General features: G+C 40.3%; 9 protein-coding genes across 16 annotated transcripts; 2 read left to right on the forward strand and 7 right to left on the reverse strand.

The window, feature by feature from the left end:
• Positions 1-1,720: 1,720 nt before the first annotated feature.
• On the reverse strand, positions 1,721-117,171 carry ccser1 (coiled-coil serine-rich protein 1). Its single transcript, XM_018669372.2, has 11 exons — positions 116,940-117,171; positions 109,876-110,899; positions 108,782-109,199; positions 105,993-106,177; positions 98,244-98,334; positions 95,675-95,780; positions 79,238-79,412; positions 74,174-74,251; positions 64,572-64,649; positions 58,837-58,917; positions 1,721-7,407 (listed from the first exon to the last, which is right to left on the reverse strand). The coding sequence occupies exons 2-11, from the start codon at positions 110,872-110,874 to the stop codon at positions 6,598-6,600; spliced, it is 3,021 nt and encodes a 1,006-aa protein (XP_018524888.1). The 5' UTR covers positions 110,875-110,899; positions 116,940-117,171; the 3' UTR covers positions 1,721-6,597.
• Positions 117,172-118,162: 991 nt separating this feature from the next.
• trim36 (tripartite motif containing 36) lies at positions 118,163-149,306 on the reverse strand. 4 transcript variants are annotated; one of them, XM_018669465.2, is made up of 15 exons: positions 148,684-149,306; positions 143,698-143,932; positions 139,985-140,056; positions 137,585-137,665; positions 136,197-136,543; positions 135,210-135,356; positions 133,595-133,690; positions 132,409-132,546; positions 132,086-132,201; positions 130,751-130,872; positions 125,395-125,512; positions 125,084-125,289; positions 122,673-122,856; positions 122,044-122,157; positions 118,163-121,434 (listed from the first exon to the last, which is right to left on the reverse strand). In XM_018669465.2, the coding sequence occupies exons 1-15, from the start codon at positions 148,744-148,746 to the stop codon at positions 121,065-121,067; spliced, it is 2,409 nt and encodes an 802-aa protein (XP_018524981.1). In that variant the 5' UTR covers positions 148,747-149,306; the 3' UTR covers positions 118,163-121,064. The 4 variants fall into 4 exon arrangements, with proteins under 4 accessions (XP_018524981.1, XP_018524978.1, XP_018524979.1 ...); XM_018669462.2 differs by lacking the exons at positions 137,585-137,665; positions 139,985-140,056 and having other exon boundaries at positions 143,686-143,932; positions 148,684-149,305; XM_018669463.2 differs by lacking the exons at positions 137,585-137,665; positions 139,985-140,056 and having other exon boundaries at positions 148,684-149,304.
• A 2,633-nt stretch (positions 149,307-151,939) lies between these two features.
• On the reverse strand, positions 151,940-166,160 carry pggt1b (protein geranylgeranyltransferase type I, beta subunit). The gene is made up of 9 exons (XM_018669559.2): positions 165,996-166,160; positions 165,312-165,430; positions 163,297-163,361; positions 162,905-163,056; positions 162,487-162,619; positions 160,808-160,853; positions 158,774-158,958; positions 157,847-157,955; positions 151,940-155,793 (listed from the first exon to the last, which is right to left on the reverse strand). The coding sequence occupies exons 1-9, from the start codon at positions 166,121-166,123 to the stop codon at positions 155,627-155,629; spliced, it is 1,104 nt and encodes a 367-aa protein (XP_018525075.1). The 5' UTR covers positions 166,124-166,160; the 3' UTR covers positions 151,940-155,626.
• Positions 166,161-167,091: 931 nt separating this feature from the next.
• On the reverse strand, positions 167,092-171,789 carry LOC108878060 (coiled-coil domain-containing protein 112). The gene is made up of 14 exons (XM_018668356.2): positions 171,743-171,789; positions 171,263-171,396; positions 170,808-170,929; positions 170,468-170,557; positions 170,271-170,346; positions 169,751-169,877; positions 169,450-169,566; positions 169,153-169,290; positions 168,635-168,750; positions 168,273-168,399; positions 167,978-168,145; positions 167,596-167,694; positions 167,389-167,507; positions 167,092-167,308 (listed from the first exon to the last, which is right to left on the reverse strand). The coding sequence occupies exons 1-14, from the start codon at positions 171,785-171,787 to the stop codon at positions 167,278-167,280; spliced, it is 1,509 nt and encodes a 502-aa protein (XP_018523872.1). The 5' UTR covers positions 171,788-171,789; the 3' UTR covers positions 167,092-167,277.
• A 15,653-nt stretch (positions 171,790-187,442) lies between these two features.
• fem1c (fem-1 homolog c) lies at positions 187,443-196,311 on the reverse strand. Its single transcript, XM_018669089.2, has 6 exons — positions 194,948-196,311; positions 191,557-191,726; positions 191,239-191,427; positions 190,270-190,781; positions 189,748-189,924; positions 187,443-189,491 (listed from the first exon to the last, which is right to left on the reverse strand). The coding sequence occupies exons 1-6, from the start codon at positions 195,489-195,491 to the stop codon at positions 189,227-189,229; spliced, it is 1,857 nt and encodes a 618-aa protein (XP_018524605.1). The 5' UTR covers positions 195,492-196,311; the 3' UTR covers positions 187,443-189,226.
• A 393-nt stretch (positions 196,312-196,704) lies between these two features.
• Positions 196,705-201,464, reverse strand: tmed7 (transmembrane p24 trafficking protein 7). Its single transcript, XM_018669088.2, has 4 exons — positions 201,340-201,464; positions 200,828-201,034; positions 199,622-199,867; positions 196,705-198,992 (listed from the first exon to the last, which is right to left on the reverse strand). The coding sequence occupies exons 2-4, from the start codon at positions 200,984-200,986 to the stop codon at positions 198,756-198,758; spliced, it is 642 nt and encodes a 213-aa protein (XP_018524604.1). The 5' UTR covers positions 200,987-201,034; positions 201,340-201,464; the 3' UTR covers positions 196,705-198,755.
• Positions 201,465-202,469: 1,005 nt separating this feature from the next.
• LOC108878691 (RNA-binding protein MEX3B) lies at positions 202,470-210,849 on the forward strand. Its single transcript, XM_018669633.2, has 5 exons — positions 202,470-203,284; positions 204,457-204,695; positions 204,839-204,884; positions 205,939-206,684; positions 206,841-210,849. Exons 1-5 carry the CDS (start codon positions 202,639-202,641, stop codon positions 207,252-207,254), a joined length of 2,091 nt encoding a protein of 696 aa, XP_018525149.1. The 5' UTR covers positions 202,470-202,638; the 3' UTR covers positions 207,255-210,849.
• Positions 210,850-212,227: 1,378 nt separating this feature from the next.
• On the reverse strand, positions 212,228-222,338 carry LOC108878621 (mothers against decapentaplegic homolog 4). Of its 3 annotated transcripts, none has more exons than XM_018669506.2 (10): positions 222,041-222,338; positions 219,715-220,120; positions 218,744-218,918; positions 218,119-218,373; positions 217,858-217,965; positions 217,704-217,754; positions 217,130-217,313; positions 216,674-216,842; positions 216,148-216,286; positions 212,228-215,604 (listed from the first exon to the last, which is right to left on the reverse strand). In XM_018669506.2, the coding sequence occupies exons 2-10, from the start codon at positions 219,952-219,954 to the stop codon at positions 215,393-215,395; spliced, it is 1,533 nt and encodes a 510-aa protein (XP_018525022.1). In that variant the 5' UTR covers positions 219,955-220,120; positions 222,041-222,338; the 3' UTR covers positions 212,228-215,392. The 3 variants fall into 3 exon arrangements, with proteins under 3 accessions (XP_018525022.1, XP_050931062.1, XP_050931063.1); XM_051075105.1 differs by lacking the exon at positions 222,041-222,338 and adding an exon at positions 221,026-221,169; XM_051075106.1 differs by lacking the exon at positions 222,041-222,338 and adding an exon at positions 221,019-221,158.
• Positions 222,339-252,507: 30,169 nt separating this feature from the next.
• On the forward strand, positions 252,508-274,686 carry LOC108878657 (transducin-like enhancer protein 1). 3 transcript variants are annotated; one of them, XM_018669578.2, is made up of 20 exons: positions 252,508-253,302; positions 253,663-253,763; positions 254,668-254,731; positions 255,526-255,570; positions 259,994-260,056; positions 260,194-260,298; positions 263,015-263,234; positions 263,557-263,573; positions 266,080-266,193; positions 266,503-266,556; positions 266,740-266,889; positions 267,023-267,161; positions 267,628-267,827; positions 269,775-269,851; positions 270,074-270,323; positions 270,521-270,768; positions 271,163-271,310; positions 271,443-271,593; positions 271,878-271,954; positions 272,409-274,686. In XM_018669578.2, exons 1-20 carry the CDS (start codon positions 253,279-253,281, stop codon positions 272,514-272,516), a joined length of 2,355 nt encoding a protein of 784 aa, XP_018525094.1. In that variant the 5' UTR covers positions 252,508-253,278; the 3' UTR covers positions 272,517-274,686. The 3 variants fall into 3 exon arrangements, with proteins under 3 accessions (XP_018525094.1, XP_018525095.1, XP_018525096.1); XM_018669579.2 differs by having other exon boundaries at positions 263,018-263,234; XM_018669580.2 differs by having other exon boundaries at positions 260,194-260,268.
• Positions 274,687-287,085: the final 12,399 nt, after the last annotated feature.

Raw genomic sequence — 287,085 nt, forward strand, 5'->3', positions numbered from 1 at the left:
ATTTGCACGATATATGTGTATATACGTATATACAACGGCTTAGGATAAAATTTTTTAAAAAATGTTATCATCATTAGGCCCACTATCGGTTGGTTTTATTTACCTAAATGATTAGATAAGTTCAATGCTTGCAATAATGCAAGTGCTGCAAATATTAGTGAACTTACACAAACGCCTAATAATGATCCACTTGACACACCAGAAAAAATAAAATAAAATAATAATAATAATATGACTCCACCAGAAACGATTTGTTGACTTTTGCTGAAAAATAAAAATAGATGGTGTTGGACTCATTTTAGCATGGCAGCTTTGTTCCCCACGATTTCACTGTGTAAACTGTGAATCTGTGTGCGGCAGCTCACCTGAGGCATTTAGGTTACCATAAGGTCACAGTGCCACATCAGAGGATTTAAAAAAGAGAAAAGAATTAAATTGCTGTTGTTGTGCACAAATATATACTGTGACGACCATAGCTATTAAAAGGTAAAAAAATAAAAAAATAAAAAAAGTGTCTGAAAGCAGTTGTTTAAAATGTGAGACTGAAGGTGATGAGGGTGTGATTTGGATGTCAGGAGGGTGGCCCTCCTTTTTTAATCACATCTCAAGGTCAGAGCTTCAGCTTGTTTCATTCTGTCTTACTATTTGTGTCTTCATTTTTAAATTAACTCGACAGTTCTTGGTCTACAGAATATCAGAAATTACTGGAAAGCAACTGTCAAGGTGATGTCTTCAAGTTACATGTTCAGTCTGACCATTAATCCAAACCTCAAAGATACTGAATTACATCAAAAGCAAAAAATGGTCAACTACCAACTTTTAGTAATACCTCATGATTCATTTTCTGCTAGTAAACACATTTACTTTTTGGACTACATGCCAAACACCAGGAAAGCTGATTTTACAGCCTCCTGAGGATCATCAGAAGCCAAAATACACAAATACATATCCTGTCTATTACTTGATCTCTTCAACTTCAAAGCTCTGATAATCAGTGGTGTGTTTACCGATGTGCTGACCCTCTGTCATATCAATTACAGCAAGTTAGTATCAAAACTGCTATCCTCTAATCCCCTGTGTGTGTGTGTGTGTGTGTGTGTGCGTGCTAGTCAGCCAGTCATAATATCACCAACACTAATTGAGTGAGTCCAGAAATGAGAAGTGTGCACAGGTCCTCCCTAAGGGGTAAACAGTCAAAGTCTACATCCCCACACACACACACACACACACACGCATGCACACAAAGTCATTCTAACATAATTGATTTTCTAAACACTTCCATACTTTATGGTCACTGCCAAATGAAAACTCACTCAAATAGGTTGGAGGCTAATGTCAAACGAGGTAAAATTACTTCTGTCTGCACTTGCTGCCGTGTACAACCTTTTTAAGTCTACTCAAATGTTGCAGCTGAAAAAGTTATTCTCAATCTCTTAAAGCGATGGCCCCAAAGATTCTTTATTCAGCGCTTTATTGTAAGTTCTTCTTTCAGTCTTTGATTTTATTCATACTTTTCTTTAGAGATTTGTACAGCCAAATCTATCCTGCCTGAGAGATGGAGCCTAAGGTGCCATATATTCAGCTCTTTTTTTGGTGGAAGCAGAATCCATCTTTCTTTCTCTGCTTCAATAGGTCAAAGACACTTTACAGACACACCTTATTTTATAATGAAAAGCTTGATATTAGTGATGGAAAATCAAAAATCACAATCTTCACTAAATATTTTTATCTATTTTATTTGTATTAAATATTAACAATAAGCAGACAGCGGACAAAATCTTTTGATAGAACATTTCTCATGTGAACAAACAACTGTGAGAGTGACAAAAACTATCTTGGACAGAAAGTGAAGAGAAATACTTAAACACACACTGAACAGTTTTTTTGACCATAAATAAGCCCATCAGACAGTTCTTGTCAAACAGAAGTTTCAAAACTGTTAAGACCATATAAAGCGAAAAACAACTCTATGAAGAGAATTTTATTTGCTTTGGATGGATTGTCGTTAATGAGTTTATGAGCTAACTGGTCAGAGGCTCACAGTTTGAGTCTACCCTGTGGTTTTATATACTTAAACACAGACTTCATCCTGAACTGAAAAAAGCAGCTTTAATAGATTATTATCATCCATCAGCCACTTTTCTGACACAGATATGCAAAAGTTTGCAAAGTCATCTCAAGCAGAAGTAGTCATAGTGCAAAGGTTGGATTTAAAAGTGTGTGTGTGTATGTGTGTGTGTGTGTATGTGTGTGTGTGTGTGTGTGTGTTGGAGAGGGGAGGGGGGCTGGTCAACTGACCTTTACATGTAAAATTTATCATAGAGCCTACGTTTAACATAGAATTTGTCAGGTTTGTTTTCTGATGTGTAACTATAGCCTGAATTGCTTTGGTAATAGCTCAGACCTCTGACTACATTTATCAATGAATCAAAATCTTCAGCTTTTTTTTGTGTGTGTGTGTGTGTGTGTGTGTGTGTGTGTGTTAATCTCTTGTGTGCCAACAAACAACAAGTAGAATGTGAACCCAAGTTTTCATTTATGTGAACACAAACTCTTCATGTTCATGAACAGCCAATCATGAACAGTTTCAATCATTTATGTACAATTATACAATTAAATTTCTTTATTACAGCAATTCCAAAAGAACAAAAAAACAAACAAAAAAATGTAATTACATTAAGCACATTAAAAAGCTAGGATAGTATGTGTGATTCATTAAAATTATAATCATGGTTATTATTATTATTGTCATCTCAATCATGATTATCATCAGGACTACTACTGTTATCTGTTAGTGCCAAGATGCTTTTAGGACAGTGTATTTATGACAATAAATATAAATAAGGCAGAAACAATAAATAACATTCCAACAAATTAAGTGTAGTAAATGCACAACATGCTGCAAAGTAAAATGAAGAATCGAGGTTTGTGAGGTGTGCCAACTTCATGAACTGTAGACCACAGCAGTGAAATTCAACATCATTTCATTGTTACAATTGGAGAAAATGTGTTTGTAAAAGACGTTGGTGCCACTGCCATTTCAGAAGTGGCCTTTTCCTTTCGTGATGTGTGACATGGCCAGCAGCCTGCCTCTCAAACACAGCTGAATCAAGCACAGCTGTTTCAAACATGGTGAAAAAAAAATGAATGAGTGGGCAGCAGTGCACACAGGGCCAAATACTCCCTCATTCCACATGGTGTCAGCTACATTATGATACATGCATTGATGAGGGATGCAAATAGACTTTCTTCAGAGGTCAGCCAGCGACAAAGTGTTGTCACCCTCCACCTGTAAACAAACCTAGCAGGGAATGTTTAGTTCACATTACAGCTGTGGTTCTGAGTCCAGGTCCTCGGGAGCCACATTACTGCTGGCCTTCTATCTGACCAGGTAGTTAATTGCATTCACCAGGTGTAAAATTACTCCCCAATTAGAAAACTGGAATGAAAAACGGTAGCGCTGTGTGTACCAAACCGCAGGACACAGAGCCACAGCAACAGAATCAGTGATAGATACACCGTATGACAATACAAGCTTTGGGTAAGTAGGCTAAGCAGAGGAGCGAGATGGATATATACAGGGAGGGACTGAAGGACAATGAGGACGGTGGATAAACTGGAAAGGATGAAATAGGGTGAGGGAAAAAATATGGACAGAAAGAGAGGGGATGATGGAAAGAAAGAGAGGAGATAAAAAGAGAGGAAATAGTGTACAAATGAAGCAGACCAGAGGGAGGGTCGTAGCTTCCACCAGTGGGAACTGAGCTGTCTTCCTTCAGGCTCTTCTTCACCTCTACCAGGTCCTTGCCTCACAAGGTGTGCACTAGAACACACCCACACACACAATTTATACAACTTCCCTACAGCCAGGTGCCGTTTAGAGACAGACAAGGTCAACAGCTTCTCCCAGATCTAACATTTTCTGTAGATGCCGGGAGCTGTGAACTTCTGGCCTGTACTCAGCAGCAGAGCAGGCTCCCACCTCTTGGTTGACATTATAAGATTTTCCCCAAAGCCTATGAGAAAAGACAGGGTTGTTCGACAGTCTTGTCAGTTCAACAGAGCAAATACACTCACCGAGCATTTTATTAGAAACACCTGTAAACCTGAACATCTGTTTATCCATACAATTATTTAATCAGCCAATCATGTGGTAGCAGTGTAGTGCATAGAATAATGTAAATAGAGTTCAGGAGCTTCAGTTAATGTTCACATTACACATCAGAATGGGGAAAAAATGTGATCTCAGTGACTTTGACTATGGCAAGAATGTTGGTGCCAGACATGCTGGGTTTGACCGTTTCTGAAACTGCTGATCCTGGGATTTTCATGCACAATAGTTTAATCAGAATGGTGTGGGAAAAACAAAAAATACTGTTGACTCTTCCATCTGTGTGCCTCAGCAGATGGAAGGGTCAACAAATTTGGCATCAACAGCATGAATCCATGGACCCAGCCTGCCTTGTGTCAATAGTCTGGACTGCTGGTGGTAGTGGTGTGATGATGAGGGGAATGTTTTCTTGGCACATTTTGTGCTCCTTAATACCAATCAATCGTGGTTTGAAGGCCATGGGCTATCTGAGTATTGTTGATGTATGCAATCATGTCAGCATGGACCATGAGCTCAAAGGAATGTTTCCAGCATCTTGTGGAATCCATGCCGTTTTGAGAGCAAAAGGACGACCTGCTCAGTATTAGTATGGTGTTCCTAATAAAGTGATTGGTGAGTGTATATTCAGTGGCAGACTGAACACGTAGTTAGGCAGTCCAGTTGTTAACACAGGTTAAAAAAGGAGAATTTCCTCACCAATTAAATTGTGACACGTTTTGTACCCAGTAGTGTGATAATGTACGAGTCAGCAGGGCATGGCAGTTACAGCATATGTAAATCTCACTCAAAAGATATGTGTCCTACTGTCAACACAATTGCTAGCCTTATTATACCAAACACCACCTCATTAGGTCAGTTTGGAAAAGATAACCAACACATCTGAGATCAGGAAGATAAAAGAAGGCTAACATATAGGGACTGGGTATCAGTGAAAAAGTCAGTGCTGATGCTTTTACAGATAAGAGAGTGTGTAAAATCATGTTTTTCATTTTCCTTCTTTTCATTATTCGATCAAGTAAGCAATTTTCCGTCATTAGTGTCTCCCAATAGAATGAGACTCTTCTCAATTGATTCCCATGATAAAATTGTCATAGAAAACATGTAAGTCAACTGTAATTTCATCATTTTAAACATTTTTCCCATTGAACTCCTTAAAATTGATATTGACACTGTCATTTAGCAAAGCACCAGTAGGTATCCCTGTTCAATACCCAGCCCTAAAGAAGATTTGAAGGGCTTCATTCCAAAATCTGATAGTTCTTTCCACCAATTTTGGAAAAAGAAAATACACACTGCTGGTTGTTCCAAATCTAAAAAATCTAGTTGTGTTCAATCTTTTTGTCTGAGGTGTTCTGATGTTTTTATCTAAGGGTGCAGTGTAAGTGTAATTTTGTTATTACAGGTGTGAAATTGTTCAAATGACAGATATCTCACTTTAGAATGAAACGCTTCATTTCAGCTTCTGTACTCTACTAATCTAACATTGCAGATACACATTGATTCTTGTATATAAAGTGGGTAATATTGCAACAGAGTACACCTAATGCCTTATTTATGTGAATAGAAGGATAGACGGTTAAGTTTTAAAAACACTCTTCAGACAGGTTCATGTCTTAGAGGTCATGGCATGTTTGATTCCCTTCATTAAACACTGAGGTGAGAGTTGATACTGAAACATTATTAAAAGACTTTAAAAGTCACCCCCATCCCACTTCTGTTGCAGTACAAAATGCTCACCTTTATTTTCCATAAATTTTAAAAAGCATGCAGCAAAAGGGTAATGTCTCTTATTCTGGACAATCTGTAAGTGGACGTCAGGGAGCGAGGAGTTTCAGCTGATGGGTTTGGCAATGTGAGAATATATCCTTAGAAGCGCAAATTATGGTCAGTTCCATAGTTCCTTAAGCAGCACATGGTTTAGTAAAAATTATAAAATAAATGGATAAAAATAAATCTTAGAAACAAAAGCACACACACATATACATACCTCATGTCTTGGTTTAACACTCTGTTATTTGTACAGATTGTGAGGCAGAGATATCACAGATGATGTCTGTGTGTGAGTGTGTGCAAGTGTGTGTCACTGGGTCTAGTGTGTGTGTGTGTGTGTATCTGCATGGATATGAGGTTGTGAGTTTGTGTGCACTTTGTGTGTCTGTGGGCGTAAGCACATCTAAACTGTCAGCATGACACAACGTGGGAGTTCTGATAGACGGGTGAGTGCCTTTTTCATACTCACAGCGTGTGTGTGCACTTGCATACGAGCGTGTTTAAGTGAGCAAATCTATGAACAAAATGTCAGCAAAGGGCTGGTCTGCATTGTGACGGGAGACAAGTGTGATTGTAAGCGTGTGTGGTGGATGATTCGGGGGAACTGAGACAGGTGAAACACGGGCAACTTGTACCGAAGGAGCAGCAATTTTTCTATAAAGTCACACATTTTGTCACGTAAGTCAATGATATGGCTGCTTATGGTTGGGGTTCCCTCAACTGTCTCTCTGTGTCAGAGCTTGCAGTTCGGCAGTGTGTAGGGAATGTTGGAGGAAGACATTTTTACGACTGTAGCTATGCAGAGACAGAGGGCCTCGAGGTGGTTGTCCTAAACGACCGGTAAATGTGGTGGATGAGGTTGAAGAGGAGGAGGTGGAGGGAGGAGTAGGAGGTGGAGGGGAGGCTTGATCGGATGATGAGATGCTTGGAGAGGGGCTTCCTCTACTTGCAAGACTGTGGAGGCTTGAAGAGGCGCTGGCCCCTACTGCACGAGGGATATGGCTAGGAGGGTGGTGATCTCCCCCTCCTCTCCTTATTCCACCTGACAGACTCACTCCACCTCCTCCCCCTCCTCCTGTAGTTAGGGACTCGGCGGACGAGGACACCCCCTCTGGCTGCCTGGAGGACAGAGATGGAATCGCGGTGTGATTAGCAGCCGCCAAACCGGAGCCTGGGCATTGATTTGGGATCGGGCCTGGGTGTGACACTTGAAGCTGGGCTGGAGTAGTTGGTGAGGTTTGGGCTGACACTGCAGAAATGGCAGAGGACAGGTTGGAGGAGCCTGGAGCCAGATTTGGAGCTGGGTTACGGGCTGTGGACTGTGCCAAGACCCCCTGGCAGTGGCGCTCCTCCCTGGCAGTGTGTCGCTCAGAAGCAGGAGGCTGGCCGTGCAGAGGTGGGTAGTGATGGTGCTGGTTAGAGTGGTCCCCTCCGAGTGCTGCCCCCACACCCCGCACTACCCTTCGGTCCCTTGGAGCCAGGCTGCTGCTGCTGCCTAGTCCTGACCACCGGCCTGGATGATTGGCCTGATTGGAGATAGAAAAACAGAGACACAAAAACAGATGTTAAAGAGACTCTGCTATTTACTCTACACTTTCCGTCAGCGTCTTTCAGAGTGCGTGAAGTGTACCTGCCATTTTTCAAAGAATAATTCACTGAATATATCCCACGGGGACAAGTATAGGAGAGAGACAGGAAGACACAGACAGACAGAGACAAATAGAGAGACTGGCAGCACGAGAAAGAGCACTGTTGTGTGTTCAGTATAGATTGTTAATTGGGTGACATTTGGAGAACGATCTCTCTGGGCTCCTGCAGCTTGTTCTAATTGTTTCTAAATCAACCGGAACCCTGCTCACTAAAGAAGAGACACACACACAGACACATACAGACACACACACACACATTAGGAAACAAATAGGACACAGTGATATGTGCATGTATAAAGTTATGCACTCAAGGTATGCAAAATCCCTACTAACAAAGCTATGGGATCTCACTCTCTCGGTCACACACACACACACACACACACACACACACACACACACACACACACACCACACACATATACACACAATGGGGAGGATGGCACATAAAGCTAGATGGCAGAAACGGGAGCCACCTGTTCTCTTTCACACTCCACTGAACCCCCTTATGCAACATATCCCATCACTGTCCCCCTTCGCTCTCTCTCTCTCTTGCTCGCTCACTCCCCCCCTTTCTCCTTTTAACTCTCTTTCACATACACACATACACACACACACACACATAAAACTAAAGTCGCACTGGGACCAAGTGCGCAGTATTCACTAAAGTAACACAATCTCCTCCGACACTGAACCTCATGGGAGAATAAGCCGAGTTGAGTTGACATTTGCCGACACAATGGCTGTGTGTGTTTTTCTGTGTGCATATGGATGAGTGTGCGTCTGGGTAATTGTATAGGCGCACACGCCGTGCGTGTGTGTGTGTTAATATGCATCTCAGTGTGTACATGCATGCATTTGTTTAGATGCCCACATGCTTTCATGTGCATGAACGTGTTCGGGTTTCCATGTGTTTGTGCATGATGAAATGTAACATAATTACAGTTTTGAGGCTGTCGACAGGAGTTTGGTGTGAGAGGCAGAAATGTAATTAGCCAGAACACAGCTAACTGAGCAAGTACAGGTATGACAGTGGAAATGCTAATTCATTGAAACAGTTTCTTTTCATGAGCTAATACTGTCAACCTGAAATCAAATTAAATAAGGGAAGGGGGTAGGGAGAAAGTAGGCGTTCACAAAGAAACTTGAAGTTAGACAGTGTGAATTAGAAAATATGCTTATTGGACAGAGAAGCTAGCTGTGATGTATAATTGGCCAAAGTGTTACAAGCACTTAAAGATAAAACAAAACACTGACAGGAGTAGTAATTCGATTTGTAGAACATGCACCATATTGCTGATCCTTAAACACAACTTGATATAACCTACATTTAGTCAGTTTCCTCCTCTTCTTCTCAATCTTAATCTAATATTATTATCCCACTTACTTACATATCTGCCTATTTTTCTATGCAAGCCCACACACCAGCTCCTTGACACATATCACTGTGAGCTGGCACTGGCACTTGTGTCAACATACACCAGTGTTCTATTTCTCAAAGTCAATGCACATCAACCCTGCAGAAAAGCAGCAATTTCACTGCATCCTCTCCCTGAACTGGCCTATATCTATCTGTAATCTGACTTCTGTATGACAATGCCAGTGAGTGCTATGGGTGTCAATTTATGGTCATCAAATGATGACATGTGCCGGTGCGTGTTGCACTTCACGACACCTTTAAATGGATCCTTTTTCTGTTTTGTAGTGTGCACTGTTGTGTGCATACACATGCACAGTGTCATACTGGTGATTTGTCTCAATATTTTATAAAGCAAATTGTAAAAAGTATCCGCTTTAATTAAAGCATATGTTGGGTTAGCAGATAAGAGTTCAAACCCTTCTTGTACATAGGACAGACACAGATTACAGTACTGATAATATTTAATAAAGTAGTACTTTTCATGAACTAAAAAGAAAGTGGTGCTAATTATACTGTGTGGTTGGAGAACTCTTATCGGTGCAGTGGCTTGTGAAAGTTTCCAGGCCCTGAACACCACCAGACTTTTAATATCTTACTGTGAGGTGCTATTTTTAGCCTTTTTTTTTGCATTTCAAAGTATGAAAGGATTCTATGAGGATTTAGCTGTGACTGTTCTGGGCTCTAATTTAGTCTGAGGCAGTGTGGACTACAGGGTGGGGTAAATATGATAAGTAAACAAGGTCCTGAGAACAATAGGGGGAAAAAAAGAACAAGTGAAGGGGGTCAATCTTGCTCTGAACCTTTATGTTCTTGATACTTGTCTTCAAGACTATAATGCAAAGTTTTTCTTTCTCGCCTTACTTTAAAGACAAAGAGACTTTCTTTGCATTTCTTTTTAATCTTGAATGGCTTACACAATCAAAATGTGGACTACAAAAGACTGTTACATTCATTAATAAAGTCTTAATCTGTCCATGCTGTGTGTCTCTAATGCTTGTAATCTCCCATCTACAGTACACAGAAACATGGGAGAAGTTTCTGACATGCTCATTTGATATGGCTTTTAAAAAATATGAATGACAGCCAAACTGCACTTTAAAAGCTCAGTCTTGTGTCCTTTCATGTCCAACTGTTTTAAAAAAACAAAACAAAACACACACACATGCACAACAGTGCTCTGCCAAAACATCAAACAGTGTGTCATCCATACAGCTTACTTAAAGAGCTCGGGGAGTGTGTCTCTGCTTTCTAATGGGCTCTAATGGGTGGATAAACACTACAAGACTTCTTGCAGATTCCTTGATCTAATTAAGAGGAGTGAGAATTTCCATTCCAGCCAAATTTTCTACATAGGGGCGCTGTGAGAGAACATGAGGGAATTGCAACAGTGCTGAATATCCACTATGGTCGTGCAGGTTTATGTGGGACGGCTTAATTAGGGCTAAATTGCTAATCTTAACAAAAAAAAATATCTGTAGTGTTTTTCCACCCTCAGACACTTGAGAAAACAACAGAAGGTAAGGCGAGAACAGCAAGATACAAATTGGCAGACAACTTTGAAAGAAATAATTACCAGGCACAGTACAAAGAGTTGGTTGTAGAGACATATGCTCTGTATCAAAGGGACATTTCTGATCCAAGTTCGGGGAGAAACTATACAAAAGAAATAATTAAATACAGTGACTGAAATGCAACTAAAATTGGAATAAAACTGGGGCGCCGTGTGTGTGTGACTGCACAAGAAAGGACAGACAGACAGACAGAGAGAAAAAGGTCAAGCACAATGAAAGTGAGGAGTAAACAAATAGGGGAAAAGAGGTGAGGAGACAGGAGTGAAAGAATGAGAGACTAGTGAAAATGTGATTAAAAACAGAGATAAAGAAAAATGAGAACAGACAGCAAGGCAGCAGAGAAAAAAAGAGAGGAGGACTGATTTACAAACTCAGGTGTCCTTTCTCAAGTACACGCTCTGCGGCAAGCAGGCTGCCTCATCGCCTGTGACAGAACGACCTGTGTGTGTGCAAACACTCGAGAGTGTCTCTATTACACACGCATGCACGCACGCACACACACACACAGAGTCCTATAAATACACACACACACATACACCTAGGTAAATCAGAGTGATTTAAGGAGGCCCTTTCCTGCAGCCTTAGTTTTTATTGGGCAGTGAAGAACACAGCAATGTGGTAATGGCCAAGTTTGCATAAAAGAGCTCCTTAAAACCCTAAAACATCCCTATGCAACACTTGCTATTTGCCTGTCTTACTCATTTTTATACTAGGAAAAGAGAGGGGGCAGGAGATTTATTTCATGACTTTTGTTCCCCTCAAACAAACTAAAACTAAGTAATTATAGAAAACAACACAGACTATAGCTAGGTGTAACACCAGCCTATAATGTAAACAAAGTACTCTAACTGTATCTACCATCAATCACACACGATGGCTCTGCATTCCTGCACCCACACATCTAGTTCTAATGAAGGCCATGGGGCTGAAATGCATAAGACCCCTAAAGTTTCCAACTCTTCACATTGAGTAAAAGTTTGTAAATGTGAATTTCTTTATGTTCTGTGACACCCACATACTCCGTGAACAAAGTAATCCTGTGGTTCTTTCAGAGTGTGAAACGCTGGGGTGTTCAGTACAGATACAATAACAGTACAGTACACCCACACAGATGGTACTCTAAATCCTATTTAGATGATAACCAAATACATTTTCCATCCGTGATACGTGAGCCCAAACCAGCCTACCTCATCCTGTCTACCTTTATCTCAACAGACAGTCTCATTCATATTTGTTTGTGTATTTATGCCCAGTGTGACAGAAAGTTGTCAAGGCGTAGAAATCTAAATTTGATCTCGCCTCTTTAACCATAATTAACGATACTGTTGTTGCGTGGGGAATCAAAAGAGAAACAATCCTTGTTGAGTTCTGAGGCAGTGGGCAGTACATCAAGAGTGCTACACACTGGTTTACATCATTTCTGAAAGTGGAGGAGTGGAAAAAAAAAAAAAAAAGCCAAGGCTGAGAAACATGATGTCCACACTCAGAAATCCCACAAAGCCCTAACTCTCATTTCCTGTGTTCTTGCCCAGAAAGCATCATTGAATATTCACAGACAAGATGTGTAGAGAAGAGTCTTCCACATCAACAAAGGGCACTTTGTTGGATAAATCGGCAACAAAAATAATCAAACAAGGGGTGAAACTGCAGCCTGGGCCTGGTGTCTCAAGGCCATAGCATACCTTTGCTTTGAACTTGCAGGTTTTCATCAATACACAATCCCCTTAGGAAGTGAGTCTCTTGTACAGCCAGTAGCGGCATCCTTGCTTTCCCCTCCCTCTCACTTCATCACTCTTTGTTGTAGTCCTCCATCTCTTCCCTGCCTCTCCATTTCCCTATACAACTCTCCCAGTTTCTAACTGCTGTCTCACTCTGCACCTCACCTGTCTCTCTGATTTTTATGTGAAATGTAACTCACACTAAATTACATGGTACAGGAAGCACATTAAAATGCAAGACATACAGTAGTACTAAATCAGGATAGAAATTCCAACAAAGAAAGAAGAGGAGGGGACAAGACATAACACGTAAACAATGTCAAAGGTCAAAATTGATACTGTGAATCACTAGACTTGACAGTAACTGTAGGAAAGAACATAAAAAATGGACCTAGACATAAAGAGCATTGTGCATAGTTACATTTATTGTAGTTCTGGTCAATTATAGATGGTTGACAAATTAAATGAAGAACCAACATAATAAGTTTTTGTAAGGTGTTGGGTCACCACGAGTCACCAGAGTCATCTCGAGTCATCTCTTAGCTAAGCTATATGCTTTTATGTACATTCAGTCTGTCCAACCATTGTCTGACTGTTTGCCAATGTTTAGTCTTTTCAATTCTGATTTTTTTTTTTCCTCTTTCAGTGAATGCTAATGCTACCTGGCTAAACGCTTTCAGCTGTGGGGGTATTTGAATTTAACACTAGGCAGGTCGACCTCTGACAGCCCTGCTCAGGACCCTGAGCAAAACATTCTGAATGTATGGACAAGTCGAGGAAGCATCAGCGCAGCCACCAGGCCTGTTCCTATCCTTGACTCTCACATCCCTCGTGACCTCCCCTCTCTCAGCTCTCACCTTCCACTCCACTCTGTCCTTGTTTTCTCCCTTCTTCTCCCTCTCTCCATTATGCAACTTGGTGCTTAGGAATGCCAGCGGCAAGCAGGGCTGAATAGACCCTGACAGCTGGAGGATTGATGGTACGCTACTGCAGTCTGGAGACCACACAGAGAGAGAGTGAGAGAGAGAGAGAGAAAGAGGGGGAGGAAGGGATTTTTTTCTTTTTTTTTCAGTGGTGACAGTTGGGGTGGGGTTGGGCCTGAGATGATGAAGAAAGATGGAGAATAAGAGCAATAAGACCAAAGTTGAGTTTACGTCGCTCTAGCTGTCAATCCGGCCCACACTGCAGCAAACTGCCAACCAGCTGGCTGCATGTCACATCCTGGACCTTCCTCCTGTAGGAACACACTGAGGCAGGACACTAATGTGTTGCACTGCACAGCTAATCATCTCACAATGCTACCTATCTTCAACCGTGTCACTGAACTACTGGAAAATTATATATTAGGCTGATGTTATATTGTGTAACAGCAGCCAAACACAGTAACCTGCTGCAACCCCTGAGTATTAAACAGGGTTGTGTGTGTCTGTAACTTGATAAATATTTAGACTTACAATATCTCAGACAGGGCAACTCCCACTGCATATGCAATGTGGCTGAAGGCCTGAATATATTACAATGTCTGAGACTGAGTCATTTCTTGCCTCTTTCACTACAAAGAAATTTGGAAAAGAAAACAAACTTATTTACAGCAATAGCCTTGAGGAAAAGCTGAAAACCTTATAACCAAACATACAGCATATACACCATCACATGCACTCACACATGTTCAAACGCACACTTGAGAGCTGCATGAAGACTCTCAAACTGCTGAGTACTTGAGGGACATATTAACCATTGCTGCTAACTTGACGCCTCTGTCGTGTTCCAGATCTCCCAACAGCTTTGTTCTCAAAAGAAACTGATGTGCTGGTGTCGGTGCACGCAAACAGAATTTTGTGTTTCTTGTTCGATCTAAAGAATTCACAATTCACAGCACCATCCTCTGCTAAGCACCTGGGGAGAGCAGGACCAGTGTGGCAAATACTGTATAATCATAATGCAAATTAGTACACAATGTCCTCTAATGACTTCCAGTGACTTTCTGTACAGTAACCACTGTACCTTTAAAAATAGCTAAAAACATTGATACCAATGTTATTCAGAGAGTGAGATGGACATTTTCTTTTCATGAATGGACCTGAGGAATAAAAGTTTGAGATAAATTTCAAATGTGCTTGTTATTACTGTTTTTGAATGCCTGAATTAGGTGCTGTTCAGATCTATTGTGTGTATCTTGCAGACACACAACTGACTGACAGCTGATAAAGTGTTGCCTAGCAACAGCAAGACGCCTCTCACTGATAAAACAACCTCAGTGAGATGTGGATCACAGATGCAGAGGGTGGGAGCATTACTTTGGTTTAGAGGCGTCCAATGTGATCACCTTCTACGACTGGAGTTGCTGAACTTAGGTCTCATCGGTGATTCCAAGTCACTGCCTATGATTGTCGATGTTGAGAAGTGTATAGCCCCAGGACTTCAAATTCTTCCCAGAGTGAAAAAGGCAGGCTGGCAAGTATTGAAGCCAGTGCCATGCTGTGGCCAGGAGGCCTAATGAGGTTTCTTGAGCAGCTCTGATGGGCATAGATGCTGAGAGTCTGGCATTGCTCATCAACCACCATCCCCAACAGGTCAGTTTGTGCACGCACATATGCATGTGTCGGTATGTGCACGTGTGTAATCATGGCGAAACTCATCGACCACCAGCCTGTGCCAATATGCTTGGTGAACATTGCCAAGAACCATAAGCAAAAGGGGTGGGAAGGAAAAAACGAAGCGAGTGAATGAGCAAAGATGAGGAAAGGAAATGAGAGAGGATGAAGGAGGAAAGGGATAGGAGGCGGAGGGTGAAGTAGAATAAAGGAGGAGGAGGAGTAGAGGAAATATTAGGACAAAGACATGAGAGGAGGAAAAGGTAAAAGAGAGTGGGATAAAAGACTGAGAGAAAAGACAAATAACATAACAAGGAGAAAAGAGCGGGTCAAAGAAATAAGGGGAGGGGATGACACATAGGTAATAGTGAGGTAAAACAACAAAGAAAGAGAGGAAAGGAGAGGAAGAAGGTAGATAGTCACATGGGTGCGGGGAACAACAGGGGACAAAGTGCGAGTAAAAGGTGACAGCACAGATCCAAAGTTACAGCAGATGAAAGAGAGAGATAATTAGAAAGCTAGAGTCGGGTATAAAGAGAAAAGCAGAGAGATGGTAAGTGTAAGAGAGGCAGCATCAATATAAGGCAGAAGAAAGAAAGTCGCTTCAATGGAAAAGCTACATGGTGGAGAGGCAGGGACACATTAGCTACTGCAGGTGCGACTAATGTGTCAAGAACATCAATTTCAAGGGCTGCATTGGAATCCAAACAGAGAACAGTCTTCATTTCCAACTAAAGTTCTGTTTAAATATCACTCATGAAGTATATAATATCTACTTAGCAAACACTGACTTTACCATGATCTCCACTGAGCCTGGCAGTTGTAAACTGTGTGTACAGTACACCAGTATCTCTGTCGGTATAACACTAATGCATGTGGTGACATCAAGAATTTTTTCTTTTTTCAGCAGCACGACTTCTATTTTTAAAGGATTGCTGGGAATTACATGCTTGTCATATGCTGGTGCTCATTTTGGCTCAGTGGGATTGGCTGCCTGATTTAATGCCTAATTTAAGTCATAAAAACTTGATTATCCACAACCCAAGTACCCATTAGGCTCCCAACAGCCATGTATCCATGTCACTCCAGAACATAAAAACTGCAAATGCGATCCAATATTGACCTTTACAGTTGAATCAATCAACAAAAAAATGGACAAACACCTATACTTGGATCTTTAAGCTATGTCTACTTATATTCTTTTTCTCTCACTCGTCCATTTTTGTTTTCTTTTCTTTTTTAATTCTCATGAAAAATCTAGACATTAAATACTATGTCTGAGATTTAAGTGAGACTTGGGGACTTAATCTTCTGAGACCATAGTCTAAATTTAACTGGCACTACTGTCTGTTATAGTTAGAGGATGATAAATTCTGGTTCTCTTCTCTAGGCGAGTGCTGCCATGCTGATTTTGTCTAATCTGCTTTCCTATCCGTAGACATGCAGGTCAGGTGAACTGGAAACTCTACATGGCCTGTAGGTGTGAACGTGTTGGCCTGTCAATGTGTGTTAGACCTGTGATAGACTGGCACTCAGTCCAGGAGTAACCTACATCAAACCCAGTGTGTGCTGGGAGACAATCCAGCCCCCATAACCCTGAACATGTGTACTGGTTTAGTTAATGAATAGATGGATGTTTACTTGTTCTGCTACAACAAAACTCTGTGTCACCTGATTCCATTTGATTTAGCTCCACACTAACACACAGGCTAACTACCTTCTCTTGTGTGCTTCAACTGTAACTGGACTGATAGCTGCACCTGGCTGCTCCCCCAGGTGTCAACACGGTCCCTGCTGGTGCTGTCTAATTATTGCAGAAGCTGTGATCTATGTTCAGCATTACTCTTTGCCTAATATGTCCCTGTAAGCTGTCACTACTGCTCACCATGTGCATACAATGTGCTGCTCCATCAGTGCCAACTCACCACACCATTCCCACACTACATTTAAGAAATGTCACCAATGTTCACTGTAACTTCTGTCTGGACCTCAAATTGCATTGACAGTGTTGTTTTACCAAGGGTTATCCTCACAATAAGGATCCCTGGCCACACCTAGAGTTGGACTCTTGACAGTGTCCATTTCCTTGGCTTGACATTCCTTGTCTAACAGAGACCTGGCAGTGGACCTGGGATTATTCCGCCTTAATCAGGCTACTGCTGTGGGCTTCTCCTTCTTCCACCAGTCTCACCCTCCGGGCTGCGGGGGCGGGAAAGCTGAACTATCCCAGTCTATGCCCAAGGCCTCCACTGTAACCCCTAAATCTCTGCATGCCTGCCCATGAATCACTGACTATTGCAGACCCAAACATTTTATTGCACTTCTCTGTAACTTCTCTAAACTTTTTAACTCTGGCTATACCATGTCTGTCCATCTGTGGTCATAAACTTGTCTTGTTTTGGCTCCCTGTCAAGCCATGATGGAAGAAAAATCTAAACATATTATTTTATTCAGACTCACTGTGACCATCCAACAGCACACTATCCTTCCAGTTCCACATAAGAAGCATCTCAAGGACTGCATCTCAAAATGTCTTCTGGTTGGAATACTTTGAGTGCATCCTCCCTGGACTTCTGGCAAAACTCACAAAGAAACGTCCAACTCATCCAAAAGTCTGCTGCCTGCATTTTCACTTGTGTTATTTCCCATGAACACGGAACCCGTCTTCTCCCAGTTACATTCGACAATGGTTCAAAAGCATGAAGACTTTAGGATTCTCCTACTCGCATACACCGTACATATCCTGCACCCCCGTGCTTCTGTCCTCCATGAATACAACCCAGTCAACAACCCAGTTTAGCATAAAAAACGTCATTTGTATCCTCCATTTCTTCTAATATGTAAATTATTTATTTCAAATCTTGGTATTATGACCATGAGTTTAAAAGTGGGCGACGGTGTGATGCTCAGATGTAATATTCCCAGATTTCTTTCATCAAATCAAATGTCTTCAGATAAGTACAGAACAACTCTCAACAAAATTCCTTAATATTGTAATGAAAACCACATAATACAGTTTTATGAAATGGGCCAAGTCTTCAGACTTGCTGTTGCTTTAAAATTTCTAAGACAAAGTCTAACCAACAGGGTCATTGAGATTCTGATATTTAAGGAAAGAAGTAAAGAAGATTGGAAGACTGACCAGTCAGCTGTTTGGGACAGATGTTTGCATAAGCAAAAGTATGCTGATAGTTGGCAGGGTGTGATTCTTTTAAACTGTTTACTCTGCACTATAATATACTTTCTATTTTTTGTGTGATAAACAACATTGCATTGTGCATGGATGAATGTGGACAAACATAAATAGGAGTCTAAAAGACAAGGATAAAGTGTAGGGGCTTGACAGCTCAAGTTTGGTAGGAGAGACTGACAGACTGGCAGTAAGGCAAACAATGAAGATTGTCATTATGACAGTGTGGTAACGACTGTCAGAGTGATACATCATGTGGGAGCGCTCAGGAACTGAAGCAGTAGTGGTGCCTCTGTGTGAGTGTAAACATCTTCATACAGATGTGTGCATTTACTTATACATGCTGCGTGTGTGTGTTTACTCTGTATGTCTGTGTGTGAGAGAGCAGTGGGGCTTGTAACATAATAGTAAGCACTGATGGAGCATGAAGCTGATGGGAGCCAAAACTCTTTCTCTGTCTGTGTATATCAAAGGCTCCCCTACCACCGTCAGTGCACCGACTGATTACAAATACTCACGCACACTCGTGCAGTTATGTGCTCATACTGCAGCAAGTACACACACACAGAAATATGCAGCAAGTTTTATTACCAACACATACAGTCTCACTAACACAAACGCATGCACACAACTACCCTCCCGTCAGTTGGCGCAGTTGATAAGCTGCTCTCCCGGTTTCTCGTCTTGTTCTGTGTGACAGCCCAGGAGAGCTGAAACAATACAATACAGGAAATCTAAAGAGTGTGTGTGTGTGTGTGTGTGTGTGTGTGTGTGTGTGTGTGTGTGTGTGTGTGGAGGGAGGGGAGGTGGGGATGGGGGTGGGGTTAAAAATGAAGTATGAAGAGGAAAGTAGAAGTGAAGAGGAGTCAAGCTGAAGGAGGAAAAAGAAATAAGGAGAATTTTCCATCAGATCTCTTAGAGGCCTGATGATATGTTGCAGCTGCCACCTGTGTCATCACACTGAAAACAACGGACTGCCCTGCTGCACCCACACTCCACTCAACAAGATAGAGAGAAGAAGAGAGAGATAGAGAGATAGAAAGTTGTCCCATGATACATTAAAGCAAAGTATTTAACACCAGCTGCTCTGCTGGATTAGCTTGGTGCTATAGTGATACTGTGGAAAATGTGTTTGATAGTAGGAAACCAAAAGTCCATCTTCTCTCTTTTTTGGGCTAAATGGCAAAAATATTTCACTTTACTTGCAGTGTTTTATTAAAATCACCTTGTGTCTGAGAAATCTTTTTTTTTTCCTACAACCAACTTTTAGTTATTCAGTAGAGTCATTTTTAATGTCACTTTGCAAGCAGTTATCAGAGTTACTGAATGATTCAGTCACTGTATGGGAGGTGAAAATAGTTGCTACCTTACAGTGGCAAACTGGTTCTTTTCTTTCTTTTTTTCTTTCTTTCTTTTTTTTTTTTGCCTGGACAAAACAATGGTTTGCTTTTGGCTGAAGTTGGCCTGGATTTTCCTCTCCATTATGCATCTGTCAGCAGTGCCATGACGGGGAACGCACTGCTTTTAAAGAAAATAAGATTAGGTGATTTGATTGGCTACAACTCTTGCCAACTCCTAACACACCTATGATTAATTCTTCCTATTTCAACCCATTTTACATCTGTGCACCCGCTGCGCCTCTACTGCATCAGTACCTCGGGTTATAAAATTACCAAGTACCTGTTCCTGTTTGTCACAGCTAAGTGCGCCAGTCCTGTGGGCTCGCATTGTCAGCTTGTGTGACAGAATGCGCCTGCACCTTGATTCACAAAAACAAACAAGCCCCATTTGGTCAGTTAGCCCCAGACATGTGACTATTTGTAGAGACAATAAACACAGAAGACAATGTCAACACTTTTTATAGAGAACCATTTCTCTAGCAGAAAGTCGTTTCAATGAAAACTGTTCACAGTGAGGTCTGTGGAAATCCCTGGTTACAGGGACATTCTGGTAAAATGTTACTAATAAACCTTTTAAATATTATTTTTCCATGCTGTGAGAACCAATAATTAAATCCCATTTATTACCATTATGAAAGCAAGCAAAAACAGATGTCACAAAACCTTTCACAAATAAAACCCAGAGTATCTGCATAGATACCACTAAAGGAAAGATCACAGATGTTTTGAGAGATAAGACAGAATTCTGTGTATTAGTCAATAGAGGCTTTTTCAGTCTTTACAAACTTTTGTTAAATACAGCCTACTGTTTATTCTGGTTTTGAAATAGTCCTTGGTTTTGATCAAGAATTCTTGAATCATGCTTTTTCATATGAGAAACGAGTACATTTTTTTATTTCTTGATAATGTATTTTTGACATCAAAGCCTGGCATCCCACAGTACTGAGCTCTCCCAACAAAGATATTGACAGTTTTACTGTGCTTGTAATTAAGCAAACATGCCCATCAGAAACATTTATTGCTGCATGGCAGTTAAAGAGTGTAACTGTCTGAGCATACTGATTGAAACACAATGACAAATTTAACTACTGACTCACCTATACACAGTCTATACACACTTTTCTTTAAAGAAAAAAATGTCTGGGCTAGTATTTCATATTTTGTTTCTTTGTATGAGTGAATAGAATGAATAAATAACTGTAGTCCATCACACTGTCTCTGTGACTTGAAACAGAGCAGTTAAAGGAGCTGACGAGTGATCCAGCTGCGCAGCCATCATCAGTAACTGCTGGTTTGGATTATGCTTGGATGTCTCAATTCACAAGTAAGTGTTCACACTATATCTCTGTCCTTGAATTTACCTCCCTTACGTGCAAGGAGAAGGAGAAAATTACCTCCTTATGAAAGACCATGGTAGTGTTGTTAGACTTGTCAAAGACTTATCCACGAATCGTTGATTGTTAAGACAGATAGGCATACTGTGTTGGAATATCCAGAGCAACCCAATACTGGGAAACAACCAAAAATTGATTCATTGAAGGAAGACAGAGCACAGCCACACTTCATAAGAATAAAATATTAAATGTAACCGTCCTCTTGAGCAAAGATTCGTGGTAGAATTTTGTCTATAAAAACAAACTCTACTAGGATAAGACGAGCAGAATTGCTATTGCACAGCTCCTGGAAAGAATCCAGAAAGACATAATTTTTCCAAATGAGGCACATTTTCCAAATGAGGTTGGACATGGAAAATGAGTTTGCAAAAGTTATTTTGTTCTAATTATGTTTTAATGAACTATTTTTGTTCTGAATAATTGAATCTTTTCTCATATAAAAGCCACAGAGATCATTAGCCTACATTCTACATTGGTATTGTCATTGTTTCTGCACTGTGTCCCATTTTTAGCCTTGTTATCGGCAGATACATTAAAGGCAGTGTTTAAATCACTGCCCATTGCGTAGTAGTTAGGGGTGGCCGCAGACCAACCAACCTCACTGAGAGGTTTATCTGCAGAGAGCCACAGTACAGCAGCTGCAAATCCAAATGTGAGCAAAACAAGAGCTGAATAAATTTTAAATGCCTGGAAAACACAAATTGTGCTCTATTCATCCGTATGTGAAAATAGTAGAGTAAAACTGGTTATCTGCTGTGGCAAAATGAGTTGCATCACATATGGTTCAGAAATATAGCACAACCTTATTTGAGCAAAAATCACAAGTGAAGTACTCAGAAGAGAATATTTAACAAATATCTGCGATATAAGACATAGCGTCTATTTAACATTTTTCAAAAAAATCAACAAATAGTTGATTAATTACTGTGTAATATATGAAATAAATTACAACTGGTGTTATTTTCTTGGATGCTTCATGAATAAAATAGAGTAGCTTAATATTGAATATGTGAGCGCTATATATGTAAACATGTGCAAAGAGAGAGGAAGGCAGAAACGATTGAGCAAAGAAAAGGATCTCTGTCCTTCATATCCTTTTGGAGTGAATATGTCAGCTACCATTCCTGGTATTCACGGTGAATGTGCTACAAATGGCAGTCTGTGTGTATATATACCTGTGTGTGCACAGGGGTTTGTGTGCGTTATCAGTGAGTGTACGTGCACACGCTGTTAAGAGTCACGTCTTGTATCTCTGAGTACCTGAGGGCCTTGAAAGTCTGGCACTTTCTGCCTGTCTGTGTTTCTCCTTACTGATTAAACACAAGGAGAAACAGCAAAGAGAACACAGAATGAGGAAAGAGGCAGAGGGACAACACATGGAGAGGACAATAAAGGACATGAAAGAGAATAGTTTTATGTGCCCACAACAGTATTGATGTAAGAGAAACAACGAGAAAAGGACAGAAAGACAGAGATGCTAAGAAAAGATTCATTCTGTGATTAATTATCCTCATTGTATCCCCAAAAAGCGCTGAAGAAAGAGAACTGTAGGAACCGGAGGAATACACAAAGCCAGTGACTCACATTCACACACACATACATACACAATCAAGCAAAGCCAGAAAGGTTTATGAAAGTTTGAGCAGCAGTGTTTCTGAAAGTTCATTAAATTCCCTTGAAGTTGTGAGGACAGGGCCACAATAACAGACAAATCACAGCTAGCATTTCAACTGAGGTCGACCGCCTCTCAGTTTATGAGGTTATTCAATACACAGTGTGTGTGTAAACACTTTTACTTGGCACAGTCAGAGCTTTGTTATCTTTCATGAAAACAAATTAGGCCTGCATTTGATTTTTGATGAGACTGCCCTGGAGTTTAAAAAAAAAAAAAAAGCTTTAAAAATTTGGTATGTGAAGGCAAAAATAGCCCCTAGCACAGAAAGACAATTTCCCATACTGACAACCCCACTCAAACAAAATTCACACACAAACACGGAAAAAACTCAGACACACATGCACACTTCTCTAATAAATTATGTGAGTGCCCGTCTGCCTCATCATTCCTGTGAGTAGCACCAAATTAACTATGCAATGGAAGCTGTTCCATCGCATGGAGTCACATGTTCACATATACAAAGACTGAGTGTAACAGAATGGTCATACACTGAGAAGATGATTAAAACTGTCAATATTAAAGGAACAGTTCAACATTATGAAAAAATATACTTATTTGAGTTAGAGAAAAACGTAGATGAGAGGTCTGAAGTCTCTAATGGTTGCCTGGCAACCTCATGGTGATGACAAGACCCTAGGGCCTTACTCGTCCCCGCGAAAAAATAGTCCTGTGTATAACCCCCGTAAAACCACAGCGTGTTTTTGTTAAGATTAAACACACAAGACATAATGTGTTAATTAGTGAGCTGTTGTGGTGCTGGAAGGCAGATTTTGTTACCTTTGGACAAAGCCGGGTTAGCTGTTTCCAGTCTTGTGCTAAGCTAAGCAGCTGCTGGCGGTAACTTCATATTTAGCATGCAGACATGAAAGTGGTAATGATCTCCATGCCTAACTCCAAGCAAGAAAGCCAATAAGCACAAGTCCCAAAATATCAAACTATCTGTGTGAATAATTAAATAAGAATGAAATTATGAATCAAGGGTTTTGTGACTTTGTGGTTTTGTACTGCAATTCAACTTTAAACACCCACACGTGAGGCACAGGCGCTGACACACACACTCAGGCGACATGAGACATAGTGAGACACAGAAAAAGCTATATTTAATACTCAGACTTATCCACACACAACGAATAAGATTCTTCATGCAAAACTTTTTTTCTCTTGGACATGTGAAATCAACACAAAGAAACAAACACCGCAACCAAAGTGTGTGTGTGTTTAAGTGGGCCGAGTCGCCTTGCTCAGAGGGGGAAAACATGAAAAACCCTAACACTTCCAGATTTCATGTTGTCACTGAATATTCATTTGCAATATTTGTCAGTGAAATATTCCATCTTTGTGTTGTGTGTGTGTGTGTGTGTGTGTGTGTGTGTGTTACTATTTTGCCTCTAGGCCATCCGGAATCTGCAGATTCCAAAAGAATAGCTCATCAATATTCATGTGAGTTTATGCTTTCATTAATGTTGCAGCAAATTGTCTCAGATCAAACTCACAGCTTGTATCAGCGTCCACACCAGTGTATCACACAGACAGAGAAAGCAAGAAAGAGAAAGAGAGAGAGAGAGAAAGTGAGTGAGAGAAAGAGGGAGAGTTATCAGACGGGGAATAGAGATGGAGAGAACAAAGAGAAGGCTAGAACTGCTACAGATGGCCCTATGTTTCCATCAGATGAAAAGGAGACTTTGAAAAAAGAAGGGAAAAGATCACACAGGATGAGGGGAGGGGATGAATAAAAAGAGGAGGTCAAGAGAAGAGAGAGAAAAGAGAGAACAGGATAAAAGTGAGGAAGAGAGACTGGGTAAGGAGAGAAGAGAAGAGAAGAGAAGAGAAAAGAAGCGAAGAGAAGAGAAGAGAAGAGAAGTTCTAAAGGTACCTGTCCTACTTTGGTTTGACTAATGAACCCAAAGTGTCCTGAATCTGTCCTGAATCACCGGAGGCCCAGTTAGACCACCCTGTGCTCAGACTCTGTGTCTCTGTGTTTCCTCTGGCATGTGTGTAAGCGTGAGAGACGTCTTGATGTGTGTCTGAGCGAGTGTGGAAATGTGCTTGATTTAATATGCTCTCTACTGTATACTGAAGTTGTGTGTATGTGATCTCAGTGCCCCTGCATATGTTTAATGAACCACTGTTCCTTCCAGTCATCTGGCTTCATACCAACATGTGTTAGTGAGCTATACACACACACACACTTATATGCACACGCACTGCAGGACCATGTATCATTTGACATCACATTGTTGTACGACCTACAAGGGTAAATTTACGCCCGTGGTGCCACACACACACCATGTACAACCAAAATAGCAGTGTCACCTAATGTCCAGGGAAAGAAAATACATATACAAACACACATGCACACAGCACTGGTAAGGAGTAAAGAGTATTGTTGCATCATAGTAACAATACAACCACAGCTGCCAGCTTCTCCAAGTCAATTCTCACCTCAGCACTAATGTTTCCATGCTCCGTATCCTTTAAATAAACAATCCCCCAGCGCCTTGACATGTTTCTGCATGTGTGTGTTCATGCTTCCTAATCTCTATCCTCATGGTACTCCAAGCATGATTAGCCATGTTCAAAGGGGATGACTATGAGTTAATGAGAATCATGTAAATTGGCTTTCATGTGCTAGATGGGGATATGTAGCCCAGAGAACTATTGCATCTCATGCTTGAAACAAGAGGCAAAACTACAAGCGCTGGAAGAAATGAATGGTATTGGCCTGGTTTCCAAAGTTAACACAGTCAATTAAGTCAACATAATAAACCGATATTATGATTTTGCCATAATTTGCTCTAAATCTGCCCCATCTTTCTTATGAAAAAGGGTAAATACTGTGTATGATTTGTAGAATGTTGGTTTTTAAGTGTAAATAAAAATTCAAAAAACAACCAAGAAAAGTAATAACTGAACATGGTGTATGTCCTGTGGCAAACAAATCCTTATTTGTTGGTTTAATCAGGAAACTATTTGTAGAGTAAAGGTATTTCTGTTGTACAGTAATGAAAATAAAATTACTTCGGGGTATCTGGTATCCATGGCTGCCAACTTTAAAAAACACATTCAAGGATTTTATAATGGCTTTCATTTTGTACAATTTCAGCTGTACCCGCAATATACAGGGAGAGATAGATCAGCAGACAGATAATACATAAATTAGTATTTGTTAATTTACTGTTTAAATTACAAAATTTTCAATTAACTGAATTTAATGCTGTGAAGTCCCTGAGGTCAACCAGCCTCTCAACTTTCTATCGCACACAATCTTTAACATTCAGCCATCTCCAGGATGTACTTAGAGCACCAGGGTGTAACAAAAGGAAGAAATGCAATCACAAATATGTGCTGTATCTTCACTGCAATTAACAGAGAGAGCAGTGATGGAAAATAATACTTTCTAGTTTTCTTTTTTCATTTCAAATGCTGCAAGGAAACCAGCTTTAGCTGGTTTTAGCAGTAACAGGCAATTTTTCTTCTCCTGTGTCTGAGTGCTGTATTTTTCATGTGGATTAAATATATGTCTTGTATCTCATGCGTTCCCTCTGCTGGCTTCCCACCAGTTCCTCCCACCAACTAAAGCACACCTGTTTCGATCATCTCCCTCTGTTGCCGTGTAACAGCATATTCATATGAATTCAAATACATTGCTCCTATCTCCTTTCTGTCCTCCCGCATACTTCTCTTTCCAATGCTAACATGGAACTCCCCATGGCCTTTTCTCCAATTCTCATAGATGAAGCTCAAGCTAATTGCTTTTTTTAATAGCTTGGAACATGGTTTATTGTGTGTGAGCCTGTGTCCCCATGTGTATATGACCGTATGGGTGTTCACTTGTGCAGCTATAGAATGATATGATTACAGGAACTTGTGAGAGGCTATTGGAGTTTTTTCATTTTGTTTTTTTCACTCAATGTGCTATTTGATGTGGCTCTAAAGCCTCATTGTGATATTTGCTAGATTTATTTAGTTGCTTGCCACAAACTGAAGTGGGGAAATATCATTTTTGTTTCCCACTTCTAATTTTTTCAAAATTATTGAATGTAACTCTTGGGGATGTCTGTGTGGTAGAGTGGAATGAAGAGGATAATATTATGAATAGTTTTTCGGTTTCTTACAACTCTTTAGGGCAATATAAAATGTGTTACTGGTCTTAATGGACCTGCCTACAGAAACTAAAATAATAAGAAAACTCAAAAACTCAAACCTTAGCTCAAGCATTTCAGACTAAGGCATGAAGTATTAATGTGTAAAAATATCATCATGACAATGCAAGGCAATGAAACATGACATAATGTCAGTCTAAAAAAGAATAAAAATTATAAATAAAATAAAACCAAGTTTCAAAATACATTTTTAAATGACAAAAAAAAAAAAGGATTGTGGTTTCAAGCAGTATGTAGAGCAGTGTAGAGCTCTGATACGGGCCTCTCTTCAAAGGCAAATGGCCTTTCATCTCAGCCTGCAGAATCTCACAAGCACTTGTACACACACACACGCAGTGCCTATAAAAAGTATTCATCCCCTTTGGACTTTTTCTTCTGTTATTGTTTACAAAATTGAAACACAGAAGATGTAATTAGGCTTTTTTTGACACTGATTTCAAAAAGAGATTATTTCATGTGTGAAAACAAATCTACACAAATGATTCTAAATTAAGACCAGATAAAAAAACACACGGTAACTTAACATAAGTTTTTTACTCCCTTTACTATAATGTGAAACACCCTTTCCATCACATTTAAAGGCCCCACAGGTTTCTCCTGCTGTACATAAATCTGATTTTCATCAATTTTTCACACCCTAACTGGTGCAACGTGAGTCTGGAAGATGTCAAATTAACTAGTCTGTACGCACCGCCACAGTCCTCCAAAGGGCATCAAATTTGCAAAAAATAATTGAAATCACCTGCATGTGTCTGTGCTGTGGATGTACAGGACCTTTGAATACACTTATGAAGATATATCAAATTTCTGTTACAGTGATGATAGGCTCCATCTTGCTGCATCACACTACCTCATTTCTATCAGTTATTCCTGTCAGTCATCATTCCATCTGTCTCACTTTAAGACACACACAGACACACACCATCCATTTCTCTTGCTACCTTTCAATAACCCTACCCAGTTTTTCTTTCTACCTTTCTTTGATGTAAGGTGAAACGCAATTTCAATTTTCTATATGTCAGGTACATACGGCAGAACTGACAAATAAAGTTGAATTGACTTGACTTGAATTATGACCAGACTGGCCTCCTTAACCGAAGGAACATGCCTCCAATTGAGTCCAGATCAAAGATTTTGCCACCCCATACACTGATAATATATGGATAGTAATATATGGATATGATATACTGTAACACACTCTCTTGCATAGATGTGCACATGTAAACAACCATTCAAACACAGAATACAGCTCCTCCAAGTAGGAATGTCTTGATCAGCCGTTTTGCCCCAATCAATGTCCAAGAGATTTAATATTGAGTAACTACTGGTACATGCCCAATCTGTCAGTTATTTTATATTTTCCTACATAATACTGCCTGCACAGGGACTACATTACAGTTAGAAACCCAATTCAGATATGTTTGACAACAGAATAGCTCAGCATTAAGAAAATTCTGCCTAGATCACAACTTACTTTTAATGGTTTCTGGCAGTGTGTAGTTTCCTACAGTTTGTTTTGTACAGTGTCCCCTCTGAGAAAAGCTGCAGTTGCAGTTGCACTGTTGTATTTTAAGGGTTTGAACTGGTAAACCTCACTTCAGTTCCAGCATGAATGACTGTTGCACATAATGCACTTTTACACCAACAGCAGTCCGTCAGAGGTGTGGTAAAGACTTAAAATGTTAAATTTAAGTGTTTTGTGCCATCGTTGGCTCTGACACAGATTGAAGGATATTTGAAGGGCATGTCAGCCTCAAAGCATTACTTTACCACTCACAGTTTACTTACTCACTAAATATACTGCTTCCAAATAATCTCCACAACATACAGACGAATGGATTCAAGCCACTTTCCTTCTTGCTTATTCCAATTTAAGGTTACAGTGAGGCTGAGGCCTATCTCAGTGTCAGGCAGAAGCCAGGAAAAACCCTTGACAGGTCCATCAATCCATCATCTGGCTAACACACACACACACACACACACACAAAAAAAAAACACATTCATAGTTCCACCATGCTGGATGATATGGAGTCTCATATTCATGACTGATTCATCAGATCTTTGGACTGAGGGAGAAAACTTACATGACCACAGAGAAAGCACCAGAGCAAACATTTCATGTGATATAAACTCATCCAATTAACGCCAAATCCTTTAGGGAACTGCAAAGAAATTGTAATAGCACATCCCATAGCTTCTCCCATTATCTGTATTGTTGTAAACCTTGCACAAAAATAGCGCCTTCCAGTGCCTGTTAGAGAAAGCCTTTCTGAGACCCTTCAGGTTAAATGCCTTGGAGAATTTTACAAGCAGTGTATGCTCACACTGAAGGGACTCTAGTTTCCTTTCTGCTGGTGCCCATGGCAACTCTGAGATTTTCTGTCTCTGTCCCAATTCTCCTGCTCCTTCTAAATATGTGTCCTAAATTCTCCTCCTTCCTGACAAACGGTGTGTCCTAAATTACCTACGCCACTCTTATTTTTATTTATAACGAATGTGAATGCAAATGAATGTGGAAGTGTTAGTAAATGTGCCTGACAGGTGTAACTCTTTGTAGTTTCATGCTTTTTTGAGCTTTTTGAGGACTGTGAATAAAGAGCTAAAATATAGAATGCATTTCCAAGTATCATGGCAATGACACATAACAAGCCGCCCATCATGACTTTTTTTTTAATTGCTAGGATTGTTGCAATTCTACCCACATTTAATACCCATGTCTGTGTCACTTAATTTACACAGAAAGGTCTGACGACTTAAAGGCTGAGCTTATGACATAAAGCCAGAGAGTAGTTTATATATGGGAGTGTGTCTGTGTGTAACTTTAGCTCCCAAAAAAACTTTCCCTGGCCTCCTGTGCTCTGCACGGGCAGTCATTTCTAAATAAGGGTCAAAAAAGACTGACTGATGCCTGGAAGCGATGTGACTGTCTCTGACTTGATACCCAAAGTGAACTGTGGGAGTAACTAATCACTAAATTCAGTCCATTTTCTTCGTCTTCTCCTCACTCTTACTACTCATATATACATTTCCTTTATCTCAGTTACACAATTCTTTCCTAACCAGCTGCTGACTGCAGCCCTTTTCAATTTAGACATGGGGAACAGGGCTTTTAAACAGGGCATCTAAACCTTGAACTTTATTTAGGATACACACATACATAATAATGAGTTTACAATCCATTCCTGAGCCTTAAAAAATGCATTAAAACCTACACTATGCTTGTTGTATCCATCCTTAATTATATTTAATAAAAACTATTTATATTTCATGATATCAAAGTAGCATTTTCAGGGTTTTTATTCAAACTTAGCTGTAATTAATTAAAGCAGAGAGTGATGATAATAGCATACACAATATACCCTTTAAAAGGGCAGTTATCCAAGGGTCATGATTCTTTTTTTCCCCTAAAAATATCAGTGATAGTCTGACCTTCTGAATAATTTTTCATCCATTATGGAACAATGAGAAACTTGTTAAAGCCGTTGAGGCCCATTCAGTAGAGAGCTTAATCAGCTTGCCTGAAAAACCAAGCAGTCAATGAAAACTAAGACTATGACTGCACTGACTTATTGTAGTACATATCATTTAGAGTCACATGAAGCAAACCAAGGACAGGTACATTTGAAGACAGCCATACAGTAAGAGGAGGATCATTAATGTGTTCCCATGCCAACACCAAGAACTAATCAAAATGAATGTATGTCATGTCAAATCAAAATTACTGATTCAGGGCTGAATTTTTTTTTAGCACTGATGATTATTTTAGGAATTCTGAGTGGGACAGATTGAGTCTACGAGATTTTTATTCAAAATACACTTGTCATAAAAGGCTCAATCATTAACATATAAGTGCCTCATCCTCTCTCTTTTAGATTGTGTAGATGGTTCCTACATAAAAGTAGCAGATTTAACATCTTCTGTCTCTCTTGTCAGTTCAATACATGGAGACGATCAAAGTTGCCACATGAAAAGAAAGAGGACTCCCAGTTAGCCAGGGTCACACCCAGCAGAATTTTCATGAGCAAACAATGAAAGGATTCAGGCAGAGCAACATGACTCTTTGCAAGCTAACAGAAGCTTCCTCGTGATTGGGCAGGCCTGTAACTGAACAGTTGTGGAGAGATGAAGGAAAATGAATAAATCAATTTGTCTTGATTTATTGATTCCTCAAACTTTAATTTAACTGGAGCCATAACTGCATTTATGCCAACATGTTGACATGCACAAAATAAGAATGACCAGAGGACAGAGAAGAAAAGGGTCAGTACTACTACCTAGCTGGCTCACTTATTTTACACTGAGTTGCACCAATACGATATAGTTAATCCATACACCCTAAAGCCTCCTACTTAAACTGACAGAGAAAAAGAGCTCAGCTAAGAGTAAGGCAGAGTTACTAAGAGACCTCCTGTTTCATTTCCAGATAGTGATGCACAGCAGCTTGACACCAGTTCTTTAACCAGAGTAACAGCCTGTTTCAGAGATCAGTTTACAACTGTGCTCTTACCCTCATTTTAGATTTGAGCAGGGGGAAAAAATAGAAAACTATTTGAAAAGAGGACATTGTCAGAATGCAGAGAGAATGTGTATGTGTGGCATATTTCAGTGTAGGCATGCATTAATTATCTGTATGCATGTTCCTCAGAAGGACAAAAATATATTTGCATCAACTTTGTTCAACCATAATATCATTAGTTCCTACTTGTGACATCTGCTTTGGAACTGTTTTAAATTCATGTCAGATCCACTTTTAATGCACTACCCATGACAGACCTTTACATCTTAAAATACATACATATGCCTGCGCCTGCACACACGCACACATTACATATATATGTGTGTCTGTGTGTGTGTGTGTAAAACTCTGTTGATACACCCTGCTGCACCTGTCATTTATTAAGTGATGTACATAACCTTATTTTCTCTTGCTTCCCCACATCTCTCGCTCTGGCAATCTATTTCACTATTTTTTCTATTCCCCCATTTCCTCTCCCCTGTGTGTGTGTGTGTGTGTGTGTGTGTGTGTGTGTGTGTGTGTGTCAGTCTGTCACTAAAATGTCACAGTCTTTCATGTCTTTCGCTTCTAAAACATTTAGTTCCATATGGAGTGAGAGTGTGGATGAGTGGGTGAATATGTGGCCAAATGAATCACTTCAGTTGATGAGCTGGTGAGGTTTGGGTGGGTGCAGATATGGCTTCTGGGGACAAACCAAAATCCTCAAGTATATTTGGTAGTTTTCTGGCGTTTTTCCATTAAGACATTGTTGTTTGATAGCAATTTCATGCCTCAATTTCTTTAAGACAATTTCAAAGCAAAGTTGTGCAATAAACTATACTAAAAGGCAAATAAAATACTCTCACTGTTGATTGTAGAGGATTTTTCAAGTATCTTTGATTTGATTCTCATACTCTCTTTGCGTAAACGAAAAACATTGTGTCTCCCCTAAAAATTATGATCTCTGTGTAAATAAGAAAGTAATTTAAACAACATGTTAAGTATACATCAAATTATCTGTGGCAGGACTGAAACTATTGTTATTTTTCAGATTAATCAATCATCTAATCATTTGTCATCTAAAATATAGCAGATAACCATTATAGTTAACTATTGTTTAAAAAAAAAGAAATGAAAAAAGCAAGAAATCTTTCCATTTGACAAACTGGAATAAGTGCTTGAAAAATTACTTAATCAATTAACTGTTGCCAATTACATTCTGTCAGTCAAATTATAAATTTATCAATCAGCAAACTAGATAAAGCATGGTTCCATGTGAGTGTTCGCTCATGCCAAAAGAAATAATTTAACACTTTTAGTTTGAATGCTCACTTAGACCCATGTCAACCTGATGGGTATGTAAGTAATCTGTAAGTCAGTGGGGGCCCTGTCTTCATTCAGCAGTGGAGTGCTGGTGTGACGAAAGCCAACATGGTATTAAATACGTTATGCATGCAAACACATACAGTATTTTCAGTGTGGGTGCTGGTGAAAGCTTGAAATTGAACCAGGGCCAAAAAAAAAAAAAAAAAAAAAAACTAGACCTGTAACAGCACAACAGGTTCTTGAAGACTGACAGATCAAAGGTGTCTGACAGCTAACCTGTCTGTGTCTGTCTCATACTCATACCCACACCTCTATCCATCCTCTCCCCATGACCCTGCTCACCTGTCTATCTTTCTCTCCCCTGCTCTCACAGTAATCCATCCATCACTCCCTTTAGCCTTACCCTAATTAATACCCTTTGTCTACCTGCTTCGCTCTCCCTCTCTCTCTCTCTCATCCATCTATCCATCCATCCATCACCCTTGCTGGCCTGCCCAGGTCATTACCCACTGTGATGATGGTTTTGTTGCTCTAATTAGCCTAATTATGGCTGTCAGTTATAACCTGGTCCTCTGCAGGGACCTTGTCATCCTACTGTGACACTCTCTGACCTTGGCCGTTGAGTGTGCGCATGTGTGTGACACCTCTGTGCCCATGGCTGACCTCAGCACTGCACTACACTCACATGGGCTGTTTCTCCACTTAAGTATTACTTTATTTCCTAGTATTTCAGTTTGCTTCCATTTGTTTCTTCCTCTAGCCACCTCCACTCTTTTTAACATTGCTCCTTTTCTTCTTTTCTACTCGCAATCTTTCCCAGTACCGCACCTGTCAATTTGTCCTTAAATCCCCCATTTGTGGTTAAAAGAAAGCACAATTTAACTTTACTTTTTCACTACTAGTCTGTTTTGTTCTATGTTGCTGTTGTTTCACATTTTATATGCTCTCTAATCTGTTTTATTCTTTCTATTTTAAGGACCACAGTGAGTGTTTGTTGTGAATGTCCTGTTCAATTCCATTTTATTTCATTCTATAAAGGACTATCCAGAAACATATCACGCCTTCTGCCAGCTATAGTGGTGGCCATAAGCTCTGGAGTAAGAATAGATATGCACAATCTCTTGCATTTTGTCAACTACAAATTCGCTCTATCCACATAATTAAGAGGGTGTGTTTCAACTCTAAACTGTAAACTGTAAATTATAATTCAATTGCTGTTGTTGCTCACATGTCTGTTTTGGGCAAAGGTTAACATACCAGCAAATGTTTGTGGCTAGCTGTCTTCACTATTTAGACTGCTAGCAAGGTCAAAATAACAACAATACCTAAAACTCAAACTAAACCTCACTGCAAAGGGAGATGAAAACAAGACAGGACAGTGCATCAAAGTATAATCAAATATTGGTATTTTCATGAACAATAAATGTGCCTCGCTTTGTATGGTATCTTGAAGTGAGAGGATAGGTACCGCAGGAGAAGAGTTCATGCAAATGAGATAGCAACAAGGCAACGAGGTGTGAGAAAACAGGGTCTTTAAATTTGTGCTGAGAAGACCTAACTCTGCACCTGGTCTGTTCTGTGACACAAATGTGCAGCAATTAGATAATAATGCTGAATGAGAATAAATACTTACTATTTGAAACAGCCTCTAACAAGCAGCCATAATTAGATTAAATTAAAGTTTAATGGAATTACAGAAAGAATGACGGTAATTCAGTCTTCTAGTCTTTTAGACTGTATGAAAGCCTTATCATTCTTACAGCCATGTGACAGTAGCAGGCCTGATGAGTGTTACATATGAAGCCTCATCATTTGCCTTTGGCTGCAGATATGTTGTCCCAGATTCATACGCTCCAATTCTACACTTCTCACGTTACATGCTGCTATCATGTTGCTATTATTTGGAGAGCTATTTTACCCCTGCACTTGGCACAGCTATTCAAAAGGTATGAGATGAGTAATGTGACTGGCTGGGAGGATAATAATAACTAATCACCTCACCTCTTATTTACAGTAATTGTGCTAGATACACAAACGCACGCAGGGCACTGTGTACTGTAACAAAAATAACAAGTACACTTAGATAGCATCCTTGTCCTAGCACACATGACCAAGAGCTTTGGCTATTCTTTGTGATTGAGAGCCTCCAATAAATTTCACACCTAGACCAGGTTTTACAGACATGTCTTTTATCCTGTCTAGATGCTAAACCCTGAACTCTAATTTCTGCACAGGCAATTTCAAACTGGCCTTCCATGACTATTCTGTTCTATTCTGTGTTATTTTATTGAGCCTGATTTAAAAATGGTGATTTGCTGGCAGTTTTCACTAATGCTTCCTGCTACATGCTATAATTATGATTGATGAAATGTTTTACTGCTTCTTACTGGCTCAGAGTCGCATGTGTTTGTGGGGGAATTTATTCTGTGGTAGCTATCTTTATGATGATATATGTGATGTGTATATGTGATTTGTACGTCTAAGTGTATGCATGTGAGAACTGGACCCTTTTCTACACTGTATCAATCTTTATGAGGAGCTTCCTGTCTAAATGTCTAAAGGTATCTCTTCCTGGCTTTTTCTTGCATTTCTGTCCTCGTTCATTTTGCCTTTTATTTTCAAACCCCCAGCAGCCACCCACCATCTCTCTCAAGTTCTGGCCCTCCTTCGCTCTTGCTCTTCGCATGTGCCTCTTTAGACCCCATCCATCCCTCTCTCTCCCAGGCATCTTTCTGCTTTAATGAAACAGATGTCCCTTCATTAATAAAGACCTGGTCTACCACAGTAATGAAGCAATGAACAAGAGTGCACAAAAGAGAGAGGGAGAGGAAGACTCCACAAAGATAATATTTGATATGTATGTGTGTGTGGCTATGCAGCCAACCAGAACACACAGACTTTTCTCCCCCTAAGCAAACACACCAGCACCCAGACACACTGACTGGTGAAAAATGGCTTCATTACCTGAATGTTCAAACTCTATTCTACTCTCTTTTGTATGAAGCATCTGGCTGTTAATAAATGCTGCCAAGGCATTTCTGTAAATTACACAAAAAATAAAGCGGGGGAATATTAGTCTGAAACGGGAATATTGAGCTATATTGTGAGTCAAATAAAATGCCTAAAATGATTTCAATGCCCAGCTAAACAAGAGTGTCCAGAGCTGAAATAAATAACCAAACAGAGCGTATACCTGAGGCTGAAGCACAGCGTGAATCCCTCATGCCCAGTAAAGTGTAATGTAGCTAAAGGAAGTGCTTGGTTAGTTTCAAGGAGAGTTTAAGTAGCTTCCTGTTGCGCTCTAAGGATAATCTTGTGTCTTTTCCCCTTGAGATATCCACACGCTGAGATGCACCAGCTGCTCTCCCACTCTCACCACCAGCACAAATTCTTCTCAAGTATGGACAACCACTGATACAAAACTAAATACACAGATGTTTGGCAACACAAGCACATACAGATGCATGAGCAGGACAGCTCAGGTGCAAAGACAGGTACACACTTTTCAATAATTGCCCATGAAACTATCTGCTTAAAGCTCTGTGCTCCATCAATCGATCAGTCCATATTTCTAAAAATGTCTGTATCATGTTGCCAGAGCAAATCAATTAACCCAGTTAGCAGTACATCTTTTATCTAATCATCAGCAGTGCAAAAACATGTCACATCGTTAGCTGAGGGAAATCATTTTTATTTTTTTTTCCCTTTGCTGATATTCATCCTGCCAAACACACTGGAGACAAACTGGGTGACATGGCCTTTCTCTCAGTGGTGAAATATTTCCATCAGGGGCAGATTCATGCAGCTCCAAACCGATTACACTAACAATCCTCCATGCTCTCTCTTCATTAGATAATTTGCCCAGCATTGTTCTGTGTCTAGACTGGCCAATTTAAAAACAAAATCAGACTCAGTCGGACAATTTCCTCCAATATAGGCTAATGTACAGAGAGGACACTAATCTGGCTAAGCTCACTGTCGAGTGCTGTCTCGTTCAGCTGATGAAAGTACCATAAGAAATGATTCAAAATCTACTATATAACAAACAGATACTGAACCAAGGCAGCCATTTGCTGAGCTGGAATTGTCGCTTTATATACAAGTCACACAGTGACCTCTCTGTGTGATCTTCACTGCAAAGTGTCTTTGGCCTTAACAACAACAAATAGATGGTCCAATAGCTGAGTCACGGTGGAAGGGAAAACAAAGATATCTGTGTCCACTCCTCAAAGAGCAAAACATAACTCTTTTCATTAACTCATGTTTCAGGTACATCTGATAAACATATTATTACTGCATGATGTGGAAAGTGCAGTTCAGTAGCAGATTTAAATTTAGATATAGTGACAAATTTGACTTGAGATGAGATATGACACCCAACTCCACCAACAGTGCAATGTAATCACAGCTATGCAAATCAGCTGCCATCACTCAAAATGGCCAACCTGTGGCTTCACTCAGTATGAATTACCGGCAGACAGGTAGTTAGGGCATGCAAATCACTGCTGAGTCAAATGGATTGATTTTTATGAATCAAAAGAGAATCATGCACTGTACAGCGAATAGCAAATAACAAATGCTGATTAGATAGGAACAGGAAATGATGAATGCTGATTATTATGGTTATTCTGAGTACATCAAACTTGACATAATAGGATTATCAAAATGCTATTTTCACATGGCATTGTGAGAGACAGGCGATGAAGCTGGTGTCTAAGCTAATAAATGTGTAAACATTTTTAAGCCAAAAAAGGACAATTTTTCAATTAGTATAGAGCTTGTCAAAGTGAGAGTCAGACTAAAAATCACCATCTGAAATTCTCCTTTTATTCCAATACGGTTAGAAACTACCCACTTAAAATCATTACTCAAGTCAATGAATACTGAGAATAGTGTCTCAATAGTCTAAAGTGGCTGTCTCGCTATCATCCATCACTGTCCTCTTTTTTTTTTCTCCTCTTTTTCTGTATTCTCACACATTGTTAGACTATACAGATGGAATTTGATTTCCATTTCTGGGGTCTGAGAGAGGAGAGGAGAGGAGAGGAGAGGAGAGGAGAAGACTTGGCGGGGATAAGAGAGCCACTTGAGAGCACTGAGACCTACGTAGAATTAGATTGCTTTGGAATGCACCCATGAGGTCACATTTACCATAACGAAGGTGAATCAAATGTTCAGCTGTCTTGATTGGAGAGAGAAACAGGCTAAGCAATGAATGGTTGGATAAATGATGGATAGATGGCAGATGGCACATACAAACCTGGGCCAGTTGTGAGCTTATCCCTGCTTAGAGGGCGAATAGACCATTACATCGTCTATGGCCTGCCAGACTAGATCAATCAATTATGAAAAAATAATGGAAAGCTAAAATAAGAGCAAGATATTCATATGGATTTCATGTAAAAAAAAAAATATATATATATATATATATATATATATATATATATATATATATATATATATATATACATATGTGTGTATGTGTGTGTGTGTGTGTGTGTGTGGGTGGGGCTGGAGAAGGCAATAAAAACAAACAACGTTGGGAGAAAGCAATTTACAGACCCAGGTTTGTAGTGTGACCCAACCCAGACACCCGTACCTGTTTCATTCCTCCGTCATACCATGCTGCTTACTGCTTCCAGACAAATGGAGGTAGACATGAATGGATGGAAACAACATAAGAGAAGACACAAAAGAGATGGCGCAGTGAGATGAGTTGGATGGAACATCAGTATAGAATACATACAAATGAATACAACCACATGGATGAACATGGATGAGGAGGCACACAAAGGAGCATGGAGACGCGTGCGAGCAGAAAGGAACACAACATGGGTAATTGTAGTCACAAACATATGCACAAAAATGAACACCGCAATCCACAGACTGAGGCTTCACATAAAACTGACTATAAGGAGGAAGGAGGAGAATGTGTTTGTAAATTAACTCAGTGAGTGTGAAAGCAAGAGTGTACCAAAAGCCCTTAGAAGAGTAAAATAAGTGAGAGCTGAAAATGGGAAATTAAAACAAAATGTTTTGATGAATAATTAATCATTTTAATTTAGTATATGGTGCTAAAAAGTATTTTTGAGTTCCCAATGACACACACAAAACATGTACAGTTCAAAATTAAAACCAGCTGTGTACATGCTGACATACACAGCAAGCTCAATACAACATACCAAGAAGCGTGGTGATTCTCAGAGGAGTGTTCGAGAGACTAAGTGTACTTGAACTTGTTTATCATGTGTAGTCAATACCATGACGAGATTACATGTGACAGTAAGAGAGCCATTAGAGATCAGTGTGATTGCCTGTGTGCGTATGTGCCCTATATGCATACGGATGTATAAAGCAGCAAAAGGAAATGGCCTGTGTTATTCACATTTGAGGGTTGAAACCGGATCTACTATATGTCAGCACTTCTTTCAACGGTGGTAAAATCTTCTTCAGATAGAGCAAATGTGATCCCCTTACCCCCAAACACATAACAGACAAACACACATCCACTCTGCATAGAGTACATTTACACAACAAACACACATAAAAAATGCATCAGTAGTAATTTGTAAAAGGAGACAGGACAAGAAAACTGTTAGGTGTAAGTAGTGGTGATCTGAAAACAGGAGTGAAGAAGGAGAGCTAAGACAGAGAGAAAGAGAAAGTGATAGAGAGAGAGAGAGAGAGAGAGACAGAGAGAGAGAAAGAGAGAGAGAGAGGAACCATGAAGCCAGCCCTTGGACAGGGTGCCAAGACAGTGGGAGGTCTGGAAAAGGGACAGAGGAGAATGAAGGCAGATGAGAGGAGGATCAAAGACCAGGACGACAGGATAAGGAGATGCCAATTCAATTAAGGATTTCTGAAAATGGCCTCATACCCTATATATAGGTGATGAGACATACTCAATATTTAAAACTCTCGAGCTACAGTCGACAATACTATGTTCAGCAATACTGTTGTGTGTTCAAATGATAAACCTGATTTCACACAAATATCTGAAAGCAAACACTGTGAGTTTAGGCACTTTTGGGGGAGAAAATAAAAGTGTTTGGACCATTCTGAACACACAGACAAACAGTGGAGAAACGGATTATACTGCAGGAGTGGTTTCTATGGACATTTTGATACCTGCTGTTGCTGTGAAACTGGGTTGTGTTGGAATCTATTCCAACTGTTGTAAAGCCAAACAGACTGCAGCTACTGTACTCCAAAAAGGAGAAGGCTATAATCTCTTCAGAGTGACATTCAACTTTAAAGGTAGCAAATGTTTGATACTCAAAACCCAGGCTTCTGGTGGATCAGATTACATCCTGACATTTGAAAGCAGGTACTTCTCATCTGGGACACCTCTTCCCTTATTTGCCTTTTCTCTATGCCTAGTGTGAGCAATATCTGACGCCATTACCTTTTCTGAGAGAGAAGTTAAACCATGCTTCCTTTCAGTCTTACACAATATTTGCAAATGAAATGAAGATTTTTTGGTTTTTGATTTAGGAAATCAACAGTGATACATTTCAGTGAGTTTCAGTCGCTCTTGCTAAAAAAAACATATTAATCTGGTTAAAACTGTAGAATCTTTTATAGGATGTCTCATAGGATAGGATGCGTTGCCCATTAACACACAAAAGTTGCACTTTTTCTCTTGAAGCCATATGAATCAAGACCCGAATACTTTGTAAATACAGCCCCAATGGTGCTGATGCTGAAAAAAAGTGATCTGGTTTTGTTATTCACTGAAGATCTATACTTCTGTCTAACTGTTGTAAGGCTTATGCACACAAATACAATAATGCAGAGGACAAATTCATACATTGGAAAGAATGCTGACTACAACTGTGACTATTTCAGAGTTGCATTCTTTGATAGGTTTAGAACTGTGGAATATTCAATGAGGACTAGAGCCATTGTGAATTCATCATTCAAGGTGAAATGCAAGGAAGGTTGCACAGAAGGCAGCATAGTAAAGAGAAAATATGGCATACAATTATCTTACAACACAGTGACGAACACGGTGCGGCTGTATCATCAAAAGGACAGGAGACAATGAAGAGGAGCAAAATATGACTTCCTGTAGCAACAAAAATGCATAGAGTAAAAATGAGAAAAGAGTGAGGAAGTGAGGGATGGAAAGGGGATGATGCCTCTTGACGCCCGAGTTAAAATGTTAATCTGGTCTCGACCTTTTAGAACATATCTAAAGTGGCTCAGAGCCAGCAGGCGCACACATAGGAACACACACACACACACCCGCTGCAGTCAAACTCTGGGCCCCTAATTATGCTAACCCGCTACTCCAATAAATTAATATGTGACCACAGACATTATGCTTGGTAGTGAAATCTGGGGTGCTGGGAGGAGAAGGAGGGCAAGAGAGAAAATGATTGAGAGAAAAAAGGACAGAGGGGAAACAGGTGGCAGATTAAAAAAAGAGAGGGACAGAAGGTGAGGATGGAGAGTCTGAGGAGGAGAGGAGAGGGAGCCAAGGGGCAGAGAGGACCTCTCTTCATTCATTATTGATAAGAGCAGTTATAGGTCAGCAACATGACACACACTTGTGCAGGAATGCATGTGTGCTGTGGTGCAGGCGGTGCATGCACACTTGGAGGCACAGTTGGCAAAAACACACATATACGCACACACATACACACACTGGTGCCTCGTCCTCCTAAAGCCTTCACAACTTTGTCATTGAGCAGAGTATTGCTTTCATCTGCCTTTCACCTCCCCTCTCCATGTACAGTAACTGACTTCCTCTTTTCTCCTCTGTCATGTTTTCCTCAATTTTCACCCCACCTGATCTCTACCCTCTCCCTTGTCTCAGTGAATTTATATCCTTCACCTTGTCAATTTTTTTTCTGAACTAGAGTCTCATCCCCCTGCTCTCGTTACCTTGTATTTCCTTTTCATACTTTCCTTTTGATCGCTACATTTTGTTTCGCACCGTAGCACTGCCCAGTCCCTCTGACTCCTTTATAGGAGCTACAGACACAAAACTAAAAGAGTTTGTGTCTTTGAGGTTGTAGCTCCTGAACTCTGTTACTCAAGCTGCTACTGGGATTTAGATCTGTGGACGCTGAACTCTTTAAAATAGCAGCTCAACCTCCACTTGTTTCGTCTTTGTTTAGTTTTATCATTCTTATATGGTGTCTGCAATATCAACAGTTGTTAATGTTTATTGGAGCTCATACACTTTATTCTCTGCACAGTCTCCTTTGGATTTTTTTATTTGTCCTTCATTTCCTTCGTCCTTGACTGCCTCTCCTTGTTCCTTTCTCTCCTCACATCTTTCCCCCCTTTCCATCCTCTCATCCTGTCCTGTTCCTTTACCCTCTCCATCACTCTTCCTCCTGGCCTCCTCAAATCCCCTCCTCATCTTCCTGTTTTCCCTCACATCCTCCCTCCCAGTCTCCGTCTCCCATCCTGCCCCACCCTCTCCTACCAACTCCTGTGTACCCAGTGTCATTGTTCAGATAATTATTTATTAACATGTTTATGTCACCCAGTGTCCCTGTCTGTCTGTTGCTGCCATCTGTACCCAGTTAGGTGCCCGCCTCCCTGCGCCGTTCTGCCCTGCCCGCGGGGGAGAGAGCCATACACGGGGGCACAGATCAGAGACTCCGCCACAAACACATACACTCTCTCTTTCTCTGCTCTTCTTTCTTGAGACACACAAACCCATGCACGCACACACACCGTCTGCTGACAGCCCCCTCTCTCCCCTGCGCTGCCCCTGGGGCTAGGTGGGGTTAGCCGGGATGAGAGGCACACAGCAGTAGCCGCCACAGTCCCTTCTGTCCTGTCCTGTTCTGTTCTGTTTGCTTTGTTCTCGTCTGTCAGCACTACGTATAGAAGAAGGTGGTAGCAGGAGTGGCGTTACCTTGATAAAGTTATTTAGAGGACACTGGAGGAGGGCATAGTTAAGGCACATAAGATGGGGAATGAGAGTGTTTCATCCAGCTTTCAGGGCTGTACAAGGCAAGTTAAATGCACTGCACTGTTGTCTCTTACACTCCCTTTCACTTTTTTGAGTATCTGAAAATTGACTTTTTTTTCTCAACACCAAGCTGATTCATTGAGCTCAGCTAATGATGAAAACACAGCTGTTCAAAAGATGATGAGCTGTGAAGCTGTAAATAGCTTGTTAATGCATGGACTATACGTTAACATGAGAAGAAATGTTGCCTTCCCTTAAAGCAGTAAGTTATTCAGTGTTATGTGAAAGGATAATTTTACTGAATACAACATGTTGCACTGTGATGTATAACATGCAACCTGAACCTAATCCTGAGGGATTTAAGAACTTGACTGAGTGCCATCCTCACCATGTTGTGATATGACAGAGGGAGGACGGAACACTGAGAGAGATAAAGGAGGAGACGAGGAGAGGGAGGGGGACAGAAAGATAGAGGGAGGCAGAGAAAGCCTGTGGGACTGCGGGGGGATTGTGATCATACATCCTGTATCTCAATAAGTAAACAGAACAAATATTCTCCATCTCTTCTCCTCCTCCTCTGCTCTTCTCACAAGCCATTCCAAGTCCCCTGCCGTCCATTCCCTCATCATGATCTCTATCTGTTGGCTTCTTCACTTCTTGGCAGCCCGTCTCTCTCATCTCCCGCGCTCCCCACGGCAGCTCTTTCATCCCCTCCTCTTTTGCTCACTGCATTTCTTCAGCTCTCACTCTTGTCTCAGCATCATTTTTTTTTTACTTTCTTTCTTACCTTCTCTATCTAACTAACCCTCCCTCTCTTGGTTGCTGTATCTGTTTCTACGTATGTATGACTGTAACTTTCTCTCTCTGCGTAGAAGACTACGATGAAGGCTGATACTGGAGGTGAGGTGAGATCCTGGTGGCTTCTATCAAGGAGCGGAGAAGAGTGTGGGTACTTCCTTGGGGAGAGTGCCTCATTAGTGTGAATGCTACACAGGAGAGCATGTAGAGAGTGTGTGTACATGTGTCTGTTTGAGTGCCTCTGTCTATAATTAGGAGTCACAGCAAGTAGCACTTTGGATCAGAGTTAGATAAGTGTTCTGGCAGCTAGCCAACACCGAAGCTAGCCTCATCCATGCACACACACACCCACACAGACAGCTCCCACCTCTGTGGCTCTTGTACGGCAGTGCAGTGTGGCTACTGGGGATGATTTGGCTTCCGCCTCCTCTGAAAAGTACCACCTGCAGATGGCAGGGGCCAGTTGGATGTATCCAGTTTTACCTTGACAATATCTGTCTCTAGCTGGAAACCACATCCACAGATGCACACACCCACACACCTGTACTTTCTCATCTGCCTGTCTGAAGGCAGCCAACAAGGGAACCACAATGGCTACCCAAAATAGAGGATCAAAGACGTAACACAGCCACACATGCATGCACAAACACTCAAAATAGGGATTCATTCTTGCCCTCATACAACCCCAGAAGCCACAGCTCACACACACATGTGCATACGGCATGCGACCTCCACCTGGGTAAAGGAATCTTTCATCTCTGCGTGACTGCCATTGGGCAGGCTTCCATAGCCACACACATACAGACACACACATGCACACACTCTCTCTATATCTCTCCACCTGCTACCCCTTTCCAGCAGCTCAATATCAGGGGACCACCACATACACCCATGCACACACACACACACACACACACACACAAACACAAGCAGTGACTTTGCTTGTCGACCAACAAATGCAGATGTATGTTTACAAGGCACTTAATCACAAAGATTCAATGTATTTACAATTCAAATGAATTCATAAAACTTGAGAAAGCTCTGATCCACCTGGAGCTTCTTCTGTCAGCCCTTTATAGGGCACTGTGCAACACTTCACCCTAATGCAACTTTACAGCTTCAGTTTTAAGACCATGGAATAGATGTAGTGTGTGATGTAATCAGCAGCTTTATGATGCCTAGACTTTAGGTTTACCACTGAGTGCCACATTGTTATTTGTCTGACGGATGTAAGTCCAAATTTGGCGGAGCCTGAATGGAGCTTAGCTTTGGTGAAGCAGCAGAAAACCACCAAAGAAGACTGTCACTGCCTGAGATGCAAACATAGCTCCAAACATGCACCTCTTTAACCCTGATGGCTTCTTAAAGGAGCAATAATTTACAAAAGTACCACTAAGAGATAGAGTAAAGGAGGCTGAACACTGGCTTTGTATTTCTGAAAAGAAGTCAGGGTTCTATTCCATTTACTTACAGTACGTGCATGTGTCTTTTCTAACAAGCATCTAGTGGACATTATAAGAACTGCATCCCAAGGCTTTTCTGGCGCCAGCATCGTTGTGGTTGCCACTTGGTTTCACCTTGCTCAATAAATGAGGTTTAGCTCATTAATGTTGTTTGCCCTGCAACAGGTCCAGAAGTGACTAATAATTCAACAGCACAGCGCTACTGTCAGTCCTTGAGGAGTTTAATGAGCAAAAAGAATCACCAACACACGCAAACATAAGCACCCACACACACACACACACACACACAAACACAAAGATGATGAGGGATTTCTTGCAGCAAATCTGGAGGTTTGTGTAAAAATAACTCAACTACACACACGCAGAGAGACAAACATACACTCATACACACGCATGGAAGAGCGTAGGTGCCCTTGCGCAAATGGGGCAAACAAATGAAGCTCTAATGGCTCTTATTGTCTCTTTATGCTTTAACCTTCAAACACAGGGGTTATTTCCCTGAGAAGCACATATAGAATAGAAAAGAATAGGCTTTATTGTCATTGTACAGTTAAGTACAACAAAATTGTGGGTGCGCACACACTCTCTCACACAAATTTGGGCAAACCACAGAAATAGGTCCTTTGTAATTTATGGTTAACATTAGATGTGACCTTGTTACAAGTGGAGTTTGGTCTTTGTGTGAATGTACTGTATGAATGCCTGTGTCCATGAATGAGTTTGTTAAGTAATGTGTGTGTGGTTGAGTGGGTGGGGGTGGGGGTCAAGCCTGTCTGGGTAAGGTCACAGGTCACAAGGGTGAATAAAAGGTTTTATAGTGCTGTGACAGGTGGGGTTATAGTTCATAGTGCAATGACAGGCAGGGTTAAAGTTCACAGAAAGAGGAAGGCTGGAACACTGCATTCACATATTGGTGCTCTGAATCCTAAAGCATGCTCGACTTCAGTACAATCCAGTACAGGGCAGGTAGGTAGGCAGGGAATAGACATGAAAAAAAAAGTACATTTAGTTTTGCTTTCCTCCCCGAAGTTGTTTTCACTTTGGGAAATTCCTCCTGAACTCCAGTGCAACATAGTATTTTCTGTGCAGTGTTTGAAATTAGAGTATTTAAAATACACTTTTCTGCAGCCTGATATCTTGAGCTCTCCATTATTTTCATAACTTGACTGGAAAAATGACAACACGCCCATTGTAAAGTGCCTTCTTTTGTTGCTGTTTTTGGCAGTTGTTGTTTATAAACTTGCCAGGCATTCTTTATTTCCAAAGTGAAAACATTTCAAGAAAAGGAGGGGGGAAAAATAAAGCGCACCTTGAAAACCATGGTGACCACATACTATACTGTAAATCCCTCACTGGTTGGTTAGTTGTTATCCCACATACAATTCCTTTTTATTTCTCTGCACACTACAAATAGCTATATAAATAAATAAAATACACAATGCTGGGGCAAAATGTACATCCTCAAATGGGCTAAAATCTTCTGGCAATCTGGCATTTTAAATGCTTGAATGCCCTCTGAGCTTTGAGAATATGCAGACTGGAATGTACTTCACATTGTTCAATATCTGAAACAATGTCATTTGTCAAGACCATTGGCTTATAACAGAAATGATCTGCACCATCAAATTTCAATAGAAGAGATATTATCTGTATCACTGACTTATGCTTGAACACAGATTTTTTTTCCTCTCTGACTGGAACCACAGATAATATTACATTGGCTTTTACATTGACTTTCAACAGACAGAGCTGTTCTGTTACACTGACTTAAACCTGGGAAAAGATGATCTTGGAGCCAAGATCCTTTAGGGTCACCATCCCTCTGGATAGGATTAGTTTATATAGGTACAATAGGCAGCATTCTTGTCTACATTACAGGACAAGGCAGTGCAGGTGGCATTCCTCACACAGAAGGTTTCCATACCAAGACTTGATTTATACTCAAAACTTTCTTAACCAATCCACCATCATTTCACTTCACATGACCAGCAGTGGGCTCAATGAAATTATCCATCTTTTTTTCTCTAAGTCAGACGTGCCCTGGAGTGAACAATGATATTTCTGTATTTTTTGTTTTTTGTCAAATTGAACACTTCTGTCACTACATTTTACAGAGGTATTTTTTGAGTTAATTCTACTTAATACAGTCATTATTAATAGTGAACGTAAGTCTATACAAACAAAATATTACACACTATGGGTCTCAAAAACTTAGGTCATTTCTGATTGTGGGGGAAAAAATTGGAATAAGCACTATACTGGTTGATCTGTGAAGTAACACAATTGCAGATTAGAGTTCAATCAACCTGTGGAGCTGTGTAGATTAATCAAGCCTTAGTACCAAGACCCCCTTGTTCTCCCAACTAGTACGGTACATTAAGGTAGACCACTACAAGACACAGTCACGTCTAGCCAGGTGATATCAGAACAGAGACACTCACTCAGTTGTCTCCTTGATGAGAAAGTGGCGCTCCCATGCGCCTTGGTGCCCTGGAAACAGAAGACATGTTGACACAAAAAGCAACCAATAAAGAAAGAGAGGGGGACGGAGACAGAGAGGGATTGTTATTAGAGCAGAAGCGAGAAGCAATACGCAATCATAAATCAACTTCAGAAACTGCCTTCCCCCCTCATATGCATTCATCAGTGGCAGACTGTCAATTCTCATCACATGTAAATAACTACAAACAGCTCTTTGCAAACTGAACAAATATGTAGAGCGTCACTGATGCAAAGCAGCTTAGAAAGTTTCATGCTGGTCCATTCTGTTGTCTGTAGACACTGTCATGCTGTTACAAGTACAGTTTTCATGTGACTCGCTCACATGGTTAGTTCATTCATTTCTACACAATATGTCTGCTAGTGTCTATTAAAAGACCTGGCAATGTGCACTGACTACACACTGCCCTCCTTTCTGAAATACTAATGAACGGTGTAAGGTTCTTTGCGTCAATGACACTGGTTTTGATGAACAGAGGAAAAAATAGAGCCAGTGAGTGACACCACAGCAAAGAACAAGGTTTATAAATACTGGTGATTTGTTCCTCATGTTCCCACACAGGGTTGTTCTTCGTGTACCCACACAACCCCCTGCTTGCCAAAATGTTACACCGACTCTGCAACAATGCGCTTAGAAGCTGTGAGACAAGGACACAATTTTTGGGCAACTGTGCAAACATGTAGGTGCAATGCCCAACTAACAGTATTTCCATGGTATTTGTCTCACCTATGTTATCCATATTAATGTTGTAACAGCTGGCAATGCTCTATTCCTGTTGCTAATTATTGACTTTCTAAATTCTGAAACAAACTGCATGAAGAAATGTTAGTAAATACTGCATCATATTTTAAGATACCAGAGAAACACAGTTTGTATATAATTTGCATTTAAATGCTAATTTGTTATCATGCTGCTTTAATAGTAATTCATTGAGGAGTCCAGTGTGGTTTCTGCATTTTGCTGACTGGATATTAATGGACCAGCCGTATTACTTGTCCTTCTGCATTAATATGAAGGTCTACTCAGGAGCTGCTAATTGGTCATTGTATTATAAATCTTCTTACCTAAGTGTATGGGTGCTTTGTTATTGTAATACAAATATTACATAATCTTGTGTTAACAATACCTTTGACTGCTAAATGGTTCATAATGGAGTCAGTCATGTGCTACTTTTATTATAGCTGATTTTAAATATTTGTTCTGTTCATTTTATTTTACAGAAATGTAAACTAATATAATTCAAGCAACTAATATTATAAATGGAACAGTATAAATACATGTACTTATACAGTATAAGCATAACAAGTGTGTCATGGTATATCATAGCAACACAAGTGTTCATGAAGACTATTTCTAAAACTGTAGTTAAAGGAATATTTTGGCATTTTGGCAAATACAGATATCTGCTTTCTTGCCCAGAGTTTGATGAGAGGGTTGATACAATTCCCATGTTGTACACTAACTATGGAGCAAGAGTCAGTAGCCGGTTAGCTTAGTTTAGCACAGAGATTGAAAACAGGGGGAAACAGCTATCCTGGCCCCACCCAAAGGTGACAGAATCTGCCTCCAGCACATCTAAAGCCTAACTTATAGCAGGCTAACATTACAGTAGCTTGCTGACAGAGGTGTAGATGAACTGTTGCCATAGCTAAGTAGCTTGATGGCTAAGTAGCATGACTTGAGATGTAGAATATTGACAAGTTTCATAATGTCCATTAAAATAAATGCTTCAAACTTTAAATGATACTGGCATGGAATTCAAATAAGAATTATGAGGATAATGTCTATTTATTATTATAAGAATATATTGAGCCACTTACATAAGAGTGTAGGTTCCAAAGGTCTATGGTCAATAACACAAGAACTTAAGTTGAATGTCAGTGCTTATCAGCTATTGAAAGCTCATTTGAAAAGCTTATTATTAAGAAGTAACAGGGAGTCCAATGAACAGTTGCACTTCTCGATGAATCACGCAGGAAGTTGACTATTTATAGCCTTAAAATACCTTGCTGAATGGTAGAAAATTATTATTTACTATATTTAATATAGTATTATTATACTTAGACGATCATTATGATTCTGTTCTAAGACGGCGGTTAAGAGGTGTAGTCTCTTTCCTAGTCTAGACTAGCCCAGAAAAAGAAAACCATCAATCCATCTACTCACAAATACTCACAAACCCTCTCTTCCAGAAGTGCATTCAGGCAAGATGTTTGTTTAACACAGTGAAGCTTGCTAATGGTACATGCAGAGAAAAGCTGCACAGACACAGACTACAGATGAGAAACACAAAAATGTGGAACAACAGTGTACAATAATAACCCCAAGTGGAAAAAAAATAAAAAGACATGAATTAATAATGATATGAATACAAAAATTCAAATAAGGAGAATCACAGGGCTTGCCCTTGCAACATGAAAGTAGTGTTAACCATCATTCACTATTGTGGACACTGGCTCTGATTTTGACATTTGGTTAAACTTTGCAATAACATAAAAGGAGCATAAAATTAATATGTTTTGGTATTTTTGCATTATGCACAGTGAGGCAGCACACCAAGGCCAAGGTTTGCCCTTCACTGGGCGAGCAGTGTTGGAAGACTAAATGTGTGTGTATCATTTTGATGTGACCTTGTGAATTGTAAAAGGTGGCACTATTTTGACAGTTCATAGTGTTTAGTAGATACTTTCTGTGAAGCCATTTTACATCAGCTGTGAAGATACGTTATGTTTCCATACATTTTCATCTTGTTTATTTTTCTTTACTCTGTACAGGAATCAACAACAACTGTAGATGTGGTGGCAGATGTGAGCAGACAGATCTGCAGCTCTCAGAGAAGGTAGGGAAATTCATAACTATTATTATAGTGTTATCCTGACTATTTCCTCATCCCCATGGTAAAGTCAGTTACCTTTGTTGTTTAGTTTTGTGGATGAACACGTGTGTAACGTGTCAAGAGACACAAGCCTTTATCCTGGTCCTGTTAGTACCAGAGCTGTAGACCTGAGACTGGACAGCTGACCTGAACTTGACTCCTGTCAGATATGACTAGTGACTTAGTTGTAATCTGGTTAAATTATGCAGCAATAACACTGAATAGGTACTAGAGATGGCAGAGTTTGTAGCTACACACCTTGAGTATTTATTATTTATTATTAAGATTTGTTTCTACAGGAAAAATACAAAAGTTTTATTTAATAAAAGTCTCACTAAAGTACACTGGATGTAATAAAGACTGAAAACTTCTTGTGGACTTGTCTTTAAAGACTTGACATGAGATTTTAGTTGGAACTACCCTGAAAGACACAACTCATTATCGATATCAATATCATATACAGTGATATACAATAAATCACTGTTGTCTGATATCAATTACTGTCAGTGTCGAATCTGCGTGACGTCCACTAAGACTTATGACAATAAGCGTAACAATGCTTCCTTTTGTTAGGACACTACAGCTGTGTCAGGGTGGATCCAGATGTGGTACATGGGGACCTGCCTGACCACTGACCCACCCACAGTGATGCAGAAACAAGTGATGCCTCTGTGTGTGACTACAAAGAACCACCCACTTCCTGTTTTATAAAAGAGAACAACACTGTCTAACACATCACATCATGGAGATGATGTGGCAGAGACAGACACACAACACAAACTCTAAATTTCCCCAGATAGCAGGTGTGTTTCTATTCTCAGCATTAGAAGGTGGGACACTCCTTAAGAGCTTTGGATGGAAACCCATCAGCAGGAGCAGGGACCTGACCTCACTAAATGATGCGCCAAGCTCCCTCACATCATGTCCAGAGTCCAGAGGACAAACTACTGGCTGTGAAAAGCCAAGTCTTGTCTCACTGCAAGGTGAGAGTGGATATGGAGGTTCCATATGCACACTACCAGCATATACAGTGGAGAATAGATGAAGACCACATTCAGGGGCGAATGGCCAGTGAGCATGTCATGTCATGTTGCTAAGAGCAGCAGCAGGTCCCCCCAGCCTTCGAGTGGATGCCCCACCCACCTTCAGAGCAGTGATAGGACAATAAAAATTCTACCTGGAACTGAACGTTTTTATTGTCATCCTGTACAGATGGTTTGGTCTATTCTGTACCTGCCTGCAGCTTGCTTACTGGGGAAGATTGTAAACTCAAAGTAACTAAATACTTCACTCTCAGTTTACTGTTCCTGTTTAAGGTTTAAGAATTTAAGACAGAAGACAATCTCAAATTAAAATTTTTCTGATTTTTGATCTCAGCACTGTTACGGCACCTTCAGACTCTACAATGTAAAGGGTGTAAAAGTAAAAAAAAAAAATGATATGGACAAAATTAAAAGAGAACAAACAAGCAAATAAAAAGTGCTTGGTGTCTATTTATTTCAGCTGTACTAAAAGGAGGATGAAGAAGAAAAGGGAGGGAGGGAACGTGGAAGGAGAGGTATACAGGTGAAAGGCTAACCATGAAGATGAGAACGCAGGAAGGGAAAGTGAAAGGATATCAAGGGATGGATGAGAAACGTGCCAAAGAGACAGATGATGGACGGAAAGAGGAGAAAGATAGGACAAGAAAACAAAAGAAAAAGTAAAAGTTTGAGAAAAAGGGAAATGGAAAAGTCTGAAAGCAAGACAGATGACAGGGAAAAGGGGGGAGATGAAGACAGAGGACAGAGGGGAAAAGGTGGTAAGGGGCAGGGACAGAGAAAGGAGAAGCAATATGAAGATGGAGAGAGAGATCAGAGCATGCCAGGAGAAAGAAAAATCAAGGGCATTTTTTATGGAAGGGCACAAAAGAGGAAGAAAGGAGGGATTAAGGAAATCATAAAATTTAAAGAAAGCGAAGAAAGATGGAAGGACAAGAAGGACTGACAGACATAAAAGAAAGAATGTATAAAATCTCTAAGTAGGGCAGAAAAATGCCTCTCTCGTGCTCAGCCCCCATCTCCTCCTTTTTCTCTCCATCTCTCTTTCTTATTTCTGTCCCTAGCAGCACCATTACTCAGTAAGGACTACGGCTGTACAAAATGATCTAGTTTACAGGAATAGGAGTTGGAGACCTACATAGTCACAATCAGCACTGGACCCTCCCATCCTCCTGCTTAAATTGGCAAAGACATGGAAAGCACTGATGACGCAGGTTCATATGAACTATGTCATCATACATATTGATTCAGGGTTCCCCAGCTACAGGAAGACACACTAAGACCAAGACCAATCAGTGCCATTCATTAGGAGTGCTCTCTCAACAGGAGTTCTTCTGAACATGATCTGTGTCACCGCCATACACAGCGATAGTAGGTGGACATAAGTAAAAGCAAGCTAGAACAAAGCCTTGTTTTTCCCTTGACCCTCTGGATAAATAATTCCAGGCAAAAACACCGCCAGAACAAAAGGAAAAGAAAAAGAACTGATGGCTGTTCTGCTGTAGCTTGAGCAAGTGTTGAGACAATCATTTTCACAGGGCTAAAAGGTGATATGAGCTAGAAAGTGTCATTACTGCTAATGACTGGGAAGGCTTTCATAAGGAGCATTCATGGATATGTAGCAGGGTTAAACTCAGATTTTATCCAACTTTAAACCGTAAACTCTACCAACCTCAGTTTGTACACCACAATAATCACTGATAGCTACAACATGAATAATTTTTTAAACATGTTTTTGTTGACTAGGTACTGGCCCACTTGTCATATCTCTTAGTGCAGCGCTGGGATGTAAAGCAGATAAAGTCTACTTGCCAGGTGAGGTGATGACCTTACCAGAAAAACTGACTGAAAAGATCCAAGCACTAAGAATAAATGTCCTGCCCACCTATGGTACAGACTTATTTTTATCAGATGAAGTTGCGTTTTAACTTATGTTGGACAGACAGTCCATTTTAAATTGTAAGAAAGACTCTATGTGCTGGTTTTCTTGATAACTTTGTATTCTGTGAGATAACTTTAAAAGAATTGTCCTCCACAGGGAGGAGGTGATAGCTGAGTAGAGATTTCCATCTCAACCTCATGCTTGTTGTAGTGTCACACAGGTCTAAACATCTATTTCTATTTTTGCTGCCCTGTCTCGGCATTGTCAGCTGTTTGTGGTTATCTAACAGAGCCAATTATATCTAAATATTTATCTGCCAAAGCCATGAGTAGTTTCTGAAATCATACAAACTGATAAATCTGCTATTTAGAACAAGGACTACCTCCAAAACTAGATATACCCTGGAAATGTACCAAATGAGTCTGAAGATTTTTATCTATTTTGTTTAGGAGAAGGGTTAACTTAATATGTAAAATGTTTGACATATTGCTCTTTTTTCTTCCATTTATCAACAATCTGATTGCCCATACAATAGTAAATTATTTCCTAATATTAATATTTATACATATGTGATATTTTATAATGATAGCTTGTCAGGGACAACTGTCAGAAATTATGAAGCATACATTTTCCCATTAACACACAAATAGACAAAGACTCATTTTGACATTCTTCACATGAAATTTCATACCTTGCCAAAGACATGATTCCACTGCACATGGAAAATGTGACTCTATACTGTGCCTCAGTGTACTTTTTTTGAGATGAAGAGAAGAAAAACAGAATGAGAGAAAAAGAGGGAAGAATCTGCATGATCGACTTAAATGTTTCTCCATTCAAATGTAATAGCCCACAAACAGACAATAAACGATCTACAACTATCCCTCCGCTTCTCTCATTCTTTTCAGAAGCTACTAAGAAGAGAGGGGTGGGTGGGTATGAAGCAAAGGGAGAAAAAGAGAAAGAAAAGCGAGGGAAAAAAGTAAAGTTGCACAAATCTGCAGAGAATAGAGAACGACAGAGGAAGAGAGTGAGAAAGACAGAGCGAGAAAGGGAACAAGAGTGAGCTAACCATCAAGAGCTTTTGATTCCCCCCCATAAAATGTTCCTTTTAAGAATGCCCATGAAATTAGCTTGCTGAAAGAAAGCAATCTCAATCGATTCAATCCCCTCTAAAAAACTTTCAAACAGCCACCATACCTCCAGCTCTTAAGAATCTCTGCGGGACATAAAATAGCTTCTTGCCTTTTCTCTCTAACCCTCCTCTTTTTTCCCCCTCTCTATCTTACTCCTTTCTCAGTTTCCCTTTCACCTTACCTGCCATCTATATATTGGAACACTGACAGGAAGAGGAGAAATCTTTAAGTGCAGAACTGAAAAATGGGGGTCAGTCCACATTTTTCAATTTGTGTTTGGCTCTCTCGCAACCTACCACTTGTCCGCTTTAGCTGGATAACCGGATCTTCTTTAGCAGCACTCTTTACAAGGTCCTTGAATATCATATGTAGTGCCCCTGTTCTGCACATATATCTAAACATATCTAAAGACTGTTGTTTATGTGAACTATAGGTGCTACTACTAAAGGAATCCAGTGATGGCAAGATGTCAAAGTCAAAGATCTGCTGATAGATGATTTATTTACATCTAATGATTGTAAATCAGATTCACAGAGGTTTATCATGTAATTAGCCATTGCAGAGGTCCTACATTTTCCAGCATTCTCACTAATTCACTGTTGCAATCTGCAATCCAAAAACTAAAATGTTTGGCTGCATTTACAGCTGAAGAAGTTCAGGACAACTGGGTTAACATGGTACATTGAGAGGTCCTATAGTTTTCTTTCACTGTACTGTGGTTTAATGAAGAAATTGTACTATGGGAGAATATATAGATGCATCATATATATAGATACAGTCAATTTCCATTTACTAACTATAGCTGTGAAAACTAACAAGATTCATTTCTAAGCTGTCATTTAATTTGAACCCAAAATGAATGCAAACACACTTACATACAATTAAATGACAACTCAGAAGTTCATCTTGTCAGAGTGAGGCATGGACCCAAGGAAACCAAACAACCTTTCCTTTCCTTGACCTTTCTAGAATTCAGCAAGACACAAGACCAAGCCCTGTTAAAGTAGAATAACGGAGGAACTTTGAGGCAAGTTGGCCTAAAGTTGTATTTCTGTGTGGGGGCCAGGAGCTGTCCCTAGGACAGAGCGTCCGGTGGTGGGAAAACCAGGGCAGGAGAATCCCTGATGGTTTCCTGGAGCCCTGGAAACATAGGTGAGGAAGAGAGGAGAGGAGAGGAGAGGAAGAGAGAGGAGAGGAGAGGAAAGGAGCTTCTGAAAGCTAACTTCTGCACTTTCAGGGAAGAGGGAAGAAAAAGCAGGTGGAAGAGAAGGAGGAGGACAACGGAGGAAAAGTAGGAGGACGTTCCAGAAAAGAAGGAGAGTGGATGAGTGAGATGGTCGACCTCGTGTAGTGGCAGAAGCAGTAGAAATAGCTGCCCCACTTGTAGACACACTTTCTGTTGCTAGCTGACTGTCCTCAATGCACTGGGGTAGCTAACCTATATAGGCATGCTCCATGCCGCAGCATCTCCCAAACACTCTCAAACACACATGAACACACACTCAGCCTCTTTCTCTCTCTCTCTCTCTCTCTCTCTCTCTCTCTCTCTCTCTCTCTGTGTGTCTTTTTCTCTCATACACATAGGCATGCACACTTGGGGGGGTGGCTAAAATCAGGCCGCACATGCTGTAAGCTACTGCTGAGTTAAGTCACCTGTGCTGCTAGCCTAGCTTGCTAGCGGGCAGCCAGCTGCTCCTCTAATTAAGAGCCCATCTACTCAAGGGGCCTGAGCATATGGAGGACTCTATAGCTAGGTACTGGTCTTATAATAGATAGCAATGCCATACGGTTGGGTACTGGCCAGACTTATAAAAGCTGGTTGTACTGTATTAGGAAGATAAGGTTACTGTGGTCCTGACAAGAGACTATCCAGTAAAGGAGTTAGGGAACATTATCATCTCTCTGATATACCCCCAACTCTCTGAGACAGACACGAGCATGCTCTGAGTATTGCCACACTCCTTCTAAATAGACCAGTACTGTATATGTTGAATGCTAATATCACTGTTTTCCACCTGCCGAGTAGATGAGACACTTAGTGGCACAACTTGAATTCAAATGATTACCCGCCAATTAATCAAACCACTTCACCTCAGAGAGGAGATATAATTGAGTGTATCTTCAAAGATGAAATCTTATCTCACACTGTATGACCTGAGCAAAGACATAGCAGTTTTCTCACTACCCTCCTGGTGAGGCAAATCAAGGTGATTGTGAAATTGGTTTTAATCAAATTAATTGCCATTACTTTAAAAATTACAAGAACTGTGGGTATCAAACAACTTAAAAATATGCACTCTCTCCATACACAGTCCATTTTTCTGTGGACAAAAAGCCAAGAGAAAAATGTCTGGACAGACAATTAGTTTAGCACGTTTACCACATCAGGCATGACAACACATAAAAACACACAAACAATCACAATAATGAGTACATTACACTGTCTGAGGCATAAATGCAACCTGTTTGACTGAAGTTACTTTGACACTTTCAACAGCATTTTTATTGACTTTGCTGTCCAAGACCAGGACTAATGGCTACTTCACAAAACAAACACACTTGCATACACACACCAGCACACTTGCATAAGCAGACACTCAGGCAATGACAAACACATGGGCATGCATACAAATTTGCACACTAGCACATAGTGCACAGGCAGACACACACCTTTGCTTGTTTTAGCCTCCAGTACCAACAAACATACAATTATGTGAGGCCATTTCAGGCTACATTATGAGAAATGCATTAGTCAGTGATGGCAAATGGAGCACAGCGCTGACATCTAAGACTATGTGTGTGTGTCTGTGTGTGTGACATAAAGTGAACGCAATAAAGACACAGAGAGGAAAGAAAGTTTAAATATGTAAGATTGTAGTCGTACACAGAACTTTTTAAAATCACACAAACATCTGTGACAACATTATGTTTCACATTTGTTCTACATCCTCAATGCACAGACACATCTACTACCATTATAACCAAAATGTAGTTTTATTTCTCTATTACAGTAAGTTGCATTAAGACCTATCCATTCAGCAGATACATGTTCCATCTGTAGTCTCATTTGAGGCGCACATTGTTAAAGCATAGATAAACACACCAGACCCACTGCGAATTTATATTAATCAGATCTCGTTCTACCACCACCAGGCAGTGACACTGTCAAGATGAACTGGACAAGCAGAGTTCACTTAGATAATAAACCCCCTTTTTTCTCTCTGTATCAGAGAACACACTTGTTCCTCTCCTTGTTTCCAAGGGGATCTGGCAAATGTAGCAACCTCAAGCCTCACACTTGCAGTGGCAACAGACCTATGGCTGCAATGAACAAAATTATGAGGCAGAGCAGAATCATAACTGCTCATTTAACTGTGTTTAGTTCATTTTGTAGTAACAGTATGTTACTCTCCAGGATTCTCTACTCCATTACAAAACTGTCAGTACATTATAACAGGGAGAGCACTTTTTTGAAGGGAAAAATGGGTGCCAGTGTCACTGGCCATGATCATAACAGAGTCTAACTCATCCATGCATGTACCCCCAATTTGCTGTGCCCCTCTAAATACACATTTTGATGCATGGAACACTTGACTGCTCTTTGCACTCTAAGCTCTGAATTACAAAGCTAGCATACTCAGTCTCATCATATCAGTGTAAAATATGATACCAGAATCCTCATATAAAGAATTTTAGAGCTATAAAGCAAATTACATTCTTTATCTAAATCTCTGCATCCAAATTAAAGAATATAAATTAAGTGCTACGTGTAGCCGGTAACTAAAGTTAAGTTCACAGTGTTGGAAAAGTTATTTGGTGTTCTGCAGCATAAACATGAAAATCAACAAAGGGAAAGTTTTATTTCTGTTATGTGCAAATAATACATTCGTTCGGCAGTTGACATTGTATGAGTAAAGTCAAACATTATCTGTTGTGTGTGTGTGAGTTTGAGTGTGTTTTTACGTGTTAGTTTGGGTATTGTGCACACACTCGCTCACACAATGACACAGCTTTCCCCCTTTAACAATGTTCCTTGCCAACTTTATACGCAGCAGGATTAAAGGTATAAAAGAACCTCTGGAGCAGAAGAGGAGATAAAAAAAGTGTTTTAAAAGAAAGAAAAGAGAGACAAAGAAACAGACTGCAAAACTCTGCTCCTGTTTCTGTTACAGGCAGCCATTTTTAGACAGTCATCCATTAAGTCTGCTGCGTTCCCATACTGTCAGCCCCTGGTGAAGCCAAAGAGGCCATGTCAACTGAGGGTGTTAGGCAGGCAGGCACGTAGGAAAGCAGCACAGCACTCTTTCTGAGCACTGTGGGAATGGGAGTAAAGAGGGAAGGAGCAAGTAGTGGACTATAATATGAATGTCGCTGCAGTGCAACATCTTTCGAAAGAATAAGATGCAATAGAGTTGGAGGAGAAAAGATGCTTTTCAAGAGATGGAAAAGAAAGGATGGAAGAACTGAGATGGCTGCTGTGGCTCAGCATAAAATGTATTACCACAAATAGGATAACAAAGCAGGAGGATTAAGAAGGGAGGGGCTCAAAGTGAAGATTTTTGTTAAAAATCTAGTGATATTCAATCTTATAGTACGACATCCTTACATAAAGTAAATTTTCAGAGTTAGAAATGTAGCGCGCAGTGCATTCTTTGTGTGTTTGTGTCAGACAGAGCAAAAGAGTGTGTGTGTGTGTGTATGTGTGTGATCTGTGTGTGATCTGTGTGTGTCTCACCTCTGGCCCCATGTGTTCTGTCTGTGTTGTGCGGTCAGTCATTTGGCAGTCTTTCATCTTCAGGGCAGCTTTGGCACTCTCCTGCATACAAAACAAACACACACACCCATCAGCCATGGCCAAAATCGCTCTCTCTCTCAAAAAAAAAAAAAAAAACATCAAATACAAATAAATGAGAACAACTAAATGCCCTCCCAGCAGAGGTGTGCCTTGCTTCCACTCGCAACACTTACAGTACACTTGGCTTCCATGCTTAGCTAGCCGTTATAAGAAGAAAAAAAAACTGCACCTCTCAACAACCTCAACAAACCCAAACCTGTTTTCCCCCCCTTGGCTGTCTCTCCTGGAAATCCAAGAGGTCATAAAACTGGGTTGAATTGCAGGAGAACTTTTCTACAGCCAAATAGCAGAGCAGGGGCCATCCTCAAAGTGCAGCAGTAGAGAGGAATTCATAAAAAGTGACAGCTAGTGCTGGCCAGCCCACTAGAAAGGTCCTTCTAGGAGATAATTAATAGGTTTCCTCTGGCAGATTTACAGACGGAGGTATAGAGAGAAACGCGTTGGCCCTTTCATTCAAAATACAGTACTTTTACCTTGACCAGGAACCTGCCGACTGTTGTGTTACCTCAATGTGATTATTTTGAAATGGTAGCTTGCAAGTCCTCCAAATGAGCCCTACCCACCAGAAACATTTTATGACGATGTCACTAATCATTCTGGCGTGCTCGCCCTACACTGCTTGTGGGTCGGGGAACAGAAGTGGGGTGAAAAGTTGCAGTGGCTATGAAATATTGAGAAATTCATTAACCTTGATTAAAATTAATCAACCAAATTAGGATAAGATGTAAGGATGGGTTTATGAGAATGAAAGATAGATAATTTATGATACAGTTTCAAACTCAAATATGTACTGTCCTGTTAAAATCCAGCACAAGTGAGCTGAGTTAAAAATCTATTTTCATTAGTCATGCCCATGACTACGCGAAAAGCAAGGGAAGCTCTCCGCAGTTAAATGTTGCAGTTGGAGCGCGGTCCTTCAGCAAAATGCACCAGCAGAGAGAGGGGAAATCTCATAAAAAGTGACAACTAGTGATGGCCAGCCAGCTAGCAGGTCCTTCTAGGAGATAATTAATAGGTTTTCACTGGCAGATTTACAGACGGAGGCAGAGCAAGGAGAGCATTGGCTATGAGCTGCCCTTTCCTTCAAAATGCTGCACTTTAACTTAGCTGCGGCAGGCAAGGTTTCCCTTTTAGACTCTCACACAGGCACAGACATGTATAGACCCACACCAATGTTAATAAGCACAACATGCCCCCCAAAAATGCACAATTTCATGAATTTGACAGGCTGACCTTTGTTTCAAGGGCATATGGTGCAGATAAAAATAAGGTTACACTCTGGCTGCAGCAAGGACAGCTTAATATTAGACAATGTATGTATATACACACAGGCAGATGTATGCAGACTTTTGCTGTAAAAACACAGACAAGCGGTGTATGTCTGAAAATCAGATCCAGCTGGTGGCAGGAACCAGAACATCCCTGTTGTAGAGAAACACCAAGCAGATGAATACACACACAGAAACACACACAAAGTTGAGGCCGATCAACGTCTGTGCGTGCTTGTGCATGCACAAGTGACTGCATGCTCTAAAGACTGATTGATGGATCCATGTGTGATGTGGGACAAAAAAACCCACACATAGTCACTTGGTGACTTTATCATATCACCATATGGGAGAAAGGAAGACAGAAAAAAAGACAAAAAGTGGGTAAAGAGAGAAAAGACAGTAAGAAGTGAAAAGAAGCAAACATAAAGTAAATAGAGGAGGATATCATACTGTATCCAGAAGACTTAAAGGATCCAAGTCCAGTAATATTCTATATTTTTGTTATTATCAATAAATCCTACGGTAAAACCAAAACCAACAATGATTCGAATCTACTAACAACTATTGCTCGTGTATCCAAAGCCTGATACAGTATAGCTTATTCCTCTGTGTCATGGAGCTCTACTGATGTCCCAAAACCATTAGGAAACACATCAGTGAGGTGAGCCACACTGTGTTACGCGTGTCTTCATCATCATAAACATAGGCACTGGAGTTTATTTTGAGTCAATCCCTGGCATATACCACCCTGCTGCTGTAAATACTCACTGGTGCACTAAATCTGTGGCTGAAAAAAATCCCTCACAAATGCACTGTTTACTTCTGTTTCATAATTGTTGTCTTTCTGTTTTACAAAACCTCTGACCGTTTCTACAAATGAAACTATATACCTGTGACCTGCTTTTCATGGGAGAGACTGGGCTCATGCCACTCATGGTTTGAGTGGCACAGCTAGGGCAAGTCAGAGTCAAGTATCAAGAGGACTTACACATTGCTGGTTTTGGTCTTCACCAAAATAGCTGGGATATATTAAGGATATCAAAATTATATGGCATATCGCCAACCGCCAATCCTGTAGGTTTGCTGCTTGATATTATTACAAGTTTTCTCTGCCACTGAACATGGTTTCTTGCCAGGAGAGCCATCATTGCGTTTACAAAACAAAAGTTTAGAATACACCCCCACTGAAGAAGTAGTGCTGCTCACTGCTGAAGCTGGTCACTGGCTGCTACAGTGAGTCAATATCAGTAAACAAGATGGGCCCACAAGGCCAGGGCTGGCTGGTTAGCATGCTAACTACAAGAAAATAAGTGATAGAACTAGAAGCAAAATATTGCTGTTGCTTTCCACTGCTGGAAACAGCTGTTGGCCAGTAAAGGAATGGAGTTTTATGCTGAATTAGACTGATAAGTAAAGAGCTCTTAAAGCTAATGTTTGCTGTGTTGCAATAGCAAAAACCTACATATAGCTCCTTTAAGGTCAAATCTTAAGTTAAAATGTATGTGACAAAGGTTTGCAGCATCCAGCATGTTGTGCTTTGCATACAGTATGATTTCTGTGCGGCACATTCAAATTATAGACATCACCCACATCAAGTCCACAACTGTGAGGGTGACAGGTTTGAAGTTTATACATTTGAGATACATTCAAAAGCCACTTTATTAGGTACACCTGTTAAATTCAATGCTATCCAATACAACTGCTCACCCATAAATCTACCTTTACAAGGATCATAATGCTCTGTCAGATTCATTTAAATATGCTTATAACTGGGGTTGTAGATGGTGGTGGTGGTGTTGCACTGGATTGAAATGAATATTGAAATGTGTGTTTAATATTTTTCCTCCCTCATGCTTGGGTGGGCAAAACATTATATCACATTAGATTTTCCAGCTCAAGTGGCCACTGAGTGTAAATGTCCGTTAATAGTTATGTCATTGATGGCCATGCTAATTTACTCTCCCATTTCCCATCTCAGACACAGGGTGAGGTTAAAAGACACAAACCGCTTCAAAGAATCAGTCAGTGTGTGTGCCCACCTTGACACAATTTTGACAGTCCTTGGATTAGACCAATAAAGAAATATTACTATGACACTGCTATAGTGCCATTTGTGTTTTTAATCAGTAATTTGCAGCACCAGCCCAAGAACATTTCAAAGTTCCTGACACAGTTAGGTGAGATAAATTCTGGTTAATGACATTCTTGATCACAACACTACAATCTTTTGACAATCTTGAGCCTTCGTCACAGCTAAAAATATAAGCTCCTAGCAGCCTCCAGACAAATCAATCAACCTTAGCCACAGAGGACAGCCACAGTGAAATGCTATCATCCTAAAAAAAAAGAAAAGAAAAAAAGCTCACATCTCTTCTATAACTTCTAATCTGCTCATTTGGAGTAGTTCATCTCAAGTGTTTTATTTAATGAATTTCATTTCCTTGTGAAATGAAATGATAATTAAATGTAGAATTCATTACAGATTATTAGAAACTGCTTGTGTGTATTTATTAAAAAGAGGAGTAACTACCAGAAATGATTTACTGCATTAAAAAGGTGTTTGAGTGTACAGTATGCTAAGATTGTCTGTAGACATGACTTTTAGAAAGAGAAATTATTACATTGTCACATGAACTGTTTAACAGTGGCACTCAGTCCTCAGATAAATCTAAGGTCTGAATACAAATGTGCACAAAATTGGTATTAGCTCTGCATTGGCCGACAGAGAAAGAGAAGAGAGGAGGATAGGTGCTGCTGACAGGAAGACAGAGAAAGAGAGAGCGAAGAAGAGAGGAGAGAGGGAGAAAAATGAGATTCGAGTGCCAGAAAGCGATCAAACAAAACAGATGCCAAATGAGACTCAAGTCAGTGGGTTAGACTGGCATCCCCTACAATAATGCCATAACACTGGTACATTATCCTGCTAAAGCCTGGCATGATGTCTGCTTTACACTGCTTTGATAGAACAGGTGACAAATTACAGACGTGTAGATGACAAACTATGAAAAATGTTGTCGAGCTTGTTGTTGTTTAGCTTTTTTGCAGATGATCCAACAATCGAGCTTCCAAAAACGAAGGAAAACGACAGAGGCAACACAATTTATTCAGCACTTAAATCACTACATTTCATGAATATAGTCTGGTTATTCTAAATATCAAAACATGGGAATGACTCCCTGCTTCCCATCCTTGTCTACAGAGGCAATTTTCAAAAAAATAATGCATCTCTCTCGGCTGGATTGGAATCCCAATAATTTTGCTATTACATTAAGCTGGCGGGAACAAGCAGTTTACATTAACAAAGATAGAAAAGATGGGCCTCTTGGTGCCACGCCATGTGAAATTGATGGTGTGACAGAGCCAACTATAAAACCATTCTCACATTTATTTCTTCTCTCTTTTTGTGGTCAGTGTTTACTGTCAGTCCACCCTCTGCAGTATGAAGTCTCACATAGTTGAAGATCATAAAAGGAAAGAAAACTGACAAAGCTACTTTAACACAAGTTAAACTTTCCAGTTCTTTGGTATGTTTTTTAACCTTTCTAAAAAAAAGGAGGATTTTTAATGCTTGAAAGGGAATGAAAAGATTTGGGCTTCAAAGGCAATTAGTCTTTAATTTATATCCATAAAACAAATAATTTAAAAACATTCAAGCTGCTTTAATTATTAACTTCTAAGTTTAGGGAAAAAAAGAGACTAAAAGAAAGAAAGACAGAGATAAAATTAGATGAGCAGCTTCTGAGACTATGAACTGCTTTTCTTGTGAGTTAAAAAGACTTAACAGTATTTTGCCTTTTTTGATTTATTGAATTTATTGATGTTTTCCATAACTGCATATCTTGTACACATATCACTGAATGGCCATCATCAGAACAGTCAGTCTTCTGGTTGCTAAAAACAGCAATGGCAACTGCTATCTAGTAACACTGACAGGAAGTTAGAGGAGCGTGGTCATTTTTCAAGGTTTTTGGGAAAAAAAAAATCTGTTGAAATATCTGGCTTAGTCAATTCTTAGTTTGTTTGTTTTTTGGTTGTTGTTGATTTTTTCACATATTACAAAATTACTGACTATAGTTCAAATTCATGACATATTTTCCAGCCTTAGTAGCCCCTCAAAATGAACACATAATCATTTTATTTATAAGATGCTGAATGCTTCATCACTGAGAGAACAATATTCTGATTTTCCAGTGATTACTGTTCAACCCTACAATAACATCCTACTAAACATCCTTTTAAAATTGGGTTTCAGTTTTTTGTACTAAATTAATATTAGATCCAAAACCTGCCTTTTTTATATATGTTAATACTTAATAGCTATTGTCAATAGTAATGGGACCTTACCAGCTCACTCTGGAGTCTGAGAATCAGTTCGTCTTTCTCCCTCAGTTGTTGCAGCAAGGCCTCCTCTCTGCCGGGATCCTAAACACAAGCAACAAAATACCATGTCACACATTACTCAGGACACTGAGAGCAGTGACTGAACAGACAGCAGTGATTTATCTAACAGACCTTATTCCCACAAAGGCAATATGCAGAGCCTAAGAGGATGACAACATACAAGGGTGTTTGTGTTTGTGATTCTCTGGCTGTTTCCATAAATATGTTTACGTGTGTTTACAAGTGTTTTATGTGCATTTATGAGTGTATTTGTTGCTGGTCTTTGCTGGGGTGCGTGTACGCGTAATAAAGTTGTCATGCAGTGCATGCTGCAGGACCGTGATCTCCTCCTCTCTCTACGTCTCTCTGTGATAAACTTGGTGTGTCCTATGGCAGCACCCCAGAGCACACAGCACTTTAATATGACCTTGTGTTGTCAGGGGACATTACTGTAGGGAAGAGGGAGAAGAGCAGCAGAGACAGAAGACAGAACAGGGAGGAGAATAACAATACTCATAAAAATAACTTCACTCTTATACCTGTGCCTTTGAAAACAACAGTTACAAAGTGCTCTGCAGCAAAATAAGAGAAATTATAAATGATTATAAAAATGTCTTTCATTGAAGTTTGTTTAATGTTTATGATGCATTCATGTTTATGGCTATAAATGTGCTGCAATGTTTATTTAACTTATCTCTTATTTATCCACTGCACAAATTAAGTTCCTTGAGTAAAATTATTTGGCATGAATTCTGTTTATAAGTTACTGTCTGCCAACCTGATTTTCACCATCAGAGTTTTCCAAATCCCTGTCATCTTTAGACCCTGGCTGGACTGTGGAACAACCAGGCTGCCAGAGGATCTCAGGCTTCACACTGGCTCATGGGGAGACTGAAAATAATAAATGTAGCTGGGCTCCAGACCTCACAGTTTTTATTAAAATATTCAACTTAATTCTAAATTGGAAAGGTAACTAAAATTTTGGACGGAGAGTGACACAGTGAGAAAGAGAGTAGAAAAGGAAAGGAATAAGAGGGTGTGAGAAAAGGAGAGATAAGGTGGAGTGAATGAAATGACGGACATACAGACAGTCATTACCTCTTCAAGGACATAAAAGCAGGAGAGGAAAAAAGAGGGGCTAGATAACAGGAGGAAAATGAGGGGGAAACGTGAGGAAAGGGGGACAGTGATAGAGAGGAGGAGAGGACAGAGAGGGCCTGAGGCTGAGCATGATGGTCTGAAACCGTGGGGAGCCATCTAGCTAAAGGACAGACAGAGAGTCAGAAGGAGACCACAGGGAACCGTATAGTTACAACACTGTCCTTTAACTGACCTCTCTGATGCAAACACAGACAGCTAACCTGACAAAAATCTGAAATGTAAAAATGTATCCTGTGCAGTAGGAGTCTGTTTTGTCATGACTGTGGTGATGAGCTTAAATAGCTAGAAGAGGAAAAAAAGAAAATATTTTAAAAAGCATAAGAAATACTTGTGCTTATAGTACCACTGGCTGCATAATAAAGGCACTTGTTGAGTGTGGAGGAAGGTTGATTCAGTTCACAGTCAAGTGTACTCAAGCCCGGTGTTTTTTCTGAGTCTTGATTGAAATGATAGGCAAATGACCAACATTTCATCATGGAACATGGAAGGAATCTGTTAATGCTAAGTAAACAAGCAATACTTTCTTTTATAGCCCATGTTACATTACATATAAACTTTCACTGTGAGTACAACTTGACCTGATGTACAAAACCTTTTATTTGTTTGTTATCTTTCACTGGTTCAATGTAAGAATGATTTAACCATGATGGATGTGTCAGAACACAGCGACATTAACTGGGGGCAAACAACCTAATTTGAGTGAAGTTTATCAAGTTAATCAGTGTGTGAGATAAACTGCCGTGGAGTATGTGAGGTGCCCTGTATGGCTAGGTTAAGAATGTTTGTGTTGTTGTGATTGTTTGTGAATAGGTTACTATAAAAAAAAGAGATGAAGAAAGAGATTAGAATTAAAACAATAGAACAAAAAAATAATCATAAAAATAGTGGTTCCAAACAGCCACACTTGAGGCCAGGGTGAAAATGGATGAGACACAATGAATTGTTTAAATAAGGGAATAACAAGATATTCACCCACTTTCAGACAATCTTTCAACTTCTTACTATTGCACTTGGTTGTTCATACAAAAAAAGAGTAAAGAATAGAAGGCAGAGCACTAGACAGAGAGAGGTGGTTTCAAGCACTTAAACTGGAATAAAACCATGCCCTGTGCCACACACTTAACAACAGAGCTACAGAGGTGGTGGCCCTGTGTCACAATTTCCAGGTATTAAAAAGACCAATACACAGAAGATCGGCAATGTGTCTAAAAAAAAAAAGTTTTGATTGGTTTTCTGGCATCCTCATTTTACAGGTGTAATTGGTGTTGAGGTCTGTGTTAGGGCTTTTCCTTGTTACAAGATAATGGTCAAGGTGGACAAAGCTAAAAGCTTTGCTAAGTGCTTCCATGGTGATAAAAACCTGTAAAAGAATACATTTCCCACTAGGAAACAGAAAAACAATTAACAAAAACAAAACCCTCTGGTGAGGAATCAGAATGGACTCTGTTTACCTGACTTTACAGAGGAGATGCTTGTATTTAGAAATAATAAGGATATTTTTTTCCTACTGCCAGAACACACACATACACACAGAGAGCACAAAAATTACTACCATGAGATTTGAATGGGACTGAAAAATCACTAACATGCTGTGACAATTACTACATTAGTCAGCCTCTAAAATTAATCTTGCCCGAACAGAACTAAAGGCAGTTCTAAATGAGCTGTCTGGCTACAACAGCACAGCATGTATGCTTCTTTGCTGTGTGTGTGCGTGTATGACACTGTATGTATAAAAGTAGTTGTGTTTCAAATGGTCAAAACAGGCTTATGACTAAATCCAGGCAGACTTCATTGAATTTTGTGGTTTGTTTATCGGTTGAGTATGAGTATGAACATAAAAGAGGAGACGGAGATCGTATAAGCTGTGATATAAATACATAAAGATTAAAAAAAAGAGAGATAATGTACTTCAAGTGTACCCTGCAGAGTTCAGTGTCATGACCCACAATTAAAATCGTGTTCTGGCCTAACTTTGAGGTCAGGTGGCAGAAATGGCCGTTGTTGAGCAGCCTCACCATATACAACCCTATAAAAAACCATTTAAGAGGAGGGACATATTAATGTACCAAAAGCTAAAATGAGAAACTATTCTGCTGGCTGAGAGAAGCACCACAATATGCATTAAGTCACCCATCAGGTGGCATTCCAACCAATTTTTCAAGGCAGAATTGAATGGAAAGGGCTGAGGAAGTGAGCCATGTGAATTTATTTCTAATGTGACTGGAATGGCCTCAGTGGGGATAAATCTGATCAAAATCATTGAAGTGCATCCACTTTATGTGATTTTGTATGGAGGTTGAGGCCACTCTATGCTTGCAATCAGCACCCGGTTGAAGAGAGTATGGAGATGAATTACATTCCCCTTGTTAGCAGAAATTATTCAATTTTTTAACTTTTTTGGAGAAACACACATTTGAGGAAATGTGAGGGTTGTTTATCTATTATTTCAATACCCCTCTTCCTGCAATTTGTTTAACAAATTGCCTGCTTCTGGAAATTGGTGAAGGAGGAGTGAGAAATAACAGTATAATTAAATGCATTCTCCTTGTTAGCCTCACACCAATGTACCCAGCATCTATCCACAACTTTTCACTTCTTAAACCACAAGTGCTTGTGACTTGAATGGGCTGAAATACCCTCAACAGTACTGAACATTCATGGTGTGTCATTGCATTTTGGGTTACCAGCGTACCCTATGCAACCATGACAGTGCTTCCTTGACAACCTCACTCTGTTCTGTTTGATCAAGGTGAGTTTATTAATATGGAACATTGCCATGACAGACTCACAAAGACTGTTTGAAGCTATAATTATATTAAGGTTTAAGTACAGGCAAAAAAAGAAAAAAAACTTAAAACAATAAAGGCTAATCTGAAAAGATGAGCTTTAAACTCATTTTAAAAAGTCTCAGCAGTATCCACAAATCTGTATAATAAGCAGAATAAATAGAGAGAAATTTCTCCATTTCTCCAGGCATCTTCAAAAATATTACATACATACATCTGCACATGTAAACCTGGTGTCCACACTGCAAATGTTCTGAGTATATAATATATTATAATGGTCATAGATGAAAATTACAAAATGTAGTTGAATACTGAAAAGTGCCAGCATGCATACTAAAAATTGTGAGAAAAAGTGTGGTACTGATGCACATTATTGTCCCAAACGGCAATGCAAACAAAAAATGGAGGAGCAACTCACATCTTGAACTGTGAAAACATGTTGGTATAATCCAGCAGCCACTTACAACACATAACCAAACAGAGCTAGGAGTCCTCTGTATTTTTACTAGCTTTTTGTGAATATGAAAAAATAGGTGTTATCTGAAAATTGATTCTGAATTTGATCATTTTTCCTATACCCTTTGTCTGATTTATGTCCATTAGCACATCTCCTATTGGTACAAAATGTTTAAGTACCAAAAAAAGCCAAACGCCCTCAACATAAGTACAAAGTGGTGTGCTTAATATCAGTACAGAAAGTAGCACAATGCTACTCAAGCCAAATGAACACTAGATAAAAGTGACAAAAGTCTAAATTAAATTTTATTTCAGTCCTTGATGTGGTTATATGTTGTCTAATATGGTTGCTTGGACACTCCATATTAAAGCATTTTACTGTTTACATTCATGACTAGATTAAAAAACACAGGCAATCTCAAAGACACATGCACAAATGTGCACACGGACTCATTATAATTATGTTGTTAATAGCATACTATTTATGCACACTGACATAAGAGGGTATGACAAGCAGCTTAAGTGTTAAAAAAAGAGGTGGTGGTGACAAATGTGTCATTTGCACATACAGATACAGTACCATGCCTTCAAGAATGTGCAATAAAAAACTGTGACCTCTGTCACCTGTCTTTCTGAATTAACTTAGCTGTCAGTAGAATCTAAAGAGCAGGTCACCATCATCACCATCAAGTCTGCTGTGATTCAGGATCTTTGAAAATAAAGTTTTCTGTGCATCTAGACACATGCTGCACTTGACAAACTTGACTGACACTGTGATCCTCCTACATAAAGTGAAGGACATGGTGTGAGCAGCAGTAGTCATTGGATGCTATAGGTACTCTATCTGTTCTAAGTGCCTCAAAAGGCAGTAAAGCTGACAGGGAGCACAGAGACAGTTAGGTAACCTGTCAAACCAGTTCTGTAATATTTACGCTGTTTGAAACAGAGGAGAGATGTCACCTGCCAAGACATCCTAAAATGCACCAAGAGCCACTGAGTTCCCTCATGTCTGCAGTTATCACTGAGACATTTTAAATATAGTATAGTATAGCTATAAAATGAGGCTAATTAAATGCAGTGAAATACTGTATTTCTACTGTCTTTCATGTTGCAGAGGCTGGAACCCACACACATACATCAATGATAATGTAAGAGATGAAATATTAAGGGACCAGAGGCTGGTTGTACAAAGACAGTCTTTAACTATGGCTTAGATCTAACAAACAGTTAAGCTTCAGAGATAATTCTTGAGTAGGATTAATTGTCTATGTTCTCTGAGCGAATTAAGGCTCTTTTGAAACTAAAAAGCACAACTGACCAAGCCTTTCAAGCTACTCAGCCCCATGCAAACCATAAGAAACCATATTCCTTCTGGAGTAGTTGCAACGGTAATAAAATGTTTTACCGTGAATACTCAATATTATGTGAATATTCAAAGCCGCAACTAACACACACAAACACACACACATATATAGCAAACCGCAAATTATGAGTGATGTTCCTCTTATCAGCAGGTGTCATGGTTTGGTACTGTCATTTCAAAACATGACTGTATAGTGTTGAGATAGTCTGGGGTAGGGAGGTTAACAAGTCCAAAAAAAAAAAAAAAAAAGACGACTGACCCAATGCAGTCACTCTGTACTTGTTTATATACAGTATGTGCGATTGTGTGAAGTTCTTCATTGTTTATAAGTTTGACTTGTGTATCTATAGTGTGTGTGCTCATGAAACTTGTATCTTTTTGTGTATTCTTGCACTATAATAATAAATTTGTAGTCATTATAATTATACATTATTAATTTCTAATTATGCAGCATCTGACACAATGATAAATGTTTCACTATAAAAAGAAGTTCCTCATCTCTGCTGAAACAAAGGTGAGCGTACACAAATGTCAATTAATTAGGTAAAAAAGTTGCTGTCCTAGACTTTTTAAAAAAAAATACACTGGTGCTCTGAATACACCTCTGGCAACAACTCCAGTGTGAGATTTTTTACTTTAGTCTTCTAAAATACAGTAGAACACTTTAACTGGGACATAATCTGGTAAAAATCATGTCACATGCATTGGGTCTAAATTAAACTAGGGCGCACTGTGACACTGCAGCCTCTCAGGTGGCTACCATAGATTATTTTTATACCCACAGAGTCGTTTTCTGGAGTGCCAGGACAAATTCTCTTCTTCTCACCCCTCCCTCAGTCTCTCTTTTTCTTCTTCCCCTCCCTTCCCCCTTTCTCTACCGCCCTCCTCCTCAAACCCTTCCCTCTTTTTTGCTCTCTCACCTCTATCTCTTATACCCCTGTATTCACTTTCTCCTCTTTTACTGAGTTATCTAACTTAACGTCATCAAACTGAATGCATTCTGCACTTTCCACCACAGCCTCTCTCCCTCAACCAATCTTATAGTCAAGTAGAACAATGTCCTATTCTCAGCATAGTGCCTATTTCCTCATATTCAGCTTTTCCTCATGCAATATGCCCTCCCCATCTTTATGTTGTTTCTTTTCCGCACCTCCAGCTCTGTCAAAAGGTTAGCCTTTGCCTCCCACCTTCTTACTCATTCTCCTCTCTCTCCCTCTCCCTATATATATATATATATATATATATATATACACACACACACACACACACACATACACACACACACACACACACACACACCAGTCTTATTCTTCTACCTGTTTCCATCACCCGTGTAGCCTCAATCCCTCCAACGCTGCTTTCTCCCTGCTTTTTATATCAATCTTTATGCCACTGCCACTCCCTCAGTCTTAATGCATGCTAATCAGAGAAAAACAATACTTTCTAAAATGTTGTTTTTCTTATAATTGGAATAGAAACCTACAGCTTTCCTTTCAATCACTATTTACAAGCTAGAATTTTGCCCATTTGTCATAACACTTGGATGCCAGCTGGTGCCTGTTCTTTAAAAACCTGGTGCATGGCATTGTTGCTTAATATTCAACAATGAAGTGAGAAAATTCCACAAATTTTAATAACATTTTCTTCCACCGCAACCTGTCTTACAAAGTAAGTGAAATGAACCTTGCCTTTTGAGTGTCTTCATTATAGATACTGCGCATGCTCCCAGTGTCAAGAACGAACCTCCATTATGATTTCAAACCAATTAATGTATGACTGCAACACCTTGAAACACAAAGATTGTCAACCTTCAGTACATTGTGATATGTGATGGGTCTGTACATGGCAACACTGCCAGCTTCATCCACCAACAGAGAAATTTCAACCTTTAGATACATCTGTATTATTGCATATTTTTGTTTTGCTATTGAATTATTCATAGTACATACAGGTCAAGTCTTTATATTTTTGTTGTGGACCATTTCTCCTTTCTCCTAAAAAAAACTACCTCTTCAGATTACACTTTCCCTGTTGTCCACCTTCCCCATCCATGCATACATGCCTCCACGAGAGAGTTTCATCCTGAGCTGCTGAGCATGCTGTGTCCCACCCTACATTTTTAATTTTTCCTTATCATCCAGTTGCCACTGATACTCCATGTAGGTCAATAAAGAGGGCACACATTCACACAAACACCCTCTCTCCCTCTGTCTCTCTATCTCTCACACATGCACACACACACACAAATAAATGCACACAAACTAATATACATAGTGAAAAAAATGCTCTAAGTATCAATTTGTAAGACACATACTGGTACACAGATATAAGTACATTCACACACACACACACACACACACACACACACATACTCTTAGCACAGTGGTACACTTTGCTGGCACTGTTGATGCCCAGGCCTTGGTTTGTGGTTGTGTTTAAACGGACTATATATTAAAGGACTTTTACTGTTCTGTAGATTCATGTATGTGAGGGGAGGGGGAGACAAAATACTAGATTCAACTTTCAAAACAATGCAGTTCAATAAAACACCACCACAGGCATTAAAAGTACCACAGAGTTGAGGAGTCTCGTCCCTGCTGCTCCTCTCTCCCCTAACCACCTAACAAGAACTCTGCTGCCACCCAACTAAATCCCAGAGAAAAGCTTGACAAAAGCCCTCCCTTGGTAAATTTAAACCCTGCTCACAGATACACATGCAAGCACACACTTGAGCTATAACACACACACACACACAAACACCCTGCAGAGATTAATAAATCTCATCTAGATCGCACAGCGGTGATGGACTAGTTTAACAGAAGGGGTCTGGGACCTGTCAAGGCAAGCAAAGCACTTTGCCCACTCTCTTATTCAGTTCATCCCCCTACCTCTTTTGCTTTTTATCACTATTTTTGCTACTTTCTCCTTTATATTTCCCCTTTCTTCTCCCTCACTGCCTGCCTTGCCCCTCTGCTCTCTGTCTTCCTATTTGATCTCTTTATGATTCATTACAAGCTGATGTGGAAAAAAGGCTGGTAATTGTTCTGTAAAACTGAGGGAGACCCACGGATCAAAGCAAGATTCAGTTTTGTATTTTTGATCACAGACAGACTGCTGTGTTCTTTTAATTGAACTAGGGGGCTCTGTGTAGTTGAAGGTTCCGTGAGTAAATGCTGCCCAGTGTATAGTTTGATTTGTAGCTACCTCAATGCACAACAAAACTCTGCCAAAATACTCTGGGTATAAAATGATGACATAAATTGTATTTTGCTGTAACATTTTAAGCTGGGCAGACACTGTGCATTTTTATTTATCCTGTTGTGTTAACTGGAACTTCTGCATGGCCAGAACCTGCAACTTTTATGCTCACACTATGAGCATAAATTATGCTGTAGTTGTCTGTTGTATAGCGCTTTGAGATTTGCCCTCAAATGTAAAGTGCTTTATAAATAAAATGAATTCTTATTGTTATTATCATTACTATATGGATCAATCCACAGTGGTGTCCTCAACCTTGTTGACAAAAAAGAGGAAGGCTGTGCTCATTTTAATTCTACTATGAATGACAAGTATGAAGAAAAAAAGACAAATGATGTGCCGAAAGATGCAGACAATATGGGTCTGCTCTGTAGCCAAGTTCAGTTTTATATCACAGCATTTTCAAGACTAATTTAAGCCATAACATATAAAATGCCCCTCCAATAACATCAATAAACATCTCTCTTTTTCTCTCAAACAGAAATTCAGTAATGTGCAGTATGCATTAAGCAACATAACATGGTCTGCTGTAGGGTTACCTTAAATGGAAGGGACTTTTCACTGCAAGGGCTAATGGGAAGAGACTGGAGACTGCTGGCAGGACTTGTCTCTGTGCTCTGCAAAAGACAAAAAACATAAATATGTAATATACAGTGTAAGTGCTGCTGGAAAGCTAGTGATGTGCACAGAATGATTTTTATAGGATCAGTCTCAGTTAATACTCTTCTGTTTGGAACAAAATCAAGTGTTTTACCTTTTGATTGTTGCAATGTTATTTTCATTACACATAGAAGTCTGGTTACTTGTTCAATAAGAAAATAGAGGAAGGCATAATAGACTAGTTCTGTCAAAATATGTGCTACAGCATTCTAAACCTTAGTACAGAGGCATTTTTTTCACAGAATATCTGCAGGGTGATATTACATCTAGCCTCTTAATCTAGATTTGAAGCACTTTTGGTTCACAAAAATGTAGAATAATTGGTTTCAGAGAACCTGGCTAAATTGCTGTATAAACACAATTCCTTGTTGCAACTTGTATTTTTTTTTTCTCTTTGTTTCTTACATAATCTCTGTGTTTTCTAATGCCAGCTGTGATCAGACACATTTTGGCTCTGCTCCCCGACACAGGTGTCTAGTGGGCAGAGAGCAGGGGCAGCTAGAGGGGGCTCCAGAACACACACACACACACACACAGAGAGAGAGAGAGAGAGAGAGAGAGAGAGAGAGAGAGCAAGCTGCATACTGTACAGTGCATACACGACACAGGGTGCATGTGCTGTAACATGCAGGCAAAACATTCACACTTCTTAAAAAGCAGAGCAGAGGCTTGTTCAAATGTCAGCTGGGACAGCTTATGATAGGACAGATGGGAAAGCAGAAAAGGATGAGGTAATGTCTTCAACCAGGACAACTGATATTGATGTAATGCTGTAGTAGTTTATGACATGATACATGACAAAGGCACAACAATGAACAAAAACTTGCCATCTGCTGCCTTTTGCAGATTTATATGCAAGCCAGCCCTCTTTTGTTTGAGAGATGACCATACTTAGAATCAAGGTGCCCTAAAAAGGTGCTTTTTAGATTAAAATCCCAATAGTTTATGTATTGTATGTATTGTATTATGTGTATGTGTATGTATATATTTTTACTTTCAGGTTTTGAAGGTAGCATTGGAAAACACAAGAGCCCAAATCTTTGCACAGCATAAACTTGATGGTTTATCGGTTTGGCTGACCTTTTAAAGAAGCATACCTCCCTATCAGAATTATAGGTGTGCTATGGCGTCAGGCCCTCAATGTGTCATCGGTGATCAATGCCTTTCCCTATGTAGAGAGACAGGAGCACACTCACCAACACCCACACACTCTCTGTCTCTCTCTCTTTCTCTCTTCCAACACATACACACTCTCTTTAAGGTCACCCCTGTCCCACAGGCCTTAACACACAACTGTCCCCACAATTAGATGCGGTTCAGTAAAAAGCCTTTCAGATTTAAGAATGGGGAAAGCTGCCTGGGAGCTCTGGATTTAATGACTTGCACTACCCAGAAGCTAAATGTCTAAAGATGATGAATAGCCTAAGAAAGGAAAGCAGGTTTTGTAGTTTGATACACCCCTTTAATCACATTCACACATCAGTTAAATGAAGAAATGAAAACCTTCAAATAACTCAGGGTGCATTCATGCTCGCTCTCTCTCATTGACATCTGGCTTTTTATCGGAAGGCAGCACCATTAACAACACACTGTCATGCAATTTAGTGAGTTTTCGAGCAAACACAGGGCGAGGACTTTAATTTAGAAATACCAGCTCTGCTTGGGTATCACTGTATCTTTTCTTACTTTTTAAAGCCTCGGCTTCAGTAGTTCTTGTGTTAAACTAAAACTGTGAAGTATGTTGAAGAATGTTCCAGTGTCCCACATCTCCCTCTTACACACATACACAGAATTTTGGTGTAATTGTAACTTTTACAGATGTTGATGGGTAGCATATTAGCTAGCTGCTGTATGATGCGATTCTGCTTCTCTCCAAAAGCCGGCATTAACAATGACTGCAGACATAAATGCCATCTCCTGAAATGTAATGAACAATAGCATTTTCAAATACAATACATTTTACCATATCCACAGCTACCCTTGTAACAACGTGGCAGCAGCGAGAATGAGCTGCTGCCACAAGTTGAGCAGCTGCCTCAGGGGTAAGAGTCACTGGGACAGATAGAGGGGCTGCAGAGGCACAAGCTAACAGGGTCTGGCAGTGTATGTGTGGATATTGCGCAACCATGCCCACAAAGGCTATGAGTATATGCTATAAAATGGGAGCATCACAGTTTTGCTAGAATCCACAGCTGACATTGACAAATGGGGATCATTGTGTTCAGCAACATTAATGCACACATGGACAGTGGCATTTTCGAAAATGTTTCTCTGTGTAACCAACAGGGTAAACTATAAATCAAGGGTAGATGGTGTCTCTATATCTTATGCTAATTTGGCAAATATGATACACAATAAACACAGGAAATTAGAAGAAGTGACATATTATCTGGCCTGCTGGTCATGCATGCCTGTGTAATGATGAGCATCCGTCTGTGATTTCTGTAAGTGACTCTTTTGTCAACACTTTTTGACAGCAAATGAAACACTGGCATATTTTACTACTTTTTAATCTTTATTCACCTTTTTTTCCCCAGTGTTGTTCTTTCGTTTCCTGTCTCAGTTGGCAACATCAGTTTTTAAAAATGAGCCACATCCCTTCAAGGGAAAAAAGTCAGGTGCTTAATGTATCTTAAGTAAGTGTCATGTAAGAAGATGCCTCTCTTTTAGCTATGTTTCTACCCAAACTGCAGCTCAGTAATGGCTGTTTATTTATCTTTATTGTGTAACATAATTTCAATTTTCAATGCATTTATTTTTTTCTCTATCTTGGTTTATTCAAGTATGCTATTATTTAAACAATATTTAACAGTGTTTGAGGGCATCTACTGAATTTGATACTGTGGTGACTTTTGCACAAAGTAGAATATGCATAATGTCCAGGAGATATCAGACTTTTGGACATGATCGTCTGTCTTCAGGACTGTTATCGTAATGCTGCCTGAGTTATTAATGCCAATCTCTGAAAGCATTTCCCTGTCTTTTCAGTTGTTTTGAAGATGACGCAGAATTGGAGAGGAGAAAAGTTTGGGGCTATAAGTTAAGGTAAACAAAAGAAAATACCAGAAGGTCAAGCAAATAACATGCAAAGCATACAGTCGTGCCAAGTCACCCTCCCCTAGCTGCAGAATGGATTACATCTGCTGTTGGAAGGTAACAAAATTTGCAAGTTAATGACACAACCGAGTAACCAAAGAGGGCAAAGTATCTCCTCTTTCATATTCATGTTCTGCTGCCTTGTACTTTCTCACTCTCTTGTACTCCCTTTAGTCTCTCCATCACCACTCTGGTTTGTGTCTCTCTCTGCTAATTATTATTTTATCATTTTCATGTCTCATGTCTCTCTTACCATGGTCCTTGGAGAAAAACAGAGAGATGAACAGTAAAGAGAGGGGGAAAGCCATGCACGCGCCTCTGTGGACAGTAATTCACAGATAGGTCCTCACAGCTAGCTTTGATCTTAGTTTAGAGGTGCTAATGGTGGGGTGTTAGGGAAGGTCTGATCACCCTTTTATATGTCTTTTTGTGTATTTGTATTTGTGTGTGTGGGTCTGTATAATATTGCTGTATTTGGTAAGGGTTAGTCACCCATGTAGATCACAAGAAAACAGCAGCCAGACATGCCTAATGGATGTTCTTTCAGCACAACTTCCAGAGCTTATGGCATTACTAACATCCCTCTTTGGTATGTAAGTGTTTTACACACTTTCAAAACATAGTGACAAAGGGTATTAGTGAAAATATGAGCACTTGCATGCCAAATCTCAACATACATAAGAAAATATATTACACCCCAAAAAACACCAATTTCCAAATAACTAGTTCTATTGAAGCTGTGATTACAAAACTTTGAAGAACTTGGCCTCAGCCATTTTCCAAAAGAGTGTAATTATCATTCTGGCCCGTAAAACTTGAATTTACATTCTGCGGTTGATTTTGTGTTTTATCATTATGACTGAGAATCTGCCCCAAGTCAAGCTCTCTGCAAATTGCAATTACCCCAAATAAACCATGCAAATCACATTTACAACAATTTTATGTTCTTCAAAAAAATTCTCAATAAATGATAAAATGTAAATGTTCTTCAACTTTAAAGGCTGGAATCTTATTATCTTCTATTTACATTCTAATGTAAAAGCAGCCCCACAGTTAAAAGACTGTGTGACTGCACAGGGTGGTCATCAATGTGGTTCCCTGATTTTTACAGTTAAACCTTGTGCAGCTATTGCAACGTGTCAGTGCTTTACTAAGTGACCATTACAGCTAATCACATCTGTAATGGCGTGGATGTAATTTTACTGGTTTCCCGACATTCACGCTGAGGTGGCCTCAGAGCCTGAGGTAAAACTTCGGCTTTAAGCAGGCTAAAGCATTTAAAGAGCAGAGCGATACTCTAAAGTAGAGGGATTAATGTGTGGAGGGTGTATGTGTGCATATAAAGAATATGATGGCAAATGCTTGAATAAGCCTCCCAGTTTCCTCCTCCAAATGTAGAATCTGATTAAATTAACAAAACAAAGTGATTACAGAGACCTTTTAAAGGCGGAAAAGCATCCACTCTGAGTTGATTTCATGGAGCTGAAATAGAGCTGATTAAAACAGGGAGTGAGGAATTTGTCAGTGGAGCACTGAACTGTTTTGGTTCCAGATGAAATTGCTTCATATTATTTGCTAACCCCTTACCCATAGTGGTTTAAAACAATTTGATGCATTTATAACTTGATCACAGAAGTATCTGTCAGTGTAGCGTAGGAGAAATAGCAATGAATTTCAGCTTCTAGTTGTGTTATTCCAATGCTTTGTGACAATCAAATGTACTATGGGTCACTTAATAGAATAGTGGTCTGTGATATAATCTTCATCTTCCAAGTTGATGCTTTAATTTGAGTATGACCCTGACTTAAAAGTGTGCTTCTGTCTGTGTGTCTATGTATGTAACCCACCTCCTGTAGTGTCCGTCTCAGTCTTAAAAGCAGGGTTTTGACAGCAGTACAGTCCTGCTGCATTAGTCTGAGTGGAAGGGCCTCCAGCCCTGGGGGTAAAGACTCATCTTCCCTCCCCAAACCCAGCCCCGAGCTCCAGTCGGCAGGCAGCAGGCTAGTTGGACGGCTGGGCTCCCTGGAGGACAGGTAGAGTGGAGGGAAAAGAGCGAAATGAAGAGATTTAATGTTGGTATGAGTCAGTGTGAAAACTCGATCATTGATCTGTCTTCGCTGCTCTCCCCCTGCCCTCCACAGGCAACCAGCAGAATCTCATCCTTGCCTTTGGTGGTTACTGATGGTGTAAATGATACATTACAGACTAAAGTCAAAATACCAGCTGCTTGTGAATATCCAGGTGCTTCCAGGTGCTTCCGAGAATCCTGTGTCACATCATGTCTTACACACAAAAATGTACAGACGCTGTATAAACCAGTGATATTAATTGTGTGGCTCGCAAGCTTCGTTGAGCTCGCTAAGCTTTAATCAGCAACTTGCATGGCAGCACATTATTATACATAATGCAGCCAATACATAAAATCCTGGAAATACTCGAAAGAGCTACACTATCCATACTACTATCCATACATAGACTGGCCCTAATCCACTGACACCAGTCTACCAACTCCGTTCACTCCTTTAGTGTGTAGTGCATAAATAATAAAAATGAATCATGAGCAAAATGAAGAGGTGAACTGCCCTCCATTAATACAACGATTGAAGCAAAGTAATTTGGAGCACATTTGCCAAATCATGCTCCAAAATTTCATGGTTTCCCAGTAAAAATGACTCTCCTATTGACTGTCTCCCACCAGTGTGGCTGCCATGGAAAAAACAGTGAAGACATCAACATGCAGAGCAATAATGTGGACAGTCAGATGCAACACAGAAAACTACACCTTCTACACAACAATTACAAATATCTGTCTGTCTAATCTGTCTTTATTAAAGCCAACATGTGAAAAGTTTCTGAATTTTTGTCTAAGAACCAAAAAAAGGACACCAGCAAAAAAACACAGGGTGAAAAGACATGAGAAATGAGAAAGAAAGAGAAATAGACAGACAGCTCAGATATTTCTACAGAGGGGGAAGATATATGGGGTTACAATGGTCCTGATGGAGACCAAGATGTCCAGCATTCACAATACATAGCAGCTGCTCCACAGGATCCAGGGAGGACTTCATTTCTATGAGCACTCTTTTCTATAATAAGTTTGTTTCAAGATGATTTAAAACCAACCACACAAACAGACAAAAGCACATTCAAATGCTTGTGTGTAAAGACACTATTACATTCAAAGATCAAAGAAGCCAAAGCACACAAGTCCATCTTCTAATCCTGCATTTCACCATCATTATCAACTCAAAAGGATACTCCACTGTCAAGGGCTTTGAATCATTATAGTCCATCACAGCTGTCTGATCCTGTCTGCGTGTCCTCATGTTTTTTGAGCATACTTAATTTAGTATTTTGTATTATTGCATGTACACAATTATTCCTCTGCAAAAACAACCCTGTGTATGTGTTTGTGCAGGCAGCTGACTGTATGTGTGTGGGTGCAGTGTGTGTGTGTAGGAGATCTCTCGGTTGGAGTACTGCATATCACCTTTTTAATTAACAAAGCTTTCAAAGTTAAGCGCAGCAGACCTCCTGGCCACTTGACAGATAGAAGAGATGAAATCTCCCCCCCCCCCCAAAAAAAAGACAAAAGTTGATAAGTCACAGTTGAAGGCCTGATTATTAACAAGCTCCTGCACTAATGTATCTCTCTAGTCCTCTAGCTCAGCTGTGACACTTCTGTGCTGGTGTGGGGTTGGGTTTAGACACAAATGAACACAAACAACAGGGTGAGATCAACTAAAGCACTGTTTTAATTAACTGTCCCATTTGAGAACACAGTCCATTAAACAGTAAAAAGGCCTCTGGAGCAGGATGCCTTTGGTCTCTGGTGCATGGCCCCTGTTCTTTGTCTTACCTCCAACACCTATTTAGTAAAGCAGAGGACAGATATTGTGAGGAACTTTCAGCAGGAGCCAGGGTTGCTCAGCGTCAAGCGCTCTTCTTTCTTTGCCTTCAAGCCAACACTAAAGCTCAGTTGAAGCACCGCAACTACAAATACTGACCTTATCTATAAAAACTGTATCTTCATAGTCGTTCATTGCTCGGAGCTTCTGCAGTTTCAGCAGAAGCAAATTTTTTTAACTACTTATGGTGTAAGACTACTTTATGTTCCACAAGACATGAGAACACTCTCAAAGCAAAGATCAAGCTTCTGTTCTTTCTGTTGTATAGTTTCAACTGATGCAAAATGAATTATGTGACTAATGTTTTAATTCAGTCTGTCACATCTTACCTGGCCTACTCATACATACAAAATGTCAAATACATTAGGATAACAGCTTACTTCATGTTGTGCAATTATGAGTGTAATTGCATGGCTGCAGAGCAGCTGTTGTGGTTTATAATTCTGATATTTACTATGTGATGACTATAGGGTAGAAAAAGATACATTCTAAAGCATTTTATTTTCTACATTCTTGTTTTAGGATTAACATTGGCCTTAGTTTAATAGTTGTCTATGGATACATTTAGCACTCTTTTCACAAAGCAATAATTATGCAAAGACACCATGTCTAAGCTGTGGAATTATTCCTAACCCAGCCTGGCTATGTTCATGGGTGCAGCTACTAAAGAAACAAGTTACTTTGCATGATCAGATGTTCAGTTGGCTAAGGATTAAAATGTAGAAAATCTAACTGAAGACACTGGTGCAATCACAGACTTGAAATTCAAACACGTTACAAGTAAATAATCTACAGTATTTGACTCTTAGTAAAAATAACTCAACTCTGAGTTCTGTAAATGCTGAAAAGTGAATCCTTAAAAAGCAGAGCATGTCCTTTTTCAATTGACAGCAATTAAAATGCTATTACAGGTAGCTTTTCAATCAATAACAACATGTAAGACCACTCTTGCTTGGCCCACAGAGATTTTCCAAATGTCAAAACTGGCAACATAACAAAAGCCTGTTGAATCTTCAGCTTTGAGGCCAATGTGCTCTGAAAGAGCAAAACTATTAACAATGAATAGATTGTGTTTCTTTCTCACAAACACACAATGATAAAATTTGACTTTCAGTTTGTCATGTTAATTCTGAACTGGTTGTGAGGCCTCCCTCCAAATTATCTCACTGAATATTCCAGAGGCACAATAGCATGGTACAAACCATACTACAGACACAACACATTGTATTCAAGTACAGCAGTTCCTGATTTTTAACTTAACTATAGTGACAGAATGCTGTAAAGGTAGAATATGACTTATAAAAATATTTTTCCATGTAATATGATGCAAAGTCTCAAGATTCTTTATTCACTACTTCAGACCACAGATTCATCAAATGCGTTTAAATAAAGTAAATTTTTGTGTCAACATTTCTCTGCCAAGTTGTGATATTTTGACAGAAGTGCATAAAGGGGGACTGTGTATCTCACCTTCCTGATGACATTTTCAAAAGGTGAGCCGAGAAATACCAACCTCCTGTCTGACAACCACAAAGACAACCAGCGAGCTCACAGCCTGCGTATCAAGAAAAGTGGAGGAGAGGGAGGGATGGCAGTAAAGAGAGGCAGACATAGACGCAGGAATGAGGAGCTCTTTATCATCAAGAGACTGTGTTCAATTTGACTGATAGGCCATTTAGAAGGGAGGTGAGAGGAAATTAGATGCCTTTTGTACCATTCTCACAGAAATATAACCAAGTAAACAGTGGTGGGGAACATTAAGTAAGACAGCATATTCGGAGGGAAAAATGCTCTATGAGCAAAACAAGACCATATCACTAAAATATCGATCAACATAAGCCACTCCAAAGACTTCTCACTGGAAAGGTCGTGCTGAATTGCTCCCTCATTTGCCCTCATACTTTCTCCTTCACTGGTTCACCATCCCACCCCTCTTTCTTCTTTTCATTCTAATCCTCAGTGCCTTCTTTCACCACCCTTCTCTCTCTCTCTTTCTCTGTCTGTCTACCCCTCCTTCTCACTCCTTCCATTCATCCATCTTCAACCCCGTCTGTCTCTCACTTTTCTTTGTTCACCTGCCCTCATCTGCCCCCACCCTCCCCTTCACCCGAGCCCTCGTCTTCCATCTCTACAGCTCTTCCTTTGCTCCTTCATCTCTTTTTCCCCACTATCACTCTGACAACCACTACACTAAACTGATGCAGTATCAAAGCCTAAGGTGTCCCTGCGGGGATTCTGCTGAGCACCTCAGACAAATGTCAATGAATCCTGCTGTCTTTTGAGGACAGGTGAGCTCTGTCTGTCAAGCAGCCACGGGTGCCTTTTTCCCCCCTCTTAAACAGTATTCTTTGTAGCTTTTGTTCCTGCCTGGCATCTCAGGTTAGAGTGAACTTTCGCCATTTATTTCTCTGTTGCACCCTGCTGTCTAGATGGGATGAATTGAGCGTAAATAAGTGACACATGATCAGTCATTCACGTTTCTCTCTGACAGCTTGTATCAAGTGGCACAGTGCAGTGCCACAAGAAAGTTTTTTTTCCTCTCAAAGTTGTTTTTTTTTTTTTTTGTTTTGTTTTCCTACATCTTTGTGTTTTTCTGACTCTGACACACTAGCCCTCTGCTTAGCTTTCACCAGGGTTCAAGTTTGGAATTTGTCGTTTACCTGCGTGGTGCATATCAAATCACGTCAAACAGAGTGACAAGAAAATGAGTGGGAGAGTGGTTCAAACAACACTCACCTCCCCCGAAACAATAATCATAGAGGTGCCTTTATGCAAGGCATTTACTGTTTCAGGGGACAAAAAGTGGAATATTTCTGGTTAAACTGAGCAGCTGAGGGCTGTAAATGTGTTTTACTGTGGAGTACCACTACATTTCACCTTCACAGTCATTTCTCAGTGCACTGTCACGCTGTCTGTAACGGCAGAAATGGCAATTTGTGATGATTTTATTATTTCATCAAATGAGCCACCCTTATCTCCAATAAAAAACTGCAATTGCAACATGCAACTAATCTGCAGTAGCATTTTATTGTGTGTCCTGGAGATATCTAGTGTCAATGCAGCAAGTAGTTCATGCTGTGCATGGCTAGTTATGTTATTAAGAAGGATGGATGGATGCAGCAGCAGACACAAAGGTTCACATCCCATCTCACTGCGCACCAGAGGTCAAATTTACATTGGCAATATTTAAACATGACCACAAGCCACCAGCACATGCAAGTGTGTGTGTGTGTGTGTGTGTGTGTGTGTGTGTGTGCACGCACTTGAGAATGTCAAAGTATATATTTTTGACAGCAGTTAAAGAATAGACAAAGTCATTTTCCAGTGAAGCATCAGTCTCATCTGCAGGTAATTACGTACATACATGCAAAAGAGCACACACACACACCAGGAAGTGCACAGCACAGTTGAAGACAAGTCTGTTCAGTGATGATAGATGTTATACAGGCAGAGAGGCCGTTCCTCCACTCAGGGTCATCTGTCTTTTCACTGTCATGAGCTGATAGCCCGGCACTCTCACTCTATTTCAGTTTTTTACAACTTTCTCTCTCTCTCACACACACACACACACACACACACACACACACACACACACACACACACACACACACACACACACGCGCGCACTGCACCTCTGAACAGGTTATATGTATATGAGTGCAGAGAATGGGACTATGTGATAGGAGTCAATTAGAAGATTACACAAGTGGACAAAGAGCTAATTTGAATTTATAAAGATGTAGTATTACACCAGCTAGTGGCTAAAAGCGGTACTGCATAATCATGTCAGTGTGGAGCTAATTACAACTGAGTACATGGATTAAAGTGCAATTAAATATTTTCACAGAGATTTTCCCTCTACAGTCTTTTCAGACTAATTACACAAAGGAAAGAAAAAGTAAACAGGGGCAGAGTGTGAAAAATGCCCCTTTGCTTTGCATTGTTTCTCTTTTCTTCTGTTCTCAAAATACATTTTCTTATCTATTCTCTTTTCCTGTTTATTCCTTTTTATCCCACTTTCTTCCCCCCTGCTTCCTTCCTCTCTTTTTCTGTTTTCTCCTCTCCTCTCCTATGAACATACAGTTTTTTACATTTTGTCTTTCTCTCCCCTGCACCCCTCCTCTCCATCCTTGTGACTCACTCCTCTCCTCTCAGAAGCCATTTCTCAACAGGAGCGTTAGAAGTGATCCATTTCACCAACCTGAAAAAGCCAATTATCTGCCTTTTTATGACTTTCATTGTTTTACCAATCACGCAGTGTTATATTGCTGGGCCGTTGGCTCCAAGCACTGAAACATACCTGCACACACATGTGGGTATGCACGCCCACACAGGCAATAAGCAACACACACACACAGCCAACAGCAACACACAGAGACACACATTCCTATATTCACGCTTTGATGTCTGGGTTTACATAATGTTCAGTTCAGTGTGTGAAATGACAAATAATGACTGCTAGACAAATAAATTATATGTCATTGAAGTGCATTATCTTTAGCAGCAGTGAAGGGGGGTGGGTTGCACCCTTGTCAAACAGCAATATAAAGATTGCATTGTCTCGGGAATAATAACGATAATAAAGGACACTTTAACACTGAGACATGGCGAGAAAGACGGTCAGTCCCCTATGCCAGCTTTTCCCTCATTACATTTTTACTGACAACAAGGAACATATTTATGGGGACAATCCAATATATATCTGTGAGATCTGTGTGGGATGAAGACATGTGTGTGTCATGTGTGTGTTTGTTGTACAGCATGATACCAGAGCTATGGGAGAATTATTATCCACATTTGTCACTCCTTCTTTCCACCTGACACACACAGTGTACTCATTTGAATTCAGCACCTGAGGCCACGGATGTTTAATGCTGCCATTAAACTCATCTCTGACATAAAGTGCATCTGTGACTAAAGAGTGAGCACAAGCCAAGCTCCAGGCAGTGAATCTAATGGTGAATTCAAGTCTTCAGACACAGAAAGGGAGAGAATATAAAACTAATGTAATATGGCAGGGGTAACTCTCTGATTAACCCTAATTGTCCTTTCTGCTTTCCTTTGCTCTCGATACTCTGATGGTTTCACAAGAAATCTTTGCTTTTTCTTTAACCTTTACTCTTTTCCAGCCCTCCTCTTTTCCTCTCTCTGACTGTCTCTGACTTTAGTATCTGTTAACTTCTTGAGACTCTCCACTCTCTACCACCTTAGCATCTGTGAGTATCATGATGTTAATCCCATACAAAAAGGATGAGAACCACAACTATAGCTTCTTGTGGGGGAGCAACCATAGGGAGTTATCAGACCTCACTTGCACTAATTACCATCAAAACTTCTTGTTGCTTGGAGAGATCTATTTAATACTGGTCCCATGTGTCACATTACATTTTCCTGTTTCAGAGAACATTGCCAAGCCACATTGACCAAAAATCTATCCGATATTAAAGCCTTAAAGCGATATTCCACTAAAGTAGAACATTCTCACTTAAAAAACACTGCTATGAGTTCACAAAGTCCACTACCAAGAGTGACTGCCCCAGGAAATCTGAGACGTTACTCTTTTGAGCACTTTTTTTTTTTTTTTTTTTTTGCTTTAATGATACTAGTGTTTGTTCCTCTGCCAGTTTGTGATTCTCAGTAAACTGAACTGAGTTTTTTTAAAAAAAGAAAAAAAGGCATGAAAATGCCAAAGATGACAACAGATCACAAAAGCAACCATCAGTTGACTGAGGATGATTTTTTTAATAAGCTCAAATCAACAACTCCATGTCAAAAAATGCTAATTCCCCACCCAAAGGGAATTATTATTTGGAGGGTTTATCTATTCTGTTCATTACTTAAGGACATGATCATTTTGTACTATTTACTCTAAAGCCCTTATAATAAAGGACTGAAATTTCAGTTACTTTATAATATGTTTGGATTTTGTTTATTTGAGAAACCTCAGCCTTGTTATACTTAGCCTGACCCTGCGGCTACAAGAAGCTAAAGCTCAGGTGTGATTTGCAAAAGAAATACTATGAAAATCTACTTTACAAAGTAAGCGTATGATAATGTATTCTTAGCCTAAGTTGGTAATATGTATCACAGTCAGGAGTGGATAAGATTGTGCTGTCAATCCAAAAGTGCTGTTTAAGAGTGCGAACAAAGAGCTCACATTGTTAAAAGATGCATTTTAAATGTGGGTTTTCTGCAGTAAACAGGGAAGAGAAAACATGGGGGTGGATCTTAAGCTGCAAATTCCCATTCTAGGACATGTTTTCGGTAAGTGGACAAACACAGCATGTAGCTAATGTTTTCTGATGATGGTCTGTAAGAACATCAACAACACCAAAATAAATTAAAATGTTGTCTTTCTTTTCTTCTCATTTCCTCTTGTCACTGCCAGGCTGCCTAATTTCCTCTGACAGAGCCAAATATATTGTTTAAGATGAGTCATAACTCTGATTTGTTGTTATTTTGTAGTGGCATTGTTGTCATCGCCATGACAAAATAATAGCACAGATGAAGAAAAGCCTCTACACTGAGTCATAGCAAGGTACAAATGATTTACATGACAGAGGTCCTGTATGTGTGTATTGTGGCAAACTGCACTCAGATTAGAGCCATGTCAAGTAGTTCTCAAATGTTCACACTTGATTTTCTTGTTGATCGCAATTATAAATAAATGTTTACCAAAATCCCCTTATTAATTCTGGATCCTTCCCGTTTCCTGAGTTTGTGCACACAAACACTATTTCCTGTTTACAATCACCTGCATACACTCTCTGATTCTGATGAAGTGAAATGGAAATGTGCAAAGGTGCCAGGAATAAGCTTCTATAATTCAGGATATTAAAAGGCATGTATGCTCCTCGTCCTCACTTCTTTAAAAGCTGTTTCCATAGCAATACGAAAATATGCTGTATATTTATGTATAGAGGGACATTGGTGAGTGAGATGATGCAAATGGTTGCTTATTTAAAATAACTGTGAGTTGCCTAATTAGGTATTATGCAGAGAAGGCTACAATGACGGCAAGTGGAATCTCGATTTAATTGTGTATACTCCACATGTAATTTACTGTACCCTTATACAAGTTAACAATGGGATCTAAAAGTATGTGATGTTTCTGTATGAAGTAAAGTTTACCAGTGCTGGGAAAACAGTGAGCCTGGCTCTGTCAAAGTTCAAAAATACGCCTCCAAAGCCCACTAATTAACACATTGTATTCCTTTTGTTTAATCTGCATAAAAACACAAATGTAAAAACAACACACTGTGGTTTAGGTTGGAATTACATGCTATAACTGAAGTTTATCCACCCACCGAGCTCTTCTGTACAGCATCTCCAGCTGTAGCATGAGTTGCCAGATACTGGTCATTAAACACAGGTTTTAGTTTTGGTCTCTGGACAGGCATGATGTTACCAAACCTGGCAATATTACTGTGCCGACATGACTTCAGGACGCTGTGTGCAGTCACGGCATCCCGCTATTGTTTGCTGAGAAATAGTTACAGCACGCAACTCCCCTTGAACCAGAAATTAGTGTTCTTACATTTCTGTTCTGAACCAGAGCAGATGTTCCCCCTGCTTAAAGTATTCATACTAAACTAAATATCTCTCTGCTTGGCACACAGATGTGAGCTTAATATTGATCTTATCATCCAATTCTCACAAAGAAAGCAAAAAAAAGTGAATATCCCAAAAAGTTGAACTATTCCTTCAAACTTTCCATCATGTTGGCACTTGTCCGACTAAACCTAAATATGAATAAGGAAAGTTAATCAGCAACAAGTTCTCAAATATGCTTTTTTTGTTGTTGGTAGAGATAATGTGTTTGAGAACCAAATAAGGTGGGAAACATCTCAATGTATCAATCCAGAATGCAAATTTGAGGAATTTGCTGTACATTTTCTCAGAACCAAACTCTAATCTCAGCATGTTGTATCAAAAATATGTTCAAATCAATATGACATATTGCCGTAGTCCACAGCAAAAAGAGACAAGATAAAAAGACGAGAGGCAGACAATGCATGAAGAGACAACAACAAAAGAGCCCACCCTCTTTGTTATTCAAATATCCTCCATATGCTACAAAATGACATTAAAGGTCAAAGAAAGAAACCCCCATGATATAAGTCTTACAATCTGTTAACAAAAGAGTTAACTGCGAACTCCACTTTAATAATTCCTTTCATTTCTGAAAAAAAAACAACATAATGAAGAGCAAAGGAATGATTTATTCATTGCCAATCTAATGTTTGTCTCTGCGTTACAAATCAGAACCACACGTTCCCACTCAAAGCAAGAGGGAAAAAAAACGAAAGCCAACACTAATTAGTCTCCCTGTGTTGAACATTTAATAAACCCAATAGAGTGATGTAAATTAGAAGCTAAACAACAGCACTGCACAAAAGAAATATGCATGACGACAGACGCACACGGCAGGATTTTCAACATGTTTAGCCCATTAGGCTGATCTAAAAATTTTAAATGTCACAGTATATAGCCCTCACTTTCCCTCTGAAGCTTCTGAAGAGTCTGATGCTTAGTTAATACAAGCAATCTGTGGGTACAGACTGTCAGAGAAATAAATGTGTGTGTGTGTGTGTGTGTGTGTGTGTGTGTGTGTGTGTGTATTTAGCTGAACAGAGAGGGAGGGGAATCTACACTATGTTCCCACCAACTCCCACTATATGCTGTGTGTGTCTATGTGTCTGAGAACCATGCTGCATCTCATTTTATCTGTCCCCAGCCCCACTCTGAGGCTCAGCTGGATTTTTTATGCTTGCCTATTTTTATAAATGTGCATATGCGTGCATGTGTGTGAATGTCTATAAGCATATGACTTACTGTAGGAGGAGACGTGTGTGTGTGTGTGTGTGTGTGCTATTTCTGTTGACTGCATCAAGTCAGGTGGGATTAGAAGACAACTTGGCTGATATACTTTATGAATCATATTAACATTAAACAAATTTGTTCCCCTGTTTATGTGTGTACGTGAGCAAATTCTATATAATCATGGATTACATGTCTCTGTGGGCAGACTACAGAGCCAACTGAAAATTTAACACTATGCACCATGTCTACCCTAATATGAGAGGAGGGTCTCTTTTTGAATCATACAACACCTTCTCTGCATTTCTCTTTGCTGCTCAGTGCCGTCTTAATACCCAAATGAGTATAACATCTTTGTTGCACTTGCTGTGTGTGCTGGGTTTAGCTGACAAGACCTGGCTGATTCTGTTTCACTTGCTCCACTTTTCTTACACTCAGATGGGCACAAAATGAGTAAACACAGTAATACTAAAACATGAAAAGTACAAACTGGACTGCCTTAATGACCATGGAGCCTGATGTATGTGGTAGGAGGTTCTCTTTTTTCTTTTTTTTTTTAAAGTATGCTCAATATGACTTCACAGGTTGTTAAATAAGAGTTTCAACAGCATGAGGTAGACAAGACGCAGAACATGGGAATATAAACAGGAGAAACAAAGAATTAACTCTGAAGTCATCTTTAATTAAGTTATCATTGGGGAGAACTAGAACCTGTCCACAAATGTTGCCGACGCAAGAGCGAATGAATGTTTTAGCTGCACATTAATCCTCAAATCAGAAGTGGAGATATGGGACTTTAGACTTTCATGAGTGTTCACTGCATACTGACAGACAAGGACACCCCTGAGTGTTTGCATGTCCTCTCCTCGGACTACCTGTCTTCTGCATAGTAATAAACCGCAATGAAAAGAGAAAAGGGAGGAGAAAAGAAGGGAAGGGGAGCACTCAAAAGGCAAAGTGCCGTTACCATAGCAACAGGCAAGCTATATCCCTACTGTCGAAATTTAATTTATCATTATTTTATTTTATTTAATTTTCCTATAGGAGTGACAAGGGAGGAATCTTAACACAAAACATACATTAAGATACATCACACAAACAAATATTCAGTATTCACTGGCCTAATATGCCCTCCACCCCCATCCTCCACCAATCAAAAGGCATGGAAGCACGCTCATTATTATCATTAAGACTGGCAACGTTACCTAAAGAAAGTGCTGCAACTGGCAAAAGTGCACAACACATTGAAGAGGGCTTCATGTAGCAAAGCACACAAAACTAAATGTTCATCATTTAACTGATGCCAAAAAAACATTTTTTTGGTGAATGCACACTTAAATTTGGTGTTCTCAGCCTTTAAATATGAAATACAAGCAAACAAAGCTGCTGTATCATTAGAGAGCAACACTATAATCCGCTAAAATAAATCTGACCTAAATCTGGCGTATTCTAAAAACTGTTTTACTATAAAGCTCCTGCAGTAGAAACAACTTAAAATCTGACAATTGGACAATCAGATACCAAATTGACTGAATTTTTTTTTCCTTCTTTTTTAAGCAAAAAAGCAAAACATCTGCTTCCGTAGACACTTAAATGCAGGCCGAGTATTTTTAGGCTTTAGACTGTTGTTCTGACAAAATATAATGTTTGAAAGCGTCACTTTGGACTCTGGGAAATGATGGTTTTTCACTGTTTCCACACCTTTTATTTATAGAATGGTTAATTGATTCTTTTAGAAAATAATCAGCATTCATCAAAAACACAATTAATCATTAGTCGCAGCCCTACAACACCTATCTGAAGTGCATCAACTTGGGGTTTTCAGAATTTAAATATAAAATGCACACACACACACACACACACACACTTCACACTCTACTGTTCTTTTCTTCTCAACCTTTTACTTTTATCCCAAGCTGTCAATGATTACAAGATTAAAAACTATTATAGAGAACAACTGCGTCTCTGTTGACAGATCCCTGTTCACCAGCCACTGTGCAGTGTGTACAAGGTTATGGGGAACAATGTGACTCCATATTTCTTTGTCCTATATTCAAGTGAATATAGGACAAAGGGCTCTGATGTTTCCCATCTCTCTTTTCTCCCTCCTCTCCTTACATCTCCCCTTCTCTGCCTGTCTCTGTTCCTCTCCTTACCTATGCAGCCACAAAAGATGCAAACTAATGTTTAGCACATGGCTGTTTATTGCTATAGCTTTGATACTGAGGTATTAATGTTTACAAAGTCATAAACACAGAGAATTAAATGCCTGCCATCAAAATCATCCAACTGTCATACATCAAAGAAGAGGTATGCGTGCAAGACTGCGCGTGTCTGTGTGTGTGTGTGTGTGTGTGTGTGTTTGTGTGTGTACAGCAGATGTTCTGTGCAGCCTGTCAGACAGCCAGCAGTATCCTGCAGCTGATACTCTCTCTGGACAGGCTGACTGACTGACAGGTGAGTGTGTATGTGTGTCTGAGTGTGTCTGTGTGTGTATGTGTGTTTGTGTTTTCTTGTGTGTGAAACAGAAGGGAGCTTGCTTTGCCTCCAGCAAATCAATGTCCCCTCGAGGGAATGTGGAACCTGAGACAAAGAGCAAGAGAGACTGAGAGAGAAAGAAAGACAGTGAGCAAGCCCTGGGCAAACACATTTTGCTCTCTTTCCCCTCTCCAATCTGAGCTCCTTCACTCACACAGTTTACACATTTTCCAGTAAGATCTGTGTGAAAATGCTCTGTGAGAAGAAATGAGAAACTAAACTACCACAGTGGGAAATTAACACCTGCCAGCAGCTACATCTTGATGAGGGTGAGAAACTTAAATCTGACTCCATTATGTAACCTGGCCCAGTAAAAAAAGATCAAAACATGCTTCACTGGTGTATATTCTATGCTTTTTAAAATAAAACATGTTTAAATTCACTTTGAAACCAAAAGAGAAAAGTCCAAAAGTCTGTCTACTCCTCAGTGGTGTGATTTGTCTTCTTTATTGAAGTGTAGCTGCACTTTCCATCAGTCTTTTTTTTTTTTTTTTTTTTTTTTAGGTTTACTAAGGATACTCTGCTGCTCTGCACTTCAGCTATGAAAACTGCTCCCTTGCTGTGAAGAAGTTAACAGAACACACACTTCTCCCTAAGCCCACTACATCATGTCGTTGTCTCGCTGTCAGAAGCAGACACACTGTTAAAATGTGTGATGTGCCTACAGTTTTGGGGGCTTGAGTCATTCTGGAGTAAAACATTTAGACTTTAATGCAGACAGTTGGGTTGCTATAAAGGTGGCATATAAAACAGGAGCTAATTAGGTCATCACTCTGGGACACCATGATTTAAATGTGAATTTACTGCATAGCTTTTTCAGTTATGCAAGCACCGCAGCTCAAGGGGTGGAAATCTATCAGTCTGTCGGCTCACCACTTCTGTCCAGTTTAAAAATACTTTTTCTCAACAACTATTCAGTGTATTTTGGTACACTCATAAATGTCCCCCATTAGGAAGAATAATAACAATTTTATTGATGCACAAACATTTTATCTAACATCATCATGTGGTCAGAATTATAACTTGTCTAGTACTGTGATTCAATACCCGCAAAACCAATGACATTTCCAATAAACTCGTCTGTGTTTAGTACTAATTACCAAATGTTAGCATGCTATAACACTAAAACTAAGATGGTAACATGATTAACATAATGCTGTGCCTGCTAAACATCAGCATATTAGCATGCTGACATTAACATTTAGCTCTAAGCACTTCTGTTCCTGAGGAGAAGCTCATATAGCTGCTAGCATGAATACTGACTAATTTTGTTTAAAAAATATATCTAAAAATTAGCCAATGGTCATTTCACAGCTACACTTCAAAAATAAGATTAGGATATTTGTAGTTTTAGGCCACAGGCCCCAGATCTTATTCCTTTATTCACAACTTCCTTGCTCTGCTAAAGGGTTACTATGGTAATACAGTGTCTCTAATTGGATTGAAAGGGATGGAGCCATCTCCTCATATTATGACATTACTAGTCTGAACTGCAATGCTGCACTCCAGGCAAACTCAATCAAACTGACAAAAACTGGTTTCAGACGAATGACATTTTAGCCTTGACCTCGTACACAGAGAGGAATAATGCAAACAGTTGTGTGTGCATGTATATGTGTGTGTGTGTGTGTGTGTGTGTGTGTGTGTGTGGACTTGAATGCTGCTCTAATGTTTTCAAAGACAAGTGAAGAAGTGGGACTTAAATGAAACAACCACTGAACTGTCTGACAAAAACCTTGGATGAGTTGAAAAGGTTGACTCCCGACTCGCATGATTCACTGACGCTGTCTAGACGCAGAAAATCTCTCTCTATTCAGCGAAAAATTCAGAGTGTTAGAAGCATGATAAAAACCCTTCTTGGGAAAAAAATAAAAGAGGCCAAGGCTAAGTCCAATGTCTCAATGGTGTAGTATAAATCCTTCAACCTCTACTTCAAAACCACTCACACGAGTTGACCTGCACTGTCTCTGTAAACAAAGAAGATCAAAGCCAGTTTATTCAGGGGAAAACATGGATAGACATATACATTTATTCTATGGGTGCGACCAGAGGAGAGGAGTACTGAAAGGTAAAGTAATAATCATCTGCTGGCTTGTCAGACACACCACCAGACGATACCACTGGTGATACAACTCCTTTATTACCCACTGGCTCCATAAAACCAAATAAGCCCTATCCACAGAGCTGCTGTGTGTGTGTGTGTGTATATCTCTGCACAGACGTGTGGGTGCACATACATTTCTCTATGTGCGCCTAGCAAGACCTATCCTGATTCCTGAGCGCAGAAAAGAAACAAGTGGCCAAATCAAATCAGATATGGAACCGTCCTTGGCAGTGGTGCTCACACATACAAACAGAAACTCTAAGTGTTCTCTTTCTTTCTACTGTCGGCTACTGGGACACAGAGGAGAACAGAAAGACAGCTTGCATATTTATTCCAACAGAATTTATTTATTTATTTATTTACCCTCTGTCTTTCTGTGCTAGAATCTTGTCTCATCTCCAAGGGAGGGAAAGACATAAAACATGTTATGCATTTACGGGGAACATTCAAGATCAGCAATTCCTAGAATAGACAATAACCCTCTCTCTTTGTATCTTTGTCTGTCACGTGGCAATGAAGTGTGTGGTGTAAAAAAAAAAAAGAAGCTTTATTGTTGCTGTAATGTAATGAAGATATACTGTATGGGAGACAAATGTCCCTGTGGCCAAGTGGGTAAGTGCATCAAAACATATCCTTGAGCTATCCATATGCTCCAATTGTAGATGATTGAATCCTGTTTTAGGCCAGCCAATACCAGACCATGGCCCATTTTCTCCTGTTTTTTTCCATCAATGACACCAGCTGTATTGTGTCCAGCCCATACATAAACACATATGCAGGACAACTGTGTTGAAAATTTCCTCCTCTACACTGACAGAACTTTTTACACTTTCTCCCTGTAGCTTTAATTTCCTTCTTGGTGAAAAGGTGAGAGCACATACAGTATATTAATACAAATATACATATACATATACCTCTGATTGTTTTCCTTCCCCGGGATGCGATCTCCTGATGCTTCCATGGGGGATGGGAGCAGGTTGAGACAGGAGGCCAGGGACTGGCTGGAGTCTTCTCTGGACACTGTGGACACACCCAAGCACAAATGCAGTCATACATCAATTTGACTTCTGACATCTGGATTTTGCTAAAGTACCAAAACCTTACTGCAACATATTTTAGCCATCAAACATACAATCATATCTCTCTTCCCATCTCCTCCCAAACTGAATTACAACTATCAAGCACCACAAAATAGCTTATTAAAATTCAGTGGTGACAGATTTGAGTAATGATGATACATCAGTTGTTTTAAAAATTGATATATCCACTCTAAATGGCACATCTGACCTAGCAGTGTGGGAGAGTCTGGAATAAAAGGTGGCAGTGAAGCCAAAATTTGGCATTTCTTCATGTCTTTGTAAAGGTCCCTGTGTCTCTCTTTCTGTCCCTGTCTGACTCCACAGGGCATGAGTCACACTTGGGGTAGGAACACAGAGCCCTGCAGCTGAACACTGTTGGCCATAAATTGCTATGAAATTGCTTGCTTTTTAATAAAGGCTTCAACAAGCCACCTGAGAGAGGTAAAAATGAGCTGTGCCTATAAGAGTGTGTGGGTGTGGTGGGGTTCTGGGATAGCTGTGTGTCCACTCGTGTCCGCGTGTCTGCATATGTGTATACACCTTTACAGGAAGCTGTGCATGTATCTGAGTCTGTCTGCTTTGTGCATAATGCCTGAATGTGCGTGCAGGTATGTGTGTCTTTAAATTACCCTTTAATCTAAGTGTGTAGAAGAACCTTACTCTTCCATCGCTAGCACAAAGTCTTCATCCCTTGACTTTATGAGAACAATTCATCAAACCTTTAATTTCATGCTACAGTCTGCAAACCATTAAGTCTAATGACTAAGCATGCACGATTGTGTGTATTAAGGACGGTGTCTCCTTTAGCTCTGCATCAGCCAGTCCCTTTAGAGATGTTTAAACTCTGTGCGTGTGTGTATTTGTGTGAGTGCTCAAACCCCTACCCCCACCCCTCCCCAAAACTCCCCAACCCCCATAAGCACAAGAAATCCAGTTTATTAGGGCTGAAAGTCCTTGTTGCAGCCTGTACTGTACAGAGCTGCAGAGCATTTTACTTTATTTGACTGCAAATGTAATATTCTCTGAGTCCATCTGAGGCTTAAATGTCGCCAAGGAATAGATGAACCTCACAGTTACAAGAGTCAACACTAAACATGCTCACACTCACACTCGACACCTGTTGCCTGTCATTTACAGCCAAACTATGCAGTCCCTATATTTGAGTAACATGAAGTGAAGAAATGGTGATCACTTTTCAAAGTCATGTTTACCCACTTGAGTCATTTTATTCATGTGTCATACTCCGCCAAACATCAACTGCCTGTGTCACTGTATACATTTTGCATCATTGCAGTTTGATGTGTATTAATATGAGGCAAACATCTGCAATCTGAGATTAGCATTTGCAAAAGCTTACAGTTTTGCCTAATTACCATAATGTACTGCAAGCAATGATTAAATAAGAATAGTGCAATCTCAATCAATCATTTCACTTCACTACATTTACTCACAATAGTAAAGTGGTAAATTCCTTCTTAAGACATGAATGTGATAAGAATTAATACATGCATGTGTTCAGAAAGGCTTTATTAAGTCCCTCTTGGCACATTCACATGTGGTGTGGTTACAGCTGCTCACCATGCTCATTCAGTATAACAGTTTCCTAACCTGCTCTACGAAGGGAAGCTGGGGTTCCTCTGTCTAGCACTCCATGCTGTACTGTGGCACAGCAGGAGCAATAATTCTCCTCTGACAGTCACTTTTCAACCATGAGGCATTTCAGGAGGAGTGTGACTGAAATGCCAAAACAACAAAAGAGATAAATCGCTGTAAATGAGGCAGCTACATCAAAGTCGTGGCACATGTTGAAAGAGTTGGGGAGAGTACTGGTTTCATGTTTTAAGGTGATGGAGTAGAGGTGGCTTAATGAGGAAAAAGAGAGATGGAGAGTGAAGAGAAACAAGGTGAAAGACAGTAAGACAAGCAAAGTGGGGCTGAAGAGAGGAAAAAACAGGAAAGGAAAAACTGTGACAATAAGAGAAATATGAGTACTCACTTGAATAGAGGGAGGGATAGATGAGGGTAAGAGTTTGTATGTGGCAGATTCTCTCTTTTCAATCTGATTTGAATTCTTAGTTTCTTTCCAGAGGAACAGCACATATATATATATATATATGTATATATATATATATATATATATGAAATAAATGCCCCCACTGCTGATAGTGTTAAATTCTGCATTTAAATTTAACCCTAAACCTATAGTATAGTTGTAATTGTCCTGTAAGAACTGGTATGTATTGATGCAGATTCAGAAAGTCAGCTATCTTGACACAGTTAAATGTGAAAAAGTCAGCTCATGTATCATCTGTATCTTCTCACAGCCTGTTGTATGGTTCACCCACACACTTGCCATACACAGACCTCTGTGTAGAGAAGCAAATGTAATGTAGTTAAGAGTTACCATGTCGATGACGCTGATCATCAGAGAGGTCCAGATCTAACATGAGATCATCCTCATCCAGCTCTGAGGAACCCAGATTGTTTAATACATCCTGAGGAGAAAAAGTAAAAACACATAAACTTAAAATGAACAATGTAAAAATGTAAATCTGATAAAATAATAATAATGAGTCATTATTATATTCTTGACAGTATGATTAATCTATGTCATTCTGTATTCCTAATAGGAAAAAAATTCTTTAGGACCTAAAACTTTGGTCTAAACAAGTCATTATGATGAACAGTTTTAATACAATTACGCCTAAACACTCATTAATCCAATAAGTTTTGCAAACCCTGAGGAGGAAAAACAAGAAACGCTGATTAAAAATAGGGTTAAGATATGACAGCATTACAGGAAATTATCAAATAATTTTCTTCAGAGCAATCCAGGTGGCTCATAACATTTTGATAGAGATTCTCCAACTAGAAAAACACTAAATGTTATTAACATTAGCAATAATAACTTAGTTATTTTTGTCAGGGCATGGGATTTTTTTTCCCACTTTGCCTGCACTTAATGAGATATTTAGTCCCTCATCATTGCATCCAAGCTTGTTATGTGAGAATCATTAGGGTTCAGTTTGAGAAAGCGATGAAGGTGGCAAATGAGACTGTAGTTTTGTGTTAATGTCTGTCAATATTTCCTGAGCTTCATAAGCAAAAGTAGCTGCTGAACAGACCGAGAAGATCTTGCAAATCAGTATTTACTCTCCATGACAAAGGGAGCAGGATGTTCTTAGTGAATAAGACGTAACTAAAAGCGCTAATTTCCTTACTCAAAAAAGAGGAAAAAACAAAGAAAACATAAGGTGTAGGAAAACGCTGAGTATGGCTTAACTTTTGCCTTTAAAATAAATCAAACTATACTAATAATACTGTACAGCAGCATATATTTAGAACGATACGTAGATGACGAAACCCGAAGTCCAGCATAAAAACCTTATGCAGCATGCAGCAAAGGGCACAGGCTGGATTTGAACCGAGGCCACTGCAGGAAGGACAAAGCTTTAATGTGTGGTGCATAGTAAGCACAATCAGGCTATATATTAGACTTACATTTGTATTTACTTACAAATGTAGTCACTGTAAGAGAACTAAATTCTAAATTTAAGTAATTAAAGTAAAGGAAACTGAAAATACCACCTTATGACAAACTTTGAGTGTACTGACCACTCTGGAAAAAATCTATCAAACAAAAAAAGACACGTTTGGTGTGTTTGGGTGGAGAGAGTATATTTTCTTTCATGAAAGACCCTCAAATAACAGCTTAAATAAACTCAGACATCACTGACAATATTCTCAAAAATCAGCAATAATAATAATAATAATAATAATTCAAGAAAGCCACAAAAATGAATGTTTTAAAAACCTCGCTCTGTCCTGGGTGGCCCTGAATTATCAACAATATCCCCATTCACATTATAGTTTAATATTTCTTGAGAAGTCTTTAAAGTTTAGAAATTGCTGATAACATTTTCCCAATCCTTTATGTATCAAATGAGCTATAGCCACAAGACTATAATGAGTAATGCTTCACCATTTTAAATTGACTTGTAATCTTTCAGTAAATGCTCCCATGTTCTCTGGTATTATTATGAGGTTATAATGATGCAGGAAGATGACGTTCCTTTTTGCTCAGTTGCATTTCAAAAGTCAAGGCTGCCATCTGATGGTCAAAAAAGGAAAATCCACTGCAGAAAAAAGTTGAAACAAGAATAAAGAGTGACATATAAATTGATAAAAAAACCCTACATAGCCAAGCATGACAGAAAATATAATTGCTCTAGCTATATATAAATAATTGTAGCAGAGAACTTAATTGGTAAAAGAGGACAAAAATATGACTAAATTATGTCTATTATAGGTGGGAATTACAATGCAAGTTGAACATTTTCAACTGTTTGTTCTCATGTGTTATTAATAACACATGAGAACAAAGAATAAAGAAATCTCGACTGCCAACATGAGCTTCACTGTGAACGAGCTCTCACCATCAGCAGGTTTCTTTCAAATTACTCTAAGGAGGACATGGCAATACCAAGGTCAGATAATATTAGCAAATAATTCAGCATATTTGACGTATACAGCATACCATGTAGGTGCACTATACCGATGATAATGAGCACCGCAAAGTTTTTTGGGGGGTATTTTTTAATTTCATACACTATACTGAATTGTCCTGATGCAGCGAATCTCACCAGTCTGATAACCCCACAAGGCCAAAAAAAACTAATTATTCACCACAGAAAGTGCTTTGAACTGGCTCTGAATAAACTTTATTACCTGAAACAACCTTTTTTCGAAATGAAAATAAGTGGGTTGGGTGATGCTTAGTACAGGCTTTCAGAACTCTTAATATTGGTTTAAAGACCTTACCTGAACTTCTCTGCACTAAAAAAATTAAAAACTTAAACTTAAATATCAAGATCCAAAAAGTACTACACACCATTCTTGGCTTCAATGCTTAGTGGCATGCCTGACTATTCAACCACACCTCTATCCATGCATGTGTGTGTGTGTGTGTGTGTGTGTGTGTGTGTGTGTGCATGTGTGTGTGAGGGAAACAGAAGAACAGTTATATCAATGTTCTTCAAGGCCACAGCTATGTGAAGCCACTGTGGTCTGTGTAACATCACACTACTGTTTTCTCACTTCTCCACAGGCTGCTCAGTGCAGTAAACATCAGAGAAAGACCAGGATGCATTTCAAGGTAATGCAATTGAACACAAGACCACATTTCAGGCATTAAAGCTAATAGCTAAAAGATATTGAAAAAGAAATGAAGACCCATACTGTGTGATACTACTGCACACAGACTTCATTTGAAGCTAAATTACCCATTTTAATGTGCCCCTCTAACCACAGAAATGTGTTAATATGATTTTACAACCCAAAGATGTCACCTTTTTACCTCGCTTATGTGATTTGAGTGAGTATAATCATGGAGTTAATAGAGATAATATCAGATTCCGGTCTCATTAAAAGATGGCTCCACATCTTAACTGCCAAGCAGAAAGCCATCCAAAACAGGGATAAGAGGAAGCAAGAGGTTCCTTCTGTCCATTAAAAGCCCCTGGTTTCTGTTCACACTCTGTGAAAACCACATATACAGTCTATGAAAATTACATTTCTTCAGTGCTTAAGGGTGGTAAATGCATTAAGATCAAGGGAGAGGGATTTGGCTTTGCAGCCAGGTATTATGGCTTCCAGCAATGGAAAAAATATGGACTAACAAATGACTTTCATTCTGTCTGAGCAGACACTTCACAGCCAGTTGTGTTTACAATGTGCCAGGGGGAATAAAGGATTGAATGTCCAGTCAAATCGAAAATCTGTTTGTTGAATGAAAAGAAACTGATTTTTACCCACAGTGTCTCACCTCACCTAACATTTGTAATTTTTCACTATCTAGCCTTATAAATATAGAATAATCACTCATGCGAGAGCAAAGCAAACATTCTTTTCATATTCAACAAGCAATGCTGTTTGAAATTTAAGAGAAACAAATGCAAAATCCTAGTGCTTTATGCTGTTGACTTTGTTAGCAACTGAATCCATATTTTCACCAAGGTCATAAATTTGAGGTACATATTTTAGCACAGGATTCCCATCACGTACTGTAAGGTCTACAACTTCATAAGAGTATTTTATCACTGAGGCTGCTGAAGCAGAAAATATGACTTAAGTCGTAACTTAGAGTGAGATATCTATATTTTCTACTTACAATATGCAATGTGTAATATGTAGTCTTGACATGAAAAGAGAGATTAAGTACAAAACAAGTAAATTTTGCCTGGTGAAACCTGGCCTACAAGTAGTGGGACACACCATCATTTGTTATTTGTTATTAGTTACATCTTTTTCTGCAGTGATCAATGACCATAAGAAGACTCCTTTGTTGTCTAGGGTGGTCACAAAAGATGGTGTGTAGAAGTATATTTCAAAGCTCTGTAATAATCCTGAGCACCAAAAGTAAATTTAACTCAACAGAGGCTTAAATTTACCAGTTGGGAGTAGCAAGCAGTGAACACAAAAGATTAAAGATAGTTTTTGAGCCCTTCAGCCACATAGCTGTGGTTGAAAAGAAGTTTTTCAGTGAATTAAAAGAAACATTGTTAAATCTTGTTTCTACAGCAGAGGCAGTCAATCCCAGTTCTGGAGGGTATGAGTTCCACAGACACTTGTACCTCTCTGATAGCTAATGAGCCCCTAATTGACTATCAACTCTTTTCTTTCCAGGTACATTCACCATTTCATTAGCCTCTACGCTGTTCAATGTTTTAAAAATTAACATGCTTAGATTATGAACAAGAAGTCATCTTAATAAAATCATCATGATACATTAATCAGCAATTCACTGCATATTACTGCATTTGTCCTTTAATCTCCGGTGGGGCAACAGCATTTTTAAAAATGTGTCTTAAATTCATATTTTATCCACATAATAATAATACTAGTGCAGTTTATTTTACAGCATTTTTGGCTCAGGTGCAGATATCAATGAATAGTTATGTATTAGTCATGAGATAAATAAGGATCTTTTTCATCAACCACCACTTTCAGTATTCTGCAATCTGACCAGTGCACATTAGCCTCAGAGAAAATGATCAGATTTGAAATTTGATTCGATTTTATCTGTGTGTGATAATTGCTACTGCTTTTATATGATATCTTTGGGCAAAATGAACAGTCAATACTCATATTTGCAAACATCCTCATTGTTTTTCATTTTAAAAACCCAACTGTCTGGTTGTGGTTATTACAAATTCTGTCCGGGAGAGGAAGTGAATCCTTATCTGCTGAATGATTAATACAAGTGTCACTTATGATATCTAGCCTTTAGAAGGAAGCAATCAGACTGGAGGATATGAAAACAAGAGACACTCTGCATTACAACACTGTCTAGCAAGCAAGCTGTCGAACAACTGTTGATATGCATAAGTAACACAGTCAAAGTAAAGTGGATTGCAGTTGAACTGTTCTGCCATGTCAGTCAGTCAAACTACAAAGAAAAGTGCACATTCAAAGTTGTTCAACTTGTCTCTGAGATAAGAGAGAATTTCTCAAGAACATCTTAAGTAATTCTTTTTTGTCAGCTGGTGTTGAATGTAATCACTGTCAGCCTGCCACAGTATTATCACAGCTGTCATTGAGAAACTTATGAACGGCCGACACTGAATATGCTGGTAAAATAAATGTCTCACAGCCTCCCAAAGGGATATCAAAATAACAATAACAACTGGGATGAGATCACCAAGCAGCTCAAGCAAACAGTCTTGCTTTGCTTCACAGAGGTACCTCACATTTTCTCTTAGTGAACTGAACAAATTAGTCATTGGTCTCTGCCAACCAAATCTTTAATTGCTTTATGATAATTATATTCTGTCTGGGCTATAATGACACAGCAACAATAAAGCATATTCACCCAGCACACTGTTAAGTATGGCGTGCTTTGGTCAGTCTCTGTTTTGTCCTGCTCAGATTCCCTGTCAGATGGTTCAGTCCACCACAGTGTATATACATTAGCAATCAACTATTTCTTTTTCATATCATAAATAGCTTTAGTTGTGTACTTATAAGATGTAAAGGTTTGCATACTGTGGAACTGCACATATAACAAACACTCAGGCAAAAGGCAAAGTGCAAATGCTTGTGTGTCTTCAGACTTTTTCATTAGCTACAAGTGCCTTCTGTTAACTAACAAACTTTTATGAAGTTAAAAGAATAAGGGTACATAATTCAATATACACTCCAAGGCTGCTGTCTTTACTCCATGACTCAGACCCCTGAAGGGCCCAGAGCAGGAAAGGAAGAGATTATTCTATGTTTAGAGGCATATGCAGTCTCTAAAGTACATAGCAACGTGCTGTGTATCCTCGCCTTTGTTAATCTCTCAGTAAAAGCCTATAGTCCCTGGTGAAATAAATGGGATTGACTCAAACTAGCTTTCCTCCCACTGAGCTTCCTCGTATGTGTTGTAAGAAAACCAGCCCAAACACAAAAGCAGCTATAGCCTATCCCCAGAGACAAAAGAGCTACAGCATGCATCAACAAAGATGAGTGCAATGTTTGTTAGACAGCCTAAGCTAACAGCCAGGATATAATGCTTAAATCCTACAAATGACTGAAGAAGTTTTTCAGAGTACTTAATCCATCCACATTTGCACTGTACTTAATGTCAATGCTTTGCCTTTAATAGCTTCAAATGTAACAGACCAGACTTTTTACATGTTTTTCAAGCTCATGTCTACACAAATACAGTATTACTTATTTAAAGATTGCTATGCTTAACTTGAACTTAAGTATCTGTACTGAGTGACACACTAAGACTTTGGGTAAAGTCAATACAACATTGTAGATCACCACTAAATGGGTGACATTTCTCACTTAGCTCTCTTTGCATTCCATTGAATGACTTGTACATCTCAAAATGAGTTAAAGAGAAGTAAGAATCCTAAATTTACACCAATTTAATTCAAAGCTGCACTGCACAGTCAAGAGCACTGTGCACAGGACATGCCCGGACACACATGGTATTTTCATGGCCAGAGGCATGTGGCACACCAACACACTTGGTAACAGTGTGAGATGAGGAAGGATCTCTTATCATATGGTTTATAGTGAGGGAGCGCGTTAGCAGCTGGTTACACTTGTGGCCAATTACATCAGCCTCTTCCATCCCCTTTAAAAGCAGGGCTCTTCCTGTAGCAATGCAATGGCAATTTGGTAATCAAGTGGGGAGTTTTTCTATGAGGAAACTATTATTCTTGTCCAGGGTACAGAGAGTTGTAAGTGTGAGTAAAAAGCAACCCAAATAAACTGCTAGGGGCCCATGGTGTCTCTTTTTAAGTTTGTGGACATATTAAATATATGTATGTAATATTACACAATGCCCACATCTGCAGTTACTGTATAAGTGTCACTAAGCAATTACTCTCCTCTCCTCCCATGTGTGTTATGTATGTGAGAGTGACTGCAAGGCCTAATAACCTTTGGAGAAGCAGAGAGTGTGTTCAGGTCATTACAATGCATGTGAAGTTTCTGGGTTATCAGCAGTGTGACAAGCACTAGAACACTGAAGTGGCTACATGTCTTTGAAAAGAAGCTTAATTCATTATTTTTGCCATTATTCTGCTCCACACCTCACCTTCTTACACACAGTGGATGCACCTTTTCACCAGGATACATAAGACACATGTATGTATACATACGCGGCATAGCACAGAAAGACACATGAAACAAGCACAAGCACGGTGTAGATTGGAGAAACAACTTGTTAAGATTAACAGTGCTGCATTTTCTGTCAACTTTTTTGTCTATTTTTATTCTATTTATTTTCCTGTTTACTGTGTTTTTAAGTGTTGTTCTAAATGCATTTCTTTGCCTTATGTTAATTACTTCCATGTGTGTTTTTAAAGATTCTGTACAAATAAACTTCCTTTGCTCTGTCTTACGTTACTGTGAGGATGTACAGAAGAGGAAGTGGCACAATCTAAGCTATTTAGAACTCTAATTGCATGTGCGTGTGTGTGTGTGTGTGTGTCTGTGTGTCTGTGTGTGTCTAGGCTCTATTTATGCTTTACCAAAACATCTCAATTAGGTGCACCATATGTTTCACATACATTATTAGTGTCTGATAAGTGTGATATGATGGTAATTGAGCATATCGGAAATAAATAAACACACACACACACAGCTCAGGGCTTACCAGACTTCCCAGTTTGGACGATGAGGAGTTGTTTCTGTGTTTGAGCAGACCACATCCCTCTGCGCCCGGGGCATCTCTGTGGTTTCCATGGATACGAGGCCCACCTGCCCCCTCAGACGAGGAGCGCAGACGCCTTTCCATCCGCATCACCTCATGATAAGGGCTGACACTGCTGCACAGAGAGGCTGGAGGAAAGAAAGAATAAAGGAGAGGCAGAGAGTCAGACAGACAAAGAATGAAGTGAGGTGAAACAATTTTAACTGTGATTCCACACACAGACAAATAATCATCTTTGTATTATATTTCAAATCAGCAACAGTCAGTCCTATTTCCTGTCCTTATTCATAAATTAATGAAGTTCAATCTTCCTTTCATGAAGTCTTTCAGGCATATTGCTTTTGGTCAAATGATATTTATGCTTGTTTTGCAATAATCAAGTTTGGTCCCACACCAAGATTGCTGTGCAACAATAAAACTAATGGAGAATGACTGTGAAAATGACTGTGAAATTTCAAGGACAATACTCCTCAGCTACAAACAGAGGATTGCTATAAGTGAGCTATTTTGATCTAGTCATAGATAGAACACACACACACACACACAATATCACGTCCTCTCCTTAGGTGACAGGCTCTTAAACAGCATTTCATGCCAACCACTCTCTCTCACACACGCACACACTTACAAATGCACACAACCACATTCACACACTTTCCCCTATGTGTGTCTCCTCTCTTGTCTTTGTTCTTGTGAAATCCGTCTATAAAAAATGAGCAGTGATGTTTTGCAGTTTTGGCTTTGCACTGCAATGAACAGCAAAACACTGAAGAAGCCTCATGATTACCATGGCTCTTTGTGTCAGCAACCATTTTACTAGAGGCTCAGATCATTTCAACCATAAAGGAAAATCAGAACCACAATACATGGGTGCCCAAATACCAGAGGCCTGTGATATTGTTTGTGAAAATGAACATAGTAAAATCCTGCTCACCACCCTGTTATCACTGTAGCCTGTTAAGTCTGTGGTTTCCATGGCTTGGAAGCTAAAAATTCACCAAGTATAGATCAATATTCAGCTTCCTGCAAGCATGTTTTGCAACATACTGTCTGTGTGCATGTGTGTGTGTGCGTTCACGATGCCACAATAGGCCATTAATGCTGTACTAAGCGTTTGCTGGCAGATAAAACTACAATCATGCCAAGTTTAACTAGAATCACTGCCTTGTGGTTGTGTGCCTCACCAAACAAGTCACATTGCAGGACATATGGTGGCAATCCTCCCTTCCTGACGTCCTGAGGTAAGGCGTTGAATAGTGGCCAGAAAAAAGTGTTTTCGCAGAGCATTATGATGTCTATCATTTTATATCAATCACAGTTATGGTTGTCCAGAGATTTTGACAGAAAATTGACAGCCTGTCAGATGAAGCATGTCAACTATGACTCAAATACTTGCTACAGCAGTATTGTGTATAAATGTCCACATCTAAAAATTTAACTTGTAATCCTGATTATTTTGTCGAATACTCTGACCACAGTATAGTTTGTTTCCACAGTTCTTGTTATTGCCTTCAGAGTTTCAACAACAAGCACAACATTAATTATGTGATATTTCATCATCAGAAATGCAATTATTAGTTGCAGCAAATAAACTCAGATTCCTAATTACATGGTTAGTTAGTGCTAGTAAAACTAAGACGGAATTTCTGTTTTTTCAGTGTCTGATCAGAGTCTGAAATAAGGTAAACATCTGTTAGAAACACAGGAAAGTGCTGCAGAGTGAAGGAGATTTTTTGGTTACCAAATAAGCCTTGGCTAAAACACAAAAACTCCTCTTCAATATGTTACAGCAGCTGAAGCAGAAGTGAGGAGGATGGTTACAAATCATCTTTGGCTGAGGAATAAATTTTCAGTATGACACACACTGTTTCACTACTGTCAGCCCACAACTGGCACTGATATATTAGACTGAGGGCATTTTTTTGAAATTAACTGTCTGAGCTACTGCTTGAAGGAGTGACAGCTCTAAGAGTTTCAAAACAGTTCTGAAGATGTAAAATTTCTTGCAATATTTATAATGTTTGGAAACATTTGCAACTTTTATTGAAACTTTGAATAACTTAAGAATTTGGAAGTTGGGAAAACATTATGTTGTTCATACTAGTCATCTAGTAGTTTTCAATCATCAAGTGGAACAGTGAGTGAGACCTGAGTATAATTATACTTAAGTATTCCACTTACCAGTTTCCTGAGGGGAATCTCTTTGAGAGGCTCTGTAATGAACTCTCAGTGATTTTTACTGGATATGTTGTTCACATTTGCTCACTTATTCAGTCGTGCATAAGGAAGTAATAAAAACAAACACTGAAGGAGCAGGAACATGGCATCGTTTCAACCACCTAATAAGTGTTCCTCCAAACTCACTTTGGTAGAGACTATTGTAAACTTTTTTGCTGAATACATAGATATTATTAACTGTATGCTAATAGTGCATCACCAAAAATCTAATGTTGCCTGTATTCTTTACAGACCTACAGCTCTGTACAGTGATTTTTACTGTCATTATTGATGTTTGATACAAAATGTGATTAATTATTAAGGTAAATGTAGTTCTTGTACAGCAAGAAGTCAATACTGTTGCTGCCTTTGAGATAACATACCTGGTCAACAATTTTAAGGAGCCCTCATTCCTAAAGAACATCAAGCAAGTATTTTTGTAAGTGCATCAGTGGCTGTGTCTACGCATGTAAATCTGTGATTTACCTGCTCGTGTTTTTGCATTAGTTTCATACCTGCATGTGGTTTCCTCAAGTGAGATGACCTGGGTTCGTGGCAACCGCAGAAGCTTCCTCTTTCTTGCACAGAGAGCGTGTTTCTCGCCCTCCTTTCCGACTGCTCTGGGTTAGAGTGACAACCCTCGCTGCGCACCACACGTGTCTCGCTCTCACTCGTGGTTTCTGTGAGGTAACCCGTCTTCCTCTCCTCCGCCAGCTCCTTCCTCTCCTCTGCTGGCACCTCTTCCCTCACTTCCTTTCTCTCCTCCTCCCTCTCCTTCCTCTCTTCCAGCGATTGTTCCTGCAGAGGTAGGCAGGGTACAGCTGTCTCCGGCTCTGAGAGGGAGATGGCAGTCTCGTAGTCTGTGTTGTTGGCTGTGCTGGTGTCGGGGAGTAGGGGTTTTTCAGCACTGGACTGAGCTGGAGTGAAAAAAACCTAAGGAGAGGACATTTTGTTGAGTATGTGTAAAAACAAAACATGCCCCTGATGAGTCAAAACAGTTTACATAGAAGAGAACCCACCTCATTTAATAGGTGAGTATTTGAGTCCTCAGGGAGCATGTTTGGATAGTCATACTATATTTACTCTTCAGTGGCCTATCTACAGAGCTTTGTCTTTGCCACTGTTATACTTGGTAAATGGCTTCGTTTCTGGAGTTCCCTCCTCTACCAGGAAATAAAATAGAATAAATTCTCTGAGGGAGGAAAAGTTGAGCGCACAACGGTGTGAAATGTGGAGGGCAGTTTGCAGACATGCGTAGTTTTTCTTTTTCATGCCCTAGCTCTTTCAATAAAAAGGACTTTTTATGCCCAGTGCTCAATTTTTATGCTACATTTCACAGATTCCACACTATGGTCATAAATATTCCTCCTTTATGGGTTTTGTTCTTGACATCCAGTGGCACCTGTGGTTGTTTTGTCTATGCCCACAGCACTAGTATTCCATCCATTACAAATAAATTCCAGTTTATTTGTGTACAAACACAAAGATTGATTGTTCAGATAACTTAGTATGCAACTTTAAAACGAGAAGTAATGTGTGTCTATCCTGATTAACCCATTTGATTTCAAAGCACATTAGATGATTCATAAGGACAGAATTAGAAGCAGACCTGGGAGGTAGAGACAGCCACACTGAAGTTCTCTGGAGCAGGTGGAGGGTCAGGAGGAGCTGTGTCAGTAGCCGGCCCAGGCACAGAGACAGGTCCAGGGGCCAAACCAGTTCCGGGGCTCGGAGCTGGCAGAGCATCCACTTCAGATACAGAATCCTCCGTGATGGGGACAAACTCTGACGGGGTGATGGCTGTGGTTCGGTCCTCTGATATCATAGGGGACTGGAGTGAGCTCTCACCGCCAGCACAGAGCAGCTCGCCTGGCCACGACCCCGGGGTGAGCCCTCCCACCCCTGGCGTGATGGTGGTGGAACTCGGAGGTTCCAGATTCACCTCTGGAGGTCTGTGGTGATCAGAGGTCCGGGAGAAGCGGTGGTGAGCTGAGAAAGATTTGGGCAGAAGCTGCTTCTTCTGGCGTGACGACCGTTTGTTGTTATTACTGCCGCCACTGTAGTCATCAAGGAACCCGGAGTCGTCGCCCTCATTGGCCCCCGAGCCACTAATGCAGTTTATAAACACATTTCGATTGGCTGTGGAGGAGGTGGAAGAGGATGCTTTTTCAAAATCCTCAGTCTGAGAACGTGTGATTTTCTTTTGCTTGTGGCTGCCAAATCCAAACGAGTGGCGTGACTTGGGCCGTCCACTGCTACTATCACTGAACCCTGTTGACACTGACGCTGTTATCGTCTGCTGGTTGTTTCCATTCGCGTCGGTGCCCTGTGACAGTGGAGGCGTGAGGTTTAGGTTGATTGGCTGGACACGTGGCTCACTGTTCCGTTTAGCCGTGAAACTGAGAGATGGAGTGCGGAACAGACTCCGGCGTTTCCCAGTACTGCCGGAACTGGAGTTGGTGCTGGAGGGCGAAGAAGTGTGGACGCCATTTCCCACACCGCCTGAGGACGGAGAGGAGGGGAGAGACTCCTGCCTCTTACTGCTGCTGCGGCGGAAGATTGGCAGGCGGGACACAAGTGTGGAACGACGTGAGCCTGATTCACCCATTTAGAAACTGAGGCAGTGAGGCACTCTGAGGGAACAAACAAACAAACAAAAAAATATTTCATGGAAATCAAAACAGCTTCAACCCTGCTCAATAGGATTAAAGTCTGAAAATCCAAGTAGTAATCTTAAATGATAAGACACCTAATAACCTCTAGAGCTGTTTCAGAAATATCGTAAAAATACAGACCAAGGTGACCTCTTCAAGTGTCTTGTTTAATCTCGCCACCAGCCCAAAACCTAATATAAAGTTTACAATGACACAAAACTGTGAAAATGAGCCAATTATCACATTGGAGAGGCTGCAACCAGAAGGGATTTGTCTTTTTTGCTTAATTAAACAACTGAAATGATTAATCAGTTATAAAAATAATTCTGATTATTTCCTGCCAATTGACTAATCAGTCAATGGACTAATTGTTTCAGCTGTAAAAGTCAAGCTCATTCACCAATATTATGAGGAAACGCTGGGCCCATAATCAGCCAAATAGAAGAGTGCACATCATTTTACATTAAACAGTTCAGTAAGAGAGCGCTTCAGTGTGTTTGAAGTGAGAAATCTCACATTAAAGGATCGCATTTCTCACACTAAATGAGTCAAAACAAGTTACTGCTACATCTTTACCCTGCAGATGCTTCTGTTGCAAATGGTGGTGCCTTGTGTGATAGATTTTTGCTCTTCGGGCATTGGTAATGAGTGTGTAAACAAAAACAGCATTATTTACCCTGTTGCTGGTAGACCATCTCCCTGTGAAGTTTGCATGATGAAAGCATTTCAAAATATAACCACCTAAAATGTATAAAGCCAAAATATGAGCTCATTTCCTTTTTCATAAAGTTGTTATGAAATCTGAGCATATCCAGTGTACTAAAGAAGCCTCACTGAGGCGCAGTTCTGGTACATCCATAGATGATAAGAATAAAGATAGGACTAATGTTATCAAGGATATGAGAGGTCACAGAAAGAGAAGCTGAATTGGTCAGTTAGTCAGTGAGTATTTTTAACCCTAAATCTCCCTGCCATCTGACATATTCCACTTAAAAAGAACACATAAGTTGTATTTGTTATATATTTACGATGAGATAAAACATGATCTGAACCAGAACACAAAATTTAGTCAAGAACACAGCACTTATACCCCAAAGATCATACTGTATGTTCTAGTTCAGTCTAAAACTAATGTCAAAGTCTGAACATGCCTGCGATTACTGCAGGTATGTAACCTAGAGGGTTGACTTCTCTTTGACATGCCATATCTTACAGTTAACATTTATCTGACGGATAGAGACAGAAGAGAGAGCAAAAAAAAAAAAAAAAAGTGAGGGAGAGCAAGCGAAATATTGCGCAAATACTGTGTGGTGTTTGCAGTGGTGCTCACTTCTCAAAAAGATTCTGATACAGTCCTACTACTCAGTGCTCCTTTTTGTGTATTGCTGACATTAGTTACTGATTTGTTTGAAAGCACAAAATGCAAAAGAGGACAAAAAGCAAATTGGGACCACTATTTAAAGATCCATCCTTTCTCAGAGTCACAGGGTGAGATGAAAGGAAATACGATAGAATGAAATAAACAGGAATCATGGACAAAGGAGTCACTGAGTTACATCAAGCCTTAATTTCCTGCCCCATGGCTCAGCTAGGTCAGTTAGGAACATTAACAATCTACCCTCAACACCTGCACTGTGTCTCTGTTAATGTCTTGGGTGTCAGGCAGCAGTTTGTACCTCGTGTTATCTTGATAAAATTCAACTAAAAAAAGCCACTGTCATTTTATTTCTGCAAGTTGCTTGTTAGCAAGGCTCTATGCAAACACACTACAAGCAGGGTTAATGTCTCACTGATTGTATGAGCTGACCAAAGTTCCACATGTTGAGTCACAGATTAAATGGAGATATTCATTTCTATAAATACTCACATTTTCATTGTTTTCTGCAATTCAAAAGCCTAACAATGACTGTGAGGTCCTCATGACGTTGACGAAGCTGCCTCTGTGAGAGCTACTGAAGAGTTTTGTTTTCGATCTCTGTCTAATAAGCTTACATTAACACCCTTCACTGAAGTGGCTTATGAGTGTGTCGCCTCCTTGAAAGTAAATTTGATCAAGTTCTAAATACACAGCGATGTAGTTCCTATTTTCATACCAAGTTACCTGAGTGTAATAAACACTGTCAAAGACAAAGGAGGCCGGTAAAATTTCCAGTAATGACACAGTAAACAAAGAAATGACACGCGTACACACACACACACACACACACACACACACACACACACACACACACACACACACACACACACATACACACACACACACATACACACACACACACACACACACAAAGAAATGCTGTTATTCTTAGTTCTGTCCTTCCTGGATCACATCAAGCTGTTTGTGTACATTACAACTGCAGGTTAGCAGCCTTAGCAAACTCTTTGAAGCACAGCTTCCTTTTTCTGGTGAGCCAGCAGTTCAGTACCGTTTAGTTCTCACACTACCGCACAGACATTTGACCAGGTCATGGCACTCTGACTCGGCTCATTAAGACATGGCAAACAGAGATTAAAACAGATTGAGAACAACTCTCTTATTTACCTTACCAATCAGGCATCAGGCGTCAGCTGTGCCTTCTGAGTAGTAAAATGTCAGAAGGATAAACACTAACATTACTGTAACTGACCAACTGTTGAAATTGAAATATGTACAATTGTGTTTGGCATTATGGTACTGAAAGATCTAATGCAACCATATCACGTCTCTCTATCTCACGTCCCACAAGCATCTAACTATTTCGACAACCACTCATCTGGTCGACTTCAAACTTTGTGGCTGTATTGTTGAGGAAGTACAGGAAGTGCAGTGTCAACTCTGAAGATTTTTTTGGATGGGAAAGCTTCAAACATCACTTTTCTACATGTTACTTGCAGAAAAAAGCGGAACTACACGACAAGGGCAGTGTAGCACCCGGAGAATTTACAGAGCACACATGCCAGGCTTTTAAGGCAGAACTCAATTGCGACAGCACTTTCTACACCATCACCCGGACACTATCAGAGTGGAGCAGCCAACTCCAGCTGGATTAACGCAGCCCAAGCAATCAGCCCCTACCAACAGGCACATTTTGAACAGCCACCGCACTAGTAATATAAAATCACCAAGCGATAAAAGTGCACACTACCTCACATGAACTCTGCCCAGGCCAAAACTTACAAAAAGAGGTGAAAGAAAAGCAGTATTGCACTGAAGCAGGTGCCTACTTCCTCTCTGCTCAGTCACTGAACAAGAAGTAAGACCACCTTTGTTAGAGAAGCAAAACTCATCTCAGTTCCTCTTCCCTTTGCTCTATACTGCAGGTATTGATAGAGCTGCTATACTGAATAACAAAAAGCAGTTTGATTTGCTGTGAGTTTGCCTAACTTTCATTTGAATGTGGACTTAGAAACTGACTGAAATAAAGTAATAAATTTCAGAGGGGAATAGCCTCAGGTATCCAACAGACACCTGCAGATTTCTACAGTGATTCATTTACTGAATATTTCAGCAGTTTCATTTTAAAGCCACCATCCACATTCACAGTGAGGCAAATTCTTCTGATATTGATGGGTAAACAACACAATTGCCAATCAGAGCCACACTGGTGTAAAGGCTGTGGAGCAGCAGAAGCACCCTAACAGGATCTGGCCTGATAACAACTTAGAAAGAGTTGTTTTTATAATGTTATTAGTTATTCTTAACAGCCTCAAAGATACAATCCAGTCACAGTTCTTATATATATATATATGGTAACATTTTCAAATTGTCACAGATAGCTACTCATTGATAATTCTCTTCACCAAAACTTTACAGTCTGCTGAATACCTTGTCTGATTTTCCTCCAACAACAGGAAAATATTGCTGCGCCATCTTACCCGACTGTTTTCGAACATTTTTCATTTTCAAAAATAGGACATTAATGGATATTCTCATAATATACAAAACACAAAATATGTTGGTAATGCACTGTTTTGAAATCAATAGCTCTAGGAGCTCAGAAGGAGCCCCCTGCCATGCTCCTAATGATCACACCATATGCCAAATAAACCAGCTTAGTTTGAAGTCTTTTATTCCTGCACTGCTGTGTAGTGTGTGTTATCTTATCAACACACCCTACAGCCTGAACCTACTATATCTAAATAAAGTAATATATCAGAAGGCTAATATATGGGTCCACTGAAACATGTTTATCTGCCAGTTTGAAAGAATAAAAGGTGTGTATGGGGTGTGAATAACTGGGTGTTTCCTATAAAACAGGTTCTTGAAGGAATCTTTTTCACAACAGTAACCACACACTATATGCAAACCATAATCTTCTCCTACAGATAATGGATGACATATGAGGCAATACTGCACTGCCTAGGACAGACTGAAAACTGAAAACAATATGCTGCATAGAAGCTTTCACAGTGTCCTGCTGACTGATATAGCCACCTGAGGTTACTTTAAACAAATGTAACAAAATGCCTCATCAAAAGTAAGGTTAAGGATTTGTTTTAGCCTGTTATTTTCTTTACTATTCAGTTGATTGTTGTTTATAAAATGTCAGGAAATTGTGAAGCACGCCCATCATATAAGTTAACATATCGAGGAAATTAGAGGTAGTAATTACTACAAAATCTGGTTTTGATCTGATAACAAGCAGTACTAAGGCCAGAATTAATATTGCTACTTTTTGTTAAAAGCTATTGTTAAAAGCAGCCAATGCACTGCCATGTAAGGGAGAGAAATATGTCCTGAATTATGAGGTGAATGCATTATTAATACACTGATTATGAATATATTCTAATTACCATCATATCATTTGTCAAACATGCATCATTTCTTTATAATATTCGCTGTTAATGACTCAATCACGTGCATCTTTAAACACAAGACAGTTTTAATGGTAAGTGACAAATGTTGTGTGAATTCTCTGAAGAGGTTGTGACTGCACTCTTACTGTATACACAACAGCAGAGATGCAAATACTGCGGAGTGTTCATGTGCTCAGGATGTGATCTAACATGGGGCAGATCCATATTTGTTGGTATAAGCCATACTAACACTAATAGCAGTCTGAATGGAACCAATAATTATCTTCACTATCAATTAATCCTCTAATTATTGTCTCTTCTTCTATTTCTATTCATTGTCTAGTCTACTTAACATCAAAAATCTGCCTGTCACAAATGCACAGAGCTGAGGATAATGTCTTCAAATGTCTTGGACATCAGTCCCCTAAACATATTTAACTTACACTAATGTTAGAGCAGGAGAAGCAGCACATTCTCACTTTACACTGACTGGAATAAAAAAAATGTGTGTTTTTTTCCCCCCACTATGTTTGCTTGAAAGATTAGTTAAATGATTAATCGACTCTCAAAGTAGTTGTTTTTCCTGTTGATGTTTAATCGATTAACCTATTAATTGTTTCAGCTCTAATCACTAGTAGTGGTATACTTTGGGCATCGATCCGCACATCCCTGCTTTCTTATATTTACAATAGTGGCACCCTGTAACATTAGTGACGGGGAGGCGGGGGTGGTCTGCACGTTCTACAGTGTGTCTACAGCAAAATCACAACAATGAATGGGCCTTAGCATGTTGTTACTGTGTGCTTACAGTGTTACAAACTGCTCAGCAGGCCCGGTTGCTTTTTATTTATCCTGTGCACGAATTAGCCTGGTTATCAGATTATACAGTTTGCATGAGATGAGATGCGGAGATGTAAATGCATGTAGCCATCAGCAGCAGCAGCAGCAGCAGCCAGCGGGACACCAACAACTGTCAAACCGAAACAACGACTTGAAGCCTGTCGAGCTTTAACCCAAGACTAGCTAGCTATGTCATTATACTGACACTCAGCCGTTGCGAGTAAACCCTGCTGCTAATGGTCCCTGAGACATTATATCAATAAAATCCAGTCTATCGCTTTCTTCGAGCTGCAAAGGTCACCGGTGTTCAGAGGAAATACCGCCCGGCGGTGGTTGTGCTCCAGCCGGTGGCTGGCTAGCAGGCAGCGGACAAACACACAACACGTCCGATAACGTACGTTACCTTCTGCGGATTCCCAGTGTCTCTACCGAGGCCGCTCAGTTAGTGCAGAAGCAGCTGAATGTGTATCTTCGTTCTGGTCATACGTGCTATTATAACCTACATGAGGATTTCTGTAATTGTACAATGGTATTGAAACCGCACTGAGGTAGCACCTTGTGTGGCACTGACGCCAATATTACACCTCAGTGACGTGGAGTCTCTTTTCCTCCTTCGTCTCTTCCGCGTTGCAACGACAGGCCCCGAACGTGACGCCCCTCCTCCTCTGCCGCCGCCTCCTCCTCCTCCTCCTCCGGCTCCCACCGCTCAGCATCCTTCAGCAGGTGGATGGATGTAACCCAGTCTTTCTCTGGTGAATATCATCCATAAACGCATCCTCATGAAAAATCGACTGTTCTTATACATAGGCCACTAAATATTTAACTTAAACTACAGCCTTATACTGCACTGAATGGATTTTGCATTCACTTTGCATGTTGCAATCAGGGTGGGGAATCGTAGTTGTTCTGTGGATTTAGTCTGTCTCAGTGTCTTCTGTCTCATGTAATCCCAGACTGACTCTATGATGATGTTGAGATCAGGGCTCTGTGGGGGTCACACCATCTGTTGTAGGACTCCTTGTTTTTTCTTATCACTAAACACAGTTCTCTAGGATTCTGGTTGTATGTTTGAGGTCGTTGTCATGCTTCAGAACAAATTTAGGACTGATCAGACAACTTCCTGATAGAGCTGCGTGATGGATAAATATGAATAATCTAAACATCTACAGTGCCAGAAACTTTTGTGCAATAATATAAGTCACAAAAAAGCAAAAGTAAGGGCTACTAAATACAATAACTGTGTGTAGGAACAGCAGTAATATAAAGACAGCTCCAGAGCTTAATCTGTTATCCCTCAAATCTTTTAGTGTTTTATGTATAATGCACAATAACACACCATTGCTAGAGGCAAAAGGATTACAAGATGAACATCCTAAACATACCTAAAAATATGAACTCTATAAGGAAACTGAAGAGTTTTGCAATGCTTCCATAGTGCCTAGATATGTAAATATGTAAATAATCTGTGGTTAGATCTCAATCACACATCGTCTGCAAGACAGCATTTCTGTACTGCAAGTATCCTGCAAAGCAGCTTTAGGAGCACATGCAATAGCTGTTCAATGTATCACAGTGTAACTACACAACTACACAAATATATAAACATTATTAAAGAGACAAAATAGATTTAAAAACACGCTAGTTTTATTTGATGAAATCCCCACACAGCAAATTAAAAAGTGTAGCATTTCCAGAAATCAGAACAAAGAACAGTATTTCCACATCTTTACATACTACACATACTGAAACCCACCATTAACACACCACATCCAAATCCTCTGGAGGAAACAGAAAGGGAAAAATGTACAGTCACTAATTTAGAGTTCAGAAAAATTTGAGTAATGCTGAGAAAAAACAATTACAACTCAAGCTGTGTTTAAAATTGACTTTGTGTCAAGGAAAAGCCTATTTAAAACCGCAAAAGTAAACTAAAACTATTAACAGTGCAAATTGTCTTAACAGGCTTGTTTCTATCTAAACGGTTTTCTTCTGTTCTACAGCCCATTTAATAATATTGCACACACACACATTTATTATACACACCTGCAGAGCCAAACAGTTGCTGACATGCTACAGATTTTTAAAGTGCTAGCTTGGAATTAGATTGACAGCCAGCCTGCAAAACATTTGGTTCTAAATTCATTACTGAAAAGCAGTTGAGATTACAAGCATTTTAACAGGTATCTGTAACTACATACAACTGTGCTGTGACCCAGAGTGGAACAAACCAATAGAAGAAAACCACCTTAAAAATAAAAAAAAAGAACATTCAGCTGTTTGTTCTGTAATTATCATGAATACATTCTGTGATGGGAATAAAGCTCCTGAACCTGCTCTGCCAATTCATAAATGCATAGACATGTTTAATAGATGTTGAAACAGTCAGTTTTTTAATACAGGAGTCAGGGTTCAGGTCTATGAGGATTGGAGTGAAAATAATTGTCAGCAACACGAGACAAAATACACACACTGTCACTGAAATCCAGTATTTAATTTTGACTATTCAAACCAACACCACAAAAAAAAAAAAAAAAAAAAAAAAGAGGAAGAAAAGGTTGTTAGTACCAGTTGAAGAACACTCCCTTGATAAAGGCAGCTTACAATAATTTCCACAAGCAAACATCAACTAATAACATGAACATTTAAGATGTACTTTATTTCACTAAAAATAATATACTCTGGATTAATATGTACATGGAAGTTAAAATCAAACATTTTTGAAAGATCAGCTTATTATTTACATTAAAGAGAAGGCGGACATATTGAACTGACTGTTAGGGACAAAGCTGCAAATCAAACCAAACTTGTTTCTGTGAGGAAAGGTACAGTAGTTAAGGTTTTCCAGGCCTGACAGATAGAGGTAGGTAGCAGTGGGCCCCGATCAGGGCCAGAAACCTGAGAAAACACACACACACCAATTACCCTAACCCTCCAGAAATCAAAATATACATGAATGTACAAACAAACCCATGTGCAGGCACATACACAATACACATCTATACAAAAACCAAGTGTGGTTGCCCTGTGAACTGTCTGTCTAGTGTGCTCTCTTAGACTTAAATATCTGAGCTGCTTTAATCAAAGCCAATCAACCACTTAGGTGTCTGATAGCCAAACTCACCAGCAAGAAGCTAATATGCTACACTTTGTGTGTCTGCACTGCAAGTAAACTGTGGTTTTGATAGCAAAGGTACTGAACAGTGTGTTTTGTGATAGCACTTTTATTAGGAACCTGAATAACTGTGGTGTTTGTTTTTTGAACTGTTTAAAGGCTGCAAGGCCACAAGGCTGCATGTTGCACTTGAGTCAGCACCAGAACCAGCTAGCTTTGGCTATTAGTGACTTTGCAGCTGTCAAGTGATGTTATCTAAAAGTACACAGTATTCTGGTACCTGCTAGTTTTGTGATGTTAAAAGTCACGGTCAGTGCAACAGGTGTGAGAGTGCAAACAGTGAGAGGCTCCTAAATCCAAGTAACTGCTCCAGGATTCAGGTTTGTGTTAGTGAAGGTGAGCGCTTGTGACAAGAAAAGTGAGACATCAGTGAGCTGATGAGTTCATGTCTACAACATTTCCAATGAAGAAGCTAACTAGGTAGTGATCAACATGTGATGATTGTAAAGGTTTTCATGTGCGAGGCTTCATTCATCATATTGTGCAAAAACAGCTGAACTGTGACAAGGAAGAAAAGTAGTGTTTCCTGTGATTAAGTCAAGAGTACATAGGTAAATAACAAGTCATAATGAATACCATTAACTGTTGTAACTTTATAACACCAGTGTCTGTGATCAAACTATGCATACAATAAAAACTCACATACAGTATTTATGCTGATAAGTATTTCCATAATGCTTGTGCAATGACACCAATATCTGCTTGCTAGAGCAAACTAAGTGATCCATTTTCTAGACTAAAAAAACAAAAAAAGAAAAAAGGCACAAAGGCACTAGCTTCAAAGTAGCTACAAGGCTCTCTCAGGTCCACTAAGATTATGTCTAAATGCTGCTACATTTACACAAACAGTTATAGAAACGAGCCAAAGAATCAAAGATCACTCAATAATGAATACACGCAAAATTATCTAGAGACCTAAACCTGGCAAAAGAGGAAGTGTTAAGTGTAAGCTCAAAGGCGTTTCATGTTAAAACACAGATTTAAAGTGGTTGCAGACTAACTTTGCAGCCAATTCCACCACAATAACAGCTGATCATAGCTGGCAACTAAAACCAGGTTAAATACAATGAACAGATACAGAGACTTTGGTATGTAGAGAAGACCTTTCACATTTATACCAACTTCTCAAGACCACTGATATTCAATGTCACCATTTTATGTGTGGGTCATACATGCCAAGTCTAAATAGGCCAGTCTCTCTGGCAGAGATCCCATTTTCACATTTAGGACCAAAGGCCCCGATTACCTCTGCCTCACCTGACCTTCAGAACCCTGTCAATAAAACTTGCTCCTCCCAGAACATGCCAAAGATTAAACAAATTCAGATACTGGTGCATCAACATGCTCCATCCTTTCTCAGAAGGTCAGTCTCTTTGCAGTGATGAACTCTTCCAGTTGAACCTTGCCACTGCCCATGAGGCCAAAGGCTGGATACATTGTTCCCGAACAATCCACCTGCCTCTCATAAAGGCACCTCATGGTGTCTGCATCGTAAAAATACACCCGGCATGCATCATAATCTAGGCACACTCCCAAACGCTGTGGCATGGGAAGCATGCGATTGCCAGGGTCACCGGATGCTGCGCTTGCTGTAGAAACAGAGGATGATGAGGAAGCCTTGGGGATGAAGAGTTTGCCCATGCCCAGGGTGAGGAGGGTGAAAGGCTGGGAGAGCTCATAGCATGTGTCCTCACTGCCGCTGTCATGCCCACTATCATGGTCGTACCTGGCACAGAGACATAAGTTTGTTACCATTTCTGATCGTCTGCCCCCGTGTGTGAAGAATGAGTTTGAGAATTAATTGTATTTTAATGATATTTCTGGCACTGCCCCGCGATCGACCGGTGATCTGGCCAGCCTCTGGCCCAGTGTCAGCAGGTATAGGTGATGGATGGATGGATGGATTTCTGGCTTTTGGATTTTCTTCAGAGGGAAAAGTATATCTCAACCCTTGATTGACTGGTTCAGTGTTTCCTCATGTTTATCACTTTGCATGCATTATGTAATTACCATAGAATTAAAAGGCTTTTGCGTAAATAATGTGTTCCTTTACATGCTTTTACACGAGCTGGTCCAGTGAGAAAGGCAGGCTTTGTCTGTGAGTAAGCTCTTTACGAGTTTATGCAGGTTCTCTTACATCACAGGATTAGGTGTGACTCAAACACACTTATCACTGTAATGAGATTGTTTGTGTCCGTTTGTGTTGCAGTTATATACGTAAAGGTAAAAAAATGCTTGTACGCTTTGGTTTCAGTTTCTCAATATACCTGTTGATTGTGGACAAACTGTAAATGATAATCACGTGTTACGTACATAGAGGTGTGCTTGCACTAACCTCGGGCTGCTGGTATCTCTGGGATTGTGAAACCATTCAAGCAGCTTTGAGTCAGAGGCCACTCCAACTTTAACCATGTAGGAGTACGGTTCAACCTTGAAGGCCCAATAGTGTCTGCAAAACAAACATAGAATTAATTTTTTTTTACCACAGCAGTGCAAATTTTAATGTCTCATTCATTGCCAATTGACACACTCATTTTCTAATTGGTCCATTGACATCCTGGAGTTCTCCTCAATGACTAGTAAAATATCACTCTTTTTGAAAGGAAGCTGATAAAGATGGCACAGAAATTACTATTTAATAACCCTACCAACTTGTGCTCAAAAATAAAGCTCCATCTTTGCTCTCTTATTATTATTCTATTTTATGTTTGTATGTATTATTCTATCTTATTATATTTTATGTTCTCATTTAGTCCAACGAGTAAGGAAAACTTCCACACTGTGTGCTCCACTTCCTGTGTTGTGTGATTTTTGCAAAGAGTTAAGTCTAAAAGGTTAATGTGTGTACAGCTCATTGCTTTAAAAAAAAAAAATTACAGTAAATCTTACACTGCAACAGTAATTTGTTATGTAGAAAATGAAGTATGCTGCTGGACACAATAGTGTTGTCAGCTTCTGGCATACCTTCCCTGAGAGATGCCTGTGTCCCCAATTATGTAGTCTAGTCCAATATAGCTTCCTGTCTGCACACGTTCTGCTGCAAGGAGGAAAGCCATGCCTGCAACACTCTCCACTGTGTCCCGGCGCTTGTTTAGAATGAGCCGCTCCGTACTGAAGCCACACTTGTCACTGAACAGGAAACCAAAAGCTGTGTTTGAAGAGACGAGCGAATGAGCCAGAGGATAGAGAGATGGGAGAGAAGACAGAAGAAAGGTGGACAAGGGAAGACAGAGGTGGAGGAGAGGATAACAAATAGAAAAAAAAAAAAATCAGAAGGGGGAGAAAAACAGATTGAGTTCAGAGGAGAACTGATTTTACTGAGCAAACAAAGACATGCAAAGGCACTGGTTTATTCTCTCTGTTTTAAGTTTGACACAGGGTAAGTGGCAAATGCTGACACAGGAGGGCGCTATAACACAATCTTAAAAAGCTTCACAAAGACATACTTCCTGTCATCATCACACCACAAAGAACAACAGCCCAATGAAACTCAGTCCTCATTTCTTATGTGCAGCTGTCATTTATATTCCTCATCTGGATGTAATTAAATGCATTCTATAAATAGAATGCCACGATTACCATAATCCTGGATACTTCATAGGCTGACATGATTATGCCTGTTCACTGAACCATCCCACACAATCTGAGGTCTACGCTGGGGAAGACCAGTTCATTTGCATGTGTCTGGGGAAGTCCTTATACTAACTAGGGCATGATAATGATAATAGTATAAGCCTGCCTAAAGGGTGAATAGCCACCAATGCTGCAACTGTATGTGCACTAATGGAGTAGGGATACACTGATACTGACAGCTTACATGTAAGGAAAGACAGGATGCCCAAAATCTCATGCAGTGCCATGTCAGAAACAAGCAAATTGGCCTAATTTTATTTTTGGCATTTTTCATTTTGGCACATACAAGCTTGTTAGTGTTGTCTTTGGACCTGGTCCATTTTTAGTATGAAAAAGTGATCCATGTTGCAAAATAACATGTAACATTTGCTTAATACTGCAAATTGATGTTACCAGTCATTTAGCAAATAAAATAAAAACGGGGGCAAACATAATTGATGCAGCATTTAATTAGTCCCAAAGAAACTGTATTGTAATTTCACATTCAGGGAAAGAAAAAAAACAACAGAAAAACAAAACAAGTCTGTTTCATTTAAAGCAAGAGGGAAAAAAAAGAAGAAAAAAAAACAGTCTAAAACCACATCTTTGTCCACTCATACTGCAACATAAGTAACAAGGGTGCAAGTGTGTGAGCAGGCGCGTGCGTGGTTTTGTCGTCTGTGTTTCACCCCTGGCCTGAAATTCCACCTCATTACTGACGCACAGTGACTCCGCTCAGTCTTACACGTACCAGAGAGCACAGGAATGTGGAAGCTCCAATCACAACACAAATGATAAGGACACAAATCAAAGCACAGTTACATCTCAGAGTGACGTGTCAGGTATGCACGTGTGCAACAGACTGATTCTGATGCAGTCCCCTGACATGGGAGTGGATTCTGAAAATAGAAATGACACTACTACAGAAAAGGCCCAAGTATGTCCACAAGCGGTCCAAAACAAAGAGAATGTGATGATTGGTCGGCAGAAAATGAATCAAAGTGATACAGTCCCCCTTACTGGGAGAACTAGGATCTCAATTCAAGTTCAGCAGATGGTTGGGGATGATGATCATTTTTAATGAATTCCACCTTGCGTCTGTCAGGCAAGCTTAAAATGCCAGCAACAGATGCAACTGCAGGTTTCTTTTCCAAGCTCATCACACTGTGAAACAGCCTCCAGTCCCACACACTCAGACAAAAGCTATATTGGTTTCAACCATCTGAAACACAAAAGCCATTACCATGGTGATAAACTAAAACACCATTGTGCTTCATTACATCCAACACGCATGCTACCAGAGAATTCAAAATTTAAAAACAGTAAGGCACCTGTCATCTGATAATCTTTCTAACATCGAGCCCAGTGTGAAACACTCACACATGCTCTGAGAAGTAAAAAGGAACAGAGGGGCTTAGTTGCTGCCTTGGCCAAAAGAGGCCCAATAAGAGGGGCTGGTTCTTCGATAGTCAGGAGCTTAATCCCATACATAATTAACATTTTGTGGATTATTTAACGCACTTGGCATCAACAACAACAATAACACAGCTTGTGTTGACTGAGTTTAAAAATATAATTACAGTCATAAAATCATTAATGTTTCCTCTTCAAGAACTCAGCTTCTTTTCAACATCCTCTATGTGCCTTAACACTTATTCTTCCCATTCCCTTTTCTATACAGTCCAACTACAGATTCAAAGGACAGACAAAGAACACACATCCATCATGGAGGGGAAAAGGGAAAAGACATATACAAGGCTTACCAGGTGCAGGTGGTGTGTGGAAGGTGACCTCAGGGCTGTAGGGGCTGAACATAGAGTTCCTGCAGCTTCGGACCCTGAAGGAGTACAGGCTGTCAGGCTCCAGGTCACTCACCACAGTGCTGGGGCCATACACCCTGTCTGTAGCCCTCCAGACCCCACTGTCCTCACCATCCTCCTGGGACGGGGACTGGCTCGGGCCCCCGAGTCTGGAGAAAAAGAGTATTATAGTCAAGTAATTTTGATTTTTCCACATCCCAAATAGCTTGTCTGTTGAGCTTGCTGTTATTTCGTTGTATGTTGTATGCACCCACCTGCGGTACTCAACCACGTGGTGGTCTGTTGGTAGGTGGTCATCAGACAGCCTCCAGCAGATCAAGGCCTCATTATAGACTTTGCTATTGGACAGGTCAATCAAAGGAGGGTCTGGAACTGCAAGTGTATGAAGAAAAAGAAAACAGAGATAAGCAGTTAGTGAAATGTAAATTAGAGATTGCAAGACTCTCAACACGGGCCATTTGCCAACAAATTATGAGATGTAGTAAGTAAATTAGTGTAAACTAGTTTCAGTGTACGACAGAGGAGGCGTCTAAAATATGTTTGGCGTGTGGTTATCCAGCCAACAAAATCAAACTTCAAAACAATGTCAAAGTTGAGTAATAAAAATTTGTGTCCAAGCTGTAAAACATATGACAGAGGTTAATACTGAAAAACTCATTTGTGGTGATTAGCAAGATGTAACAGACCTTATGCATAAACTACAACTACTACAAACAGGGGGAATTCCTGTAAAATCTCTTCTGACTTAATCATGCTAAGTACAGTACTTCAGCTCAATAACTTGGGTTTAAGCAAAAGAAGCAGTGTAAGTGTGGCAAAGATTAGATTTGTCAGGATCAGGACTATCCACTCAGGACAATGGACAAGACTGCCTTGCATAATTGAGCCTGTTAAGAGGTTTTTACACAGACTCACTGCCAGGAAATGCACTTTATAAAGCACCCCCACCACCAACACCACCTCTCTCTTCCTCTCTTCCACTTTCCCTTTCTTATCACATTTATTGTATGTTTTTTTTTTACCTCCTGTTTGTGGTTGTAATTATTTCCTATGAGGAGTAAATCTGTCTAGCTCAGACTTCCCATCAGTCCTCTCAGTCACATCTGCTATCTAAGGATTCCTCTTACCTCATCATTTACAGTTCTCTCAGCCTAAACCACATTTTTCTCCAGACACAGAATCACATTACTCTAACCATGTAGGTCACCGTCTTCTTAACATCAAGACATTTTTCTACACGTTTCTCCCTGAGAGAATTCCCCTCCTCGTCTCCTTCATAGTAATTCCCTCTCTCTAGTATGTACCCTTCCTATTTTCTTCATTTTTTGACATTCCCAATTCCTCCCAGTTCTAAAGCTCATTTCCCCAATAGACAGATTCTCCTCTCTGACCAGTGCCACCACTGCCGCTGAGCTTTCTGAGCCTCCAAAGTCACTTGGCTAATCCTCAGTCTCTAAAGTCTGATTCTCCCAGGCACAGCTCTGCTTCATGAGGCTTGTGTCCTTTTATAGCCCAGTGTATTTTCATGTACAGTTACACTGCCATGTTGGTAACACACTACAATGTGCAGAAACATTACACAGAGTACATCATTAGATAGTCCTGGATGAAAAAAGTTTACCTTTCTTGTTTCTGTTGCAGTGCCTGAACTTTGTAATTGTTATCTGATTTGATTTTGAGGGTGCCCTTTTACCATTTTGCAAAAGGGAATGAATGAAAAATAGTTCTATGATCCGGATAGCCGAATGGTTGGGGCGTGTACCACATGGGCCTAAGTGCTCTGAGCAGCTGGTCCCCGGATCGACTCCCCGGTCTGGCTGGATCTTTACTGCGTGTCATTCCCCCACTCTCTCTCCCTGTTTCCTGTCTCCTCTCCACTGTCCTGTCAATAAAGGCGAAAAAGCCCAAAAATAACTAAAAAAAAAAAATAGTCCCTATGATCCAAGACGCTCATGACTTCATTCCTTCCTTCTTAACCCCTGCAACAACAGAGTCACACATACCCACCACCTTCATGTTAGATGATTAATGAACAAGGAAAGTAAGGGGTTACCACTCACATACAAATGACAAATAAAATAATGTCATAACGCATCTTATGAATAATGTCTTTTTTCCTCCACCTGTTTCCAACAGATGGCTCAAGAAGCAAGGACTAAGCAGGGCAGTCAGCCATCCAGCACAGCAGGCTGTAGTCCCCAGAGTTCAGCAAAAAAAAAAAAAAAACAGCACCACTGATCTCATACAGTACAGGCTGCTGCCAGACAGACAGCACCAACGCCAAGTCACACTGCAGGGAGTTGCTTTCTCTTGTGTCCATTTTCATCCCACTGCTCCCTCTGCAAATGTGAGAGAACTGGACTTTCAACTTTTGCTCTTTCCTTATACTCTGCTCACATAAACTATATCCTGTTCTGTAATATCTTTAAGACCAACTGAAAGAGGAAAAATAGTTGAGAGGAGCATTCTTCTCAGCCTGACATTTTGAGGAAACTCCAATTTGAAACGGACCACAAATGGGCATTTACACTTGACAACACAGTCTTTCACAGCCTCTTGAGAAGCAGAGCATGGGGTCAAAACCCACAGTGAGGCCACAGCTGGGTTAATATGTGAGATCACAAACACACCCGTTATCCAAGAGAGGATGGGGTGACTCAAAAAAACACAGACAAGCTATAGACATTGAGCAAAACCCAACACATACAGCATTATATACCAACAAGATGGCTGGCAATCATATTAAAGACTTGAAAATGGGACATCAAGTGATGTTTTCTCTATGACACTTAAGCAGAGAACAAGACATACTCATAAAGGACCATAACAGAAACAGCTTTACAGTCAGTTCAGATGCAGTTTTAAAATCAGCCTCAAGTTTTTCCTAAACACTGTTATTACAAAGCATAAATGTGTTTTTAGTTTCCTGTATAATGGATGTATGAGTGCTTAGGGGCACTATTCAGAGACACTGAGGAGGTTCTTCACTGCTGCCAAGACTTCAATTAAATTACTGCAGTATATAAATGCCCCGACTGCTTCTTTTCTCTCTCTCTAAGCTCAGACTAAGAGCATCATTAACTCCCACAGGCCACTTAGATTTAAGACACACATCAATATGACTACCACCCAACTGCTGCATGCAGCACTTTCTCAAAAATGATGCGGCAGTGATTCATTTAGGATACCTTCTTGTACGAAAAAAAACATTTTCTCCAGTCTAGGCATTATAAGAGAATCAATATCCAAAGAAAAAAATGATGACCATTCAGTAAATCAACAGTTCAAAGCCTAAGATGAAGAATAAGTTAATTTTTTGGTATGTTTTTAGTCAAAGTAATGTTAATATTGGAGTACTGTTTAACCAAAAAGAAAACAGCAGAATAGACAATGAAGCTATAGAATAATTTGGGGATTGAGAGATGCAGATTTATTTCCTCTTTGAAACATCTTTATGTACTCACACTGTTCAACTGCACTGAATATCTGTTACTTCTGTCTCATCTAGAGTTTGTCTGAAAGTGTTAGACACAAATCAGCTCAAGTGTAATTTGATAATCATCCAACAGTTTTTTTGATGAGCAGACACAGAGCCAACTGCAGCCTGAGATGAATCTCACATCATTGATTTTAAACAAACTAACAGGGGGCTCCTCAGTGCAGCAACAAAAGCCCACAGCCACCAATGTTACTCCCAGCTTTGTTTGTCACCAACGGCCACTGCAGCAACTGTCAGTTGCATCCACTTGGGGAGAATAATGGCTCTGCACCAAGAGAGACCTCAGGTTTTTCTACAATGTCAGCAACAATCCCTCACTAATTTTAACATTTTCTGAAGGGTAAGAGTCTGGAAGCACAGCTGCCACTCCAAATTTAGCACTTCCTTTACTTTGTGTTGACACTGACCAGCTTTTCATTTACACTTTTTAGGATGCTTCAAACTCCTAACACCAGTCAACCGTTACTGACTTGCTATGACTGAAAGTGTCACAAACTACAGTCACTATCTGCAACAATGATATTCAATACCCCTCTCCCTCCCAGTCACTGACACGCATAAGTTGTCATATTAGATGTGAGCCACACTAAAAGGCATCTGAAATGAGCCTCCGCCATATGCAGCCAAATGTCACTAACCATCACTCAACTGTAACAAGTCTGTTTCAATCTCTAGTCATATCATCATGCAGCAAAAGGCAGGAATGTTAGCATGGATAAATCCAATTTAAACATCATGCTCTGCTAATATTAATGCAACAATGGTCGATTGCAGTGAGCATAAACTGCAGAATAGTATGTAGAATTCCCCAGCTTTAGTTAAGTATATAAATTGAATTCTAGCTGATGTCAGCAAATAGTTGAATCTGACAACAATTAACCAAGTTTTGACCATATTTAGCAACATAGTCATCAAGGTAGCTGTTTTATGAGTCATCTTGTAAGGAGCTGATGTTGTGCTAACCTTTCAGTGACACTCTTATTTACACATACCTATTGAGATATTTTTGCAATCTGCTCATTATCTGCAGACTTTTGATCCTTTGCTCTGGCAACTTTTATTGATTATTTGTTGTTAAGTCTGATAACATATTTAAACCTATCAAGTAGTTCTTTTCTTTTATAGCTCACTGAGGAGTTTACTGTCAAAATAAAATAAATCTAAAAAATATAATTAGAATAAAAATGTATGCAAAGAAAAAAAGAACACAGTTTAATAAGCAGTTGTTGTTCATCTCCTGAATATTTTAAATTTGCATTGGAAAGATTATTGTACCTTGACTGACAGATGAGTAGTGTGATGCAATATCAACATGAATGTTCCAGTTGTTTGAGCATTACAATATCCTTTCTTTTCCTCTCAGTCTTGTAAAACTGAGTCAAAAGTTTGGAATAATCCATCTAATTTATTTCATTTTATTTTATTTTATTTTATTTTTTTTTTAAAAAGGCAGTATGCCAATGTAATCAAATAAGTACATGTATCCTGTCATCCCTGGGAAACTTCTACCTGAGCAGTTCTTTACACAACAAGCTTTTGTAAATTAGCAGAGCAGAACAAAGCTTCACAGAGCAGTAAAATCCACTTTGACTATATCCAGTGTTCTACCTGTTTATCCAATTTAGCTACCCACAGATGACCTCTGACCTTTTAGCACAGCAGTGTTCACAAGGCTGTGCATGTGATGGACTAGGGATGATAAACTGCTTATTATAGCCCTGTCACGTTTTAAAGAACAAACTAATTTGTTAAACTAACTCTTGAAATGGCTAGGCAGCCATGTTTTGCCATGGTCTAGAGGACATGTGAACAAAGACGGTCTTCATCTTCAGAGATGAATAGAAGCATATGACATCACTATATTTTCCTGACATGAGCTGATGTTAATTTTTTCCAGTAGCCTGTTTTTCAGAAAGACATGATCTGTGGAAACACGTCACTGGAAGAATGCTTGAGTACCATGTTAACATTTGATGGATCAAAATTTCTCAATCCACATTCAAGTTCTGAAACTTGCTTTTGGTAAAAATATGATGCAATCAAATTTCTGGGAAAATGAAAGCATGGAGCATGAGAATAAAGGTGAGCATCTGAAATGTAATTGGACATACCACCACCAAAGCACATCTCTTTGAGCAAAGTTTCTTCTCTAGACGTGTCCAGCACAAACTCATCAAAGCAGGGATCAGCTGCAGGGTGGAAGGTCCTCAGAGACTCTGTGGCCTTCTGGATCCTGAAAACATACAAGGCAGACATAACATGATGAAATCCTTATCACTGGAGGCTGATTTTGATTAGCTTGAACTTACTTCTGTAAGCTCACCAAATACAGTACCAATGACACAAAACAGGACCCTATTCACCACAGGCAGACTTTCCCTTGTAATTATAGTGGGTACGTCCCAAAATAATTTCAATCAGTCTGCTGTATGTGTATTTATTTATTTGTCTCTCATAAGTGAAAAGGGGGATTAAAAACCAAATCTTTGTCGACAGAGGAAACTGAACAGACCAGAGTATCATACTCTTGAGAGTGAAAAGGTTCGCTTATCCAAAGCTGCTAATGGAGATCAATTAGTAAGCTTAGAGCAGAAGACACTCCAGTATGCAGCACTGACTGGACACTGCCGCACAAGTCTCTCCTTTATTGCCCTTGAGTTTGGTAAACTCTGTGCACGTGGCTTTGTGTGCTCCTGACACACTCCAGTCACCCAAACACATAATCAGATTGATGCTCTCAACACCAAAATAAAACTGACCAAATCCCACTTCTAAGGTCAACTGAGAAACAGGAAGGCATTGCTAATTGTGTCTGTGGGCAACATAAAATGAGTCACAACAGACATCAGTCTGTAACTGTGGAGCTTGTTAAATAATCATATTTAGCTTCTGTAATCTGTAAAGAATTTATATCAGGTAATCATTACTAAGCTACTTAATTATTAATTTGACAGTTTACAATCAGGATTTTAGAGGTTAAAGGCTATGAATAACCATTACTGTCTTGGCTTGGCCCAGCATCCGGTTATTAGGAGGAGAACAACACCACCAGCGAGAGGGGTTTAAGTGTACTGTTATTGTTGTCCATTATTCCACTCTAAATGATCAAATCCTATTCTGTTCTTTTTAACTCAGAGATTCACATCACAACTGACAACTACTTGAGATTTTAAATGTTATTTTAAACTGTCTTAAATGTTGTTTTGGCATAAATATAGTAAGTTACTAAGTGTAAGTTATATGAAAATGTATTCATTGATCCTTTAGCTCTTTTTGCTTATGGTAGGCACTGTTGATTAAAAATCAATACTGTGATGTGAGACTAGTTATTCTCTAGGATTTTGCTTTTAATATTGTGATACTGCTTAAATGTTGTTGTTTCCTTGTAATATCATTACATTAATAATCAGTGTATAAATGATGAAGTCAGCATCACCCAACTGTACCTGATATGCAGCTGCTTTGCAGTCTGTACAAAGCAGGACTGGTCTGTCTCTTTCAGCACCTCCTGAGCGTAGCCTACTAGACCACTGTTCTCCAGCATGCCCTGGTACTCCTCCACCTGGAAAATATTAATAAAAAGCCACTGCATTTTGTAATTACAGTCATCCTAACAGCATCTTGGAAAGGAGGTTTGTTTTTCACCCTTTTTTCATATAGACATAAGAAAGTACTCTCCAACTATCATCAGCTAATAATATAATAAAGAAGTATGCATCTGTGCAGAGGATACTCAATAGAACTAAAATTCAGTCATGGTATTTCATACCTGGCCCTTGAGTTGGTCCAGGCGTCGGTTACGAGACTGTTCAATGGACCTCAGCATCTCTGATTTCCTCTCCTGCAGAGTCTCAAACAGACGCTCAAAGTGCTCGTTGGCCCGACGCTCTGCTAGCTGGCCATTTTCCTTTAAAAAGGAGGGGAAGAATTTTGTCATTAATTTGTGCAAATCAAATCAAATTTTCTTTTCACATATCTCCACCTAAATGAATATATAGGATGCAGCATACATAACAAATGGAATAACAATTTAAAAGCATAACAAACCAAATATCTAGTTGGGGAATTTTGGCTCTGTAAAACAGCACAGTATGTAGAAAGAATGTAGAAATAATGTGTCAAAAACAAAAGAGCATCCCTAACACAACAACTGTCTCCATTAGTCATACATACTGTGCTTTTACAAACACCAAAAGCGCAACCACATTTGAACACCATGCATTTAGGGGCAGCATGAAAGTGAAAGGGGAACAAGCTCAGAGGCTGGAACTCAGACCTACGTGAGGGAAACTGGTAAGCAAATCCTGTGTTCCCTTGTTTGTGTGGTTTGCATACTGTTTGCTCAGTGACCTTCCTTCTTTGTACACAAAGAAATGTGTAATTGTTCTTCAACTTAATAGACTGGTTTTGATAAAGCTATATAAATATCTGTATTCAGTAAGTAAAGACCCACAGGAATTAACACACATATTCATTCTAGTTTCAATAACAACATTTAAAAGGGGTATAACTATAACAGTTGTGATTTATTTTTTTCCCCACAGGTTAGAAAGGAAGAGATGTTAACACAACTGTTGAGAATTCTCTTTGAGAAGAATGATGAGAGGGGGAAGTTAAAAATCTGTAAGGGCAGGTCTAAAATTAGAAAATAAACAGATACATTAATAGAAAATATCTAATAGATCATTTAGAAAATGGCTGCAAGAAACTTCAAGTCCTTTTGCCTTTTGATTAATAATACTGGGTTAAATGCAAGGAGTGTGAATGTGAATGCTAAAAACACAATTTCATCCCTCTTTTTTGATTTTTTAAAGGAAAAAAGAGTGAAAGGATTATAAATGAAGAAAACGTTTTTGAAAATAAGATACAAAGTGTGCAGTGCATACTGCAACATCTTAGGAGTGGGGTAAACAATAGGACGTTGGAGTTGCAGCAGCATGAGTCAGCTCTCTCACCTCAGTCTGACTGATGAGCAGCTCAAGCTCAGTAATCTGAGTCCTGACCTGGTCCTCTTTGCTGATGAGGTAATGGATACTCTTAGCCAGCTTCTCCTGTTGAGAGAAAAGATCAGCAGCATTTACAGTGGGATTCATAAGATCTGAGGCACATACACGTCGACACAGCACTGAGATAACTTATATAAATGTGGCTGAAAAGACATCTGCCCATAACACTGCATACATACAAAACTTCATTACAATATGTGCTATTGTAAGAAATAGAGTTGGATTTTACTCGTCCCCAAGCCTCAGCTCTAATATGAGTCAGAGCACTTTCCTCTCATCTTGACAATATTCACGACTGCAGCTGCAACCTGCAGCATTCCCTGATGGACATAAAGTTCTAGACATGTGCAGAGTGTCCTGTAAAACCCTGTATGACCCTGTATGATGCAGTGTGAGAGCCTGTTTCAGTGGTGCAGGTGCAGCACGTCAGAACAACATTCACCACAGTATCACAGTGATATGACAGCCCATTACTGTTCATCAAAGCAACTGAAACCAAGCTACTTCCTGAATCACAAAGATTGCCAGGAATGTTCGGGACATCGGATATGTCTTTCCGACAATTTGAAGATACAATGCACACAAAACCGTGGGAACAAATGGTCTCATTAAATATTAAGCACCATAGTGTTTGTGTCAACACAGACCAGCAGACTGAATTTCACACAGATTCTGCCTCGACTTGCTGAACCACCCAGCATCAAGTCCACTAAGCTGAAGCACTCATGCCAACAAGATTAAATTACTATTCAATATGTTTCACTTAAAACCTATTCTGTCAAAAGTTTGTTGTTCTTTTGTGTAACTTGATGATGTTATTGTTAAACACAATCTCCTGACATTCATTTTTCTCCACACATAATCTAAACCAAACACTCAAAATGAATTCTACTGATGAATCTGATGACCACAGACGAGGCCAATTCAGTTTTAACCCAGTTAGCCAGCCTGGGTTTCCAACAAAGAGAGATAGATATCTACAGTCTAGTTCAGGTCAGGCATTAATATTACAGCAGGAGATGAGATATTCAGGGACCAGTCTGCGGGTGGTACAGCACAACAAAAAACCTGGTCTTGTTAAATAGTTTAGCTATGACCCAACACTAATCCCACTGAATGGGGAGATATTGCTCATCAAAAGGCCTGTACATAGTGTAGACACTAGACTGAACTTCTGAGGATCAGTCTGCCTTGAGGGGATCCTTAAATAAAGTAACAATATTCTTTTTTTTTTTTTTTTAATAAAAGGGTTAACGTCATATAAGAACAAACCCTTGTAAATAACAAAAATCACAAAATAGCGGTTATTGGCAGATTTAGTGTAAAAATGTGAAAAATAAAGTTCCATGGCTACTTTGCTTAGTCATGGTAGTTTCAGGCCTTATTTAACAGTGGCATTGTATTCAAGCTCAGTTTAATCCTTGTTATCATAAGCCAGTATTGTATTCGTCATCCAAAATAACAACAAAACAAATTCCACTGTATTCAAGTGACAGCCCCAACACACACACCAAATTTGCCAAACTATCTGTTCTCAAAGTGTAACAGTGTCTGATTGTGGCACCTTGAGGATTTTGTAGGCACTGCTCATAGAAGTGACTTTGTGGTTGGCGTGGGATCCTCCCAGCTTGCAAAGGTGACACACAGGTCGTCTGCAGACCTCACAGTACATGTTCACCTTCTCCATCTCATGCTCTGGACACATGAGCACCTGTGATATTTAACAGAAGAACAATGAGTTTGAAATTAGACCAACAAATGCGTAAACACACATAACTGCAGTAAATACAACAATGAATATTACAGCATACTGTTTTCACACTTCAGTGATCAAAAACTAGCTGAAATGAAACAGGAAGATGACTGATACTTTAAAAGCATCAGTCAGTCAGACAGCTCTCTGTGAGCCATTTCCTGAAAAGTCTTAAAATAGAATTTAAATCAGCACTTTTTTCCTGCCAAGATCCTCATCAGAAGTTGATCTGAGATGACACTTGGCTGTTCGATCACCAAATGCAATATACTGAAAAAGCCGGGAACTCAAGTTTCCAACAAGACTTCAAATTCTTTAAGTATTCTAAGACCAATGAATCATATTGTTGGACAGCCACTCAATTAAACAGCCAGAGAAGATATGAGAAACATACAAAATAAGGTATAGTCATAATCATCTGTTCTGATTACATTATGTTAAAGAGGGAACATATTTCTATTGTAGGATTTAAGCTATTAAGTTGACCAAAGAATCAACTTTTATGAATGAGAGAAAATTCCTGGCCAGCAATTAATGATCAACAAAATCAGTCAGTGAGCAGATTTCCAGCTGCTTGTATTCACCTTCAACTTCTGATTCCTTGTCAAACATTTCCAATCAACTCAGTCTTTTAAAGATAAATATATATGTGCTAATGTTTGTCTTTGACTCATGTGACAACTTATCACCTGAGAGTGTTCATAGTCCAGCTGAATGAACAGAATTTGTTTGGGAATCCTTGAGTCTTCAGGAAATGACAGATAAATACAGAAAAAGATGACCAATGATGACACTTGCCTTGGGCCTAAAGTTCGTTGTGGGACCAACATATTCATGCTGAGCTTTGGGTGTGCCCCAGGGGTGGTGCAGCTTGAAGCACTCGTTACAGTAGCTAGCCTTGCAGTCCATACAGCTCTTCGTAGCCTCCTGCAGCTGTGGAGGCTTGCAGATGTTACACATGATCGCCACAGCGGCGCGGGCAGCCTGGCGGTAGCGCTCGACAATGCTCTCCAGGGTGAAGTTGCGGAACAGCATACTGATGCCACGCTCGCCGAGGTCGATGTCATGCTGGCAGCCTGGGCATGGGATGGTGGTGACCCGGGGAGTCACAGACCCTCTGCGCCACCCCGGGGACGAGATGGAGCCTGGAGGAGAGCGAAGGAGGACAAGTGAGAAAAGATCATGTGTAATGTAGGTTCATAGCCTTGGGTCACCCAGCTGCCAATCTTGTCTGAGGCTCTATTTTGACATGTGAACAACCACGTTCTTTGACTTCAAATAATGCTGAAGGAATAGTTTCCAAGACAATCAAATAGGGGCTATGAAAAATGTGTGGCCCCGTTTGTGTTCAACAGATTCTGGGCTGAGTTTCACAAAAGCAGCATTACATCATCGGCGCTGACTTGCCAAGAATGATCTTAAGGCAAAAATGCCTTTGATAACCCGTAGCCTTCACAAATAGGGCCTCAGCATGTCTCCCTTGGTGCTTTATTTCCACAATGACCACTACTCAATAGAGTCATGGATGTATGGAGCAAAACACCAATACAGGCAATATTTCAAGTAGTTGTCTTACAGGGAAAAAAGTCCAGGAAGAGAGACAATCCAAGAACACTGGGGCAGATTGAGGAGTGATGAGATACAGGAGAGTCATGGGCAGGATAGCACCCTTGGAGCTTATAAGGAATACATTGTCTTTATGAGAAATTCATTTTCACACTGCAAGTCATTCAATGTTTACCACAGGAGTGAAGAGTGCTCACAATGATCTGGACAAAAGGAAATAATTATATTTCCCTAAAATGAATGATTGAGAAAATAAAAATGACAACCAGCATTTTAAATCAAGCAATGTAACTGAATTATACTGTCAAGTAGAAAAAAAAAAATCTAGCAATTGAACTTTATTATCACATGTCCAGTTCAATGCATCAACACTTATTTTCACAAAAACAAAACTCCTCTTAAAGCAAAACTGCTTTCAAGAGTTTCTCACAATATTGTGCTTGTTACTGATGCAGCAGCATCGTAACAAGGCAACAACATGGTAACATGAAGTGGAGACAAAGGAACTGATACACAAGGTCACATCACAGACGCAAGCAGGGTCTGTAAAACACTGTTATCACACACTGGAAGCCAGCAAACTGAAGTCAATACACGCAGAAATAAAAATATTGCTTCACGTTTTTGGGGGACAGGGGAAGCGAGGAGTGCTGGATTTATCTCAGTTTGCAAGCCAGTATTTCCACTCCGTTTCCGAGGACCTGAAAATTAAATCAAACACTCCTCAGGTAAGCAAAATACGGGAACACTATTTCAAAAACGGCACTTTGCAAAGAAAGGGGCAGCTGAGGGAAAAGCAGCGGCAGAACAGCAAACATATAAACTACGTGATATGAGTAGCCATGTGCATGCCGTGTGACCGAGTGACGTGAGCGGAACTGAAGACTGTGACAGTGCAGGGACAGTTTACTACCTAGAGGCAAAATCTGTCTGTGATCTGACAATAAACTGAATGACAGAGCTTTGTTTGCCACTCATCGATCACCTTACCTACCTGAAATCATATGACAAAGGCGAATTTAACCATGTAGTGTGATATTATGATGAGAAACTTAGGTTGATGATGGTGATAAAGGTGACATGGTCTTGTTAAGACAAGTGAAGTCACTGGATGATAGGAGAGGCCTTCATATATAAACCAGTGAATGATGAAGAAGGCCAGTTTCTAACCCTGCAAAGACAGCGAGTGCATGTATATACATGAGACTTTATTAATGTGCGTGTGATGTTGGGAAATTGCACAGTGACTCAGGCTCTGGTCAGGAGAGCAGGTGTGAGCGAACAGCGAGCAGAAAGAAGACGCCTGCAGCAAAGAAGTGTGTATGTGTGTTTGTGTACTGATCTGTGGATCTGCAGAGGGAGGCAGAGTCGGAGGCAGAAACTGACGAGTCATTGCAGAGCTGCTACGCTCCCGTTGTGCTAAAAGGGCTTGGCTTTTCTCCCCCTGCACAAATCTTCAGACACGGTTTGATGCTTGAACTGAAGCATTTTTATGTTTCAGTCAGTCACGACAGAGATGATAACGTACTATACTATAGGTGAGGGACAATTTATCATTTCTATAATATCATTTTTTATATCTGATGAGAATATAAAATCTTTTTTTTTGTTTGTTGTTGTTTGTTTAGACTTGTTGAATGTTATTTTACCATTCAAACATTTGTGCCGACTTTTTGTTTGATCAGTGGCTACCCGAGGGGAATATGTATGACTGTAATTTGTAATACTTCTGGGAAATCTGGGAAATGTTTCCTCATTTCTTATGCAAACATAAAATCTAAATCTAATGTTAATCCATTCACTGAATTCACTTTTTTTTATATTGTATTGTTATTGATGACACCACATCTTATTTCATTGTTTGCTGCTGCTTGATTTCATTTCTGGGCAGCTCCTATTCTTTGAGGGGATTCATATAGAGAGGCTGTTTCTTATGAGATGGATTTTTCCTCTGTGCTTTAAACACAGAAGATAATGACATTTTTATTAAAAACATCCACTGAGCATGTCAAATAGCTGCAATAGTTGGCCTAATCAGACCAAAAGAAAATAGTATTCAGTGTTGTTTTACTTGGATGGCAATCTGACACTTTGCAATTCATCACTCGCAAAATGATTAGAGGTAAGCTGAAACAGGTCTGTGTTCGTACAAACTGTTTCTCAAACAGTAATAATTGTCAAGTGAGGCATAAATAGTACCCTAAAGGCAAATGGATATCAGTCAGAAAAAAGCCAGTTAAGAATTTTAGCAAGCCCAAACATATTGAAGGTTTACCCTCAGTATGTGCGTGTATATCTGTGTGTTTAACAGAGACCTACAGTTCTCCATTGCAATAAAGCAGCTTTACCTTGCCTCCATGCTTAGCTAGTGTACAGAGAAACACACACACACCAGGGCGTCAGGGCACATGCATTCCTGTCCAACTTCAACTCCTAGGAAACATCCTCACCCCTTCTCACTAATTTTAGTCTTGGCTCCCCACAATCCCTTTTTGTCACTTGCCAACCTCCCTGTCAAGGACATACCTCCCTTCAATTCCCGTCTCTCCTACTTTACTCCTCATATTGTCGGCCTCCTCGTATGCTGACTCATCATCACTTTAAGGTTTTCGCTCTTCACTCACTTTTGCCTTGCCTACTTACAAAATCAAATAGTGAATTTAGAGAAAATGGCAGACGAGAATTACCTGAGGCATTTTGCCTCTTCTAACAAGTCTCTACATGATTTGTGAATCTGGACTTCTTTTTTATGTTAACATCAGATTTTCAGTTTTATGCTCAGTGGACGTTTTTAGGGATCACATGCCTTTAAATTTTGCCCATTACTACCCCAGCATTATGTGTTTACTGAAGAATTAGTATCAAGCTTTCAACTTTAAAAGCAGCAGCTAGAGTGACTCTCTTGAAAAATATACCTAAGGAGTGGTGTGAGGTTGTATGCTCGTGTTGACAGGGCTAAAGTGGGCTAAGTAGAGAAAAGGTAGAACCAAACTAGGGTTTCACAGGGGTTCTAGTAACACTGTACTCACTACAGCTACTCAAAACACGGAGCCCGCGTCTACCTCGACTTCCAAACGACCTTCGCACTGTGGCTGCAAGCAATGAACAGAGAAGTGAGGTGAGACCAACAAGATAAATGAAACAATACATAATGTGAAGTGTGAAACTAGTTATTTTTTTTAACATCATGACATTTGGAGAAACAAAGCCAACTTAAAATTAAAATAAAACTTGTGGTTAAAAAAAAATGTGGTAATGCAGTTCAGACTGAAATACAAAAACAGAGCGATTAAAATACACATACAGGATGTGAACAGTTGTTAAAGTACAATTAACTCTTGATTTGTGCACTTCATTTGAACACAAAGCCATACAACTTAGCAACTTTAACAGTATTTCACAGCTTTTCAGGACTAGAACTGTTTTGGAACAGTTTGCATTAAAGGAGTAGTTTGGCATTTTGGGAAATATTCTTATTCACTTTCTTGCTGAAAGACAGATAAGAAAACCACTTTTTATCAGCATCAGCTGATAAAAATCTACCAGTGGCAGTTGTCATTTCAGCTTACAAAAGTCAGAAATGAGAAGCCCACTTTGTCTGCCTCTGTCTGAATTTACAGACCCACTGTTTCAAAAAGTAGTACAGACTTTAGGTGGTAAATTTTAAACTAGAAACTAAACAGAAAAACAGGAAACTGTAACATGAACTAGCTGTCTCAACATATAGCATACAAACGTGAGAGTGGTATCAATCTTCTCCAACCATTGGCAAGAGAAAGAATGAGCATAATTCCCAACTTGTCAAACTATTCCTTTATGAGCACTTACACCAACTAAAAAGTGCACTTGTCAAGAGTTAACTGAACATAAATGCATCATGCTCTGTTTGAGCCTCAGTAACATAAAATAAGATGGAGTTGAGAAACTGATGGAAGTTTTAGTAACCGCCTTCCACTGCCCAAGCACAGCAAGGCTTGTCCAAGCTGCACGCTGATAAATATAGCCTTAAGTCTTTTCTTTCTCTCTCTTCATCTAATCCCTCATTCATTCCTTACAGGCAGGTTGCATCACCATGACTACCCATGATCTGATCTCCCAGTGCTGGAGGAGGTCTGCAGAATTACTCTGCCAGTCTGTTTTGGAGGTAATGTTCATAATGTCCTTGAAGGTTTCTTAAATATTCTTAAGCACACTGATTATTTGTGTTTTGTAATCTGATTAAATGCACTTAACACAGGAACAACCTTACTGAATAATCCCCAGGGGAATTCCAGTTGTACATGATCCGTTAATAGTTCATGTTAACAGATTGATCTTAAAGTTTCTTAATGAGAAACACTACTAAATCAAGCTGTACATTAAATTAACTTTAAAATGATAAAACACAATGCATCAATTTACATTAAGTCACAATGGGAATATAGACATAGCACTGACACAAGAGTTGTCCTTGTTCACACAACGGTGTGAGATTTGTTTACTCAAAACCAGGATTTGATTATTTCCTGCGTCAACAGATGCGGTGCTACCAGTGAAGAATGAACTCATTCAGGTTGAAGGAGGGGCGAGTCTGAATGAGGGAGACTGTATTTGAGAGCCCAGTCTCAGTGGTTCTGAATCAGGGCTGAATAGCTCCCAGAGTACTTTGGGGATCTTTAGAGCTCTGGTCTTCAGGTCTAGATTCTCAGTGTTGCTCTGAGATTACTTGGCATCTTAGGTTAAATTGATACCTGACAGCAGCAAATCACTTGCCGTGTCCAAAATCCATACTACACAATGGTGTATGAACTATAAACTAATTTCTGTTCATACAGTTTCTTCAGTATCTATACAAGATAACTGTTTTATGCTAACAATAAAATTACATAATACTACTTTTTTCTAGCTGCAAGCAGACAGTTTTGATCAAAATGGACTTGAGACACAGCTACAGAAAAGCCCAAAACCTAAAACTGCACTTAGTCTTAATGCACAAGTAAAACATCAGCAACAATCAGTATGTCCACTCAGCCATGTCTTGAGTTGTGTTCCAATCCCATTCTACATACTAATTTTAAACAGTATCAACAGAACTACACTCTAATTGCCATAGTCAACCATTTTCACCCTTAGTACAAACTGGTAAAATATGGTCTTATAATTCTTATAACACTATTAAATTAGATATATGCACCTGTGGATAGCACTGCCAACAAATTCCATGAAGGGTGCAAAAAAAGGTCAATGGTTTTAGTCTGTATACTGACTGTTTTGACTATACGAAATGTTGCCACCTCTCCAGTACATACTCAAAACCTGCTTAGAATTAGTATGTGGTATGGAAGTCAGACACAGCTATGGTCTCGTCAAGAAGAGTGGACAGGGGTACAAATGAGACGACATCTTTACAGAGATGGCCTGTAGCCCAGAGCTCTTAGAAAGGCAGCCTTGTGTCCCACCATGCTGTTTTCAAGGCTCAGACATTGACCTAGTCAAGCTTGGCTGCAGCAGTGCCTTATGTCGAGCAGAGAACTTAAAAATGATGTGACAAGTTAATTTAGCTGCCTGTATCCCCCCAAACCACAGCTTTCGCTCCCTCCAGCTCAGCTTGGTTTTAAGAGTTTAAAATGCCTTACAGGAGCTTACAGATGTTCTTTGTTGGCTCGTGTATACATAACACGCACATATGCCTGTATATCTGATAAAAGGTGCAGTGAAAATGATAGCTACTATTCTCTCTCTCTTCCTAAACCATTTTCAAATGAAAACATGAGCCTGTGCATGATTGAAGGGGATGTTTGATGCCCCTGGGCCATTAGAGGCAGACAGTAAAGATAATTAAGGCTTGAGAGAGCTTGTCAACATTTCTTTTTTTCTTGGTAGACAAAACTACAGCTTGTCAAGTTCCTCTGCCATCTCTTTAATGAAGCCTGTAAAAGCAAACAGGATTAAAAGAATAAGTTACAACTGACAATATCATGGCTGAGAGGTAAAATTATCTAATCATTTTTATGTTTGCTCTAGTTTATTTAGGACAAGAGAGGGAGGAGGGGCGGTGTCTGTGCCACACTAAAACCCAGATATCACACAATAATGCTTTTTTGTCTTGCTCAGAGTTTCCATAAGCCTATTCACTGCCAACATTTCATTTGCATTGGCTTGAGATTTGCTTACTGGTTCACGAAATCCCCCTCACAGTGGCACAACCCATTTTATTTGTGAGTGAATCAAATATGCACTTCTATTTGTAACTACATATTTCCTTATATGAAAAATATCTCTTGTCCTTTTCTACAGAGCTAAATCCAGGATCCAGCCACTGAAACCTGTTGAATGCAGCGACTGAAATGACAGCAGAACTAAAAACTGAAGTTGAGGGAATTGGGGAAAGACAATGAAACAGGAAGTTGGCATCACTGACACAAAACTAGTATTGCCTTCTTTGGAAGCTATTGCAAATGGCCAAAGATGCATTTGATACAAGCATTTCTTATCAGCAATTGCCTGATCATTAGCATCCATCAGCTCACATAACAACTCAGATAATCGGGCTGATCTGCCTGCCCCACAACAGCATGAGCACAGTTCCTACTAATGCCTCAACGAGCTGTTGTGAAATGCTTTCAACCTTGGAGAAATGTGGCACCCAGTTCCCTGCGCTTATCTGTACACAATGAACTTCTCCCTGTAAAGAACATATTTCTACAACCTACAGAGAAAATAAATATTTTTGGTTCCTTACCCCGAGACCCACCTGATCTCACAAGCCTATCTAGCCTCTCCATGGAGGGAGAGGGAACCCTGGACCTGGGACTGCCCGGCAGGGAACACTCTGAGCCTGCATCAAAGGAGTCCTCATGGTTCTGCATCAACAGCTCCCGGACACACTTGTGGCAGACGCTGTGCTGGCAGGGCAGGATCAGTGGGTGGGTGAAGAGCTCCTTGCAGATGGGGCATATCAGCTCCCTCTCGATGTTCTTGATCGGGACCTGGTGATGGAGACATGATTGCTGAAAACTGCCAATATAGACACATGTTTGCATGAGACACCACCATCATCCCTTAACGTAGGATGAAGATGACTTAAAAACACAAGAATAGAAGGTGAACACAAAGACGGAAATGACAACTTCAGTGTTTGGAGGCGAGGATACAGCTTTCTTTGATTGTCTGAGAAACAACCTATTATTAGGACATTTTAGATGGGGCTATAATAGGCCTATTGTCTGCACTTCAAGCTGTGAAAACAGCATTTTGCTGTGTCACTGAGAAGGAAAAACTGGCCTTTTAAGTGGCATAGATTCAGGTTAATATGAAGGGAAGATTAATTCTCCTTCCTACCTGAGCATATCTACAACTTCATTTTGAAAAACCACTGATACAGTCACAACAATAACAACCAACCACGGGGTCTTTAACCATGTTTCTGATACATTACATAAGACAGGATTAAGCCCGGCTAAATATAGAGAAACAGTAGAATACACGATTCCAACTGCTCACGTTTTAACATCTGAAAGACGATTAGTAAACGTTACTACGAGCTCCAAAACGAAACAGTCCTCCCGTGTTTAACAACTGATTAGTTCATTTATTTCAGGTGGTGTGATAAAGACGACCCACTAAAGTCTAACCTCTGTCTGCTTGAACAAACATAAATTTAGGGAAAAAAAAAACGCCTCCGCGCGTGTTAAAAGACAATAGCCAGAAGCACAGAGGAAGTTTAAACAGAAAGGGACCAACAGCGATGTTCCCAAGCCTGTTCAAAGCCAACTGTGTCATAAAATAACAAAGACTCGAATTAGCAGCACTTTATAGCTCTGCTAATTGTGGTTAACTTTTTACAGTGTCTGGTCTCTTAACACGAGCAGCAGAGACACTACAGCCTGTTAAACAATGACGAGTCTACGAAACGTTTTTAAAATCATCTTCCCAACTCGGGTAAATTCTCTCTTTACCCACTTACCGCAACTGTGCTGCTACGCCGCATCTCTGCAGTCATGGTGAGGGGGAAAATCTAGCCTCTTGTTAATGTGGATGAGTTAAAACGCCTTCACCGGCGTTTTCTTTTTTGTTCGGCCTATAAACAACTTCTTCTCGGACGCGAGGAGAAGATGCCGACAGCGCGGACGGCGGAGTGAATTTAAATAGAGTGACGCTGCTGGGAGAGGCAGCTCCGTGGTGAATCAGCAGCCAATTCACTGCTGCAGTGTGCATGCAGGCGGACCGACACAGGGGGTGGAGAGAGAGAGAGAGAGAGAGAGAGAGAGAGAGAGAGAGAGAGAGAGAGAGAGAGAGAGAGAGAGGATTGGGTGGAATCTCCATGGGAACTATTGCTGCCTTCATGTGCTCCACGTAAATTTAATTTAAAGCATTAATCCAACTTATCGCACTGTTGCTGTTATCGGGCTCGGGTGAGTCAGCACTGGATTTGCATGCAGTTAAATCTGCAACCAGTCTGCAACTGCAACTTCATTCACTTTATTGTGTGATTTGAACTAAATGCTCGAACATGCCAGCATGCAGATGTTTAACAGAGTTCACCATTTTAGGGTAGTTTTAGCATGCTAAAGCTAATATTTGCTAATTACTAAATAGAAACAGCTGAGGATTATGGGGATGTCTGCAGTTTTGCAAGGATTTGGTTATTAACCCACTTTATTAGATAATGTGAAATTTTCTGTACCAAATTTTGTGCCATCTGGTAGCCTTGCCTACATGTTCAGATATGACACTGGATATGTACCTTTACCTGCTGGTGGCACCATATGAAAGGGATTTAAAGTCAGCATGCACTATCCTCTGGGGAACATGAATTCTGTATAAAATGTCATATCTATCAGATAGTTGTTGAGATATTTGCACTTAACCAAAAATGTCGACCTGCAGGTGGAACTAGAGGAGAAGTCAGGGGAACGCTAGTTATAGCAGTTCTTCGTAAAGCAAGTATGAATGTGTGCACCAAATTCTGTACCAATTCAACCAGAAAATATCAAGCTGTTTTACTGAAAACCCTGCTGTTGATACTAGGGAAACAGTCAGGGAACCCCCAGTCATTATCTAAGACCCATGAGTTTATTATGGCATATTTATCTGCAGTCTAGTTGGGATATTATTTCGAACCAGAAATGCCAACCTGCTTTTGCTGCTAAAGGTAAAGTCAATGGAATGGAATCACCAAAGTCAGTAGGGTTCATCCCCTTAGGACAATGAATGTCACATTGCATCTCATTCAATATTTCTTGATATTTTTCAGTCTGGACCAAAGCAGTGAACTGATAAGCCTGACTAAAAGAGCCACTCTGCTATCATGGCTTAAACTACAGTACTATAATCATTATTAGCACCTGTTTAACACAAAATACAGCATGACTGCACAGAAACAAAAATTGTTTCAAATAAAGTGACAAGTAGTTGCAATACAAAATGAATTGGGCAATGGGTTAAATATCTTGTATCTGGAGATAGCAGTGTTAACAGCATGAAATAGGCCTACTGTTATTGCACCTGTAGCAGTAAAAACAACAGTTGTTTTGGTCTGCTGAGAAAAGTGACTGAAGAATCTTAAGGCTCTATATGTAGGCGTACTAATACAAAAAACAATAACAAATGCTCTCAGGTTCCACACACAATCTTGCACAATATTTGTATAAAATAGGCTAGTTAGGTTTTCATAGTCTCTGGTCTGACAGTAAGCTACTGTGTTCAGCCCTTACATAAGTTTTTCATGCTTTACAAAAGGGGCCCATGAAAGCTACAACCTCTGCTCACTTTATATTCTCTACTAATGTCAGTGAGTTTGTTCCATTATTTCAAGAGATTTATTGTCTGCTAATCGCTTGCTGCAGTAGCTATGGTAAGGTCTGCAGTTCATTTTATAGTACATTGGGGCCCCCTAGCAGGTCAACCCAACAATGTTTTGGTTAAAGAACCAAATGGACCATGAAACATCTATTGGGAGTTTTGGGAGGGAGCTGTGATTTGTTAAGGAAACAGTGTAGCAAATATGCACAGTCACTGAGGGCACTGCAGGCATCTGTCTTTTGAGTCATTCACTTATCCTTGGCAGCATACAATAGAGACACTTTCAGTAGGCAACAGAGGTCCCATCCATTTCAAGTTTTATATCCACAATCTATTTTCTGCCACAGTTTTATAACAGTAAAATGTTTTGCTTGAATATTCTGTGGGTGCAGCCTTTAGGGACCTGCAGGACCCATGGGAGCCCAAACACAAGGGAGAGGATAAGTGCCTGTCTGCTCGCTAAAACAACCTAATGGCTCTGAAAAATCCTGCATCATTGTTCAAGTATTTGATCTATTTTATTATCAAAGCAAAAGATTTCTTGAATTTTCACCACCGGCTGTATGTGCTGCTGATTCACAGATCAAACTTTAACACTTAACTGTACGATATTTGGTGTATTTAACCCTGGTCCAAATCTACTGAAAACATTTTAGCAGTGTTGCCCTTTGTGTAAGACCGGCCTGATTAAATTTTAAAATATCACTGAATCCAGCAGCCAGTGAATCAATCGTGTGTACAGTCTGCTCTTTTTTTCATCACACACATGAAACGCACGCACACACAGCTCATGCATGCATGGATGAATGTCAGAGATTGCATGTGCGGTGGGGGGGTGGGGGGGGTGCATGTCAACAGATTCTGTCAGTCACAAATGGGCGAAAAGGACACATACACACTGCAGTAACCTGGTGCCCTGTCTCACTGCACAGCTGCTGCCAAGTGTCCCACATATTGTCAAGAGTCTGTGATCTGCCTGCAGTGCTATCTGACTACCAACACACCCAGCAACTGAAGCCTCTAATTAAACTCTTTATGTTCACGTTTTACTTTTCTAAGAATAGAATAGAAGCCTATGCCTTAAGGCCACAAAGCATTGACACAGAATAGAACAGAGAATGAGTGGGTCAGGGCCTCTCTATAGGTTATTCAATTTTTTTATTAACAGAAAAAAAACCTCTGATCTTCTTACTATATCACAATAGAGTTATGGGATGTCGCAGTACTTAATAAAATAATGTAAAATAATATAACTGACTAAAATATAAGATTACATTCATACTTTTTGACTGCATAGTGTTGGTATTAATATGCTTAGAGTAGGAGAGGCACACACCTGATATATTTTAACGGTAGTAGAATAGAATAGAATAGAATAGAAAACGTAGGTATACCTATAGGCTATTCATCACAGAAGGAGGTCTATTACTACTCAATAGATTAAAGTGTAGAATAGAGTAATATTATGAGAGAATATGATTACTTAATAATATAATACAATATACAGAATTGAACTGAGCCGAATAGGTTTTGTATTAATAGCCTACGATTACAATAGCAGAAGAATACACTTGAAATCATGTTACAGAAATAGAATAGAGCAGAAAAGGTGTGGATCTAACCATAGGTAATTCAGTTAATAGAACAGAGGATAACCTCTGAATCATTCAGACCACGTTACAACATCAGAATAGAGGTAGTAGTATACTATTATATCATGCATTAAGATGAATAGAAACTGTTGGTCCTTTTATGTTACCAATAGGATAGAATAGAGCAGAATAGAATAGAACAGGCAGAGGTGTGGGTTTGTCAGCATTCCTAACGGTCCTCTGACAGCCCCGCAGGCCGGGCCGGCGCTGCTGCTGTCGTGTGCACGTTGACAGACAGACCGGTGCTGTCAGAGGGACCGTAAATCATCCGGATGGGGACTCACCTCGCCCCGCTCGATCCGCTCCACGATGCTGGCGAACTCCGTCATGTCCTCCGAGTCCGACATGGTTACAGATGATGGTGATGATGATGGTGATGGATGTACAGTATAGAGACCGGTCAAGGCGCTCACAGGAATATTAAAATGTAAGAGAAAAAAAAAAAAAAACACACACACACACCACACACACACACAAGCAGCAGCTGCGGTTTAAAGAAACAGTTGGATCAAAATCTTCACGGCTGCACAGGAGGAGGTGAGATCACATCAGGAAAGAAGAGCCGTTCCTCAGACCACATCCTCCTCACCATCCTTTCTCCTCCCTCCCTCTCCGCACAGGCTTATGTTTGTCCGTAGAGCCTACGGTACATGCGCCGGCAACAGCGAGAAGCCAATTTTATTTTAGTTTGCCTCATCTTGGAGGGAAAACCCCGCCCTCGTCTCCTCAGTACTGTACCATCTCCCTCCTTCGCTCTACATCATCCCACAGCGGCGATGTCTCGACTCACAGAGCCCTTTGTATCCTGCCTGATCTGTCATTTATCAACCCGCAGTGAAAGACTCCCGTTTTATCCACCACTCACTACAAACAATGATAATAATCTCAGGCTGCAGATTAAAGGGGCGGGGTGGGTGGGGGGGGTCTTAAATCTATTTGCTCTGCGTCCAGTCCCAGTCAAGTTGAGCATTTACTCACGGCTGGCCGCGCGCCTATGTGTGCATATGTTGTCTATATATGTGCTGTTTTCTGCTCACTGCGACCCAAATATGTGACAGTGGCAGCGTTTTTGGTCTCACAATCCTCAATTGTTGGGTGGGTTTTGGGAGGAGCTGCACCCCCCACGAATGTGACAATTTGAAATAGACCTGTTTCATGCATGAGCCGGAATGTGAGGCGACTGTGTGAGGCCGGATTAAGTTCGTGTTTTTAATTTTTCTGGCAATGCCACTTGTTCCGCGTCAACAGATGGCCTCATGGCTTCATGCGGACATGTTCCACCCCATTGAGCATGTGGAAGAGGTGGGGGGCAAACAGGCAAACTGCCCCGACAGAGAAAACGGCACTTGACAAAACTAATAACTCATCCACCAACCGACCAGTGTTTCCAAAGGCTCCCCAACACTGAGATGATCTCTGTTAAGCGGCCACAGTGGAACAACATGGTTTCAGTTTGGAAAAGCTGTCATCTCTGTGGTGAAGCTGTCATATTTAAATCTTAACCCTCCATTTTAAACTGTCCTTACATACATGGTAATTTTTTTTTTTGGTCTGACTTCTCATTTCGCCAATAAAACAAAGTATAAAGCTGCCAAGAGCCCAAAATAAAAGATAGATGACACAGGCGCCTGTAAAAATGCACAAATCTTTAGTGATTATCACTCAAAATATGATTATGGAACAGTTCAAAGTTGTAAAAAATGTGTTTCACTGTTCACACACACACACATATGCCAGAAACATGTAAGAAATAAAACTAAAATAAGGTCTATTTACATGTTAAGTGTTTTTTGTTTGTTTGTTTGTTTGTTTTCACATCTGCTTTTTGTCTGGTTTGATTCTGAAACACATCCTGTATGGGTTGCCTCATTAGAAAGTTGTACCACCTTGGCTCACTGGTAACTGCAGCTATACGACCATTTCAATAGACTCTTGGGGCAAAGATGAGAGAAGTACTCATATAATATCTGTGGAAATGACACTTGACTGGCCCATAAAAAGCCACATAACTGAGCCACAGTACCCTCCACTTGACTGAATAATCAATAGACTGCATTGATTAGTGTGTTTTACCAGGTGGAATTGATTCAAGTTAAATAACTACAGAGGACGCAGCTCTTCTATGCACGCATATAAGTTCACCCAAGGGCCTGCGGATCATTAAAAATGAGTCACTCACATCACATGGTGCAAAGCGGTGAACATGCTGTGTATTTGTATACTGGTGTGGTAGCAACAGCTACATTAAAGAAACAACACAACAACAGAGGATGGAAACATGAAGGCCTGTGTCCTCTGGGTTTGCATGTACTTTACAATTTTACCACAATGATTTTTTTTCTTTTTTTACTGCAAGAATGGAAGAAAATCTGAGTCATCAAAGTTCACCAATCCAGATTTAAACTTGCATTTTCTTCCACTCAGCCTCTCCTAGCTGGTGGTAATATAGGGTTACATGTCTCATATAGAGAAGTCTGGTGCCACACAGGTGTAAGTTGTCTGTTTAACAAGGGATCATAACCACACCCAGACTACAGCTACAGCTGACTGTCAAGGGAGCATCTCCAGACAGTTTTGAGTCTGGGTTGGGCTCTGTTCACCAGGGAAGAAAATACATTTCAAACCTTATTATTCTTTTTTTTTTCTTTTTTTTTTTAATTTCTTTCAAACTTAAAAAATAATAAAATGTGTGATCATGTGCTATTTAAATTTTTATTACCTCCCCATCCAGCTAAGTATCACTAGACCACATTTGTCAGGATCATATTTCCTAATCAGTGCCAACAGTGAAGTCTGTGACTGTGCTATGCAGCTCCCAGGTGGGACTCTATGTGTGTGTTTTGCATGTGAGCCAGTGAAACTGCCCTTCCCCCAGGCTTTTAATTATGTCTTAGTCACTGACCTAACAAAGAGCAGAAAAAAATCATCAGACACTAAAGCACAATTCATCCACATTGTGGACAAATGAGAGACAATTGTGGCAAATTAGGGAAAATGCTGACCAGTTGTTACCTCTGAAGTTAAAAATAGAGCAAGATTTGAGTCATCCAACCACACAGAGCCTGCTGAGAGAGGAAAAAGAACTTTACACAGAAACTCCACTGCTGTGGGTAATTATACAACATCCAAATGAGTGATGGCACAGTAACTTCATGTTAGGCTACTTACATCTTGAATGTGCACAGGAAAGGAAAACCACACCTGAACCTAAAAGAAACGAGGGCATGATGCAGGACATAACGTGTTAGAGATGTACATTTTGATTCATGTTTTATCTAATTTCCCACTATTTGTATCAGTGCCTTCACCTCATTTTAATTACACCTTAAACACCGTAGTACACACCAACACCAAAGACTGATGGATGACTCTACATGAGCTGAAAATTAAAAGAATCTGAAAGGGCTGAACATGCAGAATCTATGGCTCAACCACATAATAAAGAAATCTTTAATTTCTCCTTTCCATACAAATCTGAGATCTATATGCACAAAATATGTAAGACACACAAACAAACCAACATAAACGAAAACTACTGTAAAAGTTAGTATGTGTTTTTTATTCACCATAAATACAGTATGCACTGCCAAGCTAGAATCAATGTCACTGTCCTCAAATTCAAAGTTGAAGTACTATAATACATCACATACAAACATTTGTATATCCAATTCTTCTGTCTCACTGATGTAGTTGTAAACATTTTTTTTTTCATCTTGAGCACTTGCACAATAGAAGTCACGTATTTATAGACATTTACATATTTATCTACACTCAAAATTTCTACAAAGCATAGAAAAAATAAATTCCATTACATTTATTGTTACATTGTTTATTATTACATTATGTATATTAGTTGGTGATAGAGCAAGGGTTCATGATCGACCACATGTGGCATTTTGGCTGCATCTTGAAAGACTTAAACTATTTCAGCTTTAACATCTCTGGACCACCTGAACAGCCTGCGCTGCAGCCTTCTCTAAAGCCTTAAGCCATGGTCCCTTCTTTTCATGCTGTGAGACCAAGAGCATCAACTGCAGCATGGTGTGGTTAAAAAAAAAATAATAACAAAAAAAGAGGAGGAAGATGGAATATAACAAGTGGTGAGATGCAATCTTCATCTGCAGTAAGTGGCAGATCCATCCATCCAATCTTTCATCCTTTCTAAAGCAGAGTAAGCATTTATTGGTTCTGCCACAATGAATTCTTTCCACCTTCTGGATTGATCAGACAGTGAAGGGAGTGAGACGACTTCTACCATTCAGCTATCAGTGCGTTTGATTGGATAAGTAAACCTTACAGAGTAGGTGTTCCACTTCCTGAATGTCTACAGAGGATACACCTTTCCTCCCTCCTCCCCTCTACTGAACACTCATATTCAGTGCCTTTTTAAATGAAACAGACTAGCTAAGGCCAATTTAAGCATGCTGTACATGTAGTCAAATCAGAAGTTAGAGAGCATTCAGAGAGCAGTGACCCAGAACAATACTACGTGAGGCACATTTCAGAGTCAAGTCTGTGTGAGTGGTCTTGCCATGTGATTTGGCCTGTGTATGCTGAGGACAGAACCCAGCTGAAGGAGGTTGTATAAGTAGTAAAAGTCACTTCAGAAGATGCATGAGACACATTGTCATTCAGTTACAATTGATCTGGCTCCACAGTGGTTGTGCAGTAGTAGCAGTTTTCTTTCAGTGCACTTTTGACTCAGCACCATTCACATTTACTGCAGATTTAGGACATTTCATAACTATGCAACCAAAAAAATGGATACTAGAATATTTTATGATGAATAATTCCAAAAGCTAATTTTGTTGAGCTTGTATTATGTGATTTGTGTGTCTGAGCCTCGATTCAGCAGCAGCAATAACAGTGGTAAGTAACAAAATGTGTGGAAAAAACAAAGAAACAAAAAAAAAAAAAACCAATAGCAGGAGAGAAGAAGGCTAGATCAGCAAACGTAACCGTAGTAAAGCCTATTGTCTCAGGAAAAATACTAACAGAAAATAATATGACACTATATGATGCAGGTAAACAGCAATTGCTTTTGTATCAAAACAAGGCTCTAACGCTGGAGGTTTGGTCAGGGTTCAGAGAGGAGATTCCAGCCTCCGACAGTTTACTTTTAATAATAGATGGGTCAAATTATTTATTTATTCACTTCTCCTCCTCTCTTCTCTCCTTTCCTCTGTCTGCCTGGTCTTGTTTCTAAGTCTGAAAAAGAGGCTAACTTGGCGGGAAAGTAGATGAGGCAAGATACAGCTTCATTTTAGGCAGAAGAAAGATGAGCACTGAGGGAATATTATTTTTAAGTCAGAGATGGGGCTACACACAGTAGACTCCCGCAGGTACCATGCTGCAGACAGGCCACTGTATTTCTGGCCTGCTGTGATATTTTCTCCTTCTTGCTTGTCAGGTCAGGGAGCAGGTGTTTGTCGTGGCAGCGGTCTTGTAATGAAAGGGTGTGGCTTCAGCAGGGGGCTGGAGGAATCTGTGAAGCTGGTAATGTCTCTTGCTGGGAGTCAGAGCACCAATGTGATGAGAAGGCAAAAGGAACCAGCTCAGAATTTCAGTGCCTATGTGTCACCATGATAGGATCTCATTAGGATTTAAAGCTACAAGTTTCCAATTTGTAGCTCAGCTAAAGGGCAAGAAGGCTGGAAGTGGCTTTTTAATGACTGTGGGTAGCACTGCAGAGATGGAGAGTCCAGGGGTTACATGGTAGGATTACAAAAACGTGGTTGAGTCTTGGTGGAAGTCAACATCTCAGGACACAAAAGGATGTGACCAGCATGTTGGATAACAGCTGTTTCAGTAACCTGACTCCCAGTGGCACATTCTGCTCATGTATATTGGTTTTTTTTTGTTTTTGTTTTTTCCTGCATGCTTTCTGCTCTGAAAATAACAAGACCGTTTTCACCACTGTTCAAAAGAATACATTTCCCCAAGTTATGATACCACTGTCTCATCTTTCTCCTATTGATTTCAGGGCAGCCAGTGCCTTGAAGGGAGTATGGAGGCTGGTGAAGGGAGGGTAGCTCAGATCAGTTCAGGGTTCAGGAGTCATGGGATGTTGGGATGGGATTTTTTTTTTGGGGGGGGGGCTTACCCCAGGCTCTTCGCTGCCTTTCCAGTGAATTTCATCCAGGCAGTCATGTTATCATTTAAATCTCTCTTGATCACTGAACAAAGCCTGCAGTGATGAAACTGGAGGATGCTGCTGAAGTGAGACACTCAGGGGAGTAAACCTGCCAGACTGGTACCAGCTTTGGGAGTGGAAAGCTTGAGGCTTTCTAGAGGTTCAACAGCAATGTAAGGATGGAGATGTTATGAGGGCAAAGAAACAAAAAACCCTTATATATACTGTCTGGAGGTCAGTGCCTTGAATTGGTTTTTTTATTGTTTGTTTTTTGTCTGAGAATGTAGAAATGATATGATGATGATGAATCTAAAATTAATATGAATTTTTGTGTTAATGGTTTCCACATTTCCCCCCAAAATTATGACTGGGCTTATACTGGTTTGTGAGGACAAATGAAAATCAATCTGACTTATCTGTAATATTGAATATTGGGTCATTATTAAGCAAAAGCCTAGCTAGTCAATTCACATTAAATTAGACCAACTGGCTCAAAAACCTTGGTTTACTCCATAACCATTTCAAACTATAATTTAGGTGTTCCCTAAGTCCTCCTCAGCACCTCTCCTCAGAATGTGAATAATGATTACTTAGAGGATGTTTTATATGTCCATGTGAAGTGAGCCCATGGTGTTCATCGTTCATCCTGCAGAAAGTTTACAGCAGATTGTGTTGTTGACCATGATGATGGTGCTAAGGGGCAGAGATCTTCCAAAACGTTCTAATCTAAAAAGTTTGCAAAATTGAGGCATCTGGAATTTCTTCAAGTCTCCAGTGACTCAAATTTGACTTTCTGGCACATAATTTTATTCCCACAAACCACAATGCACATTGTTATTAACTACTGTCTATTGATAAAAAGGCAGCAAAAAATGTGGCATGTATTGCTTAACAGAAACAGAAACTGCTTTAGATAAACTTAAAAATGAGCTAAAGTCTTAAAAAAAACCTTCTTGATTCCTGAAATAAGAAGGCCTTTCAGATGAGTGGCCAAACATCTTCAGCGAAAGTCCAGTTGCCTTTGACTGCCTACAGTTAGATGTTCCTGATTACTGAACCTGTTCAGAGGCAGAGGCCTGTGGATCATCCTGCTGTCAGTGCTGTCTGCTACAGCTGCCAGTGCTGTCCCTCCATGTCTGCTGCAGCTGCTGGAGGTGCTGAAAGGCTCTCTGGGTGATGTTAAGAGCTGGGTGGACCTTCCTCAGGCTGGGCTCGCCGATCAGAGACAGCCCGCACAGCCCCAAATAGGCATGGAGAGGGTCTGGCGGACCGGAAATGGAGAGGAAGGAATGGGGAGGGATGAAAGAGTGAGAGAAAGGATGGTGAAAAGAGAGAAACTAGGTCAGAGAAGGTACCATGTATCACAGCAGAAGCACCTGCATGTGACAGGTCTGTAGCATTCAGAATAATCAGATATAAAACAAGCATGATGGTTGTCACCTTGCTGTCCATTACTGAATCAATAAAACAATACAAAAACCTCATCTCACATAAAGACCACCATTATGCAGAAGCACTGTTTTTGTTGCACTGCCTCCTATAAGTAGATATAAATAATGCACACAGGTCGGCCCCATGACCCTTTCTCTCCCCTGGGACCGGCATAAAAGCTGTACAGCAAGAAAATGGATCAGTAATTGAGTTATAATGAAATGACAGATGATGGGACACAGACATCAGAATCAATCAAAGCACCATTAGCTGCATCAATCGGGATTCATGACAACTCAATCTCAAGGTTGTTCAGAAGACATGTCTGGACTAGTCTCAAGTTTGAGGTGAGATTTCATTTAAGGATATTTCTGATTAAGATTTATGTCACAAATTGTGATATCTGGCACCAGTATACAAAATGACACATGAAACAATCAAACAGATTATTCTGGAGACAAAAATTTGTAGAACATTAACATGGTAAAATCAAGATTTTCCATCACTGCGTGCGAACACTTTCACATTGCCAAATTGGTTTCCTTTATTGTATGATACATTGTCATATAAAAATATTGATTATAGCTGCTTTAAGACATTCCCTTCAACATGTATCATTATCGAGTGGCTTTGCCCCACACTATCACATGAAACTACTGGGCCATTTCACTATTCATGAGAACCTAGCTGTGCATTTTGGTCACAATAACACAGTTCTTAATCATACCGCCCAATTTGAGAATGGATTTTCAAAACAGAAACCTTTCATACAAAATAACCCTTTACAAGACCGATGGTTTAACAGTAAATTCTTATGATATTTTAATCTGTGGTTCCTCACTTGGGCACGTACTGTATTCAGCAACTTTTATAGCTATGAAACCAGACAATGAAAAGAGTTATGTATCTGTTTGTTGGGGTCATGACGACAGATGCTTTTATTACAACTAAATTCAATCAGTTTAGACTGAGAATTTAACCACTCTGTCTTTATGTAATGCCGACTGTTCCGGTCAGAGAACATTTAGATAAATTTGGCCCAGATCTGCTTGACAAATACACCACTTTCTTTTGTTCTATGTTATTGTAGCCTTCCTATCTTACCAGACCAGTTCCTGTGCATCAGTAGTTGTGCATGACTGCACTGTTAAAGTACACCCAAGTCAATGTTATCTGTACCCATACTGCAGTAGAGTTCCTTTTATTTCCTAAAATTCTCTTTTGTTCAGTAGTATTTATGAGGCTTTGTCAATGCAGCGTCTGTTTTGCCTCATTGTTTCTTCCAGCCTATCTTCCCTGCCTTGTTCCTGTAACGTGAGCTTGATCTCCTGTGTCCTCAGGCTGCACACGCACAATCAACTCATCAATTACACATTACAAGGGCGAGCGAGAACACACGGGCACCTATACACACACACAAGCATGTACACCATTGAAGTTTAGGGTTACAAGAGCTTTTCCATTGATCTCAAGTAAAACTGCCAAACACAACTCCACCCTGACATCTCTGCACCTGTGGAGGGCAGGGTAATGACTGTTCATCCGAAAGAAAAAAACAAAGACACTGAAACTGCTCTGTTCCAGCAGTTCAAGTTTGTCCTTAATGTGAAGTCTTTGAAGCTAATGCAAAATAAACACCAACAATATGCTGAACAGCAACCTCCACATAGTCTATTTGTGTATGTCTCCCCCAGATGGACAGTAAACATGCCATTCAAACCCACAGTGCCACTCCACTCCTGTGGCCTTTCCAGCAGTAGAATGGCAGTATTCTGTGATTGACTTTCTCTTAGTGTCTTTTTATTTGCACTCTCCCTGATAACTATGGGCGTCGACTCTAAGAAATTCCTGCAATATCCACGTCTGCAAGTCAAGTCATTTACCTGGATGGCTGTCCGGCCATTTGGCGAATCCACCCACCAACCGATCCTGAGTGGACAGGATGAAGCTCCTGTTCTTGTCAAAGTTTGTATACTGGAACACATCTAACAGCTGGGACAGGAGAGAGAAAACAAAGGGAAAAAGGGAGATGTTTTAATGGAACATGTGGGAGAAAACATAAAAACTGAACATGTTTACTCAGTATAAATCACAGAGTTGTTAACTATTTTCAGCTGTGATATCACTGTATTTAATTTCATAACAGTGGGTTACTGAAACAAATGATCAAACACAAGATATTCCCTATTAATACAGATACTAGTGGAGACACAACATCACACCTCAGTGTTTGCCATACTGCACTTTGCCATATACAAATATTTTGTATGAGCACATGCATTTGTCCCTCTGGCACAGTTTTGACCCAGAAATTCACAATTTCCGTGTATTGTATTTGCTTATATGTGCGTGTGTGTGTGTGTGTATCCCTGGCTTACTCATAGCTGTTTAGCTCACAGTTTTCTGGGTATGTGTGTGCATTTGTATGTACCTCTGGCATAGTTATGACCCACATGCTAAAAGGTTTGCTCAGAGATTTTTGGGGGTGTGTGTATGTGGCTGTGGATGATAACCCCAGTTGTTTAGACATTGTGAGTATATTTCTGTTCTTACTTTTTCCATCATAACAAAACAGCTGCTATCAGTCATTCACTGTGTGCAATACTATTTTAAAAATGTGCAATATCTGTATTTAGTTCAACCTGTCTCTATGTATATTGCTACTTTGTTCATATTTTATTACGCTGTCCTATTCATACTGCTCTTATATATTTTTTATAAGATTATCTTGCTTATACCTTCTCGTATTTATGCCCCCCACCCAGGAGTGCATATTAGAATATGTCTGTGTCTGTTACACCAGTCTGTACCTCTAACGTAGCTCCCACCCAAAAGGAGTAGCATGTGTCTACAGGCTTGTTGGGGCGCCCGTGGAAGCCGCTCTGCTGCCTCATGATACACCAGCGTCGGATCCTGTCCAGCTCCCGCTGACTCAGCGCCTCCTCCAATCGACCCATCAGACACAGAGAGGCTATGGCGCAGTACGTCCAGCCACCTGGACAAACACAGACAGGCAGGTGCATGACACACATACCGTGGATATGGGCCATGCATAACACAAATGATCCCAATAAAAATGAGTCTACTGATTTCTGACAGTGTATTAAAATTGAAAAGCGGTTCCAGTGGTTCACCCTGACATGTTTTGATGACAACTAGATGATTACAGGGCAGTAGAAGTGAAAACAGAGGGTGTGTCTGTGTGTGGGCCCTTTTACTGCCAAATACTTGATAGCATGCTGCCACTCTCACTTCCCACCTTTCCTTGGAAGTACGACAATGTGGAGCTATTAATACAAAAAAATGTGGGCTTGTGAGAAAAATCACTCTTATGGCTGCATTTTTATACTTTTCTGCACAATAACTGAAGACTTCTGAGTGGAATAAAGATGCTTTAGGTGGGCTGTTTGACATTTGATTCATGTTTCACCAGCATTCTAACTTTAAGGTTATGGCCTGAAAGCAAAGCATCTTTTGAGCTAAAGTCATACAAACACAAGGGAGCTTGTCGATTGATGACAGGCTGTTATCAGCACAGCCACAAGCAGCAACTATCCATCACATTCTACGATCCAACTGTCAACTGCTTTCATTATCACCGTGCCTACATCACCACCATCCCTGGCTGCTTATCTGTGGTTGTGTGTGTCCGTGTGTGAGGGCAAGAAAGAAAAACAAGGTGGGGTGAAGTGCACAGGTCGGGGTGTAAATCTGCCAATGTGATGTACTTGCCTCTAATCAGCCATGTCTAGCTCACTATCTGCTGGAGGCACAGGAAGATCACAGGGGATAAATATAAATCTGAATCAAACACAACTGTGGGGAATCAAAACCACTTACTCTTAACAGTAGGTTAGTGACGAACATATACTTTTCTATGAACTGACAAATATTCAGACCTGAGGATATCTACTTTTCCTCATGAGCCAATGGTGTGTTATTTATGGGAAACATGTTTTGGGGAATTTTTGTGTGTGTATTGAATGAAAAAAAAAAAAAGAGTTCTGTGATCAGAAAACAAGAATACACAGCCAATAAAAGATAGAAATGCTGGAACTATACAGGAAACTGAGGTAAAAGCCAACCACACAGAATATGTACACATAGAGAAAGTTCATTTCTTAGCCTGGCCTGACAGTTTCTGTAATACCGTGTTTCAAGTGTTGAACTACACAGTGGCTCAAACACAATTATCTACAAAAACAGTGTGAGAAACTGTATGGGAGGTCTTAGTGCTCAACAAACACACACTTCATGGGTGGATGGGTAATGGGAATCTACTGTATCTCCACTGATGTGTAATCAGCCCTCAGACAGAGTTGGCTGGCTTGGCAGGAGAGAGTTGAGTCTCACTGAAGCCTGTAATCACAGAGGCTGAATTTATCACAAGAAGGGAAATTATAAAGATGCAGTCTGTCACAAAGTTAACAGGAATACCTTTACAGCGTCAAAGAGGTGACAACTGTGGATATGTTCCAAGCAGCTCTTCTAAATGTGTGAGTGTGTATATGCAGTATGAAGGCTTTTGTGCCAGAATAATAAGGTTTAATTTGAGTGGGGCAGGGATTAATGAGGACAATGTATCTACAGAGATGGATTTTAATGGCTAATCCTTTAAACCAGTTACTCCCATCAGCCACTTTCATGCCCTCTACCACGACACTGCCAATGCACCAACAAACCTTTTGATCTGAAACGAACCTTCTTACTTAAAAAAAACAAAAAAACAAATCCCTATTTATACATTAGACTTGGGCTGCCAAGTGTGTTCATTTTTACTCTCAGAGCTAACATTTCTGATATCTATACCTAAGTACAAATCATGTGAAGCTGACCATACTCACCATGCGACTCTCGCCCAGCTCCCTGGCCAAACCCATTGTCGTATGACTGTGGAGAGAACAAAGAAAAAGCCATTGAAACAGAAGAAAGGCTAAAAGAAGGATGACAAAATTCATGTTGAGGCTTCTCATTAGTTCTTACTGGTCAAGTCAAAACTGGATGCATCATCACTTGGCATGCTAACTTGATGTATTATGTTTCCTCCTTTCTTGCATTAAATTGTGTTGTAATCAAGTGCTGGCTGTTAAATATTACATTATCTCACTCAGGAAGTTTTCTTTCTTCTTTTTTTCTATTTGCTGCTGTTAAGCCAAAATTTGCATTATTCATTATTCATTATTCAAATCAGCTACTAACAGCTACTATACACTCTTTACTCATACATATCTGCAACCTTTGAGCATCACATGTATTTCAGTCTTAACCACGTTATTCTTAATGGAACAGAGCAGCAAAAAATAAGTATGCTCTGCAACCTTATTTAAGGATTACACATGGGGACCTGGTTATTTCTGATCACAGAGAGAAAATGAATAACGTTTCACAAACCTGCAAAAGCTAAACACTTGTTTTAGAGCAACCTTATTTTTCCTGAAACTGTGACAAGTTCAGGAGCAATTTTAGGAAAAAACAACCTATCATAAGCAGCGGTTCCTACAAAAATACACAAGCTACGCAACAGATGGCAGCCACTTGGGAAAAACTAACAGCGTGCAGTCAGTTTGTGCGTGAGGTCTGATCAGACCATAACAATAAGGTTAGTAAATGGATACCTGGCGCCATGTGAATGTAAGTGAAACTTCCAGTGTGGAACTTGTCTACTGTTCCAATCCCTCTAACACATAACCACCCATCATCTGGTGCTTTCTGTATACTTACATTCACCAGCAACTAACTTGCTTTGCCAAAGACATTTTGGTATCCACCCACTACTGTGTGGCCAGTGGATAAATATATTTTTAAGTTATGATTTACAGTTATCTGTTAACTAATTAACAGACATTTCCCTCTCCCTCACTTTCATAGTGTGTGTATGTGAAATGGAGAGTGGGTATGTTGCATACACACCCATGCACACAACAAAGACAGTATGTAATGAAACACTCTTGTGTTAAATGTCAAGCTTAAAATAAGCGGAAGTTAAGGGGTGAATGGGACCATGTCTCTACTCTGGAGACTTGAGTTGTACACAAAACTGAGATGATGAGCATAAAGACAATCCCTCACACCAGCTGCTTTGATGTGTCTAACCCATGTCTGACAGAAAAACAAACACTGAGGCTAAAGTGAGGGTTGAGTTAAACATCATTCAACAGTCTGATAAAAATATCACTCAAGTGCCACATCATAAACTTAGGGAGCTTGTTGTTTCCTTCTGATGGGGAGGAAAAGCCTCCTCTACAGCTTTAAGACCATGATGCACTGCTCAACCCCCTCCATTTATTATAGATGAAGTTTTTCTAGGCAGAGTGCCACCTCTTGAAGGTGGGTGGCCTATTCTCCTCATTCAAGTGTAGAGGCACTGCTCTGAATGGTGCAGAAACAGTGGTTGTATGCTTAGGGGCCATCCTGTTGGCCTGGAATATGGGTGCCATTGTATTCACAGATTTGGGGTGCGACGCAAACTTAACCCTCTCCCCACAGTTTAATACCTCATTCTAGGTTTTTAAAATCTACTCACCAAACTTCCTCTGATGTACTCAATGGCCTTCTGGATGTCCATGCCTGACCAGTCATCCAGCATGTAACAGATACTGGCTGCACAGTAGATAAAGCGTATATCATTTTCACTTCCTTCTGGTACTGCGTAGAAACTGGAAGCAAGAAGACACTGTTAGACAAACAGCTGGAAATTAGCTGACTGTGTGTATTCAGGATTTAGAGCATTTATATCATATCATGCCAAATGCAATAAAAAAAAAAGGATGATGTTATCTGCTGCACATGATATACACAATGTCTGTGTGTTTGTGTGTGTGGACAAAGCAACTACCAAATGTGCATTAATGTCAGTCCACGTTAAGACTGCTAGTGTTCACAAGACCTCGGGTATAACTGAGTCAGAGTTTAAGTGCAAATTTGTGTGTGTGTGTACTGACCTGCCGTCCTCCAGCTGCAGTGCTCTGAGACCAGCCAGACAGGCCTGTTTATTAACCCGGCTCAGGTCGTCTCCCAGTATTAGCAGTGAGCACAGCCCAGTGTAGGTCATAGCTACATGGCCACTGTCATATGGGTGGAGCACACCTGGACCCTGAGCAATACATCAAAATGAGATATTCATACAAATGCAGTGGAAAGACAAAAAAAAACAAAAGAAGTAGTTATTATTCAGCTATTTATCTACAGACAGCTAAAATAAAAGTAATAAAACCTTTCTGTTTAGCAGTGCTGCTACATCCACAACTGTCTTCACAGGGATAGTAATTCAAAGAGAAAAACATTCACATAATATCGCAAAGACTGGTAATATTACAGCAGCTGGAATAAGTACCTTAGTGCTGTAAGGAATTCCAATATGTGACGATCCTCGAAACCCACAACGGCTTAGATTAGATTCTGGAAGAGAGTAACAGGAGGAGATTTATTTAGAAAGCAGTGCTCTCTTTTACTGTCTCACAAACTAGGTCTCATGCTGTTTTTACTGACCTTCAGCAAGGTGCTGCGAAGAAGTACAACTTCATGACCTGCTAGCTATGAATAAAGTGTCCTCCTGCCATCTAGTGGCCATGATAGGACCAGTGCTTACAGCAGGATGTAATTGACAATATGAAATATTACTGCAAACAGCTCGCTTTAACTCCAACACACAATATTGTGGCCAGTGTCACATATCATATGACAATTTTTGCCCATTAAAGGCTCAGAGTACCTCCTTTGTGTTACACTACGACACACAGAGTTACGCTTTTTGTCTTGTGCACTTTTCCAGTTTGTGTGCAGTGAAATCTGACAAGGTACTCAATATTCATTTATTTCTTTCAGTATACTAATGGTGAAAACAAAACTGCCTGCCTTTAACCTAAATCGCCCTGAGGGAGTGAAATGAAACTGAATACTTCTGTAAAAGAGAAATTTCATTTTTGATTTTTAACACATTTGCAGAAATTTCTAAAAACATGATTTCCCTCATTCATTATGGGGTACTGACTGTAGATTGATGGGCAATTTTATCCATTTCAAATCAAATCTAAAATTCAATAAAGTGTGCAAAAAGTGAAGGGATCTGAATACTTCCTGAATCCAATGAATATAAAGTCTGGTAGAGACACAAGACACATTTTGCACAGACTATAATAATCTGTAACTGCATGTTTATTCAACACACCTGCACTCATTTGGAATGCAACAAAACATCCATCAACAACTCTCAACAGCTTCCAACAAGAACAAGAAAAAAAGTATTTCCATACTGATGACAGATTAGGCAATCTCAAGTGCCTCTGAAGCTGTATTTTCACATCTACTGAGAGGAAACCGGCCAGACACCGAACACATGGCAATCAAGCACAGCTTTCCCAACATGATTTCTGTTGATGTCTTGAATAATTAATTTACTGGGCATCTGAAACAGATGGCACAGAGTGGCTTGTTAGGAGACAGAAAAAAACAAATAATTAAATATTTAGAGTCCAACTTTCGATGATAACCAGAGGTGCAGTTGGAACAAGTTAGGTGTGAAAGACACCTGGAGGCCAATATCTAGAATATTTCACAGACTTTGAAGTTTGACAACTTGATGAGACTTTTTTGAAATGTATGCTCAAAGAAAATGTCATACTGGCAGTGACCTGGACACCATCCATCCAGGACTCCCCAAGTTGCCCGCCCTCTCCTAACTGGAGACCAGTGACGCTTATACAGATACATTCCACAACATTAATTGAATAATTTAAATCAAATGTTTCAGTAATTGTTTCAGCTTCTATTGTTACCACACAAAACTTGTTAAATGCTTATGCTTTTCTTGATGTGAGTTCTCACACAGCAGTACCCACCCCTACTTAAGCTCCTTGCCCTGGAAATTAGAAACCCTGCAAGTCAGAGTGTGTGCCCATTACGGCAATAAAGATTATTAGCCCTAAAAGATTTCTATACTACTAGTCCCAAGTCCTCAACATATTTTCTCATGGACTGATTCTTTTTTTGTCTCTTACAACAGCTGAAACAATACTAGGATTTCCTGTCCATACACAGTGTCAGAAAAATCCCAAATCCTTGCTATTTTGACAAAGACAAAACAATATTTATTTTGTAGGTACCTAATTTTAGAGTCAGGGTAATGTTGTTAGCATATTCAATTACACCTGTTTCTGAAGCCCTCAATGTCATTCAACTTATTCATGATGTAGTTAGTTGCTTTGACATCAATGTTTTGATTTGCTGCTCCATGTTAACCTTTGTTATTGGCAATGAATACTTGTGGTGGAAAGCTTTTCACAAGCAACTGTTTAAACTCAGATTAGTTTTACACTCAGGTCTGAAACAGTGACAAGATTTGAGACTTACGATCCTCTGTGGGCAGAACCTGTAGTGAGTAGATCCATTCAATCATAACGTTCCTATCAATCACATCGAGGGCATCCAGCACGTCAAGGCCAGACAGGGCAAAAAATATGATGGTTAACCTGGAAAGAAGGCAGAGAGCAAACTTATTCAGTTCAATACTCATTTAATATTGATGGAGCTACGAGAACTGTGATTGCATGACCTGAGCTATGCATCAGTGTGTGTGTGGCAATTAAAGGTTACATTAACGGTTACTAGATGATAAAACCCAATTCAAAACATTAAAAACAACCTGAGTAGCTCTTACTTAGCGGTAAAGTTCAGTTAGTAAAAGCACGTGAGCAACCTGGAGAGATGTTTAAGTTTACATATTAAGAACTTGACCAACTTAACGGTCAATTTTGCTTTAAATTCACTTCAAAATGTGCCTCACTCCCATATTAATATATCCTACAAATGCTGACTGATAAGTTTAACAGGGCGTCGCGCCTCACTGTACAGTTAGTTTCCTGTGTTACTCCACTCAGTCTGTCATAACTTCACTATCCTGGCTGATGTTAGCAAGCACGCTAAGCTAAATAGCACTAGCCTCCATTCAAAACGGCTGGTGCTAGCTCGTTTGCTAGTCAAGTTCCTCAAAAAACATATAAACTAGAGCAGCATTTTTCATTCCAGTAAACCAACCTGGTTGTTTCCAGCGATGCGTATCTCTCAGGCAACACCTGTAGTGTTCTCTGGAAGAATCGTACATGTCTATCTCTTAAAAAGTCTATTTGCTCAAATTCTTCAAACTGACTCTCCTCTTCCGCCATCTTTGCATCCGCACCTATGAGGAATCTTTTCCGGTACGTTTGCTTTTCAAAATAAAAAAAAAACTCACATTACATTGCAGAAATGTGCATATGCAGAAAAGGTCTCTACTCAGGACACAATTATAAAGACTGTCTTTTGCGATATAACTTCTTGATATTCTACGATACATACTGCTGGAAAGCTGTCAATACCCACTAACAGTACCCAGTCAACCAAAAACATCCACTATAACAGCTAAAAACTGACCACCAGTGTTGAGCAGTGGAGGAGGAGGAAGTGTTCAGTGCTCAAGCAAAAGTACTTTATGTATGTTAGTATAATCAGGAAAATGTATATCAAGTATAAAAGATACTTTATACAGAAAAATGAGTGTTGTACTATCATGAACATAATCTAGATAATACTATTATATATTATTACTAAGTAGCTAATTTTAATTTTAAACTATTTTATATGAGCAACTACAGATTTTTTTCGTTATGGAATTCACCTCCTGATTATTTTCTCAGTTCACTAATTGATTTTTTGGTTTGTAAAAAAAATTTTTAAAAAAAATTGGTGATAAATACTCCTCACAAATACCCAGTGACAATGCTTGTTTTGTTAATAAGTCCAAGCCTCAAAATTATTAATAAATTAATTTTAAAAATTAAAGAAAATAGTATCAAATCCCCAAATTTGCAACTTAAATGATGATCAAAGTAGTGGCCAACTTATTATTTCAGTTCTACTTGTAAATGTGGTTGGGTAGTTTTATTTTTTGCAAAGTATCACATTTTAAAAGCTTTTCATATGATTTGTGAGATGAGAGGTGAAACATCTCCAGTTGCCTTCAACTTAAGACTACCATGACCTGGATGACTAAGAACCTACACAGATGTACAAGTATTTCAACTTTGCACAAGTACAATACTTGAGAAAATGTACTTAGTTACATTCCACCACTGAAGATTAGAAGTTGTAGAACTTACACAAAACAACGCTTTATTTAAAATAACAGTTTTGTAAATTAACAGATGTTCAATGTACATAACTTCAAACAGCAGCACACAGTAGACTGAAATAAACGCACAGTCTGGTCATGAGGTTCAGTCTCATTTCTGATGTCCTGGATACATTTCAGGACTGCTGACTTGGCTTCCACTGTTGCTCATCACAGGCCTTGTCTCCAAGTGGGAACAGCTCTGTAACAAAATAACAGATGATTTCAGTGATTCGGTTCAATAACAATTAGTGACAATAAATAAAGCAGAGTCAATCAGACCTGTGAAACATCTGTAGCACAGGCCCTCCTCCTGAAGGTCCAATGTGTTTCATCCGCTCCTCCCATCCCTTAGTGGGACGAGTAAGCCTGGAGGGGTCTCTGCTGATGTGACCATCCACCTGAATGAGGAATAAATAAACATTTTTTGTTAATCATTTTGGAAGATCTTGTCATATGTGACTGACTTGTTCACCATACGACCCTTACCTTCTCCTTCAACTGAGCAGTGATTCTCCTCTGTCTTTCCTCCTCCTCTTTTTCCCTAAGCTGTTTCTCCTGCAGCTTTGCCTCCACCTTGTGAAGATCCTGCAGAAAAGCAGAGACAAACTTTGTATTGTACACAAAACAAGCAATTTCTCCACTGATGTTTTATTCTGACATTTGAGAAGGTGGTAAAACCCCACATCCCTAAACATCACATCACAGCCTCACATAACAAAAACTGTGCTTTAACACCTGACGTCTGTGTGACAACAGCACACATACAGACTTTCTGTTCAACGTTTGCCATCTAGTAAGAAAGCCTGGCCCTTGAATGTGGTAACAAAGGCACTCTGGTAGACGTGTCTGTGATTCTGAGACTTTGTACCCTTTCATTAAAGCGTTTGATGCCCTTTGCTGCCTCTTTTCTCCTCTCATCCATCTCCCTCTGTTCCTCCTCTCTCTTCCTCCTCGCCTGTTCCTCCTCCTCCTCTCTCCTCAGTCGTAGCTGCTCCTCAACAGTCAGCTTCACTTCCAGCTGGCGGCGACGCTCTTCCTGATGAACAGAAATCATTTGGATTGGTAAACACACAGGTGTGCACATACCATTGCAGAAGCACTGTTTCTTATGATAAACAACCACAGTTACATGACTCTTCACACACACACGTGTGCTAAAGCACCTTGGCCCGTCTCCTCCTTTGTATCTCCTCAGCCAGTCTCTGCTTCTCTTCCTGTTCCTCCTTCCTTCTCTTCTCTTCCCTCCACTCTTCCAGTCGACGTGCCACCTCCCTCCTCTCCTCTTCAGTCCTAAAACAGAAGAGGATAGGACATACTAAAACACATGTGACACTAACAAAGACTATGACCCAGTGAAGCCCCCAAATTCATCCTGACTAATCAAACACTTTGGTTGCTCATCATGCTCATGGCATCCTCTATAACCTGTGGATACATGTCACTGCTTTAGCCAAGGAATCAGTGCATGCTCTACCTTGTCTCTTTGTCTTTTATTCTATTCCATTCTAATCTATTTCTGACTCACCTGTGTTGGTGAGCCTGGTTCTTGGCTTCCTTCTCCTTCCTTTCTGCCTCCTCTGCCTCCTCCTGTATCCTGATCTGGCGTTCCTGATGCTTCCTGGCTTTCCACCGCTGAATAGCCTGGGTACGGTGTGAAGACAAGTTCAACAAAATGTTTAGAAATCATCAGTCTGTCAGCCCTCCACAGAAAAATACCTTTTGCAAATTCTTGCCTAAAATTTTAGAATCCCACACAAAGCCAGAGAGCATAATTTAATTAGTCATGACAACTAAATTTTGAAGATGTTAAAATTATGTCTAAAAATATATATGACTCAAAATTGTTTGGTGTTTTTATTTTTTTTTTTTATTTATTTTTTTTATTCTGACAAGTAAAAATGCCACAATCTGGATTCAGCTGACTTTTTAAACACACAGTCATGTTGCTTTTTCTTGCATGCCACTTCCTCTGATGCTCACACTGTTTTGTTTACCATGCACCTTTCCAACCTCACTCATACATGTTTTGTCAAAGTTCTCTACCTCTCTCTTTCTGTCCTGTAGGTAGATGAGCTCATGATGCCAGTCCTCATGTTGCTCTATCTCCTCTAGTGTTTTACCAGGCAGATAAAGTTTCGCCTCTTTCCTGTAGGCTGGTTGCCCACTGTATTTTGTCCAGACCTGTAAATAAAACAGATTACACTAAGTCAGACAAAATTCTTGTGGCAGTCAACCTTTGGTTTGGCATCTGCTGAAGGCATAACACTGTGGGAGTTGACTGGAAGCAAGAATTTCCATTACAACACAAGTTAACAAGACAGAATGACAGTAAAGTCTTACTTTAAGGAACGCTTGGTGGTCATACTGGTCCCAGCCACCATACGGGCCTCCTGTCTTCTGCAGGAAAGCCTCCAGTTCTCTGACCTCTGCAGGGAGGTCACTGTCTGAGGGTTTGGTCTTTTGGAAAAGATAATGCTATGAATGAAGTGCTGGATGAGTCAGATTCATTTTGAAAAAAAGTCACTGTTGTGTTCAGAGATGTGTTTTTGACATCTCTGAGCTCAGATGCAGTAACATCTTGTGATATTCATTCATCACACTCTGTAACTAACTGTAAGATTCTATGCTCACACACACTGACCTGAACAGTGGGAGCTTTGGGTAGTTTGGGGTCTGATTTGAGAACAAGGCTCCAGTTTTCAATCTTCTTCTCATAAGCAGTGATCTCCTGTCTGCATGTCCTCTCCTCCTTCAGAAGTTCCTCAAAGCTGAGAGGAGCAGAGAAACAAAGGATAATTATTTATAATCCTTTCATAACAGTGCAGATAATTATACCTGATATGGAGCACTGTCACACCAGCAAGCTATTGTTTGTTTATAGTCATCTATAATTGCTTGGCTACTACATCCTTGTACTTTGTTCGTTTACTTTTACCTTTTTGTTTATTTGGTGTGCAAGCATTTTGCTGATTTCTTGCTTATTGGGGAGGGACAAAATATTACAGCCAACCAGGACTGGGTGAACACTTCTTTGACATGGTCTCAATAAGTTAAAGATACTATTCACTGAAGGGATATTGTGCATTATATCATATCTTTGTCTTTTTCCCCCTAATTAGTAAGTCCAGCTTGGTCCTTATTTGTTTAGTGTATCGTCTTACCATGAGCGCTGCTCCTCTTTTAAGGCGTTGATAGAGATTTCCACCTCTGACATTATTTCCTTCAGTCTTTCAATCACTGAAAACACAAGCAGAAATGTAACGTCTGGACAGAGCAGAATGGTAAAAATACTGGTAACACAAACATGACCACAAATAAGTACAGGATGCCAGATAAGACCTTCCTTGATATGACTTACACTCAGGAGTTGGCTTCACATCTACTAGCTGCCTCTGAAACTTCCTCACCCCATTATGAATCTTTACCAGCTGCTTTTGAAGATTCATATCTAAGGGAGGAAAATAAATGTCAAATTATCACTTCATTCAAAAATATCTTGAGCTCTATCTCTGCTTAGTTACACAGCATGAACAGGGAATACAACAGGCTGATGTGTGACTGTGCATTTGAATAAACTGTAAACTGTTATAATGTGAATTTAAAGTATGTTAAGAATCACAATTTATGCTCTCTGCATTAAATGTGCAATTACTTTCCACTTAAGTATCTAGACTACTGTAATACAAATAAAGACTCACTGTCTGCTTTTCTGTCTTCCTCCAGCACTTTCTCATACTCTTCAACCTCTCCAGAGACATCTGTCCAGCCGTTCTTTCTGCACTGAACACTCAACGTCCTCTCTTTCTCCAACTTTTCAATCCTGTGAAGAGGGAGGAGTGGTTTGGGGATTGGTTACATGAATATAGCACAAATAAGGAATGTGCCTTACTTTCCTGTTTTCAACTTAATATTACATTAAACATGAAAATAATGAGAGAGTATATGAGATTATTTTCTTTCTCCTCATTTAAAATATATGTGTAGAACATTTGGGAATTAAAATTACGTACAAACAGAGGACTAGAGAAAACACGCTATTGTTGGACTTCTTTTACTGAAGTGTGCTGCTGTCACTTTGTCTGTGCATTGTATCTCTGTCGTGAAGATTTGGAGATTAAATATAAGTTGACAGTGAGAGTACAGTTTCACTCACTGCCTCCTGTTTTTCTCGGCTTCTCTGAGAAACTGTGCAGCTTTCTGTCTGGCCAGCCTGTCATCCACATTGTCACTGCTGCCCGGGGATGATGTGCAGGGCTGCTGGACATTGCTGGAGTCTCTGGCATCTCCCTGATTCATTCAGTGAAGGCAAGAAAGGCGCTAGGCATCCATTATCGGACAGGTAGAGGGTAACACAAAAACCTCACCAAATATCTTACAAAATACCTGGCAAACACTCAAAGAATACTTATACTAGTAACAACTGGATTACATTATGTCGGGGACAAGCATATGTAAAACAAAACTAGAAAGATAGCGAACAGCTTCCCTGTACTTTCATATGAGCATTAGCCAAACAAACAGTGGCACGTCAGTCGTCCGACAGTACTCAACTTTAAACACTTAAGAGAATACAAATGTTATCGACTAACTCATATATGTCAGTATTAGGACAAACGCATTAAATGATACCCACCGAGCAATGTTTATCAGAGCACCGTGCGGTTGCTAGGGCGGCCATCTTTAAGTGAAACTATAAACAAAACGAACTTTATTTAAAAAAACAAAAAGGTTTGTCGTGTAGTTAGTAATTTACACCAGCAGAGGTCGCTGCTGATCATTATCCAATGAAACGCTGTACATCAGCCTGAAAGGCTGGACCAGACTGGGATATGTTAGCTGGCACTGTACAAGCTCCACTCAGGTCCTGATGACCTCACTGACCCCAGTTATGTCTCTCTATGTTTCATTGTTTCCCCAGGTCTCCATAGACCAACCAGTATTCTAGAGCTGAGGTGCTGATTTATCAATTAGATGACTGATGAGAGATTAACTGGGAACAGTTTGAATAACTGATTAATAGTTTAAGTCATTTTTGAAGCAAAAAAAAAAAAAAAAAGAAGAAGAAGAAGAAGAAAAAGATCAGATGTACCAATAATGAAAATAATTGATGGTTGCAGATCTCCTATAATACCATGTTGCCTGATGTTTTCTGTGTGTGGATTATTTGACATACAGAGGAAAACTAAGACAGTTCAGCAAAGCTCAACTTTGCAACAAACAAGCTCAATATAAACTTAAACAGTTAAGGTCTGTTTTTTACAGAGTCCTTCTACAAGACAAAGCTACAAGACTGTGGATAGAAGAAACATTATTGTTAATACTGTATTTAAAGAGATTTAAATTTTCAACAAATATGCGACTGATAAAATTATGGAGTCCCAAATGCTATGAAGGAGTAAGCCTGTGTCTTTCTGTGAGTTTCCCACCTTGGACAAACCTAATTTAACCAGGGGGCTCCTGTGCCTTATCAAAGAGTGGTCCAAACGTTTCTGATCAATGTTTATTTTTATTTTTATGATGACTGTATGATATAAGACATTTCTACTTGAAAAGGATATTTGATGTACTTTATGTAACCCAGTTTCTGAGGTACAGAAACATCTGACTGTACCCTGCTTCAGCTAGATGGTTAGAGTTACCTACGCATCTCACTCTCTCAAATAACTGCCTATCTTGTCTACTGAGGCCTTGGTTATTTCTGTAACAGCCTTTTTATGATGGCCAGCAGCTATAATTATGATGAGAGCTGGCCAAGTGACAGTCAGAGAGAAAAAAGGAGAGAGAAAGAAAGAGTGAGAGGGAGTATAAATAGAAACCTGAATCCATTATTGAGTGCAGATATTGGGGATGGTCTCTCCCATGGGTGCAGAGGCAGAGTTGTCATCGCAACATAAATAGCAACCGCTCTCTTTAATGAAGAGTGTTTCAATTTCCTGTCTTCGTCCTCAGCCAAGGGATTCACTTAATTTGATAAATGAGACAATCAGATGAACCATCAGCTTGTTGGCATAACAGATCAGAGAAACATGCTGGTACAAAGCAGGGCATTTCCCGACCAGGCGGGGTATATTTGGGTACATAAACGTAAATGTCAAAGAGCTGTGATGTTTTAGGCCAGCTCTAAAATAGAATGTAACTCTCTCCATTGTAAAGGAAAGTTCTTTTAATGTCTTTAGTCAGGGAAACACTTTGACCTATATTGTGTGTCTTTTCTTGTGACAACATCTTGTAAGACAGAGTCAAAAAGAAACAAATTAAAGCTTCGTCTGACCTCCAGAAAAAGTTGGACAGTTTGCTCAGTTATCATCAGCTGATCTAAATTAAGAGGTGGTTGTACAACTTGCATCTTATAACCCTGTGTTTTCACATGACCACTGATGGAAGAGGTCCTCAGATAAAAGAAGCATTGCAACAATGTATTGTTACAAGTAAAAGTCCTTCAAACTTACATTTAGGTAAAAGTCCATTAGTATTAGCATCATACATATACTTAAGATAGCAAAAGTTAAAACAATAATCACACAGAATGGCCCATTTCAGAATAATTATATAACACATAGTTATATAACTTGTGATTATTGATGCATTAAGCTTTACTAATGTGTAATGGCAAATGCCTGGATAATTTAATGTAGTTTATATGCTGCTGTATAGTTTAATTTATAATGATACATCACATGTATTAATTATCAGAATCTGCAAAGTAACTAAAGCTGTCAAATAAATGTACTGAAGTGGTGGCATATAGTTGTACAAAATGGAAATAGCATCTCAGCATTGTATCTTTCCACCACTGCACATGACCACGACTAAAATTTAGGCCACATAGTGGCAACCAAGCAAACTCTGTCCCCTGAGAGAGATCTCAAGATACAATGTAAAATATCTAGAAATTGAACCTTGAGTTTAGATTTTTTTTTAATGTATTTATTCATTTTATCAAACTAATAATTGAGTTTACTTACTATACTTATACTTTCTCTCACAAAAGTCACAGTGACAAAGGTCAATGAAAACGCTTCTCTCATATTGGGAGGAGACATCGATTTCAGAAGTGGACAGTTACATTTGTAAAGTATGCCTTCATGCTATTATTCAAAACTTGAGTAGAAACAATGCATCCTTGAACTGAGGAGTGTAATGTAGAATAGCTGTTATAGGCGAGAGGGAAAGCAAGTGGGAAAGAAACACATGACCTTTGACCTCTTCGTAGGAGCTAATAGGCTATTTGGAAATGTTATGAGACATGATCCCAGTAAACCAAGAGGTCAGTTTTGCATTCATGGATGGTGGAATGCAGAGCTTCCCTCCAGCCAGTTCTTTGAATTAGACATGCTTATTTATGACATCTGTCAGTGTGTTTATTTGTGTGTGTGTGTGTGTGTGTGTGTGTGTGTGTGTGTGTGTGTGTGTGTTTCCAGTGCGAGAGCGTCAGTTGGGTTCCCACTCTTGCACCACAGGTGAGTGTGTTTTTGTGTGTAAACCCTCTATCCTGCTGGCTGTTACTGAATGGGAGTAAACATGGGGTTTAATACTGTGGACAAACACACACAGACAACATGCACAGACAAAAATGCATACCTGCACAAACACATGCACAGACCCACAAAGACACCCACTCAGACACTCACACACAATTTGTTCTGACACCTGACTAGTGCTGTAATTTTATATGGCGTAAAAAGCAACATGATCTGGCTACGTCCTGCACATGTTGCGCATGTGAGGCTCAGACTCAGACAGACAACTGCATTGGTGTGTGTACATGTATGTACATATCAGTACTTTACATGAGCAGTGTGTGGTAAGAAGCTTGGGAAGGCAGGGGGAAAGTGATCAGTCTAATTACTTTTCCTGCTGTGCAGCAGATTTATGCCTTCTCTCAGTGACGTCAACACATCAACATTTCTGCGAATGTTTACACTGATCATTTCTCCTGTAACTCATACTTTCAGCTAATTTAATGCATGTGCTTATGTGTGTGACAAAGGGGTCTCAGTTTTACCCTGCTTCCTTTTCATTGGTTATAGGAGGGGAAAAAAAGGTTTCATACTGACTGAACTAAAAGGAAATGACACAACAAAGTTTGAACACACTGCCATGATTTTTTGGCAGAGAGACCCCAACAGTCCCCAGAGTTTGAATCCTGATTACTACTGTGATCCTCTGACCTTTCATCTAACACCACCAGCAGGTCAAAATTTCCGCTTGTCCAGCACCTCAGCTCATACAAGATAGTTTGAAATGAGTTGCAGTATTAATGTGCATGCTGTATATATGGCTAAAACTTTTTTGACTATGACTGTACTTTCTTTAGAAATGATCCATAATGTCAGCCTCCATGCTTTATTTCCTTTTCACTGAAACTTACTTTATGACTTTGTCCAAAGTACAGATTATTGAATTATACACTTAAAGAGAGAGATATAATGGTGCTCCCAAGATATTAAACTAGTGGAAACTTGAGAGGGTTAACATCCCTGAATGTCACTCTTGTATGAGTGAGCTAAACTAGGAGCCACTCATACATGACGTTTAGAATCAGAATCAGAATAGATTTTATTGCCAAGTAAGTTTGCACATACAAGGAATTTGTCTTGGTATGTTGGTGCTAAGGACAGTTATAGTAAAAGAAAAGAGTGAAGAGCAAGAAACAAGAACTATATTTACAGGGAACATAAATATACATAATTAAAAAGTAAAGTGTAAAGTGTTGAGTGCAAAAATGTTAGAAAGTGGCAGTGATTGTCCGGATGTGCGTTAATGTAACGCATAGATGTACATTAATGTAATGTGTAGTGGGGGGTGGGGGGATTATTTATTTGGTTGATTTGATCAGGAGGGCCATACATTCTTCTCATCATGGAAAACCCTATAAATCTGCCACCAGTCGGTAGCTCAGCAGCTCTCTCTCTCTCTCTCTCTCTTTTTTTTTACTGTTGTATCACTTATATTATCTGCCATTAAAGCGATGCTCTTACGTAGAGTGCCTCTCACATATCCACTGTGACATAAGTCCTTACCTCACCCACACACTCCACATGATGATCTACACTTCAGTCCTCACATGACCTGCCCAGAGAGTGTTATATGTTCTGTAGTGAGTGTTATATGCTGCTTTAGCTATTCTGGAGCTTTTGAGCATATTACATACTTCTTTGGTCTTAGAGTTTGCTCAGTCATAGAATTTAAGTTGTGAGATTTTGTATCAGGAAAACTACAGTAATTCTACAGTGAACCAAACTTCTTGGAACTGTTTCCTACAGTAAATTAGCAAGCACAGGAGAGTTAACTGTCCCCAATCCACCCTTAACAAATTCAGACAGTAAAGCAATGTCATGTGAAAGTGCTTGTCAACCTAAGATATCCCTACACAGCACACATCATCTTCATTGACTTCTAGTTGGCGTAGCAAAACATATTACAGTAAAATGTCACGGCATCTGTTAAATAATGATCTGTGGCTCACATGTATAGGTTTTCTATAAGTTGGTTAAGTTAACAAGAGGAGAGAGAATGAAAGCTCTGGGGGGTTGTTATAGAGGGTTGACCACAGTTAACTCTATGCCCTTCTTTGTATTTGTGCCTGAGAGTGTGTGTGTGTTTGAGAGAGAGAGAGAGAGAATGTGAGAGAGAGAGGAGAGAGAGAGAGAGAGAGAGAGAGAGAGAGAACGAAAGTGCTAAAGTTACAGAGATGACCTGTGGGGGCTGAGAGAGGAGTTGGTTGCAGACATGACACTCAGAGTTCACCCTACCTCGGGTGTTTTATTAGGAGGGATACAGTCTCTCACAGTGAGAGAGTTCATCACTTAATGATGCTTCCACACAGCAGGAAGGAAGGAGACTACTATGACTTTTATCTCTATATTTTGAATTTTAAAAATGTATGTGCCTTTGAACTCAACTACTGGCAGTAGTTTGGTCCTGTCTCTGCTGTTTTTTGGAGGGAGCCTTTGGAAGTTTGTGCCTTTTCATGCCTTAAGGATTTCTGAGGTGCCGAGATATCAGCCACAGAGAGAGAGAAGGTTCAGTTGAAAAAAAAAAAAAAAAAACATTGTGAAGTGCTCTGACTGACAGAAACTTTGGTCGGCAGACTGGGATTTTGACTTTCATTCTGGCATGTGGGCAGATCAGCTCTTGTTTATTCCCCTCCCTTTGCCACGCCAGCAACTTTCCCTCTGACTTTTTGTGCCCTGTGAGGGAGCAACAGAAAACAAACTCAAGCATACATACACAACAATACCCATCAAGGCTGTAATTTAGTGCACCGCCCATGATTATTGTGAATGGTTGAAGGAAACCTCTGAGACTCTCCCTGTGTGGGGAATGTTGCGTCACACACAAGAGTCTGTGTGTAAAAGACCTGGTTCCCTGATGAAGATGGACACATTTTTGGCCCAGTGGATTTAATATCTATTTGTTGTTAAGCTCAAGTCATGGCCTTGTAAGGCCTTGTTAGAGTTGCCGCTGACTTTCTTTTCTAATAATGTATAACAAAAAAGTTCCTCTCTGTCCCAGATAATTTCATGATCTAATAACTGGGAACATCTTTGCAAACCCACACCAGATACACTTGAATTGTACACCCACACAATTACTGACACAGTAGATATATTTTACAGTGCCTACCTGTCCCTCTGTTAATGAAAGGCTGCTGATTTAGCGTTGCACTGCCATAATGACATCTGGCCCAAAATAGGTAGAAAAAAAGTTTTAAAATTGGTGTTTAAAACCAAGCACCTACATTATGCACAATGCAACTTGTGTTAATAGTGGCGAATGTGGCCTAGCTAGCCTCAAGCAGAGAAAAGGTGAGGTCTGATAACGTCACTACTTTCTATCTCCACACCCTCAGAAAGCCTCTACACAACTTTTTCACAGTGCAACAGACACTGATGTTTAAAATCCTCTGAAGTCTCCTCTAAAGCACAATGTGTGTCTACCTCTGTTTACATATGGGCAAATATAAGGGAAAAAAGAACACAGAGAACTAAATTAAGAAAAGAGAGACAGAGAGAGAAACAGAGATATAAAGGTTTAAAGTGAGGTATCATCTGTATCAGTGTGATCATGAGTAATGGACACCAGCAGGTTGGAGCATCTAGTTTATCCTCTGGACACTGGATCTGTCTCTGGCAGCTCAGGACCAGTGCAAGCGCTGTCGTCTCTCTTTGTGTGAATTATCAACTGCTGAAAGGTGTCAGGACAGATGGAGAGGGTATGTGTGTGTGTGTGTCTGTTATAGACTTGTCCAACTGGGGACAAAAGTCATGTCCCCAATTGGGAAAAATCTGATTTCTGGGTCAGTGGTTAAGGTTAGGGTAAGGGTTAAGGTTAGGCAAGTAGAAGTAATGGTTAAGTTCACACAGTCACATTGTGGAGGACTCAGCTGCCTTCTGGGGGCCAAAAACATGTCTAATGTGAATCATAAAATTTTATGAATCCTTGGTTTAAAGTTGGGATAAGGGTCAGGCAGTTAGTGGTTATGGTTAGTTAAAGGCCAAGAAATGAATTTAAATCTTAAGTCATTATGTGTCTGGCCACTGGAGGCATGACATAACTGTTTAACAGGCAAAATGGACAATACTAGACATGGAAGAGAAGAGAAGAGAAGAGAAGAGAAGAGAAGAGAAGAGAAGAGAAGAGAAGAGAAGAGAAGAGAGAACCTAACCTAACCTATACTGCAGGAAGCTTTGACAAAAATCTGCATCATGTATTCAGACATTTATTGCAATGCTGCAGTTCTGGCCATGACTGCTCTTTTATCTGCAACACTTTGCGCCCACATGCTCAGGTCTGTGTTTGATTCAGCACTGCAGAGCCACAGTGAAATACTGGGGAAGGTACAGTACATGGTGATTAGATAGAAAAGGAGGCACCTTGTGGAAATCATGGATTCTCAAAAGAGCAGTAGGCGGGCCTGATGAGTCAGTGTTGCTTTGTGGCAGATGGTTTGGCATTGGCAACCAAATGTGGGCACAGCCGAACATTTAAACCGATCAAGAGGAATTTCTGTTGTACGAGGCACAGTTTGAAAGATGAAAACGTTTTTATCCTGGTCAAGTATGAAACGTATTCCTCCTAACCTGAATCCATTTCATTTGATAGAAAAGGAAGGTTTCTTATTTAAAGTAACAAAATATCAAAGACAAACACATACAGAGCACGACAGGATTGTTTTTTTTTACAACAACACAGCATTTATTTGCTAGAGATAAAGATATAAACGTGAGCTATTAGTGCAGCTATAGATAAGTAAAGTCATTGTGATAAGTCAACCGGCACCAGACTTTAATGTTTGTTTTCTCATGTTTGCTTGTTCATTCGTCTGGCCTAACCTGCCAAACAGCAGTTCTCTGTAGTAAATAATAATAAGACTGCGTTTTGTAGGTCAGGTACAATTGCAACTTGATATCAAGTACTTAACCACTGTATGTATGCAACCTTAACCTGCATCTAGATAAGCTAAGCTGAAGCTGGACAGTTCACTGAGGAAGCTATGTCAATGCAGTATAATGTAAAATTGTAAAAAGAAAACTATGCTACATTTATTATGACAAAACAACAATGAAACAAAAGTTAAACTACAAGAGGATCACAACATTCAATACACAAATGGTGACTGGGATGGGCCTGCTGCCTGCATTACTCTGAAAAGCCTTTAAAGGTAAATTTGAGGTGAAAATCGAGTGGTATTGCCCTGTTAAAGGTGATTTTCACTAAGGGTCAGTGCAACCCCAGATTCAGATTCGTCCAGGACTCATCACATGTCTGTTTTATTTCATTAAACATTAGCTTTCACAGCCAATGGCAGATGCTAGTATACAGTACGTGTGAGAGTGAAGTTGTAATACAGTAAAGTCAAGGCACTGATACGGGTGTTAAAGATAGTTTGTGGTTTACTTGAGTTCTCAATATCAAAGTAAAAGTCCTGAACTCCACACACAGTAAATGAACCGTGCCTGGTTTCTGGACTGTGAAGTAACAAATTCCTGATTAATCTGTGCGTAAAATGGCTGCCGCCGCCGCTGCCAACTGTCACTGACTTAAGGCGGTGCTTGAGTTACAGGATGCACAATCCTGTGTATGTTCGTGTCTGCACTGCAGCCAGTATCAGCTGCCAGCAGGTTACCCTAAATGCCCCATGTAGTTGCAGAGCATGAGAACAAGACTGAGAAACAGATCCATCCTTATTCATTATATCCTGAGCTGACTGCAGCATCTTTTGTAGAGAGGTGGTGATATGATTTGCATTTATCAGTATGAAAACTATTCTGGCTCACAGAAGAGAGAGTACACAGAGGTGTTAATGGCTGCCCTTCTTTGTCTATTGGACCTCAGTGCAGATTATAGTATTGTAACATATAACATCTTAGAGACACTGACAGCTTCTTACCAGGGCTGATGGGGTCTTTCATGAATAAAACATGTGAGTGGCTTGTGGCTTAAAGAAAATATGTCATTTTTGCAGTCAAAAATACTAAAAGGAAGAAAATAGGTCATTTATCAGTTAGCTGGAGGGGCAAGTTGGAGTCTATGTTTGACAGTAGGTGGATGCAAAAATATGGGACGCCATCATGAAGCCAAAAAATATCAAATATAAATAATAATTCTGCCTTTTTTTAATTAAAAAAATGGTTGAACACACTGTTTATTAATTAGCTTGAGTGACTGTCCAAAGTGGATCTGACTCTGTGTGTGTGTGTGTTGTTGTTTGCATGTGTTGAATTTGTGTATTTGTTGTTATAATCAGTGCCATGCCAGCTAATTCTCCCTCTATTTATATGACTTGTTTTGACAGCTGACTCAAAGTGGAAAGTCTTGGTGCCAATGTGCTTGGAGAGCAGCAATCACTCTTTCTCTCTCTCACATACATACACACACACACACACACACACACACACAGAGAGAGAGAGAGAGAGAGAGAGAGAGAGGAGAGAGAGAGAGAGAGAGAAAGAGAGAACTCATATTTTACAGACACACACAGCAGTGTGTCCTGGTCCAATCAGAGAGAATGTGTGTTTCTGTGTGCGTGTCTGTGAGCAAGGCAGAGACTGTGGTGTCCAGTCCAGAGCAGTATCAGATTCAGACCACTGTGATCCCCATGTTAATACCCTGCCTATCTATTTTAGCTGCAGGGGCTCTTATGTAATCGGTCACGTTCTCCAAACACCACTTTCTCAGTCACCACCTTCTTATTTTACATTCAGCAGGTGCTTCTCTCATCCATAGCAATGCACTCTCTCAGAGCATCAAAGTAAACAAGAAAACAAAGAACGGCACTTGGGTGAATCAGTGCAGAGGGTAAATCTATCTCTGTTTAAAACTCTGTTTAAAAATGACAGTGTTGATAGATTTACTGTCCCTGGGTTGGATGGGTGTGCAAAACAAAGCACAGGCAACGGGTTCAGCATGTTATCATACTGAGGAACTTGTATATATGGGTTTGAGCTCTGGAGTTTTGGGTCAGACTGGGTCCTCTTTCAAATCAAAGTGAGGTGGGAGAGTGGTTTGTTAGGAATGGGACCATAATTCAAAGTACAGTAAACATATGTGATAAAAAAAAAAACTGAGAAAATCAGCATATCACTGCATTGGAGAGGCTAGAACCAGAGAATGGTCGACATTTTAGCTTGATTAAAAAATGAAATGATTAATTGATTATTTAAATTGCTCCTGCATATCTGTTAATTGGCTTATTAATTAATTAACCATTCTTTCAGTTCTAAATCTAGTATTAACAATACAAAAGGTTATATGCATGCACTCTGAACACCTCTAGAAAAGTGACAGATGAGATGCGAAAGCCGGGCCAGGGCTAGCTGGTTAGCATGCTAACTAAGAAAAGGACTAGAAGCAAAACACTGACATTGCTTTGCATCAAGGGAGACCGTGTAGATGCTCATGTTGGCTATGTAGCGATAACAAAATGTACAAATAGTTCCTTTAATATTCATGGGGAACGTGAGAAACAAACACAAAATCATAAATCAAATGTGTGGTACTTTAGCCATACATTTTGCAGCACTTGATTCTTTAACTAATTTCAGTCCTGAAAGACTGTAAACAATGAAACTCAGTGAATGCACCTTGTTCAGGAATTTGGGCATCTAGTCTGTATATCATGTCCTTGTAAAAGAACACATGTTTTTTTTTTCAGCTTGTTGCTCATTGTAAAAATGAAGAAATGGAGTCTATTTGTTGAGTCGTGAGCTAATTAACTCATCCATAAAGACGAGAAAAAAAAAATCTCAAAATCTCAAGCCTTTGAGCAGGTGGCAGTTTCTCCTGCTGTCTTGGTGACCAAGGACAGACAGAGGGGAAGACAAGATACAGAATGAAGAGGTGGCAGACTGACTGAGAGCTACAGACAATGACGAAGACAGATAACAAGGTAGAGATGGGAAATAGACAAAGTAATAAAAACAATTAAAAGAAACAATAGGCCTGATTTCATAAGCATAAACTTCTACTTTGTCGCTGCTTGTGGGAATGTGCCCCGGCATTATTCTACTAGTCTCTCAGGTCAGTAAAGTGTCACTGAAGTGGACTGAAATGGCTTTGAGTGGCACATGGAGACAGACAGGAGGCATGAGGAGAGGATAGAGGTGTCTGGTGACTGAGGCGAGTTCACCTGCAGGTATTCAGAGATGGAAGCGCTCGCTTAATGTAGGACAGCTTTCCAACAGGGCATTATTCAGCCCTAAATATAGACAGGACAGAAGTAGGCTGAGCTGACAGTGCTGCCAAAAGGCCACAAAAATAAGCCACAATGTGAAACCTTTGTGTACAGTGAGTGAAGACTGTGTCAGATATTTTTCAGGTTAAAAGTGCTCAATCATACATTTAACCCTCATATTTTGACTTTAACTGCTAATTATCTATCTGTATAACCCCTTTTACCCCATATATATATATATATATGTGTGTGTGTGTGTGTGTGTGTGTGCATTTTTTTCTTTTTTTTCTGACCTTATCAAAACCTAATATATAGAAAACTACTTAAGTGGTAACTCCTCCTTTTGCCACAAACTCAGCTTGAACACATACACACACACACACACATACACGCCATAAAGCACTGTTATTAGACCAAATAAATAAATATATGGTCTGTGCAAATGTATGTATTCCTTTCGGCATTCGCATCCTACACATCCTTCACAGTGACTTATGTTTGGTCCCCAGAGAGTTCTAAAAACAAACCTCCACTTATTATATTCCATTATACGTATTCTAAAACTCCACTTCGATTAAGCCAAACACATTTATTGGGGATTTCAGGATGGTAGTGCTGCATGAAGTGCACTACATTCACTGTATTTAACCATGTGTTACAACTAGAGTCTCTTAGAAACAACATGTAGTGGTATGGTCAACTTCTGAAAAATGTTATAAGAATTTCTCCTGAAATTTGAACAAGTTAGAATTTATTAAGCTGATAAAAGAAAGCACATCTCAAATGGTAGGTTCACATTTTTCTAAGTCTATCCAAAAATAAATGGGGATCTTCCAAAGTTGCAATGTTTTTATTACAATATTTCCTCTCTGTGCTTTCACAGACAGAGGGCAGATGGATAGTAATGAAAGGAAGAAATTTGGTACTAAAATGACAGTAACTTTGGAAGATATCCACTTGATCTGACTAACTCAGACTGTTGAGGCCTGGTGTTGTACAGAATGAGAACTGTGGATTTTGTCCATCGCTTACACTGAGATTGGTATGAGAGGGCATCTCTTAAACAGCCAGTAGGGACAGGAAGAACAGCTACAGTTACTTTTTAAATTCACTTATGGGCATGTCAGTATTGTTTTAAGTCTGTGTTCAAAAACTGTAAAATTTAAAAATTAAAAATTAAAAAATAAAGTATGATTTTGGGCTGTTAAAGAGGATCCCAAACAGAACATTAGGATTTTTAAAGCATTTATGTCTATGTCCTGCCTCATTGTAATTTCCTCTGTATCCTGTCAATCTTACAAGACCATACAAAGAATTACTCTCTTTTTGGAGCTGGTAGAGAGTCTGTATCTTCATCAAAGTAGATTCTCACCAACTTCATGGTTTTGACTTCATGGGCAATCCTCTGACTCACTACACCCCCTCCCTGCTGAGCTGACAAGTGATTTTTTTTTTCTTTCTAGAAAATCTGGCCTTTGTACTCACAGTCTTCCCACAGTACAAACACACCTTCCTCGTGTGGCACAGAGCTCATTTCAGCTGTACTCTTTTCTCTCCCTGCAATCCTTTAAATCTCTCCCTCATTATGTCAACATCTAGTTCGACACAGATCTGACGGCCCCGTTAACCTCCAGTGCCAGCTGAAGTGGGGCTGCGCCACATGAACACTCATGTTTTACACTGTGCTGTGACAAGCCTAGACTTGTTCCAGCTACTGAGACCCAGAAACACATATGCTATGTACTTCACAATTACTGTCAATGAGAGATGTTAACATTCCTGCTGGAAGAGATGTAGGTTAGCAGAGCTTACAGTAACACAACTAAGACAACACGCTGGAGTGAAAGAAGAGTCATAGAGATGTGGCTGAACTTAGATTGATTTTCCAACTGATATAGTTCCCAGTAGTATGTCAGTCCTCATACTAGATAAAAATAAATAACCATGTGTCCTCTTTCACTTCATATCTGTGTTATTTTTAGCAGGTAGTCCCGGGTGTGGTTATGTGTGATAAAGCAAAACAGCACAGTTCAATGACACTCCTTAGAGCGGCCCTGTCAGTAAACCACATGAACTTCTTGTTTGTGGAAAAACACACCCCAAAACACCCTGTTCACATATTTATCTCTTTCTTTTTCTCTTGCCAACTAGTTTTCTTAGGCCAGGTAAACTCTTGGTCCAGATCCAAAACGAGTTGTAGTCCTGTTTCTGTTCTGTAAAAGTACACATTATGTTTTCAAATGGCTGCATGTTGTAGAGGCTTGTTAGAGAAGTTGGTTTGAAAAAAAGTCTAGAGAGGGAAACAAATTCCTCCTTTATAGATCACAAAATGGGCTCTTGTTCTGTTATGACAAATGTAGATGACAAAAAATATCTACCCAAACCTGCTCTGTCCTGCCTCAGCTGCCCAGTATGCACACACATACCTACTGTGATCGTGACTCATTAAGAAATTCCCACTCTCTGCTTTGCTAGAGATCCTGGCAGTGACTCATCAGAGAACATTCAGGATAGGTGTGACATTCTGGGACTGACTGCTGCTGCTGCACGTGTGAACGAAACAGGTGGCGAGATCCTCACTGAGACAGGAAGGGGGAAGAAAAACATCTAAGTCATCGTTGCATTTGAATTTGCTGATTTCCATTTTATATAATGCTTTACATAATATAATAAATATTTAAGACACTAAGGTGCTTCTTTATTCTTTGCTGATAAAGTAGCTCCTTTATCAAGCTGTCAGGTGACAGTTCCTCTATTATCATTCTTTCACAATTTTAAACTGAAATATCTAAACTAAAATTATCCTAAAACATGGAGATTGAACCAAACAAAACTTGTCTAATAGAGAATCATGAAGAGGATAAGGCTGGCATTAATCTATATTTTTCTTAAATTGTACAAATCCAATGAAAAGACAACAAAACTGCGACGCTAGTGGCTGTGTGGGGCACATTGATGCTTTAAGCTAAATGCTGTTTAGCCTGTTAGCAAGCAAACATTTACTAATTAGCTCTAATATGAATTACACCTAAGGATGTTGGGAATGTCATTAATTTTGAAGGTACTTGGTCCTAACCTGTTTTTTTGACCTGATAATTGTGCCAAATGAAAATTTATGAGACCACCGAAGTTTTTACAGTTCATCCTCAGAGGGACAGGAATGTGTAGCAAATTCCATAACAATCCTTCAAGTAGCTGATTAGACATTTCACTCACAACCAAAAGTGTGAAGATCATGGTGGAACTAGAAGAAAAGTTGGGGTATCACTGGTGGCACCCCATGAGGGTCAGAGGCATTAGGGTTCATCCTCTGGACATCACAGATTTTTATACCAAGTTTTATGGCAATCCAACTGTTGTCCAAACATCAGGGGTTCACCAAAGTCAGTATGGTTCATCCTCTGGGCACCATGGATATTTGTACATAATTTCATTACAATCCATCAAATAGTTGGTGGACAGACAGACTGACAGACCAACCAACAGCGGTGTAGTAAGACCAACCATGCTGTTGGAATAGCTAAGAGCCAACCTGTTAGTCGATTTCTAAATATTTGCAGACTTGCCTACACTGTCTGGGACTCCCAGCACAGAGACAATTTATTCCCTCTGAAAAGGTAAATCTTTAAAAATAGGTCACAGATACACTGATTTACTTTTAAAAAAAGCTAAATGATTACACATACAATGCTAGGCACTGTTGTTTTAGCAAAGGTTACATTTACTGGAGTAAGTTCTTAAAACTACATGTTTGTGGTTATGAAGGAACATGTCACCAAGAGCAATAGTGTAACTTGTTGATGTGTTTTGTTTTTATGACAACAATAGAGCTCTATGGCACAAGGGAATCAGCCACTGTATATCAGGCTTTAGATACAGACAATATTTGTGAGTAGGTTCAATGTTGTTTTGTTTTTGTTGAAAAAGAGAATATTACGGAATGGAATCACTACCCTTATCAAGGAATTATTTTATCTTTACTGTGTGTGGTGCCAGTTTTAACGGAAGCATATTCATTGTGTATCAGCTACTGTACCAGACACAAACAGTTCATGTGATTTCTGTGCTTGACAACAGAGCTGGGATCTGCTTTTAATTTCTTGTAATATGGCCAAAATTTGATTAGTTCCAATGACTGAATGGGTAAACAATATCAATTCATCTCTCATCAAGGCAAAACAGTCCAAGTTCTCTGCAGAGTGCCCAGTCAACCACTATTGTTTTTATTGCTTTAAGCAACAAGCGTTGAACAAACAAGCCATAAAACAGCAGGTTTTTATTTGGGACAGTTCTCGGAAGCGACTGGATGCACAACATGAGTAAGCCCTCCTGCAATGTCAAAGGTTTCTCTGGAGAAATTCCAGTCCAGAGGGGTCCTCGGTGCACCCGCTCCCAGTTCAAGTATCTGGAATGAGTCCACTGCTCAGTGACTGTGCAATAAAAGTAGCAGGAGCATGGAGAGAAGCAGCAAAACCAACTGGTTGAAAGTTAACTTGTGGTAGTAATTGTAGGTTTCACTCTATTTCATCCTAATTAGGCCATGAGAAAATGAAATGTGACACCTACATAGTAATGAGACATAATACAAAATTCCCATCAATGATACCCCTACAAATAGACAGAATGAGAAAAAAAGAGACATTTAGACAAGGAGACAAGTGCAACATGGGTTTTATTGTCAAACTGGTTATTAAGACATGAACTTGATTAATGCCATATCAAATCTTAAACTCCGCTGTAGTAAAGTGCAGATTCAAATCAAGTTGCCCTGTGAGTCCTCATACATTTACTATGTCTGGTTTTGAACTGTCAGGTTAAATAGACTGCAATATGAAATCCTACAAATTATGAAAAGCCCTTTTTTCAACCCACACATCTAAAGCTAATGTGCAAACAAGATAACTCACAAAGCTTTACTAAGCTGTACGTTGACACATCCTCCCACTCATCTGTGTCTTCAGTTCTCATACAATTGGACGACAGTTGTACAAAATGAGCAGAACTATCCTAGCTCTAGTCTAGTTTGGAGTCTAGGAGTTCTTGTGAAAGGTTTTCTGCAGTGACTGGTTGGTCGATATGCTGCTGCTGCACATGCACAGTGGGGCCAATGTCGGTAACCTACCTGGACTTTTCTTTTTGATCAAGACTATTAAAGAACGATGGCATTTAAAGGTCGGCCATGTATGAATGTTAAAGAGGTCACTTCTGCATTCAAGCCTGCACACTCCAGCGGTCGTCGACAGTTAGTTTGGCCGCTGTGGTTTCTAGTGGCAGTCATGTGCATTATGGAATTTCCATGAGTGCCACTTCACCAAACTCTTGTCCTCAATAATTTGTGTAAGCTCAAAAAACACTCTGCATATAAGAAACACATCGTGTGGCACTCACAATCACTCTTTCACACATACAGACATACACACTCACTCAAATTCACTCACGCTTTCAATCAGTTCAATGGTTTTGTACCCCCCCACCCCCCCTTTTCTTTGAGTGAAATAGGGGGGATACTGAAGGAAACGGCAGCAATGAGGTAAACACAAAAACTCATGAGAGATATTGCACAGACAAGTGCCGGCACAGAATACAACAGTCTCTCTTTCCAACAGCCTAGCCTGTGCATAGGAAGAATAAAGCACTTATGGTGTTCACACACATTAAACCCTTCTCGTAAAGCTTTGTTATACACTGAAGTGGGAACGACAAATGAGTCTAGAATCCACACCACTTGGCAGATATCCAGATTTGCATGACAATAACTAAATGTATTGTAAAAGTACAAAAAAATTAATCTAATGATGACTGAGGAAGGGTCCATGACTGTTGGCAACAGTGATGGGACAAACAAAAAAAAAAAAAAATAACCTGAAGTCCCAGCATATGTAGAAACGCCTCAGTCCTTGCTTTGAGAAGAGAGAAGCAGGCAAAGCTGAGGCTGAGTTGGAGCCAGCATGGAGAAAAATCTCTCAAGTTTCATTCAATAAATAGCATTGTGGAATATGCAAAAAATCCATGTTTTCTAAAGCAAAAATAAGTAAACCCTTTGCTCAGTTCATCCAGAGATACATCTGTGTTTGTCCATGTTGCAATCCACTCCTAATACATCCCCACAGATCAGGCTGTGACCAGTCAGAGCTGTGGCTCCATGAAAGAGCAAACAGAGGAAGAAAATGGTCACTCATTCCTCCATTTACTCCAATCATTACTCACAACATCTTGGTTGAATGAGGACATTTTTGTGCACATAGATCACCAAGTTCATACTCTCCACATAGTTTGAATTTGCAAACCTAACCCACAGAATTGTGTCTCTCAGTTCCTCCAACACCTTGTGGGTCAGGCGTTGAACCATAAATGCTTCACTCCGTCCACGCCACTCGATGTAACCGCACCCCCCTTCTTCTTTTCATCCGTCCATTCTCCTCTGCTCGTTCATGATCATTATCTGTGCAGCAAGACGAAGGCCTCTAGTTTCTCTGGGATGTTTCCCCGGTAGTCGAGGCCGTGCTTGACAATGGCCCTGGCAGCTAGGCACTGCAGCGTGGTGTGGTTTATGGGCTGGATCACATTCCTGGCCAGCTCCTTCTCGTCCAGGAGGTCGCAGGCCGTTTGCTGGAAGGCGTTGGTGCTGTCAAAGTGAGTCCCGCAGGAAATCAGCAGGTTCATGATGTCAGGGTGACCATTGGATGCAGCTATGTGGAGGGGGCTGGAGAGGAATACAAAATAGATGCTCATACTGCACAACATATAGGACATCATAGACTGGTCTGACATTTTCTTTATAGCATGCTTCCTTTATTTTCATTTAACTTCTCAGTATGAAGACAAGAGAAATCAATGATTCTTTGTCCTCTTTCTACTACGTTGTTTCTTTATTATTTACAGATAAAGACTAACCCAGATAATGAAAGGAACAGAGGAGGTGAATCGTGAGCAGGATAAAAAAAACTAAATCAACACACCTGTTGTCGTCTTCATCTCGGCTGTTAACATCGGCCCCACACTCCAGGAGGATGGAAGCAACTGTGAGGGAGGGGAACTTGCAGACAGGATAGCGGCCCACACAGGTGGTGTTGCGGTCGACTGCCAGGTGTAGTGGACTGTAGCCGTTCTTGCCGCACGGCTGAAGCTTCAGGAACCTGAAGATGTGGAAAGAAACTTTTCAGTCAAAAATGGCAACAAGGTGACAACTGACCACATATATTATGGTAGCAGCACTTTGTAAGTACAGGGCAATTTTCCAACTGACAATGAGGACAGATTATGAAACAGTCAGCTTTATGTACATAATTCACTGACAAATTCACAAACGTTTGTTTAGTTCAGCCGACACCCTCTTATGTGAGCTGGTACTTCAACTGTGAGACCTGGACTGGTACAAATTGACATTACCAAAGCAAATACCAAATATCATTGTCACAGAAAATTCTTCAACCTCAAAACTTCCACTTTTGCCGATATAAGTACTTAAAACAGAAACACACCTATAGATGGTTTCCTTCTTGAAGTGGTCCTGCTCTGTAGTACATGGCACCTTCTCTAAAAGACAAATGAGGTGCAAGATGATTGACAGGGCCTTGCTGAGCTGAGCAGGGTCAGGAGGCATCGGTCCATTTTGTTTGACTGCCCGCTCAATCTCCAGCACGCTCTTGGAAAGGATCCCCATCAAGTCCTCAAATGACACCGATGTCCCCAGGAGCCCCTTGGCCCGGTCCTGTAGCATGAAGGAGAAGAGCTCAGCGAACGACAGCAGGCTGGAGGCTGTCATAGGGCTGAGAGGGTCCAGGTTGCTCTGCTGCATGTCCAGTGCATACTTCCACAGATTGATGCAGCGCTCAAAGTTCCCAGAGTCAGCATAGACGGCACCTCGGTAACGGATGTAGTAAGACGTGTCTGGATGTTGTGGGCCGAGGATTCTCTCACGGATCAGCAAAGCCTGCATGCGCATCTCATCCGGGTCAGAAATCAGCCCGTCCAGCTCTTCTCCGTTTGTTACCTAGGAAGACGATTAACGGGTGGAAATGTTTTGAGAGATCTTCCATGTACATGCAATGAAGTCAGATTTTTCAGAAGCTAAAAACACAAATATATGAACAGGTACTTCCTTAGTAAGTGCTCTGTGTGTCATGCTCAGTTTTCATCTGTCAGTTTTTCCCATCTCTTTAGTGTCTGAAAACCATTTTGCAAAGCAAACATGGTCCTAAATGCCTGGTTTTCTTTGTTCAATCCTCTCACAGCAAACACACAAATTTGCAGCCTGTGTCTGCAATATTAAAGAGTGTGACCTCCAAGGTTTTTCCTGCACAGTTAATTTAATAGCAGTCTCCTCGCTAAAGTCTGTACTTCCTTTACCAAAATCTGACTATGTCAGCAATAATAAAACCTATTTCAAGAGCATTAAAATACAGTGCGGAACCACTTCAGGATTGTGCAAGATGAAAAGATGGACTCACCTCCCTGGCGTAGTCATATGCCATGATCAGCTGCTTGGGCTCTGGTTTATGGACAATGTTGTTACTGTCCGTGTACCTGAGGTCCATGGCTCTCTTCCAGTATTTTAAAGCTCCAAGCAGATCTCTCTTTTTGTCCACAAACGTGGCTCCCAAGAGCTCCAGGGCATCGATGCGTTCCATGTGGCTCGTCTGCAGAGGAGAGAACATTTTTTTATTTTTATATTTCCCCAAGAGAAATATTCAGTAGATTCAAAACATGATAGCCACAGCCTCACACACATCTACACAGGCAGACTATAAATAAATGGAAAGCCTGACCTGCTGGTGCGTTGTTAGGTAGTCTACAATGTTAGTGTGGCCTGTGACGCTGGCAGAAAGAAGAGGTGTCATGCCGTAGCCGTCCTGCTCCATGGAAGCTCCATATTGAAGCAACATCCGCATTATCTCCAAGCTGCCTGACTCTGCACAGTCATGAAGTGCTGTGTTGCCTGTAAACAGAGAGAACGCACATCTTAGGAATAAAAAAAAAAAAAAGAAAAAAAAAAAGGCACAGATTATGTTATTTGTATTACATGAGAACACAAACACCACACAGATGCTTAGCTGGAATTCTGGGAGAAGTTTATTAATATAATGCTATGTCTATTTTAAATATAGTTTATGATCAGATTTACTTTGTCTTAACTCTTGACAATTTTTGGCAATCTCTCTGCTACAGGTGTAGCCAGCATAAGCAAGCAAAGAAAACTCTGAAAGACCTGCAGATAAATGTAATCATCTTTTTATCCATGCTGCCAGTGAAAGAGGTAGTTGTGGACTGCGGTTATACAGGAAAACCCCCAGCTGAGCCACAGCACTTTTCTGACAAAGCAGAAATGTAGGGTTTTTTTTTAGATGTACTGGAAGGATTTTTCACACTGTTCAAAGTGAAAACTTGTCAGTGTAATTAGAGATAGATAGTGTTTAGAGTTTTTTGAATTAACCGAAGTTTCTTAATTGTTTCTAATCAGAGCTGCAGACAGAGTTATACAAAGGCTACAAGTGCAACTATTCATCCTGCACACTGCTCTTTCAATTTGAACATATTCAAAATGCAGATCAGCAGATACCAGGATTGTTGTGGTTGCTGCCCGTGAACCAGTTTCCTGTTGTGTCCATTTCCACCCCATGATTAGCTATTCAGGTAAGACACACCATGGTCACAGTATATGCTTGTAATTCCCGACACCACTCTCATTTTAGGGAGAAAATCACAGGTCATGCTGCCTCTAGTTTAACTTCATGACTAAACCTAGTGAATAGAAGCTTTCCAGTGGGAGAAGTTAGCTGAACTGAGTCCGATGTCATTTTTATTCTTCAATTCAAATACAGTGACTAAGATTAACTGCAAACACTATATTTCTGTAATAGGGTTCCTTTCTCATTGAGTGTTAAAGCAACAAGACCTTGCACATCCACACAAAGCAGTGCTAACACTTGTAGTAAATGGTTTAATGAATAGCAGCTGAAGGGCATAATGGGACTGTAATGTATGGGTAATATCATTTCTGAAAGCAAAAGTCTAGAGTAAATTCCTTCCCATCCTTGTCCTGCCAACCTCTCTTTCAAACAGGCCACCCAACCGTGGAAGTCAGGGTCAATGATCTACAAAAATACTGTAAAAGTTTCTACCGCTGGTTCTTCCTTGAGTTAAACATGGGAGGACTGTGTTCTAAGAGAGCACTGATTGACTCCATCAAGTTAAAATAAAATAACAAAAGCACACAAGTAAATGCCTTCATGTCAATACATAATAACACTAAATGTCCATCTTTGTGCAGCTCTCTTTTTATTTTAACACTTTTGTGTAATGCTGCTTTGCCTTTGCTCTTCTCTTTTCACTGTAGTCGGGTGGCTAATCCATATTCAGGCAGACGAGACCAAACAGGGTAAGTCAAAGATTATTTTTACTCTTCAATCTCTGCCAAAACTAACACTGATAGGATTCTTTTTTCATCCAAGCCAACTGTCGACAAAGAAAACTTTGGGGGCAGTAGAGCTGTAGATTTTCCTCTTCTATTAAAAAGATGGACAGGGCAAGATGGGACTGACAACACTGCCAAAAATTTGTTTAACATTGGTGTCATGGCTTTTGATGGCTAAATGTTTTCAAATGCATATGTTACAGCCCATTTTTAAGTATTTTTAAAAAAAAATATTAAATACCACATGCTTCAAAGGAATACATTATTTCATCACCATGTTGCCATATATTGCCATGATGCCTCTTCCTCAACCCCAGAAGCCACCAGACTTGACAACTTTCCTGAGGAAGAAATGTTAAACATTCATAGCTTTGTGAGGTGTGGGAAACGTACTGAGCTTTGTTTGTCTGGATGATAGCTTGTCTTATAAAACTGAAAAAGTTAATCCAGGAACTTTAAAATCCTCTCCAAAGACAGGGATTAGTCTCAATACTCATTATGGGGCTCCAAACAGAATTAAGGCTACCTTGAGCTCAAGAGAGGAGGGCACCTTACTAGTATGTGGAAGGAATTTAATAAACTGACAAGTGTTGGTTCATCTGGGGAGGAAGAGAGTTGACTCCAGCTTTTTTAAGATGTTCCATCAGCTGTTATTGTAAAGTCCAGACTTCCTTCATCAAAACAATGTCCATTGTTTTTGGTAATGTGCCACTTCAGTAACTGTAACCAATATTACACAGCTACTCCTTCCTGTTGGTTCAGCTGTTATGGGAAAATAGATTCATGAATTTCATCGCACATGATGCTGTCAAGTTTACTTGCAGACACATGCTTTGGTTGGTGTACAATAGAGCACTTACCACCTGCTCTCCTACTGGTCAGGAGAACTGAGTGTCTTGACTTTAGTGTTTTGGTTGTGAATGACCTGACGGCAGGTTCAGCAGAAAAAGCAAGGACGGGTTACAACAGTACGGTCCTGACCGATGGAGGTGAGTATGCAAATGTGTGCAAACCAATACAAATGTCAGCTAGCAAGTCTGACAGAGTCGAGCATGACAATTAATGGAAAAGTCGCATATACAGCCATATTTTTAGAGTAACTTGGAACACGTGATGCATACAGATGATCAGAGGAGAAAGGGACTAAGGTGCAAGGATATTTTGATCATTTTTTCCTGCCCTGAAAACTGGTCATTTTTGAAATCCACTACAACGAACATTATTGGAGGCAAAACCTCGATAGACACTGTTTTGCATGTACCTATGAACTACCATCTAAAGAGAAAATGTGATCTTTCAGACACACCCACAGACACGTCCAAGTTGACAGACAGCCTCACATCTTTCCATTGTCTAACCATAAGCTCACATCATTCTGTTGAGTCATCTCAGACAGAAACATGCAAAAGACTGACTTATTATCTCATACTGTGGTTCCCTATTGGTTAAAGCCAAGTGTACATTTAGATATACGTAATCACCCGTGATGTATGAGGTTATTAAGGGATACTTTTTAGTTTACAATATAATCTTCATTTATTCTTTTATTTTCCCTAAATATACTTATCCTTCAATCATTTGTCTCAATGTACTGTGAAATAAAAAAAACCTTATCAAACCAAAATGTACAAATCTACAGAATCAATCAGATAATCTTATGTCACAGTCAGAGATTAAATGAATGAAGGAGGCCACTGGGTGCCATTTGGTAGTTGCTCATAGCTGTGGGTGTGCTACCCACTCACCTTTTACGCTTTTCCTGTTGACATCTGCACCTTTCTCCAGCAGGTACTGCGCAATCTCCTTGTGCCCCTTGTAGCAGGAAATCATGAGACACGTGTGGCCGTGTCTGTTGGCCACCTCTAGGTCAGCTTTGTGCTCCACCAGGTATTTCACAATGTCCAGGTGACCGTCAAAGCAGGCTGCCCTCAGGGGTGTTGAGTTGGTCAGGGTCGTGCTGTTGACAGACGCTCCGTGGCCCAGCAGGGACTGGACCACCTTCAAGTGACCCGCCGCTGAGGCGGCCCACAGAGGGGGTGCTCCCTCGATGGTCTCTCCGTCAAAGTTCACCGATCCACCGACCTCAACAGGAGCGCTGCAGCACTCCAGCAGATACTCTACCAGGTCCAGGTGGCCGTACCGGGCGGCCATCAGGAGCGGCGTGGCCCCGTTCGTTTTCTCGCCCATCAACTTGGTCACCTCGTGCCCATCTTTGTTCTCTAACAGTTTTTGAAGCAGCCGGAGCTTACCGTCCCTGGCTGCGTTAAATACTGCGGTCTTTAAATCCATTTCTGAGAGTCTGTTTCACTGATAAGTAAAAAGGTAACAACGTCCGTGAAACAATCGGTGGACGATAACTCGAGGTGTAACGTTGCTGTGGACAGGTGGAGCTCGGGACCCTTTGTTTACAACAAGCTCCGACTTTCTAGCTAACGGTGGCGTTTTGGTTAAAGCCCACTGTAATTTGCGACTTTCTAAAGTTCAGTTTTTGAAAACTGACATCACCCAGTTGTTGTGTGAATCTTTAACTCTAAAAATAACTCAGGCGTTTGAGGCGACCCTTGGTCCAGTAATACATTTGTCGCCGAGCTAGCAAGGTGGCTAGTCAACTTCCTTGATCGATTAAGCTAACCGACTAGCTCCGCTTAGCTGAACCACTTTACACCTCTTTATTGATCGTTCGGCCGATACTCATCCACTGACGTTTCTTCCTGTCCAAGAAGCTCTCCTCCATTACATATGCTTCCTGTGCTTGTCATTGTTCCACAGCATACTCCTGAGACGTTACTTAAATTCGCTTCCCGAGGGCCGAAATGTAGAAATCCACCCCCACCCGTGACGCCGTGCTGCTGCTAGCTTAGCCTGGGAAAACTACGTTCAGTCTCCCGTTCAGGGGGATATCCCCGATATCCAGGCCGTTTTTCTTTCACACACACACGTTGAAAGACAGACGACAGACGTTACCCCCGAAAACAGCGAATAACAGTCGTCCATGTAGCCACTCAGCGAGCTGGCACGACAATAATCTCAGCGAAGGGGAAGGTAAATAGGGAAGGCTATCCACCCACGGCTCGACCGGATGATCACGACTCAGTTACTGTCAAATCGCAAACGCAACGCAGTCTTTTTTCTCGGCCACAGCAGATGATTGACACGTGAACAGCCAATCACAGAGCTGGCACATTGTTACGTAGCCAATTAAAAAACAACAAAAACAGATAAGAGGTCCTGTTCAGGTTCACCTGAGACTTTTCTTTGTAGAAAATTAACCACAATGGAAAGAGAAACCAACGTAAAAAGAAAGCTTAAATATATTGCCTCTGTACCAACCGGATTGAGACCTATTTTGAAATAAGGTACTGCTACAAAGCTGACCGTGATGGCCTTGGTTATATCACTCCCTACAGGTTAAAGGGAAGAAGAGCATGACCAGAGGATGTTTCCAGACCTGCTTCACTAAGAACAGTGTTGAGTAAAGATGATTAAATAAATGCATACCCCAACATTTTAACAGAAATTTTATTCAGCCATCCCAATAACTTAACAAGTTCCCAGAATGCCTCAGAGCTGAATTTGTGTCCAAAAATCACACAAAAAGGTGCACAAACTTAAAGGGAAATGCCAACACTGCACCACCTACAAAAACACTTACAATGAATATACAGTTACAGGGGAAACGCATAACAGAGGAAATGAAGCCAAACCAGAAATGATGAATTGAAAAAAAAAATCGTCATAACATTTTTGTTATTGTTTTTCATCAGTTTAAGCAGAGTCTCTGAGATCAAGTTACATAGCTCAACAAGACTGAACGTCTTAAGTCAAAAAAGCATTCAGGTTTTGGTATCTTTTAGTGGGTTAGGTATAAAAGCCTGCCAGCTATATTTACAACAAAATTCTCACATTACAACAGTGATATCTTCTACCTTTGCCAGGAGATGATGGGATCTCATTTACATTCATTGATGTTGTGTACTATGAAGATACTATAGCTGAACTTGGCTACATTTAAATCATGTTTCAGCCATGCCTGTGTCTATGCGCTAAATCAGTGTAGTAGCAGTGTAACAGAGAGAGAAAGAATGACACCACCAGGCTGAACTGTTTGCAACTACCATATTGTAGTGCTTCCTGCAGGCTTAAATGTTTAATGAAAATCTTCAGAAACTTGGAAATTGCATGTTCAGAATTTTGCCAATTGAAACAGATGGTGAAAAATTGACAAATAATAGTGGAAAATGTAAGAACCAGTCATGTTACACACAGACATTACATTTACTATGTCTAAATCTTTCATTCTGTTTCTTTAGGTAATTAACTGAGTAGTCAGTGGTGGGATATAATTTCAAATTATAACTACAACTCAAAGTTACTAGAATTATATTTTGCAAAACATGAACTTTACATCAGTACTGTATAAAACCAAGAGGACAATATAAGCCCACAAGATAAATAAGTTGTTGCACTTTAAACAGCAAAGGCAGAACTAGATATAACATTGTGAGGGAAACAGTGAAAGACAAAGATTTTATAACAGTTGGTGCAGATAAAACTGTTGGCATTGCCACAGAACACACAAAATGTGTTGTTTTCAAACACAAGAATAATTTCATGTTTTTTTGTCCCCCACACTGAGTCACATAGATGTAATAAAGAAGTTCGCACCTGTAATTTTAACATTTTCAGGCGATAATTCACCTGTCAAACTGAAGCATTACTTTAACCTGATGTGTTCAATTTTTTTAAACAATTGGGTCTGCAATCACTAAAGGGAGATCATCAATCATTCCACCAAAATACAAACTTCTTTTCAACTGCTTCAAGCTAATATTAAAGGATGGCTTACTCTCTGTACAGAATACTCCTTTCAAATAACTCATCTAAAATGACAAAGCTGATAAAAGCAAACACAATATCTAGGTTTTCTCACAAAATATAGTGAGGTTTAATAACAGAGAAAAAATGAGACAGATTTTTTCCTAACCAAATGCAATCCTTGTCTGGCTAGTGTGGTTTTAGAGACCCAGTGCGCTATAGATAAGGAAAGAATCCACAGCACCCTTCCATTATGAGACATTTAGTTATAACTTCCACTCCCTTGGTTATTTCAGTGCATGGTTTGGGCTGAAAAATGGAAAGGATGACAGAGAGAGGGTATGAAGTGATGGGGGCAAAAAAAGCACACAAATAAAATGAGAACACATTTAGAAATTCTTTCAAATATCCAAAATACATAAAGTTTGTTTTACCCATAAGACCAGCTGCTTGAACCACCTAAAATACAGGTAGTCACAAGCAACACAATCAAGCCTTTCTTCAGGTTTTTTCTTTAACCCATCAAAAACATTTTAAACACATAACCTTTTTGCTCATGACTCATTTACATAAAGTTTCTAAGAACAGCAGTGCTGAATGCAAATGACATGTCAGATTGTATGACCTGGCAGTTTGATATGCTTCAATCTCAGATCTGCTATTTTAACTCACTCTATGCACACGAGTCCAGGCAAAGATAAAGAAAGTGATTAATCAGATCCCAGAGGTCAGAGATTGTTATGATCCAACACGTGTTGTAGTGGTCTTCTTGTCAGAGAAAAAGCTTCTCAGCAGGACCACCTGGCTGATGCTGACCACCAGAAGGATAATGGCCTCTCCAATGGACCAGAACGCAACACGGGTGTTGAGGTCCTCTGCCCGACTGCGTCCCTGAGCCTCACGGAGGCGGAAATGTGTCTGGTAGTCGATGACTGACTTCAGGGCCTCATGGATGGACACGCAGGCTGATTCCATCTGGTTATGATTGAAAAATGGAGGTCAAGACTAAGAAATTTAGACTGTGGCTAGAAATGAATTACTGACAAATTACCTACAAGACAATTTTAGAGAACCCCCCACATTAACAGTGATAAAATCTGTAACTACAGGTAATAAACTATTGACAGATGTGGACTTGACATTACACTGTGGGCGCTGAATAAAATCATGTCCATCCTGGTCAAAACTCTGGCTGCTTGTGTAGACAGTGACAGAAGATTACTAATTAGTGCTAAACACACAAGACAGGTTTTTCAGTCACTACAGCAGATAAAACCTGCAGCTAAATCTAGGTGGAGCTATGCTGAGAATTGCCAGGGGTCACAAAACAACATGGACCAATAGAAACTGCAAAACAACATGGACCAATAGAAACTGCAAAGATGCACATTGCAGTGTTGATTTCACTGCACCTGTTGGGACAGGAGTGAGATAGGTATGGAAAACTGTATCATCTCATGTCTGGAAAATGAGCCTGTAGTTACTCCATTAGGCAAAACAAAGTTGGGCTTATGTCAGTGTTGCGTAGAGTATTACATTTCCTTCCTCACACAAAAACATACAAACACATCGGTGAGCATGTCTACACACACAACCAAACTAACCTGGGTGAGAGCAGTGACTCTGTTCTCATTGGGGAAGAGTGGAGGATCATCGCCGACCTGGAAGTCAAAATAAACCGTCTTGTGTGTGAAGGTGGAGAACTCATTACTGAAGCAGAACTTGTAGGTGCCATTCTTGGATGCTGTGAAGGTAAAGCTGTCATATTGCTTCTTCATCTCCTTGTAGAGTGTGGTGCCGTCTGGGTCCTCCAAACGACAGTCAACGTCATAATGGCCACCAGTTACCACCTGGGAAACCGTAAGGGCAGAAGGACCATTTACTCAGTAACATAACGACACATATTTTTACATGATACACTACATGTTATTTACTCCGTCTAAATATTAACAAAATTCATATCATGACTGCTGCATCTAAATAAGTGAAATGTGAAAATATTTCACAAGAGAGCAACTTTTTCAACAAATTATTAAAACTATGTGTTTTTGAGGATGGAACATCTCAATCTGTGGTGGATTTTGATCATATTTGGACATGGAAACTGTAGATGGTAATGTATCAATACATTTATGTCACAATACAATTTATGAAGAGATTATAAATAATTTAAGAATTAAGTATCACTCAGCTGCAATAGTGAAGGACAAGACAGAGGCCTGTGGTAGTCTACTCCTATCTAGGTTCAAAAAAGACAAATCTAATGAAACCTAAAAGCTTTGTTGGGCATTTTGAGCTTGGTACAGAAAGTAAAATAGGGGGAAATTGTACAACTATGCTGTAAGGATATCTTTAGCAAAGCAATGAAGACAAACCAGCACTATCACAGATTTATACAAAAATATATATAAAGTCATATGGTTTGTATTATGGTAAAATAAATATTTTTAACCTGGTTACTGGGACAACAATTAGATCTAGATGGTGTTATCTACAGAGACAGAAATGTTACTACAAAGCCTAACTGTTTGAGACAACAACAGTTTATGCTTTGAGCATCTGGATACCTGCTGCATAATGTAGTAGTAGTATTATATGTAACCGATGTACTTATTAATGTAGTGTAGAGTGACCATCAATAAATGCAGTGGGGAAAGCAGACAAAAATTTGTGTAAAAGATATAAAGCTGTTTCTTGTCTTGGAGTGTTAAACTTACTTCCCCAAGATGACAGCCTGGACTCTATTCAACTCTGAAAATTAACATTACACATTAGGGCGATTAGCAAGGCCGAAAAGAGGACCCACGCACCTGAAACTCCAGTGTACATTTAGTACCGATGATAATGTCCTCGTAGAAACACTGCTTGGCGTTGTCTGGCAGCTCAAAAGTTAGCTCGGAGCCTAGCACCCACCCACAGAGCAGCTGGGCCCACAGCACCTGCAGCAGCACCCGAAAGGATCCGTACATGCCGAAAACTGAGAGCCAACAGCTTCAAAGTAAAAAACCTGAGCGGACCTGCCGAAATAAACATGAACAGACATGACGCTAAAATCAACACCGAGGATGGTTAAAAGACAAAGATGGTGACAAAGAAAACCCGGACATTGATATTAGCGACAAGTTGATAGCTTAAAGCTAACTAGCTAGCTGGCTACCCTTTATATTTCAGAGACAAAAAGTCACTTGGGATTTGTAAAATTTTTGTATAGCTAGTGTATTAGTATGTTGTGGGCACATTTGTGGTCAAAGAAGTTAAAGTAAATTCAAACATTAACATTTCTTAATTCATTATTTTGTCTCAGTCAGCATTAGCTACTCACCTCAAAATGCTCACCCGGATGCGACTAATTCTAAGTAACGTATCATAAACGTGAAACGACATTGGCTGTCATCTGTAAAAACCCGCCCCCTCTTCTCTCTCTCATTGGTTAAACAAAGAAGAGGAGGCGCGCTAATGAAATCACGTGGGCCACGTCCACATAGTTAGGAAGCGTTTAGTTCCTTTTTCAACACACTCCAACGTGGCTGATAGAGTTACTGTTTAGTACTGCCCCTGAAAATTGTGCTGTGTTGGGCAGTTTATACTTACGATACGCTTACGCAAGACGGCTGGTAAATTGGAAATTTGAATTCACAAAATACAAACAGTTGTGACAGTAGCAGAGGTCCAGAATCATGATCTTCATCATGCATTACATTGTCCTCTGTTATGACACAATTTCTTCTTGGACTTAGGGCATCCATATAAAGGCATGTGCTTCTAAGAACTGACAGTTCCATTTTATGTGCCATTTCATATTATGAGTCCTGTGAAATGCTTGTGGCTGTGGGAAAGAGGGTTTTGTCTTCACCAATTTCATATATTTTAATGAAATATGTGTGTAAGACAATGATCATAATGATCATAGTGGCATATCTCAAAAATCTGGCCCTTGTACATATGCAGCCTTAGCTGGCCCTCCTTCCCCTTTTAATACATCCAACTGAATACAACAGAATCAACAAGTTGGGGAAGTATTTTCTTCAGTCTTATAAGGATATGCTAATACTCAGTTGTTTTCAAACTGTAGCCTTTCTTGTTGCAGTTAGAGTAATAGCATCTTTGGACACTTCCTATGGCCTGGGCACACAACCATGGTAGTTGGTAAGAGGTCAAACTAATATATGCCCATGGTCTGTGCTTATTTCTGGCTGCTTCTCTCTCTTGATCTGTCCCAGTGCACCTCTGTGTAGTGTTAACACCAGAATAGCTTTATTCTGAGACCTCAATAAAATTACTCCCTCACTACGTCAAGGTGTGTAACCTACGGCAGCAGGACACTTGGTATTATAATGAATTATTCTCATGGCACTCCACCCCTGCATCATGTTTGCTAAGTGTGTTTGCAAGACATTTGTGAATAAGCGACTGACCCCAAAACAAAGTCTCGCGTGAAAAAAAGCAAAGCGAGATCACAGTGAGGGGAGGGCTGCATGGGGAGCTAGAAAGACAAAACAAAAGCCACACATTTCAACCAACAGGCGCGGGTCGCTTTTTATTTTTTTGTAAACCAAGACAAATTTGATTCATTATTCATATTGATTTCTGTTTAACGGCAATATTATAAAACTTCTGCATCATGCCCAGTAGCACGTCTTTGCTGGAGGCCGACGAGGGAGAGTCCGAGGTCCCACCGCCGCTAGTGCACGCTTTCGCCGGTATGGGCCTTGACGAGCACCACGGCACCCAGAGCCAAACCCCCGAACAAGGGGATGAAAGCCTCCACTTTCATCACCACCACCACCAGCTCCCCCCGGTTTCTCACTTCAGCCTCCTCGGTACGGTGCTAGACTTGAAGCCCCTGCCTCTGCATCGACCGCCCTCGGGAGATGAGGTGAACATAACGGCGGTGCACGAAGACGAGGAGCCGGAGGTTGTACCCGCCCTCGACTCCTCGGGTTGCGCCGGTAGCTCCTTGCTAGCGCAGGCCCACCGCCACCAACACCTCGCGTCGGTGCCGGGTGGCTCCGTGATGCCGTCCAGGATGGAGCCGCCGCACGTCGAGACGGTCTTGTTGTACAACGGAGAAGAGCAGGATGATACCGGGGTCGGCGGCAGCGCATTACCCCCGGGCAGCAGCATGGTCATTCCGCCGTCCGGCGTGTACGGAGAACCGGGCTACGAGGCCGAACCTTCGCTGTTGACTCGGCGAAAGAGCGTCAACACGACCGAGTGTGTGGCTGTGCCGAGCTCCGAGCACGTCGCGGAGATCGTGGGCAGGCAGGGTGAGTTGCTGTTGTTGTCTGTCGGATGGTTTTAGTTGGATTAATTAGCTAAAGTTGCTAATGGGAGTTGGAACGAAACTTGGTGGGAACATACCTCAGGCAGCGGTGTAAGCAAAATAAGACAGCAACAAGGGGGGAAATAGGAGCACAAATATATTAAACTAATTTAATAATTATGGCACGGTGTTACAGCAATAAGAAAACGAAACATTACAATAAGACATGTTGCTAAATTGAAGCTTATTTTGTAAGAACTAACGTTAGCTAACTGGCAACTTATTGTTGTCACCCGTAGTAGCATGAACGAGTGCCCGCTATTTTACATAACCATTTTATAAGTTACACTTTTTTGATATAGGGCATCTGACTGGATGTGTATAGATTAGCCATTAAAATTATCTGTATTGAAACCAAATGATATTTTGGCATCTTCAGGTACAGCAGTCAACGTTAGCTTGAAATCAGCTAGCTTAGCACTCCTCTTAACTGGGTCAACACCACCCTCGCCCAACACCCTCAACAAAAGTTTACATCATAAGTTTTATATCAACCAGCCGACCCTTCTGTGTCTTCTCGCTTTGACAGCTTGTCTATGTTATGGATATGTTGTCTGTGCTTCGCTGACAGTGCGTCTGTCCTCAGTCGTGCCTTGTCGTGCTAAACCGGGCTTGGCTTTGTTTCGGAGAACATGAAGAGCAGTGTGGTGGTCACCATTGCTTTGCCACATCAGCTGTAGGTTATAGTTAGCTCCGTGACATACCCACGACGCCTTAGTTCATCTTAACACGACGGTGTTTTCTTAAATATTCAACGCCTTTATCTTAACTTTATATAACTCGGCGGTGTTGCGTTGGAAGATTGTTATTATGTCGCGTTTCAGACCAGTTGGGGGAGGGTGCACAGACTGCAGTGTTGACAACAACAGGAAATGGCTCTGGTAATGATGTTGGACTCTCAACCACAGCTGAAAGGAATATTTAATTTATAAGCTATGCAACTTTTAAATGGCATTAGTGGCTGGAAACTTAAATTGCATGTGCAATGATATTTATTAGTTCAGTTCGGAGATGTTGAGTTATTGAAGTTTAATATTCTGCGTAATGTAGTAAATTTTAAAACTGGAAATAATCCAACTTTCCCCTGCCTTTCCTTGTGTTTCTTTCCTTCAACAGGCTGTAAGATTAAGGCACTTCGAGCCAAGACCAACACCTACATCAAGACACCAGTGAGGGGCGAGCAGCCTGTCTTTGTTGTAACAGGGCGCAAAGAAGATGTGGCCATGGCTAAGAGGGAGATCCTGTCTGCGGCAGAGCATTTCTCCCTCATCAGAGCCTCTCGGAACAAGACGGGCCCTCTGTCCTCTGTAACTGGTCCAGGAACCCCCACTCTACCTGGACAGACAACCATTCAGGTCAGCAAGCACGTGATTATGAGTCACACTGTTAAAAACACGACGCAGGCATTCTTATGAAGTGAATCACATTAAGTGCTGTGTATGTTACCATCCTAGCATAAAAGTGCGTATAGTTACACTGTGTTATTTCAACCTTACAGGTGCGGGTACCCTATCGTGTTGTTGGACTGGTCGTGGGTCCCAAAGGTGGGTCTTATATTCATTCTATGTTCTGATAAATGTTTGCTCAAGTTGCAGGACCATGTGAGGGGTCGGGGGCAGGAAACGTCAACTCTCAAAAAGTGATTTTATTCATATGTAATTTTTATCATGAATGTAATGTTGTTCTGTTTCTGAATAATAAGTGATCTATAATGCTGTAATATGTCATACATAAGAGCTGTTCATGTGAGCTGTCAAATGGATACCCTGGTGTGTCTGCAGTGGTTGCAGCTTCTCAGAGAGTCAGGTCCACCCCAGAAGGTTACATTTTGCTCTCACAGAGTCTTTAACCCATTGCCCTGTTGACATTACCACCTTAGTGTCAGAAAGCCCCGGGGTTGATTAAATTGCACTGCAGCAGTCCTCAGCTATGTGTCATTTGGCTGGAGGGGACGAGGTAACAAGTCAAAATGACAACAAGTTTGAAAATAGTGAGGAAATGTGCCACGCATAAAAACAACAGGCATTGTGGCTTTTTAATATTCTGTGTTTTATATTTACAAGCATGGAAACCAAGTGTCTGATACTTGCCCATTAATTGTAGCATATTCATTTTGTAAATGGTCTCCAAGATTTGTTTCTGTGCTTTTGTTTTAAAGTTACCATTGTCAAGAGGAAATGTGACGCATCTTTTCTTTTTTTTTTAAATATAGTGCTGACCTTTGAAATGATTCCTACAGCAAACTGAAACTCACAATGTTGTGGTTAGGTGGTATGTGCTTTAGCCAGCTGAGTCACCCGGACACTGCAGTTAAATACTGTAATTATTGCACAGCTGTGTTTCTTCCAATGTCAACATCAGATTTTATCGTTAAAAACTTGTAGTTGGCAAAAAAGCCCAAGGTGTAGTTCATTTTCAGATTTTCTCCAGCTAATATTCAGCATTATTAATACTTTTTTGTCACAACAGTCTCTTCTTCCATGTGCCATTTGTTCACAAATGGTCATACACATTGTGTCAAACAAATTTTAATGATGCACTCTTGATATTAATGTTATGATGGAAGTACAAGGATCTTGGTGTGGTCATATCTTTCAGGGGCAACCATCAAACGCATTCAACAACAAACCCACACCTACATTGTGACGCCGAGTCGAGACAAAGAACCCGTGTTCGAGGTCACCGGGATGCCGGAGAACGTGGACCGGGCGAGGGAAGAAATAGAGGCACACATCGCCCTCCGCACGGGAACCTGTGGGGGTATCGAGGCTCCAGGTGTAGACAACAATGACTTTCAATTCAACGGGACGGACGTCAGCTTTGAGAGCTCTGCAACACCAGTTGGGTTGGGGGAGGCTGGGTGGCTTCATGCAGGTACTTCATCACCGAGTAGTGGTGGTGGCGGCGGCAGCGGCTTGCTGCCAATGAGCATCAACGGTACTCAGCGAATCAATAGCAATATTAACAGTGGTGTCAGGATGTCTTCCACCTACCGCAATGACAGCTCCAGCTCCCTGGGCAGCGGCTCCAGCTCGGCCGATTCTTTCTACGGCAGTGGGAATGGTAACCGGATGGCAGATTTCAGCCCGACCTGTCCATTCAATGCCAATGCTAACAACAACAACAACAGTAACGCTGGCAGTACAGCTTTGTGTTTTAGTGAGAGCCTTCTTCCCGTGGGGTTTGAGGAGCTGGTCACTCTCGGAGGTGGAGGCTCCTCCTCAGGAATTGACCCGTTAACCATCTCCACTGCCCAAGCCTCGCACCCCGCTGCACAGCCACACATCTGGAGCCCCTTTGTGGACCACCAGCCCCCCCAGGCCTTTGATGTTCTTCAGTCTCAGGTAGGTGAAATTCAACGGGAGCACACAGCCATAACCAAACAGCTTATGGTATGAAAAGTAAAATTATGGATACACCAATTGATTGACTTGTGTATAAGCAATTTGTTATTTATTTTAAGAATGCCATCTAATGACTGTTGTGATCAATGTCTCCAGACCAGCCAGCCTGGGACGCCTCGGCTCTCTCCAACCTTCTCTGGGACAGAAGCCCTGGAGCACCCTCAGGCCCAGCGTGTTCACCGAGGGCCTTTTGGTTCGGCCGGGGCCCTCGACGCCCACAGGTTCCCCTCTTACAGCTCGGCCTTTTCCTCTTCCAGTGAAAGCACCACCTCCTCTTCTTCTCCTCCCGATTTCTCCCTCTCCTACCGACCGGGGCTCGGACCAGCAGCCGGGAGAGGACAGGAGATATGTATCCACTGTATGGATAACCAGGTGATCGCTGCCTTGGTTCCCTGCGGCCATAACCTCTTCTGTCTAGATTGTGCCACCCAGATATGCCAGGGTCCAGAGCCTGTGTGCCCCGTGTGCCTGTCCCCGGTCACACAGGCCATTCAGCTCCGCAACATGTGATTTTAATCCATTTACTTTGATGGCTGATGAGGGATCAGCCTCCCCAACACTTCCAACTCATTATACATGCGTGTGGGGGAAATTACAAAACTGACCCCAAATCAGTGTCTAGGCGCATCCTCGCCCCGGTTTTGTTCAAGCTGGTGTTGTCAAAGGTGAGGAAGAATAGGTGAATGAGGAATGATCTGTATTTAGGGCATGGGTTAGGGTCTTCAGCCCGTTCGCGTGCCTGCTATTGTGAAGTCTTCTTCCTTGATTGATTGATTGATTGATCAATGGGAGGGTTGGAAGCCCTCTATGTAGCATTGGGAGGGGTGGGAGATATATATATATATATATATATATATATATATATATATATATATATATTATTTTTTTTTTTCCTTTCTCATCATGATTTTTGATTTACATTTTCTTCTCCCTGAAACTTCTAGTTATCAGTTTCTGCCTACCTATATTTTATTTTTATTTTAAATGTTCTTTGAATTCTATTAGAACTCTATATTGAACTTTATTAGATATACAATGTTGGCTTTTTGGGTCAAAGTTTTTGTTGTCTACATCTCAAAAGTTTTTTTTTTTCTTTTTTAACTTTTGCTGCTACGGTTGTTTTTCTGTGCTGAAATGTGGCCCAGCCCCTTTGCCTCTCAGTTATTGTGCTCATGACAGGAAACTGAGGAAAAAAGAAGAGATGAGCATGTTTACATATATTAAGTCCCACATATGATTATGTATAAATTAATAATATTCTCCTCGTTACCACAGCATTTGAATGCTTACTACAGTAAACTGGATATGTACACATACTACATTATCCTAGCAAATGCCACCCGGTCCCAGGTAATTTGCAGAATTATTATCAGGCTAGTAAAGTGTATCTTTGCTTCTTTAAACAGGATATAATGTTTACACGCTCAAGATCAGAAATCAGAATCTTTGATTATATCGCTGACATTAACAGCATATTGATTCACATGCAGACCTACCCACAGAGGGTTTTTAAACCAAGTGGGTCAAATCTACACCTGCAAAGTTGTCACTCCCCAGTGGCAACCTCTTGTTGTCACAGGTTTCTTTCTTTCCCAGACTGGAACCAACAAGTGGGTAACTCCTTTTTGTAGTTTTGAGTACCAAGATGTTGCACCACTTCAGTATCGCCACGTTGCTTTCCATTTCTACTTTTTAAAAAACTGTTTACGGTAAACTTGTGCCTAATTCTGTTCTGAGTAAACAAAAAGAAAACTGGTTCAAGCGGACACACAGTGTTGCTCTGTCTTAAAACAAACTTGTGGCCTTTTTGGAAAGCCTGTAATTAACTGACAACACTATCTACAAATCCAGATCTTAGCTTGAAAGAACACAAACTGACAGACCGAAGTCTTAATGTATTTGTCGAAGTTCAATCTCTTAGATGCATCTTGGTGGAACAAAGATTATATCACAGGGATGTTTTCTTTTACCTCCGTAGTATTTACCACCTACTTTCAACACCAAACACTCCCATTTTTATATTTTTTCCCTCTTGTTTCTTTTTTTTTCTTTTTCTTTTTTGCCTTTTTGTCTATATCTTGTTTGGGAAACCATGTGCTGGTTTTCACCCAGAAAGATATGCACAGCTTTTACCCTTGGTAACATTCCTCCTCCCCTGTATTGTAGTTACTTTTGTGGATGGTATGAGTATGGATAATTAATACTTGATCCTCACCTGGGAGTCAAAAGAGCTGATATTCTATGAAACTATACTATGAAGACAGATGTAATCTGGAACAAACCCCCGTACTGCACAGACGGGCTGCTGACTTTTCAGCCATCTCAATAGGTATCCTTTTCTTTAACTTGAATGTTCTTTCACTTGGACTGCTCCACCCTGTGGTCCTCTCCTCACAGCCATTGTGTGTCCTTTTTGGTCACAAACAAAATAATTCCATTTGGACACAAAATTGAGTATGGCGACTGCCCCATCACTTAACTCTTTCTATTAATCTCATGTTTCGTCTACCAGGCCTATGCAAAAAATGTCTCCGTATGTTAACTGCAGGGGGAAGCACCAGATAAAGTAACCTCCTCGGGTTTTAGTTACAGAGCTCAAACAATCGTGGACTTAAACTCGTAGACAGACGAATACCTTTGGTTTTTTCTACTACATTTCAGTCGAGGTTAATCTTTGAAACCTGCTTTAATGCACTGATGAGATGTTTCAATGGTACACACGTTGCTTCTCGTGTTTCATCAGCTCCTCTGCTGTCATCCTGTGCCCAACTAAACACAGCCTTCCCCCATACCTTATCACACTATTGACCAGCTGGGACTTCAGACACATTTGGATTTTTGTGTTTTTACCCCTTAACCTTGTGCATCTGTCCACTCCTCTTCCTGAAAAGTGAAGAAAAGGTACAAATTGGTGGAAATCATCTCAAATCTTAGCTTTAAACACCAGTGTTTCTTTAGACTTTATTTTTTACAGGATTGAAAGAGTCGATGGACATTTCAAAGAGGAAGCAGCTGGAATGATTTCATCTTGGACTGTGCTTACACTACATAAGGTCAATACTGTTGCTTTACTGAGTGGACTTTGGACCGCAGTCCCTCCAGCATTCCAGCTGTAAACAGTATTTGGGAGTTAAATTTCATCGCTTAGCTGTTTCTTAAATATCTTCTCTTACATGGATGCTTGAGCTTTCTTGGGGAAATGGAACCAAACGAGTCCCAAAAGTGCAAAAAACCCATCTGCTTCTGCTCCCTTGGGTCTTCTATCCGTCCTTTTATTTTACTTCTCTCCGCTCTACGAAGGGTTGATCTCTCTTTGCTCTGTTTCTCTCTCTGAGGGAATGCAATACACTGTCGACCCTCAGTTTGACATGAATCTATTGACATTTTTGTGTATATGATATTACTGTTAATGACTGATAAATATACAGAACTTATTTTTATTTTGTTACATTTCATATATATATATATACATAAATATATCTATATTAAAATGTTTACAATAAGATTTTTTAATTTTTCTTTTTTTGTTTTTTACTTTCTCTGAGTGATTAAGTGAATGAAGAGTTGGAAACCCAGAAATGTTGCAGGAGAGTGTCAATGCTATCTGCTTGTAGTATAGTAATTAGTTAACAGTATTGATGATAATAGTATTGATAGCTGCCGTTTAACCTAGTGGAAAATGGAATGTGCATCACGAGCATGTCTTCATAATGTACCGCCAATGTAAAACGTCACACTGCAACTGTAAAAAGGCCAAGGATTCAAGCTGCCTGTCATGTCTGTACGCCACCAAATTAAGAACGGTATACTGTAAAATGTATCTTAGATTATCTATATATAAATACATATATTGTTAAGCTGTTCCAACAGTTCAAAGTATTTGCTAATTTTACTACACTTTTGTTATGTATATGTGGGGGGAGTCTTATGGCATATAAATTCTTCAAATTGAGTCAGGAGTTTAAAAGCAGACTATATTTTATAACGGCCTTTTAAGTTATTGCGGCCAAAGCACTGATATTATATATTTGCTGTAAAGAGAATTTAAGAGTTTTATTTTTCTGATATTAAAGTTACTTAATAAAGACTGTTTCATTTAAAGCCATGTCAGACTACTGTGATTCATTTTCCTTATTCTGCAGAATCCTCATTTTGGGATTTGCAACAAGAAGAAAATTTCCTCTGCCCTGTTTTGACAGGTTTAACTAATAAAAATCAGCCTCTTACTTGGAATTGCATGAGCATATGAGAGCCTTGTAGGACTTGCAGTAGGAAAAACACAGGTGTTACTTATAATGGCTCCATTCTATTTAAGTGTCCCAGTAAACCATGACAGTGTGCCAGAACCATGAAACTGAGGCAGGAAAATGGAATTCAACCATCATCAGTATTATTTACACCTGCATGTTTCCTACTACTGGCGATCCATACAGGGTGTACCCCGCCTCTTGCCCAATGTCAGCTGGGATTGGCACCAGCAACCCTGTGACCCTTAACGGATAAGGGGCATAGATAATGGATGGATGGATGGATGGATGTTTCCCACTGTGACGAGTCCTCTGTGAAAAAGCAAACAGGAGAGTGAGGGAAGATGCCAAACACAGCCTGTACGTGCTTCACACACAACCAGTTTAACTAGAATCACCTGTGTGGGTTTTCCATGAGTGTGTATGGCCTTTTAAATGTGTGATAGAGTTAGTTTTTCACAGTAAGATATTCCCATGTGTTTATGCTTAAAGTTGAGTAAACTGAACCCTGGCCATAGACCTTTTCAAGGCAGATATTTTAATATGTCATAGCAGGAAAAGAACAGATGTATTTAATTACATTGATGATGGCTCTCTTCCCTGTAAGATATTCCAGTGAGCCGGCAGCATAACGTGGGTTTCTGAAGTGTTCACCAGGTTAAATTTAAGACTTTTTAAATACTACGTAGAATGAAATTTAATACTTATTCCACAGTTATACTGGTCAAACAGGAAAACCTGTTGAGACAATGAGGCCTGCAATTATTTTAGTTTGTGAATTTACTGAAAAATTCACATTTTTCTCAGTGATAATTCCTTTAATTAATCAATTAATGTGATCTTGAACCAGGTAAGATCCAAAAATCACTAATTAACACAGGTCAGTTTAAGTTTTTGATTAAATCATAACATGTTCATTATGAGTGCACAAGTTTTAGTATTTATGCCAATGTGATGAAAAAAAGATCCTGTAAATCATTATAATGAGAAACTTCAGATAACGACTTAGTATCTCAAACGAGGGTTTCTCGGTTTTGAGATTTTACTAGGACCTGCCCCAAATGGAATGCAGCCATCCCTGTTATTTAATACACCTGTGCTTTTCAGTTTAGTTCAGTGACTTTATATACTTCCCTAATTCAACCTGACCAGATGTGTAATCAAAATGATTGAAAACACATTTGTGCCAGGGCCTTTAAGTTCAACATGTTACCTTGTTGAACAAACAAACACCACTTAGAGAATATCAAGCCATGTTTAATTATAGACTCTCACATAAGAAATACAGGTAAAATTTATATCTGCAATCTGTCGTAGTAGTCAACATCAACTCCTTCGAGCTGTGTCTTTAGGCTCCTATAATAACTGCAAGTAATATAAAAACATCTGTCCACCTTAAAGCACAACAGAATATAACACATTATTACTCTCCAGACAGAATTCAGCATCATTTCTTTCAGTAACACATCATCTGAAAATATCCTGTTTCCTGTCATTTGATTAATCAGATGCATAATTAGGTGAATACATCCCAAAGTTTGACTCTTTTAGTCCCTGATGTAGGATAAACTTTTTTTTTTTTTAAACAATGCTTTTTAAATTAAAGCGAAATAATTAAAGATAGAACAGAGAGGAGACAAAGCAGCCCTCTGCCTAGTTTACCTATCAACTGGAAGTGACCAAACAAACCCAAATTTCAACTAAACCTTGAACAAATCAAATGAGTATTTTCCCATTTCAGCTATAACCCACCAAAACAGCACTGTTAAAAAGAGAACACACCTGTGTAGGGACAAAAACACAAACTGATTTAAAAAAAATAAATATTGAGCATGAATAGATGTCTGTGACAACATGAGAATAAATGAAATTTGTTTCCTGAATCAATGTGTGTATTCTATAGGAAAAGCCTTTAAAAAAACAGTGTAATAGAGAGTATCACATGCAGCGCAGGGCAGAGGAGAGGGCACCTTCACCTTCAACACTGGCAAGAGAGAAAATATCATACTTGTACCCATTTTACTTTTGAAGAGAAATTGCTTACTAATGACTTAAGGAGTTACAAAATTAGGTCTTGGGAGACAAATCACCTTTTTTAGGAGCCTGGGTGCTAAAAAGTTGAGTTTATATGATTAAATTGAATCATTTACATGTAGCTTCCCCCTGTGCCTTTAATGCTGAAAGCAGCAACATGCCAGGGTACGACAGGTGCTGGTTTCTACTCTCCTCATAGCCTAGTTTCCCTGTGTAATGACAGGTAAAGTGATTTCAAACAGGGGGTAGGGATAAAGGGGTCTATTTGCCATTAAAATTCATGCAAACCATTGACATGCATTTCAAACACAAAGCTATTTACATGGATTAAAAGGGAAAAAAAACAACTGCAAATCAAAAAGACTTCAACTCAGAACAGCCGAAAGAATCCCTACAGATGTGTGTAAATGTCTATAGAGTGAAAGGGCAAAAACAGATGTTTAAAAAGGTGTCTTAGTGTTACAGATGTTTTCAATACAAATGCATCACAATGTTGCCTCTGCTCACAATCCTATATAAAATATACACCAACCTATTCAGTCCCTTATTATTCATACCGCAGGACAACCACCTCAAAATAAGGGTTATTTCATTAAAATCAAGGAAAAAAGTAAAGTGCTAAAAATATAATACAATTGATAAAAGTAACAAAAATAAAACCATGAAAATATATCCATATTGCTGGGAAACTGTCTTAAATGCTCTCATCTTTGTCAGTAAACTATACAAAAGTGACCTGGATCAAGTAGCATAGAAGTGGGCTGCAAGTCATAAGATATTTAAGTACAATGATTCTCAGCTTGTGTGCAGAGGCTGTCAGGTGTGCTTGGAGATAAAACTCAATGAAATTACAATGAATACAAATAAACATAAAAACCACTGAAATTCAAAGAAGTCTCCATATTAATGTAACGAGAGCAAAGTCCAGCAGCTGACTGGGCTTGTCACTCTCAAGATCACACTAGACTTTAAGTCTTTTTTTTTTTTTTTTTGGTTTGCCAAACCTCTCGTCTCTTGTACTGTGATTAAATCTCAGACATCTGATATCAACTGTCTGCCTCTTCTCTGCTTTTTTTCCGTCAATCTCATTGAACCAGAAGCATCCAGACTGCTTTTTGTTTCTGCTCTCAGCAGGAGAAAAAGCCAAAAGGAATTCACAGAAAGCGTATGAGATTCATCCTTTGTGGCAGCATCAAAGAGGGCGTTTTCCAAAACAGTAACCATACCTGAACAGACAGTGGAGAGTGACCAATGATGAACGGCTGCTTAAATGAGCATCTTGTTATCACTTGTGTGTGTGTGTTCTTTTTGAGAAATTATACAATCACAGTGAGTCAGTAAGGACAGATATATTGTATCGCTTTCTACTTTCTAAATCATGATGTTATAACACCCCAAAAAACCTGCAGCATTAGTGTAGAGAAGGGCATTCTCAACTGAGTGTTTTGCTCCACATCTGGTCTTATAGAGAAGGGGAAAAAATATTAGCCACCCACAGGCACAGACCTACAACTACCTTTTAAAGTCCAAACCTATAGTTTGACAATACCTGACTCAGAAAAGTCCTAGACTTGACCTGTTTCAGCTCATGGTGCATGTCATTTCATTCTCTGTGATATTTGTGGATGGCTGTGAATATCTTGTATGATCCAGCTGGCTGGTCCCCAACACTGTCCAGTGGCTGAGAGTCAGCGGTCAACATGATGTCGAGTAGTTCTGCTTACAGTTCAGAGTTCTGCTGCTTTTCTATTCATCCTGACTAGTCGACTGAACTTGCTTGTCATACAGAGTGTGAATCAGTCTGTAACGAAAACCAACACAACAGAAAATCAGCAGTACTCTGGTGCCTGGACACTGGATATGAGAGCCTCTGTGTACCATCCTGCAGCTGCACAGCACTCAGATGTTCTTGTATTGTTCAGTGAATCTCATGCCTGTGCATAGTTTTTGGCGGTTGTGGACTCCTGGGGCGCTGAGGAGTTGATGTACATTCCAGTTTCATGGGATCTGCAGGTCATCTATGTGCATGTTGTGGTGCATTAGACTTGTAGTTACTTGAGACATCTTTCTCTAGTCCTACAGTTTACCATTCTAGTCCTCCCAAACCAAAGCCATCTATCAAAAATAAAGATATCTTTAATATATGGCTTTGGTGTTACTGGATCTGGTCTTGCTCAAAAAGCAAAAGTAGGGGCCACAGTGCACAAAGGTGCCTCAAACACACCTGAAAATATTTTTCATGTGGGACAGCTTCTGTGTCACAGCTTCACAACTCATTCACTGGCTTCTCCACCCAATACAGTCCACTGAGGAAGACTATCCATCGCCACTGTGTGTTTGCAGTGTGATGCTGCAGTCATTGAGAACTCAGTCCAGGGGCTGTGGGTCTGCTATAGGCATAGTGTGCAGGACCTCGTCCAGTAACTGAAGGGCTCTGTGCAGGTGGATCTCGATCCAGCATGGGGTCTCCTTAATGCTCTGGCGGGGGTAGTCGGGCCCCCAGCCCTTAACAAAACTCATCCTGAGGATACACAGCCTCCGGAGGTCATCTACCCCGATACCGGCTGCTGCTGACAGACCTGAGAGGAAGGGAGGAGAGAGAATCACAATCAGGTCAGTGTGACTGAAATTTGAAGGAATATTCATCAACCCAAGACCTAACAAGCAAATTATGTGTGATTTAAAGTTATTCCTGTTAACTAGAATTAAAATGATAAGTCAATTGATAAACAAGTGGGTATTGTTTCTGAAATTCAAAAATACCAAATTGATTAATCAAGTAAATTATTGGCAGATTAACTGATAATAAATATAGTAGTTGCAACCCTATTATTAACTACGTCTTGTCTTTGTGAAAGTCACAACTTAAAGTCATGAGAAACTTTCATCTTAATTTTTGAGCAATGAAGCCAGCAAATATTAATCATCCAGTAAGAATCAATATGATCTTAAACTGCTGTAATTTGTTTTACTGGAGCATATTGATTTAAATCCACATCTGCTCTGTTCAGTTCTTTTTCTTTTCATCTGTAGGCACATAATTCACATGCACTGCTCATCGTAAGCCTTACTGACTGCTGGAACCACACTATACGTCTATATTAGCAGTTACTATATCTTACTAATGGCTGGAGCGATCCCTCCCACTGATCCAGGTCCAGGTATATTTCCAGCCACAGCTGCTGCTTGGGCTGCTGCTGCTGCTTGAGCTGTAGCAGCCTGCTGTTGCATCTGTCTGTGGCACTGACGAAGGTCAAACACCTGGAAGGAGAGAAGAGACTTAAAGTACTGTATATTCAGCAGCAATTACACCCCTGCACAGGAGAAATGTTAATATCACCACAGGCTGCCCGTCAGGGAGGAACTCGGCTAGAGCTGCTGTGTGAGAATGAACTCACATGACTAATCCTAATGAGAAACATGAGTGGAAAAGATGGGATGGGAACACACACAACTACAGTAAAAGTATAATTTGGCCCAAGATGGGGCAGAGTGCCTGAAGGGAAGGGATGACTGCAGCTTGCACTCAGCAGCTTCCCTGGAGACAGAGCAAATGAAATGTCAACCTTGAGCGATGTCCTCTTTTTACAGTCCAGTGAATTCATTACAGAATGAATGTTCCATGTCGAGTGAAAGCCACATCCTTACCTTGATGTAAGCGCTGGGGTAGATTTTGTGAACAGCATCTCCGGGGGCCCGGCCGGCCTCTCTGTCCAGGTAGTAACTCTGGACAAACACTGCGTGGTCACTGAGGCATCGCACCCACACGTCTCCCTCACCTTTACACTCCAGCTGGACCCCTTTACCAATGTGAAGCCTGGGAAAGAGTATATAAAGAATAAAAGAGACAGGGAAAGAGTGGAAGTGATCATGTGGTTATGTGATGCTTCTGAGTTCTCTACTGATGAGTTAATAGTACTAATATTGTGATTCAGCTGCCAGATCTCAAATGTTAAAATGCACTACAACCAAAACAGATGGATAGAGTAAAGGTGGTGATGAACTGCCAGATAATATTGGATTTGACACAAAGTATGTTGGCAGTAGGGGCTGCTTTGCTCTAAATTTTAATTAACTACATGAGTTGGTATGTACGTCACTTACCTCGCTCTCTCGATAGCCTCAGTGCGATGTACATTACTGAGCTGACCCAGACAGAACCTGTCTCCTCCTGAGGGGTCGACATAGCCATCCACTGTCACGATGGGGCAAGAGGAGGGCACTTTAAACGTCTCCCCGACTTGAACGTCCATTTCAAAATAGGCAATGGAACACCAGTAGTCAGGAGCTGGAAGAGAGGGAAGAACCTGATGTCAGTGCTTGTAAGTCTTGAATAGAAACAAACAGCAGCGCTGCCCCTCGCTCTTTCGTATTAAACTTTTATGATGTTTGTTTTCAAGTTTTATATATGTATATGTATTTACAAGGAGCTGTTTCAACACTGCTGCTAAAACATGAGGGTAAGTTATATCTTGTAAATTTGCAATTATGCCAATCAAAAGTCGACTCAAACTCGAAAAGTGTCTTAAGCTATGAATGAAAGCCAACAAGGCAATGTTTTGTGAATAATCTTAAGAGTGGATAAAAATGTTCAAAGATCCTATTCATATTGTTTTTAATGCAGCAGGCCTGAAAATTCTGCCCAGGGATTATGTACCTACGGGTGGTGAGTTCTCACCTGGATGATTGGATATAGGAGGCTGAAAGGCGAGCTCATTATGCACTGGCCCTGAGAGAAACAGAGAGAGTAATGACAGTGATCATCCACTCAAAGAAATAAGTATGTGATTTTTAAATGTATATTAACTTACAGCTGTGGTAACAGTACTTACAGTAGTGTGTAGGATGTGGCATAGGGGGGTGGTGCTGTAAATGACCGTTGGTGTGGTGGGGTATATTGGGGGTGAAACTGCTGTTCCTGGACCAGGTGGAGCTGGCACCTGAGGAGAAAAGAAGACAGATGAATGATTCAAGTGTACAGACTCACAAATATGCAGCTGTCACCTTCACACACAGACGCAGAAAACGCCTTAAATATTAATTATTTCAAGGGAACGTATCTACAACTGTTGTCTTTATGAACTGTATCTTACTGCCTGATCCAGCAGCAATGGCGGGGAAGGACGACGACGATGCAGAGGTGGAGGCCTCAGCAGGTGGGAGCAGGTTTGGGGTTGCGAACGATTCAGAGGGAGCCGGGCGGCTGCTGGATGGGGGGTGCTGGATGGTCTGGATGGAGTGCCCTCCCTCGATGGAGGGTAGACTCTGCTGTCCGTCAAAATCATACTCATCCTTAACCATCAGTGCTGAGCTGGGTCCAGAGCTGGTCAGGGTCAGTCCTGATAAGTCTGACAAGACCAAGGAGAAAGGATAAAGGCGTGGAGCAGGTGCTGACAATACAAACTTCTTCTCTGCATTGTAAGATAATTCAGCAGATACATACACAGTGATTTCAATGAAGCCTAGTCCCAGTAACTCTGCCCGTTTTTTCCCCTTAAACTACAAACTGTGTGATGATGTTTTGATGTTTTATCTCAATTTCCTCATTTCAAAGTAGGTTTTCGTCTCAGTTCACTATGACAAACAGAGAACTGAAACTCTGACACTGAATTTTTATAACAGTTCTGTTTCGTTTCAGTGGGCTCTATTGACCCCCACCCCCTGTACATTCTAAGAGGTTTCTTTAAAAAGCTTCCTGAAAAACTCCTCGTTACTCACCTATGCCAGGAGACACCACTCTCTCATAGTGATAGGGGTTGACGCACACACTGTCACACTTGAGATCAAAGGCAAACTGGCAGTATTTGACGTGCTTCAGCTCATTCTTATGGAGATCAGGCCACCGCCACAGCCGGGCATAGATTACATGAGGGAACCCTTTACGTCCTGCCACCTAGGAACAACAACAACACAGGAAAACACACAGGAAAACACTGGTTAATTCATTTGTACACTCACAGCTGAGGTCAAACATGGTGTTAATTCAATTACTGGAAGACAGAGAATACCAGCTTGTTTTCCACTGTCGAGGTGAACAGAATGTTCCAGCTAGACAAATACAAACTGGTCAAAACACTTTTTATGATCAAAGCTTGCGATGTTTATACTGGCAGGTTTCTCATCTCACATGCTAGATGTTTTGGGAGCTGAAATAAAAAGCCAAAAAGTATTTTTGATAAGAAGATGTTCCTGTTATTTTACAACCAAAAATGCAAACATTTACTGGTTCCAGCTCCTCAAACGTGAGGATTAGATGCTTTGCTTTGCCATTTACGAAGTAAACCGGCATCTTTGGGATTTTGGACTGATGGTCGGATAAATCTACCTATATGAAAACATCATCATGGGCTCTAGAGAATTAGAATGGGGATTTTTCACCATTGTTTTACAGGTCAAAAATAATATGCAGATTAATCTATTCTGAAAACAACCATTAGTAGTAGGCCTAGATCTTCTGCTGAATAAGTGACCTGTCATGGGTTTCGTTTTAATTCATGAAACAAAAACATTTCTAATGAGGCTAAATGATGTTTTTGTTTAAATGTAACTGAGCTTGATGGACAATTTACTGCATATGGAAAGGACTAGAACATAATCTCTGAACAGATGTATAATTTCTGTAAGTTTGTCAAAACTAATCAATACTAGTCTACCTGTGTGTGTTAAATGAATGATCCATATAGTTCTACCTGTAGCCGCCCATCAAGTGTCCGCTGAATGGTTACACACTTGCTGGGATGAGCCCCGTTGGTGGTGATAGCTGTGATGAGTGAGTCGAGCTCATCTTTTTTCTCCTTCAGCTTTTTCACCAGGCTCTCGATGGCCCGCTTGGCGAATGTCTCGCTCTCGCCGCCCTGCCTGTGACACATCAGGCTGTGCACGATGCTCAGGCAAGCATCGTTGCTGGTGGGTGTGTTGGTGATAGACATCTTGATATTTGTCTCTGGCTGCACTTTTCTGAGAATGTATGCGTATGTTGTCGACACAGTTTCACATCATCAGGAAGCTGGTGCAGAGATGATCTTCACAGAGTCAGTAAAAAACAATTCAGCTGATCACAAACCTCTCAAGCTTCAGAAGGAAAGATGACAGGATCTGAAAGGAGAGGATAACATGCAAGTTTTTGAAGACAAGTTATATAGCCTCATACTGAAACATTTCTCCAATATTCTGTTCATCACAACTAACTGATGACAACAAAGTTGAATCAACATTTCTCAAAGCATTCATCAACTGAATATCACAGCCTACATGAAAGATTGCATGGATTTAGCTATTTATTGCAGGTCTTTTGTATTAGATGGGATAAGCTTATATTTCTTTTGTGTAGAGGTTGTGATGTTACTGTTGTGCTGTCATGTTGCACAAGTTCTGATGACAGCCGATGATGTTTAGCTAACTTTAAATGGTTCCAGATTTACAAATGTAAGGTTTTGCTGCTTTTTAGGGACTACTCGTTGGACAAAACAAGCACTGTAAAGGTGTCACCTTGGGCTCTCGGTAACTGTGATGGGCACTCACTGAATTTTTACAAACCAATCAATCAATTAATTCAGTTAATGATTAGGAGAATAATCTGAAATGACAATTAATTATAGCCCTATACAAAATACTTAAAAAATTACCTCCACATCAGTCAAATACAACAGTAAAATATTACTTACAAATGAATACATAAGTAATATTCTAATGACATAACAGTATTACACTCATAGGGGCTAAGTTGCTACATTGATTCGTTTAACCTTTATCTTGATCTGATACTCTAAGTAAATCCTCCTAATTATACCCATATACTATTACATAATATTTTAAATGCCGGGCTTTTACATGTAATGGAGTATATTTACAGTGTGCTATTAGTACTTTTACTTGAGGGATCTGAATACTTCTTCCACCACTTGTTTGGATCTGGCTGACAGAAAGCTTGAAGAGCAAAATCTTTTAACATTTTAACGAAGTTATTAGCTATAAAATGTCGACGGTAGCTTACCACCGACCTAATGACATGACGGAGCAGTAATTTTTACATTTGCGGCCGAGTTTTAAAAAACAGTTCACTATTTATACTGGAGTAAAAATAAAGTTGAAGTTGTGGTCTCTCCTTCGCTAGCTAGCGGCGCCACTCTGGCTGCCGTTAGTTGAGGAAACTGCATGAAGTTACTGCTAACTGACAAACCTAACAGGAAGCGAACAGTTGTTGCCTTAAAAGTAAAAGTGATCATAGTGACTATGTTCTCTTGAGCTTTGAGTCATAAAGGTTTCATGATATGCCCTTCTTACATAATGCATTTTAAAACATATCAGAGCTCTGAGAGAGACTAACATCTGATCACTTCAACATCCAAAACAATGTGAGAATGCTGACTGTTTTTAGAAGTCATCTTAATGTCAGACTCACGCTAATAAACTCACGAACAACTTATTAAGGTCTTACACAACTCTCTAAACCTGCAACAATTATTAAAGATCACCAGAAAATTAATTGGCATCTAGTTCTTTATTCTGTAATCCATAACAATAAACTGAATGTCTACAAGATATAAAAACAACAGTTTGGAAACAACAAAAATATTAATTTACAAGTATTTTTTCACATTTTACAGATAAAACACTTATTGCGGCTATATTTAACAAACAAGTACATTACATTGAGTCTCAACTATGTACATTACTGGTCAACTACGATTTTATTTTGAAAAGCCTATGCGGAAATAGCCGGTGTTATTAGAATACCTTAACACCAGATTGGCTAGCTACCTGCTACTAAAAACATTAGCTAGCGCCGTTGATTGTTGGTAGCAAACTTGCTAACGTAGCATGCTATTATGAGGCTAGCAGCTTGTTTATTATGGCCAGTTCCGCAGCACAAGCATATCTTAACCACTTTCTCTGATAGCTAGCAGCAAAACAAATTTATGCAACTGTGAAAAACACTGATTGGTAAGCGTTCACTAGGTAGTTTATAAATGCAGACTAATTAAAGCTGTGTAAATAGCTAGCACTTTACGCTACCTGGAGTTAGCTGGTGTGGCAGCTAGCGGGAGAGCCCTGCCTCTGTCCCAAGTTACCGTGCCAGCGGTGGTGCTGTGCAGATCCTGTGTACGTCCTGGATTATCCTCAGAAATCTCACCAGCTGTTCACAAAACCATGGTGTAAAAAAGTCTTTGTCCGCAAGCCGTAGCCTTACATCCTCACAGTCAAAGCTGTGAATGAAGCCAGAAGTCAAATCTCAGATTTCGTGTCAAGTCCCGACCCACTTCACTCGCTTCTCACCGTTTCCTTCAATGGCGCGTTGCGCATGCGTAACATAAGTTTGTAAGGCGTTCATACAGGTCATGATAATTAGATACTTAAATATGAATATTAATAATAACGTTAATAATAACTGTAAAATTGGTTTCCAGAGGCTCAGCTAGGAAAGGGTTAGTAACTGCCTTCTGTTTCACTTTCCTCATATCTGAAAGTCTCAAAATATCTCTGCACCTAAAAACACTTGGAAGTTACAAAAATTAGTCATCTCAACAATAGCTTAATTTCTTTTCTGAATGCCTCAGCCAGTGATTATAGTTTTTAATATACAATATGTTGAACAGTTTACATTAGTTAATTAAATCCTGGTTGCGTTTGCCCATTGTTTTTTTTGCATCCAGATTCTGTGGTTAGGTTTAGGCAACAAAAGCACTTTGGCTAAGGTTAGTAAGAGATTGTGGTTAAATTTGTGACATGTGTCTAAAGTCACTGTGAACCTTCTCTATTTAAATCAGACAGCAATCCTTCACAAACTGAGGAGCTGTGTGTGCATAAACATGATAATAAACAAGTGTAATAATGCTGTAGTCATTACAAGTTGATGATTAAGTTGAAATTAATCAATACATTAAATATTGTGACTTTCTGACAAACTGCAAGTCGTGCTGGTTGTCATGGAAAAAAATTGTGAAATCAATAGATTACATTTTGCAGCTCTCATGACCTGCCCTGAGACTGGGTCACACTATTTTACAGCAAACAAATAACAACTGTGTAACAATAACATTTGTGCTTTTCCTTCTCTGAAAAGTCAAAATGTCTTCTTTGAAAAGGCATCTTGAGCTAATTGTGCTCCAAGGGATGATGCTACATTCACTGCTGAATGTGGCCAACCTAAAGCATAGTCCTCATCTAGTTTGCGATGACTCTTTTCATAAAAGCGATTTATTGACTGATTGATCACTGAGAAGTGATCAGTTAAAAACTATCAGTAAATAAAGACACTGAAACAGGACTGTGTTACCAAGATGGATTTTAAGTGTAACCTCTGCTCTGTTTACAGAAAATAACAATGAGCCAACCTGTGTCAGTGCTGTGTGGGTGTCTCTCCTGCAGCACTGCTGTGTAGCGCTGGTTCATATGTTTGAACACTGTGTCCTGCAGACCCGCTGTACTCGGAGCAGAGTCATCAGCTCCAGGTGCTCTGCAGGCCCAAGAGAACTGGTGGAAAAAGACAGAACAAAAGGTCAAATGCTAGAAACCCTCAAACCAGAAAGTTTTTTGTGTGTGGTAATCATTTTTTGTGCATATAGGCTGCGCTAAAACACAAAACAGATACATTGCTGCTTGATAAAATGTAACAATAAACCAAACTGGCTTTCACTTGTTAGCACCATTAGCAGCAGAGCAACAGATGTAATTGCTCCCAGTCCATCCACACTGATCTCTGATGGCTCCTCTAACAGCTGAGTCTGTCCTGACAGTTTGAGGAACAGACTGCGATGCTGCCACACGCACACGCACACACCCCCACCCCCACCCGTCAACGAGTTCCACTACACCAAGAATCAAAGGTTATGTCAGGCCAGAGGATAAAACATTTGTAGGAAGTAGTATTGAGATGTCAGAAGGAGCTCTGCCTGTGTGGAGTGATTACAGTGCTGAAGGTCAAATGGTCATGTCCAGGTTCTGGTTCAGGGGCCTGGCAGTCATGTTATTGTCTACCATCTTGTCTTCTGTCATGTTTCTAAAACACAAAAAAACACAAAAACCAAACATGTCAAATAAACCTTCCTTTATCTGTCTCTCTTTGTCTTTTTTAATATGTCTTTTCTAATTTTCAACCAAATGATGTAGTTTTACATGAAACAGATAAAGTTTTTACTCCTGTTTTGCACCAAACTTTTGGAGTAGAGTTTACTCTCAATTAGGGGTCCACTTGTTTTTAGATTGATACACAAATATGATTATAGACAGAAATGTTTATGATTTGATTTAAAAGCAGAGCAGCTGTGTCTGGTTTGTTCTTAACTTCAAAATGAATGGTGCTGCTGCCAAAACTGAAGTCAAAACTACAGTTGATAAGATACAGTATCACATTTATCAGATCCCATGATAGTTTCATTGTTTTTACAAGACATGGTCCATAAATCAAATACAATTATAATTCTTAAAAAGTAATTTTCTTGAAAACAAGGTAAATCTGAGTATCAGTGTTTTCAATTTGTGTCCGTCTTTATGCAGAATTGGTTATGGATATTCATCTATGTTTTGTTGGCTATTATTCTAACCTTTTCACCTAATGCCAGCTGAGGCAGGCTCCTGCTCCCCTGAATCTGTATTTATGTGCATCAGTGGAGGAACAGCGTGAAACAGCCTTACAGATGGGGGTTACTGTTGCATGTATTTTAAGCAGGAGCTTTTGAAGAGCTCTGGAGACCTAGGTAGGTGCAGAGATAAACGAAGAAGAATGAAATAAAATAAACTGAGTCAGTGGCTACAACCAGGGAGCATTTAATTCATCTGAGTTTTTGGAAGAAAGATCTCTGTGGGGGACTTAATAGCCTATGCTTAAACATTTTATATTTAATTTCTCAAAAATAATTTGAGCATTAATTTTTAATTGGGAAAGCATTACACCTTGAGGATGCTGGCATTGTCTGTTTAATAAGACATCCATGTTGGAGGAATAGTAAAAAAAACAGCATGCAGCTACCATAAGCCACAATTACACCACAGACAGTCATTTTGTAATAACAACTGTAAACATGTGACTCTCAGCAGAGGGGAATACTGCAAATTGAATTTACTGTATTTCTTAGATAGTAAAACCTGACAGTTTCATCACAGCGGCGACGCCACAGCTGCTCATTCCACAGATTCTTTTCTCCTCTGTGGTTAACGAGGTGCTAATTAGTGAAGTGAAATCAGCTGCTGTGGTGTTTAGTTGCAATGAAAAGTAGACACAGTTTATCTTGGATGGCACTTTTATTTCACCCTCTCTACAGTAATGAGAATACAAAACCATGCTCACACACACACACACACACAGACGTTTAAATGCCCGACTGGTTATCAATTTGTTCCACTTACAAACATGAATATTACCCACTGACAAGCCACAAAATGATGATTAATCATCTGCTTTGGTAGCTTATCTGCTTGGAATGCTCCCATAATTTGATTTTAATTATCTATCATCTCATTTTCTCTGTTTCCTTTCTTATCACTGCCTCCTCTATATCTCTTTGTTTCTCTGTTTATTCCTCTCACACTCTTTCTCTATGTCACTCTCTCTCTATCCACATTTATTGCATGAATATACTGATAAAGGACATGGAGGGAAAAGACTAAAATATAAATCCTCCTCCTCAAAGCACATAAACACTCAATAATACTTTCCCACTTGGTTGCTTGTGGAATAATTCCCTATACTGACCAGCAGAGAGCAATAAACACCAGCCTATAAATCCTCTGAGCAGGGCTGAGGGAGAAATTCAGACTGTAATCACTTTTAATGGGCTTTACAGTTAATTTTGTGAGGAAAAAAAAAGTAAGAATGAATGTTTTATCTTCATTAAATTCAGGTGTTGAGTTGTTGTTGTGAAATAGCCCCTGACAAAGTGCACTAAATAAAGTAAGTGTGCCCACATGTGCTTTCAAGTTGTTTCTACATTACACAGAGGCAAAAGAAAACAAAAAGATAGTAAGCAAACACATGGCACTATATCTGTATGTGTATAAACATAGTATATCAGATAAAAAGCTAAGAACAATGCTCACATGATTTGGTACTTGCTATATCAAACACCAAAGTCTACTCTAATCTACATTCCCCTATCATATCACAGCAGACTCAGATTTTTTTTTGGTCATTTTAAGGAGAAACATGTTAATTTTCAGTCGTTTTAGTAACTCCCATGCAGTCATATAAATTGAAACTGCAGCGACTGTTGTAGTCTTTCCTCCACACTAATACTCAGGTGCGGCATTTCTATTATATCCAGACATCCAGCTAATGTTTTAACCCCGAGGCAGTTTTAGATCCATGTAAAACTAGAATGAATGGCTCCACTTTCTGGTAAGAGCCTTTACAAATTGAATTTCACTCATTTTAGCTCCCAGCACGCTTAATGAACGACAGTCATAGGAGCAGCCATGACATGCTTCATATTTTGAACTAAATGTAGACATCAAAGTTGATGCTGAAATTTATTTAGCGTGAACTGATTACATGAAGCAAAATGTGTCTGTTGTCCTCATGACTGCCATTCACTCCGTGTTAGATGCAGAGGATGTAATTCTGCAGATGTTAGTCTAGCAGTAGCCATAGCTTTCATTACCACCCAGGCCATCTGAGTATCACATGAAAAACAGGGAATTGCACTTTAAATGTGCAGTTCATCTCATACCTCACACAGCTGAGAGAAATTACTGAGTAAATATCATCTGTTGCCAGGTTATTCAGACACTTTCCAAGCGGTTTATTGCGCTTGTACGGTTTTATGATTGTGGAGCAGCTGGCAGCTAATTGATTAGGACTTACCTACAACGGCACATATTTAAGAATACACGGAACAGGGATTTTCAAAGGGTGACACTTACATACAAGCACAATACACACACAAGCGAGTCAGTGTGATTGGTTGAAGATGATTTTCTTCAGGGTCTTCACAGTGATGATGCTAAAGTTGATCAGACCCTTATATGTCACCTCGACAACCATCCCTCTGAGGCAAGACACATGACTGCTCTGTGTGTGTGTTAATGAGTGTGTGGGCCTTGCACTGTACATCCATCAGCAGACTCACAAATGTAAATACAAATGGACAAGGAAGAGAGGAGAGTAAGTGATGTGATGTGACTATCTAGATGTCAGACTTTGCTGAGGGGGAAAAAAACACAGGATAAAGTGACAGCAGCTTTTCAACTGAACACACTGAGTAGGTCAGTAGCTTGTAACCTCCTCACTGCTCCTTCTCCTTCCTCTGCTTTTCTCTGTTTCCTCCTGATTCTCAAACTCTTCCCTCCCTCTTTCCTCCTCCTCCATCTCTTCTCTTTTATTTAGCCAGCTGACAATGTCAGTCTGTCAACCATTTTGGCCCAAACTGAAATATCTGAACAGCTACTGGACTGATAGAAAAATATTTTGTACAGACATTCATGTTCCATGGAGCATGAAGCTTCGTGATTTTGGTGATCGCCTGACTTTTCCTCCAGCGCCATCAGCAGTTCCAAGTTTACACTTATCCTGTAAGATACTGAAACAAACTTTTGCACTGATATTCACAGTCCTCAGAGGATGAATCCTGGTCACTTTGAGCAGAATGTCCTGGTAGCCTGGTTACAGCGCATACCACATAACTACACCGTCCATAGTTGTACTCCAGCCTGAGACCTGTGTTGCATCCCACATCCCATTTTCTCTTCCTCTTCCTGTCTGCCTTTTCACCATGGACTGTCCAATAAAGGCACCAATGCTCCCAAAAAAACTCACTTTCTTGGCACATGGCATCCCAATCATCCTCACCTGTTTAGCTCGAAATACTGCTGTGCCTAAATGCAGTCTCACAGAGCTTCTAGCATGGCTGTAGACTGTCACCTTTTTAAACAGGCCTTTATGATGAAGGCCAACCAATGTGTTTGATCAACATAAAGCTACTTTGGGTAACATTTCCATCCATGTTGTTCACCCTAAAAAACTTCCTAAACCTCACACCTTCTGCTCCTTCTCCTTTCCTCTCCTCCTTTGAACCCCTCAGCTCTTCCTCTGAAGCCTGAACACATCACGAGTGGGGGATGTATTAAATCTGAAATCTTTCCACTTCAGTGGGATTCAGGAAATTGTCTACCCCGCGGGAAGTAAATGCAGATGGAGGGATGGATAGATGGAAACAGGGAGAGATGGATGGAGGAGTAAAATGGGTGGTTGGAGATTTAGGAAGGGAGGGTTAGATGGAGAGAGGGGATGTATTTTGGAAGATGGATGGATTGGTGGTGAGCATAAGAGAGACAGGGAGGGCACGGAGGGATAGATGGAAAAAGGAGGTGTGGGAGAGGAGATGGGTGAGCTGTCTGTTTGAAGATAAATCAGAGAGGCAGTGCAGTGAGGAGGTCCATATCCATAAACACACACGCACACACACAAACAGATGTGTGTGCGCACTCACGCTCGAACTCACACACATGCAAACACACACAAACACAAATACAGTCACTTACTCACTTGTGCACCCTCTGCCCCGCGGCGAGGTGGTAAAAGGCCACGGCTGATTGGGTGCTGCAGGCTGATTTTGTCCCCGAGTGGCAGAGCGGTGCATGTTGGGATGTTTGGATACAAATGCAGTCATCTATGAAGGCATGAGGTAGGTCACCCCTCTACTCTCTGTCTCTCTCATCCCTCCTTTTTAAAAAAAAAACAAAAAAACATCACCTTACTCTTTCCTCATTTTTCTTCTCCCTTTCTGTTGTCTTTCTTTTTCAATCTTGGCTCTATATGTATAGACTATTTATAACTATGTCCCCACAGGGCTTTTCACTAATACACCTCCAAATCTGCCCTTCTCTCTGTTTCTATCAATCCATCTTTCATACAGAAAATACATTCTCTCTGGGTATTAACAGTAGCTCTCACTTCTCTCTCTCCTGCTCTCTTTTGTCTGGCTCGCTTCAATTCCATCTGTCTTCCATCCCTCTTTTTATCTTTTTCTAGCTTTACACTCCCTCCATCTTTCCTCCTTGCCTGCAGCTCTCTTTGCTGACACACACACACACTGTATCCCTGCAGTGTAGTGTGCTAACAGAATAATTAGTCGTGCTTGATGTCTCTGACAGTTCTAATCCTTCTAAATGGCCACCACATGCCTCCCCTCATCAACCCAGGGCTAGACACACACAAACCACACACACTCATGCTCGTGCATACGCACACACACACACACACACACACTCTAGCACAGCATGAGGACAGGCATAGTTTCAAATGAGATTCTTCCATCTGTGTTTAGAGTAGTTTAAAAATGCTTGTGCGTTAATGCTTGTATTCCCCAAACATTAAAACCAATACATAAGGCAGTCAAAGTATCACAGTGAAAAAGCCTTGTTTTATTTGAAAATAGGAGTTGGAATGATGGATAAATTGCAGTTGAAACACTGGGTGGCACATAGAAAGTGCTATGTAGAATAATAAGAATAATCCTTAGTGCTACAGAAGAATAAAGCAAATGCTGCAAACAAAAAACAAAGCCAGTAAAGGTCCGCTCAATTTCTCAATAAAACAGTATTTTGAGATTTTTAGAATTAGATTGAGAATTTGTTAAAATTTCCGTCTTTGGCACTTCCCACTGGTCATATTAAAAAAGCACTATGACTGGAGGCACACATAAATGGCCTGAGAGCAACACATAACCCTGACTTTCTTGGCTTGCCTCTGGATCCTTCGCTCCTCCTAAACATTGGTTGTATTACCCCATGAACAGTGGGCAAAGTATATCAGGATGGGAGGTAAGAGCAGCAGCGTAATCTGAACGGTGGAGAATTAGGAGGAGAAACTAATCTACGATGAGTCTGCTGCTGCTTCTTCTGCTGTGATCTCAACATGAACAGTGACGTAACTTCCTCAAGTGTTGCCATGTGTAAAGAGCTCACAAGAGAGCTAGCCTTTCTGCTTTTTAATCTTTGTGGTGCACATGAAGCATGCTGACAGGAATGTAAACAATTCTGATTGTGTTGTCTGCTTGTCTATGCATACACTTTAAAAAAGAAAAGCCAGAAAAGTCATAGATTGCATCAGTTTCCACTGGGTCCATCTCAATGTTCTACAAACAAAGCTGCCATCAGAATATTTGAAAGATGTCATAATGATATAAAAATTGAAAAAAAAAAAAAAAAAGACATGGGGACTTGTTAACTCGTACCTTCTACTTTTCCAGAGAGGGTATCTGTGCAGAGAGTAGAAATTCAGCTCTGAGATAGGTATAGAATCTGAGCTCATCTGCTCTGAGCAGATTTACCTGCATGTGGATTGAAGCCCACTGGATTTAACTCAGGCCTGTGAGATCTTTATGCCTGAACAAAGATACACAATATGTATGTGTTTGTTTGTTGGCTTGAACATGTGAGTTGGTTGGGTTATCCAATTTCCCATATCTATTTGTGTCTGAGAATATATGTTTCTATATCTGTGTGTGTGTGTGTGGTGTGTGTGCGTGTGTATGTGTGTGTTTGTGTATGTGAGAGAGACTAAGCTCATTTCTCCCTGTGGAACACGACAAGCATCATTACAGTGTTGCTCAGAGTCAACATGGAGTAAATACAAACAGATAGATGTGCTCTCTCTGTTTCGCTCTATTACACACACGCAAACACACTGCTGTGATGTAAGCCTCTGACACAATATGTGTGTGTTTGTGTGTTTGTGTTGTTGCATGTTAGCACGTTTGTGTACCGTGAGAGTGTGCTCTCTGTGCACGGTGAATCCTGTAAGACCGTGATAGGAAACAGAGACAGAGTCATGTGGGGTTTGTAGCTTTGTACTGCTCTTCTGTGAGATTTCCCCTGAGAAAAGACTATCAGCACAAGAGAACCACCGGCGAGAAACAGAGAGAAAACATGAGAAGGAGGAGAGAGCGGGAGAGAGACCAGGAGTGAGCGATATCTCAGGAGAGAGAGAAACTGGAAAGGAAAAGATGCAAGAAGGGGCATCCCAGGTAGATTGTAAGGGAGAGAAAAAGGTGTGAGGAAGAAGGTCGAATGAGGGAACTCTACAAAAAAGAAAAGTGAACAGGAGAAAGGCAAAGTACAGAAAGTAAAAAAAAAATACAGAAAGAAAAAAAATGAGGTGCAGGAGATAGAGAGAAAGAGTGAGAGAGCTCTAAAAAGAATAGTTCAATATTTTGGTTATTGTTATTTGCTTTCGTTTTAAAAGTGAGATTCTAACATGTCTTGTCTTTGTGTTACTGTAATTAAAGATGTGGAGAGTTTAGTGTAGCATAAAGCCTGGAGGCTGGAGGAAACAGCTACTCTGTTCAAAGTGAAAAAAAACTTTATCGATATCTCAACATCCCAGATGTTCACTGGATGTGGCTGTATTCTTTGAATTCAGCCTTATCTTTAATCTGTACGTCTGTTTTCTGAATAGTGTATATTAGCAGTAAGACAACCATAGTATTCCTCAGGCTCAACAACTAATGAAGGTATTATTAAATATGAAATTCCTGTCAGTTATCGATAAATATAGGTGTTTATTGCTCAAGTTGCCTGATACAGTCAGTGAGCACAGATGCTGGACTCTAATGATCACACCAAACCTGAAATTGCAGAGAGAATGCAATTCCCAAGCCCCCATGAACAGTGCTGGGCTATGTAGTGATTTATCATAGTGGCCACACTTGGTATTGCAACTTTCAGGTTAATCAAGTAACGCACACTGACCCACAAAGCATTTTTCTGGGCACAAACATCCCAAAACGACTCTCTGTTTTTTTCAAAATTTGATCCATTTGGTCAAATGGACCAAACAACAACAACACCTGGAACATTTGATACACAGTACTGCGAATCAAATGTTATTAGACATCAGATATTTAGAGTTATCCATCAAGGAGGTAAGAAGAACTAGGAGTCCTGCAACAGATGGTCTGACTCCCACAGATCCCTGATCTCATCATAACTGAGTCAGTCTGAGATTACATGAGGAGACAGAAGACACTGAAACAGCCTACATCCACAGAAGAACTGTGGCAAGTTCAGGAATCAGGAGTAATATCCACAAGCTAACAGGCTAATGGGTTAACAGTGAGCCCCAAAGCTCCCAAGAGGTCTCTCAGGCATTCCTCTGCATACAGACTGCAGTTGGGCATGTACTGGAAGTGTCAAAAGCAGTGGCAGAGTCTGTTCAAGAGCTGGAGTCACAAGATGAGTCAAGTATACCGATCAGTTTGTAGCACTGAACGGTCTCAGCAGTGAGCGCACACAGCTGTGGTAAGCCCAGAGGGAAAAAACATGTCATCAGTCACTACCTGCAAACTGCTTTGTCATGCAGCAGTCAAGTGAGTTTGTAATACTAAGGATGCCTCTATTTACATTATAGTGCAGGGAGTTAGATTGGTAACATATAACAGCCAAATAAGTGGGAGGAGGCAAGAGCTTTTGTTATGTTGAACTTATGTGTGTGAACTTGTGGCTATTTCCTGGAAGCAGTAGGTAGCAGTGCAGAGCCAGTGTGCATTAAACCTGCAAAAATGTCAATCGAAAAGTCTGTAGTTTGTTCATTTTTGGCCAGCACCACTTACTAAGAAAGTTGAGCTCATACATGCAAAGTATGTAGTAGTAGGTTAAAGAGTTTAAAAGGCAAACATTCCCACGGCTACACATACACAAACAGCCATCTTCAAATACATGTGTTTTGTTTGGGACAGTCACATGTCTCTAATCTGAGCATGCTGTCTGCTGCACAACACCATCATTATAATCATTAGTGACAGCAACATTTCTCCACTGTGTAACTCCACATTTGGTGATGGTTGTCTCAAAATGTAATGTAATTTATAAGTTTCCTAACTCCAGGGCAAACTAATCCCATTCAGACTCACTTTAATATTTAATAAACCACATGTGTGGGGACATGAGCGTAATCTTACTTCTTGATCTGGCACTCAGTGAAGCACCCAGGAGTATTTGTGGGGTTAAAGTCCTTAATGCTAAAGTTGGGAACTAGGTATTTTCCTGTGAGAACTATTTTAACTATTAGAACTAAGAACAGATGTTAATATTATCAGCCTTTACCAATTCATCTTGGACAGAAAAGTTTGTTCTTTTTACTATTTCCTGCTGTCAGTGTTGATGTTGTGAAGCTAAGTTTACATGATAACACTTACACAGGTGTTGTCTTAAAAAAATGTTTCTTTTCACGTTGTAGTCGGGCATCATATGATCAGCTCACATGTAAAACTATTTTCTATACATAGTGTATGCGATGTTTAATTCTATTTCTCTAAATTCTTAAACTGCACCAAATCACAACAATACAAATAATTTATTTTAAACCTCTATTTATTTTGATGATTAAGTGAAGAGAAGTGAAGAAGAGTACACAGCAAACTTCTGGGTTACACTATGCAAAAACAGCAGAATGATCCATTGTATCCGTCCATTTTCCATGTTATCAATTCAATTGAAGGCTAATGGATTGGTAGCAGTATATAGTAAGCTATTTTGCTCAAAGATACTGTGCGTGTGTGTGTGTGTGTGTGTGTATGTGTGAGTGTGTATGTGAGACCATTAACCCATCACATGTGTAAAGTGAATGTGTGACCACACACACCGTGAGCCCCTCTGTGACTCAGAGAGCTTGCAGAGATCAAACACTGGTGCCGTCATATGGTTTGAATTAGGGTCAGTCTTCATGTTTCATCATAAAACTTCAATAAAGTGAGACTCCTACAATACACACACACACACACACGCACACGCACACGCACCATGTCAGGGTGTTTGGTTTTGTGTGAGCAATGTTTGTTATGATGTGTGTCACACGATCAGGGTGTTTTTTCTGTGTGTGTGTGTGTGTGTGTGTGTGTGTCTGTATATATAGTTTGGCATGATGGTGTGGTTATGTGTGTCGTGGTTAGTCAGTGTGTGTGAGTGTGTGTGTGTGTGTGTGTGGTTGTGGTTCGGAAAATTTTTTCCTAAACCACTGACCCATAAGCTATGAGAGGTTGTGGGCTAATGGGCCCACCCTCAATCAGGAAACATACTGTATACACACACACCTGGACGAACATGCACATCTGATGATGTTTTTGCAGAATACTTACAAAGAGACATTATTTAGTTAGTAAATGGACAAGCAGTGAGAAGTGTCTTTCTGGTTTTGTTGCTTTAAGACACATCTGGGTTTCTGCAATAAGAGAAGCTGATGTTGAAAAGGATGAAACACCTGAATAAAGAAGGCAAGAAAACCACTGTGTTATTAATTAGAAACTATTTTGTTCTGTTCTATGTTAACTGGGTGATTACCATATTATTAAATGCTAGTATTGTGGATGTTGTAATTGAAAGGTCTGCTGTCAAATATGAGATTACCTTGATTTTTACTTTGCAAGTGTTGATTGATGGTTGACTGTTTGAATTCAGGGCGATTTATTGATGAATAAAATTATGCTACAAGGACAGTTTGAATAAAAGTGTTTGGGCACATAAGTGTAATTGTATGAGTGTTTTGATTTGGCATTTTGCTTTGAAAGCACAACTAGGGTGCAGGCTTTGTTGAGTTATGAAGACAGATTTCACTACATAAAAGTTTTGCCTAGTTGGGATGTCAAAATGTTGATTCTCAATACTCCACAGAAGCACCTCGAAACTTATAATTTTCAGCTCGCAATTTGTCAGAGTTAAAATGGTGATTTCTGTCACACTTGGACATTCGGTTGTCTGAGCAACAACTTTCTTTTTGGAACTGCTTTTGGTTGTGGAAAAGCATTTTCACTGATGTGGGGTTTCAACTCAGCACTGCTGGTGTCACATGCATCATTGCTAACCACTCGACCATCCATCCCCTCTAAAGTGCTTTCAGCTATCAGGCTGTGGGTTGAGAATTGTGAGTTTTACTTCTCACTGTTTCATCAGGGGGTTTTACAAAACAAGAGTTGCTTCTTACCTTTCCTCTGTGAAGTTTGTATGTTCATGTGAGTATGGGATAATTTTTTTTTCTTCTTTTAAATCAACAAAAGTCATTAGCACATTGTCATGCTACGTCACAGTCTGCCTGGGACTTTAGTCTGTCTGCCTTTCATTAGACCCTAATTCCCCCAGGAGTGTTTAACACACACACACACACACACACACACACACACTCTCTCTCTCACACACACACCCCACACACAAATCCCCACTTAATGCGTCAGCAGTGTTTGCTGCCGTTCTCCTTGCCACTGTGCTGCTTTGTTCTCAACATGGAAAATCTCCTTTTAACTACCGCATGTGCAATGGTCACACAGGAGAGACACAGACACGCACACACAAATAAATACACACACACATAAAACACATAAAACACACACAGACCCACTCACCACTGTACATCTACTGCCCCAGCTGCAGCTTCAGAGGATGATTAGGCAGCAACAGGGCACAAATGAGCAAGAAGTATGATAGTCACATATGCTGCCTGCATGCATATCAGCACACATGCATTTTATTAAACTTCTTATGACAGTCATTTTGCTTCTAATATTTCCCTAACCAATAACTCTGACCAACAAAGGACTATCACTAACTGTTCCCTATGCTCTGACTGTAACCAGCCCTTCTTCAAAGCTGGGGTGTGCAGACTTTCCTTAAATTTCTATAATTTGAGCATGTCTTATGCTCTAAAAGAGAATATTTTACTCAGTTATTAGTTTTCACAACATATACAGTACTCACATAAGGATTGTGATGCATTTAATCTACCCCACAGATCCATCAGAGGGTTTACCATTATAAATATTTGGTGGGCTGTCAAACATTGGTCAGGTACATTGCATTTTATATGAACACTAAACACATATACAAAAATATATTGTCTACTGGTCCATTTTCCTCTACAGTTCCATCAGTTGGAGAGGAAATTAATATTAGCAGCAACTCAGACCTGCAAATCTGGACATGATGATTTCATCACCTACAAGCAAAGAAGGTAATAGTAATAAATTTCAGTAATTACTTAACTTGCACCCACCAATGTGCTGAAATGACTAATGTTTTGTCATTCTTCTTTGGGAGAACCATCTTGTTCCTGCACATGTTAATAAGCAGTAGTAGCTGGATGAATGTTTCCAGGCTCAAGAAACAACAAGTACTTGCTTTATTAATGTTGGAAATTGTATAATTCAACAATGATATCCATTTTAGTACAGTGCTCCAAACCATACAGATATTATTGTATGACTACACAGATACAGCTCTTTATCTGAAATACATAGTCATCTCTGACAGCAGATGTCTATGATCTATTTCCATGTGTTTGTGTTAATGTGGTTGTTGAGCACTGGACAGTTTGGACATAGCAGTTCAACACACTGCCATTCCTTCACACTGCAGACAGGAGACATGACGGAGGGTGAAATTCACCTCAGAGATCCTTGCTTTGAGTCTTTGTTCCCTGTGTTGAGCCTCAGAAATAAACTCTGCGCTCTCCTTTTAGTTATGAACTTACTCTAGGAGCTGAATCAAACTGCTTTGACTCGCCACTCAACAGCTGTACTTTGCTTTCAGCGATTGAGAACAATGACTGTGTTTGTTGGTGCTATAACATCTGATGCTTTTCTCCATCCACAACCTTGAAAATGGGTATCTACAGCAGAAAATACCAAGTCATCAGTAACTGATCAGTAACAGCAGACATACCGAGACCCTTTGTATTCTTGTAATGTCATGCTGATAATACAGCATAAATAATCACTGTTAGAGACTAATAATCATCTTTTTCCACTTCCTATGAGCCCTTTACCTACTTTTTTCTTCACAGAATTTCAATCTTGCTTCCTAATAACAATGAACATGACAAACATCAGGTCATGGGGGATATCCAGTTGCCTTCAATGCAACCCTCCTTGATAATCATGACCTGGATGACTGAGAATCTCCACCAACATCTTTATAAAGCAAGTATATGAACACACATACCACAGCTCTTTATTAGATTTAGTAGTACACAGCTGTGGATATTGGCAACTGCTAATAATAAGTTATTTAAAATTAAAAGATGTCTTTAAGAAGCTAATAAGGAGAATATAAGTTATCTGAATAACCTGCTCATCATATTTTGTAAAGTACCTCCCAGGTTTCAGGAGCTGTAAATCTATATCCTCTTCAAAGTGCTGTGTCGCAACTGTGTCTTTTCTGTTATCCCTTGAAGCTTGGTCACACTTAATGATTTTTATGCTGATTGTGAGCCTGATTCAACCATTTCAGCCTGTCATTTAGATTTTGTAGCGTGAAAGACCTCAACATTTGATATATTTGCCTTTGATGACACCATATGTCCTCAAGTCTGACAGAGCATTTTGGGTTGACGTAAAATGTTCCATTAGATTTAATTCATTTCACATTTTATGTTTTTTGACCAAAGTGGCTGATGTTTTTTCACACACAAATAGATTGAAATGCTTGTCCCTTTACATTTCCCTGTGCATCCTGTGGTGTGGTAGTGTGACTAATAAAAAAAAATGCTTGAATCCTTGAAAAAAAAAAAAAATTGTGCTTGCTGAAGGGGCCTTGACATGTGAAAATCACACCACTAACCTTGTGACTGTGAAGATAAAGCAATAAACCCTCAATCAGAATAACATTAATGTGAAACAACATAAAATGGTGGAAATCAGTTTGGACTGATTTGATGATTTCACCATCTTTGCTTAGCATGTTAGGATGCTAACATTTGCTAATTAGCACTCAAAGTACAGCTGAGGTTAATTGGATTTTTGCTGGTATTTAGTCAGAAGTCAAAGTACTGGACAAAGTGAAATTTTTACCTGACGTCATGGCAAGTCATCCAATAGCTGTTGAAACATTTCACTTAAAACCACAAATATTAACTTCATGGTGATTATGCTAGACAGTTTATGGAATAACCAAACTGATTAGGATATGTGGGAACCATGAATGTTTGTACCAAATGTGATGCTGATCCATCTTGTAAATGTGGAGATATTTTACTGGATAAATGAAACCTCTGACATTCAAGTGGCACTGGTGGAAAAGTCAGGGATCACCAAAGTCAGCCATCAAAGAGCTGTTTGAAACATTTTAGCCAGGAACAAAGAGGCTGACCCGCCACTTAGAGCCACGCTGCAAGTCTGGCTAAAAATATTGAATTAATCAAAACCTTCCTCCCAGGTTGTTTAAACTCATAAGAAAGCCCCTTTTTTTCTCTCCAAACTCTCCCCGTGGCTGTTACTGTAAATACAAATGTGCTGTCAGTTAACTGCTCTGGTTAAAAAGGGCTGAAAATTTGGACTGTGGTTTTCCATCCCAAGCCGCAAAGCTGCTGAAGTCCCTCCTTCATCTCTTTTCTTCCCCTCACGTCTCTTCTTCCCCATCCATCTCTCATGCCTCCACATTAAAGACATGCTGCTAATTCAGAAAAGGCTTGTTTTCTGCTTTTAAGTCTTACGGCTCAGTGACTGAATGTCTTGTATGAGCGGAAAGGAGTGTTTTTTAGAGATGCGTGTGTGAATGAAAAGAATGATCCCTATCAGTCTGCTTTTGCGTTTTCCTGTGTGTGCCACCTTTGACCTACATGTCATGTTTATCGTCCTGTCAGTTTCTCTCCTCTCACCTCAGGTCTCACTGCCTTTGTCATGTGACCTTACCCAAGCCTTATAAGTGGCCCACATGCACTGACCTTGTTAAAGCTACCGCGGTTTTATAATGGCTTTCAGGGCTGGCCATGGTGGGTGTAAAGCCAATAGTGGCATTAGCACCAGTCTGTATTTACACCTGAGATCCCAATAGATATAGGGCTAGCCATTACACACTGCCTTAATGCTAATCTGTCCTAATAGATTTAGCATTGATCTGTGAGGCTGTAAAGTGGTTAGCAAGGTTCATAAAAGGTCAAAGAAAAGAGCTGCTATGGTGAGTAGGTGGTTATCTGAGGCCATTGTATCACTTCTAAACATAACCTCATCCTATACATACACTCTGTGGATACCAGCAGCATTATGTGCTTTCATAAAACAGAAAATTCCCCAGTGTCTGGAGTTTTCACTCATTTCCTGTAACCTCTCTGGTGTTATGTCACTGAGTATTTGTTGTTTAATCCCTTATCTTGTTCCCTTTTGCTGCTCTGGTAAGGCCACATATCTTTCAGTTCACTGCAGTGTGCCCTCATGCTGTCATCAAAGTGTTTTCATTGTGTTAACTATTAATTGAAGATGGGCCAAAGTTGTCTAATCATTTGCTGTTTTTCTCTTTGTCCTTGACTGTTTCAACCTTATAATAGTGTGTGTGTGCAATAAAACAGAGCCACAAATTTACACACCATGCACAAACACTTAAATACATATTGGTTGGTCAAACATTGGTGTGGCCCTTAAGTAAATGTAGACAAACACAATTTGTCTGTTTAATGCCTCAAAGTCATTAGAGGAGATGTAAATAAAAGACTATTACCAGGGATGCAATAAAACTGTGAAATTCCCACTGAATATCCTCATACAACCAATGCAACATAATGTAAGTTTTGCTGTCACACAATTACTGTATGTTGTGAATCCATTATTTACCACTCATGTCATGAAATACATTTTCAGACATGGAATATGCAGCATCATTAGATTCATCTCTAAGTATTAGCTTTTTGTTATTTAGACATAGTTTCAGATGTTCACTGAGACCTGGTTAAGACATGGTTGGAGTAATATGAACAGAACCAACATGCTTGTACCATATGTGGCACCTGGTACATGAGGAGTCATACCATTGCTGGAAAACAACAGTAAATGTAAAATAATGTGACGTCTCAATTCAGACTTGTACCGCATTAGAAGGACTAGAAGTGATATTAACGTATATGTGACAGTATTTTTTTTTTTTTTTCAGACATGAGGCTGACATATAAAGTTACCATCACATTTACGTAACAAGGTTCATGAAAGGGGCTATCATATGACTGAAAAGAAAACTGTCTGCTGATGTCACAGAAAAACAACATAAATGGAGGCAGACTTAATAATCTTTCAGTTCCTTGGTGTGCTGGTTCATTGTTCCTGCAGTCATGAAGGCCTGGATTGATCAGGCGCTCACACAAGGCTTTACCTACTTGCAAGAGAAATGATGCAACCAGGGAGCACGGTAAAGCCATGCTATTCTCATGAATCCATGTTCAGTGTAAATGGCATCAGACAGAGCCTTCTTCCAGATAAATGTCATGTTGACAGTGTTTTTGACATGACTAGATAAGAGAGATGATTAGATGATAACATCAGACATGGCTGCAATATGAACAGCCTCTATGGCTGAGTATTATTTGAATGAGAAATTAGTATGTTTGTGAAGACTTTAGATAAAGTTGGTGATCTTATGTCTAAGTCAAAAAGCTTTAAGGTAAGAATGATTTGTGTGTGTGTGTGTGTGTGTGTGTGTGTGTATGGGTATTTTGTTTTACCATTTTTGTGGGGTCCAAAAGCCAGACATCTTTGTGGGGACCAAAATGCTGGACACCACAAGTTTAAATCGCTGTTTCAGGGTTTGGGTTAGAATTAGGGTTTAGGGTAAGGGTTGGAGTTAAGCATTGAGTTGTGATGGTTAAGGTTAGGGGTAAGGGGCTCAAGAATGCATTATGTCAATTAAGAGTCCCCACAAAGCTAGGTGTACAAGGATATGTGTGTGTGTTTAAAGGCCTTTAACAGTCACAGACTATGTGTATTTGTCCATTAACTGGTTGCATGTCTGCAGATAAATGTGAGATGCATTGCAGAAGTTGAAAACTGTGAGCGATCATGTGTTTGTGTGTGTGAGTGTCGGTGGGAGCGACACTGGAATCATAAGCCTCTTTAACATCTTTGTTGAATAACTCAGTTACAGCAAATCTTCTTAGTCTCCTCTTGCTGACCGCCTCCATCTGTCTTCATTACTCTGTCTTCTCCTCTCTCACACCCTGCATCCCTCCTTTATCTCTCTTCTTTCTTTTTGTCTCTCCCAGAGTCTTCCCCCATTTCTTCACCTCGTCTCCTCACCCCATGCCCACAATCTATACAAAAACTCGTGAACTTTCCACTCTTACCTTGAAAGTAATTACTTTAATACTTGAATCACCAGAAAACAAAGCTCTTTTGTGGCTGGAAAGAATTGAAGAGGAAGAAAAATCATCCTGTTAGTCCTTGAAGAAAAATTGAGAGAGAAGAGGTGTTAGAATAAGACAAAGAATTCACTTTTAATTCCTTCAATACTGGGAGTGGATTTTGTTCTGGATGAAAGAATTGTGCCTTTCACATGTATAAATCCACTGAAATTAATTCTTTATTATTTAGTTTTGGCTTATCCAGTCAACATTTTAACTTGGGTGGATTGCATTTTTGGCTCCATAATCTAAACAGCCATTAGCCCTGACGTAAACTGTGGAGGTTCGTGTCTTGCTCAAGGACACGTAAGCAGGGTCGATGCTGGTGTCATGAGGGCTTAAACCTTCTTTGTGCTCACCGCAGCACCTGATTGGCCTTTGACACAGAGGTCCTTAAAGCACACATGTTCAAAACCACCACTGCCACAACTGAAAAGCATGGTTTGCTGAATATGAAGATGTTGATTAGAAGCTCATACATGTACATGTGTGTGTGTGTGTGTGTGTATGTGTGTGTGTGTGGTAGAGCACACACTGAAGCATCTTTTATCTTTATCAGCTTTCTCAGTGTGTGTAAGAGTTCAGTTGTGGTTTAACGGTATTAGTGCTTACTTAGGGGTCGCAAGAGTCTCAGTGTCTAAGCCTGTCTCTTGGATTAGCACAACAGCCGAGGAGATCCAGCATGCACACACTCACGCACAGACACATATAAATACAAATATTTGCATTTCTTTGTATGTAGGGATCATTGTTATACAAACTAGTGTGCAAATTATTGAAACAAGCAGACTTTAACGTCAAAGTATAAAAATTACACACACAGACACACACAGACACATGCATACACACACACAGTCCTCTATTTGCATTCCCATGACCATAACAAGCCTTTGATTATCACTCGTGGTGGGCATTTCCCCCCCAAGCCTGTTTGCATGGCTGTTAAACAAACTGGGTGTTGGTGTATCAAGAGAGGCACCTTTGTTCCTTTTTCCACACCAAGGGCCACATGAATGGCTCAGATCCACACATAATTGTCTGATAATGTGTGCTTGGTTAGAAAACACACACCTGATGACCATGAATACACTCCTGACACCCTCCTTCCTGACACACACCTACAAGTATGCAGCCTTGCGTAAACAAAACACACAAACGCAGAGGACACACCCAACAGCAACAGATAATAACATGTATGCCCGTGTGCACAGACAGGATCAAGCAGGCGGACACTCAATACACACACACACACACACACACACACACACACACACACACACACACACACATATAACAACAAAGAGAATGCATTTAAACAGACAATATTGTCTCAAATTCAGAGGCTGCAGAAGCAGATCAACTTTATCTTTCATTCTACACTCGACATAAAAGACTTCATGTTTTCATGGCTGAGCGACTTGGCAGCTACAATTCTGCTTTCTGTTTTATCCTTGTTAAAGTGAGGAGGAAAACGAGAGGAGAGTGCTTCAAAAAGAATAGACAGATCAAACACAGCAGATCAAAAAGCCAGATCAAAATACCCCAGTGGTATAAAGTTTGATTCTCTGCTTTAGACTTTGAACATTTCTAGCTGCTGTAAAATCATGAGATACGATATGGAATAAAGTAAAGTGAACATAGATGCGTAAGATCCCTACAAAGCAGTCAGAGAACATTTGGAGAGAAAAGGAGAGCCCTGACTTTTGATCTCACATGTTCTCCAGATCTTACGCAACGTGGGACACTTGGTGGAGGACTTTATCTTAAGCGCACAACACAGCAGTGAATGAACTCATTTTAATTATGGGCTGTTCCTGTGTGGTCAACACAGTCTTATTTCTGACACGTTTTGTCTGCATTCAAGCTTCAGATACCTACGTCCGCATGATGAATTATGTAGAGACTCCTGCAGCAATAGGCCATGTTAGGTGAAGAGCACAACAAAGTATTTCTGATTTATTATTATACGGACAGATCTGTTAAAGTGGGCCTATGCTGAGAATACAAAGAAAAGGAGTTAACAGTCTCCTTGTTCCTCCTTGTGTTTTCCCTCACTTTTGAGTATCTTAAGCACTTGCTTAATGGGCATTTTCTCTCATATTTTCTCTTCATTTTCTATACAATAGTAGTAACTTACCTGAGTTACTATTGCAGTCAACAGCTTCTGGCAGCAGAAAACACATCTTTTTCAGTGCACAAGGACTTTAAATCCAAGTGACTGGTTTGAACCATTACGCTTCAGGTGTTTTCTCTGTAAAAACGTGCAAAACCCTTTTGAATGATTCAACTTAGTGAAATATGCTTATCTGTATCATAGACTACTATAATTCAGTCTGGTTTCTCTAAGGTTGCATTCAAACACGCAAAAGCTGTGAAGCTTTTGGCTGCAATGAAGTGCAGCGTCATCCAGGAACAAGCTAAGCCGGCCAGTCAAATATGTACACATATTTTGTGGCATGTCTACTATTTACCTGGCAGTTATTGTGACTGAAGATGAAACGATTGCCGTTGCGATAACTTTACAGAGAAGTAAAATCCTGTCTCATAGTATTACAAACCAGTGTGCAGCGTTTTGGCATCTGATAAGGCTTTAAATTCATGGATCAGTTCCTCAAACCGACCTTCATATATATCACCTTTCATCGTCCCAAGGGTACCTGCAACAACATGCCCCCACCACCACAACCTCCTTCGCTTGCTTTACGCCACATTTAAGATAATGAGGGAACATGTAGTTGGTTGGTTAAGGATGGTATCCAAAACAAATACACCCCACATCATTTCATTCATTCACTCAACCTTGTTTTTACACTCAGATTGAACATACTGAAGGAACAAGACACCTCTTTTGCATGTTTGCCAAGACAAAACCATAAACATGAATTGAGCCCTATTTCAAATTGTATTTTTAAGATAAATCCCAGATTCACTACTTTGTTACAGGTGGCACAGTTATGTCACCATTACAAATTGAGAGCATATTTTTCCATTTCACTGTTATTGTGAGTTTCATGGTGATGCTAACCTCAGGGTGTCCTCCTTTCTTTGAAATCAAGTACTATGAATGTGACCAAATGTGGTCTGTGCTAATCGCTGTATAATGGCTTCAGAGTTACATGATGTCTTCAATAGAATTAATTTTTCAGTATTTTAAGTGATTTGTTATGTTTTATCCGCTGTGATATATTCCATAAGCCATGCTCTTCCCGCACAACACTTTGAACTATGTGTGTGAGTGTGTGTGTGCATTTGTGTCTTGATTAGCCAGCCTTTTGCTCGACCATCTGCTGTAGATCATGGCTCCGACTGCCACTACACATGTCAGGACACACAGAGTAACCGCCAAAACCTCTTACAAAAACATCCACACGATCCACACAGTTGTGCACTCTTTATTTTACCCTGACAATATCTAGTCCTGGTTCAGCTTGTTGTCTTTGTGATCAGACACACAGACGGACGTCCTGGTGGCTCTGAGCCAAGGTACACAACACACACACACACACACACACACACTCTGTGGGTTTGCAACTGGCTCATCGCTTTTGTTGCAAGTCACCCCAGTTGTTCCTGTTTGACTTCACTAAAACAGGAAAGCCATAAAATTAAACAAAGGGACGGAGCAGAAGAGAAAAGATCAGTCAATATATACGATGCAACAAAGCAGGATAAAACAGAAGAAGCAAGCAGGTCCGTCAGACAGACCGAAACCCATCTGGACTTGATCTTCTCCGCAGCACCACAGCTCCACTCCACATGCTGCCTTTGATTCGACTCCGCTCACAGCTGGACTTGATAAAACTGGAGGTTTTGTGGTGCGTAGGTTTATGTGTGTGTGCCTGTGTGCTTGTCTGTATGCGTGCGTTAATGTGTGTTTTGGAAGTTTTTATGTGTGTGTTTTCGCCTCACACTGTGTCACTTCCACATCGTCTAGCTGCCCCCCAACCCCAACCCACACCTACCCATACGCACACAAACACACAGTCGCACATGTTTTCCATTTAGGTTTTAATTTCCCTCCTTCTCCCCTTTTCCTTTCGTCTGTTTAAACAGCCGGCAAGCTGCCTGTAAAAGCCCTGATCTGTTTACATGATAGGCTGCCTGGTGCTAGGCTGTTTAATGCACAGTCATAAATTATACACGAACTCGGCAAACTGGGAATGAACAACATATTGCGGCTTCAACAAATGCCAGAAACCTGTTTCACATAGCTTGGACACCCTCAAACTATAGAAGTGGATTCTTGGCTATTTTTTTTCCCACAGAGAAGAAGAAAACTCCTCCAATCACAATGAAGTAAAAATCCCCTACATCTAATATACATATTCAACAGTAAATTGGCCAAATATAATTGATTATTTTTATATAATGTAATTTTAAAAAAGTACATTCCTTTTACTTCCTAGAAATTAAGCTCTTGTCTGTACGCAGTTCATGCTGCTTTAGTCACTGAACATAAAATACTACTATTGGAGGTAATAAGTTAATCAATGAATCACTCTCTGTGATTGTTATCAGCCCAGCACACACACTATAAAACAGTCCCTCCAAGCATTAGAGTCTGTTTCACATGGAACTATGGTAAATTATAGACATGGCCAAAATCAAAATGCTGATTCCTTCAGACTTTATCTTGACCTTTTCACAGAGGTATACCCTCAGGAACCAAGAGAGGAAACTGGGGCTAAAGTAGCCTGGGGGGGGGGGGGAATCTACAAGTAAAGCTAAAGATAAAGTGTGGCTTATAATGACATAAAAGGAATCATGTGAATAAAGTGAAGCACAACAAAAGCATGACAGTGACTATTAACAGCAGTTGAAGAATTGTACATGTTCTAGACCTACATGAGGGTGAAACAGAACCTAAAGACACCGCAGAGTCAGTTTCTATCTGCTTTCAATAAAATTTGCATTCCATATTTGCATAGGTGTTTTCTATTTTCTAATTTTAACAAGTCACCCGTAAAAATGTATGCTGTATTGTGTTCACATATGTTATGTCCATCATCTTTGATACTTCAGTTTTGATCAGCATCAGCGGTCACAAAAGGCTCTCTAAAGGCTTGAAACCAGAGACTGCAGGGATGATGTCATGCGCAGACCAGCGCTGAGTATGGGAGACTCTGCGGACATGTGACAGCTATGATTTACTGACGCCATGGGAGGAGGATGTTCATACCTGGAGGCAGCACAGTAAAATCCAAAACCTTTTCAGTGACTTCACAGTTACTGAAGTTGTACATTATGAGCACTGTCATGAGGTGAACTGTTTACTGTATGTCAAAATGGATAGGTTATGTGACAGCGCTTGAAGTGGGCTAGGAAAAGGTCATGTACATGAGCTCAGTGAATGTTAGCACCAAACACATCTGGGACAAAATTTGAATGACATGATCTGATAAACCTGAAGCAAAAAAAGCAATGTAAGCTTTATCATCACCAGCACTGTCATATTCAAATAACTCATAGTCAAAGATCAGTTGGTCATAAAAGAGGGACTCAGTTTTAGAAAGATTCCCTCCAAACATACGTCAAAAGATATCAGAATCAGATCAGAATCAGAAATACCTTATTTATTTCTGATTCTGATCTATAAAGACACTCTTCTCTGAAGAATAATCTGATATGTTTCTCCTCACAAAATTCTTGCATCATACTTGTGTAAGTTGCATACTGGACCACGACTGGCCTCCAAACAAGTTGTGATGTCACTAAATCAAGCTCATACATCCACGTCCTAAACTTGGATCCCGAGTGAGCACAGAGGAACTATGAATGGAGTGAGTCTTCAACAAAGTTTAGGCAAAGATTGTGGTTTGAGTTCAAATAAGTACTTTGTTAAGGTGAGAGGACCTTCATCACCAAGTGGAGGGACTGTCATGGATAAAATGAGCATCTGCTTCCAACGGGAAACTAACAGTGGGCTCCTGTGTCAAAGTCTTGTGTTTTGTTGACCCAACAACAAGGACACTGTTGCTTTATGTACTGTACAAACATCACCTGACTTCCTCTCTTTCCATAAATGCTACAGCCACTAGAGGTCACCTAACAATAAAACGTAACTATGGATCATAATAAGCTACTTGCACACATGACCTATCTGTACGTTTTTTTGCAGGAGGAACATTTCACGACCTCTAGTGTCAAACTTTCAACGTTACGTGCAGCGAAGCTCAAACATACAAGTAACTAAAATCAAAACACACTTTGGTCAGTTTGTGTTGACACAGATTTGTGCCTTTGTCCCATTCATGGTTTTGAACTTTGGTTGAAATCTGATCCTGCCAAATAGTGAAATGTGAAGTGTACTTATGTAGAGGAAAATAGATTCAGACCTACATCTGACTGAGGACAGCGCCCTCCTATGAGTGTTGAACTACACATCTTGCTCCTCTCACGCAGAACCCACTGGGCACTGGGAAACTGTATTTGGCACAAGGGGATTCAAATCCTTCCAAAAGGAAAACCAACCAGTGCCCCCAACTCCCTCAACCAAAGTACAGAGAAAGTGGCAGACAGGCGGGGCTGCTCGTATTCAAATTATGTCCTTGGTTGTCCATTAAAAATAGAAGAATCAAAACAAAACAAAAGGGCTCCATGGGACACCTCCGCCAGAACCCTCACGCAAATCATCTACTGTTGACACACACACCACCTCATGACCATGAATACACTCTTTAACACCCTCACCTGACACACACACACACACACACACACACAGAGTGACTAACTAAACTAACCAAATGCACATTTACACACATTCAAATAGCACACAGCCCAACAAAAAACATATGTTTGCATATAAGCTCAGATGCACAAAGACACACACACATCACACCAACGCTCTTCTTGTGGTAAGTGGGACAAGAGTGGGATCACTCCATTTGCCGTCCCACACAAAGCTGCTTGTTAAGTCATTATCTGGGAGAGCCTCTTCTCTCCTCTACAGACAAGCTGACCAGGTCACAGCTAAAATAGCCACTTCTCCCTCATGTCGCTCCTCTCTCCCTTACCATACACACACGCACCCCCACCCCAACTCTTTTGTAAACAAAGCTCTAACCATTTGTTTTAACCACTAAAATCAGAAAGGAATGGGACATTTGCAAACCAAATGAGGCTTATATGGCAAGTTCTTGTACCCCATCCAAAGCAGAGGCTAATTGTGTTCTTCTCCACTCTAAACAAATGACTGGTGTGTGTGTGTGTGTGTGTGTGTTGGGGGTGGGGGTGGGGGTGGGGGGGGTGATCGAGGGGACGGCTATTTGTTAAAGAAATCAGGAGGCCAGTGAGCTCATGTGCAATTACCTATTTGCCTGGTCACTGTCTCTGTCTGGTCACTAAAGCAGAACAGAAACTATCGCTGCCTGGACCAGTTCAGAAAAAAAAAGAATATCTACAGGTTGTGTGTCTCAGGTCAGATTTTACCTGCGACTGAGAAACCTTCTCAGTCATCTGAGCTACGTAATGTCGCTATTGATTGAACTGTATGTACTGAATGCTGTTGATGGCTGGTATAAGGAATAATGAACCCTCTCACAAAAAATATTACATTGTCTCCCTGCATTTTTGTATCAATGATAGTATGTTAACATTTTGTGACATTATTATTTTTATTTTCTTTTTTAACACCTAGCTATTTAAAACATCCATTCTTGAGAAGGAAAGTCAATCTTTCCAGTGCTGATCAAGGTATAAATGAAAATTATAATGTCAATGTTCTGCCCAGTACTGAACAACTTTTCACTTTCTGAACAACATTTTATATTGTTTTTGAACCTGCACGGTAACAATTTGTGAATCCACTGCTCATGGACCTTTCATTACTGTAAAACAGATTTGCAATGTCTTATTTCTACATGCCTCAAAAGTAAGTCTTAAAACTCTTTGTGCTCATACAGCTATTTAGCAGATCACTCTAGATATTCAAAACAGACTGTTAAATAAATCACTGAAGACAGGAAACCCTGATCTGAGCTTTGCCTTTAAAAAACAAACACATCGATTTCATGCTTTTATTTACAGGTCTTGCTATTTTTTGGGGCAAGAAAATGTGATGTTACACTGCGTTGCATTCTTGGGCAAGTGGCCATTTTTAAACCAATTATTTTTGAGTGATGTGTGATCTTTCCACAGCCAACTTACTGTAGCTTGATGTGTGACAAACTGCTGTCTGGTGATGTAGTATCAGAAGAGCTGCTGTTTTGATATGAGGTTTTGAGGTGTGTTGACGACTGATGTGTGCTGGAGTTGAGAAAAAGATGTTGCCAGGTGGGTGCAGTTGATGTGCAGGAAATATGACTAACTGAACCACTAATATCTAAATGTGATACTGCACAGTACAGACTTCCCTGTGTGGGCGAGGAGGAGATAGTCTTGCACTTTCTTGTTGTTTTTTTCTGTGCCAAAGTGCTGTTAAGAGAACTGAGAAAGCACTGAACCAAAAATATTGATTACCTCTTTTTTATAGGAACTTAGGGAAATATAATGCAACATGTCGCCATTGTCTCAGGTTCTGCTTTTATTTCTGTTTCCACACTATGGGGAGAAGTTCTTTAACTAAATTTTGTCAGAGCTTACAAAGGTTTAGGTTTCAGGTACATTCAGGTGCTTATGAACAATTTTTCTACTGCATCTGAAATAACTGTTATTTTAAAAAGAAAACACATGAACTATGCCATGAATGAATTCTGCCCATTTAAGCCCTGACATATTTGAACATTTGAGATCATCATTTTGATATCACAAAGAGGTAGACATATAATAATATACTGCCTACTTGGGTTTAAAAGAGCATGTGTGTTACTCTTTTTAACCTAAAAAGAAAAGGAAATGTACATGTTCAAGCACTAGACTATGTGGACAAAAATACTCGAGATGACACAGCACAGGACTTCCGTTTTTGACCAGTTTAGGCCAAGAATACAGCAAATACCTTAACATTATGATTGGCTTATATTACAGGACAACCTGATTGGTTCAACTCAGGGAGGAAGGGGTGACATAAGGGAAAGGTTAAGACAAGTGTTAACAAACATACAGAAAGACAAAATGGGATCAAACATGTGCACACACACACACATACGCAAGAGTCGCATGTGCGCACCACAGTGACTAACATTACCACCCACTGAATAGCACCTGTGTCTGCATGTGTGTATGTGTGTGAGAGTTCGTGAGAAATGAAAAGGGGTCATTGCTGGTCACAGTCAGAAGTCTCTCATATGGACTGGATCAGCCGCTGCAGAGGTCAGAGGTCACAGTGTCAGGGGTTGAACTCCCTAAGCCAATCACAGGTCAGTGTGGGGCTGAGTGGCTTTCCCATGTGAAGTGAACACCAGTGCTTAGACAGGATAAGCGCAGCACAGAAAGACCTGCTTTACGACCCAGTTTCAGGCACCTCGCCAGTCAGGACACTGGTCACTTTATCACATATGTTGTTAGTCAGTCACTTAGTATATCATCAGTTAATTAGCCGGTCAGGTTTGTCAGATGTTACCAAAAAATACACGCCTGCAAGTCCAAGATGAGTGGTGCAAGATACTTATTTAGCATTATTCTGACTGTAGTTGTGAATTCAGTTGAGTAGTTGAAGGCAATTCAAACAGATGAATAAATTCTGACTTCTTTTATCTTGTTATCACAAATAACATCGTTCATTCATGATGAGGTATCTGGTCTTGGTTTTAGAGGAAGTTTGGGGTTCCCTAACAGACCTATGACCCATGCCCATGAAAACACCCAGTGTACAGTTACTGTCTGCTTTGGGTACAGCGAAATATGGAAGTTAGAGTCAAAAATATTCACAACAAATTTTGGACAATGGATAATCGTAACAGTTTTGCATTGTGTGGATTGTGGATTGGATAAATACTGCCCCTGTGATTTTACACCACTCACAGGGGCAGTATTTATCCAATCCACATTGCAAAACTGTTACGATTGTCCATTGTCCATTGTCCAAAATTTGTTGTGACATTGTGCACTGTTTGTTGTGTCCTTGTTCATCTCACTTGTGTCAACAATCATTGGTGCATTGAGCTGGAAGGAACTCAACTCTGTTCAGCTGCACATTCCTTATTGTATGATCTGGATAACAAAAAAGTTTACTTTTCACTTTGAAAATGAAAATGACAAAGGCTACAGAGACATTCAAGTTGAAACAGATAGATTGTATTAGTCATTGCTTGCACCAGCAACAGAGGAGGAAGAAAACCAAAAGATTTTTAGCAGCTATTAGCCCCCACAAATACATATGTTATGACAGAAAAAATGTTATTTTGTATTTAAGTCTGTTTGGCTATGACGTAATTATAATGTCATGTAGTTCTTATTTCTTATTTGTAAAAGTATGTCAGCAAGTATTTTGAAGCTACCTGAGCGATAATGCTAGCTTGAAACATGTTGCAGTTCACAGTAGCTGCTGGTCCAAGCCTTGTGACTCTTAGTGCCTGTATTTTTGCATAAATTAAGCATATTAAAATGCTTCTTTCACTTCTCTGCACCTAATGTTTCAAATGTTTCTCAGTGCTTTGACAATAGCATATGATTTTGTGAACTTTATTACTACAAATCAGGACTTCCCCTGGCAAGTCTCCTGTCTTTGCGAGGAAATAGTATTCACACTAAGACCTATATTCAGTTTTGAAGTGACATAACCAAGACCTCACAGAGTTGAGGTTTTGGGTTTGTCCCTGGACTTATGTGCCAGTGGAAACATGAGGCAAACTGAGTTATCTCTGTGGCTCACATATAGACTGAATGTAGATGAAAACAACTCAAACATGTAGTGTGCATAGCCTATACAGTCTGGTCGAGCAACAGATGAGGAGCATAATTAGATATTTTTTCCTTTTAAGAGAAGTGGAACGCAAAGTGAGTTCAAGTCGGACTAAATACATTCGTACACTGTATATTATTACCTAGACACAGAGAAGAGGAAGAGAGAGACATTTGAGTTGATTTGCACTGGCACTTGTGAGGAGGGTTCACAGCAGCTACTAAGAAAGACAGTATTTGTGTTTCTGTGCGTGTGTGTGCGCTTGTGAGGGCTGATTCGTGTGTGTGTGTGTGTGTGTGTGTGCACGCGCGCCTCTTCAACCCTGCTAAGCCCACGTTACTTTGATTGACAGGTAAGACTTGCCTTCTACCACCGCACTGGCCGCCCTGCGCGCCTCCGGAATGGTAGCTCCCTGAGGCGCGCTGATTGGGCAGAATCCGCGTAGCTCAACCAGGTCAACGGACTCGGGGAAGTTTACAGAACGACTATTGGTCAGATGTACACTCTACATCGTTATCCCCACGTGGAGCGGCAGCTCTGATTGGTTCGGAGCCGTTTTGTGGGCCGGCCCACAGTTTCGGTTAGCCGGGGAGCGTGAAACCGCGTGAGAAAGTTGCCATTGAGGTAAAGCAGAGCTAGATGGTGGACTGTTGTCGCCGCTGTGGGAGTTGTTGTTATCAAAACTAACAGCATATTTTCCCTTTTTTCTTGAAGCCTTTTTTGGGCACAGTTTTGTATCCAAACTAAGAGGGGAAGTAAATATTTCTGGTTTTGTTGACTGTTCAACCTCCAACTAGCGACCGCGACGAGTCAAGTGGGAACTCTTCACTGCAATTAACTTTTGTGGATTTGTTTCTGATGCTCTAACTGAGAGCCGACAGTTTGCGGCTGTCTGTTGACGGGCTACTGGCTTGAATTTCTTCCTTGTTTGTTTGTTTGGTCGTCTCTCTCTACTCGGAATACGTCGGACCCTACACAACATAAACGCTGGAGTGATTGAGGTGGCTCCAGCCTTTTCATTTCTCACCTGGTTCATGCCCTCTTCTTCTTCCTCCTCCTCCTCCTCCTACCCCGTTTAGCTGCCTCCAGCTAATGAGCCGTTTCCCGTGTTTTTCCGGTTGATTTACGGCCGCGCTGAGGAGGAGAGACAACGACGGAAAGACGGAGAGAAGCAGGGATTCACATTAAACGGTCGGTGAACTCGGACGGAGCGCGCGGAGGGGGGGAGGCGGTCGGTTTTGTTTGAAATTAACGACAGTTGGTTCTAATACTAACGGCGGATGGATTCGTCGCCGTGACCGAGAGCAACCCTCCTCCACGTCCTTACTGTACCCTGGTTGATCCCTCGAAACGGGGTTTTGAAGAGGAAACGGTTGTATCCTCCCGGAGATAACAATGTTTCCCCAGGGGCGACACCCGGTAAGACTCTTCCCTTCCTGCTTCAGCAGCAGTCACCTAGATGTAACCGGGTGTCCACAGGCCGGGAGATAACACTACCTCTTTGTCTTACCCGCGCCTCTTGTTGTCTTACTTTTAGCAGCCTTCAGGCAAAGTACATGATTATATCAAGCTCGCTCTTTCTTTCTCTCCTGTTAATTGGGCTTTGCATCTGCCCAGAGCAGCAGAGTGGGATTGATAATATTGTTTGTTTAATAAGGGCTAATAATTAAAAGTTGTTGACATTACACGTGAGCCTGGAGAGGATCAAATGCATATTGTAGGCCACATAATAAGGCAGTATGATGTTAATAATCCTGTGTGTGTGTGTGTGTGTCTCAGACGCCCCACCAGGCTCCAGGCCAGCCCTTCAAGTTCACCATCCCAGAGTCACTGGACCGCATCAAGGAGGAGTTCCAGTTTCTTCAGGCGCAATACCACAGGTGGATAATACAAACACACATGCACACATTTGCACTGGAAGCCTCCTCTGTCTTAATAGGGGAGGCACGGTGGCCAGATTTCTCATTGTCATCTACCCCTCTAACGCTAAACCTCACTCTAACCGCAGTCATCCCCCTTACCATAATGAACAAAACCCCAACCCTGGCCTCACACTAACCCATAAACCTGGATTAGGTTCATGTTCACACAAAAAAAGTGTGCACACACATGCAGCAGACCCAGGCATCAGTGTTAGCGCTTACACTGCGGTAGGTCTAAGTCTTGGTGATGGGTGAGAGCCAGAGGGTGGCGTGTGGGCTCAGGGTTTCATAAATCACTCTTTATTTTCCCCTGTGTGTGTGTATGTGTGGTTGTGTGTTGAGAAACTAGACTGCCTGAGTTTGTGTGCAGTTGTGTTTTTCTTTTGCTTTGTGTATATTTGCTTCAACTTATTTGTGTTGTCAGGGAGGATTGGCCACAACAGGTGAAAGCTGCTGACCTACAAACAGACTGCTTTGTTTCTAAATCACATCCTGATTGACACATACAGAGAGCAGGGTCAAACCAAACATCCTACAGCCAGCATACATCTTCTTCATTTCACTTTCATTCTCTTGAAAACCTGCTCTGTGCCCTGCACTATTTAGGTTAGTCTTTGCATTTGTTGGTGCTTTAATCAGTGAGCCAAAAACAAGAGGGATCAGAGGAGACTTGTGTGTCACCACTGTGAAGTATCTATTGTAGGAAAACAGCTGGAGCTTGCTTGAAGGTATTGATCAGAGGTAAAATGTGTTTGTAAATTCTCTGTCTGTGGAACTTGGGTTGAGCAAGGTCAAATTAAATTTAATGGTGAATTGCTGTTTTTATGGTGAATTGTTTTTTTTGTCATTGTTGTTTTTTCAGTCTCAAACTGGAGTGTGAGAAGCTGGCCAGTGAGAAGACAGAGATGCAGAGACACTATGTCATGGTGAGGTCCTTAAACTCCGTTCATTTGCTCCTCCACATCACACATCAAACACTGCAGTTATCCCCGCTGAACTGTACTGGAATGATGGAAAGAGGCATATTGGAAGAAATCTGTACAGCAACCTGACAGTGACACCTGCTTTTACTGTGCAGTTCCTTTACGCAGACTTGCCAATGATGATGATTAAAGTGTGAGATTACACTGTTTCAACTTTGCACTTGTCAGGAGGCAGATTTTTGAATATTCTGACAAACCCATTATTTCACTAGTATTCTTTCTAAAGTAGTTACCCTGAATCATTATGTGAATTGTCAATAACACTTGAGTGTATTTGTCATATAATGAACTAAAGAAGAACACAACAAAGTAAGATACACACAGTTAGATGAAAAGTTACCTTTTCAGCTTAAATTGTCACTTACCTGAAGCAAAGTGAGGTCAAAGGAGGCTTAGAGTGTGCCTAAAGCATTGAGTCTCATACACAAACAAACTGCAATTAGACAGGAGTCTCGTTCTGAATTGTTTGCAAATGCACTTATCTACTTTCCCTCTATGGTGACACCCTTGCGCAGGTATAAAGAATTTGATTTGGATGCTCTGTCTTTTAAAAGTAGTTTGATTGCTCTGTCACAATGGATTGCTGTTTGAAAAAGATCTACATGCCTGCCTTATTCCAATAAACCACCCTCATTTGTAAGGTCACTCACATTCTCTTAGTTGGTTAAGCTTTTCTGTTTGAAAGGTTCAGAATTCCTTTAACTAATCTAACCATATGATTCTCTCTGTCCTCTCAGTACTATGAAATGTCTTATGGCCTCAACATCGAAATGCACAAACAGGTATGGATCCTTGTCTGTCTGCCTCTTGTCCACTCTCTGCATCTTCCTGTTTGTCTCTTCCTCTCTCTCCTTCTACCCCCCACCCCCCATGGCAAGTATTTTGATGTATTTGATGTGTGTGCCTGTTGATGTGTCCTTGTGTGTGCACAAATGCATTTGTGTGTTCATCAATTTGTGTGTGTCTTTTACTGTATCCCTTTGTGCGTGTGGATGTGTGTTTATTTGTGATCGATGGGGCTCTGTCTCCATTTCCCCAGTTAGGGCCGGCCGGCTGAGCCCAGAGGCAGGATGAATGGCTCTGTAGATTGATTGGTGCTGTCTAGGAGAGCGGCCTGCTTTATTACATTAGAGGGGCAGGGCTGGGGAGGGCAGAGGAATCGATCACAGTGAAGCCGGCAGAGGAGAGACAGTGGAGCTCCCCCTTTTAAAGGCAGGGAGGCAGAAACACACCAACACGCACTTTAGTAAGGCATGAACACAAGTGTGGAAGCACAGGCACAGAGTAACAAAGACCCTTACCTATTGTAATATACACACAGAAAGGCAACAACACTTATGTACCCCCTTAAGAAATGTTTGCAAACACACAACGTCAGGAAAAATGGGACATGTACAAAGTAATGTACACACAAGCACAGAAAGTCAAACATGTTTATGCTTGGGTAACTGCACAGACACATTCAAAGACAAACATACTCACATGGTTAAGTATGTAGACATGGATGAGGAGGGAAAACTCACACTCTCTCTGCACGCAGACACACACATTTCCCCACAGGAGTGGTGCAGGGCTCAGAGCGTTTACCAGTAATTACCACAGCTATCGACCAGTCAGACCAGAGGAAATTGGAGGTGGATTGGCCTGGCTGCTTCACTGAGGAGTGGGGATGTGTCTCTGACTCTTTCACACTCCCTTCCCTTAGGTTTTTTTCTCATGTTCTCCTTCTCTTGTGTTGTTCTCCCCTTTTTAAACCCTAAGTTCTCTCCCTTTCTCTCTGCCCTCCTCACTCTCCATTTACAATTATGGGATCTCCTTTTTCTTTAGCTACACTCCCACCCTCGTTTCTTTTTCCTTGGTTCCTCTTTCGTTTTATGTCCATGTGAAGCTACTGTTCTTTCATTGTGAGGGAGCTGCATCTCTTTCCTATTGTCCACACACACAAACACTTATACACACACACACACACACACACACACACACACACACACACACACACACACTAAAGCTCCAGGGGAGGTCATTAGATTGGGGCTGCAGTTGTCAGAGCAACAAGCTTCTGTGTGCGGGGGGTATGGGGGATACAGACTAACAACCCACCTCCTGCTGGGGAAGTATGGGTGTGTGTTTGCGTGTAGTATGACAATAATGCTCCAATTATGTGTGTAATGGGAAGCCTGTTTTCTGCTAGCACATTGTGTGTGGGGATACTTGCATCATCTCTTTGTATCCTCAACGTTTGTTTACCTGCTCTCTCAATTATATGACTATCTTCAAGTGGGTTGTGCATCCTGTCATTTCTCCAGTGTTGCTGTTATGAAAAATGTAGCTGTAAGTGCTAGGACACGTGAGTTGTGAGTTTTTGTTACCTTTATTTTATTTACTTCAAATTTTCTTGAGTCATGATTTGTAATGGTGCCTCACCTGGGGATCGCAGCCTCATTTGTTTGATCCTTGTTAGTTTTGTCAGTTAGCTTAGTTAGATTAGCTGAGCTGACCTGATAGTAGTTAGTCAGACTATTCTCAGACAGCCTAATCACTGAGCCTTTATACAAGGCTAATTATAGGCTTACAAATCAGGATTCTGAGAATGGACCTGCAGGTACAGTCTGTCTAAAATAACTCTATACTTAGAGCTTTCTAGGCATGGTATAAGTTGGGCATTATGGGATTGAGTTACAGTATGTGGAAGTCAGCAACTCATGAGTTAGTGAATGTGCAGGTTTCTACAGGGCTGAAAGCAAGGTGTTGAGGTGTGTCATGCTGATGCATTGTACAAAGACTGAAGTAATGGATATATTGGGTCCACATACGTACAGGCAGTGCTGAGATACACTGAGAACAATGGCAAGACATATGACATAAACACTGCACAGACTGGTAAGCCAAAACAGTAAAATACAAACAACAGACCAACTGCATGTAACCAGCAGCCTGCTGTGTGGCGCGATGTAGAAATGTAGCTCTACGTAACATAATAAGCATTGTAAAACAGATGTACAATTGTCCATTGATAGCTTTTCACATCAGGTAGCATGTATGCACCCCAGTGTACCACAATGTGTAAATGAGCATTTTAAGCAATTCACATTGTCAAATCCTTATTAGACATGTTATATTGCATGTCATGTACAGACACACATGGAGTTGTAGATGGTAGACAGAAGTACAAGTGCTCTGAAGACTTACTTCCTCCTTTTGATCCCATATCAAATACTTAGAGAGTCAATTATTTATAGTGTTTAGTGTTCTCAGGGTGAAGCTATTCCTTTACTTATTTCTATTTGTTACCTCAACCATTATTCACTCACTTTACTTAACCATTTTATTTACATTCTTCTGGGTAGTGTCATGTAATTTGAATCTGGCCAAATTCTATTATAGGTGGAGCTGATACTTGTTTAGTTCAGGACTCATTTTAAATAGGCTAGTACTTTATTTAGCTCATCCAAGTACATAATTGGCTGAACTGTGTCAGGGTTAGTTGTTTGCAAGCTGGTAGGTGTGTGTGTGTGTGGTGTGTGTGTGTGTGTGTGAGAGACAGAGAGGTCCAATCAAGGCAAGTATCCTCCAGCTAAAGAGGACATCTTCATAATGTTGTTTTTTCAGGCATTATCAAACTCATAAAATAATACATAGAGCTTGTGGCATAACTTCAGAGATGGTAATGTAGATTGATCTACACTTTGGTCCAGACTGAAAAAAAGCAACTACTGTATGGATGGAGATGACTTTGTGCAGACATTCATGGTCTTCAGATGATGAAACATGTACCCTGATAGTTGTAGTTCTGAGTGTAATATCTTGACAATTGGATGGATTGTTATCAAATATGGGATAGACATTCAGGTCTCCCTCAGGATGACCAAAATTTACATTCTCATCATCCTCAGTTGTAGTTTTGTATTGTTCTTTTATTTTCTATTTTAAATTGATCTATTTTATTCTAACAGAGCTCTTACCATGCCTGTAGACTCAGCCTTTTAATGACAAAAGCATTGCAGCAATATCCACAAGTTTCTTGCACAGCTGATGGTGGAAGGAAATTACATTATATCAGCACAAATTTCATAATTGAAATTGGAAACTTGAGCAATTCATGTCTCGTAAAGCCTATGCAATTTATAGTCTCTTGGAAGGAGGAAGTATTGTATATTATTACTGTGAAAAGGGGGAAACGTGCCATTGTAACCGGTTATTTCTACACCAGGTGAAGTAATTGTTGGGTCAGTTAAATCCCCACAGATTGTTGCTCTGTGCTGTGGGATACCACATGTCTATTTAGTTTGATGACTGTTTTGGCCTTGGCCATTGAGTTTTCAAGTTTCCTTAAACCATAAGTGTAATTAGTTTTCATCCCATAATAATGGAGATCATCCAGCTTTTCCTAAATTTTCACATAACAACAATATATTGCCCCTTGAAGCTTTCACGTCCAGCCTGTGTGTCTATGTATCTATTTATGTGTGATTTGTGCGTCTGATGAGCCATTACTACGTTTCATGGCTCCTCCAATTCCTTCTTCACCCTGGCCTTCTTCGTATCAATTTGATTGGATGATATGTAATATGAGTTCCCTTATCTGATTTAATGCCGCTGTGGGGGTATCTGGTTTCAGCCAATTGTAGCCACCTCCGGGGGTTTGGGGGGCAGGCGGATGTGTTGGCATGGATACTGGGTAAGAGCAAATGAAGTTAGTAGCTGATGAGATTATGCTGAAGTGCTGATGGGAAGAGGGACAAGAGCACAGAGCATAAAGGGAGAGCAAAAGAAATACAACAAGCAAGAGAGAAACTTGAGCTTACACTGATGATTGGAAAGGAAAATCTCATCGCACTGTGTGTGTGTGTGTGTGTGTGTGTGTGTGTGTGTGTGTGTGTGTGTGTGTGTGTGTGTGTGTGTGTGTTAGTGATGCTGAAAATGGCACACACTGGATTTGTGTGTAGAGCGAAGTGGATGAGTGTCGTTATTATATCAGAGACTGGTAGGTAGTGTGCGTCTGTGTGTTTGTTAGTTTACTGTGGAGATGGCAGTCTGCAGTGTGTTACTCTGTGTGTGTGTGTGTGTGTGTGTGTGTGTGTGTGTGTTTGTGAATGTGTTGTATTACTTTATTGGTGTTACTGAACAGCTGTCTTTTCTAAATGAATGTAATTATGTTATTAACAATTAAGTCTCTTTCTGTCTCTGTGTCTCTTCCTTCATCAGACTGAGATTGCCAAGAGACTAAACACCATCTGTGCACAAGTCATTCCCTTCCTCTCACAGGAGGTAAATATGTGTGACTTTGAGCTACAGTCTCTTTTTTTATGCCATTTATACACTCTAGTTGTCTCTCCTAGTTTTACTGATAAATCAGCCTTTTACTCTGCCTTAATCCACATTGTGTGTGTCTCTGTGTTTTACAGCATCAGCAGCAGGTGGTCCAAGCTGTGGAGCGGGCCAAGCAGGTGACCATGGCTGAGCTAAATGCTGTCATCGGGGTACGTGGACTGCCAGGTCTTCCACCTACAGTGTGTATTCTTTTACTTCTTCTTTACATATATTATATTAACTGTCTCTGTGTGTCTGTATGTTCCATAACAAAAACATTTCCTTCTCCACATTACAAAGAGAGAGATGGAAAACCATTCACATTTTGATCCTTGATTAGTGTAATTTTTACCTGATGCTTGTTGCCTACTACAAATGGATTTTTCTTCTGGAAAAGCAGCACGTGTTCTGTGTCTGTGTGCAGCCATGACAGTCAGTACATGTAGTGTTTCTGGATGTGGAGGAGCACAGTATACTAATATATAATATACTAATATAGCTGTATAACTAAGCCAATTAAGGTCTTCCATTTGTAGAAACATTTTCATAATTTGTTTACATAGTAATGAATACACTGCAGAATGAAGACATAAGTAATTCTTTAAACAAGCATGTTTTGTCGGATTTCACCTGAAACCTTCTGAATCATCACTAAAGCGTTACAGTGGGGCTAGTGTTACAAATTGTATACCTGAACAAATATGTTTACACTTAGTATACTTTTTAGACATATCTGACACTATATTATAAAGGAGATACAATTATTTCATTTGATCTCTAAACTAATCTGAAGGTCACGGGACAACAGCATAGTTCCCTGAAACCCAGGGATGCAGATAGTTTCTGTTATTTTATGAACTATGAATCTGGAAATAAAAATGCATTGATTGATTGATTGATTGATTGATAGAAATGATCTTTCACAGTGTGTTAGTAGAGAAGAAAGGATATGATTCAGTGAGAGGTGTTTATTGGAAAGATGTTGTCAGTTCTGTGATGAAGGATGGGGCGTGACCAGCTATTCAGACCTGAGCTGAAAAGGGATTGGCACTGCAAGCATGAAAAGAAGCTACAAAAACAGAAACTTTTTGCTTGCAGTTCAGCAGTGATGTTCAGTTAAAAGAAAGACTTGGTGGTGACTTTTTGGGTAGGATTGGAGAATACTCAGTTTTTATAGCTGGCGTAAGGAAGTCGAGGGGGTGAGTTTAAGGGAAATGTAGGTGGAGGGGGGCTGGTGGGGGTCATTGTAGCTTTAGCTTAGCAAAGAGTAGGCTTGGAGGGTAGTTTGGGTTTGGTTAGATGTGAGGTAGGCTTGTTAGTTGGCGTGGACTGATGGGGGGTCTCCGTTAATGTGTAATTGGGGGAGAGGTGGATTTGGCAGTTGCTGTTTGAGTCTTAATTGCAGGATTTCAGTGTTTGTAAAAAGGGGGGTCACAGCGTTGCCCTTACACTCCCCTCTTCCCCTCTCCTCCCGTCTCCCACGCCAGCCTGTCATTCACCCTGTTTGTGAGTTAAATGAGTGTAATGAAGCATGTTGCCCCTATCGCTACACACACACACACACACACACACACACACACACAAAAAAAACATGCACACATACATACACACCAGCTCACACTAACATCCCATGACAAACCAGGCTCCCTTTGCCTCCACCAATGCTTCCCGTCCATTTACTCTCATCAGGGGTTCCTATTTGTGTATCCGTGTGTGTGTTTTTGCATCTGTTTGTGTGTGTGTCTGTGTGTAGCAGAGCGTGCATTTCTGTTTTCCCCAGAAAACAACAGCCAGGGGTAAGATGGTTGAGTGAGGGTGTGTGTGTCTTGTTTATCTAGACTCTGTGTATGCATGTTAGTGTGATCAAGTGTGACGTGTGGGTGTGTTTATGTTTGATTGTTTGGCAGGCGAGCCAACTTGGGAAATTGAGTGTGTGTGTGTACAAGCAGGCATGGGGGCTGAGGCTAAAAGACTATTTCGTTGTGTGATGCTTTCATTCATTGGGGCAAGACGCAGAGAGTGAAGGATGGATTGAGAGGAAAAGAGAAGGCGGTGGCTCTGGAGAGGGGGAGTGGGTTAGTCAATTAGGTGAGATAAAAGTCGGTTTGACCTTCAGCACTCCTTCCACCCCTGCCGAGTCGCCTCCTGTGCCCCCCCTTCTCCTCTCCCCTCCCTCCTTCCTCCTCCCCTCCCCACGGCGAATCAGTGAGCTTGGATTCCCGCGGCTACTGTCTGAGGAGGCAATAATGATGTTTTGGAACACAAAGGCATTTCACGCTCAGACGAGCGCCTGATTTGGTGTGAAAGAGAGAGCAGGGCTGCCAGCCAAACTCTCTCTCCCTCTCTCTTACCCTCTTTCTTTCCCTCTCTCCTCCCCTCTCTCTCCTCCGCCGCCTCACTCACTCACAAGACCTGACAGTGCAGGCAGCAGCTGGGGCTCTCGGCCCTCTCCCCCCACTTCTCTGTCATTCCTCCTTTTCCTCCCCCCTCTTCTCCCACCACATCCTCAGGCTCTGGGCTGTGATCCCAGCTGTCAGTATTGTTCAGTGTTTGACCTCAGAGGGAGGAGGGTGTGTGTGTATGTCGGTGTGTGTTAGGTGATGTGTAGGGGGAGAGGATGTGTTCACTGCCTTGTAGACTGCAGCAGCTTGTTGAGGTGGTGTAAACCAAGACACTGATGAAACTGTCCCATCTGTTGAGGAGGACCAGAAATCTTTATTGATTAGGTTACGGAGTGCTATTGATTTTCACCTGTCGATGGCTCAGTTTCATTCACTGACATTTTTTGGAGTCAAGTGTCATTGTATTGCTTGTATAAGGCAAGAGGGCTCAGCTCCTCCCTGAATATTCTTGAACATTTTTTTCATCAACTCAACTAACCACCTCTTTTCTTTTCCTGCTTTTTTTCTTTTAAAGCAGCAGCATCTATCCCATAACCACAGTGGTGCCCCTGTGCCCCTCACTCCTCACCCTGCTGGTCTTCACCCCTCTCAGCTGGGTGGTTCAGCTGGCCTCCTGGCTCTATCAGGAGCTCTTGGTGCCATCCCACCCCATCTGGCAGGAAAAGACGGTGGTGATAAAAAGCCCCACCTGTCTGGACCAGACTCACACAGTGGAGGACCTGAGCACCTGAGAGGTGAATTAGTGTATTTGTGTATTTGTTATTTGTTACTTGTCCTGCCCTGAATTTTTTGAATAACCAAACAATTCCGTCATTCAATGTGGACTGTGTATTTTTTTAGAGGTGTTTTAGTTTATTTATTGTTTGGTGACCCAAATTGTAGGGGGTGCTTCTGAGACTGTTTACTCTCTAAAATGTGGGTTCTTAGTTATAAATATGATGAAATGTACAAGGCTTGACATATCCAATTCATTCTCCTTTCTCTCTCTCTCTTTGTTTTCTACTCTGCTGAACACCCAACCCTGTGACCACATGTTCTTATTTCCAATGGCAATAGAGCGAGAGCCTGGCACCGTAAGTACTTCCTCTTTCTGCAGCAATGTTTACTGTCCTGACAAACCACCCCGTTTTTTTTCTTGTATTTCTTAAAGAAAGATTTTGGTTTGGGGGAATTTGACTTTGTTCTTTGATGCAGTTTGACTTAAGCTCAACAGTGAGATTAGTCTGTTTTAGCTCTGTTGATGGACATCTGTCTGTAAGCTCCACTCAAACACAGGCTAAAACAAATTTAAACTTTATGCTCTAAGTAAACTACATTTAATTTACATAAAGCTGCTCTAAGTAATGATGTAATTGTTTGGATTTGTACTTATGGAATTGCCCCTGGTTATGTAGGAAAAACAGTAAGGGCTAAAAAAAAAAATGGTCCCTTTAATACCTGCTACAATCATCATTGGGCCAACCATTTAATTTTTTCACACATAGTAGTATTTTGTTGAAAATACAGTATCTGAAAATGAACATTTATCCAAGGCAACATGAAAACTAAGACTTCGAACTTGTAACTTTAGGTAAACCGCACCTTTTGCTGAGGCAGGCTCATTTTGTCATTTTAATGGAATAGCATAGCATTTGTTACCCAATTTCTTGCTGCTGCAGTGACCTAATTTCCCCTCAGGGATCAATGAAGTTCATCTCACCATGTTATTATATATATAAAAGCACCTCAGACTTTTTTTTTTTTTTTTACCACTGTTTCACACTCAAATAACTTTCTGTGTTAAATGTGTACTTTTGACTGTCAGTCTCAAAGTGTGTGTGTGTATGTGTGTTTGTGTGTGCTTGGGGAGCTCTCGGGGAGAGCTTTGGCCTGCCTGTTTAGTTCTGCCCTAGATCTGTTCTGAACTGTTAGGTTTCCTTTCTCCTCCAAATGAGCTTTTTAGCATGGTCACATGGACGGACACTTGCACACATACACACAAGCATTTGCACACACAGGCACACACACACACTCCTCCAGCCTAGCCTGCATTGTTGTGCCTATTTAACACCTCAGTGAGCAGATTACCCCCCCCCCCACACACACACACACACCACCACCACCACTACGCCTGATCCCGCCCTTAAAGACTCTCATTGTGTTTAATATCACCACCACTGAGAGGGGAGGGCTTGGGAAAGGGTGGGGTGGGGGGTGAAGGAGCAGCAGTCATATGACACTGAGCTTGTGTGTGTGTGTGTGTGTGTGAGTGTGAGAGTGAGAGAGAGAGAGAGAGAGAGAGAGACACTATGCTAAAAGTGAACAGGGGAGGAATGGAGGGGGGAAATTGCTTATGTTTTGCGGGTCAGTGCTCCTGTGCTCAGCTCACTAAAACCTTTCAGTAAAGGAGGAGGAGGTGGGGGAGGGGGGGAGGGCGTGAAGGAAGGGGCCTTTGGCAGAATACAGATTTTCACCCCCCTCCATGCTTCTCTTTCCCTCCCTCATCTCTTGTCACCCTTTCTTCTTCGCACTCTCACACCCTCCCTCCATCCTCTCTGTCCTCTAATCTCATCCCCTCCCTTTCCCCTTTTTTCTCACCCTTGTCCCCTGCTCCTCCTCTCTTCGCTATTCCTCCTTCATTTACCCTTTCCCCCCTCAAAGCCCACTCCCTCGCTAGATTTGTGCACGCGCATGTGTGTTTGTGTATGTTGTATGCACATTTCATTGACAGGCTGAGACTATAATGGACTCAACATGAAGCTTTAATCCATTAACAATAGGATCCGTTGGTCAGGAGGCCAGGGGGGGCAGCTCTCTCTCTGTGTGTGTGTGTGTGTGTGTGTGTGTGTGTGTGTGTGTGTGTGTGTGTGTGTGTGTGTGTGTGTGTGTGTGTGTGTGTGTGTGTGTGCGCGCTTGTGTGTAGTCCTGGGACACAGAGGGACACATGAGTGTTATGCAAGTAATACACACACAGAGTTTGTTACACACTTGATCGTACACACAGGCTTTCACAGTCAATTACACATTGTGCACACACACACACACACACACACACACACACACACACACACACACACACACACACACACACACTCACACACACACTCACACACTCATACTGAAGCTAGTGTAGCTTGTCAGAGCCAGGAGAGGGAGCACTGATAGATTTTGAGAGCCACTTAATGTAATCATCAACTTCAGAGGTGTGTGTTTGTGTGTGGCTGTGACTGGCTTTGGTCAAGTGAGAAAAGAGGTTGCCATTTAAGTGTTAGTGCTGCTTAATTCATGCTTCTGTGAACTATTAACCTATTTGCAAGCAAGTGTCTGTTTTTCTAACCTGCTCTACACATAGCTGAATAGCTTTTGTAATTAGTGGTAGATAGATCAGACGGTCTAGTGAGCTTACGCAGAATGTACACACAACAAAGCGCAACCTGAACTGTAAATGGCAAAATTTGCTTACCTTGTTTTTTTTCTTCCTTGTCTTACAAACTCTTTCTCCTTTCTCTATTTTCTCTCTTCATTACCTATCTTTTATCTTAAATCTTCCCCCTGCTCCCCCATTTTTCTTCTACTCTTCCTCCCTCCTTCTCTCTGCAGAGTAACTCATTGCTGCCAGAAAGTCTAAGGAACTCAGATAAGCGACGCAACGGACCTGAGTTTCCAAATGATACTAAGAAACGCAAGGTGGATGACAAGGACTCGAGCCACTATGTAAGAAATGGTTCTGCTATTTGTGTGTGTGCTGTTCTGTGCAAATGTTTAAGTGAGGAAACATGTATTTTTAGTGTTTGTTCAGATGTAACATAGTAACACAAAGAATGTTAAGAGTGTTGTTTCACTTTGCTGTTTATTTTCACTCCTGTTTACTTGTAAGTCCCTTGTAACAGCCTGTATTGCAGCTAAGAAAAGGACAAGGACGTTTGTGCCAGTCCTCTGTCAAAGAAAATTACCAGATAGAAGTGAGGTGAAGTGAAGGGGAGAATATCTAATGGTGAGCTAACTAATGGTCTGTCCTTGCAGGATAGTGATGGAGAGAAAAGTGATGATAATTTAGTGGTGGATGTCTCCAATGAGGTCAGTATGTTTTTATTTTGTAATTGTTTCTTAACAGTTGTGATGATTGTGGTTGTTTCACATTTGGCCGTGGATCACATTTGGCCATGGGACTGAAATGTTCTATCCAGGAAAATGTCAACATCACTTATATGCAGTAGTTTTGCTCTCAGGTAATTGACTGAATTTTTGTCCCTCCACCAGGATCCAGCCTCCCCTCGTGGCACACCTCTGCCCTCACCTAGAGAGAATGGCCTGGATAAAGCACGTCTTCTCAAGAAAGACCCCTGTAGTCCAGCCTCTACTGCATCATCAGCTAGTTCCTCCTCCCTCAAGTCCAAAGAGATGGCAATGGTAGGGATGGAGAAGGGAAAAAAAAATTCAGTTGCTTTAGCATATTGTTTTATTGGTGATTGGATCAAATACATGTGTCAGTAGTTGCACTTTTCTTGTGTATTTCTGAAGTGTGTCTCTCTGTGTGTGGCAGCGAGATAAGGCAGGTACACCTGGGCTTAAGTCGAGCACACCCACCCCTAGAGGCGACTCCACCCCAGGTCCGAGCTCCACACCTGGAATCCGGCCCAGTCTATCCAAACCCCCCTCCATGGAGATACCACATCCACCCAGTACGTTCAGGACAAGACATTTGTAATTGATTGATATGATGGGTTGTGTTATGTTAGTATGGTAAATTTTGCTAGAGGGCATGAAGTTATGTTTTATAAACTGTCTCCAGGAAAATTCAGCCTCAGACTTAGACTTCACTTTATTGATCCCACAATTAAGGATCAACAAGCCTTGAATAAATGTTGGATAAAAGCAGGATTTTTTGCTGCTAAAAGAACTGTTGTTACAAGATTTAATCACCAGTGTTTCATGGCACACCTTTACTTCTGAAAAACCTTATGCATGTGTGGAGCTTCCCACAGTCTGTTTGATAGGAAAGATAAATCTGATTACCGGTTTTGTCAAAAATTTCTGTTTGATTATCAAAGCCTGTATTCTTAGATATTTGAAGGATGTCTAGGTTGAATGCTGCTTTAGCTGTTACAAGCTTTTCATGCATCTTACTCTTTCCCTGCCTCTCCCCAGCTGCAGGTTTGCGGACACCCCTTGCTGTACCAGGCCCATACCCAGGTGCATTTGGTATGTTGCCCCATGCAGCAGGGATGAACGGTGAACTGGCAGGTGCAGCTGGGGCTGCGGCCTATGCTGCTGGACTGCACAACATGTCACCTCAGATGAGCGTTGCTGCTGCAGCAGCTGTGGCTGCCTATGGCCGTTCACCCATGGTAAGTAGAAAAGGGTGACTCTGCAAAATATCAAATCAACAAAAGCAGTAACTGCACATGTTTATTTAACATTGATAATTGTTGATATTGAGTGTACATAAAAAGTTTTAACCACACTTTGACTTATGTATTTTGCTGCGTTACAATGGTGAGTTCAGTGGAGACATACTTGATCCATAGAAAAGTTAAAACAGCCCCGTAAATGTATTGAATTAATTCCATATATGAAGGATAAAAATTATTCATTACGTAAATATTCATCTCTTTCAAGTAGGGCTGGGCGATATGGGAAAAATCATATCACAATATCATTTTTCATATCAGTCAATATTGATATATATCTCGATATAGATCAAATCACTATTTCCCCTACACTTACAGCTTCCTTTTTACTCTGAAGTGAAATGTGAAGATACCATAGGTCAGTTTTAGGGCTGCCCTCTAAATGCTGAGAGGGAGAGAGAGAAAGAAGAGACGGTGCTATTCTCATTATCATTGACTTTTCATATTTTCTGTCAGAACATAGGTGGAATGACGTATCAACGTTGTTATCAACCATGTCATATATGTCTATCGAGGGGAGGTGCTGTCGCGATATATATTGATATCGTTTTGTCGCCCAGCCCTACCTTCAAGACATTATTTTTTAGAGTCTCTTTTGGCAGAAATTTCAGCCTTGAAACTGTGTAGACAGGGTTGTATCAGACACATCAGTTTTTATCCCATTCTTTTTTTGTGAAACTTCTCAAGCAATGTGAGGTTATATGGTAAATGTGGGTGAACAGAACAGAGTGAATTTTCAAGTCATGCCTTCTACTTCTGCTGCCCTCATATGTGTTTTTTTCAACTGAGGCTTCCTCTTTGCCGTTCCCCCTGAAGCACCCGGGCAACAGTTGTATGCACAGAGCTCACAACTCAGCCATGAAACCCTATAACCTGCTCCGGGCAGATTTACCGCTGTACTATGTTCTTTCCATTTTTTATGACCTTACACTGCTCCGAGGAACTAGTCAGTGTGTTGGCGATTTTGTTGCATCCTCTTCCTGAGTTGTACTTCTCAGTAAGTTTGCAGCAGATCGATTAATCATTTTTCTTTAAAATGTCGCTTTTGCAGTGAATTGACCAGTGGCTGCCCAGCCCCAAATAGTTTCACCTTCCAGGAATTTGAGATTAAATCCATTGCATTTTAATCAATTAAAAAAATTGTTAAAGTTATATGTATTTGTAGAATTTTTTACTTTGACAGTTTTACTTTGATGTCAAGTCTTTTTTTCCTGTTGATCAGTGATGAAAAATCATAATTAAATCCACTGTAATTCAGTGTTTTAAAATAAAGAAAAGTTAAGAACTTAAGGACTGTGAATACTTTTCAAAAGCACTGTATATTTTCTATGATAAAGTGTGGAAAGTGTCAGCAGTTATACAGCTGTATTTCTCTTGTCCATGTGATAGTATTTATACAGTGGGTATGCTGGTGTGCATAATGTTTAGTCACCTCATCACTCTTGGCTGTATTTGCATAGTGTTCATTACACTGTTTAAATAGGCTTAGTAGACCCACAGCTGTGTCTGTGTCTGGGCAACACTTGATAGAAACTACTCAGTACTCACCAGGTGTGTGTGTGTGTGTGTGTGTGTGTGTGTGTGTGTGTGTGTGTTTGTGTGTGTGTGTGTGTGTGTGTGTGTGTGTGTGGTGTGTGTGTGTGTGTGTGTGTGTGTTGGATTCAAGGGCACAAGTACTGACAGCTCTGCTTCTGTGTGTTTGCTGACTCTTATACTCGTCATTCACATTCAGAGAGTGTGTGTGCTCAAGAGTGTCTATTTGCTTTGTGCTCACAAGTGTTTGTGTTATGTTCCACAGGTTAGTATTGACCTGTGTGCATTTGCCAATCCCCATGGGCGTGTGTTTGCACTGTGATCATAAAATGTCTGTGTTCTCTCCTCAAGGTTGGTTTTGATCCTCATCCTCATATGCGAGTGCCTGGAATGCCTCCCAGTCTGACAGGGATCCCTGGTGGCAAACCGTAAGTGTGTTTGCTTGTATGTTTGAGGACTGATTGCCCTTGTTGCCTTGCAGAACAAATGATATGTCCTTAACAAACTTCTCATTTAAAAAAAAAAAGAAGTTTTTTTTCTTCTACTTTTTGCCTCTTTCTTCATTCTTCCACTTGCTCTGTGTTCTCTGTCCCTATCCTCCTCCTCCTTTGTCTTCATGCTTAACCTACTCTCCTTCTTTGTGTCATCAGTGCCTACTCTTTTCACGTGGCGGCTGATGGACAGATGCAGCCAGTGCCCTTTCCCCCGGATGCTTTGGTGGGCCCAGGCATTCCTCGCCATGCCCGTCAGATCAACACACTGAACCATGGAGAGGTGGTGTGCGCCGTTACCATCAGTAACCCCACCCGACACGTTTACACTGGAGGGAAGGGTTGCGTCAAGGTCTGGGACATTAGTCACCCCGGAAACAAGAGCCCCGTATCACAGCTCGACTGTCTGGTGAGTGAGGAAAATTTTAAATTTCTGTTTTCACTTGTTTCTGCTTTGAGTGAGAGAGATTTATGTTTTTGTAGTTGTTTATCATAACCATTAAAATCAGAGTATTGATACATTTTTAAATGTATATAAAAATATTTATTATTATTCAAGTACATATGCAAAACATTGAATGTTTTTTTATATGCCTACCACATCAGAACCGAGACAACTACATCCGCTCCTGTCGCCTCCTCCCTGATGGTCGAACACTGATAGTGGGAGGTGAGGCGAGCACGTTGTCCATCTGGGATTTGGCCACGCCCACTCCCAGGATCAAGGCAGAGTTAACATCATCAGCACCAGCATGCTATGCTTTGGCCATCAGCCCAGACTCTAAGGTCTGCTTCTCTTGCTGCAGTGACGGTAACATCGCAGTCTGGGACTTACACAACCAGACACTCGTTAGGTAAGAGAAACCTTGTTGAGTGTATGCTTTGATGAGGAACATGGAAAGTTTGTTCATTCCCGTGTCATTCTTTGCAGAGGATTAATACAAATCAAAGTGTGGCTCTGTTGAATTTTTAGGGCATCTAAAATTACTGCCTTGGTTCTCTAACCACCTGTCAACCTTGGCCTTCCTTAATTAGCCCACTGGCTGATTTAACCTTTATGATTACAAGTTGTAGCACCAAGTGGCAGAATATTGAGCAATAGAACAGCACGGCTGCTGATGAGAAATACTGTAAGCTTTTCACATTTGCTGTGATACATAACAACTGCCCGGGCAACATGATTCCTAGTGTCTTTGTTTCAACATTTCTCTCTTTATTTAACTCAGAATGTATGTGTGTATCCTGCAGGCAGTTCCAGGGCCACACAGATGGAGCCAGCTGTATTGACATCTCCAATGATGGCACCAAGCTGTGGACCGGAGGCCTCGATAATACTGTCCGCTCCTGGGATCTGAGAGAGGGACGGCAGCTGCAGCAGCATGACTTTACATCACAGGTGCACACTCATATCAGCAAACAGTGTTTTCTCAACAAACCCATAGTGTTAAAAGTAGAATCCCCAGTATGCCTGGTCAAGTGCTTAATGTTAATGCAACTCAAGTTAATATTTCCTATCTCCTCTGCCCAGATCTTCTCTCTTGGCTACTGTCCGACAGGAGAGTGGCTCGCTGTGGGAATGGAGAGCAGCAACGTTGAGGTGCTTCATGTCACCAAGCCTGACAAATACCAGCTTCATCTACATGAGAGCTGTGTACTCTCCCTGCAGTTTGCCTACTGTGGTAAGAAATTCACTGTCTTGATCTTGGTCCATGATGTCCGCCTGTCGCTAATTTTTCACCTCTCATTTTCTGGTCTATCTTAAAGCCATTCCCTTTAAAAGTAGTAATCAAAATGTGTTGTTACCTCAGTGGTTTTACTTGAATTTTACCTTTTTACCTTACCTTTTAATTGGATTTGTCTGCTCTTTACAAAGGCTTTAATATTTTCCTGACAATACCATTATCTGCCCTTTTGCCTGAGAAATGACTCACCATGTGTATTTGTATGTGTATTCTCTGCTTAGGTAAATGGTTTGTGAGCACAGGAAAGGATAACTTACTGAATGCATGGAGAACACCCTATGGAGCCAGCATATTCCAGGTTGGAACAACAGATCACTACATTAATTATATAAAAATTAGAGATAATATATAAAAATTGCCACCACTCAACTTGCTTTTTTAGCTTTAACAGATCACACCCCATTTCCACCAGCACTGCATTGAATAAATGTAATGAATTACTGGATACCATGAAATTGTTGTGGCATTATCTTCAAAGATATGTTCATTTACAGTTTTTATGACACATGAGAGTCACAGAGCTTATCATGCCTGCTGTTGGCACATACTGTGAAATTGCTTTCAATCAAACACATCCTGTCTTATGTGGTGCATCACCATGTATCTCCGTGACAACATTATAAAACATGTTATGATAGCTACTGTATCTTTTTAACCATCCAGTAGTATTGAGTGGCATGAGAGCACCAGACATAATTATATTTTCTAAGAGCATAGTTTAAAAATTTCCTATTCTGTATCTTTCTCTTCAGTCTAAAGAATCATCCTCGGTGCTAAGCTGTGACATATCTGTGGACGACAAATACATCGTCACTGGTTCAGGGGACAAGAAGGCCACTGTTTACGAGGTCATCTACTAAAAAATATGGAAAGAAAGCAAGGACATCTGTTTTTTTCCCCCCACACACTGATATTTCTAGAACTTTTCACCTGGAGCCAGAAATCACAGACAAGAGTTATCTTGATCGCACATTCTTTTTTCTGTTGTATCTGCTGAGGACACACAAACCTGTTACTAACTGGAGAAGATGGATGTTAATGGAAGGAGAGGACCTATTTGGATGTTGTTGTCTTTACTGCTTTCTGTTTATGGACTGCACCGGGATCAGTTACAGGGACCAGACAGTGACTGAACCGAAGGGGGCTCTGCATTGTTTTGACTGGGACCAGCTTTTCTGGAAAACACTGAACGAATGAACACTTAAAGAGTTGAATTTATAGACAGCAGACAGAGCAGAACGTGGACAGATATGGACACCAGAGACAAAGGTAGAGAAGCAACAGCAGATGAACAGATGGATGAACATTGTATAGACAGTGAATGCAGAACATGGTGGTTTGCATTTTTATTCTAGACAGATAATGCTCACTCACGGCCTGTTTATCTCTCAGCTCTGACTCTTTGACCTTAAAACATCAGCTTGCTGTTCTGATACGCCCACACTGTCTGAAAAGTACCTTTTCTGTCTTAACAGTAAGTCCGATCCTCACTAACTGCACTGTAGTGGTAGCTGTCCACGTACACACATAGTACACACACAGTACTTAGTACTTTTTAAACATACTGAGGGCCTCATTGATTTGTCTAGCGTCATGCTACTGGATTAATTTGATCCTCATGAGGCACCGTACTTCCTAATTCATACCCATTTCAGAATTCACCAAATAGAATTTAAAGTCTTCTGTTATATGGAGAAAAAATTGCTCACCAAACCAAATAAGCTTTGAAAACAGGTGAATACACTCTAAATGTTTCTAGGCTTAACTCTGGTTGTTCCGACAAAAGGCGTCTTGTTGTCATTCTTTTTTTGCTCCTCTATTATTTGTTACACTGATTGAAAGACCAGTTAGTGGAAACCTGATGGGGAACAAAGAGATTGAATTAACACTCAAATTCCATTGGTCCTCCTTTTATAGTGTATCTGTTTAACAAGATATTTCCCTCCTTGTATTTTTTCACAGCCACAAATTCTGAAGTCTCCAAAAATATTGAAAGAAAACTACATTTCAAAACAAGAGAGAGAAAAACAACATAAGTCTTCATACTGTAATTTGTTAAGCTACGCTCTATTATTGAGCAGCAGTGTGTCATCAGCTGTACATTGCTGATGGGGTTTCACATTACTGAATTAACATGTAGGAGACTCAGCATTTATTACTGGTCAGTTGGACATAACACACATAACACAAGTTGCTTTTCAACATAGCATTGTTGTCTTAAGTCTAGATGTGGCCCTGCTGTAAATTTCAATACAGTTCATTTGTTTGTGCTCCCTTACAATATGTTCACTGATTGAGGTCATGGATAATTAAAATGAATTGTCTCCAAATCAACTTTTTCCCCTTAATTTGTAATTACAAAACAACACGTTACTGTGTTTACTCTTGTAAATTCACCCCAATCCTGCCTTTATCACTCTTTGAAACACATGATGTCTTACTCTATGGATGGTTAATCACTGCTTTGTAAACAGGGACCAACTAAGATTATCTCAACATGTGATTTAATCCTCTTGTATTTTTGGAAATCCAAGTGAAAAATCCTCTTTTCCATATTCACTAAACAAACACATTTTTTTGCCAGATATTGTCACTTGTTTTAAACGTGTTGTTGAAACTGGGACATCGGCTAAATAGCCCTGACAAGTAAAATGTTGTTTTTCCATGATTTAAGGATTACAAACAGGATTAAATTATTCGTCAAGATAGTCTTAGAGAGGAGGGTAGCACGGGTGCAGTAGTATTTCAGCTTCAGGAAGGAATCAGTCAGTGTCAGCCATTTTAAACTCATTAATTTCATGACTTTGTGCTTAGTTTGTTTTTGTTTTTTTAAATCTATTTTTGTCTGTTGAATATTTGTAAAAATGTATATATGTTTTTTTTTCTTACAGGACATGCTTTAGAAATAAACTGTTTTTGTACGTCTTTTACATTGAAAAGAAACATCTAATCAGGAGAAATACTAAATGGTCTTAATGCTAGCTAATCTATGATTGAAATGTCTAGACAATAAATGTGTTTTTTTTGTAACTGGAGTGGTCTTTGACTTTCAGGGTTTGCACAAGAACACATTAGGACCTCACTGATAAAATGCTTTGGATTTCTTATAGATAATTTTGGTGGAGGCTCAGAGTTTTGAGAATCATCCTCATAAACAGAAGATAGTTTAGATTCCACACTTGCAACTGTCAATTGTTTCTTAACATCTTTTATATATTATTCGATGTTTTCGATTAAAGCCAAAATCAGTAAAAATGCATATAAGGCACCTGGGGTTACAGTGCATGTGTACAGTGTACAGTGTGTTCTTATCAAGCAATGTCAATTCTTAGCTCAGCCTGTTCAGAATCTTCTCGCCATCTTTTTCTAATTTTTATTTATTTATTTATTTTTTGTTTTTTGTTTTTTTTTACCACAGACTAAAGTCACATGACAGAGCCCTGAACCGTGTCTACTTTTCATAATATTAACTTTAGTCACTGTGAAGGCGATTTCTGTTAGAGTGTGGGGGTGTCAGCACAAACTGACAGACTGTCGAACTGAAACGTTCCCACAGCATTATTTAAGTTATTTAGTCACAGTCGTAATTACAGCAACGAACGATGAAGCAAAACGCGGTTCATTAGAGTGTTACTGTAAATTCATTCGATAGCTAAAAGTTACATACTAGCTCTTTACTCACTTTACTCACAATCTCACAATCACTCACATGTATGAAATAGTGAGACAGGCAACCTTTACAGTGTATCACAGCTCAAGTTTTGGGTTTAAAGGTCAACAGATTGGATCACCTGATTGCAAGGTGATAATGTATAACAGCACTGAACATGAGATCAAGAGCACCCTGTGGGATAAGGAGACATAGCTTAATATTAAGCTTAATATTTGTGCATTTACTCTTACCTGCATTAACTACCATGTTGCAGCATCAAACAAAATCTCATTAGTTGATCAAATCAGGATGAGGTAAATGGCAAACCCCCCCCCCCCCCCCCCCCAAAAAAAAAAAAAAAAAAAAAAAACATCATCTGGTCAATAATCAGGTGTAACTGGGAAAAGTGAATAACATTTTACATGTCTTGTGGCAGGTTTCATCTAGTCCTTAGGTTTCTCCAAAGCTTTAGACTGGTTTTGCATTTGCACAAACTTTTCAGGGAATCAGACTACTGCTCATTCCTATAGTTAATGCAGTGGCACAGTATCTGTGTTTTCCCCATGAAAACATGTGACCTGTCTGTAGTGTTTTTCTCCTTTCTGTCCACTGCTTGTGGGCTCAGCTCCAGCCTCTTGTGGCCTGAATAGCATTAAGTGGGTACAGGTGAAAAATGAAGAAGCTGGGTGGCCCATTCAGCCAACCAGGGATGTTTCAGTCTGCAGAAAAGTGAAGGTACTGGTGTGTAGAGTTTTGCAGATTTTTTTTTAGCCTATGTGCTATTGATATGGAGGTATAGATAGCAGCAGAACAGAGCAGCTGTTCAAATCAACTGTGTGTTAAATAACCAAGTCCAATCCCCTGCTTAATACTAACACCCACAACAAACAGACTAGCACTCTCTCTCCCCCCTGATGTAAACTGTAAATCTGATTAATTACTGTGAATATATAATTCTCAGTCGATCCACGCCTCTCATACACAGACAGTTGCACAAATACACACACACATACAGACAGTTGTACTGTATGAGGTGATTATATGGCAATTACAGCAGTCACAGTGACAAAATGAAAGCTGATCCTTGGAGAAAAAAAATGAGAAGATGTCACTCCAAGTTTTCAGTCTATCCAGAGATTTCTGAGCTCTGAATCACAGCATTCTCTTTTGATCATCACCGCTGCTGCCTCTCTCCGATACACAGATGGATTATTCCCCCTAAATCTCCCAAATCCCTAATCCTATTTATCTCAACGCCACACAAAAAAGGTGCTCTCTTCCCACTGCTCAGCTTATGTGTACAGTATGGATGTGAGCGTACGTGTATTTCTACGTCTGTAAGGACCAGCTCAGGACACAGGAGTGACATTTCAGGCTTTTTTCACTTTGAAAATTCTCTGTTTTAGGATTTAAGGCTAAGTTTTAATGTAGAGGTGTAATTTGGGTTCATATTCCTTATTGAGGATGCAGCTAAATTCAGAAATATGAATGATTGTGTGATGGAGTATGTGTATATTATTGGTGGCAGTATTTCATCTAATCTTCATTCTTTGTTTCATTTCTTCCAAATGTTCTTTCTCAAGGCTGCTAAGTGTGGAATAAATGACACATTACAGAGTGACACAAATAAAATACTGTGAAAATGACGCTGCTTAGGTGGAAATGAATGATACATGTTCCTGTGCATTAGATAAAAATAGAACATTTAAACACCTCATCACAAAATAATTTTTACACTGCATTCACCCAACATGAAGGATTATTGACAAACTCTTTTTTTTTTTTACTTTGTCATTTTCAAGCAGAATTCATCAATTTCTTTGGTCACTTGGGACAACAGAGCAAACTGTAAGCACATATTACACCTTACAAAGTTACATAAAACATGCTAGCGAACAATTTTCTATTTACGGATTAAGCAGACATGGAGCAACAATAGCATTCATTTGGAGTCCAGTGTTTACTCCAATATGTTCACCCACTAGTCTCTAACTTCATCTGTGTTTGCTGTTTGATGCTGAGCTGGTAGTGTACAGTACATAGTTGGACTGGCCATTGGACATACTGGGACAAATTTCCATGGGCTGTAGCGTTGATGGAATGGTGGGCCATCCAAAAAATAAGCCCCTGTCATTCTGTGTGCTGCGTGCGTATCCCCAGACTAAGCTCATTGGTCAATCACAACTTTTGTGGTACCCTAGATTGCTACTTTTATTAACTGATTTTGATTTGATTTTGTAGCTGCGTTTAACCTGGACATGTGGCATGTAATTCATCAATCAGAATGAGTGTCAGGCTTAGCCATCATTGCTATGCTGTTTAAATTTTCTTCACTGACTTTGTGGACATCCCTTAAATAGAGCACAACAGTAGAAGGAAGACAGACTACAATACGCCCAGATTAAATTGAATTCACACAAATACGAGTGGGGGATAACGAGAGTGCAGCTGCTGCCAGCATGAATAAAACCAGGCCTTTAAAACCATTACATCCTGTTATGCTGTCTTCAAGCCTCCGCCTCCTCTTTTTCTTTCTCCTCCTTTCTCTAGTTTTCCTCTCAGTCTCATTTATGTTTCCCTCCTCCGTCTGTTTTACCTTCCTCTAAAGCCTTTGTCAACCAAGATGTTTTTTTCCCTTTTCTCATTTCTTTTCTCTTTTTGTCCCTGCAGGCCCTGCACTCCCTCCTTCCCTCATCTTCCCCTTTGTTTTCCACAAGTCCCTGGTTATCTCTTATGTGGTATGCCGATTCTCCTCTCCTCTCCTCTCAGCAAATATACCCTCCTTTCCTCTCCTCTATCTCCCCTGAGCTTATTTGCCTTTTTCCTCTTTTCTTCCCTTTTTTTTTTTTTGCACCAGCCTCCCCAGGTAGTCTACTGTGTTTTGCACCTGTGTGCATGTGTGTGTGTGTGTGTGTGTGAGAGAGAGAGAGAGAGAGAGAGAGAGAGAGAGAGAGAGAGAGTGTGAGTGTGTGCTAATGAGCTTAGAGCTGTCTCCCTCCCAAGGTGAGGTGCCATGCTGAGGTGATCAGCACTGCTGGAGCTGCAGGTATCAACCACAAACACCTGCCTGGTTGAGCACTGCCACACACACACACACACACCCACGCTCACACAAAGTAATTTCCTCTCGCATACATGCACATCCACACATAAGAAGAAAATAATTTCCTCCCTCCTTCTCTCATACACATATAAATGCAGAATAAATCTTTACTCTCTTACACACAAACAGTATACAAACACACACACACATTAAAAACAGTATGCTTTTTTCCCCCTCTCATACACACACACACACACACACACGGCCGACTGCTGCACAAGGCCGATAGCACAACTCTGTCCTGTCAACATGCAGGATAATCAGCTGCTGGGGATTGTGGGTAAGCTGTAATAATCCCTCGCATGGAATATGGAAAGCATCAGAGAGTTATTCAATAGGACAGAGATAAAGGTTTGTGCATGTTTTTGTGTGTATGTGTGTGTGTGAGTGAGTGACTGAGGCTTTTCCATCTTTAATATGCATCTTCACCTGAAGCTGACTGTCAGTCAGAGTTACTGCAAACACACACACACACACACACACACACACACACACACACACACACACATCAGTCCAGCCTTTTTCCAGAGAAGCTGCAGCTGCTGAAATGTTCCCTGACTAAGTCTTAATTAAGAACTACATCCTGAACAAGCCTCATTTAGTCAGAACACCAGAGAATACTGCATCATATTTATCTGTCAAGAGGCAAAGTCTAAAGAGCCTCCAGCTCACATCTTCATCAAAGCAGCGTGACAGCATTATGGTCAAATTAGGATTTAGTTAAAGAAAATCTGCCTGTTGTCATGTACCAGGATCATTTATGTGCCTGTTACATTGTGCATAATTTGCCCCGTAAGTGGAAGTATGTACTCATTTGTACTCCTTCAGTTGGTTCTCAAATTGTATAAGCTGGCTTTATCCACGTTTCTATCTCTCTGTTGACTTTCTTTTATGATTTTGTTACACATTTGTGTTTTTTAGTCCAAGTATATTAACTTTATCTACTGTCTATTTGTTTGTACAGCAACATAAGTTCCTTCAATAATTGTGATTTATGAGTCGAAACTGAGCTCAGTTTTTGTGAGTGGAACAACACAACACCTAATCATGGTGGAATTGATCAGAAAATTGGCAAGCAGTTTTCAGATACTCAGCTTCAGGACTGTTTTCCCTGAAGCCTGAAAACTCATCATCTATTGATTTTCCAATTGATAGCTTTAAACCAGGGTTTGCTGATCAAAGACATTGATTATCTTTACCACAAATCACTTCAACTAATTGTAAGCGCCAACAGTAAGCGCCTGAGCATACACACACACACACACACACACACACACACATACACAAGCTGTGTCACTTTTGATTCCAAATACTACATTTATAGTCCACAACAGACTGAAAAAAAGAAATGAGAAACTTTCTCATCAATCATCAGGATACAAAGGAAATGAAAACTCCTTTGTCACCCTCTGGGTCATGCTAATCCTCAATCTTTATTCTTCATAGCCTTGGCTCTGCGGCTACACACACACACACACACACACACACACACACTCAGAGAGCAACACACAAAATTTTCTATAATTATGCCAGAGGAAAGAGCTAACAGCGGATACAGATCCTAAACGGTGTGGGTCCTCCCCAGTGTCCGGATTTTCGAGGGTTTTAATCAGTTAAATATGTGCGTGGCTACGTGGCTAATCTGCTGGTTAATCTCACTAACACTTTTTATGGGATTGCTCGCAGCGGCAAGGATTACCGCACCACAGATCACAACCTGATTTCCATAATCCTCCTCTTCTGATAAAAGTCTGTTTGTCCCCCATCCTGTCCTTTTGTCAGACTGTGAAACATCACAGTTTATTTCATTTATTTTTGGGTGTAGTTACTCTAAAGGCTTCACTCTACAGAGTCAGACAAACTCAATGTCTCATTCTTAAAGTCAAAAAGAAAAACACACAGGCTGCAGATGAAGGGTACCTAACTATGGAAATGTTCTCCAAACAGTCTTTACCTCATTTAACTCTAATAATAATGGATATTAAACACTGTAATCCAACTGTTTCTTTTTTTTTTTTCTTTTTCTATTTTCAGATTGCTTTGCCATGGATATAAATGTGCAGAAAAAGCTATAACATGAAGTGAAGAAAATGTGTTTGAAGTTTTTATTGAAGCACAAATTGGGGTTGTTGAGCAAATAAAATGTAATAATGTCTGAAAAACCAGCATTTCTCATGTTCCTAATGATTTCTGACATTGTTAAGTGAAATATTTAAACAACTGTTGAATGAATTGGATTGCAATGAAATTTCGTACAAACATTTATACTGATCAGCCATGACATTAAAACAGGTACCTGGTTTTAATGCTGTGGCTGAGTTGAGTATGCTCTCTTTAGGATTCATTTTAACAACTCCTGTGATTCATTTAAAACCATCATCAGTTCTAAATTTTAATTTGTCCAGAACTTTGGTTGCAAAAATACTGACCCCATCACTCTCAGCTGTACTTTGTGTTCAGAGCTAATTAGTGATCTTTAACATGCTAACATGCTAAACTAAGATTATGAATATGAGAAACATTACAGCTGCTTAGCATGTTAGCACTGATGTTGTGAGCATGCTGATAATAGCATTTAGCTCATAGCACCGTTGTGTCTAAGCTAACCTCACAGAGCTGCTGGCATTGTTGTAGGGAAATTCTTGTGTTACAGCAGCAGAGACAGTAAGAGACAGTAATAATAGGTAACAACAAACATTAAGAAAAAAAAGTAAGAACTATAAATACTAAGAAAGTCTTTAAAATATATACAGGAGAATATACACAGATACATTGAGTAATCTGTAATCTCTGAAAGTTACAGAGTTCTCACAACAATTAGGAGCTGGAACTGATGCACAGTAGGATGTGCAGGAGATGTATTAGCAGTATATTTACCAGAGCTGAATCCTGAGTGAGTTGCTACTCACAGCTATAAGTAGTGTGAACTGTATGTGTTGAGCAACAGTTTAGGCCAGATGTAGTGTTTTTCTTCTCACAAAACATTCAGTGTAGTGACAGTTTTTAGGCTCTAAACTGCTTGGAGCTTCACATCTGATGATGAGGACGATGATGATGGCCAAGCATAAAAATAATGTTAACAAATATGGTAAAAACACATAAACATTCAAAAGTAGCATTTTGAATGGATGTATTGTATGTGCACGTGTGGGTCTGTGCAACATATTTGCCAGTGTGATTTCTTTTTTTTTTTTCCTCTTTTTTTTTATCTCTTGCTGTCTCTCTCCACTAGCCTCCATTTTCTGCTCTGAGGGTCCGGAGAATCCCCTCATGTGGAGAGAAGCTATGATAAAGTAAGCAGAAGAGAGGTGGGGGGAAGGTGGGAGGGGAGGGGAGGGGAGGGGAGGAAGAGAAGAGAGGGGAAAGAAGGAAGAGAGAAAAGAGAAGGGAGGGGAATTTGGGGGAAGAGGGAGAGGTGGTACAGATGTTGGAGGCAGAGGAAGACTGAGAATTAGAATTAGACTGGGAGTTGAATGCGATCAGGGGAGGAGAGACAGAAAAAAAGGCTAACGGGGGGGTGAGAACGAGAGGAGGAGGGAGGAGAGAAGGAGGGAATGCAGGCGCTCAGTGGTGATGGCGATGGAAATGGGAGTTTAACTGTATTACATTCTGGCAGCTCCATCTCCATCACTTTGCGGGTGAGTGTGTAAGCTCACGTGTTTACTTGAAGACCCTGTTTGTGTGTGTGTGTGTGTGTGTGTGTGTGTGTGTGTGTGTGTGTGTTACTATCACACCCACGGGGCCTTTACTCTGTCAGTGCTCAGCGATAATCAGCCTCCATCTCTCTCCTGATCCATCTCCACCTCTATCTCTCCCCTGCCACTATCACTCAACCCCTCCCCCCCTCCATTTTTCACTCTCCTCACACCCACACCTCCCACTTCACACAAACACACACACATGCACAGATAGTGTAGATTAATGTGTGTGTGTGTGTGTGTGTGTCCGTGTGTGTGAATTGATTCAGCCTCTGCCCTTTCTAAGCATTCTACAAGCTCCATTGGCCTCTCACTCTCCACTGAGCAGCATCTGTTTCACACTCCACTACTGCTGTATGCCATATCACTCCATCGCTCGCTCTCTCTCTTTCTCTGAGGCCTCATATGTCTCTCTCTCCTTGGCTACCCTCTCTCTTTTGTCTTTTAGTGCTTCCCGTGTTCTCACTGATTCTCACACTCTGTTTTGCAAATCTGATTTCTTTCCAGTCCTTTCCCTCACACTATTTTTTTCCTCTCTCTCCACCCCCACTGTGCTCTGTATCGATTAGTGCTCAGTTGGAACTGAGTGAAAAATCTTAAGAGTTCACAGTATATCAATAATGGGGGTTTAACTGTAGGTTTTGATGGCTTCCTGGAGGGATCCTGGATTTAAAAAGCCTAATTGCTCAGTGGCTTATGGTCCTATGACTGATCCCATCCGTTGGGCGCATGGGGAAGATTGTGGTTTCTGTTAATTGCTAATACAGCAAATGTCCAATGTTACCAGCTTTAGGTCAGTGTTGGCTTTATAAGTGTTAAACCAGACTACAACCTTCACCCAGCCTTAATCAAATGCTGTGAATGACTAAACATAATAACAAGAAAGGTTTATTCTGCTTTATTAGCAGATATTGTATGGCAAGAGTGGGAATTGTAGAGAAAGCATTAAAAAAATCAACCCAAACAAAAACAAACAAACAAAAAAAACATTGGAGGATCTACTGTGGAAAAGGTTTGGTTAGATTTAGACACAAAAGGTATTTTATTAAGGGTAGAGGACTTGCATTGTCGTGGCATCCACCTCGACATCCTTTGAATGTGGACTTCGGTGCTCAACATCACCTGACTCCCTCCCCTGCTTACATCTTCATAACTACAGCCACTGGAGGGCCGGAAATGTTTCTTGACATAGCCTTTCATTGGTTAAACAAACATTTGGAATTCATGTCTGCAAACTACCGTGATAATTCTATTAGACCACTGTTAGGAGAAGTACGTTAAAGCAGATAGTGGTGGGTGCATTGTCTCTTTTGAGACTCCAGCAACAGAAAGGCTTCTCTTTTGTTATCGTGGTGCTGTCAGGTAGAACTGACTCTGAATAAAGGCAGTTAGTGTGCATCTCTAATTTCCTCAGGAGAGACCGCAAGACAGGCTGTGACTCAGAGCTCGGAGAGGAGATAATTACTGTTTCCTCCTCACCTCTCTTCCTCTTTCCTCTCCACCTCCTCCATCGCTCCCTCAACTTTCTCTCCTCTTTTTTTTTTTTATCCTCGCTGCTCTTCCTCTCCAGCTGAGTGATTACCCCTCATTAAAAATCAGAATAAAACATTGTTAGCGCAGATCGTTAGGGCGCTCTCTCCCGCCTCTCCCTCACCCACTACTCCATCGTTAGCACTCAGCGCGGGCACTAAACGAGCGGCCTTTGAGGAATGTTATTCTAATTCCAATTAGCTCTCCAGGCTTGGAGGGGAGCCAAGTCCCCGAGAAAAACACTAAAGCTACGGGCACGCGCGTACCAATGAGAAGCAAATAAGGGCATACACACAGAAGAACAAGCACACATGCACATCCTTGAAACAAAACACATACACACATACATGCATTAATACACTGAAGTGATGTGCACACTCATTTTCAAGAGACCAAACACACACACACACACACACACACACACACTCAAGTGACACACACTGAATACTCAGAGAATAGCAGCGGCTAATGGCTTTGGCAGCACTCTCACAGGGACCTGAAGAGCAATTAGGCTCCAAACTACACATTGTAAATCCCCTCTGATTACTGTGTGTGTGTGTCTGTGTGTCTCGGTGTGTGTCTGTGTGTGTTAAGCGCTGTTTATCTGCCACCAATTACCTCGCCCTGCCACAAGAGACGCACACTGGATAAATGGAATCTATAAACACACACACACACACAGGCAAACTCAGGCACAAACACACACACACACACACTCATTCAATGCATGCACACAGGTAAATGTGCACAGTCATATAGCGAGCAGGGCACTCTCTCTCTCTCTCTCTCTCTCCCCTCTTTCTCTCTCTCTCTCTCTCTCTCACACACACACACACACAAATACACACTCACAGAGTAGCAGTCTTATCAGTTTATGTTGGTGTGACTGGAGGATTTAGTCACATGACCTGCAAGACAGGAGCAGCCAGGCGCCAAAACTAATTTCCACCTTCAAAGACTCCCTTATCTCCTCAGACGCTATGTGTGTGTGTGTGTGTGTGTGTAGGTGTGTGCGCCTACATATGTGGATGCGTGTGTGTGTCTTTGCCTGCATATGTGTGTATGAGAGAGTGTGTGTGTGGTTGATGATCTGATGTCCTCTGACAGAAAGACTCGCAGCAAATCATGTATCACTGTCTCATCTGCATCAACCACGTGCACACCTGCTCACACATATACATGCAGAAAGAAAAAAAGCAAAATAGAGAGAGACAGACAGATAGATAGATGGACGGATCAAGAGAAAGGACACACACACATACACAACAGCGCAGGAGGAGGTGGAGAAGTAGATAGGGCAAGTGAAGGATGTGAAGCATGGAAAGAGATGGAGGGAGAGATGGGTTTAAAGAGGGAGGGAGACACAAAGAAGAGCCACATCTGCCTCACTGTCATATTTCTCTCAAACAACAGATAAAAACCTTTGACAAAGCCAAAGTTCAGGAGACGAAAAGACAACAATCTGTATTCCAACAGCTTGTGTTTCACAGGGTCTTCTGAGGAAGCAACGCTTGTCCGACCTGTGAGGGAAAATATCAAAGGTGAGCAAGAGGAGAAAACAACCAGTTGAAAAACAGCACACCTGGAGGTACGAGGTTTTCAAGCAGCAGCAGCAGCAGCAGCAGTGGTGTGTTGTATATTTCATGGTGCTCTTTTGAAGTTGTCCCTACATTTTCCACCGGCTCTTCAAAGGTCAGGCTGCAACTGCGTTTCATCATCCCACCCCCGCCCACGTACACCCTGACTTTCTCCATCTCTTCTCCACTCTCACTGATGTTTCACTCATGTTGTATTCTCTCTGTTCATCCCTTTTTTTCTGGCTCTAGCTCTGTCAGCAGTGATTTCTCTCAAATCAAGAGAAAATCAGAATGAAATCGAATCATATTTAATGCTTGGTGACCGACCCTTGTTGCTCAAAAGAGATGGAAAGAGAGCAGGTACAGGGTGTTGAGTGGCAGAGCGTGTGCCTCCCTGACCTACATGATGAACAGCGAATCAAAACAGAGATCAGAGGAGAGTAGCTATAATGTCTGCATGTATGTGGGTGTAAAGGTGAGAAGGAAACAGATAATATGGTCTTGACATACAGTATGCATGCATCAGATCTTCTTTATATATTGTACATGTAAATGCTCATGTTTAAGTGAACACTTGTGCTTCCTGGAATCATTATTTCCACTCTAATTGTGTACTAGGAATCATTTACATGAAAATAGCTGTATAATGTAAAATAACTGCAAATGAGCTAATTAATTATCAGGTGAGTCAGAGTGGCGATGCTCTATCATTAGCTGTAATTGCCCTGCTAATGATACACACAAAGTCAGACAGGGGGTGATTGAGCATCCATATACTGTATGGGGTGCGCAGGATATTTTTCATATGTGTGTGTGTGTGTGTGTGTGTGTGTCCTATTTGTTCATGTGTGTCCTTGTCTGTCTGTGTGTGTGTGCATGTGTCTGCTTTGCTGTGTGCGATTTGTTGTCCACATCATATCCATTAGCATCCCCCTGACCTGGAGCTGTTCCAGCCAATCAGATTTTAGCGTACTGTCAGCAGGTGTCGTCAGCTCGCTGTGAGATTTATCAAAGTGACGGAGCGCACCGCACAGCACGACAGCAGCATTTATCTCTCTCTCTCTCTTGCTCGCTCGCTATTCTCTCTCGCTCGGCACCACACACGCACACACACACACACACACACACACAGAAACAGAGCACCACATGAGAATCACATCAGCATCACTTTATTTACTGCAGAAGCAAAGGATGCTCGTGCTGAAGAAGACAAATACTAACAAGTCATGTACCACAGCAACATTAGAACATAGTCACGATATGAGGCTGACAAGATAATAATAAGAAGAACTAGAGGGGGAGGAGGAAAGAAACAAGAGGAAAGAATGACGCTCAAAGTGCTTCACAATAACGAGATACAAGAAAAACAGAAACAAGAAAATGGTTGAGAGAATCAAGTAACTACTTTTAGCAAATTTAAATAGAGGCACAAATGAACAAATACAGAATAACATCAGTAATGCTAACGTAAATTACGAAAGAACCAGATATGGGAAAACACTGCAATTCAAAAGACTAGTTTAAAGTTAACTGATTTAAAGGATACTTCAGTTACTGTAATTAAGATTAGTATCATTCATGGTTTTGCTCATTATCCTTACTTGCAATGATAACAATGCCCTCGCCAAGTTAAAATAAGTGCTGGAATCTGGTAACACAACAAGGTTGCTAGAACTTTGACAGGTTGGTCACATTTATTTGTAAAAGAAAAGGCAAATGAAAAGTAATCACCCTGATTCAACTTTAACTTATCAATGCTGTTGTTCAGTTTTCCTGTGAAATGAGGGATTATTACTGACATTTCAGTCACGATGAAATGGACATGCCTCTGTTTCCTGCCTCGCTTAACTTCTTGTAGGTGAGTCGTGT

Source organism: Lates calcarifer, linkage group LG13 (genome assembly GCF_001640805.2).
Source record: "Lates calcarifer isolate ASB-BC8 linkage group LG13, TLL_Latcal_v3, whole genome shotgun sequence".
Lineage (NCBI taxonomy): Eukaryota > Metazoa > Chordata > Actinopteri > Centropomidae > Lates > Lates calcarifer.

Coding starts and splice junctions, on each gene's coding strand:
- LOC108878060 (XM_018668356.2), bottom strand. CDS start 171,787: ATGGCCGCCCTAGCAACCGCACGGTGCTCTGATAAACATTGCTCG. Junction 170,930..171,262: donor GCCGAGAAAAACAGGAGGCA/GTGAGTGAAACT, acceptor CCCTCTTCACAG/GATTGAAAAGTTGGAGAAAG. Junction 168,751..169,152: donor TACAGGACAGAAAGAGAGAG/GTAGAGAACTTT, acceptor CACCGTACCCAG/GCTATTCAGCGGTGGAAAGC.
- tmed7 (XM_018669088.2), bottom strand. CDS start 200,986: ATGTACGGATCCTTTCGGGTGCTGCTGCAGGTGCTGTGGGCCCAGCTG. Junction 199,868..200,827: donor AATGTACACTGGAGTTTCAG/GTGCGTGGGTCC, acceptor ACGGTTTCCCAG/GTGGTAACTGGTGGCCATTA. Junction 198,993..199,621: donor GAGTCACTGCTCTCACCCAG/GTTAGTTTGGTT, acceptor AATCATAACCAG/ATGGAATCAGCCTGCGTGTC.
- trim36 (XM_018669465.2), bottom strand. CDS start 148,746: ATGTCGGACTCGGAGGACATGACGGAGTTCGCCAGCATCGTGGAGCGG. Junction 143,933..148,683: donor AGCGGATCGAGCGGGGCGAG/GTGAGTCCCCAT, acceptor CTCCATCACCAG/GTCCCGATCAAGAACATCGA. Junction 133,691..135,209: donor GTGCCTACAAAATCCTCAAG/GTGCCACAATCA, acceptor TTCTCTCAACAG/GAGAAGCTGGCTAAGAGTAT.
- LOC108878657 (XM_018669578.2), top strand. CDS start 253,279: ATGTTTCCCCAGGGGCGACACCCG. Junction 254,732..255,525: donor TGCAGAGACACTATGTCATG/GTGAGGTCCTTA, acceptor CTGTCCTCTCAG/TACTATGAAATGTCTTATGG. Junction 271,311..271,442: donor AGCATGACTTTACATCACAG/GTGCACACTCAT, acceptor TCCTCTGCCCAG/ATCTTCTCTCTTGGCTACTG.
- fem1c (XM_018669089.2), bottom strand. CDS start 195,491: ATGGATTTAAAGACCGCAGTATTTAACGCAGCCAGGGACGGTAAGCTC. Junction 190,782..191,238: donor CATATGACTACGCCAGGGAG/GTGAGTCCATCT, acceptor TCGTCTTCCTAG/GTAACAAACGGAGAAGAGCT. Junction 189,925..190,269: donor AAGAAGGAAACCATCTATAG/GTGTGTTTCTGT, acceptor CCACATCTTCAG/GTTCCTGAAGCTTCAGCCGT.
- pggt1b (XM_018669559.2), bottom strand. CDS start 166,123: ATGGCGGAAGAGGAGAGTCAGTTTGAAGAATTTGAGCAAATAGACTTT. Junction 158,959..160,807: donor AGCTGGGCGAGAGTCGCATG/GTGAGTATGGTC, acceptor GTGTTTGTCCAG/GTGGCTGGACGTACTGCGCC. Junction 157,956..158,773: donor GGGTGGGAGCTACGTTAGAG/GTACAGACTGGT, acceptor CTCCTGTCCCAG/CTGTTAGATGTGTTCCAGTA.
- LOC108878621 (XM_018669506.2), bottom strand. CDS start 219,954: ATGTCTATCACCAACACACCCACCAGCAACGATGCTTGCCTGAGCATC. Junction 218,374..218,743: donor AGTGGTGTCTCCTGGCATAG/GTGAGTAACGAG, acceptor TGGTCTTGTCAG/ACTTATCAGGACTGACCCTG. Junction 217,755..217,857: donor GCCACATCCTACACACTACT/GTAAGTACTGTT, acceptor TGTTTCTCTCAG/GGCCAGTGCATAATGAGCTC.
- LOC108878691 (XM_018669633.2), top strand. CDS start 202,639: ATGCCCAGTAGCACGTCTTTGCTGGAGGCCGACGAGGGAGAGTCCGAG. Junction 203,285..204,456: donor GGAGATCGTGGGCAGGCAGG/GTGAGTTGCTGT, acceptor TTCCTTCAACAG/GCTGTAAGATTAAGGCACTT. Junction 204,885..205,938: donor ACTGGTCGTGGGTCCCAAAG/GTGGGTCTTATA, acceptor CATATCTTTCAG/GGGCAACCATCAAACGCATT.
- ccser1 (XM_018669372.2), bottom strand. CDS start 110,874: ATGGGTGAATCAGGCTCACGTCGTTCCACACTTGTGTCCCGCCTGCCA. Junction 106,178..108,781: donor CTTGAGGAAACCACATGCAG/GTATGAAACTAA, acceptor TCTTTCCTCCAG/CCTCTCTGTGCAGCAGTGTC. Junction 64,650..74,173: donor AAAAGTCCCTTCCATTTAAG/GTAACCCTACAG, acceptor GCTTGTGTTTAG/GATCCCGGCAGAGAGGAGGC.